Source organism: Chlorocebus sabaeus, chromosome 23 (assembly GCF_047675955.1).
Source record: "Chlorocebus sabaeus isolate Y175 chromosome 23, mChlSab1.0.hap1, whole genome shotgun sequence".
In the NCBI taxonomy this organism is placed as follows: Eukaryota; Metazoa; Chordata; class Mammalia; order Primates; family Cercopithecidae; genus Chlorocebus; species Chlorocebus sabaeus.
Genome location: NC_132926.1, coordinates 55941659 through 56230016, shown reverse-complemented (window position 1 = coordinate 56230016; position 288358 = coordinate 55941659). Strand labels below are relative to the sequence as shown.

General features: G+C 36.4%; 1 pseudogene; it reads right to left on the bottom strand.

Annotated features, from left to right (window-relative positions):
- Nucleotides 1-213355: 213355 nt before the first annotated feature.
- On the bottom strand, nt 213356-214910 carry LOC103244443 (keratin, type I cytoskeletal 18 pseudogene; annotated as a pseudogene).
- Between the last annotated feature and the right edge of the window lie 73448 nt (nt 214911-288358).

The window sequence follows — 288358 nt, the reverse complement described above, 5'->3', positions numbered from 1 at the left end:
AATATTTCCCAGTAATCATAAATATGTCACAGCTATCCTCAATCATTATTTCAGTACTTTTAAATGACATCCCAGTTCCCTGGAATGTTTTCTCTCTAATCCTTTCACAGCCAAACTCTCTCACCTTTCAAAGTTAAACTCAAATCAAACGACTCTATAAGGCGTTCTCTAATGGTTCCTCTCCACCATGTTTTCACTTTGTCTGCTCTACTGTGCATTTGTATTTATCACTTGTTTTGACACAAACTTTAGCTGGTATCATAATACATTTGTTTTTTTCACGTCCTTATGCCTTGTTTGAAGGGCAAGGACCATAACCTCTTCTGGTTAATATAGGTACTATGCAAATGTAAAAAACACCATAAATACTTGTTGAATGAATAATTCAATAATGTTTTGCCCCCTTTTTTGGTATAAGTTCTGAAGAATAAGAGACTATGTATAGAAGATATATTTATACTACTATTTTAAAATTGATGTCAGTTATTTATTCAGCAAATTCTTATTTAAACATGTATTTGTAGCATGTGCAATTCTCATGTGATGATGCTGCTGCTGATTCAACAGGATTACTCTATGAGCATTGAGATATTTACAGTTTGGTTTAATAGAAAAATCATAGGAGTTGAGGCTTGGCTACTGAATACATGTTTGCCATTGGAAAAATAACTTATCTGAGTCTTATATATAAAATATGAGTAATGCCTAATTAGAAAAATGCTATGCTATACATAATGTGTCTAGGAATCTTACCCATAATAGATGCTGTAAACATAATAGCTATCATTTCCAATAGTGGTAGTGATTTTTATGAACCATTGTGCATTCTACATTTGATGATTTGTAAAATACCAGTTGAGGTTAGTTTTAGTCTACAGCTCTGAAATAGAATCAGCTCATTTGCCACCAAATAAAACTTGGGGTGACAGCCTCAAATGACAGGGCTCAAACCAACCAAGAAAGTTTCTTTTACAGAAAAGCCTAGAAAAGTCATTTGTAAAAGTGATCTGGGGAAGTAAGAATAAGGGTGAGTAATATTAGCTTAGATAAGAGCAAGAATTCACAGGATTGTATATAGAAGAACATGAAAATTATTATCAAACCTTTTAAAGTAAGTATTTCATATACGTACAAAGATGCGACATAAAACATACATCCTCTTGAGGAATTTTAGGTGACCAAAAGAAGAAATAATTTATTTCCAAACTGAGGGATTAAAAAGCCTAATCTAGAAGTAACTGTGGACAATACAAAGAAATCAAGTACACACTCATACACTCTTTGAGCTGTGTGCTTCAGTTACAGTTGTCCACTGGGACCAATCTCTTCCTCTGGAAGGTTTAGCATCCCTGAAACTGACATCAGAACATTTTTAAATTAACAAGTACGTAGTTCTCATCTATGAATGGCAATTTACCATGTTCAACTTATATTTAGATCTGTAAGTCCACATGTAATTTGCCTCACTTTGTGGGTATAAATAATCACGATATAAATGGAGAAGAAATGTAAATCAATCGATTAACAATGTTATCACTATTTTAAAAATTATTCTTTTCTATCCTTGCCTTATCTCTGTATTTCTTTTGTCTTGCCTTCTCTGGTAATGCTGGAAAAGTTTGAAAGTAGTTTAAAAACATGCTCTGTGTGTGTGTGTGTGTGTGTGATGGTATTTACAGGCTATCAGAGACTCTTGGACAAAAATTTATTCCCCTCAATAAAGGCTAAGACAGTGTTCCATCTGCAAAACATTTACTTTAAGTCTCTTTCCCTTTATAAATCATGCTCATATGCTTTTTACATTTTATAAAAGACCAGGACTCCCTGTCTCTAAGTTAGTAAAATAATTTTGATTTAATATCACCATGATCTCACAATTTCTGCCTTCAACTAAGAGGTCAAAGTAAGATGATTTTTTATAAAGGTTTTCAAAATTTAATTATTGCCTATATTTTCATCTATAGTAAGTTACTACAACCATCCAGCAACTTTAGAAAAGTACCATGACAAAAAATGCTTTTATAAAATATTGAACAGGCATCAATATGTATGTTCTTCAATGTGTAAGACTTTTGTAGTCATCAAATTCGGAAGAGTGTTACCACGGCAGAATTGTGGCTGTTCTTCATTTCATTATTAATAAGACATTCACATCAAAACCAATTAATTAAAAGTCATCAATTCTGAGTGTAAGAAAAAAATAAAAGCAAAAATAACATGATAAAAGGTTTATAACAGGTTTATACAATAACAGGTATAACAGAAGTATTTGCTATCCTTTAATGAGTAAAACTTCTTCCTAGCTTCTTAAAGATATCTATGTAGGCATATTGGTGAATATTTCTAAATTATATACCCAAAAATAAGATTTAAACAAAGCTACAAGTCATTGTAGAAAACTTGGAAATAGCCTCATTTCTCCAGCATAATGGTAGAGGCCAATGTGGTTTCTTACCCTGGTGCTCCTAGGAATATACCTAAGAAAAACTATTCCTTTCATGTTGTTTTTTTTCCTTTTGACAGCTTCTTTATTATCCAGTCTGTATCAATGAGCTTGAAGAAAATCATTGATTTTCTTCAGCAAGAAGAAAGGCTAGGCTAAGTTTTGATGTTGGGTAGGTTAGGTGTATTAAATGTATTTTTGACTTAATAAAAAATTTAACTTACAATGGAGTTATAAGATATAATCCCATTGTAAGTCAAGGGACATCTGTATTCTCTTACAGTTCTGCAGATCAGAAGTCCAAAATGGGTCTTAAAAAGCAAAAATCAGGAAGCCAGCAGCTGGTTTCTTTAGATGGCTTCAAGAGAGAACGTGTTCCTTGCCTTTTCCACTTACAGAGACTAATTGCATTCTTTGGCTCCCAGCTTTATCACTGCCATCTGTGCTTCCTTAGTCACCTTGTCTCCCCTTTTTCTAGAGCATTTCTGCCTCAATCTTGTATGAATATTTGTGATTACATTTAGGGCTTCTGAAGAGATGGGACAAACTACAGTGTTTTCTTTTTCTATTCTCACATACTCAACACAGAATATTTCACCTCCGGCCACCAAACTGTGTGGGAATTTCTCCCCAGCAGAAATTAATCAGCTCTCCAGCAGACACCAACTGGGTGTCCTACAATTTAATTCAATCCTGATACTATCTACCTGGAGGTAGTATCAGCTCCTATAGGTTAAGGGCTCAATCCCACAAGGCTATTCTTCTCTTGAGATGCCAATTGCAAGCCCCAGGTTGTGTCATGTGCTTCTAACCAATCAGCTATAAACCAGGGTTCCCATGTTCCCCCCTCTTCAGTTTGATTAATTTGCGAACACAGCTCACAGGACTCAAGGAAACATTTTACTTATGTTTACCCATTTATTATAAGGGAAGCGATGGATAAGGCAAGGTATGTGGGAAGGGGCATGGAGCATTTATCCCCTCTCTAGGCATGCCACCCTCAAGGAATCTCCATGTGTTCAGCTATCCCAAAGCTCCTCAACTGACATTCTTTTGGGTATCTATGGAGGCTTAATTACACAGGCATGGTTCATTACATCATTGGCAACTGGTGATCAACTCAACCCCTCTCGCCTCCCCAGGCGAGTCAGGAGATAGAGCTGAAAGTCCCAAACTTTAGTCAGGCTTTGGTCATTCTGGTGGCCTGCCTATATCCTGAAGCTATTCAGGGGCTGCCAGACACCAGTCATCTCATTAGCAAAAAGACACTCATCACTTCAGAGATTCCAGGAGTTTTAGGAACTATGTGCCAGGAACTGGAACAGAAACTCTGTTTCTTATTATATCGCAATATCACAGGGCCTATTCAGATAATCCAGGAAAAATCTCCCGATCTCAAGATCCTTAACCACATATATGAAGTCCCTTTGCCATAGAAAGCAACATATTCACACGTTTCACGGATTACAACGTGGGCATATTTAGCAGTCATTGTTCTGCCTACCACACTAAGTATTATTTTAGCTGCTTATAAAGAGCTAAGAGCAAGATGACCCCTGCCCTCAATTAATTTTCAATCTAATATTTTTACTTTTAAACAGTTACCTCTTGAGGTCACTCAGGCAAAAAGAATGCCAAGAGTGGGTGAGGATGAGCCTGGGAGAAAAAGTAAGGAAGTCAAACAAACCCCAGAAGCATGCAAGGAGGCAAAGGCAGTCTGGTGTGAGGATCTACATCAGTAATCAGGACCCTAAAATAGCAAGGAGCCTAAGGCATGAGTAGGAAAAGGAGACAAAAGTTCAACCTTTTGAACCAGAAAACCAGGAAGGCGGCCGTGAAAGAGAAGGTACTGCTGTATAAGGCTGCCAATCTTCTCATTCCTTTCCCACTGGGACTCACGTAAATTCTAAAGAACAATGGAGGCAACTATTGGGTCAACATAGTTGAAATAGTTATTGCAAAAACTGAGAAATTTAAAACAAAAAAACCCTACACTGATTCATGCATAAACTTCTAGAATACCCAAGGTCTATCAACTTTCCTTTTGAAAATTCTTTAAATTGATTCATATTGATCTCATTCTTCTTGATTCAATGATAATAAAAGTCTATTACTTTTCATACACCAGTAGGAAGTACTACTCACTTGATTTAAAAATCTCTAAACAAGAATCTGTTTATAACTTGATAAAAATGTATAATTCCCTTGCCCCTCTATCTTTTCGTCTTCTGAGAAATTTTGATCCTTGCATTGCATCTCATTGATTCCTGTTTGACATGAATTCTTAGTATTTAATGAATATTCCATCTTGGCTTTCCATATATGAATACACATAGGCCACATTGCTTCTCAGAAGAGATATTTACTCTCTTTATGTGAGCATTTAGCATCTGTCTGGTAATGAGAGCACAATCTTTATGTATGGGCCATAAAAACCTCAAACTGATGAAAAGTATCTGTCTGTTTAAAACATTTATTTTGCTGCCTTCTCCCAAATCCCAAAACATGTACCTAAATAGTTCTGTGGACAACAATATTCTACCTCCATATAAGCAAACTTGTAGAATTTGGTACATTATTTTATCCATTCTTTATTGTAATATAATGTTGTGACTCCATCAGAATTAGCCAATATAGAGCCATTCTTCAAGTTAATAGATTATTCTCATTATTCAGCACAGCTATCAATTACCACTGAACACCATAATAAGTGAATTTCTTCTAATCCTGTCCTTGGGAGAGTATGAACATTTGAGGTCACCAGAGAACAAGAGCACAAGATGAGCTTCAGTGGAGAGGAAAACGTGAGTGTGTGTGTATGTCAATATACCTCTATGTATGTTTATAAAAGTCAAGTTTGGAGGAATTCACTTCTAGCATAAAAGAAATTGATTTCAAGTTATACAATATAAAGTTTCCCCAAAAGAAAATGATTACTAAATAACCTCAGAAAATACACCCAAAGTACCACTTTCTTGCTTTCCAGTTACACTTTGGTTATTTTACCCTATATCGGCACCCTCAAAACACAGACAAAGTTTAAAAAGCTAGGGCACTGGAAAGGAACAATTTCTCTCCCCTTCTTTCCTTTTTTCTCCTGTACCACCTTCAGCTGAATAATACACACAACCTTCTTTTCTTTATGAAAAGCAACAGCTGGCAAATTGTTAAACTGTTTGGAAAATTCTGACAAAGTAATGTTAGTTTAAGACAATGCTATCTGACATAAACTTGTCGCGTTAGACAGATTAAGAAGACTAATGGAACTATAAGAAAAGAAATAAAAAAGGTCATTGTGCCACAGTAAGATCTTGCCCTGGGCTTGGTCTATAGACAATAGATCTGAAATTGCAGCTGACTGATACCATTTAAAAGAGAAAGAAGAATCCAACTAAAAGGACCTATACTAATGCCTCAACTGACCTGTCATTCTTTGGAACACCAGCATGCATAGTTGGAAAAGACTGAATGTAATTATTCTCTGTTTTCTCTAGTCACAATTTGAAATGTCAGTCTGCATAGTTTGCAAAGCAAACATAGTTTAAGCATATTTTTCAACATGTTTTTATTATTTCCCCTTTGAATCTTCCCCATCAGTAATATAACAAACGGCCTTTTTTTCCCTTATATGAGTGTTTGTGTATATCAGGTATGTAATACCTGATAACCAGTAAACATTAATGAATACCATTGGTGTTTTTATACATATAAGGAAAACAGGTGAGATTTTCATCATGCATATTATAAACATACTGACTTTACACTAAAATGTAAACATACCAAAATTTAATGAATTTAGAAATCAATAGTTTTCAGGTAACCAGGAATTTCATAAAAAATTAATTCCTTTGAAAACACAGATAATTTTTTAATTTACCCAGATAAAATGGACATATTCCTTTGAATAAAATCATGCAGAAACTGCAAAAAAGCACCCAGTAAAATTAATATCAAACTGTAAATATCAAACTCTCAAATCTATGTTTACAATAAATAGACTTAAATTGCTATTAAGTGGTCACTTCACGAAATGCTCACACAAAAGTTATTTTTTGCCATCCTCCAGAGCCTCTGTTTGTCTCTCTTTCTCCTTGACCCTCCCTTAAGCTATTTGAGAGCACACACACACACACACAAACACTAGTACTTCTTCTCAAATACTTCCTGATTTAAATGTGTTTAATTTTGTATTTAAACTGAGTCAATTCCATAGTATCTGCTTTCCTTGCCCCTTTATCCTTTCTACTTGGAGCTGATCTAAGATTTTAAGGGCTTGCCATTATTATTATTTTAAGAGAAGAGATTCAGTTTATCCTAGTTTCCCTCCCCTCTGACATGGTATTTCATCCCACCTGAGCCTTTGTGATAAGCCAGAAATAATGACGGGTGTCCACAGTCCTGTCCGATTCCACAGTGGCTAGTGTCACTATCCATCCTCTTTGTCCTACTCCAAGCAACTTGCAATCCACTGTTCCTCTCAGTACTTTCACATTCCTTCTGGGGGATTTGGGGATGAAGAACTCTCTCCCACACCTCCAGTTCTTTGGGCTTTTTGAGGCTGGCTTGGGACCCTATTGAATCAGTTTTTCACTCTCAACTGCCTGCAATTGAAAATCATGGTATTCAAAACTATTTTATAGTTCTAAACTTACAAGCTATGTACTAATTGTAGGGAAAATACTTAGTATGCTCAAAATTATGTGTGTGTATATATGCACATATATGTATGCAGAATTTTGATTATTTGAGTTACAGAAATAATATGTTCATACTAACAACTAAAGAGTACTGAGGGTTCTACAATAAAATTAGTAGTCTCTCATACATTACTGTAAAATTCTCTTTCCCATAGATCCAATTATGTGTAGTTTTTAGATTATTTTCCATATTTTCCTTTATTATAAAAAATGTAAAATAAATGTGCACATATTTTTTAAAGATGTAGAAAGAGGACATACTCTTGTATTACTTACTATATTATACTCAAATAATAAAAAATTGGTTCTTTAAATTAATATCACATACATCCTCAAAATCAGTATGGATCTGCTTATGATTTTTAAATAACTGTAACTGTTCCAGTCTTTCTCCCTTTCTGCAAGTGACAATTTGTTTCTCTCAGTAATCTTCAGTTCTTCTATTTCTCTCCTATTTTATATGCCATCCATCACCAAATCTTTGGCGTTCAACCTTCTCAATGTGAAGAGATTCCATCTACCTCTCCTCACTGACACCCTTGTTTAAGCTGCCATTGTCACAGTCTAGTGTTTCCTCCTGCCTCCATCTTTGTACTGCAGTAGTCCATATTCCACACACACACAAAAACCCCATAGTCATATTTTCAAAATATCCCTAGCTGTACATTTATTTATAAACTTGAATATATCAAATTATTTAAAATGGCAAAACTAAACTATGGTACTTGTAGGTACATCCTTGCAAGCTAAACCCATGAAAAACACTAAAAACTAATCACTATACAGTTTAAGATAGTGGTAACTTTTGTGCAATGGGATGGACATATTGGAGGAGGCTTTATCGTGGTTAACAAAGTTCCACTTCTAAATCTGGGTGGTGGTTTCAAGGATATTTCCCTTACAGTTTATGAAGTGTATATTTGTCTGTGTGCTTATCTGTTTCTGTGTTGAGGTTTTTTTTTAATTAACAGACTTTATTTTTTAGAGCAGTTTTAGTTTTACAGAAAATTAAAAGTACAGAGAGTTCTATATAGCCCCTCCCTTTCAAGACAAAGTTTCTCCTATTATTAATAACTTGCATTAGTGTCCTATATTTATTATCATTGATGAAGCAATATTGATACATTATGATTAATAGAAGTTAATAGTTTACATTAGGGCTTACTCTGTGTTGTACATTGTTACAGGTTTTCATAAGTCATAATGTCACCTATCCACCATTACACGTCATATATCATGCTCTAAAAATCCCCTGTGCTTCACCTTTTCACCACTCACCCTTTGCCCACAAAATCCTGGCAACTAATGCTTTTTTTACTTTCTCTAAAACTTTGCTTTTTTAAAAATGTCATAAAGTTAGGATCATACAGTATGTAGGCTTTTTAAACTGGCTTCTTTCACTTACCAATATGCTATTCAGTTTCCTCCATGTCTTTTTGTGGCTTGATACCTCATTCTTTGAATGGCTGAATACTAATCCATTGTACAGATATACCATTTTTTCCATCCACCTTTTCAGAATTTTATTGTTAATTGACATAGAATAATTCTACATATTATGGAGTACATAATGAGGTTTCAAATGTATAGTGATCAGATCAGGGTAATTGGCATGTCCATTATTTCAAACAATTATCATTTCTTTGTTTTAGGAACACTCAATATCTTCTTACCTATTTGAAACTTTATATTTTTATTAGCAATAGTCATCCTAGAGTGATATAGAACAGAATAACATATTTCTACTAACTATAATTTTGTATAGCTACTAGATTAATAAATATCTCCCACTGATCTTTTGAGAAGCATTTTTATAATTGCCCACATTATAAATTATAAATTGACAATTATAAAGTTGCTATAAACATTAGCATAGTTTTTTGAAGACGTAAGTTTTCAACTTATTTAATTAAGTACCTAAAAGTGACTGAATGATAAGACCATTTCGTTTTGTAAAAAACCATGGAAAACTTTCAAAGTGACTGTACCATTTTGCATTTCCAGCAACAATAAATGAGAGTTCCTCTTACTCTACATCCTCAACAGCACTTGGTATTGTCAGTTTTTTTGTTGGTTTTAAACTTCAGCCATTCTAATAGGTATACAGTAGTAACTCGTTATTTTAATTTGCAATTTCCTAATGACATATGATGTTGAGCATCTTTTCATATGCTTACTAGCTTTCTGTGTACCATTTTTAGTGAGGTGTTTGTTCAGAGTTTTGCCCATTTTTAGTAAAGTTGTTTGTTTTTATATTGTTGAGTTTTCTAAAGAGTTATTTGTGTATTTTGCATACAAGTCCTTTATCTGACATGTATTTTACAAATATTTTGTCCCACTCTGTGCTTTGTCTTTTCATTCTCCTACCAGTGTCTTTCACAGAACAAAAGCTTTTAATTTTAATGAAGTCCAACTTACCAATGTTTTATTTCATGGATAATGCTTTTCGTATTGTATCTAAGAAGTCATCATCAATCATCAACAGAAGGTCACATAGATTTTCTCCTATGGAATATTCTGTAAGTTTTACAGTTTTGCATTTTATTATTTAGGTCTATGATCCACTTGAGTTTATTTTTGTGAAAGAAGTAATTCAGCATCTACTTTTTTTTTTTTTTGCATGTGAATATCCAGTTGTTCCTGAACTGTCTGTTGAAGATTATCTTTTTTCTTCTTATGGATGAACAAGAAAAGTGGTTTCTTGAGATGGAATCTACTCCTGGTGAAAATGCTGCGAACATCATTGAAATGACAGTAAGGGATTCAGGAGAGTACATAAACCTAGTTGATAAAACAGGGGCAGGGTTAGAGCAGATTGATTCCAATTTTGAAAGATGTTCTACTGTGGATAAAATGCTATCAAAAAGCAACACACGCTTCAGAGGAATCTTTCAAAAAAGGAAGAGTCAATCAATGGGACGAACTTCATTGTTGTCTTCTTTTCAGAAATTGTTGTAGTCACTCTAGCCTTCAGCAGCCATCACCCTGATTAGTCAGCAGCTATCCATATCAAGGCAAGAGCACCCACTAGCAAAAAGGTTACGACTTGCTGAAGGTTCAGATGTTTGCTGGCATGTTTTAGCAATAAAGTATTTTAAAATTATGGTATGCACATTGTTTTTTAGACATAATGCTATTGCACACTTAGTAAAGTACAGTTTATTGTAAACATAATTTTTTATGCACTGGGAAACCAAAAATTTTTTATGACTTGCTTTATTGGGATATTCACTTTATTGTAGTGGTCTGTAGCTGTACCTGCAATATCTCCAAGGTATATCTGCATGTAAACTCAGTGCTATAAATTTGCCTCTAACAACAGCTTTTACTGCATTTCACAAATTCTGTTAAGGTGTATCTAATATTTATTTAGTTAAGAATATTTTTAGTTTCTCTTTAGACTATTTCTTAGATCCATGTGATTTTAGAAGTGTGCTGTTTAATCTCCAAATATTTTGAGATTTTCCAGCCTTTTTTGTTATTGATTTCTAGTTTAATTCTATTGTGATCTAAGAACATACTTTATATTATTCTTATTCTTTTAAGTTTGTTGAGGTATATTTTATAAACCGGAGTTTGTTCCCTGGTGTGTATTCCATGTGGGTTTAGGAAAAATTTGTATTTTGATGTTGCTGACGTATTTGGTAAATGTCAATTAGACTCAGTTGATTAATGATGTTCTTTAGGGTAACTATATTCTTACTCATTTTCTGCTTGTTGGATCTGTTCATTAATGATAGAAGTGTGTTGAAATCTCCAGTTATAAGAGTGGATTTGCCTTTTTCTGCTTGCAGTTTAATCATTTTTTGCCTTACATATTTTGATAATCTGTTATTAGGCACATACACAATAAAACTATTCTGGCTTCTTAGAGTACTGATTACTTTTTATTATTTAATGACCCATTTTATCCTTTATAATTTCCTTTCTTCTAATGTCTGCTTTGTCTGAAATTAATTCAGCTATTCCAATCTTCTTTTGGTTAGTGTTAGCATGGTGTTTATTTACTCTATGTCTTCATATTTAGAAGGAGTTTCTTGTTTACAATATGTGGTTGGGTCTCAGTTTGTTTGTTTGTGTTCTCCACTCAGTCTTTTAGTTGGTGTTGGACAATTCACATTTAAAGTGATTATTGATATAGTTGGGTAAATATCTACCATTTTTGTAAATAGTTTTTATTTATATACACTTGTTCTTTGTTTCTTTTTTTATTCTCTCTTTTTCAGCTTTCTCTGGTTTTAATTATTTTATATGATTTGTTTTCTCCCTTCTCTACACATATCAATAATACCTCTTTTAAAATTGTTCATGATTGCTTCTGATTGTTCTAGAGTTTGCAATATACATTTACCACTAATGAAAGATCACTTTCAAACAACACTGTACTGTTTCACAAGTAATGCGGGTATCTTAGCAGAGTATTCTCAATTCTTCCTCCCATCTTTTATAGCATTGTTGTCACTCATTTTACTTATCTATAAACTATAACCACCCAATATATTGTTTTTGTTATTATTTTGAATAGTTACCCATTAGATCAATTAATAAAAATAAACAAATCATGGTATTTAACCTTTATTTGTTCTTTCTCTACTACTATTCCTTTCCTTATGTAGGTCTGAGTTTCTGACTTATATTGTTTTCTTCTCTCTGAAGTACTTCTTTTAATATTTTTTGCAAGGCAGGTGTATTGATGACAAGTTCCCTTGGTTTTTGCTTTTTCAGAAAGTATTTGTCCTTCACTTTTGAAGGATAAATTTACTACACACAGAATTATGTTTTTTGTTTTTTTCTTTCAGACTGTTAAATATTTCACTCTACTCTTTTCTTACTTGCCTGCTTGCTGTGGAGACACTCAGTGCCATTCTTGTTCTTTTATAGGTAAAGTCTCCCTTTCTCTTTCTCTCTCTCTCTCTCTCTCTCTCTACCTGTCTCTCCCCAGCCCCTCTGTCTTAAGAGTTTCTGTTCATCTTTTATGCCTGCAATTTGAATATGATATGTCAAGATGCATATATTTTAGTATTTACCTTGGTTTATGTCTCTGAGCTTCCTGGATCCACGATTCGGTGTTTGTCATCAATTCTGGAAAATTCCAAGTCATATTACCTCAAATATTTCTTCTGTTTCTTTCTTTTTTTTCTTGTTATTCCCACTATACATATGTTATGCCTTTTGTAATTATCTCTCAGTTCTTAAATATTCTGTTCCATTTTCTCATTCTTTTTTATTTTTGGTGTCTAGCATTTCATTTTGTATCTTTCTTAGAGTTTCAACCTATCTATTTACATGGTCCAATTGTTCTTCTATGTCGTCTACTTCTTCCATTAGAACTCTTAGCATATTAATCATCGTTATTTTTAGTTCTCCATCTGATAATCCCAAAATCTCTATCCTGTATGAGTCTAGCTCTGCTGCTTACTTTGTCTCTTCGAACTGTGTTTTCACTTGTTTTTATGCCTTGTAGATTTTTTTGAAAGCTGAACATAATATATTAGGTAATAGAAACTAAGCAAATAGGGTTTTAGCATTAAGTTTTATGTTTATATGTCTAGGAGTTAGAAGGTGTTTACAATTTTCTGTGGCTGTTGGGTATGAGGTTTCAAATTCCTCTATCATGCTTGTTTGTGTCTCCCTTGTTTTGCGTTTGACAGTCCTCCTTAAATAGGGTCTGAGCACTTTGCAGTTCTTTCAACCATAATCCTCTGTTATGTTACAGCAGCCCTGTGATGTGGCATAAGATTGAAGGAGTAGTGTATTCTACAATCCTACGATCAGATATCAGTCTTTTAATGAGACTGTGCCCTTAGGTTGTGACTTTCCCAAGTGCTTCTGAATCCCCTCATCCCCTCCCACCACCACTTAGGTGAGACAGGGAGACTAGTAGGGGCTAGAGTTGGGTATTTCCTTCCTCCTTGCTATTTAAGCTCTGGTGAAATAGTTTCTCTTAAAGTAAAGAACAGAATGCTATGGATGTATTTAGAATGGTTATACTTCTCCCCCTGAAAAGAATGTGAAGGTGTTTACTCTGGTCTTTAGTAGGAGAACCTATCAGGTCTCTTGCAGTTAAAACTCACAAAAGTGTGAGGACTTTTTTAAGACTGGGCACCCTGGAGTTTTTAACTCTCATGCCAATCCTCACTTAGTATCTAGCCATTCATCAATCACAGTTTAAGTTTTCTTACCATTTCCAGTGGCTTCATTGGCTTCTGCTTCCAGTGTGCTGCAGTTCTTTGTATTTGCATGTCTGTCTCTCTCCAGTTTCAGGGCATTGCTGTGTGCTCAATTATGTGATGGATTTAAGAAAGCATGGGTAATGTTTAGTATTTTCTGCTTTTCTCTTGTTGTTAGTATGGGAATGACAACTTTTAGAGTATTTAAGTTTGTAATAAAAAGTGTAATTGATTTAGAAAGAGAGACTAGGAAAACACACACACACACGTTGTTCTGGTTATGTCACTTATTTGTTCAAAACCTTCCAATGATTTCTCTTCGCACTCAAAATAAACCCCAAGATCTTTTTTGTTACACAGAAGTACCTAACTCATGCAGCTCCCTGCTACACCTCTGATCATATCTCTTACGTATCTTGCCCCTACTCAACATACTCCAGCCTTGCAGGCCTCTTTGCTCTGCCTTGAACATATCAAGAACATGCCTAAGGACCTTTGCATTTTCTCTTCCTCTGCCTAGAAAGCTCTTCTCAGATATAAATAGGTTATTCCTTTACTCCATTGTTACCTTTTCCAGAATCCATACCCAGTCACACCACATAAAATACCATCATTTATTGCATCATTTCCTGTTTGTTTTATTCATCTTATTGAAATCACCCTTGCAAAAATTCTAACAGTGAGAAAATTATGACAGTAATAGAGATCTGATCTAACTAACCCCCATCTTGCCTTTAACCTCCAAACTGTCCTTAATCATTCCTGGGCTTATGCTAAGCTAAGTGTGAGAGGCATTTAGTTTATAGTTTAAATGATAACAGCCCTTACCCTAAACTAATCTGCCTTTGTAAAGATAATGAAAGGCCACCGGTATAGGAGGATGAGAGGAGCCTGAATTCTGTGAAGGTGTAGACATAAACAGGTACCAGTCATTATTCCAGAGGTCACAAGATTTGCAACTTTAATTACTCCTGCAGATGACATCACTATTGTAGAACTTAAGATTGGTCTTTTGAGATGTCTTTTCAGGTTTTTGCATTTCTGATGACTGCATTTCCACCTGAACCCACCATACGGTCTCGTGGCCCTACTCAGAAATGAACTTAGCACAGAAGAGAACCATTTTCTATACCCTTACGATTGTATTCCCAACTAATCTGTAGCATCCATTCACTGGCCCAACAAACTATCTTTGAAAATCCCTAGCCTCATAATTTTTGGAGAGATTGATTTGGGTAATAACTCGGTTTCCCACGGAGCATGGCCAGCCTTGTAACAATTAAACTCTTTCTTTATTGCAATGCCATGGTCTCAGTGAATTGGTTTTGTCTGCAAAATGGACAGGAAGAACCAATGGGTGGTTACCTTATTAGCGCTTATTGATGTCTAAAATATGTACTTCTTTTTTTTATTTGTTTAGTGTCTATATTCTCTCAATAAAATCAAACTCCATCAGAGCTGGGAATTAATTTGTTTTGAGCCTAGTACCTAATAAGAACTCAAAAAATATTTGTCAATAAATTAATAAATCTGAAGTATTTGCTATCATACACTATAATGTATTTAATCCTTCTCTTATTAAGAAACATTAAGGTTATATCAAATTTTTCGCTGCTATAGTAATTATAGAAATTCGTGTTTGAATGTGTACTCAATATTATTCCCCAATTCACAGTTCAGTTGTGTAAAGAAGAAAAACTAAGATGAAAAAAAGTTTCACTAATAAAACAATCACTTCTAAGAGTAGTCCTCTCTCCAATTTTCCTCTGTGTGGTACTGTGTAGTACTGGTGTCTTTCTGTCCCCACCACATCTTTATTGTCTGTCACCTGTTCATTATTATCAATAGATGTTGTACTTGAATTTGTTTGTTTTGGAATAATATGAAATATTAATGCAAATTGATTTTAACATGTTACCACAAATTTTACGAGAGGAAATGTGTTTCATGCAGTGAGATTAAAGAAATGCTAAAATCACAAAAATGATTGCAATGGCAAAATGGCATAAACTGCTGTCATAGACAGAAAAGAAGACTGACAGCTATGATGATGTGATATATGTTTCTAGTTATTTTATTATTAAAGGACTTTTGGTCTTTTGAAATAAATAAGGTTCTTTTAATAATTTTGTTGCAAAAGTCATAAATGGGGGATTTAATATCATGCTACCATAAAGTGTTTTTGGAAATACTACACCCAAAATGCCAACATTTAATCCATCCATACCTTATGAAGAAATAGCCCACAGAAGCAATTATAATCTAGTTTTATCACATACCAAATAAATTTATTTTCATATTTATATTTATTTCTGAAAAAGTTTTCATTATATTACATTTCACCACTTTTAATAAAATTTAGTACCCATTTAAAATGAATTCAGTTAAAGTGGATATTTATTATCTAGTTCTTCTCAGACAACTGTGGTTGTCTGAGACAACCACGTCCTCTGGTATTAATCTGGAGGTGGACTTTTAGGAAGCTGAGTTCCTATCTAAGAAATAGTATCAATTATCCCTCCTGGTATTTTATAGTTAAGCTGAATTACCATTACCTGACTGCACTGACCACTAATAAATAAACAGTAATGTTTACAGTATAAATTAATAAAAGTAGAATCACTGAACTCAAATGATGGGGACAGTTTAAGTTTTGACAGATATTAACAAATATTTCACCAAAACATCTTTACGAAATTATACTTTTATCAACAATTTATGAGACTATATTTTCTCTTTTTTTGGCCAACATATCGTAAATTTTTGAATCTTTTGTTAATGTCATAGACAAAAAAGGGTATCTTATTTTGATTCATATTTTCCTAATCACTAGTGAGGTTGAAAATATTTTCATATCTTTTTTATTCTTATAAATCACCTCTTACAACCTTTGCTCTTTTTTCCAAAAGAGTTATCATTTAAAAATAGATGTATATATATTTTTAAAAACTTAATATTTGCCTCATGTAGATGATGCAAAGATGTCATACTTATCTATCATTAGTTTTTTAATTTCTCTGATGGTAATTTTGCTTTTTACCTTGTAGAAGATTTAAATTTCTCCGTAGTCAAATGTATCAGTCTTTTTAACTATTGGAGTTAGATATAAAATTTCATCCTATATACACACATAAACACATACATATTTTAGATCAAGATAATAAAACATTAAGATTATTAAATTACTGCCTCATATTTTCTTATATAATCTTTATAAAATTATTTGCTTATTTCATTCCTAAAATAATCTGAAGTTTGTCTGAGAGAGTGTGTGTGGTCAGGAGTGGGTGTCTGTACATAGGATGAAATGTATGTCTAAACTATTTTTCTCCTACTTCATTTTCAATTGTCCCAATACCATTTGTTTAAGCAGTATATCATTTTCATTGATTGGAAATGCCATCTTTATTGCAAACAAAATTGCTACATATTTGTGGCACTGTTTCCTGGGGTCTTATGTTTCAATGAAATATTTCTGTACCAGTATCACATTTGCTATAGATTATATGTTTGTGTCTCCAAAATTTATATGTTGAAACCTAATCTCCAATGTGATGGTGTTTTGTGGTAAGGCCACTGGGAGGTGATTAGGTCATAAGGATGGAACCCTCATGAATGGTATTAAAGTTCTTAAAAAGAGGCTCCAGAGAGCTCCCTTCTCCTTCAGCCATGTGAGGACACAGTGGAAATACAATGTCTATGAATTAGAAAGTGGCAAGACAAGGTCTATGAATTAGAAAGTGGACCCTCATCACATACCAAATCTGCCAGCACCTTGATCTTGTACTTCTTAGTCTCTAGAACTGTGAGAAATAAATTTTTGTTTCTTATGACCCCTATAGTTTATGGTATTTTGTTACAGCAATCTGAATGGATTAAGACAATATTTTTTAAGCGGTGGAGTTTTATAGTTTATTTTATATCTGGTATATCAAGACCTGCCAAATATTTTCTTCTTCCTTTTTTTCTTCTTTGATTGTTCTTCTTCTTTAATTGATTATTCTTTATGTTTTTCTTTTCAGATGCCAACTTTCATAATATCCTATTGGGATTGTCATTGGGTGTTATTCAATGTACAAATTAAAGTTTAGATAACTGGCATCTTTACAATATATTTTTCCTAATTAAAAATATCGGCCGGGCACGGTGGCTCACGCCTGTAATCCCAGCACTTTGGGAGGCCGAGGTGGGTGGATCATCTGAGGTCAGGAGTTCAAGACCAGCCTGGCCAACATGGTGAAACCCCATCTCTACTAAAAATACAAAAAATTAGCCGGGCGTGGTGGTGCATGTCTGTAATCCCAGCTACTTGGGAGGCTGAGGCAGGAGAATCACTTGAACCTGGGAGGCAGAAGTTGCAGTGAACTGAGATCATGCCATTGCACTCCAGCCTGGGTGATAAAGCCAGACTCTGGAAAAAAAAAATAGGAACCTTCTTGGCCGGGTGCGGTGGCTCAAGCCTGTAATCCCAGCACTTTGGGAGGCCGAGACGGGCGGATCACAAAGTCAGGAGATCGAGACCATCCTGGCTAACCCGGTGAAACCCCGTCTCTACTAAAAATATACAAAAAACTAGCCGGGCGAGGTGGCGGGCGCCTGTAGTCCCAGCTACTCGGGAGGCTGAGGCAGGAGAATGGCGTAAACCCGGGAGGCAGAGCTTGCAGTGAGCTGAGATCCGGCCACTGCACTCCAGCCTGGGCGACAGAGCAAGGCTCCGTCTCAAAAAAAAAAAAAAAAAAAAAAAAATCATATGTATTCTGGGGCAAGCAGGCATATGCAAATCTAACCCCAAATCTATATCAAAGTCCAAGGAAGCTGAGAGACAAAAGAAAGAGGTTGACAAATCCAGTTTCTCAGAAAGAAAATAGTTAATAGGGACTTACAAACAGAAGCAATATCTTAAGCTGCTGCAAGACAGTGGATCCCCACAACCATCTTCTAGAAAACATTCTTTAAGTAGCAAGTGTTTAAGTTAAAATATGTATATCTGATCATGTCTCAGACTTCTTGCCAAAGCTGGTGGCCACTGCGGATGTTAGAGAAGTATCTTTATGAGGGGTTATTTATGATACAGGACTTGTTTAAGACCCTGCTTCAGGAATGCCTCAGTATACAGGAACCAAACATCTATCATCATGCCAGTTTTCCTTCAAAAGGGCATCACTCTTGCCATGCAATAGGCTATTTTCGTACATTCCATGCCTCAAAACTGGCCCTTACATTCTCATGCTCCCACTTCTTTCACAATAGTCCCTGGGCCTAGAGGGAGGGTTCTTGATATCGTACAGCTTTAGCAACAACATATTGGCTCCATTGGAGACAAATGCTGCAGCAATACCAAAGACAAAAACAGGACAGTAAGCAACATATGAGTGTAATACCTAATAGGAGAAGCAGCTTCTGGCCACAGGTGCCCCAGGACCCAAACCAGCTATGAAGTTATTCATTCAAAGTGGGCATTCAATCTGAAAGATTGGACATTTGGGTTTTCATATCAGTCATTGTTAGTCTGGTATATCAGGTATACAAACACAACATTCAATTTTTATGATCACACAAGTCCCCCATTGGGCATTAATGAGTATGTCTAAAGCTATACAATTTTGGAGGACAGGTTTTCTCATGAGAGTGACTTTCATGTTTAAAAAAGATGTTCCCATGTGGCTATCATTCAAGGCTTTATTTGTATAAATTGTTAGAGTGTCCATATGCCAAATAACATATTCGATGCCCAACTGAAAAATAAAAATAAAGAGGCCATATCATGATACCAATGGAAAACAGATTAGGCCCAGTGGGACTTCAAATGAAAGAGATTTTTAGGCTTTGTAAGAATAGCAACTATTTGGCATTATGCCCATATATAACCAAAGAATATCTTCCTGACCATCCATTGAGAAACCAAGGTCATAACTTGGTCATAACCAAGGCCAAGAAGTTTTATTTGAGGCCAACCAATATGTTTCTGGATGCATTGCTCATTCTGTACCATGCCAGTCAATACTTGGTAATATTATCCCATATAAACATCAGTCTCTTGATATCCATTTCATATTCCTTGTGCTATTTGGCCAAGTATATTTAGAATGATTCTTTTGTTCCCAACACAGTGGTGGGTCAGGGGACAACATTGCTAAGCTGGCCAAAACATAGAGTTAGCCAAATAAACCCATCCTATAATTGGGTCCTAACATTGCAGTAATGGGTCATTTTGTTCTTCAATTGGGTTGTTGCTAGTTGGAGAGCAAGTTAAATAGTTTCACTGACTGAAAAATGGCTTCCCATGTCCCTTTTCAGAAACGGTATTATTAATGGGCCATTGAGCTATTTTATCTCTGGTCATACTTGTAATACCATCATGTAATTTTGAGAAGCAGTGACATATTCTTGATATTCTATCCAACCTCATCCTTGGAAGGGAGATATCCACCACAGCAAGCTAGAAACACCAGTGAGTGGCACGCGGCCACATATCTGACAGGTGTTTGACAAGACTAGCCATCAGCATAGTCTTGGACCCATTATAGGAAAAGGTTTACTTCATAGGCATTGGCTGATGATAATAGCCACAGAAAATAACTAAGGACAAAAAGCAATAAACTTAACTATTTCCAAGGGAAGATCTTCTCCATCTGTTAGGATTATACTAGTTGTTTATTAAGGGTAGTTATCAAAGAAGTAGCTCTTGGCTTTTGCAACATACCATATATGTTGCCCAGGGGATGACATGTCAGCAGTGGTTGTCAAAGTAATTTGGTCAACAGTACACCATATTAGAGAATCCACCACCATGCCACAGGGTATACATATTTCTGCTGACCATTGAAAGTGGATGGTCGTGGGTCTATTATTCAATAAGCTCAATGGGGTCTATTATCCAATAGGTTCAATAGCTCTTACTATCCAGCATGTTCTCCACTCTCTGGAAGGAAATAGCCTATACAACCTGGAGGTATTTGTCATTCCAAGCCCCAGTGGAGTGTCCCCTTCCCTGGTAGTATGTTCATTGGTGTCTTCATATGCAAAACATGTTCTTTGTCAACCAGGTCTGGGGGAAGAACAGTTGTCTCAGTCACCTGTATGAGGAGAGTGATAAGCTGGGGGCAGGGGGAACAGTTGTCCCAACAGGTCATATGGGGCAGGTGCCACCTCTTTTGGCTAAATTTTAAAATTAAAAGCTGCAGATAACATATACATCTACCTGAGCAGGAAGGTTTCCCCAGTAAGGTTCACATTTGTGCTTTCAACAGACCATTTGTCCTTCAATTACCCCTGCTGTTTAGGGGTTATATGGGAAATGAATGTGCCATGCTATACTGTGTTCCCTTGCCCAGTCCTGCATATCGCATCTAGCAAAAGGGGTCCCTTGGTCACTGTCAGTGTACTGGGGATATCAATACATAGTACTGAAAACCTCTAAACCTTGAGTAGTACTGGCTTGATTAGCTTATGAGGAAAACCTTGTAGCAGTCCCAGTAGCAGTGTTTGCACAGTTTAACACATATTTCTTTCCTTGCAGGTCCTATGTAATCTAGTTTCCAATTTGTTACAGGGTGGATAGCCCCACAAATGTTTCCTGCTTGTTATGGTATATGCCATGGATACAATCAAGAACATGGTAAACAGTTGGTAACAGCTGCTGGCGGTTCACTATATTTTAAGGGCACTCCTATCCCTCCTTAGCTATCTCTCAGCCTGCTCTTGCATTTCTATGACCACTTTGGTTATGTACCCAGGTCACTACATTAGCAGCCTGAGTCAGCATAATGCTCCTAATTTTTGTTAGAATGTCGTCTTCGGATCTCTTGGATTTGAGTCTTTTTTTTTTTTTTTTTCCTGCAGTTACATGAAGTACAATTAAATCAACTGCAGGGTGTTGCAGCTTCTTCCATATGTCTTGCCACATGTTCATGCCCCATCCAGGCTTGTGCATAATCATCCACTTTTCTTGTTACATTTGGGCTAGCTACATAGTTGAAACTTTGAATATAGCCAAGCTGTCAGTGCAAAGAACCAGGGGTCAAGGCTCATGTGTGATTACTAACCAAGCAGCTCTCGACTCTGCCCACTGGCTACTGTGATGCGTATCTGTATCAAGCCAGATTGTATCAGTTTGTGGTTGTATGGCAATAGCAGTATGAGTAACATGGCTTCTTCTACTGGGGCCATCCATATACCAAGCATTGTCCAGGATGGGTAACAATCTTTTCTTACCATATCAGGCACCAGAGTAGGAGGAGCTAAAGGGGTGTCCTTTGGTTTCTCAAATGTAACAGGGCCTAATGCAGTATGCAAGTCTGAGCTTAAGGAACTCGTTGCCAGAACACTTCATTGTCGCAAATAGGCATGCCATTTGTTCAAGATAGGTGTTTGGGCTACAGTGGAGGTGAATTGTTTAAACAATCCTTCTATCTATCCCTTGATTGGTAGAACTTTTCTCACAATCACAGGAAAGATATTTGTCAATGGCTCCACTTGCTGTAAAGCACTATATACTACTGGTACTTAATGTTCAATGGCAGAGCATCTGGTTTTGGCTCCTTTCCATAATCGTGACCAAAATCCTAAAGGAAATGACTTACCATTCTGTGGTTACCATAGGCCCAGCTCACACCTCAGGAGCAGCAGTCACATCCAAAGTCCCAGCTATTCCCTCTAAAGTGGTACCTAAGGCTTACACCTGCCATACTAGCACTTAAGCCTGTTCAAAGCTTCTTGCTGAGGTGTGCCACAAACTCAATATTTCCCTTTTATGATAAGTCTATATAATGGTCTCAAATGCTGGGCTAAATGTGAGATGAATGCTTTCCAGTAACCCCAAAATGCCACAAATATTTGGATTTCTTTTACTGTTTTTTAGAGTTGGAAATTGCTGGACTTTGTCAAGTAATATACCCCATATCAAATGAGTCTTACCCAACCACACAACCCCTAAAAACTTTACTTTGGGCCCTGGATCTTCCAAGGGTTGATTGGTTACCCTTGTTGCCATAAAAAGGCACACAATGCTGTTAGATTTTCCTGTAATACATTAAAATTTTCCAAGGTTAACATAATGTCATTGATATAATGAAACTAAGAAAGAGAAGACAGGAATGAGAACAAAGAAAAGTCTCTAGCCGTCATTCCATGACAAATAGTAGGTCTGTGACGATATCCCTGGGAAAACACTTGAAAGGTCCACTGCAGACCTTACCAGGTAAAAGCAAATTAATATTGTGATTGTTCAGAGAAAGAAATGCTGAAAATTGCATTAGCCAAATCTGAGAGAATAACATCTCCAGCGCAACACTGTGTGTTTGACTACCTGAGTAATATTAGGAACCGCAGCACATATGGCCAGGGTTAACTTATTCAGTTCCATTAATTCATAGTCAACTACCAGGTACTTTCTGATTTGCACCTGGTTTGCATACAGGTCAGATGATGCTGGTAAACAGGCTTTGAGCTGCAAGATAATATGCACCTTTGCCAGTTCCTCAATAGTTGCACTTATTTCAGCATCCCCCCTCACCCCCTACCACCACACACCCAGTCAATTTGCATTGTTTGACACTGACAACCTGCCTAGGGACAGGGAGTTGTACAGGTTACCATTTTGCCCCTCCACTGAGAATAGCCTTTACTACATGCACCTTCAATCTGAATTAACCTACTGAAGTTTGCAAAGTCTTTCATAACAGAATATCCATGACTATAGTGTTTTCTGGAATAGAGGAAATAAACACCATATATAGGGCAAGAGAAGTCTTTTCAATAACTAAACATATTAAAGTTCTTTTTACTTAGATCGTTTCCCCCCAACCCCATAACCATCAATGGCAGACCACTGACTAGGGTGTCCTTCTGGATTTCCATGTACTAAAGTACGTTCTGCCCCAGTATCTACTAAGGCAATAGTCTTCTCTGTATGTGGGGGTACAAGTAAATGGTGAGCTCAGTATGGGGCTCCCGATTGCCACCCTCACCCATTGCTTGCATGTGGGTTTGGCCTTGGCCTTTCTGCTAATCTCTGGGCCAGATGGGAACCACCCCTGAAAGGCCAGGGCATTAGAACTAGGAGTGGAGTTGTCTTTCCCTTCTACCAGAGGGGCAAAAGGGAAAGAATAAAACTACTGTTCAGGCTGTAGTTCCCTCCGTAAAGCTACTAATACAGCATTAGATTGTCTATTTCTCCTCAGAGTGTTGTTCCCACTCCCAATAAATCATTCTACATTTGCTTACATGACACCTTTATTGGGGCCTTTCCGCGTTTTTCTCCTACTTTCTGTGGAGTTTTCTTCTTCCTATGTGTTAGCCTTTGTCAGATTACCAGGAATACTCTGTCCCTGACTTTCTTGGTTTCTTCCAAATCTATGGTGGCTTCTCTCACATCATTTATATCTTACTCCACTATAAGATTAAACAAAGACAGCAAAGGGCCATTCCATGCTCCTGGTGCACCCTATAGCAATTAGTTTTAATATTGGCATTAATAACTTCCTTATCAGATCCTGCAAAAACCTGAGCATAGATGGCTTGTTTCATTCTTAATTCTTTGAGAGGTCGCTGGGCCTTTTTGATTAACTGCCAACAGGTTGTCCTTCCTGGTAGACCTCCTTCATTAGGCAAGCCTCTCACACAGCTACAATGATCCAGTTTATAATTCCCTTGCATTATGAAAGTGTTGCCACAGATCTGGGTAGGTGGTGATTTTACTCATTATTTTTATGCTTAATCCTTGTCTAAGGAAACATCATCACCTCCTGTGTCCCACAATCAGACCATCCAAGCTGTCAGGGGTTCCCTGAGTAGTTGTGTAAAGGTCTTTTCAATCTCCAAGAGAGAGTCTCCTACATCACTTCACCCCCTTTTGCTGCAGTTGTTAAGCTTTCACTTTCCTTTGCATTAGAGAGTGAGCTTGCCAATGATTCTTGTCCCCCTTCCATGTCATCAGTCTTCCTCTCCACAATATTCTTGGGGATTCCAAGTTTTCATGTTTCAAGCTGGCTCAGGTATGACAGCTCTGAACTTTGGTCATTTCCATTTATTTTCTCCTAGGTGGGCAAATCTACATGCTAACATTTCAATTTTTGTCTCCTGGTCTTCAATTTTGTCCACTAAGTTGGATGCAAGGAGAGAAGTAGAAAAGCACATGTCTTTCTAGTGGCAACTCTTCCTTTGGCTGTTTAATTTTTGTTTCTGCTACTAGGTAGGCCTCTGCTACCAACTGAATGGGCCACAGAAGAGGCCAATCCACTGCACTGTCTACCTGCCACCGTTCCTTACTGCAGTGTGATATATGGCTTTGCGATAATAATTGCTCTACATCAACCCACCATTTTCAGGGTACCCACGTGGAGGTCCCCAAGTGTCTTACAGACATGCCACACCACCCCACAGAGACATGGCTAGCCATCCTGATATTTTCCCCACAGATTGTTTAGTCAATTTACTTATTTCTTGGTTTCTCAGTTCCTGGCAAGTTTGCAAAGAATTCAGGATGAGCAAGTATATGAAAGCCTACCTCAAAAGGCCAAAGGAGATGAGATGTCAAAGAAGGAGTCTGACAGATCCAGTTTCTCAGACAGAAAATATTTAGTAGGGAATTATGAATGAAGCAGTATCTGGGATGGCCACAAGATGGTGGATTCCTTCACATGCCCTCCAGAAAAGATCCTTTATATAGCAAGCTTTTAGGGTAAAACATGTGCAGCTGGTCACATCTCAGACTTTCTTGCTAAAACTCATGACCACTAGGAAAGTTAGTTAAGCATCTTTATGAGGGCTTATCTATGTTACGAGCATTGTTTTAGGACCTTGTTGCAGAACACTTTGATATGTGGAGGTCAAACATTGGTTATCTTGATGGTTTTGCTTCAGGATGGTGTCACTCTTGCCAAGCAACAGGCTGATTTTTTAAAGTATGAATTTTCACTTATCCATGTCTTCTTTTATGTTTTTCTCTTTCTAGTATTCAATGGAAATGTGCTCAGTGTTATACAATTAGTTGTGATGTTTTCCACAGACTTCAAGAGTATCCCTTTCAGATAAAATTCTTCAGAAGTTTAAGTTAATGAAATTTTTTTCTATATTTAGTTAGTAAGAGCCAGTGAAACCATAGATATTACTTACTGTTTGTTTTGTTTTAAATAAAATAAAGGAACTGAAGTCATGTCATTTATTTATTAACTGTTTTTCCCACCAGACTATAAGCTCCATGACAAGAATAATACTCTTTATAATTTTTTTGCAATTCAGCACCAAGGACAGAGCCTTGTTACAAACCCAACTACCTCATGGAGACCCTGACTTAGATATTTCAATACAACTTTAACTGGCCATGTAAAAAATTCTTAAAAAGCTCATTTTCCTCTTCCATTTGGCCTCTCCTTTGACTTCCTTATTGTTGCCAGTCATGTTTTTTTCCCGAAGAAGCCATGCTTGAAAGGTTTAAATCCTCCTCTCCCTGCATTGAGGAGTATCAGGGTTTGTCAATCCCTTTTCCTAAAAGAGGTAGTGACCTGATGAATGAATGAAACATTTAGGGATTTACCCAATGCTTCATAAGTCAGGATATGATTTTCTGTTTCAGTGGAAAATCTTGGACCTTTTCCACCAATGATGTCTACTGAGTTTTAATTGTGACACTGCTTCTCAATGTCAAGGTGATTTGGGGTGAGTTATTAACCTTTTTGAGTTTTCCTCAAGTGAAACTGTAGGGAATGATACATAAACCATCATTTTATGTAATTCTCACAATGGCTTTATGTATCATTTCCACAGATCTGACTCCAAATAGGATATATTTAAGTCTTAAAATCTTAAGAAAACAAAACACAAATAAATATTTTAGAGGTTTGGCTCTTGTTTCCGAGGGATGAGATTTATCAGAGCTACCCAGGTCAGCATTAAACTTAACTTGTTATGTAAGAGTTTGAAGCTTCAGAGAAGCAGACACTAAGAGGTGTGCATTAGGAGAAATGCCCTGTGAAGGGGAAGCAAATAGGAGTAGCCATCAAGAGTGGGTTCAATGCAGGCTTAAGGAAATAAAGGCTGGAGGGATAGGGTCAGAAGAGCCCCAGATAGCAGTGCAGTTCTGAGGTAATCTTGATCAAGTCAATGGGAATTTCTAAGCAAAATCTGCCTGGTAAATATTGTTGAGTAAGAATGGTCTACAACTACCCTCACTGGGTTATCCACTGACTAGGAACAGCCCAGGGAACACTGGCTTCAGTGCAGTGGTGGATCTAGAGAGGAAGCAGCTGGGGCTGCCAATCTGCTCCTCAAAGTAGTTTGTCTTGAAGGAGATTTGAGTGGCACATTTCCATGGCTGCCACTATATATATACACAGTAGTACATGATAACTCAGAAAAAAAAATGCTCAATCAAGCAAATTTCCTTCCTCCCCATCACTTTGTCATCCTGAGGTATATTCTGAAGAGAAATAACATCCATGGGAATACATCTTATTTTATAGATAAGGTAGAAAAACCAGGAGAACAAAAATACCACTTCTACTTTTAGCTTGTTGTCATGTTTCAGGAGGTAAGGAGAAATCACCCTGGCCTTCTCCCATCCCTCACATGACCCTTTTGCTCCCTCCTCTAGTTCCTCTCCTTGCCCTGAAAATCCCAAGGGTCAGGTTCTGGCCTCCTCCTGCTTTTCTCTTTCCCTGCCTTTCACGAAAGAAGTCTCATTACATTCACAATTGTGCCATGCAATCACTTACATATTTCTTTTCTATAGCTCCAATCGTGTTACAAACTCAACTACCTCATGGAGACTCTGACTTAGATATTTCAATACAACTTTAACTAGCCATGTAAAAAATTCTTTAAAAGGTCATTTTCCTCTCCATTTGGCCCCTCCTTTGACTTCCTTATTGTTGCCAGTTATGTTTTTTTCCCGAAGAAGCCATGCTTGAAAGGTTTAAGTTCTCCTCTTCCTGCATTGAGGATTATCAGGGTTTGTCAATCCCTTTTCCTAAAAAAGTCTTTTAAACATTCCCTTCATTTCTTCTGACAGTATTGTAGTCAATGTCCTTGTCATCTTAATACCAACATTATTATAATAGAATCCTGCCATTAATCTCACTGCCTGAAATAAGAATAAATAAAAGTGTCAGAGCATCAGCCAGGGTCAGTGTTCTAGACAGGGTTAAAAAAACAAATGGAAGACTCAGAGTCTAGGCAACACTTAGGAGCCCAGGAGTTACCTGTCAGGCAGAAGGAAAATCAGTTTTCATGTTTGTAATAATGTCCTCCTAATAGCGATAGGGAAGGGGAGCAAAGGAGAGAAGCAGCTTAAACCTTTTATAGGAAAGGAATTTGGTGGTTTTTTTTAATCTATGACAACTTTTATACAAAATAGTTTTGTTATTATTATTTTGTGACCATGGCTTTAAAATACAGCATAGAATTTTAAAATTACCTCAAGGGGTTCAGCTCGAAATGAAGCCTACGTTTTTATGGATGAAATGTGGTCTTTTGCTTCCATTTAATGGAAACAAAACAAAAATCAAACTATGAATTCCAAGAGTTGACAGAGAACTGTTAAAAATATTTGAATCCACCTTCTAGGTCACACACAGGTGAGAACACTGGAACTTTTCATGTTATTTGGGGACTTGGTAAAGCAATGTTTCTCACTGCCAGCAGCCAGTATGCACCAGCCAGGCTACAATCACAGTCTTAGGGCTGCAGCCAAAAGTAACAGGTTCCAGAGTTAAATCAAAGGGAAACAAAAAGATCCCCTCCCAGTTATTTTCTTTTCCTCTCCTCTGAGACTGCCTTTGCTTCTCTGTTAGAAGGAAATATAAGCCAGGCACAATGCACACATGCCTTTCCACACAGCACAAGGAAGGAGAGCAGAATGCCTCCGAGGGACAAATGTATAAGCAGGAGAAGAGAGTGTAAACTATCCATTTGGTATCTGCCTGCCATCCATATCACACATTCTCCTTTCCTGAGAGCAATGTCTGCCTTCTTAGCGATTTGTTATATAAAACATACCTTCCACCCAAACACCGTCCTGTGGACCTTATGCTAGAAAAATTGAGCAGTGGAAATGAATGCCTCCAAAGAGATTGCCTGTCTTGGTATTGACAATTTTCCCTTCATTCTTCCTTCTAAAATTGTGAATCAAAGTCAATACACATCAATTTGTGTTGAACATTTAGATGTTAGCTGTTCTAGAAATGCAAATAGTAAAGTGCAGACAAAACATAATGTCACTATACATTTTCATGTCTAACTGTACAAGGCTGCTTAATTCTAGCTTCCCCAGAGAAATGCAATGTATGCCTTTAATTTCTTTTTGTATTTTTTTGTAATTTAGAAATACTTTAAAAACACAGGAGTGTTCTTTGGAATGTTTTGCCTTAGGCCCTTTATTTACTATGCCACTTTGCCTACTGCTGTGACCAGGATCAGAACTTGTATTCATTACAAAACTCACCTCTACCACAGAATTCCTAACCACCTTTAGCGATACTTATCACTCCTTTAAGTAATAATATCATATATATTTTTTTTTCTCATAAATTCAACCATATGTTTTCTGCTTTCTAAACCACTGCTTTTAAATAGGCATCTTGGCTGAGCTGGTGGCTCAAGCCTGTAATCCCAGCACTTTGGGAGGCCAAGGCAAGGGGATTGCTTGAGGTCAGCAGTTTGAAATCAACCTGGCCAATATAGTGAGACCCTGTCTCTACAAAAAGAGAATAAATAATAAAATAGCTATCTCAGTGATTTTTATTTTCACTTTTTTTGTGTGTGGGGTGAATATTTTGTGGTCTATTCCTCTTTAAGTAAAGGTTTTTAGAAAGATGTTTTCTTCTTTTGAGTAACCTCTGGTGTTGAGTAATGGGCCCCATTTACAGTAAATAACATCTTCTGTCAGCACATTAGAGAAGACATGAACAAACTCTTTTTCTGATAGAAAGCAAGTAAAAAATGCTTAATGATAATTACAGTGACATACTCTTAGTTACAATGAAAATAGATAAATCAACTCTATTTTCAGGTTTTTTTTCTATAAAATAAATAGCATTTTACTTAGGATTTCTTTTTATTTTTCTTTTATTGTACAAGACAAAAGTTTTGACTAACAATTAAATTTTAAAGTATCTTAAGATTTTTTTGTCTTGTATCTGAAAGAATAGTAGAAACTAATTTGACATGTAAATATACATACAAAATTATGTATTTTAAATGAAAAAGGATCAATGGTCTGATTTTATTACCCTTGAAACCAAATGTATCACTTGAAAGCAGTTGAGAAATAGTCGACCAAATTAAATGGGCTGCTATACTGTGAGCTGGTGTTAATTTTACCTCATTTATATTAATGTAAAGTAAATCATCAAAGTAGAAGTGAAAGCGTAGAAGCATTTGTTAGTAAATTCCACTTAATTCTCTGGCAGTGTTATAGACATATTATTAATTACACTGTGTGCTAGACGCAGCACTAAATCACGTATTGAAAAATCTTCTCCTTAATGTAGCCCTTAATTTTGACCACCATCAAAAGAATGCTTCATCTCAAAAAGCTATCAAAATATTGATCTGAAACTCTAAGTATAATTGGCTATTTCACAATTATATTGTCAAGAAAAAAAATGGTTGGCAACGTTTGTCATTTCTGGACAATTATTCTCATAAGAATAAAGAATATAAAGCTGCAGATCAATTACCTGTTGGAGGTCCTGAGTCTTGAGTGATTACCTGTTTTATCAACAATTTATTTTCCTCTCAGTAATGGTGTAAAGTTAATCCTTATGGCATACACATACGATTGTAACTGATATGGAACTTATGATGTTAATCATAAATCAATTTTTGTATTCAATCTCTAAAATACATAGTGAAGTAGAAAACATCATTCGTAATATATCTTCAGTTATATTACAAGTGTAATATACATTGCCATGTGTATTAAATGTAGATACCCTGCCATGTTTTATTATCAAATTTGGTGTAATAAAATATGCTGTGATTTGGGAAAGCCACTATGCTTTTGTTTTTTCTCTCATTCTATAAAGGCAGAAGTTTTGTTTTTAAATAAATTCATAGTATTTTTGAAAGTTCAAATTAAGTGAATTAAAATGAACCCTTAATTACAAGTGTTCAGTTTGAAATAAATATTAAGACTTTTCCTTATATATAACTTTCTTATGAAGAAATAGAGATTACAGCTGAACAGAGTAGTACCTGAGATGAAAATACTTATATGGCAAATTTACAAATTCATCCAATTTAGATGAGCTGATAAAGGGACAGGTAGGACAAAGTATATAGAGCACATAATTGAATTATTGGAGCTAGATGATCCATTTCTAGCCTTGGACTAAGAGGGGTCTATCTTCAGCTGATGGGGAGAGATTTTTGAAGAGCATTTTGCTTTCTTTTCTCATGTGTATACTGGGATTCACTGCCCTTGGGGCACATCACTACTCCCCTTTCCCTCAGAGCATTAACATATAAGTTTATCACCTCACAAATAACTTGCTTCTCCGAGTATATTGGGAGACAGAATCATGCAACCTTTTTCCACTGCCTGTGAATTTTCTAATTGGAGGAGTAATTTCCTGCTCCTGGTTCTTCACTTGTATAACAAAAATCTGAGAGTCATGTTTATCCTGGGCATGTCCTTTTAATGAGTGCAAGGACAATCCTTTAGGCAAGATTTATTTGACTCAAAAAAGGTCTTGAGATAATTGACGATTCTCTGGTTTGTTGTTTGCGAGGACGTTACACATAGGTTTGGCTACCTGATATATATGCGAGAGAAATATACTCCTATTTGGTTTCAGATATACATAATTACAGTAAATATAATCTTTTCTCAGCATGTGAAAAAAATGAACAAACCCTATTTTTCTGATATAAAGCAAATAAAAAAATGCTTAATGATAAATACAGTGACATCATCTTAGTTACAATGGAAATGACATGAATCAGTGAGTCAACTTTTTATTTCCAGGTAGGTTTTCTAGAAAATAAATAGCATGTTCCTCAGGACTTTTTTTTTCCTTTTAGGATATGTATCTTGAACCAAGCAGGAATTTATTTCTCTCTCATGAAAACAAAATCTGATGCTTATGATCCTATGTATCTACGGGAGCCCCATGATATCATCATGCACCTTGGTGCCTTCCAGTTCACTTCCATGCCACCATGGGAGTACTGCCCTTACCTACACGGTTCAGAATGGCTGCTCTAGCTCCAGCTTCTACACTTGCACTCCAGGAAGCAGGAGAAAGGAAAAGGTGGAGAAATGTGTACGCTCCTCTCTTTCAGATATCTTAGAAGTCCCAAAGGACAGCTCTTATTGTTTCCCATTGTCCAGAATGGAGTCACATGGCCATATCTAGCTGAAAGATGGGCTAGGAAATGTAGTTTTAAAATGGTATGGTAATGCACTGAGCAAAATATTTAAGTTCTCGGCGGAGGTGGTGGGGTGGGAATAAATAATAAAAGACAAAAAGTTCACTGTGCCACAATACCCATTTTTCCTGAATTTTTAAAAATGCCAACGGGGGATGGTGGGGGAAGAAAATAGGTGAGACTGAAATTTAACATTGCATCTTAGACAACACATTAGAACTTAATGTTTGCCACTAAATAGCTATGTGGTTATAAGGCATGTATCAGTCAGACAGTTTATTCCTTGCTACGCACTATTTTCTTTGCAAATCAGGAATTGAGACTGAAAGCTCCTTAAGGACAGGGACTGGACCATGCTGACTCCAATTCTCAGTGCTTACCCCTTATAAATGCAAACAATACATACTGAAATTAAATGAGTAAATGAAATAGTTAAGACAATTTCAGATCCAAGTAATGGAAAGTAAAAATGTCATACTTACTAAATACATACCTGGATATTAGAAAACTAACATTGAGATGTAACATACCATTTAGCAACTAGGGATGTTATGCAAGTCCTTTGAATTTTCTAAGTCTGAATGTCCTTCTTTCTAGAATGGAGGTAATGAGCCAATCTATGGCAACACAGAATTGTACAATTTATCCAATTGTACTTAATGGTTCTAAACTTAGTGAATTGCTTCACCATTCTTCTAGTTGCGCTGGTCAGGAACCTAGGTGCCATGATTACTGGCTTTTTCTTTGTTCAGCTCTCCCCCATATAATGAATTATTAAATCTTCTGGAGTCTTATCTTCTATTTCCTGAATGTGTCCAAATAGTTTCACCCATGTTGCTACTACCCCAATCTGAGACACCATCATATCATCATATCTGACTTGAATTACAGCAAGAGCTTGTTCACTGCTCTTATTTCCTGCAGTCTTGTTTCTCCCCAGCACATTTTCCATGGAGCAGTAAGAGTGATCTTCCTGAAACATAGTAATGACAGTATTCTAAACAAAGTAAGTTCCCTACGCATAAAGTTTAAATACTCTAGGATGATCATGAACCCCTTTATTACCTGGCATTGTGTAGCTTCTACTTTTCCTACTGTTCTTTCCTGCCTCACACCCTCTTGTCCATTCATAACTAACTTCTTACAAGTTTTTCAATATGTAATGCTCTTCTTAAAGACTTCACATGTACTGTTTTTCTTATTTGAAACAACCTTCTCTTTCTACCTCTCCCAACTTTTTCTCTGTCTGCCAAACTCCTTTTCTTCATTCACTTATTTACTAATGATTTCACCTAATAAACTCCTTCTGAACTTCACCCCACTCCCAGACTCAATGAGGCACCCCTGTCTTCTGTTCCTGTCATACCATGTGCTTTCCTTATTGTGGATTTTCTTACTCTATTTTTTAATTGGTTGATTAATACAACAGTTGGAACTGACTGTTAATTCCATTGATACAATAATCATGTCTATCTTCTACATTTCTCATAGCACCTGCCTGGCACATAGTTTGAAATTCCAGGAACAGTATGAATTTCAGTTACTATATATGAAACATAGGCACTAAAGAACAGCAAGAGTAAAATATACAAAAATCTATACAATTATAATGACAAGGTTTACATTAAACCTTATTTCTCTTCGTTTATTTATACATATTTTTCTCCGAACTGAACTCCTTTGCTTTGAACTGAGATCTCTGTCCCTTAAGCTTTAGTGCCCAGATATCACAAGTCTTGTATCTTTTCCTACTTTTTAAAATCTATAGATATGTGGTATGTTCTGGTCTCTTGGAGCCTGCAGAACAGAACCAAAAAGCTTACCTCTTAGCCTTCTATTTATAAAGAAAAGGCTTATCTCTGGAGAACTCTATCAATGCAACTCACAATTGTTGCTGAAGCTTCTAACCATTTGTCTCCAGAGAGTGTACTCACTTTCTTGGTATGTGGATTTCTATGAATTATGTGACTCCTGAAATGCCCTTTTAGTTTTCTCATTTGCTCCTCCTTTCATGGGAAATAAAGGAGAAAATGTGCCAGAGGGTGATCAATGAAGTTTTTATCACGTCTGATGATAATATCTATCCAATAAAAAATGATTTTTCTGGCAACTAAACTTAATATAATTTTACTTTACCTGATATTTCTGTCTTCAGTCACTATATTATTTAGAAAGAAATAACCTCCCAGGGATGAGCCTTCTAGCAGTTTTTGTTTGTAACTTGACCTTCTGTTAAAGAGTTTTTTAAAAAATAAATTATTTTCTCCTTAAACATTTTAAAGATATTTTAAACAAACTTAAATATTAGTTTCTTGAGTGTAGTTATGTGTTATTTATTATACAAGAACAGAACTTTCTTAGACAGGGTCATCTTCCCATGGAAAGAGCTCCAGATAATTGAGGAGGAAAATAATTCTAAGAAAGAGAGCACAGATTTTTAAAATTTACAACTCAGATGAATGTATATAACAGAAAGTACAAATGTACAGACATACAGTCACCTAGATATAGCAGGGGAAACATCAACATTTATAAAAAATACAAAAATGTTGTCATATTCAAAAAGACATCCATATTTAACCTGAGTAGTGTTTGAAACACATGGAGCCAAAAAGATATATTTCCATTTTTTTCCCTTAACTTTATCTTTTGTCTTCTACTCTGAAGTGGATGTGTCTCTTGAGAAAACTCTTTTTTGCTCTTATTTTTCCCTTTTATTTTGTTCTTTTATTACTTTGAATATCATATGTACAACTTGATATAAATACTTTGCATACAAGATATTTAAGTGTAAATATCTTAAATATAATAGCTGTATCTAGGCATGATCGTTTAAGCATGATGACCAAGACGTAAATGTGTTTTTTCCATCTCTCATACACACACACACACACACACACACTCACAGGCAAAAACACATAAATACACACTTAGGCATATAGATAATATTCATTCCTATAGTAGGATATAGGAATTTATAAACATGACAAATACAAACTTCATACATTCATAGATATACATATAATAGTTTCCTACTAGAAAACTATCAGGGTCTAATATGTTTTAAAACGTTTGCGTGAAAAATTTGTAACAAAATGGGGAACTGAGAAGACTTATCTCCCATTTATATAACTCCTCAACTAAAACCTAATAAAAAGTATTTTAATATAATTAAGACATAATGGAGTTGACTATAATAAAAAAAAAAACAGCCACTGATGGGTCAGAAATGATAAGAAATTCTGAGAGCTAGAAATCAGATGCAATCTGATTGACATATGGGCTCAGAGGACTGGTAGAGCAGTGGAAGCTATCTAGGATCACAGGTAATGAACACAATGAGTAGAAATGGCCAATTAGGTAAATATTTGACAACTGACAGAGCATCCACAGTCAGAGCCATTGGATTGGTCTTCCCTTTTTGTGTGCTAGTGGAGCGGTGGAGTGGACCACAATATTAGCGATCACAGGCTAGATACGACAGTGAGGAAATCTTGACATCGAGCATTTCCCAAGGGAGCTACTGAACCCTCCCCCTAGGATGACAAAAGACCAAAGCTAAGGAGAAAACAATGGCACAAACAACCAAATAGTTTTCCAGAAAAATGAACAGAGGCTAGATCTTGTCCTTAGATGCCACATCCACAGAGAATAGTATAGGAGTAATAAAAATATGAGACTCTCAGCTCCCAAAAAAAGAATCACCAAATTTTTAGACAAAAGGTCTAAAAAATCACTACAAAAGAAAGACACCAAGTTAAACTAGCAAATAAATTCCTGGTTGAGGGGCCAATTAACAGAACGTATAAACCTATATGCTAAAAGCAAGAGAACCAATCATAAATCTAATAAATTAAAATTTTCACTGCAATAATTTTGAAAATTGTATGGTATTTAATACTGTAATAGAAAAAGTAGAAGGGTGAAAGAGAAACTTGAAACACTAAGAGAAAAGATTTTTCCAAAACATGGAAAAAACAGTAAAGGGGTAGAGAATACGAGAAGGAAAATGTCAGCAGACATTTAACATTAATTAGTTCACCATAAAGAGTCTGTCTGAGATTCCAGAACGAGAAAGCAAACAAATGAAATAAATAAATAAAATAAAACAGGAAAAAAATTGTGGTCAAATAAAATGAGGAAATTGTTAAATGGCTTATTATTAAATGTATTTGGAAATACAAGGACCCAGAGATATCCTTAAAAAGAAGAGCTAAATTCGTGTGTCCACATGTCCTGATTTCCAAACTTACTGCAAAGCTACACTCATCAAGACAGTGTGATACTGGCATATAGTTAGCCATATAGATCAATACAATAAAATTGAAATTCCAGAAATAAAACCTAATATTTATAATCACTGATTTTTCAACTAGACTGCCAAGACAATTCAAAGGGGAGAAAAAGTCTTTTCAATAAGTGATATTGTATATCTATATGCAAAAGAATGACTTTCTACCCCTACCTCACATCACACACAAAAATTAATTCAATGTGGATTTAAAACCTAAAAGTAAGATATAAAACTGCAGAACTAGGAAAACCACAACAAAACCAATCAGCCAAATTTAAAAATGAGGAAAGGACTTGAATAAACATTTCTCCAAACAAGAAACTAATGGTCAACAAGCACATGAAAGTCAAAACCGGGGGCGGAGCACGATGGCCGAATAGGAAGAGCTCCAGTCTCCAACTCCCAGCGCAAGTGACACAGAAGACCGGTGATTTCTGCATTTTCAACTGAGGTACTGGGTTCATCTCACTAGGGAGTGCCGGACAATCGGTGCTGGTCAGCTGCTGCAGCCCAACCAGCGAGAGCTGAAGCAGGGCAAGGCATTGCCTCACCTGGGAAGCGCAAGGGGTAAGGGAATCCCTTTTCCTAGCCAGGGGAACTAAGACACACAACACCTGGAAAATCGGGTAACTCCCACCCCAATACTGCGCTTTAAGCAAACAGGCACACCAGGAGATTATATCCCACACCTGGCCAGGAGGGTCCCATGCCCACGGAGCCTCCCTCATTGCTAGCACAGCAGTCTGCGATCTCGCGGCAAGGCAGCAGCGAGGCTGGGGGAGGGGCGCCAGTCATTGCTGAGGCTTAAGTAGGTAAACAAAGCCGCTGGGAAGCTCGAACTGGGTGGAGCTCACAGCAGCTCAAGGAAACCTGCCTGTCTCTGTAGACTCCACCTCTGGGGACAGGGCACAGTAAACAACAACGAAAGCAGCAGAAACCTCTGCAGATGCAAACGACTCTGTCTGACAGCTTTGAAGAGAGCAGTGGATCTCCCAACACGGAGGTTGAGATCTGAGAAGGGACAGACTGCCTGCTCAAGTGGGTCCCTGACCCCTGAGTAGCCTAACTGGGAGACATCCCCACTAGGGGCAGTCTAACACCCCACACCTCACAGGGTGGAGTATACCCCTGAGAGGAAGCCTCCAAAGCAAGAATCAGACAGGTACACTTGCTGTTCAGCAATATTCTATCTTCTGCAGCCTCTGCTGCTGACACCCAGGCAAACAGGGTCTAGAGTGGACCTCAAGCAATCTCCAACAGACCTACAGCTGAGGATCCTGACTATTAGAAGGAAAACTATCAAACAGGAAGGACACCTACACCAAAATGCCATCAGTACGTCACCATCATCATCAAAGACCAGAGGCAGATAAAACCACAAAGATGGGGAAAAAGCAGAGCAGAAAAGCTGGAAATTCAAAAAATAAGAGCGCATCTCCCCCGGCACAGGAGCGCAGCTCATCGCCAGCAAAGAATCAAAGCTTGACGGAGAATGACTTTGACGAGATGACAGAAGAAGGCTTCAGTCCATCAAACTTCTCAGAGCTAAAGGAGGAATTATGTACCCAGCGCAAAGAAAATAAAAATCTTGAAAAAAAAGTGGAAGAATTGATGGCTAGAGTAATTAATGCAGAGAAGGTCATAAACAAAATGAAAGAGATGAAAACCATGACACGAGAAATACGTGACAAATGCCAAGCTTCAGTAACCGACTCGATCAACTGGAAGAAAGAGTATCAGCAATTGAGGATCAAATGAACTAAATGAAGTGAGAAGAGAAACCAAAAGAAAAAAGAAGAAAAAGAAATGAACAAAGCCTGCAAGAAGTATGGGATTATGTAAAAAGACCAAATCTACGTCTGATTGGGGTGCCTGAAAGTGAGGAGGAAAATGGAACCAAGTTGGAAAACACTCTTCAGGATATCATCCAGGAGAACTTCCCCAACCTAGTAGGGCAGGCCAACATTCAAATCCAGGAAATACAGAGAACGCCACAAAGATACTCCTCGAGAAGAGCAACTCCAAGACACATAATTGCCAGATCCACCAAAGTTGAAATGAAGGAAAAAATCTTAAGGGCAGCCAGAGAGAAAGGTCGGGTTACCCACAAAGGGAAGCCCATCAGACTAACAGCAGATCTCTCGGCAGAAACTCTACAAGCCAGAAGAGAGTGGGGGCCAATATTCAACATTCTTAAAGAAAAGAATTTTAAACCCAGAATTTCATATCCAGCCAAACTAAGTTTCATAAGTGAAGGAGAAATAAAATCCTTTACAGATAAGCAAATGCTTAGAGATTTTGTCACCACTAGGCCTGCCTTACAAGAGACCCTGAAGGAAGCACTAAACATGGAAAGGAACAACCGGTACCAGCCATTGCAAAAACATGCCAAAATGTAAAGACCATTTAGGCTAGGAAGAAACTGCATCAACTAACGAGCAAAATAACCAGTTAATATCATAATGGCAGGATCATGTTCACACATAACAATATTAACCTTAAATGTAAATGGACTAAATGCTCCAATTAAAAGACACAGACTGGCAAACTGGATAAAGAGTCAAGACCCATCAGTCTGCTGTATTCAGGAGACCCATCTCACACTCAGAGACATACATAGGCTCAAAAAAAAGGGATGGAGGAAGATTTACCAAGCAAATGGAGAACAAAAAAAAGCAGGGGTTGCAATGCTAGTCTCTGATAAAACAGACTTTAAACCATCAAAGATCAAAAGAGACAAAGAAGGCCATTACATAATGGTAAAAGGATCAATTCAACAGGAAGAGCTAACTATCCTAAATATATATGCACCCAATACAGGAGCCCCCAGATTCATAAAGCAAGTCCTTAGAGACTTACAAAGAGACTTATACTCCCATACAATAATAATGGGAGACTTCAACACTCCACTGTCAACATTAGACAGATCAACGAGACAGAAAGTTAACAAGGATATCCAGGAATTGAACTCATCTCTGCAGCAAGCAGACCTAATAGACATCTATAGAACTCTCCACCCCAAATCAACAGAATATACATTCTTCTCAGCACCACATCGCACTTACTCCAAAATTGACCACATAATTGGAAGTAAAGCACTCCTCAGCAAATGTAAAAGAACAGAAATTATAACAAAATGTCTCTCAGACCACAGTGCAATCAAACTAGAACTCAGGACTAAGAAACTCAATCAAAACCGCTTAACTAAACGGAAACTGAACAACCTGCCCCTGAATGACTACTGGGTACATAACGAAATGAAGGCAGAAATAAAGATGTTGTTTGAAACCAATGAGAACAAAGATACAACATACCAGAATCTCTGGGACACATTTAAAGCAGTGTGTAGAGGGAAATTTATAGCACTAAATGCCCACAAGAGAAAGCAGGAAAGATCTAAAATTGACACTCTAACATCACAATTAAAAGAACTAGTGAAGCAAGAGCAAACGCATTCAAAAGCTAGCAGAAGGCAAGAAATAACTAAGATCAGAGCAGAACTGAGGGAAATAGAGACACAAAAAACCCTCCAAAAAAATCAATGAATCCAGGAGTTGGTTTTTTGAAAAGATTAACAAAATTGACAGACCACTAGCAAGACTAATAAAGAAGAAAAGAGAGAAGAATCAAATAGATGCAATAAAAAATGATAAAGGGGATATCACCACCGACCCCACAGAAATACAAACTACCATCAGAGAATACTATAAACACCTCTACGCAAATAAACTAGAAAATCTAGAAGAAATGGATAATTTCCTGGACATTTACACTCTTCCAAGACTAAACCAGGAAGAAGTTGAATCCCTGAATAGACCAATAGCAGGCTCTGAAATTGAGGCAATAATTAATAGCCTACCAACCAAAAAAAGTCCAGGACCACATGGATTCACAGCTGAATTCTACCAGAGGTACAAGGAGGAGCTGGTACCATTCCTTCTGAAACTATTCCAATCAATAGAAAAAGAGGGAATCCTCCCTAACTCATTTTATGAGGCCAACATCATCCTGATACCAAAGCCTGGCAGAGACACAACAAAAAAAGAGAATTTTAGACCAATATCCCTGATGAACATCGATGCAAAAATCCTCAATAAAATACTGGCAAACCGGATTCAGCAGCACATCAAAAAGCTTATCCACCATGATCAAGTGGGCTTCATTTCTGGGATGCAAGGCTGGTTCAACATTCGTAAATCAATAAACATAATCCAGCATATAAACAGAACCAAAGACAAGAACCACATGTTTATCTCAATAGATGCAGAAAAGGCTTTTGACAAAATTCAACAGCCCTTCATGCTAAAAACGCTCAATAAATTTGGTATTGATGGAACGTACCTCAAAATAATAAGAGCTATTTATGACAAACCCACAGCCAATATCATACTGAATGGGCAAAAACTGAAAAAATTCCCTTTGAAAACTGGCACAAGACAGAGATGCCCTCTCTCACCACTCCTATTCAACATAGTGTTGGAAGTTCTGGCTAGGGCAATCAGGCAAGAGAAAGAAATCAAGGGGATTCAGTTAGGAAAAGAAGAAGTCAAATTGTCCCTCTTTGCAGATGACATGATTGTTTATTTAGAAAACCCCATCGTCTCAGCCCAAAATCTCCTTAAGCTGATAAGCAACTTCAGCAAAGTCTCAGGATACAAAATTAATGTGCAAAAATCACAAGCATTCTTACACACCAGTAACAGACAAACAGAGAGCCAAATCATGAATGAACTTCCATTCACAATTGCTTCAAAGAGAATAAAATACCTAGGAATCCAACTTACAAGGGATGTAAAGGACCTCTTCAAGGAGAACTACAAACCACTGCTCAGTGAAATAAAAGAGGACACAAACAAATGGAAGAACATACCATGCTTATGGATAGGAAGAATCAATATTGTGAAAATGGCCATACTGCCCAAGGTTATTTATAGATTCAATGCCATCCCCATCAAGCTACCAATGAGTTTCTTCACAGAATTGGAAAAAACTGCTTTAAAGTTCATATGGAACCAAAAAAGAGCCCGCATTGACAGACAATCCTAAGTCAAAAGAACAAAGCTGGAGGCATCACGCTACCTGACTTCAAACTATATTACAAGGCTACAGTAACCAAAACAGCATGGTACTGGTACCAAAACAGACATATAGACCAATGGAACAGAACAGAGTCCTCAGAAATAATACCACACATCTACAGCCATCTGATCTTTGACAAACCTGAGAGAAACAAGAAATGGGGAAAGGATTCCCTATTTAATAAATGGTGCTGGGAAAATTGGCTAGCCATAAGTAGAAAGCTGAAACTGGATCCTTTCCTTACTCCTTATACGAAAATTAATTCAAGATGGATTAGAGACTTAAATGTTCGACCTAATACCATAAAAACCCTAGAAGAAAACCTAGGTAGTACCATTCAGGACATAGGAATGGGCAAAGACTTCATGTCTAAAACACCAAAAGCAATGGCAGCAAAAGCCAAAATTGACAAATGGGATCTCATTAAACTAAAGAGCTTCTGCACAGCAAAAGAAACTACCATCAGAGTGAACAGGCAACCTACAGAATGGGAGAAAATTTTTGCAATCTACTCATCTGACAAAGGGCTAATATCCAGAACCTACAAAGAACTCAAACAAATTTATGAGAAAAAAAACAAACAACCCCATCAAAAAGTGGGCAAAGGATATGAACAGACATTTCTCAAAAGAAGACATTCATACAGCCAACAGACACATGAAAAAATGCTCATCATCACTGGCCATCAGAGAAATGCAAATCAAAACCACAATGAGATACCATCTCACACCAGTTAGAATGGCGATCATTCAAAAGTCAGGAAACAACAGGTGCTGGAGAGGATGTGGAGAAATAGGAACACTTTTACACTGTTGGTGGGATTGTAAACTAGTTCAACCATTATGGAAAACAGTATGGCGATTCCTCAAGGATCTAGAACTAGATGTACCATATGACCCAGCCATTCCATTACTGGGTATATACCCAAAGGATTATAAATCATGCTGCTATAAAGACACATGCACACGTATGTTTATTGCAGCACTATTCACAATAGCAAAGACTTGGAATCAACCCAAATGTCCATCAGTGACAGACTGGATTAAGAAAATGTGGCACATATACACCATGGAATACTATGCAGCCATAAAAAAGGATGAGTTTGTGTCCTTTGTAGGGACATGGATGCAGCTGGAAACCATCATTCTTAGCAAACTATCACAAGAACAGAAAACCAAACACCGTATGTTCTCACTCATAGGTGGGAACTGAACAATGAGATCACTTGGACTCGGGAAGGGGAACATCACACACCAGGGCCTATCATGGGGAGGGGGGAGGGGGAGGGATGGCATTGGGAGTTATACGTTATGTAAATGACGAGTTGATGGGTGCTGACGAGTTGATGGGTGCAGCACAGCAACATGGCACAAATATACATATGTAACAAACCTGCACGTTATGCACATGTACCCTAGAACTTAAAGTATAATAATAATAAAAAATAAATTTAAAAAAAAAGTCAAAACCACAATGAAATGTCATTTCATACTCACTAGGTCATAATTTAAAATAAAAAATAACAAATATTGGCAAGGATGTGGAGAAACTGGAACCCTCAGGCACCACTAGTGGGAATGTAAAAATGGTACAGCTACTATGAAAAACAGTTTGACTTCGACTTTCTCAGAAAGTTAAACATAACACTGCCACATGATCCAGTAATTCCACTACTAGATACACCCCAAATTCTACATTTTTAATGAAAAAGATGGATATATCCCTATGTGGTTAATATACAATTAGTAACTTTTTTTCTCATTTGCTGTTAACTGTATTCCTAATATATTTCTGCAAATGAAAATAATATAAAATTGAGGATAATATGGAATACAAATTATGATAGCAATTGAGAATTCAGCAAATGTGAAGGAAGTTAGAATTTAACTAGAGGAATATCCAGTGGACTTGAACCCATGGTAAGAATACCCTTGGTGAAATTGAAATAGCACAGAATTATTCTACCTTCTGCATAACTTAAAGCAAAATGCATAATACTTCCATATAACATTATAAATGTACATATTCATTCTTTTTTCTTTTTTCTTCTTTTTTTTTTTTTGAGACAGAGTTTTGCTCTTTCACCCAGGCTGAAGTAAAGGGGCGTGATCTCGGCTAACTGCAACCTCCACCCCATGGGCTCAAACTATTCTCCTGCCTCAGCCTCCCAAGTAGCTGGGATTACAGGAGCCTTCCACCACGCCAGCTAATTTCTGTATTTTTAGCAGAGATGGGGTTTTGCCATGTTGGCCAGGCTGGTCTCAAACTCCTGACCTCAGGTGATCCACCTGCCTTGGCCTCCTAAAGTGGTAGGATTACAGGCGTAAGCCACAGCACCTGGCCCATATTATTTTTCAACTTAAAAAAAAAAAAAGTTAAATAAAGTTTGCAATGTTCATATTATATACAAGCAGAATTTAATGTAAGAAGACTTGATGATTTTTAAAGTGATAATGAAATTTTCAAAAAGTGCACATAGTATGCAGAGGAGAAATTCAAGAGTGGGTAGTATTTTAATTCTCTCATATTTCATAGCAAGAAAGTTCATAAATACTGCCAATAAATCAAGCATTAGCATATGGCTTAATATAAAGCAAGTCAATAGAAGAAAGTAAAAGCTATATAAACAAGTCAGAAGTTGAAGAATGAGGGAAATACAGGAAGTCATGTAAGTTAATTTTTTTGTTATTTCCAAAGGACAGGTAATGTATATTTTCCAGGGCAGATAAATCAAGAAATAGAGGCATATGTAGACATTATACAAAGCAAATAATGGTAAGCACAAAGAACTAAAGAGAACCTGTTGTATTAACGTTTGCCTCAAGGGAACAGATGTTAACCATAGAAAGATTACTATTTTTCATTTTGTTTTGTTTTCTTGAAAAATATTTATCATGTACATTTTATAGAATTTACAAAAATCGATGAAGTACATACTTTGGAGAAAGAAAAACTCCAGCTCTGCTTTGCATGACTAGAGTCCCATTACTGGAATGCTATCCATTTTACCATATATAGGTAGCAGAGTAAAGGAAAGCACATGGAGTTTATACCTAGGTAGCCAACTTCTTATGTAATTCCCCACAGCTGATCATTCAGTAACATTACTTCCGATGCTCATGAATATTATGCAATAGGCTTTATTTTAGTTATCTTTTTCCTGTGTTCATCATATTTCTATATTTTTAAAAAATCACATGATAATTCAAGGAGACATGGCTGAAAATATTTTACGATACATTTTCTTGACCTCATGCACTTTAAGTCACATCTTTTGTTTGAAGAGGAACTTTGCGGCCCTTCTATCCCTTCCTTTCTGTGGGCTACTGAGACTTATTCCTGATTTTTTATGTATTTGGTTCTACAAGAAAACTGAAAAGCGAAACAGAAATTCACAGACTTCTGGAAGTCTCAGAAGTCCAGCACCCAAAAGTAATACTTGGAAAAAAGAAAGGTGCTCAGACTTTCAGACTTACAAAATCAAGAGGCAGACAAAAATATACGTAAAAAGATTGCTAAGAACAAGCGTGCCAAAAAAGAAAAAATAGGTTAGCAGAGTTAGATAGTGCTATCTTAAAGCCAAGAGGGGTTCAACTAGACAGAAAATTTAATACAAGTACTGATATAAAGTGATTAAATAACGGGCCAAAAATGAGCCTCACCTATAAAGTAACATAGAGAATTAAAGAAGGAAATAAACCCAAAGCAGCAATAAATATTAACATAGATGTGAGGACTAAAATTCACAAATGGAAGTTAATACTATTATGACGGGTAAACAATTGTGTGTATTTGGGGGCAAGGAGCCAATAGTTATGAAAAGATTTATGTCCTTGTGCCAAGGACCGGTTTGGGTAGATTTCTGATAAAGGGCACTAATGCAAGTTAAGGAATTATTGGTAACATTAAACACAATCCAATATTGTTTATCCAATCCACATCCTGCATACATTAATAGTTTTAATCTTGATTGTGAAAAGATTAAATTTCTTAAAATTTCTTAATCATATTATTCCATGTAATCCCTTTGTATTTAAAATATGTTTAGGATGTATATTATATGTCATTATATATAATATGCATTATAGATACATGTCTATATAATAGCATATATTATATGTAATATATATAAGACTATAGAACACTAAAGAGTTTAAACATTTAAGCATTACTGAATAATGTAGAAAATATCCTATTTTTAAGTATTTTTGCCTCCAGAGTTAGTACGATCAGTTCTTTGAATTTGTGGTCCAAGAATGAAATTAAGCTCTTTGATAATTAATTCTCTGACAGTTTTATACTGAAAGAGAATGATCATAATGATGAAAACTAATATAAATGTTGACATTTAACAAAATGTTGTAAAAGAAAATTTTATTGTACTACAGTGGCTACTTACCAATTGATTTCTTAATAAACCAAAAGAATAAATGGACCTAGCAAAAGTCCCTAAATTACTCTTAGAGAATAGCTTCCATGGGTATATCTTGCTTTTAAAGAGGATTTGAAACTGCTCTACTGCTATCTTTGGCTTCCCATGGATCATGAAAAATCATGAATTCAAATTTCTCAAGCCCTTTATCCTTGGGTCAAAGGAAATTGAACAGGTTCGTGAGGTTACTATCACTTGTTCATTGTTGACATTAAAATATATTTGGAATATGAACAAAGTTCAGCTCAGATAACGGAAAAAAATACATCTATAGAGCTTGTAATTTTAAAAATATTTTAAAATCATATAAATTTGCAACATTTTATTTCAATATGTTACTTTCATGCTTAACATGTAAATCTAATTGCACAGCATTTTATTTTTATGTTTATAAATGTAATAATGTCAGATTGATTGCCTAGGTGTGTTGACCTATAAAATTCTCTTGGCGTATGATGGGATTCATTAACTATAATCTTTAAGTCTATAATAAATAATCAGTTTCTGGAGTTATTTTTAAAAGACACACTGATCGGTGAAACCTCGTCTCTACTAAAAATACACAAAATTAGCCGGGCGTGGCGGCGTGCACCTGTAGTCCCAGCTACTCGGGAGGCGGAGGCTGGAGAATGCTGTGAACCCGGGAAGTGGAATTTGCAGTGAGCCGAGATGGCGCCACTGCACTCCAGCCTGGGCGACAGAGAGAGACTCCATCTCAAAAAATAAAAAAAAATTAAAAAGACACACTAATGAAGCCTAAAAGAGAATTATTTTGCATGTATCTTGCCCTAGAACAAGATGTACAATTAAAACGACCACCAAACAGCAATAACACCTTTATGAAGATGGTTTGATAAGAAATTTAGGTCAAGGATGCTAGCTAAAAGAACATTTCATTTGCTTTAACAGGCATCCTCTCAGACATTCCTTGCTACAAAAAGACAATAGATTAAAGAGAAAGAAGGGAACAGAGATTCTTGGTAAATATTGGCGCTTAACTCTGTGAAGCAGATGACTACTGACCCTGAGTACTCTGTAATTTCTTTGTTCAACATTCTGCCTCTTATACCCCTGTCAGGTTGTAAAATCAAAAGGTTCTCCAGGGTATCTCTGAACATAAGTGTCTATGCTCTTTTGTACATAGTGAATACTGTGTCAGTATTTTTTTAATAACATATCAATTTTTAGTTTGTCCTTTTTCCTGTTTACAAAAAGTGCTGCAATATAGGTTGGGGTTGGATATCTGTGCTATCATTTTCAAACTTTCTGAAATATTAAGAGCCCTATTTTATTATCCCAATTTTTTAGCATACCATATTCAAGACAGATGTGGCACTTTAAAATATGTCTTTAAGGAAACCAATACATTTAATACAGAATCATGTTTTGGGAGGTTGAGTGTTACGGCATTATCCAAAATCATTTTTTAAATAATTCATCTACTCGTCATATGAGTTTGTTTCTTCAGGATGACTTAAGGATTGCAGAAATTTATTCCTCTCATTTGTGCTTGGTATTGATGCTTGGTTTCAGATGTTATAAAATCAGTGCTGAATGTGAGTAAGTTATTCATAATACAGCTTCTAATGAAGTGTAGACATGACTTGAATAATAAATATCCCAGTCCTTTAATAAGGCTCATCTTATGCTCGTAATAAAACTCTACACTGTTTCCATAATCCAGTGGAATTTTACCAAAGTTAAATTAAGACACATAAAAGCATATTCTTAAAGTACGATTTACAATCCTTAGGAAATGACTGTAATTGATTTACAACAAACCAGCTGTCCAGAACTCAGCAGCCCCCAGGTGACTGCAGCAGTTTTGCTTGAGTAAACCTGCTCACACAACATGTTAGTCTGGAATTTTTTTTTTGTCAGATTGTAAAATCCAAAGATAAAACACATAGTTAATGGAGAACTTTTAGGAAAAACTACTGGAGAATAATTTTGCTTAGGTAAACACTTGTTTAAACACATTTATAAAAATGTCATGCACATTTAAAAATCATAATCTTTAGAAGCTACTGTATGTTTCTAAAAAGGAAAAAAAAATGCCTTTTTTTTTTTTTGTGGATTCTGCTACTTCAAGCTTTCTCCTTTTTATAAAATTCTGGCATATGCAATGTACTGTATCTGAAAATGATAGAGTGTGCCTTTCTGGTACAGTCTTGTCAATTACATGTGCCTTGTTTCATTAACTACAGCTAATTATTAGCCATAGTGTTCTGGGCTATGAATTTAAATTGAGTAAAATGAGTGGTCATTTTTTATCATTTCTTTCTAGTCATCTCAGATTCATCAGACTATTTTTATTGCATGTGAAAATATTAAAAGTAAAGTAATCCAAATCTTTCACTGCCTTCTTCAGTAACCAAATAAGTGTTTGTATTAAAGGTGACAGAGATAGATGGCATTAACTTGGTTTTTTTGCTTGACAGCTCTTGCCCATAACATATGTTCAGTGCTATCAGGGTTATTACAGGGAACACAAACTAATCAGGTGGACAGATTCACAAACAGTGTCTAGAACACATGGTGGCCTCCCAGTGTTAACAAGAAATGTCTGAATCACTTGTAAACATCGTCAAATAATGTGAAGATTTGTCATTTTGATTGCTGGTTCTTAAGACTGTGGTTAAAATAATCTTGTTGACTATAGACCTGATAGATTGGAAGGTGAGATGCTGTGACCTGACCTTATTTGCTGTTGTGTCAGGGGAAAGAGAAAAAATTATGGGCTCTGTAGTAGTTCTGATATTGATTCAATGATCCATATGTTTTACCTTTGAAAATAATTTGAGATTAATTTTTGCTCTTGAGGCTGAATTTCTTAAAAGGAATTAATATAGAAAACCTTTTAGTTCAAAAGTTTATTAAGAGTTATCCAGTTACTAATTTCTTTCTCCATTAAGAGAAAATGTTAACTAAATCTGATTGCAAAGAAGATAGTTCAGGAATTCTAATTCTAGGGCAATTTGATGATCTAATTTTACAAAGATTAAAATGTACTTGAAAACTACCACTAGCTTCCCATGCAGTAGCACATCTATGTGCATGTGGGTATGTGCGTTCTCATGTTTTTATATGTGTGTGTGTATATATATATATGTCACTGCAAAATTTCCCCTTGACAACTAACAAAGATATCACCTTTTACTTTCAAAGAAAATCAGAATGGAAAAATAATAGCTAAATGGTGAACCACACGAAGTAATTATTTGGGGATTATAAGGAGAATGTTGCTGGGAAAAGAGCTTGAAATTGTGAAATTTCTAAATAAAAAGGGCTTTCAACAAACTGGAGCAGTCTACAAGGGCACTATCTAAACATAAAGCCCACTGAGCTCAGCGTTTATTCCATTGACTTCTGGAAGGTTTTAAAGGTGGGGGGGGGGATTTAGATATAAAGTTTATATTTTTAGGTGTATAGCTTTTTCTCAAATTCTTTTTACCTCCACTGAGTCTTCTTCCCTCAGTCTGTTTATCATACTCATGGTCAGAGGTAATCTTCACTATAGCATGACAATATCTTAAAAATTAGAATTAGATGAATTTGAGGTAAAAATAGATACCATCTTATTAGTGAATTAGCTAGTCCAAAGCTTATAGACTTGGTAGTTCTTTCCAGTTAAAATAGAATACTGGACAAGAGTGTAGGCTTTGGAGACACAGAGGTTGTTTTGGAATGTTGATTACGATACTTTGTGTATTTGTGAATTTGGGTTACTCATTTAACTTTTATGAGCTTCAATTTTCTCAACAAAAACGTATAGATGGTAATATCTATTAAATGGAGTTAAGAAGATTAAAACAAAAACCTATTTTGGCAAAGCATTTACTAGAGTGGCTGACCCATGGAAGTCTTAGTAAGTTGCATCTGTTATAATTATGTGACAATATGCTTTGTTACTTCCATTTTGAATTTCCAGGCTAGCCTCTAGGATCTAATCTTGGGGAAAACTGTTCCTATTAGTTATCTTGATTTCTATCTACTAGATTAAGTTTCTCTCCTATTTATCAACTCATTATAAGAAACAGTGACTTCTTCTACCTAGAACAGTGCCTCTCTTTTGCTACAGTTTGAAACTGCATATTATCAATCAGCTGAAAAGAGAGCTACTTCAACCTCCTACCATCCTCCGGGCTTCCCCCTCCCCATGCTGCTGTTCCTAATTTCTCTCTTTTGCTCTTTAAGTGCTCAAATTCTGCTGTTGACTCTACCTCTTCAGTAAATACATGCTTCCTGTGTTCATCAGTGATCTCTGATTTGCAAAGCCCAATGAATACTTTTCAGTCATTTTCAACATTCAAGAGTTGACCAACCACACCTAGAAGTTCTCCTACTATGAGTTTCTAATAGCATCATTCTCTCTGGTTCTCGTCCTATCTCTCCAGATTCTTGTTATTAAAGGCCATGAGATCCTTTTTCCTTATCCTGATTCTGCATTGTAATTATTTTATCTTTAGTTTTCTTCTCTTTTATTCAATCAGGAAAAGCATATTGGTTGGTCTGACACACAATATGATAATTTTCAATCTATATCTCCAGTTCAGCATCACACTCAAGGTGTTGGCCCATACAACTGCTGCCTATTAAACACTACTTAGAAAACATTTCACACATAACTTGTCCAAAAAAATATAACATGACCCCTCTAGAACTCACTAACTTTACTTTCTACTCTGGTGACTTATACCATCATATTCTGTCTTGGCCACTCTGGGCTGCTATACCAAAATGCCAATCTGGGTGGCTAATCAACAATAAACATTTAGTTCTCACTCTTCTGGAGGCTGGAAGTTTGAACTCAGGGTGCCAGCATGATTGAGTTCTGGTGACTACCCTCTCCCAGTGGCTGTGCCCTCATAGGTGGATGGGGAGCTAGGTGTTTCAGGTTTGTTTTAATCATGGCACTAATCTCATTCATGAGGGCTCCATACTCATGACTTAATTACCTCCCAGAAGCCCTGCTTCCTAATACCTTACATTGCAGGTTAGGATTTTAGCATATAAATTTTGGAAAGACACAAACATTCAGTTCATAACATATTTCTAGTTTTCCAAGATGCCTAAAGGTCATTTTATATTTCTCACTTTCCGCTATTCCATTTCAACATTATGTCAATTCTACCTTCATAATATCTTACAATTTATTTTCCTTCTGTACTATCCCTGCCTTTGCCTTGCTTTAGACCCTCCTCTTTTTTACCTGGATTTCTTATGAATTTTCCCTTCTCCTAGTCTTCTTTCCCTCTATCCCAAATCCATTATCCATACTGCCACAAAAAATTATTTTCCTGAAGTATAAATTGATTGCATCATTCTCTTACATCATTCCAAGTTTTGGTATTACTTTCAGGATAAGTACCACCATGGAATACATTTTTCCCGTTATTTTTCTCCCCACTTTCCTATACAAATGCTCCTTGACCTAAGATGGTGATATGCTTTGGATGTGTGTCCTCTCCAAATCTCATGTTGAAATGTGATCCCCAATGTTGGAGGTGGGGCCTAGTGACAGGTATTGAATAATGGAGGCGTATCCCTCATGAATGGATTGGTGCTATCCTTATGATAATGAATTCTCACTCTGTAAGTTCACATGAGATCTGGTTGTTTAAAAGAGCCCGACACTTCCTCCCTTCTCTTTATTGCTCCCTCTCTTATCATGTGACACACAGGCTTCTCTCACCTTTGGCCATGATTGTAAGCTTCTTGAGGCCTTCACCAGAAACAGATGTCAGCACTAAGCTTCTTGTATAGCCTGCATAACTGTGAGCCAAGATAAACCTCTTTTCTTTATACATCACCCAGCCTCAATTATTTTGTTATAACAAAGCAAATGGACTAACACAGGTGGGGTTATATCTCCTGATAAACCCTTGTTAAGTTGAAAATATTGTAATTCAAAAATGCATTTAATGTACCTAAGCTATGGAACTTTGTAGCTTAGTCCAGCCTATCTTAAAACTGTTCAGAACATTTAGAATAGTTTACAGTTGGGCAAAATCATCTCACACAATGCTTATTTTATAAAAGTATTGTATATCTCCTGGTCATTACCCTTATGATCATGTGCCTGGCTGGGACCTGTGGCTTGCTGTCACTCCCCAGCATCCAGAAAGACTATAGTACTGCATATTACTAGCCCAGGAAAAGATCAAAATTCAAAATATGGTTTCTACTGAATGTGCATTGCTTTTGCACCATTGTAAAAATAAATAATGTCTAACCATTGTAAGATAGGGATTGTCTGTGTATATTTTGTGCTATCAGCATGATGCAATATTTGTGGACCCTTGAAGATTCTGTACACATTCACATCTTGGCTCTGCTCACACTTTTCCAACTTGCCTAAAATATCATTCACATTCTTCTTCAGTTAATCACGTCGTTCTGGTTCTTCAATATTTATCTCAGCTTTTGCCTACTCACTTCATCACTCACTGCCTGAGATAGGTGTCCTTTTCCTGTGCTTCTATTTGTCCATATGCATTGCTATCGTAAGTTTTATCATGCTGTACTTCAACTGTTCATTGATTTGTCTTACGGGACAATGAGATTCTCTAAGAAGAGAACATGAGGCGCACTTTATCCACTACACAAATCCCCTCACCTGATACACATCTGGTACTGTATAAATGTTCATTAAAACAATAGCTAAATAGCCAGTGCCATTCATGTTTTGTGATCTCTACCATCATCCTCCCTCAGTTCCTTCCCTGAATCATCTTTGTTGATGTGTGTATGGTAGGTTCTTTTCTCTTCATCTTTGCTTTTCCTGTTTCCCCATTTTACACTTAACTTTCCAGGTTTTCTAAACAGGTTATTTACCTCAATATAGCCATTATAGAAATTTCTCACCCTTCTTTCTGTGAGTTCTGATTTTCACTTATATTTTTCAGTGAACCCAAAGTTCACTAATTATAGGCTCTTAGCTCTTCAAAGCATTAGTAGCTCAGTATCAAAACAAGTTCTACCTAGAGATTTCATTCATCTCAAAGTTCATCACATCTCCCTCAAGCAGTTTTAATTTAATTTAATTTAAATACACTATCACATGTTAAATTGGTTTGATATACTGAATTGGGACATGATAGTATTGGTTTATCTTAAAACATGCAATATAACTAAGGCTTAACATTCATATTTTATAATATCAATTTCTTTCCCTTCTAGAAGTTATATCTGAATCAACAGTAGTTCTTTAGAAAGAAGAGTGCTTTCATCGTAGCCAGACCATTTAAAAATATTCCCTATACTCACAAGCAAGAGCAATCTAAGTGAAAATATACCACAAATTAAGTTATAAACTTAATGTAAACATTTAAAAGAAGGAGATATCATAGAAAGCTCTTTCTTATTGTCAATAGGTGTATTTTTGTGTTTTTATGTTCAAAAAAAAGGATATTGCTTTAAGGCATTGATAAAGGAATAACATTTTTAAACCAAGTGATTCCAAAGCCTTGTCTAAATTACAACCTCAAAATGTCACCTATCTTTCTCATTTCTTTGGAGTCAAACTTAATTACAGGGCCTTTAAATTGATCAGACCCGATATATCAGGAGGATTTCCCAACATATTTTAACCAAGTAGAGATATACCAATCATGTGTTGGGCCGAACAATTTTAACCACCCCATCTTTTTCTGCATAAAATTGAGTTTCAGGTCACTCCTTCAACTGAGATTATAACTAATAACAACTTTTCCATTGAAATGCTGAAATAGCATGCATTTTGCTTAGATGAATATGTTCTGGAAGCCAAGTGCCAATACAAAAAAGAATACATAATTTGTTTTTTATGTGAGGCCACATTAATAACAGATTTACAGCTAATCAGTGCAAATTGTTATTATTTCCAAAATAATAAGTCAAGCTGCCTATACATTTCTACATATTTACAGTGACTTTAAAAGGGTGTGTCTGATTTTAAAGCTCTGGCCTTTAAACGAGAAGGTCTTTCATTATGCCAAACAGAGAGAGGTGATACTGTTGAATAAATTTATGTTGTTATTTTATGTGTGTGTGTTTGTGTGTGTGTGTGTATGTGTGTAGATATACATACTTATACATAACATGGAGGACTGCAATAAAAATGATCATACCATTGGGGGAAAGGTAAAATGTTATATAAATACTGTGTATATTACTTGTCTATCCAAGGTTTCCTTCAAAATTTGGACATTGGTTATATCTTGTATATACCCTAAATTGCCCAATTTCACTAAATCATTTGGACTTTTTATAATTAACAGGAATATGCTACATGAGAAGCATAACTTAAATTTTCTACTATTGTCCAAGCTGTAAACTGCTTTTAGAGGTGTAATCTCTATCATTTAGCCCCACCATGTACTTTATGAAGGTATTACCTGTATTCTATACTCTTAAAAAACAGTGAATCAAAGCATTTTTTGCCAGTCATATAGTGAAATAAGATTCTGCAACATAAGCCTAATCAAACATAACCGAGTCCTTTTGTGATTTCCACAAAATTAAAAGATCATAATTTGACACATTAAAAAGCTGAGTGGTTTATATGGCCATGAGAAATTTGATACACATTGTAGCTTCAACATCTGTATTCTCCTGGAGGAGCTTGTCATAGCATCATGATACACAAGTACTTATTTTTAAAATATATCTTAACCCCTAAACTAAAAAATGGGTAAAGAATATGTATGCAATTTATAGAGAAATATAACTGGCCAATTAACATTAGAAAAATGTCCAACTTCAAAAAAAAACCAAAGAAATAAAAATTTAAATAAAAGATCAAAGTGTTAGTGAGGTTGTGCTGTATAGGACTGATAAACTTAAATTGATAAGAACCTCAATACAGGGCAATTTGACAGTAATTTAAAGAAACTGACAAAAACACATACTCCTTTTAATACAGACATTCAACTTACCGGAATTTATCCTAAGAAAACAATTATAGATGTATGTAAAGACTTAGGTTCAAATATATCTTTAGCATCATTGTTAATGATGGCAAAAAAAAAGAAATTAGAAACGATCTGCGTTCAAAAATAGACAAATAGCCAATTAACTATTTAATAGTATAGCATTACAGATATTAAAAATAATGTTGTAAGAGAATAAATTATGCCATTGAAAAAAGATATATGTAGTTAAGGGGGAAAATAAGAGCAAGAAGAAGATGGAAATTATATGTATGATATAATCCCAGTTTAGAAGCAATATAAGTTTTGTAACTAAGATCCACTCTAGTTTGAAGCCAGACGAATGACTTCCAGTTTGGGCTGCACCACTGACTAGCTCTGTAACTTTTAGGATGCTATTTTAACCTTTCTGAAATTCAGTTTCCTTATCTATAAAACGGTATTAAGAAACTTCCAAATTTGCAGGACTTTTGTAAGATTTCAAAGACATAATTCATGTATGGCTTCTAATACAATGCATGAATAAAATGGGTATTCAGTATATGTTAATTTTATCATAATTCTTATTATATAGCATGTATATTTTGTGTCATATTTTATGTTTTATATTACATGTGTATAATATGCATATTTTATATTAAATGCATGTTTATGTCCAAACATTCACTAAAACTGTTAAAATGACAGTTTCTTAGTGGTAGGATTCTGAATGGTTATTTCATATATACCTGGATTTTTCTTCAGTGAATACACATAACTTTATAACAGGGAAAAATAAAATTAGGTAGGGCAGGTTAGGCTAGAAGCTTCAGTAGCAATATCCAAACACTGAAAGTTCAGTGTCTTATTTCTCATTTCCGCAGTCTCCATGGGTTAGGTGGCTCTCCAGAGAGGTGCCTGCCAAACAGTGATGTGAGTCTGTCTACATCATAGAGCAGCAATATCTAGAACATGAGATTTCTAGACCTCTGTAGCAGCAGAAGTGAGCTGGAGGGCTCTCTGGGGACTTTTCACTGCCTCTGCCCAGAGGTAATACATGATCCTTGCACTCCCAGTCCATTAGCTCACCAGTCACTTGGCCCTTCCCATGTGCAAGCGGGCTGCAGCAGGGGCGGTGGGGGGACACATGGATATGTGATAAAGATTAAATGTCTCTCCCACAAAAAGCAAAACCTAAAAGAAAACTAAATGAATAGATTTTACTCAAATCAGACATTTATTTCATGACTTCACTTGGCAATTTTGATTTCTTGAATCTTTCAAAGAGAGTACAGGTTACAAAAGCTCTAACTTTTTCCCTTAGACAGACCTTCCACAGCAGCTGCAATTGAAGAGCAGAATTAAACAGGCACACAGGAGAGACTCTCCTATGAGCTGCCTCTCACTAACTTGCAGTATGACTCCAAAATACAAGTCAGTACACATCTCTGGACTCAGTGTCCTTATTTGCAAAATAAATGAGTTAAATACTATTCTTTCTTGTATACTATCCAGCTGGAAGCATGCTGCCTTCTTAAATCACTACATCTCTGTCAGCTGACAGTTTTGCTTTTATTCTAACTTCAATTTAAACTATCACATCTTTACATTGGTAACATTAGTTATCAGCATCATAAGCCTAATTTTTTTTACTATGTTCATTCATTCATTCATTCATTCATTTATATTTTTAGAGACAGGATCTCACTTTGTCATCCAGGCTGGAGTGCAGTGGTGCAATCAGAGCTTACTGCAGCCTCGATCTGCTGGGCTCAAGTGATTCTCTCACCTCAGATGCATGCCACCACACTTGGCTAAGTTTTGTTTTGTTTTGTTTTGTTTTAACTTTTATTTTAGGTTCAGGGGCACATGCGCAGGTTTGTTATATAGCTAAACTGTGTGTCACGGGGGTTTGGTGTACAGATAATTTCATCACCCAGATAATAAGCATAGTACCCAATAGGTATTTTTTCTGATCCTCTTCCTCCTCCCAACCTCCACCCTCAAGTAAGCCCCAATGTCTGTTGTTCCCCTTCTAGTATACATGTGTTCTCAATATTCGCTCCCACTTATAATCGAGAACATGCAGTATTTGGTTTTCTGTTTCTGTGTTAGTTTGCCTAGGATAATGGCCTCCAGCTCCATCCATGTTGCTGCAAAGGACATGATGTCATTCTTTTTTTTTTAATGACTGCATAGTATTCCATGGTGTATATATACCACATTTTCTTTATCCAGTCTAATGTTTATGGGCATTTAGGTTGATCCATGTCTTTGCTCTTGTAAACAGTGCTGCAATGAGCATAAGCATGCATGTGTTTTTAAAATAGAATAACTTGTATTCCTTTGGCTATATACCCAGCAATGGGATTGCTGGGTTGAATGGTAATTCTTTTTTAAGTTTTAAGTTATTTGAGAAATTGCCATACTACTTTCTACAATGGCTGAACTAATTTACACTCCTACCAGCATTGTATAAGTGTTCCCTTTTCTCTGCAACCTTGCCAGCACTCTTTTTCACTTTTTAATAACAGCCATTCTGACTGGTGTGAGATGGTATCTTATTGTGGCATAAACCTAAATGTCATAGAATACTTATTTTTGCAGCTTTTTCATGGAATGCTTGGTAAAATAAAGACAAATAAACATATTCACAGAACGAATTATAATTCCATGTCAGCTTAGCTCTTTTCAACTTTATTGAAAAGCATATATGTAGAAGTGGGGTGAAATTTACACTTTTTAGTAATTGATGCTTACAACTACTGTCTGAGATAAGTACGGTCGTACTCAGTCTAAAGGCATGAGACTTATCCAAGTTAGTAAGTAATCAAACTGGGTTTTGAATAGACCTAGGTACTCAACAATTTTGTACACAATCTTCCTGCAATGAAGTCGGGGGTAAGAAGGAACAGCAATACTATTGTTTCATTTTAACTAAAACGGAGAACTGGGAGCTCTCCTCAACTACTCTGGGAAAAACTGGGCCATGTTACTGCAGTCAGTCTCTCAGTCAGAAGAACCCAAGAAAATTGCCATGTGGGAGTAACTACAAAGGAAAATGAAACAAGGCCTGCTACTCCCATTAATTTTTCATAAAATGAATTCATTTTCATAAAAGGTAGCATTACGTGTAGCATTATATGATTAGAGGAGACTGAACTTGTAGCCTGACTTTGAATCCTTACTTCACTACCAGGTAACTTATGTAAATCACTTAACATTTCTAAAGCTCATTGTCCTTATTAGAAAGTGTCAACAAAATAATTATAAATCTATATCATAGGGTGTTGGTTTCATACACTTTATGATCAGATACATTTAAAAATAGATGAAAACTGGAAATACCACCTTGGATCTTTGGAGGGACTCTGCAACACTGGTGACACCAGTGTTCCTGGCCTGATCCTCCACAGGATGGGATTGTTGAAAATTGAATAAAGTTGATGGTAATTGCTACATTTATTTCTATTCTCTGGACTTCTGTTTTTAGAGCTCATGGATCTATCCTTGACCCTAGAAGAGACTACTATGCACTGGCACATAGACGCTTTGACTGCAACACTGGATAGGAAGTTTTACTGATGAGAAGGAACATTCAGACATAGACAGGTTAAGTAATTTTCCCAATTGCAACACATTTCAGGGTTGACAAAAGTCTAACCATGCTTCTCTCCTTGGAATCCCTAAGTAGGTCAAAGATATCATCATCCTATAAGTTTCTAAGCTAGAAATGTCCCTGCCATCATCCTTCATCTCCTTCCATCGCCAAGTTTTATCTGAAGCAAAAGTCTGATCATGTTACCGAAAATCCTTATATGTATCCGAATGCTTGTTGGAAGAAGTATAGACAAATGGGCAGATAATTCATTCATCACACTCTCCTCACTGCAGCCTCAGAGATACAAGTTCTACAGGTACAACAACTTTGCAGAGGCTGGAAAAAGAGGATCATCTCAGCAAAGGGCAACTGTCCTATACCCTGCCTGCATGAATGTCAACAAACTACCACATCGTGAGTCTCTCATCTCATTGATTTTCCATTTCTCTACTGCCTAGTCATAAGGCCCACTCATCCTTTGACAGCAGTTTACAGAGTTCTCTTTCTTCCAGCATCTCCTGGGAAGTGATGTGAGCCACACTGTGCAGGTCAGAGTCAGAGGTGATGAGCTCAAGGTCACACAGCCAGTCAGTAGTGAGTGGCAGAGTTAGAAGTACAGCCAGCTTGGGCAGTATCTCCAGGACTCTTTTCTGTGTGTTGACCATGTTAAAGAAGCCTTTTGTTGCTAGTCAAGCTAGATCATTGAAAGCACCAAACACTAAGAAAACATTAAAAGAAAATACAACGTTTCTTACATTCCTCTCTTGCAAGGAAGGTTCATCAATATTTACCCTAGATCAGGATCAAGGATAAAAGAGTTTAGCAAAAAAGAGAATATAGAAAAGAGAATCCCCCAAAATGTGTTTACAGCCCTTTAGGTTTCATCTATAAAGGACATTATCTATCGCTTTATTTAAGCTACCCTTCAACTTGGTGCAAGCATAATACTATCAATCCCACTACATAAAGGAAGAAAGCAAAGCTCTCAGAGATGAAGTGACCAATTCAGGGTACACAACCAAGCTAGGATTTGAATACAGATGTGTAGAAAAGCTACAGGTGTAAAATAGGAAGGCCTGGATAAGAGTAGAGGGGTCTAGAGACCAGGTGCAGCAGTGGGGTCTGCTTAGTTCTGTGGGTGTAGAGGGGCTGTTGGTGCGTGGTCCATTCTTTGTTTCTTCCCCTGTGCTCAATAATTCTGTGTGACTTCTTTACCTCTGTGTTAATGGCCTGGAACTCCAGACTGGAGCTCACGTTCTCTGCGCTCAGCTGCCAGAGGCAGCAGTGTACTTAAAGTGATGAAGACCATTGACTGGTTTCTTTTGTGCTTTAGTGAGTTCCATATTTTATTTTTTTGTACGAGGTTAGTATCTCCTTCGTGTCATGTTATTACATTCAGTGGAATCCATATTTATCAATATTTGAAAAAGTCAGAGACATCAGTTAGGCAAGGAAACCCTGGATCCAGCTGACAAATGAGATTGACCCTTGTTGATTCTTTTCCTTTTCCCATGTTTCTAAACATGTCTACATTCACAGTTCCTTTTCTTTGCCTTCTATTAGAATAGAGAGAATAAGAAATTGGAACTCTCAGGAAAGATTAGAACATCAGCAGTCTAGAGCAACAGGTTGATGAGGGACAGGGGACAGAGAGGAAACTAGTACTTCTATCAAAGCTCATAGACATGCCCCCAACCTGGGTGTGTTAGAGAGTTCCAAGATAAAATCCCAAACATTGTGACTCTAGGGCTACAGGCTGGCTTACTCCAAGAGAAGAGGCCCTCAACACTTACTCATAGCCACCTTTCCATTTGATGTGTCTTTGGGTCAAACCTGTCCCTTGTTTTAGGACTGACCTAGAGGGAAACATTGAGCCTTTAAAAAGCTCCTATCAGATATGACTTAGTCTGTCCTCAGGGAAGAAGATCCTATGGAAAGGAGCATATATAACCCTGAAGACTCGAGATCCTATGTCCTTGTCATTCAGCAGAGGACTACTGACTGAAATATCAATTTACAACCGTATGCAGAAAAACTATCATTACTTGAGTTTTTCAGAAAAGGATTAGTAGAAATTATTTATATCCACTTTCAAAAGGAAAGAACAGAGATCTTTAAATCAACATAGGAAGTCACATTATTCATTTATAATGAATGTCTACTGCTTGCTTAGAAAGAGGAGAGTAAGAAATGGGATCCACCCTCTAATTTTTTTTGCTTTCAGCATCAATGCAGAGACAGCAAGAAGAACAAAGTCGTAGCTTTAAAAGATAAGTTCTGCTATTCAATGCCAGCCTCCCAGGGTTAACCTTAATCTCTCTTATTTCATGAGGTCCCAGGTCCACAATTGCTAAGGATGTCAGTTTCTAGAGGAAAACAGAGCCCTCAGAGGAAAGGCCCAAAGGAAGAATATCAGAATTTAGAAAACTTCTCCAATTAATGCTCTGCCCCTCCATGGGAATTAAATAACAATAGAGCTGGGCAGCGGGTCTTTCCTACTAAATGTTGATGTGAGATATAGTGGAAAGGATTCTGGCTAAGTTTGAAAAGAAAATTTCCAGGTCAACCCTTTGAACAAAGTGTTAATTTCCCTAAGTTTTAGACTCCTCCTTTGAGAGGACATCCTTTCTGCAAATCTCATTGAGTTGTGTTGATCACACGGGATAATGTATATCAAAGCCCTTTTTAAATGACAAGCACTGTACCTATGTGAGCCTAACTATTAATGTTATTGACCCTTGGACCTTAAATTCTTGGTCCTAATTTTAAATCTCAGGGCCTAATTTTAAATCTATTCCCAATGAAGCATTTTACAAACCTCCTACAGAGTACCTTTGCTCCTACCCTCACCTGATGCAACACAAGCTACTTTCTCTATTTAAAATAACTTGTTTGCAAAGGGCTAAGGTAGCATAAGACCACCTTTCTCTTTGCAAAAGGTGATTAATCTCTTCTGTTATCCCAGATAACCCTCTTTCTAGCTTGTCCCATGGAATTCCAGTGTCCCAGTGCAGTCTGGGGTTGACGTGAGAAGGAGAACCCAGAGGGAAGGGAATGTGAACAACAGCTCTGGGGTGAGGGACCACAGAAGTTTCATGAAGTCCAGGATATTAGGGTATGTGACCCTTGCCAGAACCGCCAGGCCCTCCTGTCCCCATTCTCCTTCTGGATCCACTTTGTGCCTCCTGACTCCTACCAGTGCAACATTTTTACCATCGATGCCCTTTCCTTTCTTTTTTTGTTTTGGTGGTAGTTTTCTGGGGCAGATACAGCAAAATTTGTGCTCTGTAGGGTGTAATAGAGCAATCACAGAAGCAGATGTTCTGTTCTTCTATGAGGAGGCAGGAAAAGATGCTGTGCTTTCTCTGTTACCTTTGGAATCACTGAGCATCACTCACTTGGTATTCCTTCCTCTGGCCTCCACCCTCCCACCGAGCCCTCCCATTTTCTCATTTCCCTTTGTTTCACCATCACCACTGGGTATCTTTCTTCCACCAGAGTCTGGTAAAAAACTGGATCCTGTAGTGTCCATGTAGCAACTTTTACCAAACCACTGTCTTTTCTTTTCCATCCCCAGAGCACACTCAGATACTGGACCCTATTCCCCAGTCATACCCTACTTTGTCTTTGGGCCTTACCTCCTCACCTGATGCCACACTCTCTTAGGATTACAACCTCTCCCATCAAAGTTGACATCTGCCCCCTCCCCCACCATAGTTTCTAGTGTTTCACTGGACTGTCTCCTCACAACCATAGTTTCATATGAGGGACTCAGCAAGTTTCAAGACAGAAAAGACGAGGACAAGGGCCTTCTGCATGGTTTCAAGATATCCTAATGAAGGGTCTCAGGGCTGACCCAGGAGGAGATAATAAGTAAATTCTGTGAGACATTCACGAAATGACTTCTCAAGGTTCCCAAGGAATAACCTAAACAAGAGGGTTACTGAAAACACCCAACCCAAAACAGTTACTTGGGGAAGAACATGGGGCAGACCAATTAGACGAGCATCACAGTGGCCATGCACCCTTCGTGGGCTCTTGCCCACTCTACATTGTGCATTCTGGGAAGGTCCACATCCACCCAGCCACCATATATACCCTCATCTGATCCACAATATCACAAGAATGCTTGTCTGGAGCTTTCCTGTCTTAATTTGTGTCCTCAACAGTTTCTAGAAGCTCACAGAGTGTACTTTTGGATAAATCAGATATGATGTCCTTGAATCCAAAACATTGTTTAAAGTGAGCCAGGCCTCTTCCCCATCCCACTTTCCCTGACTCATTTATTCGCGTTTCAAGAACTGACACAATAACAGAGGCTGTGACGCTTCTTGAGGTAAACCCTCAAGCAGTCTAGGGAGAAGAGGTTGTATCAGAGTCAGGGTTTTACAGAGAAAGATAACCAAGAGCATGTATAGATATAGATGCAGAGGTAGGTAGGTAGGTAGGTAGGTAGGTAGATAGATAGATAGATAGATAGATAGATAGATAGATAGATAGATATACAGATAGATTCATAGGTACATAGACAAATGAAAAGGCATTGGTTCTTACCACTATGGAGTCTAACAAGTCCTAAGGTCTGCTGTCAGCAAGCTGAAGACCAAGAGAGCTGATGATGTAAGTTTCAGTCTAAGTCTGAAGGTCTGGAAACCAGGAGAGATGATGATGTAGTTGCAGTCTGAAAACCAGCTGTCTCAAGACCCAGGAAGATCTAATGCTTTGGTGCAAGTCTGAAAGCAGAAGGAATACAATGTCCCAGCTTGAGGATAGCCAGGTAGGAGGTACCTAACAAGTTATACCTCACTCCCAGATCTGTGCTTATCTCCAAAGACACACAGGTGTGTGGTGAGGCTGTCCAACACGATGTGTGCACTGACAGGGTGGCTGCTAAAAGATCTGCCCAAAATGTTTGCACACTACCGGAAGGATTTCTTACTGTAGCTTAGCTTCTAGCCCTTGTTCCCCTTCCCCTTCCCTAACTCTTTCCCACATAGGAAATAAAGAAGGCCCTCAAAAGCAGGAAAGTCTATCAGCTAAATGATGATGGGCAGATGAGGACCTATTCCAAGAGAAAATTTTCTAGTGCTTTTTTGCCACACTCAAGGTCCAAGTGTGGGGGCAGAAGGATCAATTCCAGGGGGCATTATTCACATTGTCTAGAGTTGTGTTTGAGGAAGAGCCATAGATAACAGAACACAACAGGGATGTGGCTCTCTGGTAATCCTTGGTGATTATCCATCACCAAGAACTACACCCTGCACTCAATGTTGGGGTAAACAAAGTGCATGGCTGAGCTGGCACCTTGGTATGGAGTGGGCACAGTGTCACCAAAGGGCAGTTGTTGATGCCCAAATTTCCAAGAGCCAGCTCCCATCTAAAGGGCTTGGATTCCTGGAGGCAGCCCCATGGAAGGAATCAATGTGGAGCATTGAATCCCAAACTTCAAGTTTAGTGCAGGGCCCTGGCTATTTGAAGGGCTCTACCTTTTGAGTCCTCTCATCTGGAAATTTCATTAGCTCTGAAAGCTGCAGCCTAAGTTACCCTTTTAACTTGTTGGGGTCTCAAGGACAGGTCTGGGTTCATTTAGAGAGGCCAGTGGCAGTTAAGAAACAAAGAATTTGCTCCCTCTCACCTCTTTTGAAACTCAGGATCTGCTCCTTCCTTCTACTGAGAGCTCTGGCAAAGGGGTCAATGATTATCATGTCATTTTTAGAGGGTAGGGCCAGTTTTCAGTGTGAGAGAGAGTTTAGGCTGACAATGACGTAAGGGAAATTTCTGAAACAGTTCCTGATCTACCTGCTCACTCTGTGTTATATATCAAGACACAATATCCAAATTATTAATTTCTGTACCTATTCCCTGCCAGAATAGGGAATATAATTCCCAGAATAGGGAATATAATTCCCTGCCAGAATAGGTATATAATTTCTATACCTATTCCCTGCCAGAGACACCCAGAGGATGGAAAGGTCACTTTGCCCACCTCTCCTCCCAGAAATTCTAGGCTTCTGGTCTCAGAGTTTCTTAAAGATATTATACTTGCATGGCTCAAGACAAAAGTTGTTAAGTATCTTTAATACATGTTGATCTGGATTTTTGTGTGGGAGGGGAATGTAGCTGCGTGTTCCTGAGAGGGAGGGGATGGAGTATGGGGTGGGAGGGGTGTTACTGTGTTGAAAGAGGGGGATTCACCCAGGGATAGCAGTCTCCATGGTCTTGAGAAAAGATAAGTGGTGATGTTTGCACTAATGTCAGAACCTGGGGTAGAAGTACCCCAGAAGGCAACAGGACTTTTGATGAGTGGGCCAATGTGTTTGCTGAGGAAGAGAAACTTCGTGCACCACAGATTTGAGCTCTGCAGCAAAGGATGACAACGCTCTACCTGGCAGAGAGGCAGTGGAGCCACCTGCCTTTGAGTGGATCGTGTCGCCTCATACAGTGAGCATCTCAGTTGCAACCTGGATGGACCAAAGGCCAGAGAATATTTCTCAGTATCTGACAGTGTTTACATTGCCAAACAGAGAAAAGAGTCCCAGTTAATGGTTCATATTTAGTAACTTTGCATCATATGAAATGGGAACTTAGAGGCAGATTCCACTGAATTTTTTAAAAATTAAATAATATGGTATATCTTATACCTCAATGTTGCAGGCAAATTTATAATTTTACATTTATTATCCCATTTAAACTTTACAACTCTTTGAAATGAATATTGTTTTCCCCTTTTTCAGAAGGAGAAACTGAGGCACAAAGAGGTTCCTTCTATGGGCTAGCATAGAAGGAACCATGAATGGAAAAGCCACTTGTAATGTGGAGAAGGATTTGGACGAAAGTAACAAAAGATACAACTTAAAAATATCATTTCAGGTGCAGCCAAACTACAAGCCATATCACCAGGAGGGGCTCCGAATTTGAAAGTCTAGAGTCTCACCCTTTGATCTCAATCTCTACTCTTTTCAATACATGCCCAGCAAATGCCAGTTCTCCAGAACCTCTGGTCCTGTCCATGAGCAACTCATCTGCATTCCTCCTTTGCCATGTTAGATTTCACAGTCCAGCACTTAAATAATATCTAAAACACCCTTGTCCCATTCTAATTTCATCTCTCCTGTCTGACAAAATCCCAACTCTCTGCTTCTTCCAGACCTACCTTCTGATAAGACCTACTGAAAAAAATCATACAATCAAGTACACTGTACCACCATAATTTTAAAGTCTACAACTGTCAATTTTAATGCTATGTAGTAATCATTCATTCAATCATTCATTTCACATAAACTTAGTAAATGTTTTCCATGTGTTTTTTGAATGCATAAATGAACAAAATAGATAAATCTCCCTGTTTGTTGGGTCTTACGTCATTATTTCTCATTCTTAACAAAACTACTTCAAATGTTTCTCACTTTAACAAACTTCTCTTTCCCCAATCCCCTCAGAAGATGGACTGGAACCCACTTCATAGAGAAGCCAGAAGTCAGCAGGATGCAACTTTTCTTCCTCAAACTTTTAAAACGTTTGCAATGATGTTTCTTTTTCTCCTTTTTCTTGTTATAGCAAAAGAGAGATTTCGCTGGAAATTCTTATTTGACTTTCCCAGGCTAGGAAAGGTGCCACTACTACTTCCTTCAGCACACCTTTTACTCTGTGTTGTGACTTTTGGTTCATATTCATATTCTCCAAGAATAGGGATCATATCTATATCACACACTTCTCATGAGCAACTTGTGCTTAGCATCTAGCTTGTATTTAAGATCCATGTGAAGAAATGAAATCACGCAGGCTTTCCTCCAGATTTTTCCGGTAGAACACAATAATCTTCCTGGTAAACAACTGAGCTTTTACATAAAATATTCTAAATGTAGCTTTCTAATGTGACATTTATGACTTTTTTCACTAACAGTCGAGAAAAGAAATCAAAGCTATAGGAGCATCATCCAAAGTTGTCCTGCTTATAAGAATTTGAAAAAGCAAAGCCATCCACTAATCACATGAAAAATATCCTCCTCTGGGAGAAAGCAGATTGGAATATTGGCAAGACTTTTATGTTAAATGATGAGGGGATGTCACATAATATCACTGTTTTTTAATGTTGGAAATCATGTTATTAGATATCTCACTTTACATTTTGATAGAACCATTAATGTTCATATTATACAATAGCTCCTGGTATAAAAGTCATGGATAGGGGAAGAAGTACTTGGAAAACTTCCTATTAGTTACCTCCAAAAACACATGCTATGGAAGAAGGCTGTTTTTAGCTAAGAACTGTATTATAAGTTAGAGTATGAAAGGTGCATTGAAATCAGTGCTTTTGAAGCAGTTGTGTGATAACAAAGTTAGGCGTTACTCAATGGATAATAAAGAATTGTGTCTGATCATCAATTCTGATATGATTTGGATCTGTGTTCCCACCAAATCTCATGTGGAATTGTAAGTCCCAATGTTGAAGGTGGGGCATGGTGGGAGGAGATTGGATCATGATGTAACTTTTCTTCCTCAAACTTTTAAAACATTTGCCTCCTACTTCTCCTTTTCTCTTTTTTCTTGTTATAGTGACAGAGGGTTAGCACCATCCCCTTGGTGCCTGTTCACTCATAGTGAATGAGTTATCATGAGATCCGGTTGGTTAAAAATGAGTAGCACCTCGCCCCTGTCTCTGCCTCCTGCTCCAGCCATGTAAGATGTGCCTGCTTCCCCTTTGCTTAATGTCAAGATTGTAAGTTTCCTGAGGCCTCCCCAGTCATGCTTCCTGTAGAGACTGTGGAATCACGAGCCAATTAAAATTATTTTCTTTCTTTATAAATTACCCAGTGTCGGGTATTTCTTTATAGCAATGCAAGAACAGACTATTACAAATCCTTACTCTGTTTTATTTGTTTTGTTCAACAATGTATGTCTTCTAATGTACATTTTAGTACTGAACACATTGGTGAGATTAAAAGAGGATAAAACCAAAACCATTTAATATATAGTTTTTAGGGACTGTGCAAAACAACAACCAACAACAAAGACTGTACATCCATCCTGAAGTATGGAAGCAGCCAATCAGAATGGTAATCACAAAAATTGTTTGAAATGAGTAGTAAATAAGGAAAACATTCTTTCACAATCATGGTCATTCTGGTAAGTATCATTTCCACAGTTTCATTTGGCTTAATCAAGTCACATGCCTTGGCAATGAATTAATATCTTAAATACATTTAAGTTATAAATTCAAGGTAAAAATAGCAAAACTTTTAATTTGATATGTGATATAATGAGGTTTCCTAAGACTATTGAGCTATGATGTAAATGCTTCAATCACCTAGGTTTTGACTGCCGATATTAGTAATATATCTACTTATTAGTGAAAGAAACCAATAATAGTTTGAGGCGATGTACACAAACTACATTCAGCATATGAGGAAGTATGGCCCTAAGTTGTCTATAACCAAGGAGTAAATTGAAGGTCCATTTGCTGCCATTTCAGAAGTCAATAACATTCAAGCTTCCATTTCTATGTTTTTAACGTGTTATGAATGTTGACTTAGTATCTTTTGTGAGAAATCATTCCATAATTTCAGATTGACCTAAAAATATGCAGAACTGCCTTACAAAGTCAGGATGCACTTGCTAACATTTTCAATGGTATATAAAATGAATTATAATTTCCTACCTTAAAAGAAATAAAAAAATAACATCTGGATTTGGGACTGACTCAAACTATACATCACCAAGCATAAATAGATACCTTAATGAAAATTTGCAGAGAATTGTATCCTTCTTAATAACTGATTACTTTTAAAACTGTATTTTATTTTCTTAAATTATAACAAACCTTGTTTTCATCTGAACTTTATGTAAAACTGATAGTCTCTTTGTAGCTAAAAGCCCACATATTCAGAGAAAGAAAAATGCAGATAGTTTGGCTAAAGCAGTACCATGTTTCTTTGAGCTCCTTGAAAAGTGTTATTTTTAGCAGAATGTAGTTAAATGCCCTCTCCACCCCATTACCCTGGCGGATACTTTCCAGATTTAATGTGTTTACTCAATTCCCCAAGCTAGAGTATACAAATTCTCCTAGACTCTTCTTAAAACTTCCATTCACCTCTTGACAAGCTGAAGACAGTAATCAGAATCTGATTAATGTTTCCTCTTGGGGGAAAAAATAAGGAGAACATGCTGACTCAAGCCAGCAGAACTGTTCCTTTTAAAAAAACACAAAAGTTTAGAAAGAAAAAACCAGAATCTCTATTTTCAGTCTATGAAGCAATTCCTCTCTGTTAATTAGCTCAAAGTATGTCGAAATGAATCCCTTAAATATGTGTTGGCAATGTGAATTATTTTAATTATAAAAGGGAATACTACAAAACAAACCACATTTAATTCAGTAAACAACCATCCACAGGAAATAGGTTTTATCAAACCAAGTAATCCTCACATTATTTAACAACCCAAAAGGCAATGCTTGGACATTTCATTATTAATGACCTTAATAGTTTAAAGGACACTTCAGGCTGCTGCTGGAATAATGTTTTGTGGCTGTGGCTTCCATTCTTTCCTTACAAGAGAGCTAATTTGACTGTTTATATGTCAGTGCCACAGAAGTGCTGATCTCATCGTAATACCTTTATTTTCAGTTCTCGCCCAATAGTCCCAGGGATGTTTTACAACAAAAGAAAATTTCAACAGAAACATCTTGTGATGACCCTGACTGCGTAGATGTCTTACTCTGTTTTGGTTGCTATAATAAAATACTACAGACTGGGTAATTTGTAAAGAACAGCAACGTATTTTCTCACTGTTCTGGAGACTGCCAAGTTCAAGATCAAGGTGCCAGCAGGTTCAGTCATCTGGTGAGGGCTGGCTGCATTCTCTGGAGGGAAAAACACTGTGTCCTCACATAATAGAAGGTGGAAGGTGGAAGGTCAAGCCTTTTTATAAGGGCACATATTCCCATTAATGAGGGGAGGACCTCTCATGACTTAATTACCTCTTAAAGACTTTACTCCTTAATACCATCACATTGGCAGTTAAGTATTAACACCTGAATTTTGAAGGGGAAACACTCAAACCATAGCAAGAGACGAAGACACAGACATACAAACATCGAATAACCAACTAATCTGGATAACCAAAAACTTCTATTTTTGAAAGAATAAGGTACCATTAGAAATGAACAGTGAAATAGGTTACTGTAATTGAATATACTCAACTTTCTTCTCTAGGAAGAAAAGAATACCTATTTATTTCAAAACAAAAGATAGGAAGAAAGGGAGAGAGGAAACGGGAGGGGAAAAGAAGGGAAGGAAGAGAGAGAAAAATATTAAAACTGAACTTCATGTTTCTTATTTGGCTTTCTTCTAAGAGTCCAAACAAGTTGAAAGCATTTCTATTCAAAATGAGATTGCTTTTGTTCCTAACACTCATCAAGACTTTTGCTCTTTCTTTTTTTTCCATCTCTTTTCAGGACACCGACTCTGGGGCACCTCCCAGCTTTTGCTTGCTACGTTCAGACAACAACCTACACAAATCCACAGTTAGGCCAGCAGGCTGATCAGAGACTAAACTCCTACCCCAGCCACACAGTGGGATTTCTCAGTGCAGCCCCAGTCCAGCCTATCCAGCGCCTCTCAGGGTTCCATTCTCTCAGATCAACAAAATTTGTTTCTAGGACTTATATTGTTTTAATTCTCAACTGTCTCTTCTCTCAGCTTCCACACACAGTGACCTTGACGCATTGCTATTCTTTTCTAAACCTACCCTCGGAAGAAAGTGACAATAGAGTTTCCCAAGTTCCATAGGTAGAAGATTGGATGGAAGAAAAGGGAGCAGCCAGGACACTGCGGTAGATCCAGCTTAGCCCTTAAAGTCTGTGCAGCGTTCACACACAAAGGAAATGCAAGTCTCTTGCTACTTGCAGATGTTGCTCCCCTTGGGCACTTTGACCAAAAAAGAAAAAAAAAAAAATGAAAGAGATAAATAAACAAAGAAGAACCTTTGTGGAGGGGAGGAAGTGAGGAAAGCCTTTTCCATTTGTGTTCTCCATATACTTCATGGCAATTGATTCGGCTTCGTCCCGGTAAAAAGCTTTCAGTACAGCAAGCAACATGAAGCTTTGGGTGTTTTCTTTGTTCAAGGTTAACTTTTTGCAAGTCTGATTTCCCCCTGCTCACACAGCTCTGCCACAGAGCTGTAGTAGGTAAAGCATTCCTGAGCAAAATAAAATGAAATAAAATAAAGCCTCTATTGTCTGCTCCCAAGCTTGTCTTATTGGCATTTTAAAGCAATATTTAACTTTCCTATAGATGTAATTTTCCATCAGTTATTCTGCCCCAGGGTAGAACACAAAGTGCAGAGAGAAGGAAAGAGACAGAGCCTGCCTGGAATCACCTCTATACTAATAATATCTATCAAGGTTCACTTGGGAGCGTCCCTTCCTCCTTAGGCTGCAAGGACTTTTTTTTTCCTCCTTCTGCAAACCTGACATGAAGCCAAAAGCTCCCAGTGAGGAGATATATTCATTTAACTGTGCAAAGGTCAGACAAAAATGTGGTAAGGGCATTTTATTTTTCAACGCATATTAATCTCGATTTTGCTCCCCTTCAGAGACTCTTAAAAAGCCATGGGAGTCAGCTCAGCACCTCAATGCAGATTTCTGGCAAGCACCATTCAAGGTTCTGTGGGCTGCAATGACACAGGCGGTCAAGGGCGGAATTACACAGCTCAGACCTGAGCCAGCTTCTATGCTTTGACTGTTTTCCTCTTGCTGAGTCTCTTCAGTCTTCGGAAGGAAATCTGTTAGGTAGTTAATTTCAAGTGAAGGGCTGCCTCTAGCATTAGCACACCCAATACAAATGCTTCCAATAACAATTCTACAATTTGCCTCTGTGAAGCAATAAAAATTAATGAACACAAGAATGATGGGTGAATGTCCAGGGAAGAATTTACTTTTGTTCTTTGTCAATTAATTCAAATACACTCACACACACACACACACACACACACACACACACACACATATATACTTTTTTTTTTTTAAGCCATGCTCTCTTCTTTTCTGGGAAAAGAGGAGAACAAGGATGTATCATAATCTTTTTACCACATCTGACTGTTGCATTTTTCCAGCTCATCTAAGATTCAGCTTATGATATAGCTTCTAAACATATTATTCATTACTATCTCAATCATAGCCAAAACTTATATGTGTTTACCAAACAAATCCGATTACTATGTCTTACCTGGGTTTTGCCTATATTATATTAAGGGTGCTTTCATTTAAAATCAGTTATTTCCTTTGTTAAAGGCAGCAGAGAATTTGGTTACACACTGTAGTAGTTAAATTGCCAAACCTGATTCAATCCAAAGAATCATCTCCAAACACTCCTAGTTGAGAATAAGCCTTGGGCAGAAGTCCAATTTGTTGCAAAAAACTTTAGCATATAAAACGGTTACGAAAATGTGACAACAGAAGATCCATTTCAGTACTGCTACAAAACAGTTTGTTTCTGGTGTATTTTTGACCAAACATCCTTCCACGCCCCCATTTACTTCAAGCAAGTACACCACCTCAGTGCTGGGGAGTGTAATAGGAACAGTCTCGTATTAGGATGCACACACATTTATGTGGCCATGAACACTCAAGATGTATTTGTAGACAAATTCTGCTTCTACAAGTTACATTCTCATAGAGAAAATGAGAATCATTTTTAGTGCTTTGAGGTTATGCAATTTTCACATCACATGTGAAGCTGCTTTTTGAAATCTTAGATAAAATTTTAGATTAACAGCTACTGTGCACAGTTTAGCCCTAAGGCAAAGAAGGATGGAAAGAATAGGATTTCTTTCTTATGTAAATCTTACTGTTAAATCACAGGGAGCCAGCTGAGTTCTTAGGGGGAAAAAGTCAGGAAATAGTTGAGTGAGAAAAGTAAGCACTTTAAATTGATATCTCTTCATACATTTCCCTAAATCTGCTTTTTATTAAACATTAAAAGTAGTTGGAAAACATTAAAAGTAGTTTATTAAACATTAAAAGTAGTTGTTTTTGCTCTACTACTTGGAACACATTGAAATCTTTCCAATGGTGGTTGAATCAAACATACTGAAATGTTTGCCAGGGTGTATAATAAAAAGAAATAATAAATGCTTCTGAAATAAGATAACTAATGTTTAACTATTATATATCACTTTATATAAATTATAGCTGATTATTATCAGTTATAATAATAAACGTATATTGAGAAGTTACAGTTTTCTAAATTCTTGTCTTGTAAGAAGTAATGTAGAAAGGAAAAAATACCTAAGAGAGACTAAACTTTCCTAGTTAAAATTAATGGTTCACCACATTACATAGAGAGCTTCCTTCCATGTTCCCCGGTCTACAGAAACAGAGAGCACTGAGAACAAGAGCTAGATTTGAGGTAAACAGTGACTTCCTTTTCAAATGACTCCCTTTATTGTTTTTATATTTAAAAACATAAAGGGAGATAATGCTTGCTATCTTAGGTTATATTGTATCTTTAAAAATATTTATTTATTAATGCCTTTTAAAATTGAATTGTGAGACTTAATTCATGGTTTTCAGAAATAAGACATTGGTTTATGTGTATGTAAGAAAAACTAAACATATTAAGAAAGCTCCATGCATTGAAACAACTAGCTTATTTAATAATCTTGAATTATTGCTGTTGACTAAATATAATACCAGCTTGTTTTTCCTTAATTTTTAATATTGAATGAACTTGTTCAGTAACTAAAATAATAGTGTATTTTGAACTATGGATCTGGAAATTTTTTATATTCATTCTCTATCATCACAGAAGAGACCAGAAGCAATTTTAGTGTCCATAATTTTTGATGTAGCACAAAGGTTTTCCCCAATATTTTGTAGCAGACCACTAAGATGCTTGACCTGCCTGAATCTGTCTCACTTGGCTAGAGATGGCCTGTCAAATCCATCAAATACTGATTGGAATAGATTACTTAGTTGATGTAGCACTGGGACTAGGCCTATCCTTCTGCAAGAGACTCCGTAATCATGATGAGAGGTTATTGTTGCCAAGGAACTCAAAAGAAACAAACCACACTGCATGCAAGGATCAACTAGAGCTTTTTGTAATGCAACAGACATTGAAAAATGATACCATTCATGACATGCTCTGCTAAGCCCAGTGAACATCAAAAAAATATGTTTAGCACTCATAAAAGTACAACTGCAACATTTTAACAAAAGTAATAAATTTGGAAGGTTTCCAAGCCTTCCAAATAAATTTAATCTTTCCTTGAAGCTTAATGTTTCTATTTAGTTGAAATGTAATGTTTTATTTTTTGCTCTTATAAATAGAATATGCTATCTCTTAAAGGCAATGTATAAATTATATTATTCTATTCATAAAAATAAATAAATGGGAATAGGTATATAATTATTGTTCAAACATTGTAAACCTGGGCTTTGAGAAGCTAATATTCTTGGGATTTTTCTAGGTTAAAAGCCAATGACAAAAGCCTTTCATTAAAGTAGGCTCACTGAATGTTTTAATATAAGGATGTACAATTCAGCTTGCTTAAATTGTACCAGCACTAAAATGTATGACATGGAGGGTTGAAAATATATTTTCACTGGACTAGCATTACTGTGGCATTTTTCCTTTTCTTTGACCCCTAGAAAACTGGCTTTTCCTGGGTGCTATTTTGCTGTTTTCCTTTAATTCACCAATGAAATGGAGCCACTTTTTTAATACATAAATTCAGACCAACAGTAGGGTATATGTGCCTTAATTGAAAGAAGACGTAAAATATGACACATTCATATAGAGACCTAAACTCTGAAATATGGAGAGCATTACTAGTGACAACATCTTCTTGAGCAATATATTCTGATGATAGAAAAGCCAACATGTTTTTTTCAATATAGCCAGAACCATAGCATATAGTAATAGAGAGGTATCCTGGTAGGAATAGGATTATATAACTGCATTTAATTTTAATAAAGATCCTAATCTTCCTAGCCACTCAAGATATGTCCACATTTCTAGTGCAGTAGAAATTTGAGGGATTTGGGCATTATAGAAATGAAATACTTTTTTCTTACAAGCACCCTGGTCAATAATTTTTAATTTTAAGAATTTTGATATGAAAGATGGTATAAAGCGTGATAAACAACACCTGATTTGAAGTCTGTTAGACATTCCCTAGCAGCTTTACATATGTTTTCAAAATAAATCTTCCCAAAGTTTCTTGAGGTAGATTTTCTTGAGGTGTATTTAGGAAACCTCATTATCTCAGACCCAAACCTTTTAAAGCTGATAAGCAACTTCAGCAAAGTCTCAGAATACAAAATCAATGTGCAAAAATCACAAGCATTACTATACACCCACAAAACACAAAGAGTCAAATCATGAGTGAACTCCCATTCACAATTGCTACAAACAGAATAAAATACCTAGGAATACAATTTACAAGGAATGTGAAGGACCTCTTCAGGGAGAACTACAAACCACTCCTTAAGGAAATAAGAGAGGACACAAATAAATGGAAAAACATTCCATGCTCATGGATAGGAAGAAGCAATATTGTGAAAATGGCAATGCTGCCCAAAGTAACATATAGATTCAATGTTGTTCTCATCAAGCTACCACTGCTTTTCTTCAAAGAATTAGAAAAAAACTACTTTAAATTTCATATGGAATCAAAGAGTCCGTATAGCCAAGACAATCCCAAGCGAAAAGAACAAAGCTGGTGGCATCATGCTAGCTAACTTCAAACTATACTACAAGGCTACAGTAACCAAAACAGCACGTTATTGGTACCAAAACAGATATATAGATCAATGGAACAAAGAGAGACCTCAGAAATAATGTCACACATCCATAATCATCTAATCTTTGACAAACCTGAGAAAAACAAACAATGGGGAAAGGATTCCCTATTTAATAAATGCTGTTGGGAAAACTAGCTAGCCATATGCAGAAAACTGAAACTGGACCCCTTCCTTATGCCTTATACGAAAATTACCTTAAGATGGATTAAAGACTTAAATGTAAGATGCAAAACCATAAATACCCTAGAAGAAAACCTAGGCAATACCATTCAGGAAATAGGCATGGACAAAGACTTCATGACCAAAACAGCAAAACCAATGGCAACAAAAGCCAAAATAGACAAATGGGATCTAATTAAACTAAAGAGCTTCTGCACAGCAAAAGAAACTATCATCAGAGTGAATTGGCAACCTACAGACAAGGGAGAAAATGTTTGCAATCTATCCATCTGACAAAGGGCTAATATCCAGAATCTACAAGGAACTTAAACAAATTTACAAGAAAAAAACAAGCAACACCATTGAAAAGTGGGCAAAGGATATAAACAGACACTTCTCAAAAGAAGAAATTTATCCAGCCAACAAACATAAACAAAAAAAGCTCATCATCACTGGTCATTAGATAAATGCAAATCAAAGCCACAGTGAGATACCATCTCACACCAGTCAGAATGGCAATCATTAAAAAGTCAGGAAACAACAGATGCTAGAGAGGATGTGGAGAAATAGGAACACTTTTACATGGTTGCTGGAAGTGTAAATTAGTGCAACCACTGTGGAAGACAGTGTGGCGATTACTCAAGGATCTAGAACCTGAAATACCATTTGACCCAGCAATCCCATTACTGGGTATATACCCAAAGGATTATAAATCATTCTGCTGTAAAGACACATGCACATGTATGTTTATTGTAGCACTATTCACAACAGCAAAGGCTTGGAACCAATCCAAATGCCCATCAATGATAGACTGGATAAAGAAAATGTGGCACATATACACCATGGAATACTATGCAGCCATAAGAAAGAATGAGTTTATGTCCTTTGCAGGGACATGGATGAAGCTGGAAACCATCATTCTCAGTAAACTAACACAGGAACAGAAAACCAAACACTGCATGTTCTCACTCATAAGTGGGAGTTAAACAATGAGAACATATGGGCACAGGGAGGGGAACATCACACACAGGGGCTTGTCAGGGGATTGGGGGCAAGGAAAGGGATAGCATTAGGAGAAATACTTAATGTAGACAATGGGTTGGTGGGTTCAGCAAACCACCCTGGCAAATGTATACCAATGTAACAAATCTGCATCTTCTGCACATGTATCCCAGGACTTAAAGTACATTAAAAAATAATAATGATGCAAAAAACACCCACTTTCATCCTTCAAGTCTGTGTGTGACCCAATTCTTTCAGGATGCCAGGAAAGAGCTCAAGATACAGAAAGCTGTCACACTGACCCTCTGCCCTTGTGAAAAGGCAGAGGGTCAATTGAGCTTGTTAATACTAAGCCATCTGTGGACAGCAAGGCTAAAAGAGCATTGTAAACCTGGGGCTGCAGGCATCCACCCCCAGACAATCCTGCAGGGCCAGAGCCCAAAGCACTCACCCCAGCCTGTCAGGGGTTTGAGCAGTGGCAGCCACCCAACAGGCAAGCCACACCCTGTCACACATCCTGCAAGGGGGACCAGTGAACTCTCCCATTTAATTTTCCATGAGGCTTATCCTGAACACCATATTCAATGAGGCAAACTGCTCTTTCCCCCTACCTCCATACAAACATTCCCAACTCCCTCTACCTTGTCCTATATAAAATAAAATTTCTCTAGCACTTATAATACTCAATTTATTTAGATATTTTGTGTAGTAAAGAATTTAACTTTGCCCAAGAAAGCTCTGGTCATTGCCTTCAGCCACTGGGAGGTAATCTCTTAACCCTTTGGAGTATTCTGCTTGATAAAAGTGTCTTTGTTTACCTGGGAGATCAGGATATGCCGTAAGTCTAACAGTTGGATTTATGGTGGGAGCTTTGAATCACACAGAGTAAACCCAACCTCCACAGGGACTGGAGACTGAGGTGGGTAGTTGACCATGTATATGGGATGGAGCCTCAGTAAAGACTGAATGCTAAGTCTCAAGCTTCCTTGGTTGACAATACTCTGTGCTTGTTATTACATATTGCTTCCTGGAGGAGTTACCTCTGTCCGTGACTCCACCAGAAGACGACAAATGGAAGCTCCACCTTTACAACACTCCTGGACTCTGCCTTGTGCATATTTTCCTGATTTATTTTATCTGTATCTTTTCACTGTAATAAACTATAAATGAATATAACAATAAACTGTGCATGAGTATAACAGCTTCTAGTGAGTTCTGTGAATCCTTCTAGTGAATTATCAACAAATGTTACTAAACAAATGTAACTACTCAGAAAGGCCGTCTAGGATTTGGCCTAAAGAAGGGAGATGTTTTGGACTTTTCATAGTTCTAAATTGTCTGTCTTTGTGCAGGGATTTAGCTAAGCAGCTGTATAGAATTTCAAAAGAGGAAATGTGAACTTAAAGCCCAAATCAAATATGAAACTATTCACTTGTCGTGGTCTATTGATTTCATATATTCATAGAAAGCAGGTTTTTTTTTAAAAGCTGCTAATCTCATTCGTATTATATCAATAGTGTAAAGGCTGAGAGAACACCAGGAATGTATAGAGGCCCATTCTACTACATCTAACTTACTCTACCTAATAAAATGTCATAATGTATGTGTTTATATGTGACTCCTGACCTCCCCACTACTAAGTCAATTAATCTGTTTCAGCTACATTAAAACAATTTCCAGACATCTATGCCTTCATTTATAATTCTAATCAGTTATTTCAATACTGTATGGAGATAGAAGTAGTCTAATTTTCTTACTACTGCTGTGTATATATGATTTGGTTCAGAACTAAGCACAATTGCATCTCTCTGGCCTAAGAAATGCTTATTCTGCCTCTTGCTTTGCATTTATTTGATAATAATACTAATTTATACCTTGTCACTGAGGCTAAAATAATAAATACATACACAATTTTTGAAAGTCAAAATTTTATCTCATCATTCCTATCCAATCAAAATTCTTTTGATTTTACTTTCTAATATTCTTTCTGTTTGTCTGCTCCATATTCAATTCACACTGCCACTGTTTTGTGGAAATCTTTCGGTTCCCATCTGCCTGGATTATCACCATGGAATTACATAGTTATGCGCTGATATTCTGAGTCTGGCTACTGGATGCAGTTAATTTGGCATCTGAGAAGTTTCATGTTACCACTCAGATATGGAAGTTTGGATGTGAAACATCTTGGGTCTTCTCAGTAAGCACAATTTGCCAACAAGCAGAAATCTAGAGAGCCGATGGCTAGGAACATAGATGGTGTGCAGCATTCTGGGAGAAGTATAGCACTTACAGTCACAGCAGACCACTGAAATAACCAGTTGTCTCCATACTCCTGAGCCCAGTTGAAAGGCAACAAGCTGGAGAGAGGCAACGAAGCAGAAAATGAAGAAGGGACAAGTGAACATAGCAGACAGGGAAGTCATCCATTTCTCCCACATGCTAAGATCTGCAACCCATTTTACCTGACAATAAACTCAATGAGGCTTTCAAGATGGGCTGGGGCATGAAGTGCCAGATAATTCTCTATTAAGGATAGGTTTTAGTAATGAAAAAATGTATATTTGCATTTTATATATATATATAGGTTTGCCATTGTCATATATATAATTATGTTGTCATATATACCATTGTCATATATATGACCATGACAAACATCTATATATATAAAATACAACTTTGGGTGTCAAAAGATGGAGCTTTGCAAAAAGTCCAGGGCTAGTTAAATGTATTAGAATAAAAATCTCGACTTTGTTTAGAGGCTTTTCTCTAGTTTCCCTGTCAAGAAGGAACTATTGGACAAGAGTGAAAAGTAAAGACTATGTAGAATTTAGTGAGAGATTTATATAAAATGGAAGTGTCTTCTAGAAATAAGACTTGGTGTCAGTGATTGGGATTTATCCATATAAAGACATGAGGGTCATTTTCCCTACCCATAAAAGAGATGGGAGTGACTCTGGGTAGCCCTGGGTGATCAGCAGCCTGGAAAACCTTAGTAGTCATGTTAAGGCAGAATGGTGGCCACCTGATAGCGGTCTCTGAGGGGGTATAGGGAGTGAAGAAGAAAGTTTGCCAAGATCACAGTTCACATCATGATGGGATCTGGATGTTTCAGCTCTATCTTCCTGTCTGCCATGTGGCCACCTCTACTCTAGAACCTTTTTGCTTCCTTGATCACTACCCAGAAAAAAAAGCACACGTCCTCTCTGAACTCTAATCACCAAGTCTGTCTGGCATGTATGTTAATCTCAATGTTCAGATGGGGCCTGAGTAAACACCTGAGTGCAAGGATCCCTTCTCAAGAACATCTTTCACCTCTTCATTGTATATTCCACCCCTAACTCTCCAACTCCTCATGGTTCAGGTCATCTATTTTAGACAGAGGGGAAGGAAATCCTGCTCTGAGTTGTAACATGTTTTTATAGCTTTGAGTTCCCATGGGCCCTGTGATTTCAAAACCTAAAACCCTTACTCCCCTTTTCAGTTATAACTACCTTTCACTAAGGCATGAATGTGGCAAGTTCTGGCTCCAGACCAAGTGGGAAATAGGTCAAGTTTAGAGGAAGTGCCACTAGTTACTGTTTCCAAAGTGTTATCTCATCACAATGTAATGGATTCTTTCTGTCACATGGAAATTAAAGGGCCTCTCCTATTATCATAACACAAGAAAACTGGAGAAAACTCAGTTGCCAAAGAGAACAAATTATATGCTCAGATTACAGAAATAAAGGCCTATATCATCACATACCAAATTGTTTCATTCATTCATTTATTCATTCAACAGATACTTATCGAGCACCTGAACACCTACTATGTACCAGATCATAGGCTCTGGGGATACAGCATGTAGAAATAAACAAAATAATCCCTGCCCTCACAGAGTGTATATTCCAGTAGGAAGAGAGAGACAAAAATTAACTTAAAGCAGTGGTTTGTAGTTCTCCTTGAAGAGGTCCTTCATATCCCTTGTAAATTGTATTCCTAGGTGCTTTATTCTCTTTGTAGCAATCAGGAATGGGAGTTCACTCATGATTTGGCTCTGTGTTTGTCTGTTGTCGGTGTATAGGAATGCTTCTGATTTTTACACATTGATATTATATCCTGAGAGTTTGCTGAAGTTGTTTATCAGCTTAAGGAGATTTAGGGTTGAGACGACGGGGTTTTCTAAATATACAATCATGTCATCTGCAAATAGAGTCGATGTGACTTCCTCTCTTCCTATTTGAATACCCTTTATTGCTGTCTCTTTCCTGATTTCTCTGGCCAGAACTTCCAATATTATGTTGAATAAGAGTAGGGAGAGAGGGCATCCTTGTCTCGTGACAGTTTTCAAAGGCAAGTCTTCCAGCTTTTGCCTGTTCAGTATGATATTGGCTGTGGGTTTGTCATAAATAGCTCTCATTATTTTGAGATACAATTTATTGAGAGTTTTTGGCATAAAGGGATGTTGAATTTTGTCGAAAGCCTTTTCTGCATCTATTGAGATAATCATGTGGTTTTTGTCATTGGTTCTGTTTATGTGATGGATTATATTTATTGATTTGCATATGTTGAACCAGCCTTACATCCCAGGGATAAAGCACACTTGATCATGGTAGACAAGCTTTTTGATGTGCTGCTGGATTTGGTTTGCCAGTATTTTATTGAGGATTTTCACATCCATGTTCATCAGGGATATGGGCCTGAAGTTTTCTTGTTTTGTGGTGTCTCTGCCAGGTTTTGGTATCAGGATGATGTTGACCTCATAAAATGAGTTAGGGTGGAGTCTCTCTTTTTCTATTGTTTGGAATAGTTTCAGAAGGAATGGTACCAGCTCCTGTTTGTACCTCTGGTAGAATTCAGCCGTGAGTCCATCTGGTCCTGGGCTGTTTTTTTTGTTGGTAGGCTATTAATTACTGCCTCCATAGGACACAAACAAATGGAAAAACATTCCATGCTCATGGATAGGAAGTATCAATATCATGAAAATGGCCATACTGTCCAAAGCAATTTATAGATTCAACGCTCTTCTCATCAAACTAGCATTGACTTTATTCATAGAATTAGAAAAAAAAACTACTTTAAATTTCATATGGAGTAAAAAAAGAGCCTGTATAGCCAAGGCAATCCTAAGTAAAATTAACAAAGCTGTAGGCATCTTGCTACCTGACTTCAAACTATAATATAAGGCTACACTAACCAAAACAGCACAGTACTGGTACCAAAACAGATATATAGACCAATGGAATGAAACAGAAGCCTCAGAAATAATGCCACACATCTATAACCATCTGATCTTTGACAAACCTGAGAAAAACAAACAATGGGGAAAGGATTCCCTATTTAATAAATGCTGTTGGGAAAACTAGCTAGCCATATGTGGAAAACTGAAACTGGACCCCATCCTTACGCCTTATACAAAAATTAACTCAAGATAGATTAAAGACTTAAACGTAAGACCTAAAACCATAAATACCCTAGAAGAAAACCTAGGCAATACCATTCAGGAGATAGGCATGGGCAAAGACTTCATGACTAAAACATGAAAAGCAATGCCAACAAAAGCCAAAATAGACAAATGGGATCTAATTAGACCAAAGAGCTTCTGTACAGCAAAAGAAACTATCATCAGAGTGAACTGGCAACCTACAGACAAGGGAGAAAATGTTTGCAATCTATCCATCTGACAAAGGGCTAATATCCAGAATCTACAAAGAACTTAAACAAATTTACAAGAAAAGAACAATCAATCCCATTGAAAATGGGTGAAGAATATGAACAGACACTTCTCAAAAGAAGAAATTTATCCAGCCAACAAACATAAACAAAAAAAGCTCATCATCACTGGTCATTAGATAAATGCAAATCAAAGCCACAGTGAGATACCATCTCACACCAGTCAGAATGGCAATCATTAAAAAGTCAGGAAACAACAGATGCTAGAGAGGATGTGGAGAAATAGGAACACTTTTACACGGTTGCTGGAAGTGTAAATTAGTGCAACCACTGTGGAAGACAGTGTGGCGATTACTCAAGGATCTAGAACCTGAAATACTATTTGACCCAGCAATCCCATTACTGGGTATATACTCAAAGGATTATAAATCATTTACTATAAAGACACATGCACATGTATGTTTACTGCGGCACTATTCACAATAGCAAAGACTTGGAACCAACCCAAATGCCCATCAGTGTTAGAATGGATAAAGAAAATGTGGCACATATATACCATGGAATACTATGCAGCCACAAAAATGATGAGTTTATGTCCTTTGCAGTGACATGGATGAAGCTGGAAACCACCATTCTCAGCAAACTAACACAGCAACAGAAAACTAAACACCACATGTTCTCACTCATAAGTGGGAGTTGAACAATGAGAACATACAGACATAGCGAGGGGAACATCACACATAGAGGCCTGTCGGGGTGTCGGGGGATAGGGGAGGGATAGCATTAGGAGAAATACTTCATGTAGATGATGGGTTGCTGGGTGCAGCAAACCACCATGGCACGTGTACACCTATGTAACACACCTGCACGTCTCCACATGCATCCCAGAACTTAAAGTATATTAAAAAATCAAGCTAGATAAGTAAATGAAATACAGTATGATAATGTTAAATGTTATGAAGAAAAGTGAAGCAGGGGAGGGGAGTGAAAAATTTATGAAGTATTACAGTTTTAAACAGTCAGAAAAAGGCCTCACTTAAAATAGAGATGATCAAATAAAGACATGAAAGAAGTAAGGGAGAATGTAATGTGGATTATTTTTATAACAGTGAGGATGACTACGGGTCACAATTATTGATCCTTTACTATTAAATTATGCATTGTGTTAAAATGTTTATACTTTTTATTTCAGTTACTATTGATAACATCTTCATGACCCAAATACCATTATTAATTTCATTTATAGATGAGAAAAAAGAATGAATTTCTAACTTCATATAGCTACTTAATTCCAGAGCTTAAATGTGAACATCATACTATCTGACATAAAGCCTCTGAACTTGACTGGTATGCTCTGTATGTAAATAGTAATTACACCCCAAAAAGTCTAGAAAGATGTTTAGTCAATTCTGACAGGCCCCTATATTACTCACTAACTTGCTTGAACTCCTATGGTTGTATTAAATATGACTCTGTTGCTCTGTTGGTTCACATTTTAGTGTTAAAAAGTTTAACTAAGATCACCATCCCCAAATTCTTTTAAGTTTGGCCTCCTTCTGTTCTTTCTATTCTTAGCATACCCTGGCCAGTGCCTTAGTTTTAACCTGCTACCACCTATTGTTTAAGGGCCAGAGGGCTTCATATTCCCCTTAAAAGGAAAGATAAGAACATTGTTTGCCCAATGTTCTTTTTTCTTTTTTCCTTTTTCTTTTCTTTTCTTTTTTTTTTTTTTCAGTGGAGCATTGTTCATCTGCTTACAGTAATCCCTGTTTCAATCTCAAGGAATCCGATTCATCCCTATAGAATAGGAAGCTAGCAATTTGACAGCAAACCTGAAGGAAGCAGTGTTGCCTATAAGAATCAATTATTACAGTAAATACTTTGACTACATTACAAACAAACACCCAACATACACATTAATAATTCAATCGAATGGGCTCACAGTAGGAACAACCAGATTGTAGTACCCATCTTAGAATGCTGTTCTAAACAAGCCCACCCTTGTCTGAAACCACTACATATTTTATTTTCACATGTATTATCTTTGATCCTCAGATTCAGTGAATATGATGTAACCAGTATATTTAAAAGCCAGAACTCAGCAGGGCACAAATTTGGACCTGTTTTATTTTTCTCCAATCACTGCTGTTTAAGTTCTACTTTTTTCATATACAAACAACCCAGAGATACACCAGCAATTGTATTTCCTAAGGAGATGTCTAACCAAAGAATTACTTATCAGTTTCTCCTATTTGTAGTCACCCTGAATTGCTGAGTGATTCTCTTGAAATTTAAAATTTTCTTCTTTGATTTAGGAGTTTTGCTACCTATATTAGACCTTTAAAACATATGGAGATTATTTAGCACATACTGTTCTAAATTTAGGGGTTCTAACCACAATTCTGACACAAAAGTAAAAATTTCATTCATAACTCTGTAACAGAAATATTCAAAATTGTTTCAGTTTCAGTTAGCAGCAGAGTAGTTGATATTGGAAAACCCTCCTACTAATAATTATTTAAAATGCTAGACAAAATATTATAAAACTATTTTTGAAAGTGCTGGAGACTAGGTAATAACTAGAGAGGTTAGAACACTTCAAGAGAGAGAACTATACAGGATGAGGTCCACATTTATGTGTTTGGATTCCTTCCCCTTGATGGGGTTCCCCAGATTTGCTGAGCTGGTTGACAGAGCTTAATCATGACACAGTAGTTTTATTAGGATAAGTAGTCAGAGGTTGGAGTTGAATTACTTTGTAACATTAGGAAATAGTGTGGAAAATTCTATAAAGAAGGAATGAATACACAAGGTAAAAGACCCAAAATCTGGCTACAAACTCTGCTAAAATATTTGGCTGACTCTTAGACTACATAGTCCTGAAAAGATATTCTGAGAAGTCCAGGGAAAATAATAGCTGAAAGTATAAAGGAGCTGATTAGTGATCTCATAAGATCCCTGCCACTAGGATGCAGAGTCGGGAATTCAATCATTCAGAGTTATAGAGGCTTCATAAACACCTTAAGCTATACATTGAAATCCTATTAAGACTACAACTTAGGAGTAAAGATCATGTCGCAGAACTAAGGGATATATGCTAGTACTAAGGGCAAAACTGAAATGGATTCATCTAACCAAACCTCGTAAACAAGCCTCCCTTTGATCAAGTGATCCGCCAGTAGTTTAACTGCCTCCCAAAACAAAAAGCAACACTCTTCAGAGAAAGACAAAAGAAAAATAGCAGGCCTCTATAATGTATTGTCTACAATGTCTATTAATCAACTATCATCAAACATGCAAACAGATAGGACAGAATGTTAAAATAACTATGACATATGCTAAAGAAAGCATGGGAAAATGTAGGTATAATGAATAAAGAAGTTAGACATTTTAGGTGTGATATTAAAAATGTAAAAAAAGAGAATTCAATGGAAATCTTTGAAATGAAAAATATAACTTTTGAAATTTATTAGATGAAATCAACAACATATGGGACGCAAAAATGAAAAAGAAACAATGAACATAAAGGCAGACTGCAGAAGTTATACAAACTAAAGCCCAAAGAAGACAAAAGGATTGAAAAGAAATAAATAGGCCCCAAAGACTTGGGCATAGTATCTACTTTTCTATCACGTGTGTAACTGAAGTCTCAGAATGAAAGTAAACAGAGAATGAAGCAGAAAAATATATTTGAGGAAACTGGCTAATATTTGTTTTCATATGTGATCAAAACAACAACTCACAAATTTGGGGGAGCTTAGTTAACCCCCCAGAATAAAACCACAAAGAAATTCAGAACTAAGCTCTTCAAAGTCTAACTGTTGAAACAAAAGAAAAAGAGAAAAATGTAAGAACCCTGAAAAAGAGAAACATAATATTCAAGGAAAATATGATGACTGACAGCAGCAGAAACAATGGTACTCAGAGAACAATGGAATACATCTTCAAAGTGCTGAAAAATATAAACTGTCAGCAAGAATTCTATATCCAATGAAACTCTCTTTGACAAAAGGAAAGCAAAGTCATTTATCAGATAACACAAAGCTAACTCATAGGTAGACATGTATAAAAGATGCTAAAGATAGTTTTTTATGATGAAGGAAAACAGCATCAATGGGAATTTAACAAGAAGGAATAAAAAGCACAGGAAATGGTAAATATTTAAAAGACTACTTTTTTCTGTTTTTAAGGATAATCGACTGTTAAAGAAAAATAATATATTTTAGCTTTCATATCATATGTATAAGTAAAGTGCGTAAGTATACAACAATAACTCAAAGACAGGTGGAAGTAGGTAGCACTATTCTATTGTAATAGTCTTACATTATATATGAAGTGGTAAAATATTAATTCAAAGTAGATGTGAAAAATTAAAGATAAATTATAATCACTACAGCAATCATAAAAGAGAACACAAAGAGGTATAGCTTTAAAAAGCCATTAGAAATGAGAGAATGAAATACTAAAAGATACGTGTATGAATAGATAGACGGATAGATATTCAAAAGGAGAAAGAACAAAAGAAACAATGAAGCAAGGAACAAAGGCACAAACAGAAAACAGTCAGATGAAGAATTAAGCCCCTGATATAAATTGTGAATTTATTTATTTATGTTTATTTACGTGACTAGAATAAACATTTCAAATAAAAGGCAGAATTGTTTAAAAAATAATCAATATCCAGCCGGGCGCAGTGGCTCACGCTTGTAATCCCAGCACTTTGGGAGGCTGAGACGGGCGAATCGCGAGGTCAGGAGATCAAGAGCACGGTGAAACCCCGTCTCTACTAAAAATACAAAAAATTAGCCGGGCATGGCGGTGGGCGCCTGTAGTCCCAGCTACTTGGGAGGCTGAGGCAGGAGAATGGCGTGAACCCGGGAGGCGGAGCTTGCAGTGAGCCGAGATCGCGCCACTGCACTCCAGCCTGGGTGACAGAGCAAGACTCCGTCTCAAAAATAAATAAATAAAAATAAATAAAATTTTAAAAATTTAAAAAATTGAAAAAAATCAATATCTAACTAAATGCAGTCTCCAAATGATGCACTTTAAATATAAGCACACAAATAGATAGAAAGAAATGTGTGAGAAAAATATACTATGCCAACAGTAAGCATAAATAAACTTGTGACCATGTATTAGTGTCACAAAAGTATACTTCAGGGCAAAGTACTACCACCAACAAAAAGGATTATTTTATAATATTAACTAGTCAATTCATCAAGAAGATAATAAAAATACTAAATGATATTCACCTAATAACAGAACTTCAAAAACACATGAACCTGACAGAATCAAAAGGAGAAATAGACAAATCCCCAACCATTGTATGAGATTTTTACACCCTTCTATCAATGACTGATTGAACAAGTTGGAAAAAATAAGTCAGGATATCAAAGATTTGAATAACTTTATCAATATACTTGAACTAAATATCATTTATGGAACTTTGACACAAAGTTGTATAATTCACCTTTTTTATAAGTACACAAATAATATCCACCAACACAGAATAAGTTTGAAAGAACAGTTGTCATGCAGAGGATGTTCTCTTCCCATAAGGAAATTAAATTGTAAATCAATAATAAGATATCGAGAAAACCTTCAAATATTTAAAAACTCATAGGAAAAGGACCAAATCATAAGAAAACTATAAAATAGTTTCTAACTGAATGTTAATGAAACACAGTTTGAGTTATTTTCAGTTTGATGCTATTATAAATAGAGGTCTTATGCATATTTTTGTGCATGCATTTCTGTGAACTCTTGTAAACCAAGTTGAATGGCTGGGTCCTATAATTAATAAGTTTAGGAAGTTAAGTATGTTTAACTTATTGAGAAATTGTACTTTTATAAAGTGATGTAGCATTTTTACTCCCATAGTAACGTATATGAGTTCTAGTTGCTCCACATCTCCACCAACACTTGGTGAGGCAAGTTTTCAAATTATTTTTTAGTTTTTGTTAAATTATACTTTAAGTTCTGAGAAACATGTGCAGAACATGCAGGTTTGTTACATAGGTATACACGTGCCATGGTGGTTTGCTGCACCCATCAACCCATCTACATTAGATATCTACATTAGATATTGCTCCCAATGCTATTCCTCCCCTAGTCCCCAACCCCCCAACAGGCCCCAGTGTGTGATGTTCCCCTCCCTGTTTCTGTGCGTTCTCATTGTTCGACTCCCACTTATGAGTTAGAACATGCAGTGTTTGGTTTTCTGTTCCTGTGTTAGTTTGCTGAAAATGATGGTTTCCAGCTTCATCCATGTCACTGCAAAGGATATGAACTCATTCTTTTCTATGGCTGCATAGTATTCCATGGTGTATATGTGCCACATTTTCTTTAGTCTATCATTGATGGGCATTTGGGGTGGTTCCAAGTCTTTGCTATTGTGAACAGTGCTGCAATAAACATACGTGTGCATGTGTCTTTATAGTAGAATGATTTATAATCCTTTGGGTATATAGCCAGTAATGGGAATGCTTGGACAAATGGTATTTCTTGGACAAACGGTATCGCCACACTGTCTTCCACAAAGGTTGAACTAATTTACACTCTCATCAACCATTCTGGTTGGTGTATAATAATATCCAACAGTGATTTTAATTTGGTTTTCTCTGATGACTACTTAAGTATCTTTTCTTGTGTGAATTGGTCATTTGCATACTCTCTTTTGTAAAAGGTCTGCTCAAATCTTTTGTCCATTTTTAATTAAGTGTTTGGTCTCATTATTGGATCGTACAAGTTTATTTTACATAAAATTTCTTTGTAAAAATGTATGCATAGCTAATATTTTTTCCTTTACATATCTTGTCTTTTCACTTTTTAATAGTTTTCTTCAAATAACAAAAGTTTTACATTTTAATAAGGTGTATTTTATCTTTTTTTTTTTTTTCTTGGAGCTCATGCTTGTTGATTTGTATGTAGAAAATCTTTGTTTACGCCAAGGTTCCAAAAAAATCTCTTACATTTTCTTCTTTATCTATTACATTTATATCTCGTCCTATTCAAGTTGTTTGTATTTGGTATGAGATAAATATTAATGCTATCTATTTTTATTTGGGGTAGCATAAAAATATACAGCTATTTTAGCACTATTTATTATGAAGAATGTCCTTTTTCTATTGAAATGCCTTGTCAAAAATTAACTGATCGTATCTGTACCATTCTATATCTGATTCTCTATTTGGTTTCACTGATACATATGGCTATGCTTTCACCAATATTAGACTATCTTGACTACTATAGCATTATATAATAGTGAAGTTTAAATCAGGTAGTGTAAATTTTTCTACTTTGTTCTTTAAAGCCCTTTGATTATCCTAGATCATTCGCATTCCCATACAAACCTTACAATTAGCTTATCAAATTCTACCTAAAAATAGTCTACTGAGGTTTTGATTGGGGATTGCATTTAATCTATAGGCTAATTTGGGGAGAATTGGCATCTTAACAGTATTACCTTCACAGTTCATTAAATTGCAAATCTCTTCATTTTTAACCCCTTCTTGAATTCTTCCAATTTTCTATAGTTTTTAAGAAAAGTCTCATATATCTTTTATTAAATTGATTTATAGTTTATATAATTTCATGGTAATTGTGAATAGAATTTAACAAATTTTTATTTCCTATTTCTTCACTTACAGTATGTAATAATGTAATGGATTTTTGTATCCTGTGACATTGCTAATTTCACATATTAGTTCATATAGTTGTCTCATAGATAAAAGGTTTTTTACTTAGCACCAAGTCACCTTTAATAAAAATAGTTTTTCCTCCTTCTTTTCTGTATTTTAATGATTTTATTACTAACCTTATTACAATGATTATGATCACTAGTACAATACTGAATTGTAGTGGTAAGAATAGGCATCCTTGTCTTATTATTCCCCATCTTTGAAGGAAAGCATTCAACATTTCTCCATTAAGTGTAATGCTAGCAAAGATTTTAGTAGATGTCTTTTCTTTATTTCTAGTATGTATAGTTTTTTTGTTTGTTTTTTATCATATATGGACGTTGAATTCTGCCAAATAGTTCATGCATTTTCTTCATACAGTATATAAAACTCTTCATATAAATATTTTTAAAACTTGTCAATTTCTATTAAAAATTCTGTTGAATTTTTGTGATTTCATTGATAGATCTGTTACCAAAACTCCAGGGGTTCACTTTAGTTCCTGTTGCTCACCACAGTGAAAGCCAATCACTGAGACAATGAGCATTGCCAGAGACTATGGTTTTTATTCAGGTGATGTCAGCTGGGGAAACAGGAGATCTCTCTCAACTGACTAAAACTGGGGGTACATTTAGTTGGGAAGGAATGTAGCTGCATGCAAAAAACATGTAACTACATGCAGGAAAACAGGATTTAGGGAGGGGTAAAGATGCAATCATAAAATCATGATGGATGAGGGCTCTGACATCTCACTGTCTGGATTCAGTGATCTGATGAGTTTCAGTTAGTTCCCTGCAAAGCAGTCTGTTTTCTGAGGAGGGAACTCAGATAAGACAAATGTACATTTCAAGTTTTAAGAACAGAGAAGGTCAATTTCTATGTTTATTTAAAAAAAAAAAAAAACATAAGCACTAGTTCTATGAGACAAGTGGGTTGTTTTCAGATCAATTTGCAGAGAACTGACATTTTAAAAATATTGTCTTCCATTTTGCAGAGGTAGCAGTGAGTTGACTGCACTCCAGCCTGGGCAACAGGGTGAGACTCCATCTCAAAAAAAAAAAATTGTCTTCCATTTATAAATATGTTACATCTTTCCATTATGCGGGGAGAGTCTTTCTTCATTCCTTTCTTCAACTCACGTAATGTATACACTTGTTAAAACTTATCAAATGGTCTAATTAAAATAGGCAATTTTATTATACATAAATTTTATCTTTACTTGTTTTTGTAAATACCCCTTTTATTTCTGGTTAGGAACTGGAGGCTCAGAGAGAATGACTAACTCGATACCTAATCCAAAAGATTTTTAAAAGTATCTAAGACAAACTAAAATAGCAATTTCAGTCATCTAGTTCCAATTAATAAGAGCATACTTTCTACTAATGTCTCTTAACCATTTCTGAATGTGATATTTAGTGGTATAATAAGCAAGGTGTCAGGTGAGCATCAGATATTCCAGAAATAAACACAAACACATGGGGGTGATGATACCTCAGGAATATGTACAAGATTTTTAAAATACACTTTCCAGATTTGTATTTCCTTTATTGCAATTTTTTTAAAAATGCTTTTAGAAATAATCGACACTTAGTGCAATTGGTAACCTATTCATATATTTTTAAAGGAGCATCTTAATTTTATAATACTAAGGTATATGATAGGAATGATAGTAAAATAACCAATTGGATAACTAAACTCTGATCTATGTGTACCAACATATTTTGCAGAATGCCATCCCTTAGCGAGATCTGTAAGTATTTGTTGAATAAAATACATCTGATAGAAGTGGCAAATTAATTTTCTTTTATCATAAATTTTATGTAGCATCAGGAGTTATGAACTAATTAGGAAGAATAAGAATACTGCATCTAAAATATTGCATCTGACTATGTTTCCCACAGTGTACATAGACCAGATTCATTCATTATTGAAGCAAAGTTGATACAGCTTTCCATTTACCATGACTGAAATATATTTGAAGAACAAAGATGTTCATATAAGATATTTTAAAAATTATTCAAAGCAATAGGATCTTATATCAATCATTTCTACCTTATCTTCAAGGTGAATCAGTAAATTCATTCTAGGGTTACTTCTAATGAAACAAGTGGCTTTGCATTTAACCGTTACCATTTCACAGTTCACTTTTCTAACCAATGCGTCATGGAGAGGGTAAATAGATTATAATCCTTTTCCATGTTATCCTATATGCTATTTGGAATTAGCTTATTGAACACTTCTTTTTAAGTTATTTGTCTACCCTGTATGGCCATGATTTCTGTCTTCTTTTTCTGAATTTGGCAGATCTCTTGACGCCGAGCTCAACTAGTTATCGGCATCAGATTGTTGAAGTTTTTTTTTATTAAAAACCCACATAGAAAAGACAAAGCAAGTAATCATCAGTCATTTTGACAATAGAAACTCCAAATATGATCTTCAGTTTTTTGAATGGTCAACACTTTCTGTCAATAATGAAATTTATTTCTTGGGAGTTACACAGGGAGTTTTCGCCCAGAACATTTTTAATAATTATTTTCAATTTTCTCAGTGTAATTCCATTGCTCTACAGATCAGCAAGGCTCACCTCAATTATACAGTTCTTAAGGTCATCAAATACAATTTTGGTTTTTGAGTCCTTGCAACAAGTATCTTCCTGATATTTTAAACATATTTTGTGCTTTACATTATACTAATCTTAGAATATAAATTTATTCTTTTAGTCTTGGCTTCTCTTATGTTGACTTTTCATAAGTTGCTTTTCCTTCTCTACTGCCACAGTACTGATCAGAGAGCCAAAGGGCAGCAAATGTATTTTAACCTAATTCCAGATATCCCAACCACCATAAAAACTGTAGCCAAAGAAATAAAATGTATTTGAAGAAGACAACGTTTAAAATCTTCTCCGGAAGTTGTGGCACAGCACTTATGTTAAAACAGGATTTTTTGTTTTCTTTTCTTAATCTCACTTTAAAATGTTACCCTTTTTGAATTTGATTTATGTGGCTGCTGGATGAAGGAGCTCTTTTAAATAATTGCCAAGAGAACAAAATAGGAATCAAAGTGTCAAATTCCCTAACATTATTTTGTAGGTAGCCTTAAATACTTCTTTAATGCCTGTGAGAAATCAAATATTGGTAATCTGTCTCTGTCCATTTCTCCCTTCACAGATAGCTAATGACATGCATTATACTTCCCTGACTGTGTGTACCTTTCATTTTACGCAAAGCCTTTAATCCTTCTCGTTTTAGATAAAATGCCATAACCATAGTGTAGTAGGTTAAGATTGATTGACAAGTGCATATAATTATGGCTTCAGTCGTGGAGTATGTTTTACAGTTGAAAAAAAAATGCACAACCTTGAAAATAAAGAAGTTGTGCCCTTTCTCTGGGATAAAAGAATCATATCAAATTGGTTCATTTCTTTGCTGGAATGAAATAAAAGATTTCCTGTAACAAAGAACACCACCCAAAAGGCTGCTGGAGGATGTCTTTCTTGACCAGATAATGCTTTGCCAATAAGAAAATCAAAAGAGATAAAAGTGGCATTTTAGGAGCTTGTCCCCTTTTACTTCATTTCCCATTCATAGTTCATACATAGTTGGAAACAAAAAGAATAGTAGAGAAATACAACATTCAAAGATACAAATTCACTAAATGTATAAAAAATAATGTTCGTTAATTAAAACCAAGGATTATACCAGGTTAAACTGGCTTCTCCTACTTTACTTCCAGCCTCATATTACAACAAAACCTACAATAAATTCATGTCATATTTCTGTAGTCTTAGTATTCTGTTTCAATCTAAGTACAAAAAAAATTTATAGATTTAGGATTTTGTGTTAAAATGAGACTGAATGCATCAGTTGGGAACCTTAGATCTAGGCAGTCAGTGGGAAGACAGAGGCTTCACCCGTCCCATGATGGGTATGCTAATGGTATGTCGATTTGTGGGCATGGTGCTTATTTGCTCACCCACTTACTGAAGCATTATTTGAACACCCACTATGGGCCAGGTATCATTCTAGGTTCTGGGAAGACACCACTAAATCAAACAGTCCCTGTCCTGTAGAATTTACATTCTAATGAAAAAGACCTCTAAGACACTAATAAATGCATAATATGCCAATTGGTGATAAGGGCTTTGCTATGGAGAAAATGAAAACCAGTATAAAGAGGATTGGTATTGTGAAAAGTGTGTGCTATATATATATACACACACACACACAATATATATATATTTATACTATATACACTTCCCTGGCCACTATATATATGTGTGTGTGTATACATAGTGTGTGTATATATAGCTATTTTATATAATATATACATAAATTTATATATGTACTACATATAATAGTATATATAGATATAGTATACATAAATATATAGCTACTTTATATAAATATATAGTATATATGTGTGTATATATACACATATATATAGTGTGTGTATATGTAGTGTGTGTATATAGTGTGTATATATATAGTGTGTACATACATAGCTACTTTATATAAATATATAGTGTGTATATATAGTGTGTGTATGTATATACATGAATATTTATATATATATATATATATATAAATAAAGTGGCCAGAGAAGAAGTCTATAAAAGATGACATTTGAGCAGATACCTGAGGACAGTAAGAGTATAATGTGGCTATTCAAGAGATAAACATTCAAATTGGAGAAAATGCAAAGGCCCTGAAGCTAAGTATACTGGATGTGTAAAGAAGGAAGATAGGGGCAATAAAATAGAAGATAAATGCAAAGGAGTGATAAACATGATGTGCCATGGGATTTGTTGAGTGAGCAGAGAAGTGATAATATAAGGAAATATGACCCTAAAAGGTGATAAGACTGATGGATTCTAGACCCAATGGGTTAAAAATGTTCAGAATCAGGATACAGAGGTACAGTGGCTTTAGAGTAGGAGCTGGGGATCGGAAAGTAGAGCAATTGAAATTATGGGTGGGGTACAATTAATGGTAATGGAAGGGTCTAGGATATGACCATGAGAATGGGTGACTGAGGAAGGTCAGATGACAAGAGTTTAAGAAAAGGACGTTATGAAGTTAAAATGCTGAAATACTGAATGAATCACCTATAAACTATTGAAATTACCAAGGATTATAATAGGATTAATATTGAAAAGAATGATAGGATTAGTTTCTTAAACCTTCAGAGAATAAGGAATTGACCCCATAGGCTTATAGATGACCAAGAAGGGTAGAGGGTACTGTGATCTGATGGTATAAGTTTCAAAGTGAGGGAGCTGAAGAAAGAGGGGAAAACAATAGTCCGAATAGCATAGAGAAGGTAAGAGCGCACTCAGCCCAACTGAAAGCATATGAAGTTTTAGGAGTTCCTGAAACAAAGACATACAACTTGAGAAAACTGCAGAGGAAGCAGTGTTGTCAGAGGAGAGCAATGTGTTAAAAAGTTTCACTCAAATAAAGAAGGTGATTATAATACTCAATGTTTGTGCTTCTGGAAGATTTTTTGGATGGCAGCCCATGAGTTTAAGAAGGCATTGACGTAGGGTTTAGGAATTTGGGAATGAATGAAACAAGAGTCTGATTAAGCGATAGACAGATGATGGGACGAGGAACAACATCACAATGAGAGGTGGGCTTCTTACTGAGATTAACATGAAAGGGATTGTGCAGCAGGGTGGACAGTCCAAATAGTCATCTTAGAAAATTGAAGTAGAGAGGCTGGACATGTGGGAGAAGGTGGGGTACCATTATGAGGAACATCAAAGTTCTGGATGGTCTTTTAATTCCTCTTATGGCAAAGGAGAAGATGTATGAGGATCCTTTGCTAGGCTAAAAATGCCCTAAAACAAGAAGAAAGATGTTTTATTTCATGCTCATATCAGCATGAAATTTAGGACCTTACACATCATGCACGCAATAGCAGTCTTATGAATTGGAAAGATTCAAATCATAGTATGAATTACCAAAAATGAAATTTCAGGCTCTGACTTTGTTAAGGTAAGATCTCCTAATGCTAGGCTGTTTAAAAAACAAAATAGTCTCTTCCTTCTATACAGTGGGTTCTCACGGATGCAGAAAAGCTTGCGTATGTCAAGATACCTCCAATGTTGGCATTTCGCAATGCTCCCAGACAAATAGCTGAGAGAATTTGGGGATAAACAAATCTGGTGGTCTTGCAAAACTTTTTTCTGGCCTATTAATCTTTCATTGTTGTTTTTTTAATTCAAAGGCATAAGCAAATTATATGCATATTAAAAGTGATACTCTTCTTAAAATGAGAGGCTACCAAGCCCCACATTGTCAGTGCTTCTCCAGCCTGCAGACCACAAGTGGCCCAGGATGGCATTAAATGTGGCCCAACACAAATTTGTAAACTTTCTTAAAGCATTACAAGTTATTTTTTTTACAATTTTTATTTTTTAACTCATCAGCTATCCTTAGTGTTAGTGTATTTTACGTGTGGCCCAAGACAATTCTTCTTCCAATGTGGCCCAGGGAAGCCAAAATATTGGACACCCCTGCTCTAGATTGTCTCCTCAAGACACAGTTTGAAAACCATAGTTCCGGCCCACGGAGAGATTAATTTATGTTATGTTTCTGTTTCCTCGTGTAGGGAAAGAGAAACTTTTCCTCTACTCATATATTCAGTGGCTGAAGCCTGTGAATTAAACTGACAAAAGGCAAATCAGCAGGAGTAAAGGCATACAGCTTTTATTGATGTTAATGCTTTTACATGTGCAGGGGCTTCACAGAAAGAAGTGAAAACCTAGAGAAGCAGTTAGACTCAGAAGCTTATATACCATTTAAAGAAAGGCTGATAAACGTGGAGAAACGACTACACAAAAGAAAAGGCAGTTGGGCTTCTAGGAACAATAAATTTTGGAAAGGTAAATAGATGGAAAACTGATGGAAGGTACAGGTTATTTTAGTAAGGTTTGCTTGTGCAAACTCATCTTGATGCCAACTTTATGTCTTATTTATGGCCAGAAAATTCAACTAGAGAGGGGATTTATAATAGTCTTCAATTTTTAGAAGTTTCTTCTTTTAATCAGATAAGGAACACTCTATCTGTTGATTCTCAATTGTCTTCAGCTCAAAATAATTCTTACGTTTAAAGCAGCATTTTGGGGAGTGGCACATTCTGATCCTCTTCACTTGCAAGGAAATGCCTTCGTTTTGCAAAAGTCTTTTTCCAATTAATAATAAAATCTTGACTTCCTGAACCACAGTGGTTCTGGGGCTATCCTAGAGCTTAGTGGACTAAATTAAATTTGCTTATCACAAGACAACTCTTTAACTCTTTGTATTTAGCTAATAGACTCTTTAACTCTTTGTATTTAGCTAATAGACTCTTTAACTCTTTGTATTTAGCTAATAGAACCTCATGTGTCTTCTTTTTGCTGGGCTAAGCTCTTCTGTTTCTTGGATAATGTAATTTTAGGTGGCACATTATTTTGAAGCTCTGAATGTTGTTTATGAAAAGAAGGATATTTTAAGCACATGAGCACTGTTATCTTGGATACCATGTTTTTATCCATAATATCTAAAAATCCATGAAAATATAATTCAGCCACATCCTGCCCTAAGAATTCTTTAAAGAATTGGAATGCCTTTTATTCAATAAAGAAAGAGAAGATGACAGCCGTGGAGAGATGATCAATAAACGCATTTTGCAACAACTAATACTTGATAGATAAACTTATCAAAATACTTAGATGTCATTTCAGAAATTGGAAAACAATATCCAAAAGCAATTGGACACTGATAGGTTATTTTGAGAGAAGCAGAAGTGTAATCCAAAATCCCAGACATTTGGTCGATGAGGTCAAGACTTGGCAAAACATTTCCAGAAAAGACAGCAGGAAGCTGGAGGTAAAGGGAAGTCAGAGTGGAGGAAGCTGTAGCATGGAATATTTGTGTGGAGACAAAGCTTGGGTATTAGGGAAGAGAGAAAGGAAATATTTAAAGACAAGAGAAAATAAATGCTAAACCTGGCTACAAGAAATGTATCAGCCATAATAGCAGTGGAAGGAAAGATAACTGATCACTAATTTTTTTTATTATTGTTAGCTGCCAGTGGATGATGTTGATGAATAAAATGAAAGCTAGAATAATATGGCACCACTGCCTTGATTCAGGCTAGTCAGCAGTTATACCCACAATTTGCTTTTGTAACTACAAATGTTAATATAGTGAATAAGACACATATTGCCTTAGTATTATTATGAAAATAGTGTTGATCTTTCAGATTCCTTGGAAGGGTGTTCGGGACTCCTAAGAGTCTACAGATTTCACTTAAAGAAGTGCTGCATATATTTTATTTTATGATTTTTGTGATAATCACCTTTTCAATCTTCATTCAAAGGTGAGATTTCTCCCATTCCCCCAACTATGGCCTGACACAGGGAAAATGGCAAGGCAAGGAGCTATGTTTTTTTCTGTGTAGTTCACTATCTAACCTACTGAATGATAAATGTTTCTGATCCCTCTGGGTTTGGGAAGCTGGTTTAGTGCTTGCTGAGCCCATCACAGGTTTAAGGCTTTCCTAGGTGATTTCAAGGATTCTTCAGGGACACCACTTCTTATATCTAGATATTGTTCCCCTGAAGTTTCCTTGATGAGTTAGATGTGTCTCTGTTCTTTCAGGTCACTTCCTCCTTCTGTAAGTGCTAACATTCCAGTTAGCTTCACTTTATCTCTGGCCAGGATATTTATCCTAGAAATTGGTTACATTCCATTCTATTCCCTATACTAAAAGATTTGTCCTCATTTCCAAAAATATTCTCAAATATTGGCATCCAACTGAAAGAGTTCTGAGTTACATAGTATAATTGTCCATCAGAACAAATATCCATAATACCAACCAATTATAAACTAAGAACAACATTATGCTGAGCAAGAGATATTGTATGTAATTGCTGTAAACAAACATTCTTAGAGTTTCCTCACAGTAACTGTTTTTATATGCAACCTCCAACCTGACCTACAATATTGTCAATTATCATGACCATCTTTATAATCAATATGACTCACTGTGATGAAACTAAACACAAAGTAATTAACACCTTTTGTTAGAGTGGCCAAAATAAAATATTTCATCATCTGTGTTTCACTATATTATAATAAAACCAGACTATTTACATTTACATATATATAACACATATACACATATTATTTCATGAAATTATATTTATATATAATAAACATATTATTTTACATAATTACATAATTTATGATTGAAATCCAAAAGGTTTAGCCTATTTTTCATAACATTTTCTCAGGAAAAAAAATCATTTATATATTAAACTTGTACCAGGATCAGAAATATTTCAGCAAGATAATACAAACATAGTAATTACATACTTAAAATGTATCCACTAATAATGTACAGTCTTTGAAATTTAGCAACAATGTAGGAAATCCTTATCTTTTATATTATTTCAATAAAATCTCAGTGAAGTTTTCTAAGTAATTTTACTTTAATTAATATAAATAACTGTTCTAATAAATTTAATTTAAATGCCTATTTAAGACTTAATTTAAAGTGCTGCTCTCTAAACTGTGTAGTCTGACCATACAAATGTTCTTAATGCCAGAGATGATTTGTTCTTTGAAATCCTCAGGGAAAAAAATAGATAAAAAGAAAAATGGATCAGCACATCCTCAGTAGCTAAACCATTATTTACTTACTAGGTTTAGTACATGAGAGGGATATTGTCAGACGGCTCACTTCTGCGATAAAATTAAATCACATCAGCATTTTTCACACCCAACAAAAGAAATGTGTAATATATATAGAACTGTACTTCCTTTTAAAGAAAAAAAAAATCACCTTCTCAGCTCAATAGCCTACCTTAATCTGGTGATTAAATTCCAAGGATGGGTGATCTTGAGCTGTCATAAAAATACAAAGTGTATCCATATATTGGATTTTATTAATCTCCTGATTTTGACTGCCTTGGTTTTATTCTTTGAATAAGCTAGAAAAGTCCATTTATGGTTACATTCTAAAGCATAATTATTATGATTAAAAAGTTGCAGTAACTTATGAGCTGTAAAACTAGTAAATTATATCCAGTCTGTAAGTAGAACTAATTATAAAGCTGTTGCTTGATTAAAGTGTTTATACTAAAGAGTATTAAAGGGATTAGTCCAAAGCTTTACATCCTGCAGCACAGAATTAATATGCGGGATTTAAACACTCAAATTAATTCAGGTGCAGCAAACAATTATATGAAATAGGAACACTCGACCCAGCTAATGACCACACTAGTCCACCAAGCTAATTTATAATCATGTACTTATTGACCTCTCTGCATGTTCACAAAGGACTGTTCTCATGCTAATTCCTGCCTGCAAGCCGCTGTCATAGCCCTGTGTCTAGTCATCACAGTGATTAGTACCAGATGGGAACAACAGACTCTGCTTCCCTAATATCATTGCTAGTTTTGTTGTGATGAGACATCTCATCTTGCAAGAAGTTACATGTAAATGATAAACTATATATAATCGGCACCATTAAGAAGAAGCATTTAGCAAGAGCTTACTATGAAATTTCTGGTGTCTTCACCAGAGAATCTAGTTATGCTCCAAACCTGACCTTTGTGTTTATCAGCTAATTGGAATAAATGTGGGGAAGGAGAGAGAGATTAAGTCAAAATAAATTAAACTGGATGAATAAATTAGTCCAGTTTAATATTTCTGTATCTGACAATCAAGCTAGTCAAAACACACCCCAGTCCATGCTTACCCTTCTTCAGGATTTCTTTTTAGGTCAATGAACCCAGTCTGGGTCCCCTGAAATTTATTCATTAAAAATTTTCATCAAACATTTCTTAAACTCCTACCTTGTACACGATGAAACATTTTTTAAAAATATATATATATAATGCAACACTTGCTCCAATGAACCAAGAAGCATGCATTTGTAGGAAAGAGAAGGTAATTTTACTATTAGCTATGCATAGATTTGAAAGAGTATTGGCATAGGAGAGGTACAAATCATTATGTGAGTTCATACACAGGAAGATGATACCACAAGTAGGGCAAGTGTGCTATATAAAGCATTAGACCTCAAGCTCAAAGAAATGGGTTAGAATTAGTCTGCTTGTCTTACTAGATGTGTGACTTTAGAAAATTGCTTTAATGTACCTGTGCCGCATTGTTGAGGAATATTATTTTATACATATTTAACAGAATTGTTGAATTGGGATGAAATCTAATTTCTCAAATGCATATAAAAGATCATTTTTGCTGTTACTAGCTATCTTACCAAAGACATGGCTGGTAAGGTGATCCACCGAGAACAAATACGACTTGTCTGATTTCTTAAATTCATTCATTCATTCATTCATTCATTCACTCATGGCTGTTTTGGCCAGAAACTCTTCTGTCCTGAGAGAGGGTAACACAGCAAGCAAGAATGATACATTTATCTTCCCTTGATGGAGATTTTTCACTAGGCTGTCTTTATCTTCAAGGAAGGGTAAAAGCACGTTGTAAAAACCCAGAGGCTGTTTCTGATGAACCATAACCAATCTGTATAATGGACAGTATGAAACTAACAGAGCGTGGGCTTTGAAGACGTACCCCCATAGGGAAAGCTGGAGTATATCTGGAAATATACCAAGGGGAAGCAATATAAACAAATGATTCTCAGTCTGAGGGTCAGATGCCTGCCTTTGAAAGCTGTCTTTTAGAGAGTTTGTGACTACTGCAGTACTGAGACCACAGCAATTCCCCAGGAGTGCTAATGAAGCAGGATATTTCCCTGACCTCCTTGTGGGTGGGAAAGGGAGTGCATGGGAATTAGAACTAGCCGGCCGCTTTGATGCCAACAGGAGCCAACTCCACTCACTCAAACCTGCTGTGTTCCACCCCTTGCAGGAGGGTGAGTGCAGGTGAGCAGGTACAGGAGCCAGGTTGTGCGCTTTTGAGCACAAGCAAGAGCGAACTCTGTATCGGCCCTGCCCCAGCATTTAAGGGAAGGTGATTGTGACCCTGGAGCGCCAGAGGAAGTGTTACAGTACTCTTTTAGCTCCGTTGTCTGTGGATGGCTTAAGTGTTAACAGCTCATTGGAGGGTCAGTGTGACAGCATTTTGCACCCGCACTCATGGCACCCAGGTTCTTGTCCGGTGTCCAGGAGGAATGAAGTCGCACAAATTGAAGACAGTAAATGTGGGGAATTTTATTGCTGATGAAAGTGGCTCTTAGCAGGAAGGAGAGCAGAAAGGGGATGGAGTGGGAGGATAAATTTCCCCTGAAGTCCAGCTGTCCCAGCTAGACTCCTCTCTGAAGCTACACTGTCAAGCTGTCCCTCTGAAGTCAAGCCACTTCTCTCCAACATCCAACGATAGTCTCTGATGTCTGACTGCTTCTTCTCTCTCTGCCAGCTAAGCCCGGGATTTTATGGGCACAGGATGGGGGGTGGGGCGGGCTATGGGTAGTTTTGGAAAAGGCAACACTTGAGTGGGAAAACAGCGATGTCAGTTCTCACCCTGGGCCATGGTATTAGGTTTTTCAGCTTGAGGTTGTGGCCCTCACGGGGGACCTACCTTCTTCTACCCAGAATTTCCCTTCTCCTGTCCCAATCACTACTGGACCACAAAACTGACTCCAGCTCCCCAAGAGACCACTCCGTATAACAAGAGTAAGACAGAAGAAAATTGAAAATTATATGAATGAGGCTTAGGCTTTAGGACTTCTTACCTGGCCAGGCCTCTCCAGGAAGTTAAGGCATCTGATCTAAAGTCATACTGAATCCATAATGTGTTTAATAATCATATTGCTGAATGAGTGAATGAATTTGTCTTGGGTCATTTTTACCTCATCCCCACTTTGTCCAACTTCTCAGCAGACTGGAGGCAAATTATATTTAGGAAGCAATGGATTCAGTAACCTTCTCTTTAATGTTTGAATAGCTTACTTTGAAAATTATTTCAGAAGATGTTGAGAAATCCTACATATTTGATAAGGAAGTTTTGCTTCTATATTTTATTAGCAAATAAAGGGCTTATTATTTTAACTTTTTGAGGCTATGGTTGTCCTCAGATCCACAGGAACTGAGTAATTTGGCATCTAGTCTAGTGGCTAAAGGTTATCTGAGTCAATCCTACAAATAGGCCACACCAGAGTCACACAAAAACTAAACTATATGGTGTATAACCTGTTATTGTGTAGATTACTCAATTTTAACATAATATCGTAACAAAAATTTGCATTTTTATATACAAGAGATTTTGAGGAGCAAGAGACAAAGATGGTGGATTTGTACTGTCAGTAAAGATGGGGGAAGGGGTTCCCAGATCATAAAACTGTATGCTTCTCAAAGTAGAAAATTTTCTGATTCTCAGAAATCCTAAAACTTGGCATGAAGTCTTGGGCATAATAAGCTGCTAAATAATTACTTGTTTCTAATAAAACTGATAAAGATGATCAGCTGGAGAAGAGATAATACGATTTCAGGAGCTGTTTGAATGGAACAAGAGCCTGAGGTCACAGATGTACTCTTGGAAGAAACCTGCATGGGAGTGAGGAAGCAGAATAGGGTTGGGAGAAAGGAAGGCGAAGCTGTGGTTTCAAAGAAAGTCTAACTTCATCTTATTTCTATGGGGAGCTTTGTAGTATAAATTTTAGCACTGAGATTGTTCCACTTTAGGAATGGGTTGGGCTTTTATCTACCACATTAGTCAAGCATTATCTAGGGCCTACTCTTGGAGAAGGAGGCACACAGAACCCCTCAGTAACCTCCAGGTGGCTCTGTCGGTCGAGAATACTTGTAGAAGAGGTATATGGGTGTGAGCCATCATCAGCCAACACTCACAGCAGCTGAGGCATGGGTGTCCCAGCCTGGTAAAGAGTCCCAGTGGCAACTACTACAAAAGTAGACCAGATATTCCAGGTCCTAGCATGGAAGGCACGAGAGAAAAAGAAATAAAATTGCTGGACCATGGGAGAAAAATTTACTCCATGAGTACAATTTAAAAATATTTAAAAAATAGTTATTCTTAAACATAAAGGTTTCTTAACTACATTTGCTAACTCTGTGGCAGGCACTAGGCTACAAAATTTATGTGTGTGTGTGCATACATATATATATGTATTTATGTATGTATCTGTATATAGAGTTTTCTCTAACCCTAACAAAAATTCAATGGAGATATCATTGTCTTCATTTTACAGATGAAGAAACAGACTCAGAAAAATCACATATCTATTAAGTGGTAGTTATGACAGTCAGACTTGGGTCTATCTGACTCCACAATCCATTCCCTTGGAACATTAAGTCATTTTAACAGACTGTTTTATAAATATTAAATATTATTATATCAGTAAAATTCTGGTATGTTCTCCGAGTTGATGTGAAACATTTTCTTTCTAAATGTATTTCTTTATACTTAAAGAAAAAGGAACACACCAAGGACTCCAAGATTGAGTTTAATATAATGCCCACTGAAATAATGTGTTTTTAGGATGTAAAAATATCATAGTTGTTCCCTGGAAAAGAGAGAACTGTCAAATTAATGAGTGGGTTAAACTGTATTAGAAGTTTTCCTCTAAATATGCACTGTAGACCTCTAGGGTCCCTATATATTCCTCAAAAAAAAAAGTATTCTTATGTGAAATAATTTTGGGAGAACTACATATTTGATCTGCCTCCTGGAGAGCCACAAAGCACATTACCATACTAAAGGCTCCAAGTAATCCTGAATCAAGAATTCTGATGAACTTTTTAACCTTCACAAAATGATTTATCTACACAATTCGTTTTTGAAATTTTATAAAACATTTGTTAGCATTTCCCAAGATACTAGAAGTCTGTGGACCTTGTTTTAGGGAGTACTGGTGTACTGTGTATGAATGAATCTAAGGGTCCTCTTTCTTATGAAGAGGAAAATGTAATAAAATGTATGAGGAGACTAGAATCTGGAAGTGTTAGCAGAAGGAACAAAGGGATTTGGCAGTAACAATTTTCCATTCTAATGGGGGCACAGGGCAGAGGGAAAGACAATGAAAATTGATAAAAAGCTCAGCACTATGCACAATGACATGTCTATAATTTAGGAAGAATCTGTGCCATATACATATTAGGTGTAAATCAAACAAGTATTTCACAAATGTTCCAATGGGGAAAATCAGGTGAAAATATATTTGAATTATGCAGGGATAGAATCATGGTGGACAAATTTAATTATCATGAAATAAAAAGACAGAACAGAGTCAAAATCTTTGACCAGATTATAATTCCACCACTCCTAAAATGTCAGTGTCTCCATTCTGCTTCTTTCTGTGCGTGTGAAACAGGACTTACGCTACTGTTAGGGAATGTTTGCCAAACTTCTTACATAAGTGATTTTAAAAGAAATAAATGTTTTTTTATAAATATTAAGTATCTTACATAAAGAAAAATGTTGTAAACAATTTTTGGGATTACTAGAAAATGGTACTTTGTCTTCTAATGACTTTTCTTCTTTATGCTAATGAGCGCAGGTGGGCAATCTTCAATGAACTATGAGATTAAATTTAGATAAGTATCATGCCAACTCAAACTACATGGAATTTTTAAGGTGAAAATATTGTGTATTGATTTAACCTTTTTCCCCCCTGCGGAGTGAATTCTCTAACTCCCTAAGCATTTGTGTCTCAATTAGCCGGTGTTTTGGGTTGAATGCTCTTCGCTGAGCAGGATTCTGCCTGAAAACATCTCTTTGAGTCAGGCACACTCTAACAAAAGATTAAACCTGTAAATCAGATAAGCAAGGTCATATATCAAGTAGATATACATCTGAGTGAAAATTAATGAACTTGAAGGTGGAAGTTCAGGATAGAATATTTGAATGAGACAAGTAGCAAACTACTTCCCTATTCGTATGAAACTAGTCAAATGTGTACCTGCACTTTAGAAATATAAACAGTGACTCCAGATTAGCCAGATGAAGGAAAAGGTATCTCTTTCAAAATAGCCCCAGAACGACAGTTCAATAATCATAAGAAATTTGTTTCCAAAGCTCAGCTCAAACAACAATTCTGTGTGCAACAATACTAATTTCTTTAGGTTGGGCACCTTATCTTTTTCTTTTTGTTTGCTTCTGTCAGATGTTTCTCTAGCCATGGATTATAACTATGGCATCATTCTGACAGATATATGAGGGTGTATATATGGGCATGTTTGAGAGTTAGGCAATAGAGACTTCAATTGACTTTCATAATCTCTGTCTAAAACATTTAGAAATTATTGTGAAGGATTCATGGATTTATAGAAATTTGGTCAGTACAGGAATGTAGAGCTTCTAAATAGGGAACTGAAGGCCACAGTTCATCACATACCACATCCTAAGCAAAGGAATTCATGACAACCATGTTAGTTTCATTTCTTTTGTGTGTTACTTCACCAACTTTTAGATTATGTTGACCATTGCTTTTGATAATTTTATTTTATGCTTATAAAATATTGTACTATTGGAATATCTGTTATGTTTATTATATAGTTATTTCTGGTTGCCTTTCTAGTTATATAGAACAATATTATGGGAATAAAAATGTTGTTTCATATTAATTTTATTCTCATTTTAAAATGTGCATGTTTATGTATATGTATATATATAGAATAGATGTTACATAACATCATATAGTTGAGTCACACCCAAACTACCTAAAATGAGGTGCTTAGATAAACACTTAAAAGTTGATATAATGAACTGAAGAAATAAAAGTATATGGACCACTTTAAGCAATGAAAATGTCACTTGGAAAGATTCCAGAAGAAAAGGAAGGCAGGAAACTTTTACTTCTATAATGTTTCAATCAACCCTCAGGTGATGCTCTGGCTTTTGTGCTGATAGCCCAGAACACCGAATCTCAATATTTTTTTTACATGCAGATATTGCTGTTGGAAATTATGTGCTTCTGGGGAGGCCTATCTTAAAGGGCTGTTAAGTAAAATCAAAGCTATACATGATAGATTGTGGCTGATAAAATGAATATTGCATAGTGTTTTATCTTAGATATCTGTTAACATTTTCTATAAGGTTTTTAAAAAAAATCTAAACTAAAAATATGAAGCCTTCCTAAAGTAGTTTAGATTTCAGAAAATTTTATTTAACCAGTAACTACACAGAACAGATGCATTTATGAAGCTTAGCTAAAATTGATGCTATTGCATGAGTTGATATATCAGTGAAATGACTAATGTGTAAGTAAATTACAGAATTAAATTGTATTTGCATCATACAAATTCAGACTTTGTATATGGATTGCTTTTATGTGTTAAAACATGGCAGAACGTATAGCATTTGTGATAAAATGAAAACAAGTACTGCTCTCTTTCACTTGTCATTGAATACAGACTTTTGAAATGAAAGTTGTAATAGCATGAAATATCTCCAAGAAAAGGAGAAAGAAGAAGAATGAGAAATAAAGAAAATAATGAGAGAAGGAAGAAAATAAATAACAAAAAGGGAATGTAAAGACAGGTGATAAAACAGGGCATAGATTTATTCTCATTCAGAGATAGTATCCAAGAATCACTCATTAATGTTTTTTAAACATTTACTTCAAAGTCCATCAGAAAAGCATCCTGTGTACAGATGAGCAGCTTTGTGTAGGCTAAGAACACTGTCTTCATTGACCCATTGCCCAGATTCAGGGTATTGGAGGTCTCAGAAACAAGAAGCAATCACCTAGGCAATCAGACCAGTCAACCCAATAATAAATAGAGTAATAAGAGCCAAAGCCCTATTTCTCCATGTGCTAGGATATCAGTTTTGCTCAGACTACCTTCACATCAATGAGGAAAATGTGAATTCTTTAGTCATTTAACACGATCATCGTGTTGAACTCTCATCCTCTGGATAGAAGAAAAGCATTTTCATCTAAGTTTATAGTTTAAACATTATAACGTTAAATAACCCTTATCTAATATAACAATCTATTCCTCTAATTTTAGTTAGTTTAGGTTAAAAATAATCTTTTATGATTTTCATCACCCTCACATTTCCTTTCTCAGTACTGTGTGGCTCCACAGAAGTGGGTGTGTCTTACTGCACTTTTGTGGCATTGGCAATGAGGAGATTCTCATGCACACGGTATTCTTGTACTGTCTTGAAGTTCCTACGATCTCTGTGAAAATGATCCTTGTCTGCCTAGTTGCTGCTTGTCCTGCAGGCATTTAAACCTGGTGTAACTCTTAAAGGGCTTTCCTTTCCCTCCCTTTCTCTAATCCCTACCTCCTCCTCCCTTGCTTCTCTTTCCTCTTTTCCCCTCTCCCCTCCTTCTCCTCCTCTTCCTCCTTCTCCTGTCTTCGTGTCTTTCAGGCCAAGTGGTGCTCTGAGGTTGTCTTGGTATCATCTTGGCTCTTACAGGTGCAATGTCTTTCACTGAGCTCATGGTTTATAAATCCACTCCCAGCTATGCTGTCAGATCCTCTCTCCTCTCACCAGCAGTCTCCAAAATCAGGCCACTAACTTCCAGGTTAGTTACAACCCCTTACTGGCTTAATAGGAACTCCTGAGTCTTCCCTGTGATGCAGAGGATCCAAGGACTACTCAAAACATTAAACTTTCGTTCTCTTTCTGCCATACCATTCTATGCCACAGACTACATTTGATGGGGTCACTATCTTAATAGGTAAAAGTGAGAGACAGTTTGGGACACAGTTCCCTCTATATTCCCACAAATGAATTGGACAAAAGCCTCATTCTTCAGGCATCCCTCTACCAACATTTGTATCTCAGATGAGGGAGACTGGTACGCATGCACTTTTATCTTCTGCCTTTGTCTCCCAATATTCCCCAGGTATCCCAGAATCAAAACATGGGATCTATGCCACCTTCTTCCAGTCTGGTGGGCATCTACATAACATAAAACTTATGGTTGGCCTGGCATGTTTACTTATATGTTAGTGGAGGAGACATAAAGGTCTAAAGGGAAAAAAGTTGTTCTCTGAAAAGTCTGGCTCACTAGACTATTATTATCTTGCTATAAATTCTACTTTGAATGGCTGAAGTAAATTATTCTCTTTCTGCCCTCCACCTGTAACAACCCTAACTCAACAGTTGCATCTACCTCCTCACTGCAATACTGAATAACTCTGGTTGACAGGGGGAACATCATGTGCACAAGAACAAAATGCAAAGCAAATTTTATTAATGTCTTTGAAACTATTCTCCCTGTTGAGTCTTCCATTCCTCTGGCAGAGCAAGGAGAAAAAAAAAATGGTGGAAAGAAACCCCCGTGGAGCTCTCCCCATCTGCTCTCTTTTCTGGTGCCCTCTCACTATTTCTCCAAGCATCTACTCACAGCATCTTAGAGTGAGAAGCAGCTACCCTGTTGTGAAGTGATCACTGGATACCAACCATAATACAATGGTGACAGAGGTGATCCTGGTGGAAATATCCCCACAAAGCAGCTCTGACCTTGGTTCATTTTGTATGCTCTTAGATTTTTGGCCTGATCTTGATTTGAAATGGGAGTTTAGAAACAGGAGAATAAAGGCAAGAAAACCACAAGCTGAAACTATCACACTCAGCTAACTACAGTGATTCACAAAAATGCCCCCTAGGAGGGAGACAATGACCTCCAGTGCTATTGATCCCTGTTTCTATTCTGAGGATACATCTGTGGACAAACAGCCTCCTAACAAACTATTGTCAAAAGTTACTTGTGACAATTTTTGGCCACATATGCTTCTCTAGCTGTCCCTGCTTCCCAGGTTTTCTTCCTTCACTGCTATTAGTTAACCAGAAAGTGAGAGTGTGATGGATGAGAGAGAGAAAAATGTTCTCTTAGTCATGAGATAATTCCAGAATGGTCACTTTTAGAATTTCTGTCTTGAAATCACCCTGAAACTATGAAGAGGTCTCCTTTCAGCAATTTATGCTACACAAATATTCAAGGTTCTATTAGATGTGAATGGAGCAGAGATGAACACATCAAGGTCTCTTGCTTTAAGGAACATGTAACCTGTGGAATTAGACTGTAAGGTATAGAATTATCTTAACACAAAGCAATGCCATGGGAGAGGTACACAAAAACATCATGAGAGCAGAAAAGAAAGTGAGATTAATTTCACCTGGAGAAATTGGTATAGGTTGCATGAAGAAAATCACCTCCAGCTGAGCTTTGAAGGGATGCACAACTTTAATAAACAGCAAGAATGGAAAGGACATTAGAAATACATGAACAAATCTATACTTGGATATTTTGAGGTCACAATGTTTTAATGACATTAAGAATAACTCAGTGCAGTGAGCTGTGGGAGGCAGAGGAGTCCAGGGAAATAGCTTGGGTCAGATCACGATGAATAGCTGACAGTTTGGATTTTATTCTGCAAGCCACTGGGAGCTTAGGACATTTTGAGGAGGATGATAGCTTGATCTCAAAGCAGGGATATAAATACAGCTCAATGCAACTTGTAGAAAATTAGAGAAATAACAGATATTATGATGAAGACTTAATGAAATATATTCTCTTTCTCTTTGCATGTGGATTACAATTAAAATTTATTATCTTTTCTCACTGAATTGGAGACTGGTTTTCTCACTGGTTTCTTTAAAAAATAAGTAAATAATTCTCAGAGGATATCAGTGATGCTTTTCACAGCATAGTCTTAGAAATAAGTGTGTTTAATTTCTATTCTATTTTTGAAATGTTACCTAACAACAACAACAACAACGAAACTACACATGAGTGTTTTATGTAAGAGTTTTCAGGGCTAAAAACTTGTTTGGAGTTTTGGAAGAAGGCTAAGTGATCTGGCTTATCAAGTATGTCTTTCCTGAACTTACCATTCTTATGGAAATTCATCAGTGAAGGATGGGAGTTATCAATGGGTGGTTAGGGTAAACTGATAGATGAAAATTGAGACATTTGACCAAATACTAGACCCAACAGAATGCAGATATTTCATTAAAATAAAATGATTCCATTGCCACATCTTACATAGCCAGCTGGCAAGAGCTGATTCATGCTTCTTTTCTGTGTAAAAAGCAGAACATGCACACCTGCGTAAACACACAAAGTTGGAAGTGGTAAGGGCAGCTCAGGATGGGATCTAGAGAGTGTGTAGCTAAAGTCTTTAAGGTATGCAACTCCCCCATTCAAAAGGGATTGAGTAGGATCAGCTCATGGCAGAAACTCACTAGTGTCTCTGTGTGTTTAATTTCTCACACTAGAATGGTTCTCTCTCAAACTTTATGTGAACTAATAGCCATTTTTTTCCCTGACATTAGCTAATTTACTTCTTATTTGATATACCGTTCCTTTTTAGAGCTGTACTGATTGCTAATGATGGAACAGGAAAGAGACTTGCAAACTCATGCATATGGGAAATATTAAGTGCAGATGGGAAATATTAAGTTGGGAAATCCATTATCCTAGAATCAATTACTTTGCCTATCATTAGAATGTTTATTGAGGTAAACAACATGTTCTAAAGTAAATGTGGTACAAATTACTACCTCCAGGATCAAATTAGACAATAATATTTATTTGGGGTCAGATGTGGACTTGAATCTTGGGAAGTTTTAAATTTAATTCAAACAAGTTAATTTTGACTGCTAAATTGGGATACAAGCATTTTTAGTGACCTTTTAAAATTATTTTGTGCAATTTGGTTGGAAATGCAGCTGAAAAATATTTTAAAATAAAAGGTATTTTTTCACTAAGACAAACTTTATGGCTTACAAGAACAATAACAACTGTGCTCATTAAATTGTGTGGCTTATGAAGAGACAGTCCAAAGTAAGAAAATAAGTCTCCATATGCAGTACAATACAATAAACCTAGAAATGTAAGTCACTCTTGAAATATATTATTTTAGACTTGTAATTTAAATAAGATGAGGAAAATAAAAGGAAAAAGAAAGTAGCCTAATTAAATATTCTCTCCGTTCTCTTTCTATGCCTCCTCTTCAGATTTTCTTGTCTCCTCAATTAATTCTCCATCTGCACTGGGTATTAAGGACACTTTTATTGATAATGGTTTTAAACAGTTGTTAGGCCCTATATTTTTATATTTGTTACAGTGGTTTTGATAACTGTAATTCTGGTTAGTACTTTCTGAAGGAGAAACACTTATTGGTGTAACGACATTTTAACTACCATGATGATTTAAGCCCCATAGCCAGCACAGGTCTTGGGCTGCACTCACTATCAGGGGCTGTTTGGAACTTCCCTGCTGAGCAATATTAGACAAATCCTGACTTACTGATCTAGACAAGCTTCCAAGAATGTTTTCTCTGTAGTCAGAAGTCATGTTAAACTTGGAGAGGGAAGTGCTATTTCTTTTACGTCACTTATTACACAATGAAATTATTCTTTAATAATATGTGCCTGTTTCCAATAGAATGCAAGCTCCATGATAGCTTACCTGTCTTGTCTGTCTTTTTATCCCCTGTATCTAAAAAATTGTCCACCACAGTAGATGCTTATTAATATTTGTTGAATGAAAGAATGAATAAATGAACAAGAAGCAGAACAAATATGGTATTTATGGATTTCTCAATCAATGTAGGAGAACGGAAATAGCAAAATACAATTATGTTTTAGATGAATTATTCATTTCAATTTATCAATTATCTGTGACAATATCTTATTTATTTTGATGATTATAATTTTCCAGTGGTTGTAATCACTTGTTTTTTATTTCTACCTCTTCTGGATTTTTTTGACTATTGTGCTTTATGTTTTTATTGCTTTTTAATAGTGTAACTATTTCATTTTACCTTCACTTATTCTAAGTTAACGTATTGTAACTCTTGGCCTAATTATTATCAATAGCTTTATCTGGAGTGAATGTATATCCCAATTGTATCTTCTTTTCTTAGCATTACATGATTTAGTAGATGATGGGATTTTGATTTTCAGATTCATTTTGAGGGAAGTTGTTTTGTTGTTCTTTTTTTTTTGGTTTTTATTGTTGTGTCTTGGTGATATTTTTCAATGTTTTTAAATTTATTGAGGCTTGTTTTATGGCATAGCATATGGTCTACAGAATGCTTCACTTGAGACAATATATATTGTGCTATTGTTGGAATGGATCATTGTATGGATGTCAAATGGGTCAAATTAGATATGGTGTTATTCAAGCCTTTTGTAGCTTTGCTGATTTTTCTGTCTAGTTGTTCTTTCCATCACTGAGAACAGGTATTGAACTCTCTATTAATGTTGAATAGTCTATTTCTCCTTTCTATTCCATCACTTTTGCTTTATGAATGGTGGGCTCTGTTGCTAGGTGTATATTATTTACAACTGTTATATCTTCCTCATAAATTGACCCTTTTGTCATTATGAAATGACTTTATTTCAAACAGTATTTCTCATCCCAAAGTCCATTTTTTCTGCTATTATAATAATATAATCAATCTAGCTCTTTTATTGTTACTGTTTGCATGGTGTATTTTTTCATCCTTTTACTTTCAATCTATTTAAATCTAAAGTGATTATTGATGTGACTGGATTTATTTTTGTCATTTTGCCATTTGTTTTCTATACGTCTCATCTTTTTTATTTATTTGTTACTCCTTTCTTTTGTGTTAAATAGGTATTTTTTCAATGTATTATTTTAATTCCTTTGTTGGTTTTCTGGATATATATTTATTTTCTTAATATTTGCTCTAGGAATGACACTATGCATTTTAACTTATTATAATCTACTTCAAACTAATAGTAACTTAATTCCAGTAAAATGTAGAACTTAATTATTGTTTTATTTAATCATCATTTAAATCAGTTAAGAGAAGACGAAAGAAAATATATAAGTATACTGTCTTTTATATTTACCTCCATAATGTCCTTCACAGGTACTCTTTATTTCTTTAGGTAGATTTGAGTTACCATTTGGTGTCATTTTCTTTCAGCCTAAAGAGCTCCTTTTAATATTTCTTGTAGGGTAGACTTGTTAGCAACAAATTTGCCCAGGCTTTATTTCACCTTTATCATTTAAACTTTTTTATTTGGAGATAATTATAGGTTTGCATACAGGATATTACAGAGATACTCACAATGAGACCATCTTGTATAATATCACAACCAGGCTATTGATAAGGATGCATCAAAACACAGCACATTCCCATTACTACAAGGATGCCTAATGGTACACTTTCTTAGCCACACACACTTCCCTCCCACTTCCTCCTCCTTTATCCCTGGTAACCCACTAGTCTGTACTCCATTACTATAATTTTGTTATTTCAAGAATATTATATAAGGCAGGGCACGGTGGTCACCCTTGTAATCCCATAGGCCCACAGGCCTTCCACTTTGGGAGGCTGAGGTGGGTGGATCACCTGCCTCCTGAGGTCAGGAGTTTGAGACCACTCTGGCCAACATGGCGAAACCCCGTCTCTACTAAAAATACAAAATTAGCTGGTCATGGTGGCAGGCACCTGTAATCCCAGTTACTCTGGAGGCTGACACAGGAGAATTGCTTGAACCTGGGAGGTAGAGGTTGCAGTGAGCCAAGATAGTGGCACTGCATTCCAGCCTGGGAGACAGAACGAGACTCCATCTCAAAAAAAGAATATTATATAATGTAATGGTATAGTTTTGAGATTGCTTTTTTCATTTAGCATAATTCCCTGAAAATTCACCAAGTAGTTGCATGTATCAGCAGTATATCCCTTTTTATGGCTGGGGAGTATTCCAAGGTATATATGTACCATAGTTTAACCACGCACCAGAAGACGGACATCTAGTTTGTTTTCACTTTTGGACTACTGTGAATGAAACTTCTATAAACACTTACATACAGGTTTTTATATGAACATAAGTTGTTATTTCTCTTGTATAAGTGTCCTGGAGTAAAATTGCTGGATGTTTAGTTTTTTGGGGATTTGTGTCTTTCACTTTTAATTCTGTATAGTTTACTATTTCAAACTAATGTAAAAATTCTTTAAAGTAAATACATATTAGAACACTATAATTTAACAGGCTTTATTATTTTAATATTCTGCCAACAGCACATTAACAATTGATGCCCTAATTTGGGTTAAATAAATCACTATTCAGTTTTATCTTGTGTTTTTCAACCAGGATTTTACTCGATGATATAAACTTTAGCTGTAGCATATGCTATTCATATTTCTATATAGGGTGGTCTTAGCTATAGTGTGCACAAGATTAATAACATTAACTATGTATTATGCTGAAACTATTTGTAAATTACTACTCAGAAATCTCTGCCAAATACTCAACAGTTCCCATTTCTCAAGTCCATAAAGGGCAACAGATAAATTCAAAAAGTTATTTCAGTGAATATTTATGAACTTCTCATATTTTGCCAGAAATATTGCTTCAGCTAACATAGGCATTCCTTAGCATCCATCAGTTAAAATGCAACTGCAGAAAAAGGAAATATAATTGATCCATTTTCCATTTATTTGATTACCAAAACTTATGGCTTTAATTTTCTAGGGCAGCTACAACTTCATAACACTAAAGAAATCAGATAAAACTAATTAATGGTAGTTGTCCATTTTATTTTTTCTTTTCCACCACTTTCAGCCATTGCATCTATCTTTGGATCAACCCAGCTTCTATTGGTGCCACAATCACATTATGATGAAATTCACATTATATTGAAATCATCTATTTTTCTGTTTTGCTCTTCATACTATAAATTCCTTTAGTGCAGGGGCTGTGTCTTCTTCATATTTGTCGCTGAGTGGGGACTCTCAAGGACCAGTACAATAACTGGCACATGGTAAGCACTCAGTAAATATTACAATACTAACATGTTTAGTTTCTTAGGAAATGACCAATTATTTTCCAAAACATCTGTATTATTTTACATTGCCACCACCAATGTATGAGTAATCCAGTTTCTTTACATGCTCAGCAGGATTTGGTATTGCCACTATTCTTTATTTTAACCATTCTGATAGGAGCACAGACATATTTCACTGTGATTTTAATTTGTCTGTTAATGGCTAAGGATGTTGGACATCTTTTCATGTGCTTGTCATTTATATATCCTATTTGATGGCATATTTGTTCATATATTTTGCTCATTTTCTAATCACATTTTTGGCTTTTTACTATAGAGTTCGGAATATTATTTATATATTCTAGATGATATGCATTTTTGAATCTGCAAATATGTTCTCCCAACCTATAGTTTCTTTCATCCCCTTAATAAAATCATTCATAGAGCAACGGCTTCTAATGTTGATGAAGCAAAACTGATCAATTTTTCTTCTTATGGATCATACTTTCATGTCAAGTCTAAGAATACTTTCCAAGCTCCAGCTCCCAAAGACTTTCTCCTATTTTTTTCTAAAATTTTATAGTTTTAGATTTAATGTTTGTGTAAGACGTGAGGTTTAGGTTAATGTTCTTTGTTTTGTTGCCTTGTTTTTTTGGTGTATGGATGTCCATTTGCTCCAGCACCATTTGTTGAAAGATTATCTTGCTTCCGTTGAATTGTTTGTATACCTTTATACCATGTCCTGTTAGAAATTGGTTGGACATATTTATTGGGTTCACCATTCTGTTCCATTGATCTTGGTGTCTAGCCCTCTGTCAATACCACACAGTCTTGAGTACTGTCTTAATTACAGGTTCTTCTCACTTTATTCTTCTTTTTCAAAACTGGTTTAGCCATTCTGGTTGCTTTGCTTTTTCATAAAAATTTAGAATATCTTTGTTTATAATTACCAAAACTTTTCTGAAATTATGGTACACATGTATATCAATTTGGGGAGAAAAGACATATTTACAATGTTTGGTCTTCCAATCCATGGATACCATATATTGCTCAGATTTTTTATTTCTCTTGTCAGTGCTTTACAGTTTTTAGCATACAAGTCCAGCGCATGTTTTGTTAGATTTATTCTAAGTATTTCATTTTTGAGTGATTATAAATTATACTTTTAATTTTGGCATCCAAATATTTTGAAGAGATATTTGCATTTACTAAGACAGTATTTTTTCTTAGAAAACTCATCCTATTATGACCCTTGGAAACGTCATTTTACCAACAGAATTTTAACTCTATCTGAGTTTAACATTTTTTATTTCCTAAGAGATTTAAATCAGAACTGAGGCAGGAGACTTACTATAGACCGATCATTTAAGTGAAGACTCAGGGGCTATGGGGAAGTTGTGTACACATCAAAGCATCAGACTTGTGATAGACTGTCCATTAAGAGAGGAAAGAAAAATAATAAGCAGGAGGAGGAAGATGAGGAGGAAGAGAAGGGGAAAGAAGGAGGGGGATGAGAAAAAGGAGGACATAAGAATGAAATGCTCTGAATAACGGCTACCTTTACAATTGCTAGTTCTAGTTATGGATTTAAGTTTTAGTCAATGAATTTTCCCAGTATCCTTCTTGCAAATTTCTTTCTTTTTCTCTTTTTTCTTCCTCGTTTCCTCCCCACCCCTCCCTCTCTTTCTTTCTCGTTTATTTGCTTAAGCTTGCTTGAAGTGGTTCTTGAAACCTACACCACCAACAAAAATTAATAACAGGTGGAAAAACATAGAAGTTCATGTATTCAACAAATATTCATTATGAGCTTCTTAAGTGTCAGATTTTAAGATGCCAAGATTAATAAATTATGGCTTTTCTCCTTAAAAAGCCCATGCTCTCATGGAGAGATCCTATTACTAACTTCAGAATCCAAAAGTGGTTATATTAGTCGATGAGGACTGCCAAAGCAAAGTACCACAGACTGAGTAATTTAAACAACAGAAATTTATTTTCTCACATTTCTGAAAGCTACTAGTTTAACAACAAAATGTCCACAGGGGTGTTTTCTTGTGAGCGCTGCTCCCTTTGGCTTGTAGATGGCTGTCTTCTTTCTGTGTCTTCACACGGTTTCCCTTCTGTGTGTGTGTCTGTGTCCCAATTTTCTCTTCTTATAACATCACCAATATTGGATTAGTACATACCCTAGTCACCTTATTTAACCTTAATTACCTCTTTAAAGATCCTATCTCTAAATACAGTTGCATTCTGAGGTACTGGATGTTAGGACTTCGACATATAAATTTGTGGAGAAAAGAATTTGTCCCATAACAAGTGGTAATGTTCTTCTATGTCATGCTGACTGAAACCAGACACATATACAATATAAATGTCCTCAGAAAGAATTCATCAATTTCTCCTTTTAATACAGTTTTTAAATTATTTGTGGTCTTTTCCTCTTTATCATTAGATTCTTTCTTGTACTATGAGAAAATATAGGCAAGTCATCTTATAGGTGTTTAAAATCTTATCCTTTCAAACTATCAGTAATTTTGCAAATAATAGTAAATGATTTATACTCCTTTCTTGTGAATAATAGCACTTTCACACCAGTGTTTGCAAATTTGATATAAATTTTTGTATTTAAAAATATTAATAGACTTTTCTTTTTCTTTTTTTTTTTTTAACTCAGGGTTTCACTCTGTCACCCAGGGTACAGTGCAGTGCTGCAACCACGTTCACTGCAGCCTTGACCTCCTGGCCTCAAGCAATCCTCCCACTTCAGCCTCCTAGATAGCTGGGACTCCAGGCACATGCCACCATGCTATTTTTTTTTCTTTTTGGTAGAGATGGAGTCTTACTATGTTGTCCAGGCTGGTCTCAAACTCCTGAGCTGAAGCAATCTTCTAACCTCAACCTCCCAAAGTGCTGGGATTACAGGAGTGAGCCACCATTTTCAGCCAGTAGACCTTTTTTTTAGTAGTTCCAGGTTCTCAGAAAACTTAAGCAGAAAGTACACGGAGTTCCCATATAACCCCTCTCCACCCTCTCTCCTAGTTTCCTCTATTATTAGCATCTTGAATTAAAGTGGCATATTTGTTAAACTGTATGACCCAACATTGACATATATTTATGAACCTTATTTCATAGCTTATATTAGTATTTATTCTTTGCATTGCACCATCTATGGGTTTTGACAAATGTATAAAGACATGTATACACCTACACTATCATACAAAATGTTTTTAAGGAAAATATTCTAACAGAGCTTATGCAAAACATTTTGTTCTACTTTTTTTCTGGTGTTATTCATATGAAGCTGCCATTAAACACTTGATCACTACATTGATTTGGGGATCTAAAGAAAAGAACTGTGCAATCCACACATCATACTCTGATATATGGTCGTCATAGTAATATATGTAAATAATCTTTTCATGTAAAATATCTCAGGATCATTTTAAATATTTCCTTGTAATAAAACATTACTCACTGAAATCAGTTATAGTGTTCATGAAAATAAAGTCATCTAAAGTATTAAGAAGAATCATGTGTATTCAGTGGGGAGGAAGTGGTGGACTGATTTATCAGGGTGGACCCATGGAGATAAGGTGATAAGTTTGGTTTTGACATCTTAGATGAAGTGTAGACATCTAGTAGATATCTGGTAGCTAGATAAATTTATTCTGACTCTTAGGAGAGAGATTTTGGTAATACAACAGATTATAGCCTGAAGCCATAGAATTATACATGGGTGGCAGAAAAGAGAGTCAAAAATAGGTCTTGGGAAATTAATTGGTAGTCCTAAGAAAAGGAGCCAATGATAAAATAGAATGAAAAAATGTTTCTAAGTGTAGAAAGTCAGGAAGAGTTCATATCCCATAAACCTAAAAGGAATTAGCCACCAATCTGGAAAAGGAAAGCATGTGCTTTTTGTCTGTAGATATATTTGTTACAGTAACAAAAACAGAATTCATAGCAATGTTCAGGCTACCTCCATTTTGCAAGGAACTGAGAATTCAGTGTGTCATGTAGAACTGGTGTAGAAATTTCCCCTTCTTTTTTGAAATAATTAACAATATAAAATAAAATAATTGAATAACAAATTTTAATATGTAGCCAAACTTTCTAAATTTTATATGCCAAAATTGAAGAAGAAATTAAAAATTAGAGAAAAGAATGAATACTAAATATAAGTGGCCTACAGGGATATTGGAAATCAAGATGTAAAGTAGAGGCTGGTGTTTTAATGCCTGCTGGAGAATGTGAGATAAGGCTCATGCTTAATGAGGTTATTATTATGAACAGAGATTTCTGCATGAATCCAGTACCATCCGTCATAAAAACAGAACAAGTAAAAACTTACTGGACAGCAAGCTTTTAAAAAGTGACTCATAATTATAATCCCAAACCCATAATGAAGGCAAATGAAAGCTTCACATACAAACTATCATATAATTCCTGACACCCAAATGAGACATTACTATGAAAATAGTTCTTGCTTCTCAAAAGTATATAAATTCCCAGGACAGACAAAGGCAAATCTACCCTCTAAAGATACTTCCATAACTCAGTGACTCACAGTGAAAACATTCTTCACTGAAGAAGAGTATCCTCTAAAAATTATAAAACACAGAAGGACATGAACCACTGTAGTGAACAGTCAGAAGATAATACATAATAAAACTATTTTTTAAGAGTAAGCCTGAAGTAACATCTTAATCTGTTTCAAAAATTTGGGCAGTGAAGAGAAGAAAAGAGAGGGCATAAACTATAGGGCAATATGGATACACAAATGAGAAATATTTGATTATGTTGATGCGCTGATAAGAAGAAAGGACTTTTAGAAAGGTGAAATTAAAATCATTTCAAAAGTGAGGAGCAGTCAGTGTTAAAGTGTCTCTGATTAGATATTTAAAGTATAAGTGGAGAAATTTGCTTTAAACAATAGGAGACAAATTCTTTTGCAAATAAAGAAAATAAAATGTAGGAAAATTAGTATAAATTTGTAGAAAAGAGTAACAAGAATTAGAAAAGTTTTTAATTTCATAACTTTAGCTCAATTCATACAAGAATGGTGAGATTCAGATATTGTCAGTAATCTGAGTGAGAGTAAAATATTACCAGTCATGCAAAGAAGCATGAAAATGGAAATCATAATAACAAAATCAATCAAAATAGAAACAGACCCAGAAATGACAGAGATATGAATTAGAAACAAAATATTTTAAATAACTATTATAAATATATATATATATATATATTTTTTTTTTTTTTTTAAGAAGGTAGAGAAAAGCAAGTGCATGTCAAGAAGAAACATAGAAGACACCTTAATATGTGAGATGTACCCTGGACAGGATTCATAGATTAATCATTGCAAAAGAAGAGATTCCTGATCTTAAAGATATAGTAATAGAAGCCATTCAAAATAAAATACAGAGAAAGGAAATTGGAAAAAATGAACAGATTATAACAATCTTTGAGATAATATCAAAGGGGCTGATACATGTGCAACTGGAAAAAATAATGGCTGAAATGTTTTCAAATTTGGTGAAATAATAAACTGATATGTCTGAAAAGCCAAACAAACACCAAGCACAACATGAAAAAAAAAATATTCCAAAGAACATTACAATCAAATTGCTTAAAATCAGGAGTAAAGAGAAAATTTGGAATGCACCTATGGGAAGGAAAGGAAAAAGAGGGTAGACCTATAATATATATAAAAACAAAGGTAAGAAAGACAACATACTTCTATGTAGAAATAATGCAAGCAGGAAGACAGTGGATTTTCCTAAATTACTTAACAGGAAAATACAATAAACCTGGAGTACTATACCAGGTGAAAATATTATTCAAAGTCATGAAAAAAGAAATAATGTTTCAGACATTTGAAAGATAACAAAAGGCTGGGCTTGGTGGCTCATGCCTGTAATCCCAGCACTTTGGGAGGCTGAGGCAGGAGGATCATGAGACCAGCCTGACCAACATGGTGAAGCCCCATCTCTACCAAAAATACAAAAATTAGCCCAGCATGGTGGCAGGTGCCTGTAATCCCAACTACTCAGGAGGTTGAAGTAGAAGAATCGCTTGAACCTGGGAGGCAGAGGTTGCAGTGAGCCGAGATTGCACCACTGCACTCCAGCCTATGTAACAGAGCAAGACTCCATCTCAAAAAAGAAAAAAAAAGAGATAAAAAAAATTGTTAGCAGCATACCTATATAACAAAGAATGTTAAAGAAAGTTTGTCAGGCAGAAGGTAAGTACTACCAGACGAAAATCTGAATCTGGACAAAGGTATGAAGAACACCAGAAATGTAACTATGCAGGTAATTACAAAATGCTTGTTTTCTTATTTTGTAAACCTCTTTAAAAATGTTTGGCTATTTAAAGCAAAAATAATAGCAATGTATTATATTGTTGAATTTACAGCATATGTGGAAGTAAAATGTATGATAATAGTCACATCAGGGCAGGAGAAATGAAATAGAAACATGCTATGGTTAGGTTTCTATATTATTCATGAATTGGTATAATATTCCTTGAGTTTACACTGTGACTAAAGATATATTATATAAACCCTACAGCAATCACATACATACAAATGTATAACTAATAAGCCAATAGAAAGATAAAATGAAATCTGAAAAAATAATTTGTTCAAAAGAGAGGAAAATAAGAAGAAATGAGCAAAGAACAGATGAGTGAAAAAGAAAACAAATAGCAAGATGATAGATTTAAAACCAGCCAAATCAATAATCACATTAAGTGTAAATGATATAAACGCCTCAATTAAAAAGTAGAAGTCATCAGATTTCATAAAAAGCAATATCTATCCTTATGTTACCTATACAAAACCCACGTTAATACAAAGGTACAAATAGGCAAAAAGTAAAATAATACAAACGAATAACATGAACAATGGTGGTTATCAGCCAGAATTTGGTGAATCTCAAAATTTTACATATCACTGTACAGAACCATACAGCTAAGAATATGCAAGATAAGCCTTCTGAAGTAGGCCTGTAAAACAAAAAGTCGAAATCAGAAGAAGCAATCAGGGAGCTCTGAAAACACTTTACATTTTGACGAATGAGATAAACTCTACACCATATACAGAACCCAAAAATACACTAAAAGCAACAGCATTAGTTATATGAGGATAAAAACATATGTTCATTCTCTCAGTAAGAGAAAATAAAAAACATCAGTAGAAACTAAAACACATTCAAGAAAATGATTATTTAAATAGAGAAAAACTAAAACATAACACAAATCTGAGCAATAATGTATAGGAAAGCAGAACCCAATTAATTGGATATTAAGGATTGCTTTTTCCAGTGGGTGGCCAGAATGTTGGAATGTAGATGACATTATATAATATTAGCACATTTCTAATTTCATCAGTGGTGAACACTTTCATTGTAATATTTTAAGTTCCACAAATCGGTTTTCAAGCATTAGGCTGCCTGTGGTAATCAATAGGAGAGGGATGTAAATTTAATCTGTGAAAGTTATTCATATGAATTGGGTCATTCTTATCATACCTAACTAATACAGAGTCAAGAAGCCAGGGGGAAAATCACTCAGAACACAGCATTGTTCCAAGAATGTAATTCTCTGCCAGCTTGGCTGTTGAAACCACATGCTATAACCTGAAACCAGTTTAATCTAAGGCTTCTGAAACAACCTGTTCCAACTCTTAGGCTAGTTTTGCCCACTGCTGTCACTTATCATTCAAACCTTGCCAACTCTCAAAACTTTATTTGTGTCAATGAACTTTGTCAAAGAGCAGTACATTTGAAATGCACATAACATTTCTTCTTTTTATAAAACCTCAAATCTTCTCTTTGTTCTTTGAACATCCTGAAGGCTATCCAGTCTGTGCATATGCCAAAAACTGCAATTCTTTCTTCCCAAATAAACATTAAATTTAGAGCTTTGTATCTATATATTTTATTTGGCCTCAACACATTAAAGAGCAACGTGTATTTTTAACCTTGATAATGTTGGAAGGATTCAAGTGGACAGACAACATTGAGAGGAAATAAAAGGACTGCTAATAGTAGGAGGTAAAGTAATAGGATTTTAGACATAAATTTATTATGATAGGTATAAACAATAGACAAATTAACTACATATAAAATAAATGAGAGAGAGAATAGGAAAGTAAAATACTCATTTTAAATAACAAGAAGTCAATAAACACTATCATTGATCAATCAATATATCTATGAAAATATATAAGAAGAAATGAAAACTGAAACAGCAAAAAAAAAGTGTCTTGTGAGGATGGGAGTGAAGGAAGAGGGTGGTAGGGGTGGATACTATTCATTTATCAATGTAAGCCTTTCTGTATTATTTGATTGTTCAAAATTGACTAAATACTACCTTTATTTACTTTGGTTAATGAAGTAAGCAATATATCTCCCAACATATCCACTTCATATCATTGCCACAGTTGTTTTTCATGGTTTCCATGTTTTCATGTAAAGAAATCATACCATTTTAAGAAAATCATCTATAATGATTTTGTTATAAAAAAACTCCCACATATAATGTTATAAAATAATGTAGATACTTTCCTCATGATAACTGTTATTATGAATACTGCATTTTAAATAAATGCCTACAGTATAGGGAGGAAAAAGTTGCTTTTAGACTTTAAAGTCCTCTCCATTGTGACCTTCATTGATTTTTCAACTTTGTCGTCCATCACACTTCTACATGAACCATTTGTCACTGCACACTGAGGCCATATGCATCTGTCCATCATCCATGCATACATTCAAATTAATATTGAGTACCTGTGATATACTATTCACTGCAATGTAAGGGTTATAAGGCTGTGTAAAGCAAGCCAGGCATAGTGACTTATGCCTGTAATCCCAGCACTTTGGAGACAGAAGCAGGAGAATCCCTTAAGGCCAGGAGTTCAAGACCAGACTAGGCAACATAGCAAGACCCCCCCATTTCTACAAATAGAATAAAAATTTAGCCAGGAGTGGTGGTGTATGCTTGCAGTCCTGGCTACTCTGGAAACTGAGGCAGGAGGATCACTTGAGTCCAGAAATTCAAGGCTGCAGTGAGCTATGACTGTGCCACTACACTCCAGCATGGGCAACAGTGAAAGACCCTGTCCCTTAAAAAAAAAGTGTAAAATGCAGTCAGAGACACATAAAAAAGAAGACTTGATATTCAAGAAGACCAACTTATCCAAGGTCTTCTTGAATCCCAAATTGACCAGTGTCTTCATAGGAAATCAGAAAGCTAAGTTGAAACAAAAATGAATGCTAAGAGCATTACAGCTTCTCAGACTCCTACAACAACTTCATGTGCTATACAATACAGAACCTTTCATCAGCAAAAGTATAAAGCCACTTAATGTGGGCTTTTATGGAGTCTTCTGAAAAGAACAAAAGCTGAAAATGTTAAAACCATGAACTTCAAGTGTGTACTAATTACTAAATAGCAGACTATCTGAAGTTTCTTTCTCTAAAAAACCCAGCCCAGTGATAATCTCCTATCACTTCATAATATTTACTTACACTGCTCATTCACTTATACTGCTACTCATTTAGTCATATTGTTCTATGGGAGTACATGTGACTCTCTTGTTATTTCGCCATTCACCTGTTAATGTATGTATCTGGATTCAGTGCATGAATAGAATTGTGTGTTACATTTCTTTGTGCCCACAAAGCCTCCACAGTAGGTTTCTAACTAGACTCAAAGATGAGCATCTGTTGATGGAGGGAGAAAATTAACATTAATGACAACAAATTGTTGAAAGTGAATAATTCAATAATCTATTAATGACTTAAGTAAAACCACAGTGCAAGTTACTAATTGAGGCTATTAAACTTACTGATCAGTTACCTGATGCCATATAGACACTGTCACCAAGGAACTTACATAAAGCTACCCTTTCTGTGAATTCATTCTAACAAATAACGAAATTTTAAAATAGTATCTAGTAGATGCTTCTGCCAATCATGTAAGATCTGTTTATCATTTTAACAAGTTATTGTGTCTATAATTAAGATTTGAAAATTATAAAGCCTAAGAACCGTTATAATTTTCAACACTGTGATGCAATTTGTGTTATCAGACCATTATCCTCCTTACTTTATGAGCCTGATATTTAAAAGATGAATGGTAACACTTTATACATGAGGCAGATGTTAATATTATCCTTCCTTCCTGGCCAATCTTTTTATGAAAGTGCGTGCCATGGGCCTCAGGGCACATGTTGCATCTAATTACAATAGAGGAATCTCTGCATCAGAGATTTGAACGTTAAATACCCACATTTATTATGTGTGTTGTTTGCATTGCTAAACTAGGAAAAGTTATGACTAAATAATCTCTACCCTTAGGGGCTGCGAATGCAAACTGGGCAATATTTGGGATGTCAAATATAGAGAACACACAACACGAGGAACAGTACAAAAGACTGGGAAAACGCATATGTCCTTAAGCACAGAGCTGGAGGCGCATCTCAGAGAGGTAATTACTGCTTGCTACAGAGGCAAAGATGTGGGAAGATAACACCACTCTGATTCTCAAATCACCCTAAAAGAATATAATAGTGTTTCATGCCATTTTAACAGTAATTCAAAGAGCAAGATTGCAAATTAAGGAATTATTATATTAACACACAACCATGTTACAAGCAAAAATGGGGAAAAAATATTCTAGTCTAAATATGTCCAGAACAGTCAAGCCTTTAAGAAGGGGGCTTACAATCTGCTTTCAAGGTTAGTTTAAATTCAACTCTCAGTTACTATACATCTTGAATTTCACTGAATCTGTAGGGAATATAAGAGTAGGAAAACGTATCATGTCCTGAAGGAACTTGGAATCAATACTGAGGAAATACAAGTAATTCTCAAGAAATAACCAGAATACAACCTAAAGGAAATTAAATGTGATATACAGTATTGCTGTAAGTCTATAGGAAACTCAAAATAAGAGACAGTCAATGTACAGTGAATTAATGAAGGCAAGTCTCAGGGATCCGGTAAATTTTCATCTGGGTTTTTAGACATATGTTAATCATATGTCCTCTGCATGGCATACTGTGTGGCTTTACTTGGATTTTGCGGACATCCAAGTGGAGGAGAAAAGCAAAGTCTGGAAATGAATTTCCCTATAAATAGAAAACAGAAAGACAACAAAAGTCCACCTAAATTGAGCCCGCTGTGAGAAGGCCAGAAAAGACAGAAAAGCATGCATATGGTCTCTGAGGGGTGGAGAGGCCAGGTAAAACTTGGGTGGCAGAATGAAATGATAAAATTGAATTCCAAGAAGAATAATCCAACAAGAATGCACGGGATAAAATGAAATCTACAGAAACTTTTGGGAAGGTTGAGGTCATTTCATTGATCTTGGTATCTGGGGATAAGAAAGTAGACCACTGCTCTGGCAAATGGAAAGGAGAGGAAACAGCAAGCTGTGGGGAATTCTACTGCACAACAACCTCCCCACCTTGGTGGTCAGTTTCCACCTACAGAAAACAGTCCTGAAGATCTTGTAACCAATCCCCAATGACTATGTGGCATTCAGAAAATTCTCTCTCCACAGGTTACATTAGGGAGCTGAGCTTACTGGCCTCAGGAACATCAATGGGCAAACACTCTCTTTCTCACAGTAGAAAAAATGAAGGTCAGCCATTGTGCCAATTCAGAGAAGAGCTTGACAGCAGCAAGGAGCAGGATGCAGCAGAATATAAATATTCTGTTACTATGATGAAGAGCTTTGAGTTGAAAATGAAAGCAGTAGACCTGCTGTATTTTGTTTAGTCACCCAAGAAAGGCTTATTTATATTTCTTTACACTGTTCACCCAGGTTAACCAAATTGACAGGCTTTTCAAAACTTCAGGCAGCTATTACTTTCACCATCATTTCTCCTTTGTTATTATTAATATGATTAGTTTTATTTTTGGAATTGGATGTGAATAACAAAAATAACCCAAGCCATATTTGACTACAGTTATAAAGTTGGTTCTCACTCAGTAACTTAGGAAATTAAAAACACTAAATCTAGGATTTTCTCCACTGGGACCTAATCCAGTCCAATTTAGAAGTTGAGGATTTATAAAGCCTTTTCGGAAAGAAATGGGAAAATGTCAGCTACAATTTCTTGCTAGACTTGAACTGAATCTATTAACCTTGCCCAGAGAATATAATGTTACAGTTATCTCATTTACAATGTTATTGTATATGATTTATGGCCACAGTATCAAGCCTCAAACTAGGTTTTGTAGTTTTAAGTTAAATTTACATGTCTGTAATACAAATGATTTTTTTTCTTGTTCAGATGAAAAGATATTAAAAAGTGATTTATAATATTTCAGTTGGATGGAAATATACAGCATGACTTAGTCTACTGAAGGGAAAAAAACATTAGTTAGACAGTTATTATGAATATGTACGCTCACACCACTTCATGCTTCCCATCTTTTAATGTATGCCTGGTTACCAACTGCTAGACATCTTTTGAATTATATTTAGAGTACAATGGGACACAAATCTATATAAAAATGAGATTCAAAAGAACAACCAAAAGGACAAGGAAAAAATGCATCTTCTATGCAGTTCACCTAAGATCAATCCTGATGGCTAAAACTCTCTTAAGTACCACCATTTTAGCCTGTGTCCTTTATCTAACACTATATAATGGTCTTTAAATAGTCACACAAAAGCCTCTTTGACATGGTCACCATTATTGAAAACCAAGAGAATTTGTGTCACTATAAATTATAAGAGTTTGAAATTTGATTTGGGGGTATGTGTTTTATTGGAAATGGTTATAACGCAACTTGAAAGATATGACCCACAGCTGAAAAGTCAGTACCAGATATAGACCAAGGATTTAGCAACTCCCTTACTAGCAAAGTAACAACATCCGGAGTCCTGCAAATCTGAATTCAAATAAAACATCCCATTTGGAGTCCTCTGAATAGATCATATGGTATATACAAATACTTTAAAATTATATAATATCAAATAAATTTCATAATCTGAATACAGTCATAAATAAAAGCCCTGCTGCCCAAGCTCTATTTATTGAGAATATATTCACATTTATTGCTGCAGAGTGAAGTGTATGTACATCAACTCAAATTCATTTCAGTCAGAATCACTATATAACTCATTTTGCATGTTTGAACTGTGTCTGTTCACATTTGGGAGATCTTTTAAAAATCTATTATAGTTGTGCTTTTTAAAGAGTTTTTTCTTGTGTATCAGCTAAAATTATATTGAGTTTCTAATAATAGAGAGATAAAATAAGAGTCTTGAACAAGAAAGGAATTTATTTTTTCTCATAAACCTGCTGTCCGAGACAGGCACAGCAATTCTACATATATATACATATATCATCAGGAAATCTGGTATCTTTTATCTTTCTGTTCCACAATCCTTATCATGTGGCTTTCATCCACAGCGTCACATTATCACAGTCATCTTGTCATTCTCAGGGTCATTTCAGAGTCACCTCATTTTCATAAGATAGCTGCTGGAGTCCAGCCATCACACCCACATTTCAGTTAGGAAGAAGGATTAAGTAAGTGGGTTCAGAGGCACATACCATCTCAATGGGCCCATTTCAAAGAATTTTCACTGAAACTCCACCTGAATATTTCTGCTTATATTTTATCAACGCCTACAAAAGAAACTGGAAAATAGTTTGTTTACTAGAAACAATGCTAGTGACTCCTGGGAGTTAAAATATTACATGTTTAATTACTTTGTTAGTTGTTACATACAGATTTATGAGTATTACATTTCTCAGACTGGTCTTTATCTTATTCAATGCTTATAATTTTAAAGTACACATATTCTAATCTTAATATTACATTAGTCATTCTACCTTCGTTTTGTATGCGTATTTCTGGTGTCTCTTTACACAATCCTATATTTTTAACCTTTGTAAGTAACTGATTCTAGTGTCTCATGTAAACACATGAAATTGGGTTTTAATTCTTAATCTAACATGAACTGTTTTTTAATGAAATAATGCAGTACGCTTACATTTACTGTAAGGACAGCAATACATTGTTTCATTGTTCCCATCTTATTTCATATTTATTTTTATTATTTTTTTCCTTTTCTGTTTTCCTAAGTTTGCTGGTATAGTCATGATGATATTTATTATATTTTCCTCTTATTAATCTGGATACTCAATTGCGCTTTTTTATTCAGTTCACTAGTACTTTCTCTTTCCTTGCTCTCCTAACAAAATATATTTTATAATTTTTTTTTTTTTTTTTTTTTTTTTTTTGAGACGGAGTCTCGCTCTGTCGCCCAGGCTGGAGTGCAGTGGCCAGATCTCAGCTCACTGCAAGCTCCGCCTCCCGGGTTCACGCCATTCTCCTGCCTCAGCCTCCCGAGTAGCTGGGACTACAGGCGTATTTTATAAATTTAACTTTTTTTTTTTTTCCATTACTTTAATTGCTACCTTCTATGGCAGACTGCTGGCTACAGTTGCCTGCCCACTCTATACCCATCCACTTTTCTCCCTTAACTGAGAGACCTGATTTTATTTCAAAACTCCCAGCCTCCCTCATAGCTAGGGATAGGGAATAAGATGCAAGGAGAGATTCTTGAGGGATTCTGGGAGTGCTTTTCAAAGACAGATGGTTCGGCTGGGAGTAATGTTCTCTGACTTTCTTCATTTTCACTTCCTCCTCCTTAAAATACAGATGAGATAGCTGAGCTCTGGAAACTGTTCTGGACCGTGAGGTGACCTTGTAAATGTTCACATGCTAAGAATGGCAGAACAGAAGGTGATCTTATAAATGTTCACATGCTAAGGATGGCAGAACAAAATGATGGAGGAGACACGGGTCCTGATGGTGTTGTGTGGTTTGCCACAGGGGCCCGGGACAGCTCTGCATTTCTGTGTCACAAAAAAAAGGAGAAAACTAGTTTATTTAATTAAGTGAGGGTACTTTTTTGCCTGTGGAAATGGTGCCTTTTAACAAGTTAGTACAATTACTTATTACACACCTTTTTATTTTCCTGCTCCCGTAGTCAGATTCATGTAACTCAATTAGTACCCTAACTAAGATATAGATTTTTTTTTTTCACAAGATGCTTTGTTTCTTCTCTTGGTCCTCTCTCACTCAACTATCACACTATTCCAATAGTTTCATCATTTATTCCCTCTATTTCCATCCTTCTCCAGCACCCTGCATGTGACTTTGGGAACACATTTATTTCCACTAAACTCCACTCCAGGGTATGTCGGATAACTTAGAAATTAGAAGTTGTTTTCTTTTAAGACTATTTCCTTAGCTTATATATCATTCAGTTATGAGCAGCTCATGCTTCTTATCAATTTAAATTTTTTTTTCTTTTTTATTATACTTTAAGTTCTAGGGTACATGTGCATAATATGCAGGTTTGTTACGTATGTATACATGTGCCATATTGGTGTGTTGCACCCATTAACTCATCATTTACATTAGGTATATCTCCTAATGCTATCCCTCCCCCTGCCCCCACCCCACAACAGGCCCCGGTGTGTGATGTTCCCCTTTCTGTGTCCAAGTGTTCTCATTGTTCAGTTCCCACCTATGAGTGAGAACTTGTGGTGTTTGGTTTTTTGTTATTGCAATAGTTTGCTGAGAATGATGGTTTCCAGCTGCATCCATGTCCCTACAAAGGACATGAACTCATTCTTTTTTATGGCTGCATAGTATTCCATGGTGTATATGTGCCACATTTTCTTAATCCAGTCTGTCATTGATGGACATTTGGGTTGGTTCCAAGCCTTTGCTAAATTGTTTAACTGTTTTCCTCTCTTTCTTCTTCTTAACATTTGGTCTCACTTCTAATTTTTTGTGTGGTTAAATCCTTTTATTTATTGCTCTTTTTTTCAGATGGGACAAGGGGGTAACGTATCTTGAAATCTTGCATCTTCACAAACGATCTCCTTTCATCCTGATGAGTTTATAAGATGTTGTTTATATCTAAGATTCTTGGATTTTAATCCTTGGAATTTAATCCTTTTGTCTCAGTTGTGTGTAGATCCTCTCCACTGCCTTATAGCTTTAAAGGTTGTAGATAATGCAGCTTTTTAATAATTTCAAAATTCCTGTTCTTACAGCGTTACTTTTATTTGTGGTTGTCACATTTCAATTTTGAAAATGAATTTAGATTCAAAGTTTATATCTCTCTCCAAGAATACTTTATTAGAGAATTTTTAATATTTTTCTCTGCAGTATCTCTATTAAAGTCATCTACTTATTTTAATAACTCCTTTTTATAATGAACATTTTTTTGAAGTGCCTTATAGTCCTTGGTTGTCCATTCATACTTAAATGTAGGAGATATAAAGTTTATGTTAAACTTTGTGTACATGGGATTGGTTTGAATAGTGGGCTTCACCTTAAGATGAGTGGGGGGTGTTAGATATTTTTATTTCTAGACCCTAAAATGCTTTCTTCTGATTTGTTTTCTTTAGAGGAAAAACGTCCTGTATCTTTTCAGTAGATAAAAATGTTGCCGGTATTATTTATGCATGGAGCAGAGATGAGGTGGCTGGGGTCTGATTACTATGCATATGAATTTGCAGTTAATCTCCCTTTTCACTCCTATGTCTGACCCACATTTCCCACAATTCCTGAGCTCCAAACCTCTTCAAATTCTCCAGAAAGTAAAGATCCAAATTTCCCACCAATAATCTTCATTTCCTTATTTATGGTAAGGCAACAAGTAGTTAGTAGAGAACTTCTCTGGGAATAGGGAACTAGTGAATTCAATTCAAAGTTAGATTATTCAAAATTATTTATGATTACTTGGCTGTTGTTCAGCATAATCTCTCCCTTATTATTTGGAACATATAATAGACTTTATTCAAAGTATGCATGTTTAGGACTATCATTAGCTTTATGCAAATGGTTTCATTGGGCTAGAAAGGCATATTGTATCACAAAAATAGGTCGAAATTTGACTATTTGTATGTTTTCTTTCCAAAGATAATTCTCATCATAACTGAAAATTCAAGTTAATCTAGTGAAAATTGAGTTTTCCCAGATTGCCTCCAATTCTATTCAAGTGTTGTATTACAGCTACTAGTGATACCACAAGGGAAACAGTTCCTTAACTTGATCCGGAAATGTAAGATTTAAATGGCTCCTTAGTTCTAAAAACAAAAAGGGTATGTCAATGCTCATAGCTGAAAGAGCCAACCACTTCCAATTTTATGGTCAAACAGATGAAAGGGTAGGCAGGATTCAATGTCATTTTAAGTTTTCAGATTGCTATCTACCTCTGATTCACCAAAATCAATTTTCACAAGAGTTTATCCTACCCTTACTAGACAAGTATTCATTTAATCAAAAGGTTGTTAAGCTTCAATCAAGGAAAATACAACAAATACGCTTATGATTGTGCATTTATATTTTTTACTATTTTTCTGAAGCACTATTACTAATAGGATATTCATATATCCTTTCTATTTCATTTTCCTTTCTAAATAATTCAAGCTAAAGCTTCAGCTACTAGGCAGTGTTTTTAATTGCTAACATATTTGGCTACCAATGATCTTATTATACATGGTTAACTATAAATGATAAATTTTGCATTGGTTTTAAATGTCCCTAATTCTTTGTGTGCCTCTTAATTGAGAAAGAAGTTTAGAGCTTCATGGGAGAGTTAGTGGAAAATAATCTTCTTCTGCCTTCCTCATCAAAGCACTTAACATGGATGTCATGTTTACTCTAAGGTAATTTATAAAAGAAATGAAAATGGGATAAAAGGAAAATAAAGAAAATCCACTACTTTTTAAAATCTTTACTTTTAGCAAATGTAGAAGCAGAAAGGTGAGATACCTTTCATCACCCATCATAAGGGTCACAGCTGACACTCCTACAACAAAAGACAAGTTAGCAGGGAAAAGCATAACAAATTTATTTAATCAACATGTTACCTAACGTGGAAGCCTTCAGAAATGAAGACTCAAAAGACCTAGGAAAAACTGTCTACTTTTATGCTTAGGTTTGATGATACATGGGCAGCTGTGTAGAAATGTGATTGTACAAAATGGTATGATCTGACAGGGATAGACTGAGCAGGGGACACCCAGCAAGGCCTGCTGGTTCAGATTCTTCTTGGCCTATCTGTGCAGCATTCTTTCCTCCTGGTATGGCACAAAACTCCTCTGGAATGAGGGTCTCATCACCTAACTGTCAGACAAGCCAGCGAATTTCTTTATGGCCAGCTCTTACACAGAAAGGCAGGGAAACGTTAGGGTTATATTTCTAGGTTTTATTCTGGCTTTGGGAGAGAGGAGTTCAAGTTTCTATGACCCTCCTCAAGGAGGGGGAATTCCAGTTCCATGGCTTTCTATGAAGGAGAAAGGACTGGGGAAGGTTCCCAGGCTGCTTCTGAAGCCTTCCAATCTCTCTTAATTGAAAGTACTCAGCATGCCAAAGTGCTATACTTTCGGGTATTATGTTTTGAACCCCAACACAAAACAGTTGTGCTATCCAACCACGGATGTTACTGAAATCGTTGTAAATAATATTTAGAAAAACCCCTTTATAAACTCATAAACCAGAAAAGACACAGGCCATCAAATACAATGGTGGCAAATCCAAAATATATTTCTTGTAATTTTCCTACCTACAAGCATAAAACTCTTATAATTGCACTTGGTTGCAAATACAAAGTTATTTTTAGTATAAAGTTGAACTCTGATTAATGAGGATGACTGAAACATAACGACTAAATAGTCCCATTAAAACACAAAGTAGTAACTGATGCTAGAAGAAGTTAAACTATAACTTGGCATAATGATTTACTTTGGATAATTCATTTCTTTGAATTACATATATTAGGCCAGCAATGTTGATTGATTTCAACTAAGTCTAGAAATTCCAGCAATGTTGAAATGTTTTCTATGGCCAGTATATTGTGTTAAATGAAAATTTCCTGTGCTTAGGAGAAGAAATGTGTAGAAGAGTTAGAGAAATATAGGAGAAAGGAGAAAACATAGAGGAATCTACTTTATGCCAAATCCTTTGAATATGTTATCTTACCACTGATAAAATTCCTGTGAAGTTGATAATAGAGGCCCTTTTAGATAAATAGGAATATTGAGAGAAAAGTTGCCTTAAAAACACAATGAACAATTGGTTAAAATAAGATTTTAAAATATGTTTGTTTGATTTCAAAATCCTACTAATTTTTACTAGGTATAAAAATATAATTAATGGACATTAAACACAATAGAAATTTAAAAACCCAATTTAATTTATGTGACTTAAATTTTGTTTGACTGTTTCCTGAGCTCTGTGTCTCCCAAAAGCAATACCCACACCACGTTTGTGCTGGGAATTTTCTGGAAAAAAATATCAGATGTGATCATTGCATGGGGAACTCTGTTCCAGACACTGGTCAATTCTTGTAAATTAATGGTTGTACTTGCAGTTTCATTATCATTTCCTTACATAATTTTAAACTACAACTGACTTAATTTTCAACATATACAGTTTGAAAATAAAACTTAAGTGCTCTTAAAAAGTAGCAATGCCATGTAGTACACTTTATATATGTTTTCTAAAAATCACCACTTAACATTTTCATATTTTAAGCTGCTCTTAAGAATACGTTTCTTACTCTAAAAATATTGACATGACACCATTACTGACATATAAATTTGAGAAATTCTCTACTAAATTTCTACATTTAAAGATAAACATTAGTTTACTAATGTCCCATATTTCTTCTTCTCAATTTTAGTTAGCTATTATTTTGTTCTTGTAATGATTATTTTGGATATATAAATATGTTAATCTCAGTTTATCATTAGATCAGCTTTTGAAAGTATCCCTTAATTTTTTAATATTACATGAAACTATAAGCATGAAACTACAAACTATCTTAATATCCACTTCTTTCTTTCTCCTTTTGTTTTCTTTCACCTGCACTTCTATTAGTACATTGAAAAAGTTAATAATATTTTATTTGTAGTTAAAAATAATACCATTATTAAAAGTTATGCTATATAAATATAATTCACAAAAAATTAGGTAATAAGCTGTAATTTTTCTAAGGTCAAATGTAATAACCATAATTCTATCCAAATGAAAACATTCCTAATAAACAGACTAATGTATTTAACATTTCTTACATTATATAAATTTCTCAAAATAAAATCATATTTTAGGTTGCTTTATATTATAGTATGATTATATGAGTTTCTTTTCCTGGATTGTATTGCCTTTTTGTTATTGAGAGAAAAAAATCCTTTTTCTACTTTATCACTTATATTATTCAGCATCCTTGTTTCATAAAATCCATTCCATTCAAATAGAAGGCAATCTATATGAAACCAACTAATTTCTTATTTTTATGGGAATTTTTAAAATTTTTATGAGTACATAGATGTATATATTTATAGGGTACACAAGACATTTTGATACAAGTATACAATGTGTAGTAATGACATCAGGGTAATTGAAGTACCCATCACCTCAAGCTTTTATCATTTTATGTGTCAGGAACATTCTAATTCCACTTTTAGTTATTTGTGTATATAAACAATAAATTATTGTTGACTATAATCACCCTGTTGTGTTACCAAAAAATAGATCTTATCCATTATATCTACGTTTTTGTACCCATTAACCATTGCTACTTCCCACAAACCCCACTGCAACCTCCTACACTTTCTAGTCTCTGGTCACCATCATTCTACTCTCTATGTTCATGAGTTCAATTGCTTTAATTTTTAGCTCCCATATATGAGTGAGAACATGTGAAAATGGTTTTTGTATGCCTGCCTTATTTCACTTAACTAAATGTCCCCCAGTTCCATCAATATGGTTGTGAATTATAGGATTTTGTTCTTTTTGTGGCTCAGTAATATTCCATTGTGTATATGTACCACATTCTCTTTATCCATGCATCTGTTGATGGGTGTATGTTCCTACCAAATCTTGGCTATTGTGAATAGTGCTGTGATAGACATGAAAGTGCAGATATCTCTTTCATATACTAATTTCCTTTCTTTTGGGTATATACCTAACAGTGGGGTTGTTGGATCATATGTTAGTTCCACTTGTAGTGTTTTGGGGACTGTCTGTGCTATTCTCCATAGTGGCCCTAATAGTTTACATTTCTACCAGCAGTGTACGAGGGTTCCCCTTTATCTACACGCTTGCCAGCATTCATTTTTGCCTGTCTTTTAGATAAAAATAATTTTAACTGGAGTAAGAGGGTATCTCATTGTAATATTGATTTGCATTTCTCTGATGACCAATGGCATTCAGTATGTTTTCATATACCTGTTTGCCATTTGTATGTCTTCTTTTGAGAACTATCTATTCAGATGTTTCACTCATTTTAAATCAGATTATTAAATTTTTTTCCTCTTGAGTTGTTTGAGATCCTTACATATTCTGATTATTAGTCTTTATCAGATGGATAGTTTGCAAATGTTTTCTCCTACTCTGTTCATTTTCTATTTACTTCACTAATTGTTTTCTTTGCTATGCAGAAGGTTTTTAACTTGATCTGATCTCATTTATCCATTTTTGCTTTGGTTACCTGTGATTTTGAGGTATTACTCAGGTATCTTTGTCCAGACCAAAGTCCTAGAGAACTTCCCCAAAGTTTTCTTTTAGTAGTTTCAAAACCTGAGGTCATAGATGTAAGTCTTTAATCCATTTTCATTTCCTTTTGTATGTGGCAAGAGATAAGGATCTGATTTCACTTGTCTGAATATGGACAGCCAGTTTCCCCAGTATGATGTATTGAAGAGACTGTCCTTTTACCAGTGTATGTCCTGGGCAACTTTGTTGAAAATGAGTTCCCTGGAGTATTAATAGTATGGATTTATTTATAGGTACTCTATTCTGTCCCATTGGTCTATGTGTCTAGAGGGTTTATGCCAGTATCATACTGTTTTGTTTACTATACTTCTGCAATATAATTTGAAGTGAGGTAAAGTGATTTTTCCAGTTTTGTCCTTTTTGATCAAAATGGCTTTGGCTATTCTGGGTCTTTTGTGGTTCCATATAAAGTTTCAGATTATATTTTCTATATCTGTGAAAAATATAATTGGTATTTTGATAAGAATTGCATTGAAGTCATAAACTGTTTTGGGGTGTGGACATTTGAATAATATTGATTTTTCCAATCCATAAACATAGAATATTTTTCTTTGTGTTTGTGTGTCCTCTTCAATTTCTTTCATCAATATTTTATGATTTTCATTATAGAGATCTTTCACTGCTTATTACCAGGTATTTTATTTTATTGGTAGCTATTATAAATTGGACTACTTTCTTGATTCCTTTTTCAGATTCTTCACTGTTGGCATACAGAAATGCTACTGATTTTTGTGTGTTGATTTCATATTTTCAAAATTTACTGAATTAATCAGTTCTAACTGGGTTTTTTGTGGCGTCTTTAAGTTTTCCAAATATAAGATCATATCATTTGCAAAGAAGGATAATTTAACTTCTTCCTTTCTAATGCAAATGCCTTTTTTTTTCTCTTGTCTGATTGCTGGACTTCCATTACTCTGTTGAATAACAGTGGCATCTTTGTCTTGTTCCAGGTCTTAGAACACAGGGGTGTCCGATCTTTTGGTTTCCCTAGGCCACATTGGAAGAAAAAGAATTTTCTTGGGCCACACGTAAAATACACTAACAAATAGCTGATGAGCTAAAAACATAATCAGAAAAGTATCATAATGTTTTAAGAAAGTTTACACATTTGTATTGGGCCATATTCAAAGCTGTCCTGGCCCACATGAGATCCAGAGACTGTATGTTGGATAAGCTTGTCTTAGAGGAAAGGCTTTCCATTTTTCTCCATTTAATATGATATTAGCTGTGGGTCTGTCACATATAGTTTTTATTGCATTGAGGTATGTTTCTTCTATAATCAGGATTTTTAGAATTTTTATCATGAAGTGATATTGAATGTTATCAAATACTTTTTTCAGCATCACTTGAAATATCATTTTTTCCTTCATTCCGTGGATATGATGTATCACATTAATTGATCTGCACATGTTGAACCATCCTTCTGTCTCTGAGACAAATCCCACTTGGTCATGAGTCATAATCTTTTTAATGCATTGTTGAATTCAGTCAAGTAGTATTTTGTTGAGGATTTTTGTATCAATGTTCATTAGAGATATTGGCCTGTAGCTTTCTGATTTTAATGTGTCTTTGTCTGGTTTTGATATATGGGTAATACTGGTCTGGACAAATGAGTTTGGAAATATTGCCTTATCTTCTATTTTTCAGAATAATTTCAGTAGGATTGGTTTTAATTCTTCTTTAAATGTTTTGAAATTCAGCAATGAAACCATCAGGTCCATAGCTTTCCTTTGATAGGGACTTTTTATTATGACTTGGATCTCATTATTTTTAATTGATTCATTTGGGCTTTGAATTTCTTTTCATTTCAATCTTGGTAGGTTGTATATGTCTAGAAATGTATTCATTTCTTCTAGGTGTTCAAATTTATTGGCATATAGTTTCTTATAATAGTTTCTAATGATCCTTTGATTTTCCGTGGTATCAGTGGTAATGTCTCCTTTTCCATTTCTGATTTTATTTATTTGAGTCTTCTCTCTTTTGCTCTTAGTCCAGCTAAAGGTTTGTTGACTTTATCTTTAAGAAAAAAAAACATTTTGTTTCATTGAATTTTTATATTTTTATTTTTATTTATTTCTGCTCTTTTTTTTTTTCCTACTACTTTTGGTTTTTGTCTGCCTTTGCTTTTCCAGTTCTTTAAGATGTATCAGTAACTTGTTTATTTGAAGTTTTTCTACTTTTTTAATGTGCACACTTACTACTATAAATTTTTCTCTTAGGACTACTTTTCTCATATCTCATATGTTTTGGTATGTTGTATTTCCACTTTCATTTCTTTCAAGAAATTTTTAATTTCTTTCTTAATTTCTTAATTGATCCACTGGTCATTCAGGAACACATTGTTTAATATCCATGTATTTATATAGTTTCCGAAGTTTCTCTTTTTAGTGATTTTTTCCATTGTGTACAGAAAAGATACTTGATATGACTTCAACTTTTTTGAAATACTTAAGGCTTCTTTTGTAACCTAATATTTGGTCTACCTCTGCGAATAATCCATGTGCTGAGAAAAATGTTATTTTTGCAGCTCTTGGATGAAATGTTCTATAAATATCTATGAGGTTCATGTGGTCTAGAGTGCAGATTAAGCCTGGTGTTTGTTGATTTTCTGACTGTACTGTTCAGTCAGACATGTAACAGCATCTATCCAATGCTGAAAGTAGGGTGTTGACATCTCCAGCTATTATTGTATTGGTGTCTATCTCTCTCTTTAGCTCTAATAATATTTGCTTTATATATCTAGGTGCTCAAGTGTTGGGTGCACATATATTTAGAGTTATTATATCCTATTGCTGAATTGTTCCCTTTATCATTATTTAAAAAGAGATAAGGTCATTATAAAGTTTGCCTTGAAATCTGTTTTGTCTGGTGTAAGTATAGCTACTTATGATCTTTTTTTGTTTCAATTTTCATGGAATAACTTTTTCCATCCCTTTATTTTCAGTCTGTGTGTGTCTTTATAGGTGAAGTGCATTTCTTGTAGGCAGAAGTTACTTGGTTCTTATTTTTTAATCCATTCAGTTACTCCATATGTTTTGATTGAAGAGTTGAGTTTATTTATGTTTCATGTTATTGACAAGTAAGGCCTTACTATTGCAATTCTGTTCTTTGTTTTCTGGTTGTTTTGTGTTCTTCTTTTTCTTCCTTCCTGTCTTCCTTTTTGTGAAACTGATTTTCGCTGGTGGTATGTTTTAATTTCTTGCTTTTTATTTTTTGTGTACCTATTGTAGATTTTTTGATTTGAGGTTACCATGAGGGTTGCAAGTAACACCTTATAAGCCATTATTTTAAACTGATGACAACTTAACTCTGATTGCAAAAACAAAGAAGCAAAGAGAAAACTAAAAACACTCTGCACTTTAACTTCATCCCTTCCACTTTTTAACTTCTTGTCATTTCGATTTATGTCTTATTATACTCTCTGTCTTAAAAAGTTGTTGTAGTTATTATTTTTGATAGGTTTATCTTTTAGCCTTACTATTCAAGATATTAACACCACAGTTAGTGTTTTAATACTCTGTATTTGTGTGTATTCTTACTCTTACCAGTGAGTTTTGTACATCAGATACAAAACTGCTCTTTTTGCTCTTTTATTGCTCGTTAATGTTCTTTTCTTTCAAACTGAAGAATTCCCTTTTGCTTTTCTTGTAGGACAGATCTGGTATTGATGAAATTCCTCAGATTTTATTTGTGTAGGAGAGTGTTTATTTGTCCTTCATGTTTGTGGTATAGTTTCCCTGAATATAATATTCTAGGATAAAAGGTTTTGTTTTGTTATTTTTACCTTCAGCCTTCTTCCCTAAGTTTAAATACAGCATGCCACTCTCTCTTGGTTTGTAAGGTTTCCACTAAGTCTGCTGCCAGAAGTATTGCAGCTCCTTTATATGTTGTTTATTTTCTCTTGTTGCTTTTAGTATTATTTCTTTATTGCTGACATTTGGGAGTGTGATTATTAAATATCTTGAGTCTGATTTGGGTTAAGTACTTGGTGTTCTATAATCTTTGTTGCTTGAATATTGATATATTTCTCCTGGTTTAGAAAGTTCTCTCTTATCATTTCTTTAAATAAACTTTCCATCCTAATCTCTCTACCTCTTCTTTGAGGTCAATTGCGCTTTTGAGGCTATTTTCTACATCTTGTAGACATGCTTTCTTCTTTTTTGTCATCTGACTGTATATTTTCATATACCCTGTTTCAAGCTCCCTAATTCTTTCTTCTCTTTAGTCAGTTCTGCTGTTGAGAGACTCTGATGTATTTTTCAGTTTATCAATTGAATTTTTCAGCTCCAGAATTTCTGCTTGATTTGTTTTATTATTTCAATCTCTTTGTTAAATCTCTCTGATAGGATTCTGAATTCCTTCTCTCTCTCTCTCTTCTTTTTTTTAATATTGAGCTTCCTCAAAACCACTCTTTTGAGTTTTCTATCTGAAAGGTCACATATCTCTGTCAGCTCAAGGTGGGTCACTGGTACCTTATTTAGTTCATTTGGTGAGATTATGTTTTCCTGGATGGTCTTTATGCTTGTGGATGTTTATTGATGTCTGGACCTTGATAAGTTAATGTATTTATTCTAATCTTCATAGTCTGAAGTTGTTTGTACCCACCCATCTTGAGAAGGCTTTTCCAAGTATTCAAAGGAAATTAAATTGCTGTGATCTAAGTCTTTGGTCACTGCAGCTGTGTCTGCATTATGGGGATTCCAAGCCCAGTGACACTCTGACTCTTGCGGACTTACAGAAGTACTGTCTCCATGGACTTGGGTATGATCTGGGAGAAATTTGTGGATTACCAGGCAGAGAGTCTCCAGTTCTCTTCCCTTAATTTTCCTCAAACAAATGGAATCTCTGTCTCTCCCTCTCTGTTCTGAGCTGCTTGGAGTTACAGGGAGGGTGACACAAGCACTTCTTTGGCCACCACTACTGGGACTGTTCAGGGTAATTCCTGATGCCAGCACAGCACTGGGTGTAACCCAAAGTTTGTGGCAATTATTGCCTGGCTGCTGCTGTTTATTTAAGGCATAAGAGCCCTTTAGTCATCAGGTAGTGAATCCTGCCAGGCCTGGGGTCTTTGCCTTCAGGGCATTAAGTTCTCTGCTCACCCAGGGTGGGTCCAGAAATGGTGTCCATAAGCTAAGACCCGGAATCAGGAACATTAAGACTCTGCTTGGTGCTTTATTTTACTGTGGTTAAGCCGGTACCCAAGTTGCAAGACAGAGACCTCTGTACTTTTCCCTACTTTTTACTGAAGCAGAAGGTGACTATCCTGATGGATACCTCTGCCCCATCCACATGGTGACTACTGTCTGGCTAATACTGATAACCTATTCAAGGCCCAAGGGCTCTTTAGTCAGCAGGTGGTGAATCCTGCCAAGCCTGTGCCTCTCCCTTCAGGGCAGTAGGTTTCCTTCTGGCCTGGGGCAGGTCTAAAAATATCATCTAGGAGCTAGAGCCTGGAATGAGGGGTTCAGGACTCTGCTTGATGCTTTGTTTTACTGTGGCTGAGCTAGCATCCAAGTTGCAGACAGTGTCCTCTTCACTCTTGCCGTTCCTTTCCTCAAGCAGAAAGACTCTGTGCCAGAGCTACAAGAAGTACTTCCTGGGACTGAGGGAGAGGTGATGCAAATATTACCTTTGCCACCCCAGCTGGTGTCTCACTGGACCACGTGCACCCTAAGTCCTCTGGCTCTGAGCTTAGCACAGCACTAGGACTTGCCTAGCAATTATAGCTCTTGTGGTCTAGACTGCCTTTCAAATTTATTTAGGAGCCCACCATCCTTTAGCCTGTGGTGGTGGGGCTTCCCAGAACTCAGTTTCTAGCCACAGGGATGGACAAATCCTCTCTGGCTAGGGCAGGTCTAAATGCTTCTTCTGTGGGTGTTGGCCAAACTCCACCCTGTGCTGCTTTCCACTGTGAGAGGGCAGCACTAAGTTCCAATGCAAAGTCCCACAATCACTGAGCTCTTCCTGCCCCAAGCACACAAATTATTCTTTAATGCCATATGGCCACTGCTATGGGACGGAGAAAGGGTAGTGTAGGTGATCCAAGACTGTCTTTTCTATCCTTTTCAATGTCTCTTTGTTTGATATAACGTCAAAACAAGGTACTATGATCACTCACCTGATTTTTGGTTCTCATAAAGGTGTTTCTTGTGTGGATAGTTGTTCAATTTGTTGTTCCTGTGGGGGCAGGGGGGAACAATTGCCAGAAAGGGTTCTACTTGGTCATCTTGCTCTGACCCTTTCTTTGCTTTCTTGTTTAGATTGATCGTCACTTTGTATGTGTTTATTTTTGTAATATGAATATATTTGTGTTTCTATAGACTTTCCATATCTCTACTCATCCCATTCCTTTTCCTAATTTATCTTGAGTATATCATTATTTCTATATTTCCAAGGTTGAATACACTTGCCTTCATTCAGTAATAGCAAAAGAATATATTTATAGCTTTATACTTTTAAGCTATAATTAACAAAAATAATTTTCAGGAGACATTTTCCTTGGTGATGGTGTGAGAAAATATTTTAAATGGCCTATTTTCAAGGCATGATAAATCTAAGTACTGGCAGCCAGCCTGCAGATGTGACAAACCGCACAGCTCATGCACATAGAAAGTCATGATACATGAACAGAATGTGGAAAAGGGGTCAGGCTATAAAAAGGAAGAAAGTTTTGTTATTGGGAAATCAAAACTTAAGCAGGGAAGGGGATGGGGTATGACCCTATAAGGGGATAATGAAACTTAGGCAATATCCAGGAAGATTGTAATCCCATAGTACTTGACCAATAAGGAATTGGAGGAGGGACTTGCATGCTAGGAGATAAATTACCTGCTGCAACTGCCCTGGGTGTGCCTGCCTACCAGACACCCAACCTTGCGAGATCACCATTAAAAGTCTCATTTCCACTGTTCCTTGTCTCTAAGTCCATTCTTTGGGTTTAGACAGGTGAATGTGTTTCTCACAAACTTGGGGGGCTCATCTGGGATGTGTGTGCCTGTGTGGAGTGGACTCCAGCTGAGAGGGAAGACACGTCCCACCTGATTTTAGGTGGCTTACCTTGTCCAGGCATCTTGGCTCCCCACAGAGGCCATAGACAAACCTGAGACTGTTATTCAGGAGACAGTGGAGGCAACACAGGGAGAAAAGCAGGCACTGTAGCAACCAGGCAAACTTGTGCATGAGTCAAGGTAGGAAAATTGGACTATGACTATCAGTACTGCCTTGGTGGTTGGGCATTTTCAGAGGTTGAGCGTATGTGACTGAGATGTATCCTAGACATGAAGCGAGGGCAGAGTCCCAATCCACGGTTCCATTGTCCTGCAAGAGAAGCAGCCAGAGACAGACAAAGCAATTCTTGGGGTGTGCAAGAAACCTCCAGTAGTGTGGATTGAGTACACAGGGAAGAGCTCAGACATAGAGACTGACAGAAAATGGGAAACAGAAATTCTAGGTCTATGGAACAAAGGAAAGAGGGAGCTAAAGAGACTCCCTCTGACATTCCCCCAGATAGTCCTTTGGGGAGAATGTTGCAGGTTGGGAGGGACAACCCTCAAATCAGGGAAAGGAAAAGCAAAAGATGGTAAAGTATTGCTATTTAATCTGGCCCAAAGACCCCATTCATAAGCCTTTGGTCTTTTGGCCTAAGTTTGGCTTAGGTGAGGATTGGGAGTACCAACCTTTAATTATGTGAATAATAAAACCCCGTTCTCACAAGAGGAGATAAGTTACACTCTCTACTGGATTAAGAAATTAACCCCCATATTCACCATCAAAGAGGAAGAAAAAGAGCCTAGTAAGAAGCCCTTTCCCAGTGAAAAGCCCTGGGACCTCCTATCATGCTTGTCTCCTCCACATGTCTCACAAAATAAGGGACAGGAAGATCAAGAGCAGCAGAAGGGTTAGAGGAAGAAAGACATGGAGACCATGAGGAAGCCAAACAAACTACTCCTTTATATCCTTATCCAAATTTAACAAAAGAATTAGAACAGTGTAAGAGGGTTATTGAGAACTTCCCTATCCCCTCCAAACAGCAAACATCTAGCCTGTTCCCTCTTAGGGAACTTCCCATAGGGCAGGAAAAGATTGGCTTTGTAAATGCTCCTCTTACAAGTACTGAAGTTAGGAATTTCAAGAGGAAGTGAACCCACTCCTAGAAGGTACTCTTGGTTTAGCAGAACAGCTGGACCAATTCCTAGGACCCAGCTTTTATACCTGGGCTGAAATTATGTCTATCATAAATATCATGTTCACAGGAGAATAAAGGGGAATTATCCCAGACAAGGAGTCTTGCCAGCCAAGCAAAAATGTCTTAATGTCAATCCCAAATGGGATAATGCTCCCAGGGGCTGTGCCCAAATGCAGAACCTCAGGGAACTAATAATTAAAAGGATCAAAGAATCCACTCCTAGGACACAAAGTATCTCAAAGGCATTTGAGATTAAACAAGAAAAAGAGGAAACTCCCTCTGCATTCCTTCAGAGGCTCAGAGATCAAATGAGAAAATACTCCAGATTAGATCCAGAGGACCCAGTAGGGCAAAGCACTTTGAAGGTTAACTTTGTAACTAAGAGTTGACCTGATATTACAAAAAAAGTACAAAAGATCAACAGTCAGAATGAAAAAATCAATTGAGGAATTACTGAAGGAAGCTAAAAGGGCCTTTATATGAAGATAAGAGGAGAAACAGAGACAAAAAGTGAAAATCATGGTTTCCACTGTAGAGGAGGTAGTCAGGAAGGAGTTAGATCAAGACCCCTCTTGGAGGAGATGAGAAAATACTAGGTTTCAGCAAAAAGTCAGAAGAGAAATACAAGGAAAAACTCCTAAGACTGTAAGTGGATGTTACAATGTGGAAAACCGGGACATTTTAAGAGAGAATGTCCATAATGGAAAAAGAAAGAGAAGATAATCCCTGTGATGGCTTTTGATGAAGATTGAGGGGGGGTCGGGGCTCCTTCTAAGTAGGTCCTACCAGGAACCCTTGATAAAATTGATGGTGGGACTCGAGGGGGCAGAAGTAACATTTTTGGTTGATACTGGGGTGGCTCAATTCTCCCTAATTCATCCTTCAAGGGGTACAGAACTCTCTAAGGAAAAATGGACAGTATCAGGAGTAAAAGGGGACAGATTCCACGTTCTGATATTCAAGCAAATGTTAATTAGATTGGGACCAGAACAAATTGAAGGTTCACTCTTATATGTTCCTGAAGTAGGAACTAACTAAATCAGGACCTAATTGTGAGACTGGATTTAGGATTAGGAATAGAAGGGGGACAAATAAAAGTAATAATGGGCCTCCTAACAGAGGAAGGGGAAAGATAAATTAATCCCCTTGCATGGATTAGGGAAGGCAACAGGGGAAGATTAAAAATTATACCTTCACAGATTAAACTAAAGCAACCAGGAGAAATAGTTTGCAGAAAACAAGATCCCATTCCTACTGAAGGGAGAAAAATGGTCTCCAATGGGTAATAAAGGAATTCATCAAAGATAGATTATTGGAACACTGCATGTCACCATATAACACTCCAATTCTCCCAGACAAAAAGCCTGATGGGTTATATAGATTGGTGCAAGATCTAAGGGCCATAAATCAAATTGTCCAGACCCACCACCCTGTGGTACCTAACCTCTACAACCTCCCTAGTAAGATATCCTATGAACATAAGTGGCTCAATATGGTGGATCTAAAAGATGCATTCTGAGTATGTACTTTAGACTTTAGGGATAGGGACCTCTTTGCCTTTGAATGGGGAAATCTTATAACTGGGAAGAAAAACAACAGTACCACTGTACTGTGCTGCCACAAGCTTTCATGGAAGCCCCCAAACTTATTTAGTCAATTCTTAGAAAAATTCCTAGAGGAATTCCAACCTTCCAGGGGAACCCAGTTATTATAATACGTAGATGATCTTTAAATTTCTGGGGAGAGGAGGTCCGAGGTATCAGAAACCACCATAAGCTTGCTTAATTTTCTAGGAGAAGGGGGGTTGTGAGTCTCTAAAAACAAATTGCAGTTTGTAGAAAAATAAGTTAAATCTTTAGGACACCTGATTAGTGAAGGAAAGCAGAAAATAAACCCAGAAAGACTGTCAGGAATAGTGGGTCTTCCTTTGCCTAAGACAAAGAGAGAATTCTGAAAATTTTCAGGTTTAACTGGCTGCTGTAGGTTATGGATTGACTCATATGCTCAAAAGACAAAGACTGTGTATCTCAAGCTACTAGAAGAGGAACCTGATCCCTTGCAATGGTCCCCAGAGGACATTCAGGCAATGAGACAGATAAAGCAGGCCCTCATTACAGCCCTGGTCCTGGCCCTCCCATCTTTAGAGAAACCATTCCATCTATTTGTAACAGTAGACCAGGGCATGGCCCTTGGGGTGTTCACTCAGAGCTGGGAAGGGAAGAGGCAACTTGTTGTTTTTGTTGCCAAGCTTTATTATCCTGCCTCTTGAGGGTAGCCCGAATGTGTGCAAGAAGTAGCTGCCACAGCCCTGCTGGTAGAGAAGAGTCAAAAACTAACCCTTGGTGGGGCCCTAATAATGAGCACCCCACATCAGGTCAGGAATATATTAAATAAAAAAGCTGGGAGATGGTTAACAGATTCTCAGATTCTAAAATATGAAGCCATATTACCAGAAAAAGATGATTTGGTCATAACAGCAGATACTTACCTGAATCCAGCCAGTTTCATATGGAAAGCAGAAGAGAACAAAGAGGCATCAGACCATAACTGCTTATACATCACAGAATACCAAACCAAAGTTAGACCAGACCTCAGAAGAGTTCCACTACATGATGGGCTAAGGCTATTTGTGGATGGGTCGTCCTGAGTGATAGATGGCAAAAAATACAATGGCTGTGCTGTCATTGATGGAAATAAACACTTTTTAATGTGAGAAAGGTAGATTACCTAATGGCTGGTGGGCCCGAACCTGTGAATTATATGCTGTTAACCAGGCCCTAAAGCTCCTTGAAGGCCAAGAAGGCATTATATAAACTGATTCTAAATATGCCTATGGGGTGATACACACTTTTGGAAAAATATGGACAGAGCACGGCCTAATAAATAGCAGGGGAAAAGAACTGGTACGTGGAGAACTAGTCAAACAGGTTTTAGAAAGCCTCCTCTTTCCAGCACAGATAACTAATCACACTTAATGTAACTGGTCGTCAGTAAAGGAACACTATAGAAGCTATAGGAAATAGGCTTGCAGATGAAGCTGCTAAGCAAGCCCCCCTGGAGGAAGAAATTAGACTATTTAGTCTGATCCCAGACCTCCCTGAGGTAGTATTAAGGCCTCAGTTTACCAAAGAGGAGAAAGAAGAATTAGACAGGATAGCAGTCACTCAAACTGAAGATGAGAAATAGTTACTTCTTGATGTGAGAGATGATAAGTAAACCCCTGATGAGAGAACTAATGAATACATTACACAAAAGGAGTCACTGGGGACCCGTGGCTCTGTGTGATGCAATACTTAGAAAGTATTGGTGTTTAGGGATTTATATCCTTGCTAAACAAGTATATGGAAGTTGTGTAACTTATCAAAGGATGAACAAAAAGGTTATTAGAACACAGGCCACAGGAGGACGACCTCCTGAACTAAGACCATTCCAGAGCATTCAACTAGATTTCACAGAAATATCCAAGTAGAAAGATTGAAGTCTTTGCTTGTGATCATAGATAACCTTTCCAACTGGGTAGAAGCCTCTCCCATCTGACAGCCACTACCGGGAATATGGTCAAAATAATCTTAGAGCAGATTATACCCAGATTTGGCCTGTTAGAAAATACCGATTCAGACAGTGGCAGCCACTTTTAGCTCAAGGGTGTTAAGGGAAATTATGGAAAGTTTACAAATTAGATGGGATTATTACACTCCCTGGCATCCCCTTTACTCTGGAAAGTTAGAAAGAATAAATCAAACTCTCAAAAAGCATATTACCAAACAAATATTAGAAACTCAAACACCCTGGACCAAATATCTTTCAGTAGCTCTCCTTAGGGTTAGGACAGCCCCTCAAGAAAAAATCTCGAGACTGTCCTCCTTTGAGTTATTACATGGACTCCCATATTTGGGCAGGACTACAGATCTTCCTACTATGGAAACCAAGGACCAATTTTTGAGAAATTATACTGGCCATATCCTTCACCTTGTCATCCCTTAGTTAAAAGGACTTCTGACTCAAACCCCACCTCCTGAGTTCGAAGTTCACCACTTCCAGCCTGGTGACTTGGTGCTGATTAAGACTTGGAAAGAAAACAAGCTCCAACCCAGCTGGGAAGGTCCCTATCAGAAGTGCTTCTGATCACCAAGACGGTCATAGGAACAACTGGAAAGGGGTGAACTCGTACTCGAGTCAAGGGACTGGTAAAAGAGACCCTGGAAGGGAGAGAAAAAGACCAGTGGAAAGTACATGGGTCACGTAAGAAAGCCTTAAAGTTAACTTTAAGAAAAACCTAGAAAGAAAACATGGGCTGGCCCCCTCTATGGAAGTTAACGTGGTTGGGATGGGCTATTATGCCAGGGACTAAAGATTGGAATGGAGGACGGGGAAACTGGAAAGGGACTCCCAACTACTCACTTAAGCTAGTAATTAATGTAAATAAAACTATAGCACCCCTAACTATAAAATTTGATGCCTGCCAAGTTTTGCCTTGTGGAAATTTAGAAAACCAGAAGCAGGTTTCACAAGCAGATGAGTATCTCTTTCCTGAACTAGATGCAGGCTACAACAGTGCAAGTCCCTGCCCTAGCTGGGATGATGTCTGGTGGACCACCCAATATCAGGGTTGGACTGTCAATATGGGATAGGTAACCCCATCCTGGAGTCCCTTAAAAGATAAAAATACATCTATACAAAGGCTCCCCACCAACTAACTGCCAAAACTTAGTGTAACCCTATACTCATAACTATCAACAATCCAGGCACCCTAGATCAAGAACCAAGGGTGGTGCCTCAAGTGTAGGCTGGGGGAAGATGTTGTAGGAAAAGATCCCCTAGGGTGATCTGTTCTTGAATTAATCAAGAACTCAACCTCCCACTTGCTTGGGACTACTCCAACCCCAGACCCTAGTAAGTACTTTATTCCATCACTTAACAATCCTAAAAAAGTAGAAATAATTGAAATAAAGGATTTAAGCAAACCTCAGAGATTGAAACAGGGCACAGACATGTGAATGCCTGGGTCGAATGGATCAAATTCTCGGTACAAGCCTACAAAAAGAGTAATGGCTACACATGTACTGCAGGACGGCCTCAGGCACAGGTGGTTCCACTTCCCCTAGGATAGGATACTGATCCTGAAGGAATGCATTGCACGTTGGCTATATACCAGGACAATGATGCATGCGGAGATGAGACTTGTAAGAGTCTGTCATTTCTCTTTCCTGTATCTCCTCCTGCAGAGGTCAAATACCAGAGCAATCCCCTCATTCTCCATGGGGAATATGAAGGGGATTGCATCTCCTCTTGCCTCTCTAGGCAGGGGGCAGAGTTCAATAAGCCATGAGAGAACTCTCGGCTTGTACCCACATCCTAAACGTCACTGGTAAGTCAGGTAATGGAAATTACACAGCTTGCCATACACCCCGGCCTGATGTCTGGTGGTATTGTGGGAAGAGGAACCTCTGTAACCTGTTACCATCCAATAGGACTGGGACTTGTGCTTTGGTCCAATTGGCCATTCCCTTCACCCTGCCGTTCCATAAGATGCCTGAAAACACACATGGCTACCGAAACCAGAGAGATTTAACAAATTCTTTTGATCCCAATATATATGTTGACTCAATAGGAGTACCTAGAGGGGGTGCCTAATAAATTTAAGGCCTGAAATCAAATAGCTGTTGGGTTTGACTCAGCCCTCCTCTGGTGGTCAATTATTAATAAAAATGTGGATTGGATCAATTACATCTATTATAATCAACAGAGATTCATTAGCTATACTTGAAATACCCTCAAAGGGGTGGCTGGCCAGTTAAATGCCACCAGCCAAAGTGGCCTGGGAAAACAGGCTTGTGCTAGACATGATACTAGCAGAAAAAGGGGGCATATGTGTTATGCAGGGTGGGAAATGTACTTTCATTGCCAGCAATACTGCCCCACATGGAACCATCACAAAAGCTTTACAAGGACTGACAACCCTAGCCAACAAACTGGCAGAAAATGCTGGAATTGATGATCCATTTATGGGTTGCTAGAAGGATGGTTTAGAAAATGGAAAGGCATGGTAGCTTCAATCCTTACATCTCCCATAATTGCGGCAGGAGTCTAAACAGCAGTGGGATGTTGTACTATCCCTGTGTGAGGGGACTAGCACAGAGATTAATTGAAACAGCTATTAATAAACAAATGTCCACGACTTACCAGCAAAAAAACCTGCTACTATTATAAACCAAATTAAACCCACTCTCCTATGAGGAAGACAGTAAACAACTTCTAGAGTGATTCGCAAAACAAAAAGGTTTAAATGAAAATGAGATCAAAAGAAGTAAATAGAAAAGAGGAGAGAATTAGTGAGAAAACATTTTAAATAGTTCATTGTCAAGGCATGATAAATCTAAGCACCGGCAGCTAGCCTGCGGATGTGACAAACTGCATGGCTCATTCACCTAGCAAGTCATGATAAGTAAACAGGATGTAGAGGAGAAGTCAGCCCATAAAAGGGAAGAAAGTTTCGTTATTAGGAAATCGAAACTTAAGCAGGGAAAGGGACTGGGGTACCACCTTATAAGGGGATAATGAAACTTAGGCTCTGTCCAGGAAGATGGTAACCTCATAGTACTCGACCAGTGAGGAACTGGGGGAGGGAACTGTGTGCTAGGAGATAAATTATGTGCTGTGACTGCCCCAGGTGTGCCTGCCTACCAGACACCCGATCTTGTAAGAACACCATTAAAAGTCTTCTTTCCACTGTTCTTCGTGTTTCTAAGTACATTCTTTGGGTTTGGACAGGTGAATATATTTCTCACAATGGAGAAACTCTCTAGAAGAATAAGGTGTAAAATTTCAAGTACTGCTTTCAGTATTGCTAAGTAAGCTTCTATCAGGCTTACGGTCAGGAATAACCACTGCAAATTCTAGAATACATCCATAACCAGCTACTTGAAGTCATTAGAGAAAGGACAAGCAGTAAAGTCTAGAAGGAGAGTCAATATTTGAATGGAGGTAGGATATGGTGTAAGTATTCTGTTTTTAAGCCTTTTACATGAAGAACAGCATACAGTTGATTCTGCATATGGTGGATAAAATGCCAACAGAAAACATATAGTCTTTCTGAGATGAGAAATCAGAGAACAGAGTGCAAGGCAATGACAGTCTCTGAAACTGGGAGGGAGGGCAGCAATACAAAATATGCAGAGAAAGACACCCTAATTTTTGTGTATAACCTCTGCACAAATCTCTGATTGATCTTTGATCACACAACCACATGGCAGACACAAAATGATGTAACTGATATAAAAGAACTGAACTGAAATTTCAATTGCAGCCCAAGAGAAATAATTTGCTCTTTTTATCTGGTCAAGATAATTATTTGCTTAAAAAATAATCAATCAGCATTCTTCAGAGAGACATAAAAGAATTCAGAATCTCCACAACATACAGTTTAAATGTCCAGGATAAGATTCAAAAGACTAAACATACAAAGGAATAAAAACACATGATCAATTCTTAATAAAATGTTAATCAATTGAAATATATCCAAAGATGACAATGATATTAGAAGAAACAGAAAAGAATTTTAAACAAGCTATTTATAACTATGTTTAATGATGTAAAAGAAAATATATTGGCAATTAATCAAAAGATAGAACATTGTAGAGAAACAGAAATTATAATAAAATCTCAAGGAAAATTTTGTAAATAAAAAATACAATATTACAGAAAGTAGTCTCTCAACTTGAATATATCAGTAAAAGTAATCCAACCTAAAGAACAGAAAAGGAAAACAGATTTAAAAAATAAAAGAACTTCAAGGACATGCAGAACAATATCAGAAATGTATCCATCATACATGTAATTGAAATCTTAGGAAAAGGAGAAAAAAAATGGAAAACTATTGGATAAAATTTTCCTCAATTTGGGGAAAGTCATATATTTACAAATTCAAAATGCTCAGCAAACTCCAAGCAAAATAAATACAGAGACAAAAATGCCTAGATGCATTACAGTCAAACTGTTAAAAAAAAAAAAAAAAGATAAGGGTAAAATCTTATAAGCAGTCAAAAATAAACAATATATGATACATATTACAATATATTAATATTGTAACAACATATCACATACAGGGAACAATGATTCAAAAGCCACTAATTTATCAGAAGCAATTGAAGCTAGATCACAATGAGAAAATATAAAGTGCTAAAAATTAGATCAATGCAGAATTTTATTTCATGTGAAAGAATTCTTTAAGAATGAAGGCTAAATGAAGATATTTCCAGAATAAAAAAAAATAATAAGTAAATTTGTTTGTCAGAGGACCTATACTATATGAACTACAAAAAGATGTTCTTCAAGTGAGTGTAAATTCTACCAGATAGAATCTCATATCATAAGAAAGAGATGAAGAGCATCAGAAATTGTAAATATTCAAATAAATATAAAACAGTTTTTAATTTTTAAAAATGCACATGAAAGTTTAAGCAAACAGTATAACATTGTTTACTGGGTTTTATATGTATGTAGATGTAATGTATATGACATCAGTAGAATAAGGGATGGAGATTAAAGGAAACTATACAGGTACAAAGTTTCTACATTTTATGTGAAGTGGTAAAATATTAACCACTAACTGAAGGGAAAGTTAGCAAGTTATAATATATTGTCATTGCTAGAGCAACCATTGAAACACTAATGCAAATAGGTATACCATAAAACTCAATAGCTAAAGCAAGATATATATCAAAAAATATCAAATAATCCAAATATAGGAAAGAATGAACAGAGGAACAAAAAACCAGAGATGACAAATGAAAAACAGGCAATAAAATAGTAGATCCATATTCAATCGTATCAGCAATCTTACTAAATTTTAACATATTAAACACTCCAATGAAAGGCCAAAAATTTTCAAAAGAGATAAAAGAGCAAAATTAAACTACATTCTTTCAAAATGGTTTGGCCTTTAGTTGTAAAGACATGGATAGGTTAAAAATAAATATATGGAAAAAAACTCTCTTGTATAGAGTAAGCATCAGAAAGCTGAAGTAGCTATTTTCATATCAGATAAAATAGAATTCAGGCAAAAGGTTTTTCTAGAGATAATAAGTGACCTTTAATAATAATAAAAGGATCAGCATAGCAGGAATATGTATCATAAATGTAAATGTACTTTAAAAGAGCATCAGAATAGAAAAAAAACAGAATTAAAAGGAAAAATTGATAAAATTTCAACTATATTTTAATTCTGTTATTAGATCGAAAGATCAATACATGCACAGATTACTTTTAAAAATACTATCAATCACTTTGACCTAATTGACATGTAGAGAACACTATACCCAAGACATTATTAGCACACACAGTATATTCACTAGGAAAGACCATATTCTGGGCTTAAAAGCAAGTCTCAATAAATTTAAAAGGATTCAAATGAAACAGAGCATGTTATCTAGCCAAAAGAAAATTAAATTAGAAATAAATAACAATAAAATGTCTAGTAAAACCCATGTTTGAGAATTAAAGAAGCTCTGAAAAATGTCAGTGTGTGAAAAATAAATAACAAGCAAAGTAAATAAATATTTAAACTGAATAAAAATGAAATACAATATAATAAAAACTGTGGAATGCAGCCAAATAAGTGCCCATAGGGAAATGTATATCTTGAATGCTTATATTCAAAAGAATAAATATCTAAAACAAATGACCCAAATTATCCCCTTAAGAAGCTAGAACACAGTAGACAAAAAAAGAATCCAAAGTAGGTAGAAGCAAAGAAATACTAAAGAAAAGAAATTAAATTAATGAGATAGAAGAGATTCTTAAAAATAGAAAAATTAACAAAGCCAAAAGTACACTTCTAGAAAATAATCAATAAAATGGATTGATTTTTTATCTAGGAATAGAAAATAATAATCTAGAAAAACCATGAGACTAGAAATTACCAATATAAGGAAAAAAATCACAATAGACCCCACAGCCATAAAAAGGATACTAAGAGAATGTAAAGAGCAACTCTTTGGCAACAAATATGACAATCCTCATGAAACTGAAAAATTCTCTGAAAGATATAACTTAACAAAACTTACACAAGTTAGAACAGAAAATCTGAATAGCATTGCATCTATTTAATAAATTGAGATCATCATCAAAAGCCATCTCATAAAGAAAACTGTAGACACAGAACATTTAACTGGTGTATCCTATTGAACATTTAAAGAAGAAAGAACACCCATCTGACAAAAACTCTTTAAAAAATACAGGAAGAGGGAATATTTCCAAACTCCTTATCCTGTTACCAAAGTTGACAAAAATATTACAGAAAAATTAAAAGACCGATATATTCCCTAAATTTAGAGACAAAAACTCTTATAACATGTAGCGAATGGAATCCAAAAACGTAAAAAAAGAAGTCCATCATGACAAAATGGGATGTATTCCAAGAATGGAAGATTGGTTTAACATTGCAAAAATCAATTAATGCTATTTACCATTTTGATCAAATAAAAATAACTGTGAATATTATGATAGCTATCAAAATTATTTGAGAAAATTTAACACCATTTTATGATTGAAACTATCAGCAAATGAGAAATAGAAAGATAATTCCTCACTCCAATAAAGAATAACTATGTACAACCAGGAAACATAATACTAAATGATAAAATATTGAACATTTTCCATCTAAACTGGGAAGAATTCAAGGATTGCAACTCTTAATCTATTTAACATTGTAATAGAAGTTCTGACCATAACAATAAGGTAAAAACAATAAAGTGTATATTGATGAGAAAGAAATAACATCGCTCTTAATTACAGATAATACGATTGCTTCAGAAATCCGAAAATTTTACAAAACTACTAAAAATAATAGATGAAGTTAGCAAGATAATAAGAAAAAAGATTAAGATTTTAAAACATTTTATTTATGCCCTCTTAAGTATAAATTAAAACATAATTTGTGAAAATAATATATCCATCATAGTTCTAAAAATATGCTTAGAAATAAAATAGGAGGAAATTCGTGAGACTTTTACACTGGAAGTGAAAATGACCCAACTCTTCCATAGAATTTATGTTTACTGCTTTTTGAATAAACATAGAAATTCACCCTCCTGATCCGAAAGCCTGAAACTTACTTGTCTTATCCAAGTTCTTTCCTCAGGAAACCACTCTCAGGCCTTGCAGATCGTATCAAGGAACTGAAACTCACCAGATCACGGCATCCAATGAGATGCCAGCTCCTCATTTATCATGATTCCTGATTACCAACTCCTCTCTTACCCCAGCCCTCATCTCTGTTTTCTCTGCCATATAGACTCCTAATTTTAGTTGGTCAGAAAGAATTTGAGACTGATCTCCTGTTCTCTGCTGCAGCACCTGGATAAAGACTTCTTCCTTGGAAAACTCATCATCTTAGTGATTGTCTTTCCATGCAGCAAGTGGCAGGACCCAGACTGAACCCTGGTGTTTTGGTAAAAGAAGCAACACAACTTTGCTGAAAGCAATGAAAGAAAAGTCCCTCTCCCCAGTGGAGAGATATAGTGTATTCCTTGGCTGGAATATTTAACATTGCTAAGATTTTAATTTACTCAAAATTTATGTATCAATTCCACGCAAACCCAATCAAAACCCCTGCAAATTTTCATAGAAATTAACAAGCCAATTCTGCTTTTATGTTTAAATACAAAGGACCTAGATTACACAAATCAATTCTTAAAATGAAGAACAAGTTTGGAGAGTTGTCCAAATTAGATTTCAAGACTTAGTATAAAGCTATGAAAATCAGGCAGTCACTGTCACCCTGATACCCAAACCAGGAAAGGACATAAAAAAAGAAAACTAGAGACTAATATTCCTGGTGAACATAGATGCTAAACTCTTCAACAAAATACTAGTAACCAAATCCAACAGCACATCAAAAAGATAATACACCATGGATTTATTTGATACACCATGATCAAGTGGGTTTTATCCCAGGAATGCAAGGATGATTTAACATACACAAGTCAATAAATGTGATATATCACAAAAACATAATTAAAAATAAAAACCATATGATTGTTTAAATTAATGCAGAAAAAGCATTTGATAAAATCTAGCATCCCTTTATGATTAAAAAAAAAAACACTCAACAAACTAGGCATAGAAAGAACTTACATGAAAATAATAAAAGCCATATATGACAAACACACCACCAACATCATACTGAATGGGGAAAAGTTGAAACATTCCCTCTGAGAACTAGAACAAGACAAGGATGCCCACTTTCACCACTTCTATTTAAAATAGTACTGCAAGTCCTAGCCAGAGCAACAAGGGAAGAGAAAGAAATAAAGGGTATTCAAATTGGAAAAGTGGAAATTAGACTATTGCTTTTCATCCATGACATGATCATAGACCTAGAAAACCCTAAAGACTCCTCCAAAAGACTCCTAGTGTCAGTAATGGGATGGCTATTGTGATATTGTTTCCCAGTGATTATCCCATTTTGGTTCCATATGACTGTCCTTGGCCACAGACATGCAGATAACATCCGTAGCTGCTCAGCAGGTCATCAGTGATCTACAACTATTGGTCAGGCATGCTTTCCCCTGCATCTCTCTAATCAAATAAGCAAATGATGTATCAGAGGGTCTTACATATACTGAGCACCTTTTCTAATCCTAATGTCTGGTCCTTGTGACCACACTGTTAGCAGAGCAGGTGGATGAAGCACAGGGACAGAGAGATGGACATGTGAACATCATATAACACAGAGCTCCACTAGAATGCTCTTTCCACTTCAGATGCATTCTAAAATTGTGAGTGTAAAACCTACACCAATACTTTCCCTTTTTTTCTTCCTACATTTTGAAAATTGGCTAAAAAAACCATGAGATTTGAGCACCTTACACTGGTTCTGTGTGTCTATCTGTTCTGAAACCTCTAGGACAGCTTCTATGATGGTTATTTTATCAAGTGATTACCTACTGTTGCAGTATGCTCAGGTGACCCAAATTGTCTAAGGAAGATAAACTCAAAGACTGTGGTTAAATGTGCAATTGGCAGATGCTGACTGGATTTAGACTGAATGGTTAAATTTGCTTTATGCCCTAAGTACCTACAGATACAATATATTCAAAGGGAAACCTGAAAAAAATCACACTTGAATGATGCCATTTTTTAAACCCAAGATGCCAGTTTAAAAAAAAACTCAGAATTTCCTAGCAGTTCAATGATTTTAAGTAATTCTACATAATATAATAGCAGCAGAAATACACACACACAAACACACACACACACATGCAGACACGCCAGTAAGAATATCAACGAATGTTTTTGTTATGCAAAACAAGTACTGGACAAAGCACTAATTCTGGAGCAGAAAACTCTCAAGCCGGCTTGTAGCTCAGAGATTTCAACAATTAACTTGACCTGTCTGTTCTAATTATCTCTCTTCTGCGTAGAATTTCGGTGAAAATTGAATACTTTAAATTTCTTAGATTAAAATGATGTAAACATCCAAAATATCAGGCCATTTTATATTTTCTAAGTAGAAATATATTTCCTCTAATACAAAATGTTTCTCTAAAATATCAAGTAGTCTGTTTAGAGGTAAGTTGTCTTTTCGTTAGCATGTCTCTAATTTGTCTTGGTACAATTCCATTTTCTACCTTGATTGTGCACCACAAACATGTGGAAAGATTGTTCTTAGCAGATATATCAATGCCACACTAGAGGTTTGTTTTGTTTTGCTTTTAAAATTAAGTTGGCCAGGAGTAAGACTGACTATATTTATAGACTTGAGTTTTAGTATCATGAGTGTTCAAAATGGGATAGGATTTGTATTTTGATATTCTTAGTAGAATAATACAATAAATCTAAATAGAGATAGCCAATTTGAGGGATTTTATGTAACATTTAAAAATGTTAGGTACATGAGGAAGTCTAGTGAACCTGACTAAAGAATAGACCAGGCTAAATTATTAGATTATGCTTATCATCATTGCATGTACAGAATGACTAAAACTCAACTTAATGAAGTGTTACCAAAGTTTCTTGAGAGAAACTGCTAAAATTATTAAATAAAAAGGATTAAGTCTTTTTTTTTTTTTTTTTTTTTTTTTTTTTAAATTTATTTATTATTATTAAACTTCAAGTTGTAGGGTACATGTGCACAACGTGCAGGTTTGCTACATATGTATACTTGTGCCATGTTGGTGTGCTGCACCCATCAACTCGTCATTTACATCAGGTATAACTCCCAATGCAATCCCTCCCCCCTCCCCCCTCCCCATGATAGACCCCAGTGTGTGATGTTCCCCTTCCCGAGTCCAAGTGATCTCATTGTTCAGTTCCCACCTACGAGTGAGAACATGCGGTGTTTGGTTTTCTGTTCTTGTGATAGTTTGCTAAGAATGATGGTTTCCAGCTGCATCCATGTCCCTACAAAGGACACAAACTCATCCTTTTTTATGGCCGCATAGTATTCCATGGTGTATATGTGCCACATTTTCTTAATCCAATCTATCACTGATGGACATTTGGGTTGATTCCAAGTCTTTGCTATTGTGAATAGTGCTGCAATAAACATACGTGTGCATGTGTCCTTATAGCAGCATAATTTATAATCCTTTGGGTATATACCCAGTAATGGGATGGCTGGGTCATATGGTACATCTAGTTCTAGATCCTTGAGGAATCGCCATACTGTTTTCCATAATGGTTGAACTAGTTTACAATCCCACCAACAGTGTAAAAGTGTTCCTATTTCTCCACATCCTCTCCAGCACCTGTTGTTTCCTGACTTTTGAATGATCGCCATTCTAACTGGTGTGAGATGGTATCTCATTGTGGTTTTGATTTGCATTTCTCTGATGGCCAGTGATGATGAGCATTTTTTCATGTGTCTGTTGGCTGTATGAATGTCTTCTTTTGAGAAATGTCTGTTCATATCCTTTGCCCACTTTTGGATGGGGTTGTTTGTTTTTTTCTTGTAAATTTGTTTGAGTTCTTTGTAGGTTCTGGATATTAGCCCTTTGTCAGATGAGTAGATTGCAAAAATTTTCTCCCATTCTGTAGGTTGCCTGCTCACTCTGATGGTAGTTTCTTTTGCTGTGCAGAAGCTCTTTAGTTTGATGAGATCCCATTTGTCAATTTTGGCTTTTGCTGCCGTTGCTTTTGGTGTTTTAGACATGAAGTCTTTGCCCATGCCTATGTCCTGAATGGTACTACCTAGGTTTTCCTCTAGGATTTTTATGGTATTAGGTCTAACATTTAAGTCTCTAATCCATCTTGAATTAATTTTCGTATAAGGAGTAAGGAAAGGATCCAGTTTCAGCTTTCTACTTATGGCTAGCCAGTTTTCCCAGCACCATTTATTAAATAGGGAATCCTTTCCCCATTTCTTGTTTCTCTCAGGTTTGTCAAAGATCAGATGGCTGTAGATGTGTGGTATTATTTCTGAGGACTCTGTTCTGTTCCATTGGTCTATATCTCTGTTTTGGTACCAGTACCATGCTGTTTTGGTTACTGTAGCCTTGTAGTATAGTTTGAAGTCAGGTAGCGTGATGCCTCCAGCTTTGTTCTTTTGACTTAGGATTGTCTTGGAGATGCGGGCTCTTTTTTGGTTCCATATGAACTTTAAAGCAGTTTTTTCCAATTCTGTGAAGAAGCTCATTGGTAGCTTGATGGGGATGGCATTGAATCTATAAATTACCTTGGGCAGTATGGCCATTTTCACGATATTGATTCTTCCTATCCATGAGCATGGTATGTTCTTCCATTTGTTTGTGTCCTCTTTGATTTCACTGAGCAGTGGTTTGTAGTTCTCCTTGAAGAGGTCCTTTACATCCCTTGTAAGTTGGATTCCTAGGTATTTTATTCTCTTTGAAGCAATTGTGAATGGAAGTTCATTCCTGATTTGGCTCTCTGTTTGACTGTCACTGGTGTATAAGAATGCTTGTGATTTTTGCACATTAATTTTGTATCCTGAGACTTTGCTGAAGTTGCTGATCAGCTTAAGGAGATTTTGGGCTGAGACAATGGGGTTTTCTAAATATACAATCATGTCGTCTGCAAACAGGGACAATTTGACTTCTTCTTTTCCTAACTGAATCCCCTTGATTTCTTTCTCTTGCCTGATTGCCCTAGCCAGAACTTCCAACACTATGTTGAATAGGAGTGGTGAGAGAGGGCATCCCTGTCTTGTGCCAGTTTTCAAAGGGAATTTTTCCAGTTTTTGCCCATTCAGTATGATATTGGCTGTGGGTTTGTCATAAATAGCTCTTATGATTTTGAGGTACGTTCCATCAATACCGAATTTATTGAGCGTTTTTAGCATGAAGGGCTGTTGAATTTTGTCAAAAGCCTTTTCTGCATCTATTGAGATAATGATGTGGTTCTTGTCTTTGGTTCTGTTTATATGCTGGATTATGTTTATTGATTTGCGAATGTTGAACCAGCCTTGCATCCCAGGGATGAAGCCCACTTGATCATGGTGGATAAGCTTTTTGATGTGCTGCTGAATCCGGTTTGCCAGTATTTTATTGAGGATTTTTGCATCGATGTTCATCAGGGATATTGGTCTAAAATTCTCTTTTTTTGTTGTGTCTCTGCCAGGCTTTGGTATCAGGATGATGTTGGCCTCATAAAATGAGTTAGGGAGGATTCCCTCTTTTTCTATTGATTGGAATAGTTTCAGAAGGAATGGTACCAGCTCCTCCTTGTACCTCTGGTAGAATTCAGCTGTGAATCCATCTGGTCCTGGACTTTTTTTGGTTGGTAGGCTATTAATTATTGCCTCAATTTCCGAGCCTACTATTGGTCTATTCAGGGATTCAACTTCTTCCTGGTTTAGTCTTGGAAGAGTGTAAGTGTCCAGGAAATTATCCATTTCTTCTAGATTTTCCAGTTTATTTGCGTAGAGGTGTTTATAGTATTCTCTGATGGTAGTTTGTATTTCTGTGGGGTCGGTGGTGATATCCCCTTTATCATTTTTAATTGCGTCGATTTGATTCTTCTCTCTTTTCTTCTTTATTAGTCTTGCTAGTGGTCTGTCAATTTTGTTGATCTTTTCAAAAAACCAACTCCTGGATTCATTGATTTTTTGGAGGGTTTTTTGTGTCTCTATCTCCTTCAGTTCTGCTCTGATCTTAGTTATTTCTTGCCTTCTGCTAGCTTTCGAATGTGTTTGCTCTTGCTTCTCTAGTTCTTTTAATTGCGATGTTAGAGTGTCAATTTTAGATCTTTCCTGCTTTCTCTTGTGGGCATTTAGTGCTATAAATTTCCCTCTACACACTGCTTTAAATGTGTCCCAGAGATTCTGGTATGTTGTATCTTTGTTCTCATTGGTTTCAAAGAACATCTTTATTTCTGCCTTCATTTCGTTATGTACCCAGTAGTCATTCAGGAGCAGGTTGTTCAGTTTCCATGTAGTTGAGCGGTTTTGATTGAGTTTCTTAGTCCTGAGTTCTAATTTGATTGCACTGTGGTCTGAGAGACAGTTTGTTATAATTTCTGTTCTTGTACATTTGCTGAGGAGTGCTTTACTTCCAATTACGTGGTCAATTTTGGAGTAAGTACGATGTGGTGCTGAGAAGAATGTATATTCTGTTGATTTGGGGTGGAGAGTTCTATAGATGTCTATTAGGTCTGCTTGCTGCAGAGATGAGTTCAATTCCTGGATATCCTTGTTAACTTTCTGTCTCGTTGATCTGTCTAATGTTGACAGTGGAGTGTTGAAGTCTCCCATTATTATTGTATGGGAGTCTAAGTCTCTTTGTAAGTCTCTAAGGACTTGCTTTATGAATCTGGGTGCTCCTGTATTGGGTGCATATATATTTAGGATAGTTAGCTCTTCCTGTTGAATTGATCCCTTTACCATTATGTAATGGCCTTCTTTGTCTCTTTTGATCTTTGATGGTTTAAAGTCTGTTTTATCAGAGACTAGTATTGCAACCCCTGCTTTTTTGTGTTCTCCATTTGCTTGGCAAATCTTCCTCCATCCCTTTATTTTGAGCCTATGTATGTCTCTGCGTGTGAGATGGGTCTCCTGAATACAGCAGACTGATGGATCTTGACTCTTTATCCAGTTTGCCAGTCTGTGTCTTTTAATTGGAGCATTTAGTCCATTTACATTTAAGGTTAAGATTGTTATGTGTGAACTTGATCCTGCCATTATGATATTAACTGGTTATTTTGCTCGTTGGTTGATGCAGTTTCTTCCTAGCCTTGATGGTCTTTACATTTTGGCATGTTTTTGCAATGGCTGGTACCGGTTGTTCCTTTCCATGTTTAGTGCTTCCTTCAGGGTCTCTTGTAAGGCAGGCCTAGTGGTGACAAAATCTCTAAGCATTTGCTTATCTGTAAAGGATTTTATTTCTCCTTCACTTATGAAACTAAGTTTGGCTGGATATAAAATTCTGGGTTTAAAATTCTTTTCTTTAAGAATGTTGAATATTGGCCCCCACTCTCTTCTGGCTTGAAGAGTTTCTGCCGAGAGATCTGCTGTTAGTCTGATGGGCTTCCCTTTGTGAGTAACCCGACCTTTCTCTCTGGCTGCCCTTAAGATTTTTTCCTTCATTTCAACTTTAGTGAATCTGGCAATTATGTGTCTTGGAGTTGCTCTTCTCGAGGAGTATCTTTGTGGCGTTCTCTGTATTTCCTGGATTTGAATGTTGGCCTGCCCTACTAGGTTGGGGAAGTTCTCCTGGATGATATCCTGAAGAGTGTTTTCCAACTTGGTTCCATTTTCCCCCTCACTTTCAGGCACCCCAATCAGACGTAGATTTGGTCTTTTTACATAATCCCATACTTCTTGCAGGCTTTGTTCATTTCTCTTTCTTCTTTTTTCTTTTGGTTTCTCTTCTCGCTTCATTTCATTCATTTGATCCTCCATCACTGACATTCTTTCTTCCAGTTGATCGAGACGGTTACTGAAGCTTGTGCATTTGTCACGTATTTCTCGTGCCATGGTTTTCGTCTCTTTCATTTCGTTTGTGAGCTTCTCTGCATTAATTACTCTAGCCATCAATTCTTCCACTTTTTTTTCAAGATTTTTAGTTTCTTTGCGCTGGGTACGTAATTCCTCCTTTAGCTCTGAGAAATTTGATGGACTGAAGCCTTCTTCTCTCATCTCGTCGAAGTCATTCTCCGTCCAGCTTTGATCCGTTGCTGGCGATGAGCTGCGCTCCTTTGCCGGGGAAGATGCACTCTTATTTTTTGAATTTCCAGCTTTTCTGCCCTGCTTTTTCCCCATCTTTGTGGTTTTATCTGCCTCTGGTCTTTGATGATGGTGATGTACTGATGGGGTTTTGGTGTAGGTGTCCTTCCTGTTTGATAGCTTTCCTTCTAACAGTCAGGATCCTCAGCTGTAGGTTGTAGCTGTAGGAGATTGCTTGAGGTCCACTCCAGACCCTGTTTGCCTGGGTATCAGCAGCAGAGGCTGCAGAAGATAGAATATTTCTGAACAGCGAGTGTACCTGTCTGATTCTTGCTTTGGAAGCTTCCTCTCAGGGGTGTACTCCACCCTGTGAGGTGTGGTGTGTCAGACTGCCCCTAGTGGGGGATGTCTCCCAGTTAGGCTACTCGGAGGTCAGGGACCCACTTGAGCAGGGAGTCTGTCCCTTCTCAGATCTCAACCTCCGTGTTGGGAGATCCACTGCTCTCTTCAAAGCTGTCAGACAGAGTCGTTTGCGTCTGCAGAGCTGCTGCGTTTGTTATTATTTACTGTGCCCTGTCCCCAGAGGTGGAGTCTACAGAGACAGGCAGGTTTCCTTGAGCTGCTGTGAGCTCCACCCAGTTCGAGCTTCCCAGCAGCTTTGTTTACCTACTTAAGCCTCAGCAATGGCGGGCGCCCCTCCCCCAGCCTCGCTGCTGCCTTGCCGGTAGATCACAGACTGCTGTGCTAGCAATGAGGGAGGCTCCGTGGGTGTGGGACACTCCCGGCCAGGTGTGGGATATGATCTCCTGGTGTGCCTGTCTGCTTAAAGCGCAGTATTGGGGTGGGAGTTACCCGATTTTCCAGGTGTTGTGTGTCTCAGTTCCCCTGGCTAGGAAAAGGGATTCCCTTCCCCCTTGCGCTTTCCAGGTGAGGCAATGCCTCGCCCTGCTTCAGCTCTCGCTGGTCGGGCTGCAGCAGCTGACCAGCACCGATGGTCTGGCACTCCCCAGTGAGATGAACCCAGTACCTCAGTTGAAAATGCAGAAATCGCCGGTCTTCTGTGTCGCTCGCGCCGGGAGTTGGAGACTGGAGCTGTTCCTATTCGGCCATCTTGCTCCGGATTAAGTCTTATGAATTGTCAAGGATGAGATAGCCAACAAAGTACCAAAGTTTCTGGGAGTCAGAAACTTGAGTACTCCACTAAACACTGTTAACTTCAAGTATATCTTTTAATTTCTTTGCAGCTCATTTGCCTAACCTATCACTACAACGCTATTTTCTGAAGGTTTTTCTGGCTAGGACAGTTTCAGTTGGTTTTCCACTTACAGTTGATCACTTATTAGTAAACCAACAGATACCTCTATGGAAACAATTTGGAGCTTTCAGAAAAGTCTACAGATTCTGAATGGAAGAAGAAAAAGTACTGCCAAGAAATAAAAACCAATAGGAAAAATGATGTATCAGTGGATTCCCAGAGAGAACTGGCTGATGCCTCTGTCCTAAAATATCTTCTTGCTTCTGTCAGAAAATTGTCCCTTCTTTTAGCTTTCTGAAATCTCATATTTTAAAGATTCTGAATTTCTCTGTGGGCCAACGTTGACTTCATTGTCACTCAATAACTTGAAGTCCTAAATTAACTTAATCAGGGCATTGCTACTGCAATTCCGGACTTGACATTGAAAGTTTTGGCGAATGTAGAACAGGACATGCCTGCCTGCTCTACACCTCTTCCTGGTTCTTTCCAACTCTGCAATGTATGTTTGAACAAGTATAAATGAGACATGTAGAAGAGATGCAATAAAGAGAAATATAAATGAGGCCATTTTTAAAATTATCTCTGTAAGTGAAGGAAAAGAATTAAAATGTTAACTCTTTCATGGGGCAGGAGCGGGGGGTAAACTTGAGCACATATACAGTCCTAGACCTGTTTTCTTATCCTTGGTCTTGTTGCCACCTCAACAACTCCTTCAAACAAATATCCATTGCACAAACTACAACTCTGCCTAGAGAACACCACCCGTTCATAACAACCCCCTATCAATGAAAGTCATTTTTCCCCTTGCAACCATATACCCTCCCAGTAATGTAAAATATGTGGTGATATCAAATAGGTTGCAACCAAATTACAGGAAGTCAGTCTCAATAACACAATTAAGGAGATTCAGGGGCATTTTGGTAGAACAGTCTTACTCCTAACTGGGTTGTGGGTCTCTCAGTAGGGAGTAGGTCTGTCCTACTAATTAGAAATGCTTAAATCAATGGCCCAATCCCTCCTTATCCTCCTGGGCTCTTTGTCTTTTCCTATAATCTTAAGGAATTCCATTTTTTTCTGAGAGACAGCAATCATTCACTGCCTGAGTTCAGCAAAATCCACACACTGGACATCATTATGGAGAACAGCAGCAGTTTCTTTCTTATTCACTTTCAACAACCATTCTGGATAGAGGGATGTGTGCAGGGATACACTTTATTTCCAATTATGCATATTGTATTTGTGCAATTCCAAGACAACAGTTTTTCTGAAACAAAAACACCACCACATTAAATATGTACATTAATAAGACATTTTCCAATTTCAAAGGTTAAAATATGAAATAAATGTACATCTTAGAATATAGCTTATCAAGTATTATACATATAGATATATGTTTATGAAAAATTATTGGGCAATCAAATTTAATATACCTTTCCCCAGAATGTCTTTCTTCTTCTCTGTAGAATCTTGGAAAACTTGTAGTGCATGTAATGTAATAATTTAAACTTCACAGTTTTCCAAGCACCTGTGGAACTCTGCTGAAAACTAAAACTTCAGATTTATCGAAACCTCATGCTTAAAGCAACTAAAATGAGAAACCTGTTTTCATTTTCCTTAGAATCAGCCCTCCTGAATACCAAATATCAGAGAAAGGGAGAAAACTGCCCCTAAACCACCTAAGTACAACTGCAATCTCTGTCAACTTGAAGGAACCCGCGGATGGCATTGCAGAATCTTTTCTACTGCTTTCAGTGTGACAGTGGTTTACAAATCACCCAAGAGTCCTTCAAAGAGCTAGCTGTCCTGCTTTTATTCCAGCTTTCCTTCTTCTTTTTTCTTTCTTCTTTCTCCTTCCTTCTTTGCCTTCTCCTTCTCTGTGTATGTGTGTTTTTGCCTGAGCATGTGTGTGTTAAAGAGATCTTAATGTCATACTTGCCCAGAGGTCCTCACAATTCTAGCACTTTTAAACCCTCTGAAAACAAAGTAGAAAAACTAAACAATCAAGGCCAAGAAAAGCAATGTTAGTGCCTGGGGACCCAGAACTAGAGTGAAGATGAAAGTCAAGAGCTTGTAGTTAAAAGAAAAATTGACTATAAATTAAAGGACACTTCCTCCTTTACCTGCCAGATGAAACAAAAAATAATAAAGCCTACATTATATGAGCCATCCCAGTGACCCATGGGGTTGAGACTTCTCCCTCCCAAAAAGAAAACATATTTTCTTAACTGAAAATATAAATGTAGAGATTTTCTATGATATTGACCTGACTTTCAATTCAGGAAAAACTGATCACCTGTTACTCACTATTTAGCACTGTTATAAGGCATGACAGTTAATATCATAATCTCTTTCACAACACTGTAAGAAAGTATTCTGATTCTTGCTAATTCTTTCCAATTTCATTAGCGTGGACTGTTGTTCATGAATATTTGGTTTTGTTTCTCTGGCTTTGCTCCCCATTCTCTTTCTTTTGGAATATTTCCTAACTTACTCTTATTTGGGTTCTTCTTTACCAATACAACCATACAAGCAATGAAAAAGTTCTTAATGTTAAATTTTACTTATTGCTATAGCCAAATGTTTGGCATCATGTAGCCAGAATGAATTTATAGTGGATTGAATTTGCCACTTTTTATACAGTTATTTGGACATTGTGTATATATAACCTCTACTCTTTGAAAAATAAAGAAGCAAACCAAGAGTGAGAATAATGTTTATGTAAGTTTATGAAACTTAAGATAAATATCACCATCTCTGGAGAGATCTGTTTCCATCATACTATGACATTTTTCTGCAAACTAGTTGGCAAAGGATATATTGATTCTCTTGGTGCAAAAATAAATATTTCATCAGTAAACATATCAAAGTTATACTGTATCTATTTTGTGGCACACATAGCATAACCTCCATTTAGACATTGATATTTAAATTGTAATTTTTTAAATAATAATATACCCTTTAATTCTACTGAAAACCATATCTTCTGTCAGCTTTGAAATTGTCACATAATTCTAAGGTTTAGTGATCTGACTTCAGCAAACATATTATAGAAAACAACTAAAATATATTTATAAATTTAAGTTTTAAAAATGTATGTTTTACTTGATTAAGAAATAGGCCCAAAACCTTAACAGACACCTTATCAAAGAAGACATACAGTTGGCAAACAAGCACATGAAAAGATGCTTTACATCATATATCATCAAGGAAATGTAAATAAAAGAGCAATGAGATACTACCACACACCTACTGGACAGGTCAAAATCTAGAACACTGACAACACCAAATGCTGGCAAAGATGTGGAGCAACAGGAACTCTCTCATTTATTGCTGATGGGAATGCAAAATGGTACAGCCACTTTGGAGAAGAGTTTGACAGTTTCTTACAAAACTAAGTATACTGTTAACATATGATCCATCAGTTGCACCTCTTGTATTTATTCAAAAGGGTTGAAAATTTATGTCTATACAAAAACCTGAACATAGACGTTTACAGCAACTTTATTCATAATGGCCAAAACTTGGCAGCTACAAGATGTCCTTCAGTAGTGAATGGATAAACTGGTACATCCAGACTATGGAATATTATTCAGTGCTAAAAAGAAATTAGCTAGAAAGTCATAGAAATACATGAAGGATACTTAAATGCATATCACTAAGTAAAAGAAGGGAATGTGAAAAGGCTATATACTGTATTATTCCAACGATATGACATTCCGGAAAAAACAAATCTATGAAGACAGTAAAAGGATTGGTGGTTGTCAGGGATTAGAGGAAAAGGAGGGATGAATAAGCCAAGCACAGATAATTTTTAGGGAAGTGAAACTATTCTGTATGACATTATAACAGTAGATATATGTCATTATAAATTTGTCCAAACCCATAAAATGTACAGCACAAAAAGTGAACCCTAATGTAACCTATGGATGCTGGATGATAATGATGTGTCAATGTAGGCCCATCATTGTAACAAATGTACCATTTTGATGGGAGATGTTGATATAGGGGATGTTATGCACGTGTGGAGGAACTTGGGGTATATGGGAAATCGCTATACCTTCCTCTCAATTTTGCTGTGAACCTAAAACTGCTCTAAAGAATAAAGTCTGATAATTTGTTTTATTTTTAAAAAATCTATGTCCTAAGACCAAGAAAAACAGCTTATTAAAATAGGTCAGAGGTCACCAAGCCATAAACCATACCTTACACTGAATAAGCCAATAGACTACAATCTGACTTTTGAATTGTTATAGATTTCAATAATTTACTTTTTTCATGATAAATCTATAGCTACAATTTGAGGTGATGCATATGCTGGATATGCTGATGAAAGCACAACAAAAAACAATAACAACAAACCCAACTTTGTTCTCCACAAAAAGTCAAAGGCTGTTCAATTTTGCATAGTGGAAGAGGATATTAACATATACTATGAAAACTTTCAAAAAAGTCATTAATATTAAATATATAATCTCTTAATACAATTATTAGTTGACCAGAGAGATTCTTCAGTCTTATTAATTGATATGAAACCTCTTAAGTATAAAAAACTCCACAACAAAGAGTATTTATCCATATCATATGACACAGTTGATAATTTCAAGATTATTTTAACTATCAGATATTTGTGGGAATATGATCAAGAAATTTTACTTTATGCTTTAATTTGAATTAATATACCCTTATATCTAAACCCTCAGAAAAATTGATCAGAACATGCCTTTATTAAAAAAACACTAATCAACATGAATAATGAAGGAACATATCTCAAAATAATAAAGGACCTATATGGCAAAACCACAACTAACCTCATACTGAAATGAGGAAAAATTGAAGACTTTCCTCTAAGGACTGGAACAACCCAAGGATGCCCACTTTCACCCCTATTATTCAACATAATACTGGAAATCCTGGCCATAGCAATTAGGCAAGATAATAAAATAAAGGACATTCAAGTTGGAAAGGAAGAAGTAAAAACATCCTTGTTCACAGATGACATGATCTTATACCTAGAAAACCCAAAGACTCCACTAAAAGACTGTTATAACCGATAAAGTAATTCAGTAACATTGCAAGATACAAAATCAAAATTAACTTTTGAGTTAATGCTGGAAGAGTTAAGACTTTGGGGGACTGTTGGGAAAGCATGATTGAATTTTGCAATGCGAGGACATGAGATTTGGGAGGGGCCGGAGATGGAATGATATGGTTTGGATCTGTGTCCTCGTTCAGATCTCATGTGCAATGGTTGGAGATGGGGCCTGGTGGGAGGTGATTGGATCATGGGGCGATTTCTAATGGTTTTTCACCAACCTGCTAGTGCTGTTCTCATGATACACTTCTCACAAGATCTGACTGTTCAAAATTGTGTAACACTTCCCCCCGGCCCCTTTTCCTCCTGCTATGGCCACATAAAATGTGCATGCTTCCTTTTTGCCTTGCACCACGATTATAACTTTCCTGAGGCCTCCCTTGCCACGCTTCCTGTACAGCCTGCAGAAGCATGAGCCAATTAAACCTCTTTTCTTTATAAATTACCCAGTCTCAGGTCTTTTTTTATAGCCGTGTGAGAATGAACTAATATACCATTTGACAAGGAATCAATAACCAGAATATATATGGAGCTCAAACAACTCAATAACAAAAAGACAAATAATCCAATTTAAAAATGGGTAAAGGATCTAAATAGGCATTTCTGGAAAGAAGACATACACATGGAAAACAGGTATATGAAAAAATGTTCCACATCGCTAATCATTAGAGAAAGGCAAATCAAAATCAAAATGAGATATCATCTCACTCCAGTTAAAATGGCTTTTATCCAAAAGACAGATAATAATGGATGGCGGCAAGGATGTAAAGAAAGGGGAACCCCCGTACACTCTTCGTAGGAATGCAAATGAGTACAGCCACTATGAAAAACAGTATGGAAATTCCTCCAAAAACCATGCAATTCCACTTCTGGGTTTACATCCAAAAGAACTGAAATCAATATATCAAGGAGACAGAGACCTGTACTCCCTCACGTATTGCAGTGCCATTCACAATAGCCAAAATGTGGAATCAACCTAAGTGCCCATCAATGCATAAATAGATAAAGAACATGTGGTATTTGTACACAACACATTATTCAGGTATAAAAAAGAATAAAATCCTGTCATGTGCAGCAACATGAATGACACTGGAGACCATTATGTTACGTGAAACAAGCTAAGCACAGAAGGACAAATACTGCATGTTATCATTCACATGTGGGAGTTAAAAAAGTGAATGACATGAAGAGGGACAGTAGATTGGTGGTTACTAGAGGCCAGGAAGGGGAGGCAGAAAGGAGGGATGAAGAGGGAAAAAGAATATAAATGTATTTGTTATCACTGAACTGTATGCTTTAAAATGGTAAAGCTGGTAAATTATATATGTATATTTTATCTCAATAAATTAATGTATAAGGCTGTGATATTTTAGATATGCTAATTTTTATTTATAATAATTGCACAATGTTAATTAAAGCATGTGTAGTTCATTGACACATTTCTAAAGAGAAATGGCCAGCAATGTTTTTTATAACCGAATAGTTTTTGTCTTTTTACAAACAGGATATTAATAAATAAGTGTCTTAGTCTTATTCACCTCCACGGACATATCATAGGTAAAAGAAAGCTATCTTAGATTCACAACATAAATTAGTCCTAATAGCAGAACAAATTTTTCAAATATAGAGCATTAAAAATATTTACTTCCTATTTAACAATTTGCAGGTATGGGATAACACAGTAAACCAATATCTTCCAAATGACTAATGACTGATGACGCAAAATCATACATAGGTAAGATTCATTCTAAGTGCAAAACAGACCAATGAATCTTAATGTTACAGCATATGAAAAGTTCATTGCTGAACAGATCCCAAATTGCAACTAAGCTTTAAGAAAATATTCCTGATTGATTTTTGATAGAATATCAAAAGAAACTTTGCACAACTATCTGCAAAGGCTATTAAAATATGCATTTCATTTTTCTGCTTCATATCTGCATAGAAATGTATTTTCTTCATATTTGTCAACAAAAACTACATATCACAAATGCTTGATTCCAGAAATAGGTATAAAAATCCAGCTATCCCCTATTCAGACATACTTTAAAGAGATAAGCAAGATGTAAAACAATGCCACTCTTCTTATCTTTGTGTTTTGTTTTGGAAAATATATTGATCATAAAAATGTGTTTGTACATTAAAACAAAAATTCTGGACCCTAGCTTAGGGTTGACTTAACTAAAACTTTACTAATCCTGGAGATGGAGGCTCTATCTATATAATATCAATACAATTTATTAACTCAAATTTCATTGTAAAACTCTCATGTATTATAATGAAAATAAAAGTTGCTGAATATTTTATTTTACTTTTGTTTTTCTAAGCTCAGGTAAATTAATTTAAGCATATAGGAAAATGTCTATAAACATTTAATTTCTAAAGAATGAAAATTGCAAGTATATGAAAATGCTTAAATATATTTTGTTTTGTAAAAATAAGGGCAAGGGCAAGTAGAGGTTTGTCATTTTTTTTTTTCTGAACTAGTATTCAAATTGTGTTCTGTTATTTGTAAATAAATAATTATTTTTGTATCCTAAAATTAATAGGCTGCCTTCTACTCTAAAAATTTATCAAAGTCCAAGGAGAAAGGAAAATATGATTGAAATTCCTTAGAATACCAGAGCTGTTCTTTTTATGAAATTGAACATTCACATGCTGTTCTGTCCTTCTCCCTCTATTACAATATCCCGCCCATTCTAGAGTAGGCTACTCGGCCACTGAAAAAAAGAGACTAAAAATATTCTTAAGTAACAGAACCATCCCAGATTTTCACAAATTGAAGAAGGGATGAGAAAGGACCAGATAATTAAAATGGTGTTTTATTCCAAATAAAATACTATTTGGATTGCAGGAGGGAGATGAATTGGTATATACCTTTCTTAAGAAATACACACTAAAAATCTTATTGACAATGCTGATAAAATAATGATGTTAAAATTATCTTCAGGAAAGGAAGTACTTTAAGCATTATGAGAAATACCAGTGATTATATGGAAATATGGCATATTATAGATTAATAATGTTTTAATATTTGGCAGGAAAAGCTAGTTTACTCTCTAAAAATATTCATTTTTAAAATAGGAAATGGTATTCCTTCTTTAGTTTTAATAGTCTTGCAAAGAAAGATACTTGGTACTGAGTACATGGCATTCTCATTTACAATCTAATTTGCAGAGTATCATGTTTTAAAACTGTAATTACCTTCTTCAGGTGACGAAGTTAGTTAAGGTGGTTTCTTTGAGCTTTGGAAGATGTTATATGAAATTCTCATTATGACATACTGAAAAGAGGTAAAGAAATCACTTTTTCTCAGATTTGGATTGTTTTCACAGATTAAATTGTGGTTATTTCTATAACATCTCTAATAAATCTCATATATGATGTTATCTTATAATAAAATATATGTGTCTTACCCCCTTTTTATAGTCTTATTCATGTAATATACATTCCATTTCCAAATAAAGATTGCTCATTCACCTAACAGCAGAGATTCAAAAGGCATTAAGCAAAATCTGAGAGAAGTGAAAGAAGAAATATCTAAAATCCACTACTATAGTTGGAAGCGTGAACACACTTCTCTCTATAATAGATACAACCAGTAAACAGTAAATTAACAGGAATATAGAAGATCTGAAAAAATCATTTACAAACTGAATCTAGTTGATGTTTATTAAATGCCACACCCAACCAGAGAAGAATATATATACTTTTTAAGTACACATTAAACATTCATCAAGATGGATCATGAAATAAACCATGGGTTTGTGGTCCCAGTGCATGAAATAAACCTTACCAATTTAAAAGAACTGATATCAAACAAAGTATGTTCTACGATCTTGATAAACTAAAAACAAATCACAGAAAAAAAAGAAAATATCCAAACATGTAGAAATTAAATAATATAATTTTAAACAATCCATAAAGGGGAAGTCACAAAATAAATTGGAAAATATTTTTGAATTAAAGGAAAAGAAAAATACAACATACTAAACTTGTTAGATGCAGTTAAAGCAGTGCTTCTAGGAAAATCTATAGCATTAAATGTTAATATTAGATATAAAGAAAGGTATCATACCACAATCTAAGTTTCCATCTTACTAAATTAGAAGAAGATCAAAATAAATGCCAATCAAGCAGAAAACAGGAAATAATAAACAAAGGTAAGAGCAGCAACCAAGAATTTGAAAAAAAGGAAACAATCGTGAAAATTAATGAAGAAAAAAAAACAGGCTCTTTGAAAAGAGCAACAATAAATATTAAAATATCAACAAAATTGATAAACCTTTAGCAAAACAGACAAGACAGGCAAAGAAAAAAAGACTAACAAAGAAAGAAAGAAGACACTAATAAAATCAGGAGTGAAAAAAGAAAAATCAGGAATGAAAAAGGGAAATATCATTATAGACCCCTCAGGCATTCAAGAGATAATGAGAGAATATTGTGAACAATTAACCCTACCCACATAAATCCAACAACTTAGATAACTGTCCAATTCCTCAAAATCCACAAACTATTAAAACCCATCTCTGATGAATTACATATCCTAAATAGTCCAATTTAAAAATTGAATTTATGGTTTAAAACTTTCCAAAAAGAAATTTACAGGTCCAGATTGTTTTACTGGCAAATTCCTCAAAATATTTAAGTTCTTCTTCTAACAGCAATTCTACACACACTTTCAGAAAATAACAAACATTCATCTTTTTCCAATATTCATTTGGAAGTGATCTTTGTATGATAATATCAAACACTGAATGTGTCAGTACCCTGAAATTACATGATAAATATATATACTAGTGAAGAAATGTTGACAAGCAGAGATGAATTACAGATGATATTATGATGACAATATCATTATCAGAATTACAATGTGTCTGAGTTTTATTTATTCCATCCATATGAATGTGAGCTTGAAATTTGATAATCTGGAAAATTAAGATCTTGCTATCTACATTGCAATTAACTCGATGCATACAATAGAAGAACTCTGAGAAACAAAAGAAAAATACTAATATGTTTTGAAAGGAGTAACCAAAAACACTATAATATATGACAATGAATTGAATAATGAGAAAGGATTTGGAAATAAATGAACAAGATAAAGTAGGAGAAATACAAGCTGTGGTTAGTGTGGAAAAACAAACACACTACAGGGCAAACCACAGGTGATAAGCAACCACACTAAATATTCTTATGGTAAAAATTTCAATCTACTTACTATCAGAGATAGCTTGTCTATCACACAAACTAACTCAAATAAATGTCAGAGTATGGGATATTGCTATCAATGGAGATTAAGATTAAATCATTATTTAAGGAATGTACCATAATTTATTTCTCTAAGAGTTTAAAAATTATACTGATTAGTGATAAATTAATCATGTAAACATTTTAATAAATATTTTGCTTATTAACTGGTTATAAATTGTTGAAATTATTTTGTTAGAAACTTATGCAGAACTGAAGATTACATAGGGTTCCAGAGACTTATTTTGCCTATTCACACTCAGTTCATTTATTTCCCCTGCATAACCAATTCAACATAGTGGATTATAATCCTTTTCATTGAAAACTCTCCTGTTCATTTCTATAAGATTTTCAGTAAAATAGCATATTGAATTGAAAAGTATATTCTTCTTTCAGTGAGTATTCATAGGTTCCAACTAGAAAGATTTCAATCAAAAGTACCTTCCAATTGATGACATAATATCATTATCAGAGGAGATATAACCCCAACGTTTTTTGGTTTGCATTTCTTTAATCTATTATTCTCAGTCTCATCACTACACCCATCAAAGAAATTCAATGCCATGTATTTGAAGTGTATCCTTTAAACTTTCCTAAATATTCTTTCCACTGTTATATTCTTACATATTCATCAAAATATATAAAATTATATTTCAATAAAGAAATTGTATCTAGATGAAAGACAAATTATCATGTAAGCTATTATTTCCAGATGAGATCTGAGTTCAGAAAGGGGTAGAAAACTTAGTAGTTTGAAGAGTACTGTGTATGCTACTACACTGTAACATTTTTCTCTATCTAGTGTATTCTTAGTTCCTGTATAAGGAATAAGCGAAAGCAACAATTTATTGTTGGATTTTACCAGATAACTCTTTAGCAAAAAACAACACAAATTGTTGTATCCTTTTCTTAAATACTTACATATGCATAGAAAATTTTTGTGTATATTTGAAATGTATCTAAATTTATGCATTTCATTGATCAACTTGCTCCGTTCATTTAATGTCGTTTTTGAAATCCACCCAGGCTGATAAATATAGATATTTAATTCTATGTATGCTCTGCATAGCTTCCTATCATATGACTACATGGATTTTATCTGTCCATTCAATCACTGGTGTTATTTGATATGTTCAACACTTTTGCTAATAAAAGCAGTACCTCAATGATATCTATGTAAATATTGCCTTTATAATTCTCAGTTTGTTTTAGAAGTCAAATATGGGGCTCATCTCTGTTGGTTTCTTTCTTTTCCAAGATCTTATTCCTTTAATTTTTCATAGTCTTGTAGCTCTCTGCTGTCTTAAGCAGAAATTGCTTAAGGTGTCCTTCAATATTTTCAGTTATTCTCAATAAAATCTGGGTTAGTAAATTACCTCATCTACAATTACCTAGAAGATCCTTTACTCTTTACACTGCAAACTCTTCCTCATACTTCATGTTTTATTGTATAATTGACTATCCTGCTCTCTCTTAATTTTCTTAGCACACAGTGATAAAAAATAGATGAAGCACATGAATCCACAAAGACCTCACATACTCCCTTAACCAAGTCACAGGAGATACAAAAGAACTTCAGTATCGAAGCAATTCTTGTCAGACTTGCTACTTGCTATACACCTTTTCACCTATAACCAAAGTACAACTCATGACTATCTCATCCTTTCTTTCTCAAATCCAGTCCCAGACTTCTTCCAAAGTACAACTGCCTAGATTACAGTTGCTCAGCCTCTGATATCTGTTACTTCCTTTGCTTGAGTTACTCTGTTTCTCTGCAATATCTTGCTTACCTGTGCAACATTCTACTGAATTTACTGTAAGAAGTTATTCTTTTTCTGTTAACATAAACTTACACATTTTCCTTTTATAATACAATAGATTTCTGTTCCAATTAATAACCACCCAATATTTCACTATTTTTCCCGTAGTTCCTACATGTCTCCTTCATAGGAACTATCACAGCCTATAATGATACTTTTGTTCTTGTTTGTTGATATATAATAAATGTACATATTTATGCGGTATATGTGATATTTTGATACAGTTGTATTCTAGGTTTTGTTCTTCTCTACTAGAGTGGAGACTCCATGAAAGTAGGAGTTATGTCTCTCTGGAGATGCCATTGTATCTCTTGCATTTAACACATTATCAGATGCAAAGAGGACCTTCAGTAACTATTTCTCAAATTGTTAAATAATTGGGTTCTTGTCACGTGTCAGTGCTGTGGACTTTAAAGTAGACTTGAAGATCATGAAAAAATTAAACTAAAGATGAAAAGCTCTTTTTAGATACCTATTAAGTAACAACCAATTTACTTAAGGCATTTTATGTATTCCTTTTAACACCATATAACAAGGTATTATGAGCCTCATTTTATAGATGAGAAAATTAAGATGCAGAAAAATTAGGTAAATTCCTTAAAAATTTAGTTGCTAATGGCAAAGCTTCACTTCAATTCCATTTCCATCTGATTCTGACCTTTGACCTGTCTACTGCACCACACTGCCCTAGGGTAAACACTTTTGATTTACAGATAGCCTCGGATAATTTTCATGAACCCCGTAATTAAAATTATTTGAACTCCAGAGTGTCTCTCTGCGCCATGTCTTCATGTGCTAGAATGCACATGCAGGAAACAATGGATTCCTGTCACAAGTACGGCATTCACATTGTTTGTGTTTCAATTTCCTTGTCATGAAATTGTCCAAGTTATGATTATAGGTTGTTTTGCCTAAAGACATCCCATCTCCATAAATCTTAGACCTGAATTAGTGGGGATACAGTCAATTTGTAGGTGTCATATTTAATCATATAAAACTTAAGTTTTTCTGGATTGCTGAGTCCTTGGAATTGAGTGGAATGACATTTTCTAATATTTGGAAAAATAATGCATGATGAAGATAAATGTGTGATCATGGCATGTAATAACAGGATGACCTAAGCTGTTTTAGAGTCAACATGTTTAATGCTCAGAGGTGGAACCCAAGGTCCAAAGAGGTTAAATAATTGTCAGAATACTAAGCAACTTGTTAATGGTGTAGCTAGCCACATGTTAATCACACTCTAACACACATATCACTTATGAGTTACTGTGCTTGCTAGTGACACAGTTAGTGGCATGATAATCACTTTATACCATATATACCACTCATCAGTTACTGTTTCCCAGGTGAATGGTTTATATATATTAAATTCTAATGTTTCAAACTGAGAGTTTCGTCACTTATTTCTTCCTGACTTTTGCCTAATTTCTTTCTTTAGTTTCAATGCCCATATTCTCATTAGGTGTTTGGTTCTATAATCTTTATCATTTCAGTACAAAATCTGTTAATTATATTAACTGCACAATACATTTATTATTCTACAGGGTCCAAATTTTGTTCATTCCAGTAGCTATGAAAATGGAAATCCCACCTGAACTTATTGGGCTTGTATGGTACAAGTCTGGATGTGGGATTTACATAGTCCAGAAATCTTAAGAATAGTCACATTTGGAGGTTTCCAATTTGATCCAGCAGTTATGCATGAATTCCACAAACGCTTTATTGAACATCTATCATGGTGCAGGAATTTACTCATAGAAACATGAATAATTTATATTCCTTACCAACAATAAGTTCTTAGATTAGTGGAGTAAATATGCAAAAGATAAATACATTATTATTAAATAATACACATTCTGAGAACTTCCGTAAACAATACAGCCCAAATGATGTGGAGAAATTTTTATTCAGTTTACTTCTCACAAGAGGCACAAGTTGCCTCTTGGCACAACCATACCTTACCCAGGATGGTTCACCTGCCCATAATGGAACACAACCTAGGTGCCACACACTTTTAAATTTACTACAACCTATTAGCAAAAAGGAATGAGGAAGATCTCAATAGACTGGTATTTTATGCAAGGTGCACAAGGATGTATACAGAATGTTATCTTCTATCTAGTAAAGACATTGAAAATAAGAATATGTGTTTACACATTTATTTGTATTAAAGGAGTAAGTATAAGTAAAATAAAGCAAAAAATAATGAAAACCTACTACTGAAGAAAAAATAATATTAGCTTTTCTTCATTCTTTATTTTTTAGCCCCTGAAAAGAAATTCTTCATTTTTTAACAAGTCATTTTGTATTAAGAAATAGCAGCTAAACAAATTTATTTCATGTCACTGTTGCCTATAGAGCCTCACTATTTCCTTATTATAGTGGTCATCATATACAAATATACATGGTTTTGTCTATTTGTAGACCACTATGTTTCTTATCCAATTTTCCTTGAGGCTACATAATAGGTTCTAATGACTTTTCATTCTGCATTTTAATGTGTATTCTTTCTAAGCGTTTAGAAAGTAGTTACCTCATCTCTACTACTGCAGGTCATAAAAGATTACATTCAGAAGAAAAAAATGATCTATATTGGTGCTATTAAGGGACAAAAAACATTTTGAAGGACTATTTGCCAGCGCCCACTTAAAATTTTAAATGCACAAACTCTATGTCCCTGCAATTTTACTTGATATCTACCCTAGAAAAGAAATTACATGTATACAAGGGGCATGTTGTAAGAATGTTCATAGCAGCACTTTTTGCAATAAAAGATCATTAGAAATATCTAAATTTCCAGAAGTAGTAAAATAGATAAAATCAACTGAAGTCAACTATGTACTATGAAAGACCATGTAGCATTTAAAACTAATTTAGTAAATCAAAACGGAAAGATCTTTAAAATAAATTGTTGGGTGAATAAAGCACATCAGAGAAATATACAGACCAAGATACACACCTTGACTGTATATTTTTGGCAACATGTATGTTGCTGTGTAAATGCAGAGAAAAATGACAAAATAACAACTACCATTGTAGAGAATTCTGGAAATGAAAGTGCTGATCGGGGTAATTTTAACTGTTTATATGATTGTTTTATAATGAAACACATTCACGTAGTGCTTATATATTTAAAATTAAATAAATGTTTTGAAGAAAAGGAAATATATTATGAATGAGAACTGCAAGAGTCTGTGAGTTCGGAGGCTGGATAGAACTCTTGGATAACTGTGCACTGAGACACTGCAGACACATGGCTTCCACTAATCTATTACCAAAGACCTTTGGAATTTTCAGAGGAGAAAAGACTCACAAAAGATGAAGAATCTCTGTCCATGTCATACTCCTCTTACTTGTTCTGTTACTTTGCAATTCACATTTTGCAACCAGTACTTTTTATCTCCTTGTTTTTAAACTTTTTTGCCAATAAGGTTCCAACAAATTGTCCTATTTGTAAATATTTTATTTGGGCCTGTGAGATTGTATAACATCCTGTGTTTTTCATTGATTAGGTTTGTGAGTCTGTACCTTGTATTTAATTATCTTTTCCATTAAAAAAAAACTGAGTTGCATAATATGTCATATTTGAATTTCTGCTTTTTCACGGTATTCATTTTAGTTCAATTTGCTATATTTTACATATGAAAGTTTCTATGTAAAATTCTTATTAAAAATGACATTTTCAAGTTGTGTTCCATGGTCTTCCCAAGATGCAAAATGGACTATAATTTGTAAGTTTTATTTAAATCTATATGGAATCTTTTAAAAAGCATCACAGGTTTAAATAGAAACAACAACAATCAATCAAAAATTATTTCCAGTGGACATTCAGTAGGTTACGGTTAGATTCATGACCAAAAAAGGATTTGTCAGTTGTTTATCGAGCATTTACTCTGTGCCAGCCATCTCCTAAAAATTCTGATGCATGAACAGCCAAACGTGACAAAAAAATTCTGCCTCTTTAAGCTTATATTTTAGCATCAAGTGACAAATAATAAGCATAATGAATAATTAAATTATGCTCAGTGTATATAAATGTATTAAATATATATTATGAGAAAAGAGAGAAAAGTGAATACAGAACAGTAGAAGCAAGAAGAAGAGTTTGCAATTTTAATCTCAGGGCTCAGGGGTGACCATTATTGAGAAGGTATCATCTGAGCAAAGACTTGATAGAGATGAAAGATTTTGCTGTAGTTATCTGTGCAAAAACCCAGAGATGGGATTATTTCTAGCAAAGATAAGGAATACCAAAAAGGAAAGTGGAATAAGAATTAAGTCCTAGGACAAGGAAATGTTAAAAGATAAGGGAGATGAGGATCTGGCAAAGAAGATTGAGAAGTAGAAGCCAACGAGATGCGGGGAAACCCAAGAAAATGTGTTGTTGTGGAAGCCACATGACCGGAAGTGTAACAAGCAGGAAGGAGTGAAGAACCATGTGAACTGTCATTGACAGGTAACGCAAAAAGGCACTGAGAATCAGGGCCATTAGATAGAGACCATTAGGTGATGTTGGCAATTATAATTTCTAGAGTGCTTGATAATGAGAACATTTCCAGTACCATCTCCTTATACCAGCTCCTTCATTCTTTCCCCCCCAAAAATCTTCCTGAATTTTAGGCTCATCATTCCCTTACATATTTTCATAGTTTCATCACAAACATTTGTATTCCTAGGCAACATATTATTTGGCGCTGTTTGTTTTCTGCTTTATAAAAATGCCATTATATTAATCAGGGTTCTCTAGAGAAATAAAACCAATAGTAAATAGAGACAGAAAGAGATTTGTGATGAGGCACTGGTTCACATGATTGTGGAGGCTGAAAGGTCTCAGGATCTGCTCTCTGTAAACTGGAGAGTCAGGAAAGCTGTTAGTGTAATTACAGTCCAAACCAGAAGGTCTGAGAACAAGAGAAGCCAATAGTGTACATCCCAGTCAGAGTCTGAAGGTCCAAGAAACCAGGAGTGCTAATGTCCAAGGGCCGAAGAAGATGGATAACCCAGTTCAATCACACAGAGCAAATTCCTTCTTCTCTACCTTTTTGTTCTATGCAGCCCCTCAACAGATTGTGTGATCACCCTTATCAGTGAGGGTGATCTTCTTTACTCAGTCTACTAATTCAAATGCTCATCTCTTCTGGAAACATCTTCAGAGACTTAAACAGAAATAATGTTTACCAGCTATCTGGGCATCTCTTAGCCCAGTCAAGTTGACACATAAAATTCTCTTTCATAAAATTTCTCTTTCTACTCAATATACTTCTAAGCATATGACTTAGAATATTTGATAGAAGAAAACTGTAAAGCTTATCTTTGTATTTGTTATAAGACTTTGACCTTCAGGGTCAAAGATTTTTCTTGAGTCAATCTTCATGTAGTATTTTTGTAAAGATTTATTATTTTTTAAATAAAAAAGAGGTTTATACAGTTCTTCAGGCTGTACAGGAAGCATGGCACCAGCATCAAACCTAGGAGGGCCTCAGCAAGCTTTTACTCATAGCAGAAAGTGAAGCAGGAGTAGGCACTTCATACAGCAAAAGCAGGATCAGGAGAAAGGGTGCAGAGGGGGAGCTGCCACACACTTTTAAATGACAAGATCTTATGAGAACTCACTCACTATCACAAAGACTGCACCAAGCCATAAGGAATCCACCCCAAGACCCAAATACCTCTTAACAGGCCCCAGCCCCACCTCCAGAATTGGGAGTTATAATTCAATATGAGATTTAGGTGGTGACAAATATCCAAACAATATCAAACTGGTACTTTATTTTTTTTATTTCAATAGGTTTTTAGGGAGTAGTATAACGTTGGCTGTGTGTTTCTCATAGATGGCTTTGATTACTTTAAGGTATGTCCCTTTTATGCTGATTTTGCTGAGAGTTTTAATCACAAAGGGATGTTGGATCTTGTCAAATGCTTTTTCTGCATCTATTCAGATGACCATGTGATTTTTGTTTTTAAATCTGTGTATGTGGTGTATCACGTTTATTGACTTGCATATATTAAACTATCTCTACATCCCTAGTGTGAAATCCACTTGATCATGGTGGATTATGTTTTTGATATATTGTTGGATTGGGTTCACTAGTATTTTGTTGAGAATTTTTACATCTATGTTTGTCAAGGATATTGGTCTGTAGTTCTTTTTTGTTATGTCTTTCCCTGGTTTGGGAGTGATACTGGCTTCATAGAATGATTTCGAGAGGATTCCCTCTATCTTTTGAAATAATGTTAATAGGATTGGTATTAATTCTTCTTTAAATATCTGAGAGAATTCAGCTGTGAATCCATCTGGTCCTGGACTTTTTTGTTGGCAAATTTTTATTATGATTTCAATCTCACTGGTTGTTATTTGTCTGTTCAGTTTCTATATCTTCCTGGTGTAATCTAGGAGGATTCTATATCTCCAGGAATTTATCCATCCTCTCTAGGTTTCCTAGTTTATGCATGTAAAGTTGTTCATAGTAGCCTTGATTGATCTTTTATATTTTTGTGTTATCAGTTGTAATATCTCCCATTTCATTTCTAATTGAGCTTATTTGGATCTTTCTTTTCTTGGGTAATCTCACTAATGGTCTATCAATTTTGTTTATCTTTTCAAAGAACCATCTTTTTGTTTCATTTACTTTTTGTATTTTGTTTTCGTTTCAATTTCATTAAGTTCTGCTCTGATCTTTGTTATTTCTTTCTCTGCTAGGTTTAAGTTTGGATTGGTCTTGATTCTCCAGTTCCATGAGGTGTGACCTTAGCTTCTCTATTTGTGCTCTTTCAGATTTTTTGATGTAGGCATTTAATGTTACGAACTTTCGTCTTACCACCACTTTCAGGCAACAAATAACATGATGAATGGAATAGTACTTCACATCTTAATACTAACATTGAATATAAATGGCCTAAATGCTCCACTTAAAAGATAATCAATGGAAGAATGGATAAGAATTCACCAGCCAAGTTTCTACTGTCTTCAGGAGACTCACCGAATGTAAAGACTCACATAAACTCAAGGTAAAGGGGTGAAAAAAGATATTCCATTCAAATGGACACAAAAGTCAGCAGGAGTAGCTATTCTTACATCAGACAAAACAGATTTTAAAGCAATGGCAGTTAATAAAAAAAGACAAAGAGGGACATTATATAATGATTAAAGGCCTTATCCAACAGGAAAATGTCACGATCCTAAATATATATGCACCTAATACTGGAGTTCCCAAATTGATAAAACAATTACACTAGACCTAAGAAATGAGATAGACAGAGCACAATAATAGTGAGGGACTTCAATACTCCACTGACAGCACTAGACAGGCCATCAAGACACAAAGTTAACCGAGAAACAGTGGATTTAAACTATACCCTAGAACAAATGGACTTAACAGATATTTACAGAACATTCTGCCCAAAAACTGCAGAATATACATTCTATTCATCAGCACATGGAACATTCTCCAAGATAGAACATATGATAGGCCATAAAACAAGTCTTAGTAAATTTAAGAAAATCCAAATTATATCAAGTACTCTCTCAGACCACAGTGGAATAAAATTGGAAATCAACTCCAAAAAGAATCCTCAAAACCATGCAAATACATGGAAATTAAATAACCTGTTCCTGAATGATCATTGGGTCAACAATGAAATGAAAATGAAAATTTAAAAATTCTTTGAGCTGAACAATAACAGTGACACAACCTATCAAAACCTCTGGGCTATTATTTATTTTAATTCAAAATTTTTGGAATTACTTGTAGAATTCTTTACTTGTTTAATATCCATTTGACTCTGTAGTTACCCTTTTCAGTTCTAGTTTCTTTGTGACTTCTTGGGGTCACTTTAACGAGGTTTTCAAGAAGTCACTTATAGTCATTTTAATCCTCTCCAACATAACATTTTTTTATATCTGATTTTTTTTTACTAGCTCATCTTTTCTATTTTCTGTATTCTTATTTTTTTGACCTCTTAAATTCTAAACTCAGTAGTTTTTAGCCTTTCTTTTTTTTTCCAATATAAACATTTAAGTATATAAGTTGTTCTCCAATACCACTCTAGTTATCCTGTAAGTTTTATAGGTAGTATTTAATTGCTATTTTGGTTTATAGATTTTTAATTTCCATTATAATTTCTCATTTGACCTATAGATTTATTCAATTGTCTTTAATTTCAAAATACATGGCTTTTTTATTGTTAATAATTGCTATGTATGTCACTTCCTGCATGCTTTATACTTCCCTTTTATTGTTCCACTGCTTCCTGGTACTGAGTTATTTTTCCCTAGTTTCTCCTTTTGTCACTTGATTGGGGTTTCAAAAACTCAGAAAGAACATCAGGAAAGACCCAGGAGCTCCACTTTACAAGTAGAGACAAATGGTTTAAATACTACTTTGTAAGAAGAAAGAAGATATAATAGTATTTGTGGATGAGCTTTTTTTTCCTCCAGGGAAAAAAAGAATCATAGTTTTTCAAACAGCTGATAAGGGAGTTCCCTATATTGTACATTTTACAATATTCCTAAGACCAAAGTATAGCCTATGATTGACAATTACAATGATGGTCTATAAAACACCGGATTTTAAGAATATCATTTTTTATTTGTCGTAACTGCTATAGTGCTGAAGATTTTTGTGTTCTACAGTTTATGAATGTGAGGCTACTATGAGATACTATATATACTCCTAAACTTTAAAAACTTTAAATCACTGCACATATTGATGACTCAGTGATGGATGAGTCCAATTTTGGAAATCATGAAGGAGCTACACTATATCCAGTGGGAGAAGGACAGGTCAGGCTTCAACTACTGAAGAAGGAATTTAGTCATGAATTAGGTACTTGAGTGAATATTTCTGTTTAAGACTGCACAGAAAAGAAAACTTGGAAAGATTTTCAGACTTAAACATTAATAAATATCTAATTTCTATGAGATAAGTGGTTCTATTTTTTGGTTTTGATATCTTTATGGAAAGTTAATAGAATATACTATATTCATTTTGCTTGAGTTTGAGGGGTTTGGGGAATTGCTGATAATGAGTGAGGAATGTAACATTATAAATCACTAATTGTATGACCTGTTCAATTATGCTATGTTAGACAACACAGCCTGGAATAAAATATAATGGAATAGAAAGAGAATTTTCAACCAAAATATAATGTAGCTTTACAGTTAATGAATATCTTGCCATGATACACTTTATTGGACGGCAGAAACAAACATTTCTTGCAAGCCAGAACTCCCCAACTCATCACTGATTCCATGCAATTATGTGAGAGCTGTATATCCTGAGAAGAAATCACATACATGGAAGCAAAGGGCCTTCTGAATCAGCCTTACTGATTCTCTGGGAAGAAGAGGGATCAGCTATATCTCTAGTTTGCAATAATTTTGGCCTTTGTTCACAATAAATTTGATTGACGAAAAGAAATTACACGTATGGAAACCTGGAGCAGACAGGTGGGAAAATCATTCTAATTTTCCCAAACTAGTTCTTCCATAGGGAGGTGATGATCAGTCTAACTAGGGCAATTCTATGTTACCAAGAGAACTACACTTACAAATGGATAGGCTTAAAATGCATATAAAAGTCGAGTGTAAGTATATGGCTTAAACTAGTACTTTCTTTTCAGAACAGAAAAGAAAGTAAGTGCCAGGTTTTGCCTCATCTGTGGGAGCCCCACCATGTTTCTTTGTTTCTTCACTGGTTCTCCATAATGATCAGTTTGGGGTTGACTTAGCTATCGTTCCAAGTTATTCAATAAACCACTAAACTAGGTGTTTCTGCAAAGATATTTAATTAAAGTGCATAATCAGTTGAGTCTAAGTAAGGAGGATTCTCTTAGATCATCTAGGTAGGCCTGATTCAGTTTTAAGGACTTAAGAGTAGAGTTGAGGCTTCTCTGAAATAGAAGAAATTCCACCTGTGGACAGCAGCTCCAGCCTGTGCCCAAGGGCTCCAGCCTGCCCTTCTTAACAGCCTGCCCTACAGATTTCAGACTTGTCTTGCCAGCTCTCACAATCATGTAAACCAAGTCCTTGCAATAAATATACTTATTTAACGGATAGCACAACGAGATTTACTACGTTAGACCAGAAAACAGCCTACTGTGAATTCTGGAATAAGCCAAAAATTATTCCCTTTGGTAAAGAAAGTGAGATGGCCTCTTTTATTTCACTGAGCAATGGTTTGTAGTTCTTCTTGAAGAGGTCCTTCACATCCCTTGTAAGTTGGATTCCTAGGTAGTTTATTCTCTATGAAGCAATTGTGAATGGAAGTTCATTCATGATTTGGCTCTCTGTTTGTCTGTAGGATATAGGTACATATGTATATATGAAAAGGAGTTTATTATGGAGAATTTACTCACAAAGTCCCACGATATGCTGTCTGTAAGCTGAGGAGCAAGGAACCAGCAGTGTCTCAGTTCAAACCCAAAAGCCTCAAACGTAGGGAAGCCAACAGTGTAGCTTTCAGTCTGTGGGTGAAGGCCAAGAGCCCCTCTCAAACCAGTGGTATAAGTCCAAGAGTCCAAGGACCAAAGAACTTGGAGTGTGATGTTTGAGGGCAAGAAGCATCCAGCATGAGAGAATGATGAAAGCCAGAAGACTCAGTAAGTCAGCTTCTTCCACCTTCTTCTGCCTGCTTTCCTAGCTGCACTGGCAGCTGATTGAATGGTGCCCACCCACAATGGGAGTGGGGGTCTTCCTAAGGCTGGGTCTTCCTCTCCCAGTGCACTGATTCAAATGTTAATCTCTTCTGGCAACACCCAGAAACACCCAGATGTATAAAAAACCAATGCTTTGCATCCTTCAATCAAATCAAGTTGACACTTAATATTAATCATCACAGCCCCAGGAGATCCAGTGATGCTAGAAACAACTTGGTAGATTAGGGCTGTGTACTGTCACTGAGAAACCCCAAAAAGAGTTAAAGCACAGACATTTACGGTGCTAGAGCAAGGCCATGCCCTCTGCTGCAGAAAAATACTATTTGAATAACAGATCTTGTCATACTTCTAGATCCTGAGAGAGACCATCTAACCATGGGATATTAAGTAGCTGTAAGACTGAAGGTGTCACTGTAAGCTGGGTATTGTCAGATCCCACATTATCAGGTCAGGCAATTATAGTAATAAGTTCCAGTAGTAACTCCATGGAAAACGTACATTTAGGATCATATCCAAGCAGGTATAAGGGGACAAATAATTTATGCAAATGGGCCAGAATATTATATCATCTACTTCTTTTGCACTGATGCATCTCCCTCAGTTCACATCTAGGGCCTTGTGGGAGAAAACTTGGGGGTCTTTTTCATAGGTAGGTTGACACCATTTGTTCCTATAAGCCAAGAATGAACTGTGGTCACGCTATAGCACTGCTCCAGAGGTGACACTAAAGGTCAGTAGTGAGGGGAAATTCTTCCAATAGAGAACTTCAAACAGTACATGTTTTCTTCAACTTCATGTGGAGGACTTGTTTATAAACATAAATGTGGAATTGCACCAACCACAGCCTAACAAGGGTAGGGTAACCATGGGTCTTGAAAGTTCAGGAGGGAAGTTTGCTTACTTGCTGGATAAGCAATAAAGACCAGCAAAAAGGGTGCTAGGAGAAGGTAATGGCATCTAGATTGCATGGTACAAGAAAGAAACAATGTATAGCAATTATGGCTCGGGAACCATCTGTAGCAGCTGAAACTACTGTTTGTTTCATTGAACTTCCTGTTTGAAGTCATTTCTAGTAACTGTGGTCAGCAACGACCATCAAGTGTCAGTAGTAGAGAGGATTCAATGTGGAACATCAGTAGTGTAAGATACTGTTGATTCCATGCTCCATGTCTCTTCAGTCCATCTCTGAGTTCACATCTCTGAGTTCATTGTCCATTGCTACAATGGACAGTTCTCTACATGCTAGTAGATTCCACCTCTGATTCTTTGGTCTGCCTGAAGCCTTTCTCTAGTGCCACTGGAGATTGGTCAGTCCAAGTACAGGGCAACCCAATATTGTTGGAGATTTAACACCCTCAGTAGCAACCCTTAACCTATGAGGGATGAGAGTTAGTAGATAAATCATTCAACTTGCCAAATTTTGGTAAAGTTATCCTTATGTGGTTCTTGATTCCTCAGAGGTTTCTCAGTTGCCAAAGAAGTGACCTTCCAAGAACAAAGGGTTTCACACTCTTGCTTGCATATACCCTTGAAAGACTATACATTTGAACACTGTTGACAACAAAATCTTTTTTCATAAGTTTCTCCTGAACCATGGGATTATCATAATTATAATTTATAGACTGTTATATTTTATTACTATCAATTATACACTTATAAGTTTATTTGCAAAAGACAAAATTTCTGATACAATTATAATTTGCTTACATGCTTTAAACATAGTTTCACAAAATCTTGGAACTATTGATGTAGCTCATTCAATTTTTGGAAAATATTGACCATATAACCTAACAGGAAGACTTCATCCACATTATTAAGTAATCCCTACTGTAAAAAGGCTGACTAAATTATAATTCTAAGATATATAGACACATAAATGTAGGGATAGATATGTAAGACGGATAAATATAGGTATATAGATGGAGAGAAGACAGAAAGTGTAGGGGAAAAAATAACCCTTATAGATTTATAATTGCAATGGACCTCTGTTACAAAAAGATGTATTAATAAGAGAAAAAAACAGAAGTTTATTAACATGTATATCTCGTGTAAACACAAGAGAGAGTCGAGAAGGAGCAGTTCTCTAAGAGTTGATTTGAATTCCAGTTTATATAGCACCTTCAACAAAGAACAGTACATTTTTAGAGATGTGAGAAGACAGAGGAAAAGGACTTGGAGTCTTTACAGGCAGCAAATTGAAAGGAAGGCAAACCAATGGCAGATAAGATTAGTTAGTAAAGCTTGGTAATATGAATTTCTCTAGTATCATCGCAAGGCTGATAAAGGATTTAAAGCTGTTGTCTTCATTGGCTAACATTTGTTGTCCCTAGTAGGGGCAGGGGACATAGTACCTTTTTGTCTGTGCAAATCTATGTCCTGCTTTTAAGCAAATAAAGGAAGGATAGATCTCTCCTGCATCTCTTTCTTCTTGTCTTCAGCTCAACATTTTCTTTTGGGGAAGCATATTTTAGTCTCTTACAATATTCAGCAATAGTTCCTTGACTCAAGTTTATTGTCTGGATGAAATAAGGCTCCTCCTTCTAAAGGATTCTTTTAATAGTCCTTTAGAAATTTCTCTGTTTTGCTTTATGAATCTTTTTCCCAAAAGAATGCATTTAAGAACTGTTTCTTTGTCAGGGATGAGAGGTAGGCTTTGTGTCCTGGAGCACGAGAGAGTAAGATTCAGGATAGATAAGAATCAAGCCCCTCTTTTGTAAAGCAGAGAAAGGGTAATTTTGAAAAAGGAGATGGTGAAAAAAGAATATCCAAGTTTCAGTGGTCTTTTAAGCAACAGAGAGGAAAAAATTAAAAATCGAGGTTTCAAAAGAAAAAAAAATTTGCGTTAACAGATAGGCTTGTAATACTAGAAAGAAAAACAAGAAATGAGTCTCCCAGTATCCCAGGATTGATATTAGAAATTCATGATCTAGTATGAAATGTTTCAGGTACTATATATTTGATGTTAATTAAATGACATAATATTTCTGAATCTCATGTTTTTATCTAAAAAATGGGATAATACTATTCAATTTACAGGGCTGTGACGATGATTAAAAGAAACAAGTTCTGCAAAGATGTTATAAACTTTAACTTACGCTAATGTTAGAACTTATTATTATAGAATATCTGTTGTATTTAAGACACATTGAAAAATAATTGTTTAAAAAATTACCGTAATACAAAAAGAGTAAAGTTTTAAATCCCCATGTTTAATTAACCCAGCATTTCCCCAAGAAGGAAAGTAGGCTCCAGCGTTGTCAGCAGAAAGTCTGCTCTATAAATGCCATGGTTTGGTTATAAGTTTGCCTATTTAACTTAGTATCACACTTTCATAATTACACAATGCATATAAAAGCCTGTGTTCACTAGATGGTAATAGAGAACACATTCCACAGAAAGATAAAAGCACAGAATGAACTGAGCATGAACAGAAAATACTTATTTGAACAAAGAAATAATAGTATTTGACCTGTATCTGGAAATGATTTCAAGTCCAGAGGGTCTTTTTCTTCAAATAAAATGCAGTTGTATTTTATGTTTCCTTTTATTTGACACTATATATTGATAAACAGGTAAGACAAAGAAGGGGGAAAACACCTAAAAGTAAAGCAAAACAAGAAAACAATAAAACAGTCTGATTCATTTTCCCTCTTTAAAGTTCTAAAAAGGTGCCTCATTTGCCCACAGAGAATACTCCTCACTTCTTGATTAAAGGCAATCAGAGCCCTTTGCCTTGCAATCTTGTATAATTTTAAAACTATCATATCAAATGATAACTCTTAATAACTACCAATATTTCACAGCATGAAAATGAAGGTCAAATGGTATAGTTTGAATGTTAAATAAGGTAAAGAATATTAACTAGCATTTAACAGGGCAAATTTTGCTTATCTTTTAAAAAATTATCTAAATATGTGCTCCCAAACCACACAACAGGCTTCACTTTCTTTCCAGGGTTCAAAAAAATGACTGTGCAGTCATCATTGGGTTTCTTTTCCCCTAACTTATAATGCTGCGGGCTTAGTACCTGACGTTCATCATCATAAAGTGACTCCTACGATGTTTGCTTCTCCTTCATCCCCAAAACTCCAGCAAAGAATTTCCTAAAATAGGTCAAGACCTTTACTAATGATATAACTATTTTACACGGGCATTGTGCGTGCACAAAAAAGAAACCTAGAGTCTTCCTATAAAAGTTCCTACTCCAAGAGATTTCACCTGTGAGGGCTAAGGAGGGCATGTTGAATGTCATTAATACTGTAATGGTCTGTATTATCCTATAGTTTTACCTTCTTCATCAGCATTATGCTGACTGTTGGAATGACTGTTGACCCAATCCCCAAACACTTTTCCCATCAACCATTTGGTACTGGTAATGCCATTATTAGTGATAATGATAATGTGTTTGTCTATTGTGGTTGTGGATGCCCCTGATTAGAATGCAAATGGAATAGAGGGGCATTATAATAAGTTTTTGTTTAACATTAACAATTAATGTACAATTAATAATACCTACTTATAAACTACTATATCAGATTATCAAGTAGAGCCTAGGGAATGGGGAATTTCAATTTTGGTGGAAGAAGCAGATGGGCTAGGACCTGGAAGGAAAGACTATTTCAAGGGGATAAAGTTAAGTAAGAACCTACGGGAACAAATGACTTTGGACAATTGGACATATGATCACCACTGCAGGGAAGACATGAAGAGACAGGAAGCCAGGATACCCACTACCTAGCTCATAGCTGTGCACCACATTATCTTAGAATCTAGATGCACCCACCACCTCTATCTGATCAAGCAACTTCCTAGAAGCTTGAGTAATCATTGAATGTTGACTCTGAACATGACATCAGCAACTGTGGCCAAACACTTCTACCTTAAGGGAGCTATAAAACATTTCTTCTCTTCAACAGTTCTGAGAATGAGCAGTTACTGCAACTGTGGGAGGAAAGGAATAAAAGCCATTTGGGTCCACGTGCCCTCCCATGTGCACACAAAAGAGGCTAGGTTCTGCTGATGTAATCCTGTTTTATAGATGAGCTAAAGTCACACAATGGATAAATGGCAAGCTCAGGACACAGGCTTCTGAAATCTGAGGCCAGTCCTCATACTACCTTTGCAGATTGGATACTCATCCTGACATCATTCACCTTACAAATCCAAACTAAGTTGAACGATGGAGAAAAGCAAAATCGTCAAATGACTTCTACAAGTGTGGTGATGCTTATCAGAGACGTGGCTTAACAAGAATTATCCACGTCGCTCCAGCTATTTCTAAACACCATGGTATGCTTTAGACTGAAAATAGTGAAATAAAAATAGTTGTAATAAGCTGGATGATTCCTGATACCACCTGCCTTATAAATCAGTCCAAGAAGAGAGAACCAGAGTCATTCCAATAGCATCATTCCTTGACAGTGTATTTATGACTCTTTTTTAAAAGGCCATTACCCTGATGAAAAATAGAATTACACAGCCAGAAGAAACCACACTGAGGTCCTTAATTTACTCCCCACACTCCTAGCTGATGTTCCTCCTAGATGGGATTACCTATTGCCTGCCATCCACATCCTTTTTTTTTTTTTAAAAAAAAAAAACAAAAAAAAAACAAAAAAAAAGAGCTTCATAAAATGGACTCAAATAAGCAATTTTATGTGACAGCACTTTTAAAAGTACTAAGGCATTGTACAGATGTAAGCAATTATCATTATTTTTATTAAGCATAAGGAGAGTTCAAAATCGCCATCAGGAAATAGAATATAATGTTTCACATTTTCTTCTAGCAGTTCTTTCTCAAGCTCATCACAAATCTCTCCTTGTTCTAGTTAATCCATTTTTTCCATATGCCAGCTTATATAAATAGACCATTAGAATGTTTTTATTTGAATAAGATCTACTAATTTATCCCTTTGATTACATAAATGAGGATACTAAGAACAGCTGGGGCCATAAACACACATGCCCGTAAGGACTGAACAGGTAACATGAATAAAGAAATCAGTTAAGTAACAACAGTTTCTCAGGTCTGAGAAAACCCACAGTCAAGCAGAATGATAAGTAGTAACCAATGGGCCAGATCAGTAAGAGAGGGTAATAGGGACTGTAGGACTCTGGAAACTTGGAGAGTACCAGGCCACCTAAAGACAGCAGGCCCCTCACCATGGCCGTGTGAGAATGCAGATCCATTGTTAGCCGACATCAAAAAGCTGAAATCCAAATCTTTGCTGAAATGTCCTGATTTTCAAAGAGTTGCATCAATTTTTAAACACTGAAAAGAAAATTAAATAAAACATCTTCAGACCTATTCCAGTCTATACCCTGCTGGTTCATGACCTCTCAGCTGGGTAACATGATTTCTAATCCTCTCTGCTTCATTTTCTCTTTAAATGTCGGTGGAATAACAGCATTAGCCCACTCAGTGGTTGGTCTTATCATTCAGTGGCCTGAGCAGGATAACAGACCAGGATTCAGTGGCAGGCTGAGTGCTCCAGTCTACAGAAGGAACCTGCTGAATAGGCACAGAGGGCACCTACAAGCCTTGAGATTCATCTGCTACCTTGAGCTGGGAAGCAGTGAACTCACGAGCTGGAGCAGTCCATTCACCCTGAAGGTCCTCCTTGATCACAACCTCTTCGGCACTTGACTGTTCTTTTCAATCCCTTCAGGATCTCTGCAGAGGCAGAGATCAGGCCTGACCTCCCATGCATGTTGATGGGAGATAGTGCCACATACGTGTAGAACTTCCTAGGCCAGCATCCACCATCAGACCCACTAAGTGAGCTCCCTTGTGGTTGCATGGGATGGCAACATCTACAAGTGCAGGGGAGAATCTGTGTTACACAGAGCATTCGTAGCCAGCTTAACATAAGATACATCTCCAAGAGGCTGATAGCCCTAGGATCAATAACCTCAGGCAGATGCAGCTCCAATAAGGTTGCCAAGATATGGTTAGTTAAGGGTACTGGAGTGAAGAGTGCCTCAGAGAAGTGGCCCCAGTGGCAGCTGGAAACTTCAGCACAGCCCATGGCCAGTATTCCTGGAAGATATGACACTGACATCAGCTGGGGTTTCAATGGCAGTAAGGACAAGAATCATCAGCAGAAGATTTTCCCAGGTCCTCTCCAGACTTATGATATAGATTCTATCACCTTTCCTTTTATAGATTTGCTGTTCCATTTGTAACTGAAATGCCAGGGGTTGTTCTAGGTCCTACTGCTCACTACACAGAAAGCCAATTACTGAGACAACAAGTATTGTCATGGACAAAGGCTTAATCGAGTGCTGCCACCAAGAAGATGGGAGATCAGTCTCAAATCCATCTCCCTGACTAAAACGAGGAGTTTATATAGCAGGGAAGAAATGTAATCATGTGTGGGAAAACAGGAATTAGGAAAGGGTAAGGAAGAGGCGCTGGTCAACAGGAAGCAGGTGATTAGTTAAGGTAGTCATGATGGGTGAGGGATCCGGTATCTCATTGTCCAGATATGATGATCTGGTAAGTTTCAGTTTGTTGCTACTACATGGGAGGCCTGATGGTTGGTTTCCTGAGAAAGGAAATCAGATAAGACAAATATAACTTTCTTAAGTTTTAAGACTGGAAGGATAAATTTATATGTTTATTCAAAGAAACCAAAAACATCAGTTCTATGGAACAACTGGGCCAGTTTCACATTTGGAAGCCTAGGTTGGTGCCACCTAATTGGGTTTTGCTGCAAAGAAATTGAGGACAGTCTCCTCTGTCATCTGCCGGGCATTAAGGCCTTCTGAGATTGTTGAAGTTTTTACATTATGTAAAATTACATTTTATATTCCTTTACATGACAGTGGAAACCCAGGACAACACTGTATGAACCCCTTTCTAAGTAGTAGGAAAGATTGCCACCTTATCAAATAAATTCTGTGATTTGTGTTCATGTGACTAATCAGCACATGCACTTTGACATTTTTGACATCCTGTCTCACAGAAACGTGAATGTAATTCACTCTCATGATCCTCTGGACTTTACAGAATTTGACACCGGAAGGTTGCTCTTTGGAAGCCTGGGATTAAGGATGCAGATTGCAACAACAGAATAGCAGGAAAGAGATTCAAAAGAAAATGGTACCTGCAACGCTGACTTCTTTAACACCAATGAATATCAGAATGATGTAAGCTTTTTCATGTAGGGAGGGGCAGACTTTACATCACCTGTCAGATACCTCTTTCCTAGGCAGGATATACCAATTAGGTTTCCTTTTCTTATTTGTTGTCTTTCTGCCTTCATGCTGTTTGGCTTATTCTCCAGTGAATTCCTTCAAGCTCTCTAAGTTTGTCAAAACCCATACTTGACAGAACTTTAGACTACTGCGAATTCTACAGAGTGACTACCAGGCACCTCTTCCTCCTGGAAGGATAGGATAGACTTGCTTAAAGCAAACATTGATTAAAAAAAAAAAAGCTAACATTATCAGTGCATCATTAGTCTTGGCACTGGATTGGAGCAGAATTTTGCCTATTAGATGAACTTTGATGTTTTATTCCCTACTGCAAAGGTGCTTACCGCTCTCAGAAAACAGAAATTGGGGGTAGGGGATGGCACACACTCTTTGGATAAAAATAAAAACAATATTCTAATATTAAAGGGAAAACAAAATGATAGAGCCAGGAAGCAGTTCAGCAAAGCCATTACCATGCTTATTGCTATTTGAAGGCATAATGATTGAAGTTATTGTCTTAATGTAAGATTACTAAATAATGCATCCCATAAAAGAAAGACATTGTATTGGCCATAAAACGTGTGTAACTGCAACAGAATTCATACTTATTTAATGACACTTTAGAGTCGGATGGTAATTAAAATGAAGTAGGAATTTTTTAAAGGCAAGAGAAATTCAAATATACCAGTATATAAATTGAAACGTTTTCTTTGTTTTGCAAGCACATAAAGAAATAAGTTTCACATGGGTTTTTTGTTTCCCTTTTTTGACCCACTGGGAACAGCACAATTTTGACTCCTCAGTATTTCTACTTCTAATTGCTAGGAGGGTTCATTATCAGCTGTCTAAAGTGCAATACATCAACCTTGCAAAGCTGAGTTACAAAAGACGTTCACACATCTGATGGGCTGCTGTGCTAAATACATCTTAATTTGTGCTGCATCTGCTGTTTTCTAATTTGTTTGTCATGCTGTGAATGCTGCAGACTTTGTTAGAGCAGCTCCCTGATTTTTTTCTTTAAAATTGCATCAATACTTCATTTTAAAAAATGGCTGTCTTCCATCATTGTTCGTCTGTGTCTTGGCATGCCGTAAACTCAACTCTTTTATGCACATATGTGTAAAATATCTGATGCATCTGAATATGTATATTTATTACAGTAGATAAAATGTACATATATTTGCACATGCATCAAGCCAAATATTCAGTTTGATCTCACAAAGGAAAACAAACTTTCTTCAGCCATAACTGGATACACAAAGTGACAAACATACCAGTCTCATAACTGGCATGGATAAAAGTGTTTCAAGTCACTGAGGTCTAATTTTGGTTCTCTCGCCCTGCAGAAGATGCAAGCAAGTTTGGTGTTCTAAGTTCAGACCCAACTAAGCGGCAGTTTAAGTGAGAAACAAGCATATGCAATTCAGCATGATCCAGAATAAACCAGGTTCAACATTAAGGAAGTTTAAATTCAAGTTGGGAAAGAAGACAAATACTATCACCTCAGGCCTGTGCCTCCCCATCTTTTCACAAAAAACCAAGGTGAAGGCAAGGGTGGCTTTCTGGACATGTGACATGCAAAATCGCACATTCCTCATGTTTAGGAGAATTCTGGGTTGAGTCTAATGCTCCGCTGTTACTATTTAGAAAATGTTAATGATGTATGATTGAATAAGGGGCTCTGCATTTCCCTTTTGCCCTGGACCCTGCAAATCATGCAGCCAGTCTTGAGGGCAGGAAGTGTTTAAGAGACACTGGTGGGAGAGCTGATGGACGTGCCCTGTAGTATTTCAAGCTGGCAGTCGTTTTATTTTTTAAATCACAAAAATTTACCCACTGAAATGAAGAAGAAAGGAAAGATAGAAGGAAAAAAGTGGGGAGGGAAGTAAACAAGAAAAGAGACTAAACCAACTGGTATTTACTTTGTATTCATATAGTTTGATGGAGAATTAAGGAGGGAAGGCAGCCATTTCTAGGTGATTTTTATTATTTCTGAGCACAGAGCTTCTTTGAATGAAATCGATTCTAAAGACTATGCCTTTTGTTATGTTTTTGGGATCACTACTCAAAGTGACACTCAAAGTCAGTCTATAATCTTAAAAACAACTAACTAAAGACAATTCTATTTTCTAACAATTTTTCACCACCTTCTGCCCTTACACACATACATACCCCAAATTATTTAAAGAAACCTGGATAGAAACCAAGGATTTGTAGCAAGGCAGTGAATTGAGTGTCAGTGAGATGCTGGCACAGAAGCTGGCATTCTTTGTGTGTGCAGCCACAGGAGAGGGATGCGAAGAGGCAGGTCTGCACCCTGGCTTCAGAGGGAGGCATGGACTCCATTTACATAATGCCAATCAGTCTCCCATGTCAAGTTTCCCGGGAACATGCAGAAGCGATTACCAAGGCAGGCGTTATGACTGGTGGAGTCACAGACAAATCAGGGCTTCCATAAAGGAGGATGTTGAATCAATAAGGCATACTGTTCAACCAGGGCTGAGAAAAACACCTCATAAAATAACAGCATTTGTAAAGGTTAATCAATTCAGCTAATTGTAAATGTTCTCAATTGTCAGTCCCAGAGCAGTCCCCTCTCTTTGTAGCTAGTAATTCACTGTGGGATGCAGCAGCTCTAAAGCAGGAAACAGAGAAAGAGGGAAAAGCAGTCAAATTTCTCATTACTTTCTCCATGTTGTGCTCTGTCGGTGTCTGTAAATGTCAATATATTTACCACAGGGAGATAGCCTTTTTTCTCTACTAGCACTTCGTTGCCTCCTTCATTATATACAAAACAAAGTAAAGAGCCTAATTATCTTGGTCTGAGCAGATGGAAAGGAAATCAGGGTATTGATCTTTAGGGCAATATCTTAGGGCAAAGCATATGACTAATAAGCTGGGCAGTTAAAGGGATGGTCTTTCATTGACAATGGTAAGAAAAAGACATCTTATTCACTGCCCCAGATTAGCTCAGGAAAAAGCAAGAGACACTTTCTGCCCTTCCCCCTCTACTGCCTCCATTTCCCCAGCAAGAACAAAACCATTGCACACGGTTTTTAAAATTAGTGTCTGTAGAGACTGGAGAAATAGAAACAAATCATGCCAGGCAGAAAAACACTGAGATAATTCTAGCCTGAAATGATAAGCAGAGTCTGGCAGTGAAAGCAAACCTACAACTTTAATAGAACCAGGGAATTCCTGTCTTTCTTTGAGGCTTCGTAATCAGAGTATCTTATATTTCCAGGCCACTAGTGGGTGTTCTACTGGGGACACAGAATTCAATTTGTGTTAAAAATGCTAGAAAAGTTGTAGAAAATGGTAATACAGGACAAATGATAAATAGTCCTGAGAAAAGTCCTTTTCAAGATTTCACACTTCTTTTCTGTTCCTTACTTTTTATCTGTATATGGTGTTATGTTGCAGAAAGTTTTCTCTGTAGTGACAAAGATTAACCTTCTACATTTAGTAAACACAGGAATATGATGTTATATCCAAGGAATAGTTATAAAAGCCAAAAATAGAGATAAACACTATTTCAAAGGTTTTGTTGTATGAGTAATATTTATAGCAATGTGCTTAATAACAACTTCTATTTGCCCATTTATTGTGCCTTAGAATCTAATGATGTATATCATTTCCCATATTGAAACATGAACTGCTGAAACAAGCAGTCGATTTCCTTTTATTTCATTTGCACCTCAGTAAAATGTAAATGTCTTTTCCTTAGCAATAAGGCTATGAGTGGCTAGCAAAATTTGAAAATGTATAATGAATCACAATTTATTATAAATCCTAAGCCTTCAACAACTTGACAAAAGAGTATTCTTATCTTTTATGTATTTCAATTTAGTGTTATTAATCGAATACATTGTAAAATTCTAATTAAATATATCAGAGTCCTGTGTTACTGTCAGTTTGATATTTCAGGTATATCAGGTAGTGCAGTCAGACAAACCAAGTGACCCAGTGGAAGCGTACAGCCATGTGAATCAGAACAACATCAAAAACAAACTAGAGAGGACAGGGCCAACAGGGAGTTGGCAGCTGGCATATCACAAGATATTTTATCCCTCTAGTATGTGGGATAATGCTAGACCTGTGTAGGAAAGTAGCATATTTAAAATCAAATTGACTGGTATATTGTACTAACGGTAGTGTACAGTCAGAAAACAAAATCGAAGTGTTCCTCTAGAGTGAGCAGAACCACTGGTTTACAACAGGAATTCTCTGAAGAAACACAATTTCGTTCGTCCATCAGTGCACTTTAAAACGTGCCATTTTTTCCTTTGAGGAACGAGAAATTAAAGAATGAGTCAGGGAGGTCCAGAAGCTATCTTACTCACCCTGAGTGGGAAAAAAAACCTCTTCAACAGTAAACTCTTTCCTATCCTGTCAGTCTCCCTTTTTCCTGCCTCACCTTTCTCTCCTCCTTTTCTTACCCTCCTTCTCCGTCCTTCCTCCACCTTTTCTAAGATATATTCCTCTCATCTACCAATAACATTTTCCCATATTCCTATAGTTTCAAGAGAAATGTGACAATATCCTTGAGAATGTTGAGAATTGAGAGTGAAGTCCTCTACATGCGATCTTTTCACCTTAAAGGAATGGAAATTAAGAGTTTCAAGAACTGTATGTAGCCTCATGCCAGCAATCAGCAAAGTTAGCAAAACAGACTTCCAGGACACTATTATTACATTCCATTCACTGAGTGTTCCCAAGCACTGGGTACCTTCGTCCCCACATACATTCATTTGGAACCCACACCCTTTTATACATAATGTAATTTTCTTTCCAGAGGATAAATTTTTATATCAGTTTGATAATTTCTTGAAGTTATACTGGAGTATTGCTCAACTTGCTTCTAAATTAAAGCACTTATTAAAAAACTTTGAAGCACTCTCACAATTTTAAATCACTGTGCACATAGCAATTTAAAATTATGGGAGCAGTTTTATAAGCACTTGAATTTGGAGGTGATCAGAGACCTGAAAATGTGCAATATAGAGTAATTTAAAATTATTAGAGTACTTCACATTTTTTATAAGCTCTTCAGCTGGGAAGTGATCAGGTTCTAACATCTGAGCTTATGCAGTGCAAAGTGAAGTACTTCTCAGCCTGAGATGATTCACTCTATTAAATCAAACTGCTTTAATAATTTTAAAGTGATGTACAGTGAGCATGCCCAGATCTCCAAATTTACTTCTAAATTAAAAATATTTTTCACTTCCAGCCTACAAAAGACACTTATGTGATAAAGCAGCAATTTACCCTTTCGATTTTAGACATCAAACTGCCCCCTCGCTTTCATAGTAGTTTTCCCTTGGTAAAAATAAACACAAAAATATTTAAAATATTTGATATTTTCCATTTTAAAAATGAAAATTATCATGCTATGCAACTCCAACAACCTACTTGTATTTGAAAGTATTTCCATTTTAAAGCAAACTTTAGTATACCGTGTTTGGGAATATTATGCTTTTATGCCTAAAGCAATAACAAACTAACATCTCAACAGGGTTTTTAAATCTCAACGAATGGTTAATTGTCTTATGGAAGTATAACACCATATCCCACTTAAACATAGGGGTGATCCTTCACAATAGGGCAGCTTTTTTGCTACCTGAGGAAAATCATATAAACCCTATCACACCTCCCGAAGAACACTGTGACCTGAATGAAAGTATGCAGTTCCAGCAACATGTCCTCACCCTGCCCTTGAGTTCAAGGAAAGGACAACATAAGAAAATCATGGCACCCCCTTCACTAAATGTACATTTGGCAAACGTGGCTCTCAGATTATTCAAATCAGTTTATGTGATGGCTTTGATCTTATACAATTTTACTTATACTTTCTATAGCCAAATGAGAGGGTAGAATTCTTGGTCTAGATTAATTGTTCCTATTAATAAACAAGAGTATTAACCCATGAAAAAGGATTCTATTCACCTCATAGAACAATTTCTGGTATGCTTAAATATAGTTACTGAGTTAATATTTGCATCAGAGATGAATGGTTTAAAATCTCATTTTGACAAATTTCTCGCCCCATGTAAACAGAATGACAACCCAGATAAATAGGTAACCATAGATTGAAACCATTTGAAAGCTAATAAAAATTGTTTTTACTTTATTACCAAGTGTTGGGAAGTTACTTTCTTTTCTTCCTCTCTCTTCTCTATTTCACTAAAAGTCCTATTCATCTGAATTCTAACTATAGTCAAACTGGATGTGCTGGAAAGGAATCACTTAGTACCTCCTTGTTCTTTGGTAATACTTTGAATTTTACCCTATAGGAGAATTGATCCTAACTAACATGTTTATAATTCACAAGTGAATGGAGTGGTTCCCAGTAGCAACTTGCCACAGTGGAAAATATGCTGTAGCTGTTTGCTATGGCTCTCAGCAGGGAATACGGCTACAAACTACACGTGCACTGTCCTATTTAAATGTCCTGGCTGGAGAGGAAACTGCCGGAGCCACTTCATCTTTCACTACTGATGCTGCCTGAAAATGAAATTCTCATGGGTGGGAGAGTGGGGAAGAATAGTAATGTCTTTAAAAGTGCTGTCTCAGACTAAGCTCTCTCATCAAGAGATATGCAAAGGACATCAGAAATCAAAGAAGTACACTTATTTTGAAGGTCGTTGCAACGACATTTTAAACTTGGTTTCAGAAGCTAGGCACTGAAAGCTAAACATAAAATTGGGAAATATGACTCTCTAGTCCTTTGCAGGAAGAAAACGGGGTTCTGGAGTTTGGATTATAAACTCACGGAAGGGGGAATGCACATATTGCACAAAATCTCCAAACTTCCCCATGGAGAAATACATGGATACAGCAAGCATCCAATGATTCAGTGACAGGGCCAATAATGGACTCTGCGGCTTTTCACTTGAAAATTTTAATGTGTATACTGAAATCAGGGATATTGCCTCCATGAAAATATTTCTGAACTAAACTTAAGCAATGGAAATTTGGGTTCTGTCCTAACTAGCGTATCAAAAACTTTCAGAAGTTATATATACAATACCTGCTTTTACACAAACACATTTTGAATTCTACGAACTTTATGTTTGTCTTTACATTATGCTCAAATTGCCTTGGCTTTCATGCTATTTACAACAAAAGTTGGTCTGGAAAAAAGACAAAACTGTCTTGGCAATAGAAATTTGTAATATTTAGATGGTTTTATATGCACCAAATGGGATTGTTCATTTGGCTATAGTATCATAAGAGTATATACCTCAAAAATGCAATGGTAATAGACAGCTCATGTCTGACATCTAAAATTGCCTGTTACAATACTAAAAATAAAAAAATTGAAATAGGTAATGATTAACCAGAAGACAGAGGGGATGATGAATTAATGTGGACCTGAATTAAGGGAGAAATTTGGATGTAAATGATGGAAGAAATCACATGGGCATATTTAAGTTTCCACAGATACTTGTATATTGAATATAGAGAAGATAGCTAAAGAAAGCTCTAGGAATGTTTTTCGGTAGTATGAGTGTTGACAGGAAGCCTCTAAACAAAAAGTTTGCTACAATGAATAGAAAAAAGTAAGTCAGGTACTTATGATGCAATGAATTTGAAAATCAATGTAAATATTTCAAACCAAGTGGCTACTAGAAAGCCAAATGTACTTGTAAGACCAATATCAAGGAAGAAATTTAGATAAAAATACAATACTCAAACACAGTTGGACTATGCAAACATAATGAAACATGACATGCCTGTGACATTAATTATGTTCTGGGTCTATCATTATATTTCACCATAGTAATCACTGCTGTTTTCACTCTTCTGTATAAAATGGTGAGAGAAATAGTATTGGATGATACTAATCTACGAGTCTCCTGTGTACAACATTGACTTTAGTACTGAAACCAGGGAGATAATACTAGAATAAGCCCTTTGTCTATACACTGTAAAGACCAATGTTTACTTTTCAGATAAAATGTTCTTAATTCCTTTGCATTTTCTTGCAGCAGTACCTATACTCACTCACACAAGTGCACTTAATGTCACTTTATCTAGGAGCACTGCTAAATAAACAAAAATTTCATTAACACTGTGGTCATTTTAAGTAAGTCTATTCCTAATGATATGAAATGCCCTGTAATTCCTAGTGTCTGCTTCATGAGTTAATTCATTTAAGTGAGAGAACATGTTTTGTCAGATTACGTGAGTTTGACAACTTTTTGAACCAAACTAAGCCTTTTGAGAATTGAATTCCATTTGCTTCAGGAAAAAAAAAAAAAAATGTGATTTTCTGGTTCAAAGTAAAAATGCTTAGAAGCCGTATTTGAAAGGCTTATAAGAGGTCTTATACATCAAATAGCTCTTGGAAAACAACATTCTGATGAGTTAAGTGTAAATTAATTAGAAACATACAGATTGCTTTTCCCTGGCTATCCACATGGGTTTCAAAGTTGAAGAAAGACTGTTTGACACAATACGTTTGGAGTCTTGATGACCCAAAAGCATAGTAAAGTAGTTCAAGATGTTTCTGTGAAATAAAGATGTTTGTTTTCTTCCAGTGATTTCTGCTAGCAAACATCTAATGAGTTGCTATTAAAGGACTTTGGGACTCATGCATTTACTCCATTTTGAGTTCATCAACTATACCTAAAAGAAGATATGTCCCTGCAAAGAAGTCGAGTAAGTCATTAGAAATGACTTTCAAGCCTTGTAGTGTTTCTGAAAGGAAAAACATTGGTCAAATGAGCATTAAGACATTCTCACTACAAATCTATTCTATATCAAAAGACGGAGTAGAAGATCTTTTATGAATGGAGGCACTGATGTGCTGTGACTGCACACCCTTGTCCAGGTATAGCATTTTTATGCAACCCCCTGAATAATACTAGATTATAAGAATATGGTCCAGGTAATCTAGGTATATGTCCATCAAGTGTGTATATCCAGTTTACAGGAAACTGCAACAAACAAAAAAAAAATAAATGACTCATTGTGGAAATGAATGCAGAAGGTAGTTCCCTACTGCCATCACTACAGAATGTACTTTGCAATGTTAGTATTAACAAATACTTATTGTAAATCACTTGGCTAGATGGAGCTGAAAATTAATGCCATTAGAATTCCCAGAATAAACACTTCAAACCTACCTCTAAAGGAAAAGATAGAAGCAATGGAAAAAGAAAGAAAGAAAAGACTTAGAAAGCATAAAACACTATCCTTTATATATTTTTCTATGGGATTTATTTTTTCTTATTTTTCCAATTGGCTAAAATCAGAATGCCCTTTTGAAAAATGAGCACACAGAAATAAAGAATCTGAAGAAAGTACCAGGCTCATCTAGGAAGAGAAGTAACCAAGCTCGACTACTCCAAACTGCTCAGTTCTTCCCGTCCTATGAGGATGTTTATTCATCTTTCCAATTTACTATATCGACTTTTCTTTATCAGTTTTTCTCTTAAGGTCCTTAGAAATTTAGAATTTTCCCCTAATGATAGTAAACTTTTGAAGAATTCCAAAGTTGGTTTTATAGAAAGAAACTATGCAGTCAAGATTCAAATAATTGATAGGGCTGCCCAAGAAAAGAGTCATTACCATGACAGCTGAACTATTTGTTATAAGCCAATTCCCTGGAGCCACTCGGATAGAAAAGACTTCAAAAGTTTTGTTCATTTTTTTAAGTCTACCTTTTGAAGTTGACTTTGGAGTTTCATTTCTTTTGCTAACATATTTCACTTGCTGTATACCTGGGGACACTTGGCAGCTCAGTTATATTTCAGATGTAATATCAGTTCTGTACACAGTCAGCATTTTCACACATCTATTCTCTTTGCATTTCATTGCTCTAAAGTTCCAGTTGTGTTCGTAGGAGATTTGGAAGACAGAGTTAGCAATGAACAAATGTTTATTTTCCTGGGTGCTAGAGGCTGTGTGTGCTCAAGCAGATATATTCCATCATACAGACATGACTCAGCAAATGAACGCAGTGTTACACAGCCAGGTCATTTTCAGTTGATGAGAATTACTCCTCTGCAGGGTATATATAAGGAGCTTGCCATTTGTAATGCAAATTTAATCATATATTGAACTAAAAGTGTTCTCAGGCTTTTGTTTTTCATTCTAAACTGCCCCTTCCTTTTGCTACAATATTTCCTTTGTTCTTCAATACACTTCAAAACTATAGTGAATCTCCAAACTTTAAGGTAAAAAATGAAGACTGTCAGTTCTAAGTTTGCTGATTATATTTTCAGCACATAATGGGAAGTAGATAGGTTTGCAACTCAGAACCTTTTCTCCCTTAGCAGTTCACAGAATGCATCACATGACTGCATTAGAGTATTAATGACACTAACTTAGCCAATCAGACTCATGTAGATAACACATTTCCCACCAGAAAATCTATCCAGCTAAGGATACAAGATCAACCCATGCTTGGTGATACCTGGAGCCTTGCTCCAGGTGGACAAGGTGGACCCCTGCGGGCATCAGAAATGTGATATTTTTCTCTAACTCCTAAAGAGATGGATTTTCTCAAAGTCTACATTTCCCAAATGATGCCCTGATATAATAGAGGGATATATTCAAATATGTCCTTTCATAAATGTTTCTGTGGCTAATGAAATTGAAGAAAATATTAGACTAAACAAAATTAAGCTAGTTTCTGTCCTCTGGGATCTTCAGGATTTTTACTGTGATACATTCCTTGTGAAATCTCCAAGTTGAGGCTGTAGTATGCATTCATTGTTCCCTACACTTATGAGCTTTCAGAGCCTCTGGTTAGGGCTTTACAGGACCCCAGGTCCCCCAAAAACAGCACACAGAAAATATTCTGTTTACTCTCTAAGTATCCTCAGTTGGAAAACCAAGAGGGGCCCCCTCCACAGAGACCTGGGCTACTGCCTCCCAACAGATCTCTGTCGTCTGTTTGTGTACATAAATCATTCATAAATTGGGATCTTACTAGATGCTCTTTTATTGGACAAAATAATTTATTAAAATATGTTAGCATCTCCTAATGCAAAGCCCTATGTGGTTACACCAAAAAATAAATAAGGTGTTTGCGAGGGAAATAACTTTTACATAATCTGGCTGACACAGTTCTGTTTGGTTAAAAGTAGGACAAGATCCATTGCAGAGATTATGATCTGCAGTTCAGTAAGTAGATATTAATATTATTCAAAATATATAGCAGCTATCAAGAGACTTGATGAAAACATACTAAAGCAATACCTTTCAATATTAACACTGTTTAAAGAAAAAAAAGTAAACAAATAAACCTAGTTTATAACAGTATACATTTGTATTCCTTAGGTGCCTTACATATTTCATACTAGACGTTACAAACTATGAGGTGTGGTCATAGAGTCAAATGCCAAGCTGTGGATTGCAGCAGCCAGGAATGTGTTAGGAACTTACATATGAGAAACCTATGGAGTCAATCATTTTTGCAGAGCGGTGCCATTATTGCAGTTCATATATCCTGGGAAGTGATTTCCTTTCTTCCAAAAAGTCAATGATCATAAAACCCATCCATTACCTTGGTGCAGTTCTTAAGGAGACAGCGTGAAATCTGTGAGTTACATCACAGTACAGACGGAAAGGAGGCATACACTGGGCATTGTAAAGATTACACAGACTAGCAGAATGCAGATCGCCACCTTAGAAATGTAGCTGGACAAGAGAGCATTTACAGATAAAGGGACTGAGATATTTTTGCATTTATGATAACAATTCTGTTACAGGGAAGTAACTATTTCAACCCAGACCAAAAGCATATACAAAGAACCTAAAGATAATGCATAATGAGAACTACGGTAAAGCAGCTCCAAATAGGAGCAGAAAATAAACACTTCATATGGGAAACCCAATTCTGCCAGTTCTTTAATGAGGACAGAATTAGAATATAATCTGAACCAATGGTTCTCCAACATTTTAGTCTCAGGAACTCTTCACTTCTTAAAATTAAGGACTCCAGAACACTTTTGTTTGTGTAGGCTATATTTATTGATGTTTTCTGTATTAGAAGTTAAAAGTAGGATACTGTGCAGGAATACGCACAAATTTAGTGAGAAGAGTAACATTATTTTACATTTTACAACTCACATATAGTAGTATTACACACCTGGATCCTCATATCTGCTTCTGTACCCAATCGCCTGCAATGCCACATGTGTTGTGACCTCTGGTAAATGTCACTATACAATCAGAGAGAAGGAGAGTGAAAATGATAAACAAGATTTGAGCACTATTCGTAGAAAATTTTGACCTTGCAAGCACCATGCAAAAGTGTCAGGGATTCAGAGGAGTACCTGGTACTTTGAGAACCATTGATTTAAAAACATCAGGTGTCTAATATATTTATATATCCTTACATATATTGACATACTACATATAGACTACCCAGGTTAACTACTTACTAACCCGTAGGTAGCTAACTTCATACTGCAAGTTTAAACTTTCTAAACTGTCCATTCCTTTCAACTATAGGAAAACTGCAGGACACAGCTGCAAGCCAGAATTGCAACAAAGTTTAATAAGTCTCATACTAAATGGAGACCTAATGAGATGCATTTCTGACTGTGAATGCTAAATATTATATTCTCACGTGTGGTACTATCATGTCCTAATAATGAGGTAGACAGAGTGAGCATTATTCCACTTTGTAAATGAGAAAAGTGCAAAGAGAGGGGAAGTGACTTATCCAAGTGCCATAACTAATCCATGACAGAACTGGGATTGGATCCAGCCCAGTGCTGCTTTGGGCTTATCACTAGGCCAACACAGTGTGCCAAAACGCATGATTGAAGAGTGGAAATTATTGCTGGGGTGTCTTATTGCCTGATTTGTTCCTTTTAATTCTTCACTCTGCCAAATAGTTATTTTGGTAAGTATGTGGTTGATGTTTGATACTATTTTGCTAAGTGTTCATTTTAATATTTTGAAAATGCGTAATTACTTCTTCTAGTCTTAATTCTTCTTACATGTAAAGTGTGGATAAAAATACCATAAAGGCTTCAGAAATAACAATATCTTAATAACTAATAAAACAAGGCATATCAAATCTACAATTAACAGTGCCCTCCAACTGGGCAAATATGTGAGAGCACTATGGGTTTGCTCAATCACAAAAGATGATTTTTTTAAGGCAGGGACCAGAACTGCTTAACATCCTATGATATTACAGAGAATACTGCACAGTAAGGCCTTGTCCAATGTCCACAAACAACTTTGAAATGTCTTACTGGACAGCCACATAGCTGAAAATTCTATTCATAATTTATAGCTGGATACTAGCTGTGTTTAACATATAAATGTAATGTATTTTTTTAGAGTTTTAATATGGATTAGTTTTTTTTTTCTTAATGTAGCTACCCTGTAAAGGAAAGGAAGATTGTGCTTTTTGTCTGGAAGTTTAGCAAGAATGGCCTGTTGAGTCAGAAAATCACGTTGTGGTATTGTTGTTGCTATATCAGTTCACATTCATAGCTGTAATATTCATGGTAATTCTATACCTTGGTGTGAGCATCCAACTACTTCAATAGATCTTCTGGTATAGAGATACACAAGCGTTTACATTTACATCGAAATATTTGACTATAATCACTTCCCATTATTCCTCCTTTATATTAAAGATGATCTTTTATCAATATTGTTTGTGTATATAGGTAAGTAGGTTATCTTTGTTATTTATTACAGAATAGTAGACATTCCCAAATATATACATATTGCCTTAATTTCCCCCAGACACCAAATTTTTATTTCTCAAAAGATTAGTTTTAGAGTCAGCATTAATAGACATTTTTCAAATTTCATCCCTACTGAGAAATTATTTGTGGTTCCTCCTTTGTGTTAACAGAAACAGGGTGAAAATAATTTACAATGTATCTGACCACAGGGTTTGATATACTGGGCTTTATTTGTAATTTTTATGGATACATAATTGGTGTACATATTTATGAGGTACATATAAAGTTTTGATACAGGTATACAATGTGCAATAATAATCCATCAGTGTAATTGGCTACCCATCACCTTAAGCATTTTTCATTCTTTTGGGTTAGAAACATTCCAATTACACATTTTTAGTTATTTTTAATTATACATTGAACTATTGATTATAGTCACCCTGTTGTGCTATCAAATACTAGATATTAATTCTAACTATGTTTTAGTGCCACTCCCCATCTCCTCCCTGACTTCCCTTTTCAGCCTCTGGTAACCACCATTCTACGCTCTATCTTCATGAATTCAGTTGTTTTGTCAGCTTTCACAAAAGAATGAGAACATGTGAAATCGGTCTTTCTGTGCCTAGCTTTTTTCACTTAATAAAATATTCTCCAGTTCTATCCATGTTGTTGCAAATGACAGGATTTCATTATTTTTATGGCTGAATAATACTCCATTGTTTATATGTATCATATTTTCTTTATCCATTCATCTGTTGATAGACACTTAGGTGGCTTCCAAATCTTGGCTATTGTGAATAGTGCTGTAATAAACATGGAAGTACAGATATCTCCTCAATATACTGATTTCCTTTCTTTTGGGTGAATATCCAGCAGTTGGATTGCTGGATCATATGGTAGTTCTATTTTTAGTGTTTCAAGAAATCACTATACTATTCATACTGGCTGTACTAATTTACATTCCTACCAACAGTGTATGAGGGTTCCCCTTTATCCACCTTGCCAGTAGTCATTTTTGCTTGTCTTTTGTATAAAAGCCATTTTAACTGGAGGGAGATGATATCTCATTGTAATTTTGATTTGCATTTCTCTGATGGTCAATGGTGCTGAACATATTTTCATATACCTCCTTGCCATCAATATGTCTAATTTTGAGAAATGTCTATTCAGGTATTTTGCCCATGTTTGAACTGGATTGTTTATTTGCTACTGAGTTGTTTGAGCTCCTTACATATTCTGGTTATTAATCCCTTCTTGGATGGATAGTTTGAAAATATTTCCCCCCATTCTGCATGCTATTTGTTGATTGTTTCCTTTGCCGTGCAGAGCTTTTTAACTTGATGTGATCCCATTTGTCCATTTTGACTTTGGTTGCCTGTACTATTGAGATATTACTCAAGACATCCTTACCTGGATCAATGTCCTGGAGAGTATCTCTAACCTCTTCTTTGAGTAGCTTCATAGTTTGAGATCTTAGATGTAAGTCTTTAAACCATATTTATTTTTTATATGGCAAGAGATAGGGATCTAGTTTTTCTTCTGCATATAGATAGCCAGTTTTCCCTGCACCACTTACTGAAGAGACTGTCTCCTACCCAATGTATATCCTTGGGCACCATTGTCCAAAGACTTCACTGTAGATGTATGGATTTATTTCTAGGTTCTCCATTCTGTTCCATTGGTCTACATGTCTGTTTTTATGCAAATACCATGCTGTTTTTCTTACTATAGCTCTCTAATACAATTTGAAATCAGGTAACGTGATTATTCCAGTCTTACTCTTTTTGCTAAAGATAGAATTGACTCTTCTGGGTCTTTTGTGGTTCCCTATAATTTTCATGATGACCTTTTCTACTTCTGTGATGAATGCCATTGGTATTTTCATAGGAATTGCTTGAATCTATAGATAGCTTTCAGTAGTATGGACATTTTAATAATATTGATTCTTCCAATTCATGAACATGAAATACCTTTCCATTTTTTGTGTCCTCTTCAATTTTTTTGGTCAATGTTTTATACTTCCATTTTAGAGATCTCTTACTTGTTTGGTTAAGGTTATTCCTAGGTATTTTATTTTATTTGTAGCAATTATAAATGGGATTACTTTACTGATTTCTTTTTCAGATTGTTCATTGTTGGCATCCAGAAATTCAACCGATTTTTGTATGTTGATTTTGTTTACTGCAACTTTACTGAATTTGTTTATCAGTTCTAATAGTCTTTTGATAGAGTCTTTAGGTTTTTCAAAATATAAGATCATATCATCTGCAAACAAGGACAATTTGAAATTTTTCCAATTTGGATGCCCTTTATTTATTTCTCTTGTCTAACTGCTCTTGCTAGGAGTTCCAATACTATATTGAAGAACAGTGGTGAAAGTGGGCATCTTTGCCCTGTTCCAGATCTTACAGGAAAGGCTTTCAGTTTTTCCCCATTCAGTATGATGCTAGCTGTGTGTCTGTCATACATACCTTTTATTGTGTTGAGATATGTTCCTTCTACCTCAGGTGTTTGGAGGATTTTTTTAAAGGGATATTGAATTTTATCAAGGGCTTTTACATCAGCGATTGAAATTACCATATGGTTTTCATCCTTCATCCCATTGATATGGTGTATCATATTGATTGATTTGTGTATCATTCTGCATCAGAGATACTGGTCTATAGCTTGCTTTCCTTGTGTTTTTGTCTGGTTTTAGTATCAGAGTAACAATGACCTTGTAGAATAAATTTGAAAGTATTGCCTCCTCAATTTTTTGGAATAGTTTGAGTAAGGTTGGTATTAGTTCTTTAAATGTCTGGTAAGATTCAGCAGTCAGCTATCAGGTCCCAAGCTTTTCTTTGATGGGGGACTTTTTATTATGACTTTGATCTCATTACTTGTTATTCATCTATTCAGGTTTTGGATTTCTTTTTTTTTTAATTTAGAATATGTAAATCTCTTTTATTTAGAATATATAAAACATTAAGATTTTCTTTTTGCATTATACTTTATGTTCTAGGGTACATGTGCACAACGTGCAGGTTTGTTACATATGCATACATATGCCATATTGGTGTGCTGCACCCATTAACCTGTCATTTACATTAGGTATATCTCCTAATGCTATCCCTCTCCCCTCCCCTGACCCCAAAACAAGCCCCAGTGTGTGATGTTCCCCTTACTGTGTCCAAGTGATCTCATTGTTCAATTCCCACCTATGAGTGAGAACATGCGGTGTCTGGTTTTCTGTTCTTGTGATAGTTTGCTGAGAATGATGGTTTCCAGCTGCATCCATGTCCCTACAAAGGACACGAACTCATCCTTTTTTATGGCTGCATAGTATTCCATGGTGTATGTGTGCCACATTTTCTTAATCCACTCCGTCATTGATGGACATTTGGGTTGGTTCCAAGTCTTTGCTATTGCGAATAGTGCTGCAATAAACATACATGTGCATGTGTCTTTATAGCAGCATGATTTATAATCCTCTGGGTATATACCCAGTAATGGGATGGCTGGGTCAAATGGTATTTCTAGTTCTAGATCCTTGAGAAATCGCCATATTGGTTCAATCTTGTTAGGTTGTTTAGGAACCTAGACATACATGTGTCTAGGAATTTATCCATTTCTTCTATGATTTTAATTTATTGGCATATAGTTGCTCATAGCAATCCCTAATGATGCTTTGAATTTCTGTGTTATAAGTTGTAATGTCTCCTTTTCTTTCTTTCTTTTTTTTTTTTTCCAATGAACTCTAAACTTTTTATTGGCCTCCTGCTCCCCAAAGGGTACCCTGCTTCTGCTGGCTTAATGCCTCAGAACTTTGGTGTCGTTGGTCTCAGACACCACTTTGCCATCCACTATCCGGCAGGTGGTGGTCTTTTGCATAGTTTGCATGGAGTTGCTGCTGTCCAAGGCATCACCAAGATTGAATTCCTTGCCATCTTCCAGCAGGCGGTGGTAGGTGGCGATCTCAGCTTCCAGCTTGACCTTGATGTTCAGCAGGGCGTCATACTCCTGGGCCTGTCACTGTCCCTCTGCCCGGGTCTGTGCCAGCTCTGACTCCAGGTGCAGCAGGATCCCATTGAGCTGCTCCATCTGTAGGGCGTAACGGGCCTCCACCTCCCTCAGGCTGTTCTCCAAGCTGGCCTTCAGATTTCTCAGGAGTCCAGGTCGATCTCCAAGGACTGGACTGTATGTCTCAGCTCTGTGAGCGTCGTCTCAGCAGCTCCAACCTCCGCAGACTGTGTGGTGACCACTGTGGTGCTCTCCTCAATCTGCTGAGACCAGTACTTGTCTAGCTCCTCTCGGTTCTTCCGAGCCAGCTCGTCATATTGGGCCCGGATGTCTGCCATGATCTTGGTGAGGTCCTGAGATTTGGGGGCATCTACCTCCACAGTCAACCCAGAGCTGGCAATCTGGGCTTGTAGGCCTTTTACTTCCTCTTTGTGGTTCTTCTTCATGAATAGCAGCTCCTCCTTGAGAGCCTCGATCTCTGTCTCCAGCTGCAGTCTAGTGACATTGGTGTCATCAATGACCTTGCGGATCCCATGGATGTCGTTCTCTACAGACTGGCGCATGGCCAGTTCTGTCTCATACTTGACTCTAAAGTCATCAGCAGCAAGACGGGCATTGTCAATCTGCAGAACGATGCGGGCATTGTCCACAGTATTTTCGAACATCTGAGCCCTCAAGTCCTCGATGATCTTGAAGTAATGGCTCCAGTCTCTGACCTGGGGTCCCTTCTTCTCCAAGTGCTCCCAGATTTTGCTCTTCAGCCTCCGGTTCTCAGTCTCCAGGCTCCTCACTCTGTCCAGGTAGGAGGCCAGGCGGTCGCTCAGGCTTTGCATGGTCTCCTTCTCATTCTGGATGCCTCCCATTCCTGCCAGACCCCTGGCCATCCCTGAGGCCAGGCCCCCGGACCCCATGCCGCCCCGGAAGCTGGTGGAGCGGGACACGGAGATCCGGGAACCAGAGCCCCCCGGCGCCTGCATAGACACTGGCCACACTGCTGACCGGCCGGGCGCCGTAGCTGGGCACCTGGACAGAGCCCAGGGACCGGTAGTTGGTAGAGAAGGTGGAGCGAGTGGTGAAGCTCATGCTGTATGGGAGGAAGGTGAGACGACAGGACTCAGGCTTTGCCGACCGTAATGTCTCCTTTTCATCTCTGATTTTATTTTTTTCTTAGTCTTGCTTATTCTTATTGTATCTTTTCAAAAAACATTTTGATTTATTGATCTTTTGTATGTTTTGATTTCAATTTCATTTCTGCTGTAATTTATTATTTCTTTCCTTCTACCAATTTGGGTTTGGGTTGCACTTGCTTTTCTAGTTAAGATGTATCATTAGGATGTTTATTTGAATTTTTATTTTTTTGATGTAGCCACTTATTGCTATAAACTTTCCTGTTAGTATTGTTTTTGCTGCACCACATAGGTTTTAGTATGCTGTGTTTCCGTTATCATCTTTTCCAGTAAATTTTTAATTTCCTCATTAATTTCTTCATTGACCCACGGGTCATTAAGGAGCATATTATTTAATTTCCATGTGTTTCTATGGTTTTTAAAGTTCCTCTTGTTATTGATTTCTAGTTTTATTCCATGGTGGTCATCAATGTTTTGAATTTTCTTACGACTTGTTTTGTGGCCTATTGTATGGTCTATTTCTGAGAATAATCCATATGCCGAGAAGAATGTGTATTTTCCAAGTCTTGAAAGTAATGTTGTGTAAATATCTATTTGGTCTATTTGGTTTATAGTGCAGATTAAGTCTAATTTTATTGTTGTTGTTGATTTTCTTTCTGGATGATCTGTTCAATGCTGAAAGTGGGGTGTTGAGGTTGCCAGCTATGATTGTACTGGGAGTGTATCTCCCTTTGGCGCTAATACTTGCTTTATATCTGGGTGCTCCAGCGTTGGGTGTATATATATTTACAATTATTATATCCTCTTGTTGAACTGATCCTTTTATCATAATAACCTTGTCTCTTTTGATATTTTTGAATTGAAATGTATTTTCTCTGATATAACTACTAGTCTTCTTTATTTGGATTCCATTTGCCTTTTTCATCTATCCCTTTATTTTCAGTCTGTGTGTATCTTTATAGGTGAAGTTAGTTTCTTATAGGCACTATATAATTGAGTCTTTTTTTTTAATCCAGTCACTGTATATTTCTTTATTGGAAAGTTTAGTCTATTTACATTCAGGGTTATTATTGATAAGTAAGTACTTATTACTGCCATGTTGTTATTTATTTTCTGGTTGTTTTGTGGGCCTTTATTCTTTCTTTCTTGTCTTCCTTCATTGGTATGTTTTCCTCTATTGGTATGTTTTAATTTCTTACTTATTATTTTTTGTATATCTGTTGTAGGTTTTTTAATTTGAAGTTACCATGATGCTTGCAAATAACATTTTACAAGCTAGTATTTCCAACTGATGACAACTCTGATTGCAAAAAAACAATGAATCAACAAACAAGCAAGGAGATAACTAATAAAATCTCTGTATCTTAAGTCCACACATCCTGCTTTTTAACTTTTTATTGTTTCTATTTTTTTTATACTACCTACCTCTTAAAAGTTATTGTAGTTATTTTTAACAGGTTTGTCTTTGAGTCTTCCTACTGAACATATGATTTACATACCACAGCTACAGTGTTAGTATATTCTGTATTTGTCTGTGTACTTACTGTTACCAGTGAGTTTTGTATCTTCATATTTATTATTGCTCATTAACATCCTTTTTTTTTTTCAGATTAAAGAACTCCCTATAGCATTTCTTGTAAGAAAGGTCTAATGTTGACAAAATTCAACAGCTTTTACTTCCCTGCGAAAGCATTTTTTCTCCTTTACATTTAAAGGATATTTTCACTGGATGTAATATTCTAGGATAAAAGGTTTTTTGTTTTGTTTTTGTTTTTTCCAGAAGCACTTTGAATATGTCATGCATGCCGCTCTCTCCTGGATGGTAAGGTTTTCACTGAGAAGTCTACTGCCAGTCATATGGGATCTCCTTTATATGTTATTTGTTTCTTTTCTCTTGTTGCTTTTAAACTCTTTATTTTTGGGCGTTTGATTATTAGATGTCTTGAGGTAAGTCTTATTTGGGTTAAGCCTGGTTGGTGTCCTATGACCTTCTTGTACTTAAATGTTGATATCTTTCTCCAAGTTTTGAAAATTCTGTTATTATTTATTTGAATTAAATTTCTACACTGATCTCTTTCTCTGCCTCCTTTTTAAAGCCAATCTCTCTTAGATTTACCTCTGTGAGACTATTTCTAGATCGTATAGTCGTGCTTCATTCTTCCATATTTTTCTCTCTGACTGTGTATTTTCATATAGCCTCTCTACAAGCTCACTAATCCTTTCTTCTGTCTGGTCAATCCTGCCGTTGAGAGATTCCAATGCATTCTTTAGTTTGTCAATTGAATCTTTCAGCTCCATAAATTCTGTTTGCAATCCCCCTGTTAAATGTATCTGATAGTACTCTGAATTTCTTCTCTGTGTTATCTTGAAGTTAGCTGAGCTTCCTAAAATTAGCTTTTTTGAATGCTGTCTGAAAGGTCACACATCTCTAGATCACTGGTACCTTAGTTCGTTTGATGAGGTCATGTTTTTCTAGATGTTCTTGATGCTTGTGGATGTTTATTGATATCTAGGCATTGACGAATTAGGTATTTATTCCAATCTTCACAGTCTGGGCTTGTTTGTATTCATCCTTCTTGAGAAGGCTTTCCATGCATTCAAAAGGAATTGTTTTTATCTAGGTATTTCGGCACTACAGCCATATAGCACTGGAGGGTGTCCCAAGTCCAGTAATGCTGTAACTTTTGGAGATTTGTAGAGCTTGAGTAAGAGCCAGAAGAATTCCCAGGAATACCAAGCATGGCCCCTTGTTCACTTCCCTCACTTCGTCTCAAATAAATGGAGTATCTCTCTTCATGCTGCGTTGCCTTGAGTTGAGGGAGGGGTGAAGCAAGCATTCCTGTGGCCACTACAGCTGGGACTGGGTCACACCTGAGGCCTGAATGGCACGTGGGTCTCACACAAGGACCATGGTGACTACTGCCTGGCTACTGTTGATGTTTACGCAACACCCAAGGGATCCTTCATTCAGTTGGCGGAAAATCCTGCCGGGACTGGGTCCTGTCCTTCAGAGAAGTAGGTGCTTTTCTGCCCCAGGGTGGGTCTAGGAATATCATCTGGCAGCTAGGGCCTGGAATCAAAAGCTTCAGGATTCTGCCTGATGCTTTATTTTACTGTAGCTGAGCTAGTATCCAAGTTGGAAGAGAAAGTCCTCTTTCGTCTTCCTTCTTCTTTCCATAAGTGAAAGGAGTCTCTCATTAAGCTTCACTGCCTGGAGTTGGAGGAGGGGTGCCACAGGTACTCCCTTGGCTGTTTCAGCTGGTGTCTCACTGGGTCACGTGCACACCAAGTCCACTGGCTCTGAGTCCAGCATAGCACCAAGACTTGCCCAAGCACTGCTGTTCTTGTGGCCTGACTACCTTTCAAATGTGTTCAGGGTACCACCGCACTTTAGTCCACTGGTGATGGAGCTAGCCAAAACTCAGGTTCCTATTGCTGGGGTGATTGAGGCTGATTTAAATGCTCTCTCCATGGGCACCAGCCAAATTCTGCCCTGTGTTGTGTTCCACTGAGACAGGGCAGCGCTGAATTCCCACACAAAGTCCCACCATCACTTTGCTGTCCCTCCTCGAAACACACAGATTCTCTCTCCGTGCTGCTGGGGGCTGGGTGAGGGATGGTATGGGCAGTGCAAGACTTTCTTTCTTAGACTCTCTTCAGTGCCACTTTCCTTGATATGATGTTAAAACCTGATACTATGATCACTATCTGATTTTTTGTTTTTTTGTTTTTTGAGAAGGAGTTTTGCTCTTGTTGCCCAGGCTGCAGTGCAGTGGAATGATCTCGGCTCACCGCAACCTCAACCTCCAGGGTTCAAGCATTCTCCCACCCCAGTTTCCCAAGTAGCTGGAATTACAGGAATGTGCCACTGCGCCCGGCTAATTTTTGTATTTTTAGTAGAGATGGGGTTTTACCATGTTGGCCAGGCTGACCTGGAACTCCTGACCTCACGTGATCTGCCCACCTCGGCCTCCCAAAGTGCTGGGATTACAGGCATGAGCCACCGCGTCTGGCCGATTTTTGGTTCTTATGAAGATGCTTTCTTGTGCAGATAATTGTTCAATTTGGTGTTGCTGCAGAAAGGACAATCATTGGAAGGTTCTGCCTGGCCAGCCTGTTTCATCTCCTTTACGGTTGGCATTTTTTGGAGTAGGGTGATATCTTGGATTGATTTCAAAAGGAGCCATAAAAGCCATATTTGGTTGCGTAATTTATACAGCGTTAAATTTTTCTACTGTCAAAAACTCACTTCTGCCTCCAACCTGCTACTAGTACCACCGTCATGTACACAGAGTTATCTCTGCTTTACCTACTAACATATAGTTCAAAACACTTTTGATTAAAGAGGAAAACTGCAGTTTCTACTTATACCTAAACATTCTCCTGAATATTACCTATTGCACAGTATGCCACAGGTTCAAATGGAATATACTTTTTTAAAATGGATTATCTTTACTTGTAAGGAAATATCAAAAACTTAGTTTCAATGGCAAATGTGTGCTATGTAGGAAAATTAGATACAAGTAATTGGAAGTTTTAAAATCCAAATGAAATTTTGATCAATGTAGTCTACACAACAAATAATTATGATGTTTATTTTGCTACCTGCACATAAAGTGTTTCCTTGGCTGCTTTCCTGGGCCATACAATTATTTTAAGAAGTATTTTTCATGCTGTCTGTAGTCAGAGATGCTTCTTTTTTCACTGAAAATAAAATGACTTTTTGGTAATCGTATCATTTTTCCTCTCAGGAAGACACACTTTTTTTTTAACTTACTGTTTAAAAAACTGTCCAAATCAATATAACTTTCATGGTTGGGTACTGGCTTACTTGATTATGTTAGGGGAATATGTATAGTGTTGGAAATAGCCTTTACGTCTCTGGCTCTATTAGCTTTGTAGGAATGGTTCATTAACAACATACACCATTAATTTAGAGTAAGCTCTCTACTAATAATGACAATTGATTTTTTTGTTTAATTTCTCTATAACCAAATGGCACACTTTACAACAAGCCTAAATTTAAGGTTCCTGTGGGACTTCAGATTACACTGCATCTTTTTAAAGGTTATGTTTGATGACCTAACCACTTGATATTTTTCTCTTTGTAATATTTAAAATACAAAACTACAATTGGACTCTATAATTGCAGTCATATTTTATTAAAAGATTAATAGGCATATCTAAAAATAAAAAGAATGCTTCCACACATAAATTTCCCTTTCAACTTGTGCCAACATCCATTTTATAATGAACTGCAATACATAGCATATTTGTAGGTATGAAACGTTATCACCATTATTTTCTGTGGCCTAAAAGTAAAACATTTAGGATGCAACAACTAATCTCACTGAATACATTGATCTCATGCTGGTCAGACATTTTTCCTGCTTTAACTTCCTCAGCTGTAAAACAGATTGATAATATCTTGAAATACATGTTTTAAAATATTTACAAAAATAAAAACCATTATTGTCAACTAATCTAACTTGGTACAGCTCTCAATATGCTATTAAAAAAAAATAATTTTGTGGGATAGGTCCTGAGTTCAGAACCCCTGAATTCAAGTACTGACTCTGCCATTTATAAACTGGGTTACCTTGGCCATGTCATTTTGTTTTGAGTGCCCATTTCTGCAAATATCAAAAATGATAATATATACTATGCTTTACTCACAGGGCATTTGTGAGCATAAAATCAGAAGACTCCAATGATTTTCAAATTACATTTATAAGACAATGAATAGAAGGAACAAATATATTTCAAAGACCATGATACGTTTTGTTTTCTGGAATTCTGAATTTATCACTGCATCTTTTTAAATAACCAAAATAATATGAACCTGAGTGGAATATTGTAAACTAAATCAAGTCACACGTACATGATTCCAATGACCTGTGATAACGATAAACTGCATGGTTCATCTGAGTGCAGTAAGTTCCAAACAACTCAATCTCATTCCATTAGCTGTACTAAGGCAAGGATCTATAATAATAGGTATATTATAAAAATGGCCTGATGCAGATATGAAAATGAATTCATGATAAAACTTTACTTATCTCCTAAAATTCAAGCCTCAACAAGGATAATACAATCGTAAATGAATATACTAATGCCACTTTACCACAAATTGAACATCCAATATAATGCTTATATTTGAGAAAGAAAAAATGAAATCCACTTTCTAAAGACTGATGTGACATGCTTAACTAAGTCAAATCAACTTCACCCTCCACTGAGAGGAAGCCACCAAGAGAAAGCTGCATACCACATTTGCAAAGACCAAACAGCACCAGAAGGAGACAGTGATTATGAAATGCTGTGATAAGTGTGACATAATTAACAGATAAGAACATTTCTATTCCCTTCTAAGGGCAGCAAGAGATTAACTTAGTTTATAATGACATGACTGATTCATTTTGGGTATAAAAATGAGCAGCTTAAATCTAATCCTCAGGCTAATAGGCAACAAGTATAGTTCTCTGAGAAAAAAAAAGTAACGTTCCTATCAAGTGGCAAAAACAATTAGATAGACAGCAGTATTCTGAGCCAACTGCGAACACTGTAAAGAAAGAGAAGAAAAACAGACACAGTCTCCTACAGTGGTTCAGGCCCTGAAGCACAGTGGAGTAGAATATCTTGTTATTTTTCTGCCTTAAATATTCTCTAACTTCAGAAATATTAGAGGTTAGATGCTTATATTAGGACACAAATTTAAAAGGATAAGAAAATCAATGAACATATAAATCTAAAAGTGTGTATTTTTGGCTGAGCACAGTGGCTCATGCCTGTAATCCCAGCACTTTGGGAGGCTGAGGCGAGCGGATCACTTGAGGTCAGGAGTTCAAGACCAGCCTGGCCAACATGGTGAAGTCCCGTCTCTACTAAAAATACAAACAATTAGCCAGGAGTGGTGTCGCGCACCTGTAATTGCAGCTGCTTGGGAGGCTGAGGCACGAGAATCGCTTGAACCTGGGAGGTGGAGGTTGCAGTGAGCTGAGATTGTGCCACTGCACTCCACCCTAGGCAACAAAGTGAGACTGTCTCAAAAACAAACAAATAAATATTTATATTTTTAAAGACAAAAGTTAAATGAAAAATTATCTGATGTATTACTTGAGAAAGTGGGACATAATATAACATTATTCTACAATTAGTGAAAACTTTATAATTTATTTCAAAAAGGCCTGCATCAATATTAAAACCTAATATATGCTGGACAAAACAAAACAGGAAATCTATGAAAGAAATGTATAAGTATCACAATATAAAGGGTATAAATGATATTCTATTTCTGGACTTGGGTAGTAGTTACAAGGGTTTGCATTTTATTCATCCTGCTACACATTTACATTTTATAAACTTTTATATGTGGATTGTATTTAATGATTTTTAAAATATTATTTTTGAATGTTATAAAGTAAGTCAACAACAGTATGCCAGTCATAATCACTGTGTGGTTATGTCTGCACTATCCCAAAACACACTTCAACCAGTCAGTCTAGGTGCTGGGAGCATTTGCCAAGCAATGTATTTTGGCATTATGCAGACCAAAAAATGAATTCATATGTTTCACTAATTCTTAGTCAATGACCTAGGAAAAGTCTGGAAATGAACTCACGCTAAAACTTTATTTTCTTAAGAAAAATTCAAGCCTTAACAAGGACAATGTAAGTGTAAATGAATTACTAATACCAGTTTACTATGAATAGCAAGATGTACACCTAATATTACCCTTTTATCCAGAGAAACTAAAATAAAGTCTAACTTACTAGTGACTGCAATTACTAGCTTAACCAATCAAATCAGCTTCACCCTACACAAAGGGTGACCCACTGTTATCTGTTGGTCATACTGTCTATGTAGCAATTCACTGGCAATTTCAGTGCTCACAAATCTGTATATAGGTATTAAAAGGTTAACAAACATATATGTCTGTATACAGACAAAATGTTTACTGCCTAAAAGAACATGCATGCTAAAAAGTTCCGTGAAACCAAGCTGTATCCAAAATATATTGACATACTATAAGGGTGCAAAGGTAGAAACAAAAATATAACATCTAATACTATATCTAATAATGAAATTATTACATATGAGTGTGTGAGACAGGCTTTAAAATCTCATTCCATAAATATTCTTCTCGAATCTAAATTGGAAAATGTCTGAAGGAAATAAATGTGTTAATAAGCACACACATGCAAGCACATACACATTTATTTGAATTGAAAAACCATGGTTCCAGCTAAACTTTAGAGAGCAACCTAATTTCTTTTACATCATGAGTCCATAATCCTACATAAATTTGATTGTCTGCGATTCATAGTCACCAGATGGGAAAAAACTGTGCAAAGAGCTATAGAATTTGGCTGTTTGTAGATCACGAAATTATATTCATGAATATTTTAGGATGTGATTGTCTCATGAATTCTCATCATTCTTTATTCCTCTGTCTTATACCTTTAATTACAGAATAACAGAAAGATTATGGGATATTACTAGGCCCTGGATGAATTAGTAAAATACACATTTGCTCATTATGAACTTTCCCCATTTTTGGTAAAATTTCTCATAGGAAGAAAAGCATATAAACCGTATGTTAAATAAAAAGAGTTTTGAGCCTGAAAACATAAGAGGTTGGAAACAGATTTAGGAAGAAAAAAAAGTCAGTTGGTGTTTTTCTTTGTTCAAGAAATCATTACCCAGGATGGTCAGGGACTGTCCAGTTATGACCTGTCAGCTAAGGAAGTCATTCTGTTCTATAAAATTCTATAATCTATCTAAGCTCAATTATTTTTATTGCAAAGAATTATATTAGTAAAGTTACAAAAACCTTCACCAATAGATAAACCCTGAAATCTCAGTAGCTTAAAGCAAATCTCAGTGGCTTAAAAAAGGTTCAAATTTCGCTCCTGAAAATTCTAAAAACTTTCCTTGTTCAGTGGTGTCTCTCCACCAGAGGTGATTTAGGGACTCAACGAATCTATGACATAGAAAGAGTCTATGAATCTCTGGCGGACAGGCAGCCGTCACTTCCATAGACATTGTGTTTTCATTAAATCTTGACTCTTCAGGGAAAACTCAGTCATGAGTACCCACACACTGGACTTCAGAGGATTCCTTCTAGGTCCTGAGATAGTCAAGAAGTGGAATCACTGGAAAAATGTAGTGTGAGAACTTTCACATACAATAAATTAAAGAAGAGTCTAGAAAGTCAAAGTTCTGTACTTGATATGGTTTGGCTGTGTCACCACCCAAATCTCATCTCTCATTGCAATTTCCACATGTTGAGGGAGAGACATTGTCCTCCCCACTTGTCGAGGGAGGGAGGTGACTGGATCATGGGGGCGATTTCCCCCTTGCTGTTCTCAAGATAGTGAGTGACTTCTTACAAGTTCTGATGGTTTTTTAAGTGTTTGGAAGTTCCTTCTTCTTTCTTCTCTTTTCTGGTGCCTTGTGAAGAAGGTACTTGTTTCTCCTTCACCTTCTGCCATGATTGTAAGTTTCCCGGGGCTTCTCCAACCATGAGGAGCTATAAATCAATTAAACCTCTTTCCTCTGTTAATTACCCAGCCTTGGGTAACATCTTTATAGCAGTGTGAAAATGGACTAACACAGCAGTCAATGGAGTACTCCAGGAAAACATGGTAAAATTAAATATAGGACAAGTGTTAGACACAATTTTAACAAAGCAAAAGGAATTCTTATAAATGTAATAATAGATGTTGGGTAGATTATGCTATAAATGTGTCACCATAGAGTCATGCCTTATTTTATTGTGCTTCACTTTATCTGTGCTTCACAGATAACTGCCTTTTTTACTACAAATTGAAGGTTTGTGGCAACCATGTGTTGAGCAAGTCTATTGGTGCCATTTTCTCAACACCATGTGCTTACTTTGTGTCCCTGTGTTACATTTTGGTTATTATTTCAATATTTCAAACTTTTGTGTTATTATTATATCTGTTATAGTGATCTATGATCTTTGATGTTACTATTATAACTATTTAGGGGCACCATAAACCACGTCCTTATAAGACAATGAACTTTATCAATAAATGTTGGGTGTGTTCTGACTCCTCAATTGACCAGCCATTCCCTCTTCTCTCTTCCTCATTCCAAGGCTTCCCTATTCTTTGAGATACAACAATATTGAAATTAGGTGAATTAATAATCGTACAATGGCCTCTATGTGTTCAAGTATAAGGAAGAGAGCTATTTATGACAAACCCACAGCCAGTATCATACTGGATGGGCAAAAACTGAAAGCATTCCCTTTGAAACCCAGCACGAGACAAGAATTTCCTCTCTCACCACTCCTATTCAACATAGTATTGGAAGTTCTGGCCAGGGCGATCAGGCAAGAGAAAGAAGTAAAGGGTATTCAAATAGAAAGGAAGTCAAATTGTCTCTATTTGCAGACTACATGATTCTGTATTTAGAAAACCACATCATCTCAACACAAAAACTCCTTAAGCTGATAAGCAACTTCAGTAAAGTCTCAGGATAAAAAAATCAATGTGGAAAAATCACAAGCAGGCCAGGCGTGGTGGCTCACACCTGTAATCCCACCAGTTTGGGAGGCTGAGGTGGGCAGATCACAAGGTCAGGAGTTCAAGACCAGCCTGACCAACATGGTGAAACCCCATCTCTACTAAAAATACAAAAACTAGCCAGGGGTGGTGGCACACACCTGTAATCCCAGCTACTCAGGAGGCTAAGACAGGAGAATTGCTTGAATCCCAGAGGCGGAAGATTGCAATGAGCTGAGATCATGCCACTGTACTCCAGCCTGGGCAACAGAACGAGACTCTGTCTCAAAAAAAAAAATCACAAACATTCCTATACACCAATAATAGACACACAGAGAGACAAATCATTAGTGAACTCTCATTTACAATTGCTACAAAGAGAATAAAATACCTAGGAATACAGCCAACAAGGAACGTGAAAGACCTCTTCAACGAGAACTATAAACCACTGGTCAAGGAAATAAGAGAGGACACAAATGGAAATACATTCCATCCTCATGCCTAAGAGGAATCAATATCGTGAAAATGGCCATACTGCCCAAAGTAATTTACAGACTCAGTGCTATTCCCATCAAACTACCATTAACTTTCTACACAGAATTGGAAAAAAAAAAAAACTACTTTAAATTTCAAATGGAGTCAAAAAAGAGCCCGTAGACTCAAGACAATCCTAAACAAAAAGAACAAAGCTGGAGGCATCATGCTACGTGACTTCAAACTATATTACAAGGCTATAGTAACCAAAACAGCATGTTGCTGGTTCCAAAGCAGACATATAGACCAAAGGAACAGAACAGAGATCTCAGAAATAACATCACACATCTACAATCATCTGATCTTCAACAAACCTGACAAAAACAAGCAATGCGGAAAGGATTCCCTATTTAATAAACGGTGCTGGGAGAACTAACTAGCCATATGCAGAAAACTGAAGCTGGACTCCTTACACATCATACAAAATTAACTCAAGATGAATTAGAGACTTAAATGTAAAACCAAAATCATAAATACCGTAGAGGAAAACCTAGGCAATAACATTCAGGAAACAGACATGGGCAAAGACTTCATGACAAAAACACCAAAAGCAATGGGAACAAAATCTCAAATTGACAAATGGGATCTAATTAAACTAAAGAGCTTTCGCAAAGCAATAGAAACTATCATCACAATGAACAGGCAACCTAGAGAATGGGAGAAAATTTTTAGTCTACCTATCTGATAAAGGTCTAATATCCAGAATCTACAAGGAACTTAAACAAACTTACAAGAAAAAATAACCCCATCAAAAAGTGGGCAAAGGTGTGAACAGACACATCTTAAAAGAAGACATTTATGTGAATAAACTTACAAAAAAAAAGCTCAATATCTCTGATCATTCCAGAAATGCAAATCAAAACCACAATGGGATATCATCTCACGACAGTTAGAACGGCGATTACTAAAAAGTCAGGAAACAACAGATGCTGGTGAGGATGTGGAGAAATAGGAACACTTTTACACACGTTGGGAGTGTAAATTAGTTCAACCATTGTGGAAGTGTGGTAATTCTTCAAGGATCTAGAACCAGAAATAACATTTGACCTAGCAATCTCATTACTATGTATACACCCAAAGGAATATAAATCATTCTATTACGAGGATACATGAACACATATGTTTACTGCAGCACTGTTTATAACAGCAAAGACTTGGAACAAACCCAAATGTAAATTAATGATAGACTGGATAAAGACAATGTGGCATATATACACCATGGAATACTATGCATCCATAAAAGAGGAAGAGTTCATGTCCTTTGCAGGGACATGGATGGAGCTGGAAACCATCATTCTCAGCAAACTAACATAGGAACAGAAAACAAAACACTGCATGTTCTCTCTTATAAGTGGGAGTTGAACAATGAGAACACATGGACACAGGGAAGGGAACGTCACACACAGGGACCTGTCAGGGGATGGGGGGCAAGCGGAAGGAGAGCATTAGGACAAAAACCTAATGCATGCAGGGCTTAAACCTAGATGATGGGTTGATAGATTTATCAAATCACCACGGCACATGCATCCCTACGTAACAAATCTGCACATTCTGCACATGTATCCGAGAATTTAAAGTAAAATTAAAAAACAAAATTATTTTGAAGAGATATAAAAGTAAAACAGATGCTGATGAGGATGTGGAGAAATAGGAACGCTTTTACACCACTGATGGGAGTGTAAATTAGTTCAACCATTGTGGAACACAGTGTGGTGATTTCTCAAGGATCTAGATCCAGAAATACCATTTGACCCCGCAATCCCATTACTGGGGATATACCTAAAGGAATGTAAATCATTCTACTATAAAGACACACGCACACGTATGTTTACTGCAGCACTATTCACAATAGTGAAGACATGGAACCAACCCAAATGCCCATCAATCATAGACTGGATAAAGAAAATGTGGTACCTATACACCATGGAATACTATGCAGCCTATAAAGAAATGAGATCATGTCCTTTGCAGGGACATGGATGAAGTTGGAAGCCATCATCCTCAGCAAACTAACACAGGAACAGAAAACCAAACACCATATGTTCTCACTCATAAGTGGGAGCTGAACAATTAGAACACACAGACATAAGGAGCGGAACATCACACACCGGGGCCCAGTGGACGGAGAGCATTAGGACACATAGCTAATGAATACAGGGCTTAAAACCTAGATGATGGGTTGATAGGTGCAGCAAACCACCATGGCATACATATACCTATGTAACAAACCTACACTTTCTGCACTTGTATCCCAGAATGTAAAGTAAAATAAAACAAAATAAAATAAAATAAATAGAGAACAGAAGAGTAAAGCTGAAAAATACCGTGTCACTTGCCAGGTACTCTCTTTTGATGAGACAAGAGGCGAGGCAGGGTGACTCAAAATAAAAAAAGAAAAGAAGTCTCCTGTTCCAATGCTTCCCTGTCTTTTCTACTCATATTTAAGGAAAATTTAATAGAATTTATTTTGTGCTACTAGCTCAAAATGTCTTCTGTTGTCTTAACTTTGAAAGTTTCCCAGGAAGTAAGTATCTGAAATTTGTCGTGACGTGACACATATCACACATGTGAAAGCAAGCCTTTATAATCTTTGAACAGGAACTTTTACCTCCATTGGCAAATCCTCCCTTTCATGAACATTTTATCTATTTCTGAGATAAAGTTTTATAGGAAATCCTGGTTAGCATGTAGCCTGACCACATTTCTGTTAAATTACCTAAATTTTAGATTTCAAAAAGATGCAGAAACTTTCTATAATTGTGAGATTTTATGTTATGGACAATATTACAATCTCAGATTTTCTGCTAAATATTTGTGTGAAAATCAAACATTATTTAAATTCTAGTTTCTAAGATTTATTTCTTCCTGTTGGTATTATACGAAACCACTATTAATATGCTGTGAAATGAGACATCTACAGCATCACCAGTAAAAGCCTTTAAGTGGTAATCCTCCTGAATCCTTTCTTCTAATAGCTGAACATTTGCTGTACAAAACCAATGAAATTCACACATGCCACTATGGAGTAGTGGAGCAATTATTACAGCATTTTTCCCCAAAGTACCTTCGGCTTTAGATGATTAGAGAATAGTCTTATGTTTTAAACTTCCTGCCAACAATGTGGCTTTTAGTTGCATTGGATTGAGGACAAATTGTAGTATAATGTATGTTGACAGTTTAATAACATGGGTTAGTATCCTTGGTGTACTTTATGATGTAATACATCCTTATAGGTGTCTCTAGAGAGTTGTGCTATGATTTTCAAGGAACAGAAAATTCAATAAACTAAAACAGCCTGAGTTAGATTTCTGCCTTCTGTATACTTTGGACATTTTCCTAAAAAATAAATAGGTGCTACCCTTCTAAAATATTTTTCTGACATGACTTTTTTGTTTTTCTTCTCAAACTGTAGATTTCAAGGTTGGAATGGTAGAATTCTTATTAAATTATACATTAAAAATATAAAGTCCCTTTCTTTATATAATAAACAGTCTTTTTTCAGGTCTCAGAGGTAACGTTCCTTTTCTATAAAAAGCTGTAATTGTGGTTTTCAAAATCTCATTAAATATTTAGATCTGTTAGAACACAAGTGTTTTCTGTTGAGGTTTAAACACATTCAGACTAATTATTTCTAATGTTTTGACCATTGTACAAATACTTGCAGTATTAAATAGCTAATAGCATAAAATAAAAAAAACAAGTCTTATGTGCAGAAATCATAATTACTTCTGGATTTTCTTTCATCCAGATATCTCTGAGTGAAACGAAAATAGCAATACAATGTATTTTTAAGCAATATAAAACATTATTATTAAATGAATATGATTCAAGGTACAGATGTTACTTTTTATAACCTTGTTTTCTGTGTGTCTGCATTTATATGACCATAAACACAAGAAAATACTCAAGTTCTCAAGCACACTAAACCCACTGTGACTCCAGAATGGACAATTTCCTGGCATTTTAGTAATTTTAAAAGGGGAAAACACACTACAGTATTCTAAAGGAAATATTCTGCCAATAGGACTTTGTAAGAAAAAGACTCAGTAATTTTATCATCCACCTGTAAGGTGAAAAAAGAGTTAGAGAAAATGACTAAATGACTATCTTCCAGAACTCCTATCCTTTACTCCTTCTTCCCTTTTTAAAAAGCTACATAATATAGGAATACAGAAAAGCATAAAAGCAACTTTCCTGTTCTAAAGGTAACATAGTAATTTTTCTCAAATACTCCCTATGTTGCAGGTACTGTGTAAAATATCTTATACCCATTATTTCCTTTACTGCTTCAAGCAACCCCAGGGCGTAGGTTCCTTATTATTACTCCATTTTATAAATGAGGAATGAGGAACCAGAAAGGTCATATGTTCACTTAAGATCATTTAGCAAATAGATAGTGGAGCTAGGATTCTAACACAGGCATTCAGACTTCAGGACCTGGAACACAGGGCCTTCCTCACTTAGATTTAGATTTCAAAAACCTACACATGGATGTTGGAATGAAAACTAATATAGGTTAATCTAAAGAATACTAAATAAATTTAGGTTTTGTTAATGGTTTGTTTAGGGACTAAGAAACACATTCATTTGGGAAATCTATTCTAAATTCGTTCATTTAAGAGTACCCCACCCAGGATAGAGCGAACTCCTCTGTCCCCAGTAACACATTACTTGTCTTTAGAATCATATGCGATTTAAATCATCTCATTGTTATTATTGTCACTCCATTGTCCACTTGCAACTCAGAGCCACACTGTCTCTGTGTTCAAAACAAATATTTACCAAATCATGCTCCAAGGTTTCGTGAAGGCCCTGAAAGCTGAGAGAGAAGGAACTGAAGATGAAATGGGAGTATTGAATGTGAGTCTCAAACCAGGAGGGAAAAAGGTATTGCCCTTGAATTCTGGCCCACATTGAAGTTTCCGGTTCCAATGTCTTTGTTGCTTTTTCTAATTTTTTGGCTGAGAGCTCGTGTGCTTTCCTCCTCCCAGGGGTTCTGCTGAGCAGGCCTGGTTGGAAGAGATCCCAGTCGAGAGCAGAGGTCTGAGGATTATTGAAGTGGTTTTCTTTTTAATCACTTATAAAAACAGAGACAAAGCCAATCACCAGCCATGTGATTTGCTCCAAGTCACTGGGCCTCTAAATTCCCTGAAGAAAGCCAGAGTCAGCTCTTTCCCAACAATGTGGTTTCTGAGCTTCTCTCAATTTGAGAGCCTCAGAGCTCTGGAAAGCGGGGGGAGAGAGAGAAAAAAATATACCTTGAACACATGAACAAAGTAGGGACTACAGTGAAACTATCATGCTCAAGCACAGGGGATAAGCCTGTGTGTCTCTGCTCCTTTCCAGCATTTTGAAAATTCATTTTCACTTTATTTCCTAGTTGATGAAGCTTAGGACAATCTCTGCTCCTTCCTCTCATCACCCTCTGATTTTTCTTCTATGGGATTTGCAATCAGAGTTCCTTAAAGGATAAATTAGGAACAGAAGATGAAGAGACTAAGATAAATCTGGTTGCATTGGTCCTTACCAAAATTTAATTAACTAGCATTTAAATAAACACTATCCAGACAATTATAGGGAACAGAAAAAAAGCTCCGGAAAAGATGGGAGAGATGTCGTAACTTGATTGTAATTCTTTTGCATGATCTGTGTTTCCACATCAAGTTCTCACCCCCCAAAAGGAGGACAATAAATCCTGATGATTAACAAAAAGAATTAATTTCATTTTGTTGTATTTTGTAATCTTCAAGACTTTAGTCCAGTTGCAAACATACATTCCCACCCACTTCAACCAGCCCACCCCCACTTTATAAAAGAAAGCAATCTGTACAACCAAACCAAATGCTTTCCTTTTTTTTTTTCTCCTCTCAGAAACACCAGCAGACTCAGTCAAGCACAGGCTGAGTGCCAGCCACAGCAAGATTATGCTAACCCCAAGATGTGGGAGTTGGCTGTGTTCCTCTGAGGCTTGCACAGAATGGTATTAAAAGTAATGAACACACAGAGAGACCCTGCAGGGCGCGCCATGGCTTGTGTTTATGCCTCATTGGAACACTGCGGGTATTAGCAATTCTTCTAAATCTACATGTGCATGGTGTTTTCTGTGTTTGCACATGTACCGATTCACTTCTCAACATATTCGAACTTCTTTCCATTTTAATTGTCCAGTTCCCATACTCTAAATCTATGTCTACTATCCCCCTCTCCTCCTCCTCCCCAAAACCTGTACTATAACCAATTTGATAGAACTTTTAAGTTCCTTTCTTAATGAGGTCCCTGTCATCTTTGGAGCGGATGATACTTCATGTCATATCCTGAGGTCATGTAGAAAACTTGAGAAGTTTCAAATTCCATTGCATATTTAAATTATGGTTATAATATTTAGAATCCATCCTACAGGTTTATTACTTAATGTATAAAATGCAGCTTAATATTACAAATAATAAGTACCTAATAATTTGGTTTAAACACTCATAGTCCTTAAGAACATTGAAGAAATGTTGCACATATAATTTTATGTTCAAAAACATATAAGTTAGACATACTAAGATAATTTGAAATTAGAGAGTATCAATATTCCAATATTTACTATTCATTGAGACTTATGCTTTTTGTTCAATAAGAAAACTGATGCAACTGTCAACTTTGCTTAATAAAGAAACAAATTAAAATAGTACTGCAGTGACCCACTTGGTCTATTTCAATAATTATGTTTTATTTGTACTTCTAATCTGTAGAAGGCCCAGGAATCACATTGTTTTAAATAGCTTGTTAAAAAAAAAAAACAAGACAGCAACAACAGGAATGAAATCCCCAAAATTAAGAGCACGATGACAACTTTCCTGCTAGGTGACTCAGATCAGTTGAGTGGATCTTCTGAATGGAATTGTAATATACACGCGTTTATGGACGCTTTGGCTCAAGGCTCAGTAAATTCCAAGTGAAGTAACATCTTTAGTGGAAGAAAACAAGTCACTAGAAAATTCATAGTCGTTACATGGTCAATGTTAGTGAGTTAATAGTGAGATTACCTCTGATTTAGGCCAGACTATACGGGTATGGTGGTTTCTTTGCATAGAGTGGCTATGTACCAAGTAAGGAGCTGATTGAATTACAATTATAAGAGGCATGGCAAAGCCCTAAATATATAATTGGCTGAGTTCCTCCAAGTTAAAAGTGCTAATCTCCAATACACATCAGCCCTGGCTTGGCTTGTCTTGTTAGGTAAACAAAATGTGTCTTGCCTGTCATTGCCATAAAATATTAATGCACTGGAAGTCTCTAAACCTTGCTAAGCATAAGGCCTATTATCACACTTAAGAGCAAAGCAATCTAATAAATTGCTGGCCGTATAAAAACTAAGTCAGCTGGCAGAGACAGTAATCTCCCTAAGGGATAGTAAGAGCCTCATCTTCAACTACGGCAGCTGCAGTTCCAGAGAAATTATGTTTCTTCTGCTCAGTAAAATACATTTGTGCTGAATTCTGTTATTTAAACTCTAATGGAAGCATTAGGAATATCCATAGATTCTGAGTAATAGAAAATTAACTAAGAAAATCATCTACAATACTGTCATACAATAGAGTATTTTCATTAGGCTTGCATTTTAAAGTGCTAAATCTGATGTAAAATCAAGGTGCTTATTTCTAATATCTATTTTGGAAGAGCATGAACCCCCAACTCATACATAAATAATCACATATAAACACTGAATACTGAGTAAAAGCAACTTATTCGTTGGGCACTGGTACGAAGTCCTTCTGGTAATATGTAAACATAAATGTACTGTTATTGCTATACACCTTAAATACAGTTATAATATTGCTGTTAAAGTGCCATTTTACGCTACAACTGACCAATCTCTGAAAATCATAAAATACATACCTTGACTTACCCCACCCACCCATCCACCCACCCACACACACACACACACACACACACACAGAAGTACTGAAATCAACATATTTCCCATAATAAATAAAATATGAGCAAATGATTTTTTTAAATATTAAAAAGCAATAAGAAGTACTTTCACATATGTTATTTCATTTAAACCTCATAATATCCCAGTAAGGTAAGTACAACTTTCATATCCATATCAAAAATAAAGAAATTGCTAACTTGCCCATAGTCAGCCAGTAAGCAAAATGTACTGCCATTCTTGAATCCTGGTCAATTGACTTTGAACACCACACCATTAAGGGTAGCCCAGTTTTTGTTGTTGTTTTGTTTGTTTTCTACTTATAATATCTTACCAAAGATACTGCTTCAAATCCTGCAAAGCATTTAGCATACTAATATGTAATTGCTACCCATGAATGGTAATTTTAGGTTACATGATTAATGAATGATGTGCACCTTTCATATGACATTCAGTAATACTAAATAAAATGTTGATGATCTACACACATGAAAAATATGAACTAAAAAAGCAGCCCTGCCATATTTAGAACTATTCAATGAAAATATATTTAAATCAGAAGGGAAAAAACATACTTTTTAACGGCTCAGGAATTGTAAGCTTGAAACTTACACAGAGGATAATGTGGGCACCTAACAAATATCCTTTGTATGTATGGTGATGGGGCTTCAGTAAGAAAACACAATCCTTGCTAGCATATTGTTCATGGTGATATCACCCTCAATAAGGCCATGCCATTTTCTGTGTTGAAAATAGCCTTGGCATCAGAGAAGCTGAAGAAAATTGTCATTATAACCAAGTGTGCATTATTTCATCCCTTAGGAAGAACTACATAATAATGAATCTGAAGCACACAGATCTTCAGTCGTGTGAAAGTGACTCTGAAAGTTACACATTTTCCTAATTACGCAGATACAATCTACAATAGACAGTGATATCAACCTCTCTGAATTCCTAACACTTATTTCATTTGTTCAGTCAGCACATATCTGTTGACAACCTACTCCATATGCAGCATAATGTGAGCTGCTAAAGTGACAAAGTGATTAAAATTCAGTGCCTATCCTCAAAGTGTTCACACCTTTGCAAAAAATAAAATTAAATAAAATAATGAACTCAGATATGTTGATAATAGGATGAAGTACTCAGTGACACACAAGATGCAAATATATATATATATATATATTTTTTTTTTTTTTTAATTTTCTGAAATCAAATCTAGTGCCAATCAAGCACTGCCCCTTAGAGCTGGGTCCCCATTGTTTGCACCCCTCATCCTCTGATCTCTCTCTAGGCTTCCAGGGACCAACCAAGCATTTAGTTGCCAGTGTTTTCATGCTCTATCTCCCCCAAAATCTAAAACACTACCTGTTTTTGCCACCCTTTCTTCTCCATTGCGAATCATTCTGTCATTGGGACTAGCAGCTCTTCCTTTCTAGCCATGTGAAAGATCCAATATTTCTCACTAGATCATTTCTTTAACAGTTGAGTGTCATGTATACAGAAGCACTGAATGACTTGCGGAGTCAGATTCCAGAGCCTTAAACTATGAAGAACTTGTTTATTCTGAGGCAAAAATTAATTAATTAATTAATTAATTAAAAAAGTCAATCCAAAGAAATGCAGTACCAGTGTCCCCTTTCCCAAGGACAAAGCCCATTCTTTTATAGGCACCAAAAAAATAAAAAAATCATTGATTTGGTGCATCCTACTCTTAAATTCTTAGTATCTTACCCTATTATACCTATAACACAAGAGCTCAAAGGGGTGCAAATGAATTGCTAAGTCCTTCAACTTTACCATGATTTTTCACAATTTCATTTTCATATTTGTACATGACATTTTCTCTCCTGAAATGAAAAACACTGAATTTTCAAGGATCAGTTCATATGTCACCATTTCTATAAATTAATTCCCAACTTCTCTAAGCAAAGAAACTTCCTACATTCCTTCACTTCTACAGCATTTTAATATCTCTATCATAGTATATTTGAGGTCATATTATAATCGTATATTTACTTATCTGTCTCTTACTGAGATTATTATCTCTTTGAGGACCAGCACTATTTTCAATTCATAATCGTGTCCCCAGTAGCATTCAGTGTCAGCTTTGGAACACCTAAAATGACATCATGATGGTAAAAAGGGGATGGATGTTAAGGCAAAAAAAAAAAAAAAATAGCCAAAATCAAGACTATAGGTGGGCCCAGATCAAGATGAGCCAATCCCGAAGAATACTGGCTAAACGCTAAACATCCAAGCAATTCAATTCAGTGGAAGGAGTCCTCTCAGCAGGAATGACTGGGCAGTGGCAAAACTTTGCATCAGGCTGGTGTAGTATTTAGATACAAGGAATTCTCATAAGTTGAATCTCTATACTAGTCTGTGATATGTAGTGTAGAGGCTGATGAGTAGTCAAAACAGTGAGTGTCCCCGTCAGGTAAACTAGAGACCAGAGCAGGGGAGAATCAAGAAAACAGATCAGCCACAGGACCTAAAGAGGTTTTCCCTTTACCTTTCTTTACAATAATATCATCAGTATGGTAGTACTAGTAAGACAGCCAGGTGGGAAGGAGTCCCTGGAGGAACTTCAATCAGCCCGCCCACTGAGGTGGAGCCTTGGGAAGTTCATGACATTTGTAGCAGGGAGGAGCCTGGCCCCTCCTCTTCCTGTGTGGAAACAGATTCGAACTGCTGGGCAAGAAGTCCTCTAGCAGGGACTCTGTCCTTGCAAGAGTCCCTGTTTCCCCCTTTTCTTCCTTTTTACCCAATAAAACCCTGTCTTACTCACCGTTTAAATTGTCTGTGAGCCTGAATTTTCATGGTTGTGGGACAAAGAACCCTGTTTTTAGCTGAACTAAGGAAAAGTCCTGCAATGCTAGTTCATAGGAGTGATCATTACTATTGTATTATCATCAATAGCAGCTATAGTAATAAAGAAAAACATCCCCAAAGTCCTCAAAATACTTTCCTTCATATGCTATTAGGTTACTGCAAAACCGCAACTACTTTTGCACCAACCTAATAGTATCCAGAACTAACTAAATAAAATAATGCACTCAAATATGTTGTGTATAAGCATCAATGCACAATAATACGTAAGATTTTTTAAAAATTATATTTCTTAAAACAAATCTCATCTGGACTCCAAGACTCCATTTTCCAGTGTTAGTAAAAGGGCACCGTCAGTCACATTGGCTCCTCTCTCCCTTGCTTTCTCCGGCCTCAGGAAAAGGGCCGAGTGCCCTCAGCCTTAATGCATGTGTACACTCCTAAGGTCACATGGTCATTCCTAGATGTTCAATGCTAATTGGACTTTCTTGATTGTCTTATATCAATATTGATACATTCCCTGAGTCTGGGCACATTGTCATACAAGCAAAGTCAACAAAGAAGAAACAGAAATAGCTGTTGGGAAGGCCACCCACAGTATCTACTATAATCAGGTTAAAAAGAGGTTCCCAAAAACATCAAGAAGAGACAAAGTGATGGGAAGAATGAAAGAGACATTATGAAAATATTGAGACTAGAAATGTCAACATAAGTTAATGTATTAATTTCAAAGGGAAAGAATAAATAAATAGGGGGAAAGACACTTTAGAAGAAACAATGACTTAAAATTCTCAAAATTAAAGAAAAATGCAAGAGCTCAGATTAAAAGAATATATAATGGCAAACTGAATAAATTAGAACAAACATACAGTGAGACAAGTTATAGCAAAAATTGAGAACATCAAGTAAGAATAAAAAGTTCTTTAAGTTTCTAGAAAAGAAAATCCAATTACATATAACGGAGTTATAATCAGATTGACACTGAAATTCTCAAGGATTATATTATATTCAGGAAACAATGGAGTTACATTTTCAAAGTGTTGAAAGAAAAGCACATTAAACTAGAGTTCTATATCCAACTAAATGTTTTATTTAACTCTGAGTGTAAAATAAAGCTATTATCAGGCACACAAGGCTTCAAATCTTTATCGCATAAAAACCTCTTTGACATGTTCTCCAGCAAGTAAAGAATACATCCAGGAGAATGCTGCAAACACATGGGAATTAAGGGTGCATAAATATCTAAGGGAAATATTTGTTGTCAAAAAAAGCAATAATCATAGGAAAACAATCTTAAAAAATTAAATGTCCATAATATTTAAGAATTAGAATTCTAGTTCACATGAAGAGTTTAACTTACTGAAATATAATTTATAAATATTTATAAGCTTAAAAACTGATTAAAAAACTAATCTTTGGTATTAATTTTAATAAAGAAGAATCACTTTTTAAATCAGCAGAAGAAAATTTACTATATTCAGTGGATATCAGAATACAAAAAGAAAAATTAAAGAAATACTCCTCATAAATTGATAAAAAAATAAAGTAATTCAAATGTAAAAATAACTAAAAATGGAAGTAAATCACAATCTAATAGTAGTTTAAAGAAATAGAAATGACTGTGATTAATGATCTGACGGATTTTTGAGAGATCTAGAAATATTAAGCAGCAGAACATGTGAAGATCAAAAATAGAGGGACAGAAAAAAAAGACTACATATAAATATAAACCTAAAACAGCCAGAAACAGACAAAATAATTTAAACTAAAAATGATCATGAGAAAAAAAATTGAGATGTTTTATTTTGGTTATGTGCCAATATCATGAATCTATATCCATATAACAACACAACTGAAAAATATTATATAACAACTACTGACAGAACTACAGTGAAAATGCACAAAACCACAATTATGGTTAGAGATTATTAACTATGAATCACTATGAATAAATCAAGCAGACCCAAAACAGAAAGTGTTATTTTCTATACATTAAAATATAATAAGCTCTAATAAACATTACATCAACAGACACTAGACATTCACTTCAAGCAAAATTAGAAAATTTAGAAAAATTAACCTCATACAAGGCTACAAAGAAAGGCTCAAAAAATTCATAAGAACCAATATTATAGAGATTTCATTTATAAAGCAATAAAAGTATAAATCAATAATAAAAAGATAGCTAAACAACTAGTATCTATAAGTAAATATTTCTCAATAACCCTTGGATTCAAGAAAGGAAATTTAAAAGAAAAATTAGAGTCTATTTATTTATCTTTCCCTATGAAATTAATATATTAAATTATGTTGACATTTCTAGTCTCAATTTTTTTTTTTTTTTTTTTTTTTGAGACGGAGTCTCGCTCTGTTGCACAGGCTGGAGTGCAGTGGCATGATCTCAGCTTACTGCAAGCTCTGCCTCCCGGGTTCACACCATTCTCCTGCCTCAGCCTCCCGAGTAGTTGGGACTACTGGCGCCCACCACCACACCTGGCTACTTTTTTTGTATTTTTAGTAAAGAAGGGGTTTCACTGTGTTAGCCAGGATGGTCTTAATCTCCTGACCTCGTGATCCACCCGCCTCAGCCTCCCAAAGTGCTGGGATTACAGGCTTGAGCCACCGCACCTGGCCTAGTCTCAATATTTTTATAATATCTCTTTCATTCTTCCTATTACTTTGTCTCTTCTTAATACTTTTGAGAACCTCTTTTCAACCTGATTGTAGTAGATGCTGTTGGTGGCCTTCCTCACAGCCATTTCCACTTTTGTGCTCTACAGTCTTAGAGCAGAAAAATAGTAGGAGCACCATATTTCAAAATTCAATCACCTATATGACACAAATTAAAAGCTATGTCAGGGCCAGTTGCGGTGGTTCACGCCTGTAATCCCAGCACTTTGGGAGGCTGAGGCAGGTGGATCAGTTGAAGCCAGGAGTTCAAGATCAGCCTGGGAAATATGGGGAAACCCCATTTCTACAAAAACGTACAAAAGTTATCTGGGTGTCGTGGTGTACACCTGTGGTCCCAGCTACTTGGGAGGCTGAGGTGGGAGGATCACTTGAACCTAGGAGGCAGTTGCAGTGAGCCCAGACCATGCCACTGCACTCCAGCCTGGGTGACTGAGATCCTGTTTCCCCCTTCCCTTCCCCCTCAAAAAATGTGGACCGATATAACTAACACACAAACAACAAATGAGATCTCAGACTTTTTTTAGTGCAAGTACAGCATCTAAAACAAAAGAGAACAGACTTTATTCTGAATTTTTTTTTTGTACTATATGCTACAATATAAGGAAAAGTGTGATAAAAACAAAAATAAGGGAACCAGGTGGGAAAACACCTGTGCTCAACAACTCATTCAGATAGTTAGGAGTTTAGGACAGGGACAGAAACACAGGCACACTGGTCCTCAAATATAGTCAGCCCCCATCACCTGCAGGTTCTGTGCCGGCGAGTTTGGCATCCGCTGCATAGATTCAACCAACTGCAGATCAGAGTATTTTGAAAAAACAATTAAAAATAACACAAATTTTAAAATACAAATAACTATTACATAGCATTTATTCATTCCTACTGCATTTCCCCAGCCTATTTTCCTTTCTCATTCTTCTAGACTACCGTGTCTTGGTTTATCCTCTTTTCCAAATTGTAATACTTCCCCGCTCTCCTTATCCTCAACTTCCTTCCAATATGACTGAGGAAGTGGAAAATATCAGGAAATAACTTTTACAGACTCTAAAAATCCCACCTCCCACCTACACCTGTCTGTACCCATACCTGCTGCATCCCCTCTTGTCACTGTGGATGAACGTTTTCCAAATTAAAGCCAGTTTCTCCATTTGTGCACTGGATCCCAATCCCTCTGATACTCCAAAACGTCACAAGCTGCTTCTTTTTCTTTATTATCGTATCTTGCTCTATCTCCTCCTTTTTCAGGACTTTTTCACACTCGACTAGATCATTACTATCAGCAGAGTCATTCTAAAATCTTTCAACTGCATATTATCCTACAGACTCTATCTCATTTCTCCACTCGCCCACATTAGGACATTGTTCTAGGAATTTACCTCTCTCTTTCACTCTCTCTCTCTCTCACACACACTCACTCACATACACATCAATTTTTCCAGTAAGTTTATAAACATCCTATTATTTCTTCCACTGCTAAAAGAAGAAAAACTCATAATCCCACAACAGCTCCAGCTACTGCCCTATTTCATTCCTTCTGCTGGAGGAAAACTCCTAGGAACAGTATTTAATATAATGTCTCCAATTTCTCTTTTTCCACTTTCCTTAGAATCCTTAGACTTCTGCCCTCCGCTACTATTTCAAGTTCTTATCCAGTCCACCTATGATCTCTATTTTGCTAAATCCAATAGTCAGTTCTCGTGCTACTTAACCATATCAGCAGCACTTTAGACCTTTATATTGAATAATTTTGACAACCGGAAAGTTTAGGCTTAGTCCTGCCTTAAGTTCTCTTCAGGTCACTGTGTCACACTGACCACCTGTAGGAAACGACCACCTCCCTCCAACACAGACACATTCACACAAACACCGCCACATGAATCTACACAAGTGTGCATACACACACTCATAAGGGAGATCCTATCTCCCTCATCCTACTTGATTTTTTTATAGCACGCATCACCATTTGACAGACTATTTACTTGTTTGTTTATATTCTGTCTCCCACCATTGGAATGTAAGTTTCACAAAGACAAGGACTTTGTTTTACTCACCGTGAAATTCCCAGCACCTACAAGTATTCAAATATAGTAGGTATTCAGCAAGTTTTGTTTGAACGAGTAAATAAATAAATAAATAAGTGAAACCAATGTTTGAATTTAGCAAATTTCCCGGAAGAGAAAAATAGTCATTTAATTTGCAATGACAAATCAAACATGCTAACAAGCTATAATATGAATATTGCATACATGTGTTTATTCATTTGTAGTATTTATACCTTACCTGTTCCAAAAAATGATTTGAGGCAGATGATATGTATATAGTATTGCTATTTATACCCTGAGTGCAGAATATGCTGTCACTTATGAAGGAGATAAATGCTAATTTCTTTCATAAAATGTAAGAGTAACCCTTAAAAACCTGAGGAGGGGGAACAGGCTAAAAAGCATTTATTTAAGTAATAACTGACCAGAAATTTGTGTAGATAGATAGAGCTTTAAAAAATATCAGTAGGCAATGTCAAGGTTAGGGTATATTTGAGGTAAGAGAAAGCAAGAAGATTCTTGATTTCAAGAGTGAAAATGTCAAATGAGCCTACACTCTCTTTTTACACACACACACACACACACACAAAATAGAGACATCTTTTCATTTCTGGTAAGAAAGTAATTTTCATGATGAGATTGGCTAGAGTCTGGAATAAGTTTTCCGTGGAAGAAGAGAAAGCCTTGAGGCCATTAAAATAAAACCATTCAAAACAGGGGAAAATGTATTACAGAATAAAGAAAAATGCTGCCCTGATCCCCAGAGGCTGCAGCCAAGAACTGAATAGGCCTTTTCAATCTCCAGCCATTATGAGTCTAGGTAACTATTCTGAGAATATATGAAAGGAGTGGTTTTTCTATCCATGTGGAGCTCCCATTAGTCCCTTGAGGAAATAGTGGTTTCGCAGAAAGTGTGAGTTCTCAGTGTTACTGAAATGACCTTGTTTAATTTCCTCGTAAAAAAAGGAATCTAATAATAGCTACATCTTCTAATATTAACAAAGCTGCAAAAGTTACACAAAGTTAGAATAATTTTCCTTTGCTTGGACAGCAAAATCCTTCAGTGCCCTTGTCTTTCTTTCCCCAGTGTGCCACCCCCTTTCTAGTCTATATTTGCTCTTTAATATTTGATTTCACATTTTCCAGTCACCCTGATGCAAAGCAGCAGTGCGAAGTTGAAAGATTCAAAAGGGAAAGAGGAGATGGCTGCCACCCCACCATGAGCAAATCCACTGAACTGTAAATCTACCCTGCATTTAATTACTCAACTAGACGGTGCGATGATAAGGTTTCCAGAGTGTTGTACTATCATGAGTGATTGAGTCTGCTTGCAGTAATAAGCTTTTCTACAGCTAAGCCAAAAGGTTAAAAGTATACATAGAACTTCAAGGGAAGCATTGTTTTAAATAGCTGCAAAGCCAAAAGAACAACAGAACCTTCTTTTGAATGAATGCTTTGGTTTCAAAACTTTCCATTGAAGAAGGGGAGTTTTGTGGAAAGAAGTGTGTTCCCTCAAGCAAATTTACAAGTAGTTGGGTCAGTGACAAGAGTGGGAAGCCTGCCCTTTCCTGCCAGCTTATACCACATCCACAACTCATATTTGTATAGGGAAAAGTGAAGATGATTGGACTTGTGAGATGAATCAGCAATTCCCAATTAGAGCAGCAAAATAAGACTGTTTTCTTTCTGAATCATTGTAGCAGGCAAATGGAAAAGTGACAAATAGACTTTGTTCTCCATCAGTGATGGGAGGGGAATTTATGTTGGGAGCCAAATTTCCAAAGTAAGGCATAACAGACTTGCCAGCAAAACTGTTCACACCCCCACAGAGACCACAAAACCCTGCAGCTGTAATTTCAGAAACACACATGTGTATAAATCAAGTAATTGCACACCTAACTATCCACTTGAGCCTGTGTGCTGGGTTTTTTTCCAGGTGCCTGAGGCACTTGTGCTATTTGGCTTTGAAAACAAGGTTTGGTTTAATTGACAGGATATTATCAAATTCAAGCTGACTTGTATGGACAAATCTCAAAATATGAGGGTGGCATACAGAATCAAGAGGCACATATGAATGTTCCATATGTGTGTTATGCAAGGTCCTTGCAGCTGACTGTGAATTCTAAACAACAGGAAGGGACAAAATTAAAATGTCAATTTAGTTCTAATTCATGAATGTATTTTTTCAGAGCATCAGTGAAGCAGCATCATTTGAAACATCATTGCTATTTACAAAAAGAGAGAGAGGATTGATCAAGTATTATTTCATTTTATATAATAATGTTTTAAAGAGGAATAAGGGAGTGCTTTGGGTCTATTGGCCAGAAGAGCAAGCAGATCCATGTTTTTGTGTTCCAGCTGGCACAAGCCCCAGCAGACAGCCATAGAGCAGACTGCAGGCTGCCCAGGAAAGCAGCACTTACTGCAACATGGAATCACCCTGCAGGCTACACTTGTGATCTAATTCCTCCAGGAGAGATTCAGGTTTGTGGGACTTACTATTAGTCCTATACAAATGCTTTGCAGATTCTAGTAAAGTAAGATTAATGTGGAAGCAGTTTTTCCAAATTCTTTTTTTGCAATTCAACACACTCATTTCTACAACGTTCGCTTTCAGGGGGAAAAAAAAACATAGCATTAATTTCACAAAGATATTTAAATTGCCAACCTCTCATCTACCTCCACCTCCAAGAAGTCTATAGATTTAGGGGGTTTTAAATATCCACATACATACGTATGCACATGCACACACACACACACACACACAAAACATGCAAATTTCTAAAGGCATGATTTCAAAACTCTCTAGCAAACAATAAGATGCTAGAAGTGGGGTGTGGGGTTTCCCATTTTACCTATTCAAACTCTAAAACACCTGCTGTTAACACTGCCACACAATGGGGAATTAATTAATGGAGGTTCTAAATGAACTATGAGAAATTCCACCTCACCATTCTCTATATCTGGATCATATTTTACTATTGAAAATGAAGAAATGAAATCAGAGGTCCTCTGAAAGTAAAAAAGAAGGTGGTATGGTAACTATAGGTAAAATCAATCTTATTTTAAAATGTCCCATAAGGATGATTTTTCTTAAGACAAAGTCAGTAATCAGCCAGAGTAAAGCAAAGAGAAATCTATGCAAGAATTTTCCCCAAAAACATATGCAAACTCCCATTGGTCTATTTGGGCAAAATTTCCAGACAGTCTTGTTTTCACAAAGTGATTATTGAAGAGACTCATTAATTTGCATATAATATAAGCCAAGAATAACATTTCTCAATGACAGCAACAAAATTTAACTCTTTTTTAATGGTTTACAGTTTTTATTAAAATTTTAATAAAAGGCCCAGTTTTGAGACTTTTAGAACTGACATGCTCCTTTTGCTTTGTTATAAAGGAGTTATCAAGTATATGTAGTGCTTATGGCCTACTAAAGAACCATTAGGCCATAAAATAATCTGCCTGTAAAAATGGTGAGGGAAGGTAAAATGTACAGTGTATAAACTACAATCTGAGCACTGTATTAAGACCTAGCAGGAGAATATATTGATTTCTTTTTCATTGAACAAACATATTAAATTTCAGATGGGTTAATAAGCTAAAAAATAAACTTGAATCTAATACAAAGGAAAGAGGGAAGGAAATATAACAAAAAGAATGTCAAACACCTACCATACATTTTAAATTATGTCTGTGTATTTTGTGAGGAGGCATATGGGATTATTATCAGTATACCTTTTTTTCAATTCTGCTACTTTCTAAAGGGCATCTTTTGATGTCATAAGATTGATTTCTTTTTTTAATCTAATAACATATTTAGCATTTTATACACCATAAAATACCATTTCTGATATTGTAATGTAGCTTTCAAGTGGTTCATGGGAGACAGTTTGGAGACAAGATGGTGATAGGTTGGGAATAAGGAGAGAAGACATGGGAGGGAGAGCTCAGTCCTGGGCGAAGACTCATTGCCAGTCCCAACTATCTGTGTGATATAAGGAAAGATTCTCACCTTCCCTGCTTCTAAGTTTTTTCATCTTTAGATTAGGGAATGTCATTAAAGTATCAAAATGTAAGAAATAAATGAAATACTGCACCTAAAGAACTCTACCTGTCACAAAGAAAGCATTTGATGTATTTTATCTATGTTATTATATTATTGCCCGGGTCCCTAAACAACTCTGTGGGCAGTTCAATTAACCTCTCTGGCCTGTTTCTCCTTTGGTAATGAGGGGAGAGGACTATGGTCTTTCCAGTCCTCATTGTCTTTGACTGTATGAAATCCTAAGCCCTAGTTGGAACAGACCTTGAAGTTTTCAATGTCCAACTGCCAGACCAATCTCCTAGGCCCCTCATAAGCCTGGATGTACTTCTTAATACCTTTTTTATATGGATGAAATAGACTCAGTCCTGGGAATGCCTGTAGGTTGACCTATTCACTATTCTAACATAAAACATCTCCCAAAATAATAATTCTCACCTTCGGGGTACAAACATTGGTACATTATAATGAAATGAGAATTATTACAAGATTTTTAGCAACAGTAGTTGAATGAAAGTAATAATTATAAATAATTACTAATAATTATTAATATAGTTATATTATTATATAATAGTATTATAATTAGTTTAATAATAGTAACATCATACATTTTCTTAACTTGAAATTGATTTGCTTTTAAAAAATATATTAGAGCAGAATCAAGATTAATCCTTTAATAACATCACTTTATTTGATTTTATTCTGAAAACCTTTCTTATGAGAATCTTGGAAAGAATTATGAATATGTCACTGATGTTAACGTATGTATTAAATGTTTTGTAGCAGGGAAACAGTAAAAACTTTTTCCCAAAAGGAAACATAACATTTTAATTGTTTTAAAGGGGAAATGAATCAATAACCAGACCTAATAAAATCTTGATATAGTCCATATAACATAATTGAAAGTTAACTGAAAATGTTTGTCTGCTAACAGCGACACATCTTAAATTCTCTCAAATGTTTCTGCATTCCAGCCACATCCACTGAAATAGCCTACTAATATATTTTATCAATTTTATACTTCGAAATATTTCTTTAAGTTATTTCTTTTGGCCGGACACAGTGGCTCACGCCTGTAATCCTAGCACTTTGGGAGGCCAAGGCAGGCAGATCACTTGAAGCCAGGAGTTCAAAACCAGCCTGGCCAAAATGGTGAAAACCCATCTACTACTAAAAATACAAAAAAAAAAAAAAAATAGCCAGACTTGGTGGCAGGTGCCTCAGCATTACATTGGGACTAGTTAGAAATGCAAATCCTCATGGGGAGGCTGAGGCAGGAGAATCACTTCAACCCAGGAAGTGGAGGAGGTTGCAGCAAGCCAAGGTCGCGCCACTGCACTACAGCCTGGGTGACAGAGCGAGACTCCACCTAAAAAAAAAAAAAAAAGGTTGTTTCTTTTTTTAAAAAATAGTGTTCAAACCCTAATATTCTCAAACTGTTTTTCTTGCAAATAATTCACAATAGCTTCTTAAGTTTCCTGAAAGACTGCGTAAAATTATTGCTCACCAGAAAATGGCAGCTGGGGAAAAACAAAACTCGTGAATGCCCTACATAGGGAGATAAATTCAGAATTAAGTTACCTAAACCTATTATCATTGATTTGCTTCACTCACATTATTCTTTTTCTTGTCCAGTCCAGTTTTCCAAGTGAGTCCTGGGAATAGCCATTCCCATTACATTGGGATTAGTTAGAAATGCAAATTCTTGTGAGACCCCAGTGATTTGTCTGTTTTTTTAACAAGCCCTCCAAGTGATTTGGATCCACGCTAAAGTTTGGAAATCACTGCTCTAGACCTCATAGTAAATAGATATTCACAAATGTTGAACAAGGAAGCAAAATACAGTATTTTGTTTCCTAACCATTTTGTCTATATTGTGTAGGGGAGAAAAAGTAATCTTTTCCTCACCTATAATAAAGGTCATGCTGATGGCCCCATACCAAACAACAGACTAACAAGAGAAAAGTGTGAAAAATTCATTTCACCAAAGTCTTATGTGACACGGGAGCCTTCAGAAATGAAGACCCAAAGATCCAGGGGAAACTGCATATTTTTATGGTGAGTCTAATGAAAGAAGTGGACAGAAGTGGAGAAACATGATTGGACAGAAAGAGGTATGATCCAGTAATTTTAACCTAGGTGAGCTCAGCACGGTTTCTTCAGATTCTTTTCTGTCTCCGTGTGTGACATTCCTTCCCTGCAGGTGTGGAGCAGGACATCAGTGACTGAGGACTTTTTAACGGAGAAGGGAGAAGGCCAGAGAGTGCCCTTTTTAGGTTTTAAGACTTATTTCAAGAGAGAGGAATTCTAGTTTCCATGAACCACCTCTAAGAAAAAAGAGGGTCAGATATAAGAGGACAGGAGAAGCTCAGAGAGACCTTCTTGCTTTTGAGACCCACCCTGCTTCCTTCCTCCTGTTCCACAAATACTCAGCATGTCAAGGTGCCATAATTTTGGGTATCATGTTCTGAGTCCAGCAATTATAAGAGGTTATTATCACCTGTTGTAATCTCAGCATTTTGGGAGTCCACGACAGGAGGACTGTTTGAGCTCAGGAATTCAAGACTAGCCTCGGCAACATAGGTAGGCCTCTTCTCTACACAAAATCAAAACATTAGCCAGGAATGGTGGCACATGCCTGCAGTTCTAGCTACTCAGGAGGCTGAGACAAGAGGATCATGTGAGCCCCCAAGGTCGAGAATGCAGTGAGCCATCATAGCACCACTGTACTCTAGCCTGGGTGACACAGCAAGATCCTTTCTCAAAAGAAAAAAAAAAAAGGAGTTATTATCCCACTTATTTGTCTCTCATAGATAGCACTATACTCAAAGATCACACCCCACTCTGGTTTGACAATCTTTGTAGTACACTGTATGTAAAATGTAATGTCACAGTGAATGGCCTCGGGGTTGGTTTTCGAGCAACCAACATGTTGGTTTTCATTACCACATGCTGATTCTCAACCAGTCTTTGGAAAAACACTCCCTCCAGCTGCTACAGTTTGGATGTTTAACCTCTCCAAACACCATGTTGAAATTTGATCCCTAATGTTACAGGTAGGGCCCAGTGGGAGGTTTGTGGGTCATGGAGATGGCTCCATCATAAATAGATTAATGCTCTCCCTAAAGTTGGGGAGTGAGTTTTTGCTCTATTAGTTCATGAGAGCTGGTTGTTAAAAAAGGACTTGGCTCTTCCCCACTTCTCTCTCTCTTGCTTCTTCTCTTACAATTTGATTTCTGCACATGCTGGCTCCCCTTTACCTTCTGCCATGATTTGGAAGCACTCTGAAACCCTTAGCAGAAATGGAGCAGATGCTGGCACCATGCTCCTCGTACAGCCTACAAAAGCATGAGCTAACTAAACCTCTTCTCTTTATAAATGACCCACCCTCAGGTATTCCTGTATAGGAACACAGAACAGACTAAGACACCAGCAACCCCCTACTCCAGAAATTCAAACCACCCATATCATCCCCTCTCTCCATTTCCTTCAGGCTCACTGTTCACGTAGGTTTCAGAATCCATATGAATCAAGATAAACAATAAAGTGATCAACACCATTATGATGTTTTTGGGTATGTTTAAGCATGAGAAACAGATTCACTGAATGATGTCCTAATCATCCTTGTGACCACTCAGCACTGCTAATATAGATAATTCACTTAAGATATATTAAGCAACTATGTTCAAAACATGGTGGTGTATTCATATGGGATAATATGGCAGTGGGAATAAATTAGCTTCACTTGCGTACAACATGAATGAATCTCATCCAAATGAATTTGGACAAAGAAAGCCAGAAACAAAAGAGTATATACTGTGTGATTCTGTTGATGTAAAGCTCAAAAGCAAAATTATAGAAAAACTTTTAGAGGTCAAGATAGGTAGTTAAACTTGAAGGGAGGGAGGTGACATCTGTGGGGGAAGATAGTCACTGGAAGGGACCACAAAGGGGCCTCTAGTGTTTTGATAATACTCTTGTTTCTTGATCGTGTTACATGTGAGTGTTTACATTGTGAAAAGTCATTGAGCGATACATTCAGGATTTGTGCACTTTGCTATACCTATTTTTAACACCAACTAAAATTTATATTTCAAAACACTCTAACAAGGTCAGAAAATATGTTTGTACATCACAGATAAGGACTAACATAAAAAGAACTGCAAATAGGGCATGGTGACTCAAACCTATAACCCCAGAACTTTGGAAAACTGAAGTAGGAGGATCATTTGAGTCCAGAAGCTCGAGACCAGCCTGGGCAACATAAAGAAACCCTATCTCTACAAAACAAATTTTGTTTAATTAGCCATGTGTGGTGGTGCATGTCTGTAGTCCCAGCTATTTGAGAAGCTTAGGCGGGAAGATCACTTGATCCCATGAGTTCAAGCAGTGAGCTATGAACATGCCATGTCACTCCAGCCTGGGAAACACAGTGAGATCCTGTCTCTCAAAACCACCACCACCACCACCACCACCACCAAAGAACTGCAAAATATTGTAAGACCACACAAATAAGAACAAGCAAAAGTGTAGGCTATTTATTCAGAGCTTGGTACAGCAAAGGAGTACCCACCATCATTTGGATTTGGCAGACTTCAAAGGCAGGCAGAGGTGAAAACTTTATAGAAATAAAAAGGACTGTTTCGGATGTGCCCTGATTGAAGGTTGTTAGCATGGGGAAGCAGTAGGCAGCTAACTGAAAGCAGAGTATCCATGTGATTGGGTAGAGATGTATTTTCGGCTTTCTCCAGATGATCCTAGGTTGGAACTAGGGACAAAAATTAAGGAAACTGTCAATTATTAATCAAGTCTTTGGATATTTGGGGTAATTATTTTAGGGATTATTATTTGGTTTCCTCTACTAGTTGCTACAAAGAATCGTTTGACTTCCTGTACTGGTTACTATAGATACGGAACTGGCTTCCTGGGCTGGTTGCTACAGGTTGTGGGTAAACACCTTACTATTGCAGATAATCTGGCCATTTTTCACTTGTGTATTCAGTCTCTCAATATCAATTGAAAAAAGACCAACAATCCAATGCTAAAAGGCAAAAATCAAACCAAAAAAGGTAAATACAGATAATAGAAAATAAAATAAAAATGACTTTGTAGAACAAGCAATCTCATGTATAATAAAAGATATGTGTTATCACTTTCATCTATCAAGTTTGAATAACAAACTTTGAAAAGATCGAAACATTTGATAACAAACTTTGGGGAGAGTGTTTGAGGAAACAGATACCCTCATACATTGATGGTAAGACTAACAGTAACCTCTGCAGAAGTAGTCTGGTAATATCTATTAAAATGACAAACACACAGACCCTTCAAGCCAGAAAGTCAATTTAAAAAAATTTATTTTATACTCTTGCACATATGTAAAATGACACAAAATGTTACTACTTGTAACCCTTTATATCAAGCAAAAGATGAAAAATAATCTCAATGTTCATCCATAGGAATACTAATTAAATTTGGTAGATTATAGTACAGTCATACAGTAGAACACTATATAACTATAAGAAGAAATAAGAAGCTACTTTCTCTTCTGATACAAAATAATCTCCAAGACACTCCATTAAGCAAACAACACAAAAGCACATAACATCATAGAAGAGTGGAGAATACACACACACACACAGACATACACACACACTGCCTGTATACATATAAAATACACACAAGATTTTGGCATGATTATGCAAAATCTCCTTTAAACAGTCAGGCATTGCAATGTTTCCATAACAATAGACCGCATATATGAGAGTGATCCTCATTAAATTGTAATACCATATTTTTACTGTACCTTTTCTATGTTTAGGTATGTTTGGATACACAAATACTATTTTGTTACAATTACCTACAGTATTTAATACAGTAACACGCCACACAGGTTTGTATCCTAAGAGTAATAGGCTATAACTAGCCTAGGTGTGTATAGGCTATACAATCTAGGTTTGCGTAAATACACTGTACGGTATTTTCACAACAAAGAAATCACCTAAAGATGCATTTCTCAGAACAGATCCTCCTCATTAAGTGATGCATGACTGAACATGACAAATTAATAACATAAGCTACCTATGTCATCCACTGTTTAATGAAAGAAAAACAGGCACTCATATTTCTAATGTATGTATGAAAGGCTTAAAATATTTCTGTAAGGCAGTCTGGAAATTTCTACTTAAATAAACACACACAAATCCTTTGACCTATGCATCTCAATTTGCAAAAATTGTACTACAAAAATGAAAGTGTCAGTATGTAAAGTTATCTGTGTTAAGGTATTTATGGCAATACGGTTTGTAGAGGCAAAAATCACACCAAAGTAAAAGTTGTGAGCAATCTGAAAATCCAACCATAGGAAAATGGTGAAATAAGTTATGATATAGTCATACTGTAGAATATGATTCATATTTTGAAAAGGATGGATAAATCTTAGTAATACTGTTAAGGGAAAAAAACAAGTTTGCAGAATAATATGTCTAGTGTGTTCCCATCTTTTAAATGAAATATATGTGCATAACACAAATTGCTTCAACAGAAAAATCCTAAAAGCTTAGAAGACTCACACAGTAAAGATTTACATGTTTCTTACACAAAGCCCATGCCCATCAGGGGGCCTTCTCCATTTTACGGTTGTGCTACCTAGAGCCTGGGACCTCTAAGGTTGCCACAATCTCTAAGGTTAAGGCTTGCATCAACCCCAAATTGACACACATCTTCCACTCATATTTCACTGGCCAGCACTCATTATATGAACTAAATCTATCCACAAGGGAAGGGGGCTGGGAAACACAGAGGATATTTAGTAAAAAAATCAGTCTCTCCCAGAGTATATATTTGTGTAGCTTAGTATGAACATACCAAATTATTAAATATTATTCTTGAGGAGAGATAATAAAGAGGTGGGAAAATAAAGATTGTGAACTTTTCTATATACAATATTTGTCTTGTAACAATGGGCATACACCACTTTTATAAATGAAATAAAATTATATAAAAGTCAGGGATATTTGTATATGCAATCACCTTTACCCCATACCTGCACATACATCTATAAATAGAGCCTACTGCGTGACTGGCTAAGAGGGAATGTACAGGTTCGATGTAAGAGAAAGGAAAGAAAAAGTCAGTCAGTGGTTTCAGGTTCCTGAGATGGTAAGAGGGATGGGACACAATACACAAACTAAAGAACTGATCTTAATAAAAGACAGCTTTTCTACTGTAAATAAGAGGAAACAAGCATATAAGGGATACAGATAAAGGTGAGCTTGCATCTTTAATGCCTAGAACATAACAAAACGTCTTTCTCATTACTCTTATCTTCTCTGTAAAAGAGGAGCCAAGGTTTTCTGAGAAGTATAAGGAACTAAAATGGTTTTTAGGTTGATTTGATTAAAGCTTGAAATAATGGTTGCAGAGGATGAAAAAATGAGCTGACCAGAAAAACATCTTAGTGTTGCCAGAATTAGACACAAACTTTATTTCATCAACTGCTTTCTTCCATCAGAACTTGCCACTGCCTCCAAACCACTGTTTCACTGTCGCTATTACCAATGTCAACTCTCTGAGCTAGATATAGTCTAAGGTGAACACTTAACTCTAAACATACAACAGTTGATGCTGTTTCCATCTCCTCTTCTGGATTCGGATGAGCTTATGTCCTGCAGTAGTAAGATCTGGCTTCCAGGGCATCAGCCAGGGAGCCAGGAGACAGAGCCAAAAAGTTTGGAATAGCTCCCATCTGGGGAGTGAAGTTTGTTTGTTTGTTTGTTTGGCCAGTGGGAAATAAAAGATGGTATGGAGCTAAGCAGATAAACCCCCTTCATTCCCCCTTTCATCTACTACCTTAAAGGAGACCTTTGTATTCTTTTGTATTCTACTCAAGATGTAGTTTGTATTTATAGCAAGGGCATGTCCATTTTTACACATAAAAAATAGAATGGATAGGCCTGGCATGGTGGCTCACCCCTGTAATCCCAGCACTTTGGAAGCCAAGGCAGGCAGGTCACGAGGTCGGAGATCAAGACCATCCTGGCTAACATGGTGAAACCCCGTCTCCACTAAAAATACAAAAAAATTAGCCAGGGATGGTGGCGGGCACCTGTAGTCCACACTACTTGGGAGGCTGAGGCAGGAGAATGGCATGAACCTGGGAGGCAGAGGTTGCAGCAAGTCAAGATCACGCCACTGCACTCCAGCCTGAGCAACAGAGCGAGACTCCCTCTCAACAACAACAACAACAACAACAACAACAACAACAACAACAGGATATAGGTATAATAGGGAAAAATTAAGAAGCTCTTAGAAGCACAAATGGCAGGCCATGGTATACAAAAGCCTCTGCATCAATCAGGGTCTCATCAATAAAAATATGCGAGTGTGGACCCTGGTTAAACAGTCTCTATAAAGCTATAGCCTTCATATTTGATGTTGGAATTTGAAAGCAGTCAATAGGAAAAGAAGATGTGTGCAAAACAGGGAGGGCAGAAAAACTGAAACTCATCAGGATAAATTAAAACCCAATATGATGAAGTGGGTGTTCTCAAGGAGACGCTGACACTTTCTATCATGAAACTAAACACACACTTCACGCAGGAGTGAACAACAAGGAAAGTCCATGGGAAAGTAAAATTCTTCCATGCAACTAGTTGAACCAGCAGATAAACAAGAATATATGTGAGTTATAAAAATTCCTGCCCCAACCTTCTGAGTGTCAAAAACAAAATGTTGGGGTGGGGGTGGGAAGATGGTTGACTAAATGTAGTCAAGTGGAACAGCTCCCACCAAGGAACCGAGATCACTGACGTGCTCCTAACTGATTTTCAGAGGGAAGAGACCAAGAGTGGATGGAGGGAGGACACGGAAACTGGGCTGAAGGGGGAGAAAGCTGAGAACCCCGCACAGGGCTGTTGCACATCAGGACTCATTCCAGGCCCCAGATGGCTCCAGGGGAATGGGTGAGTTGAACTGGCAAGAGGCAAACCACCCTCAACAGAGGCCTCTGGAACCCTGGCAGGAAGAGACCCTTCAACCCCCACAGACACTTGAGGTGGCAGGGAGAGCTGTTAGAAAAGTGATAGGGGCAGCAAGCCAGCTGATGTGGAGCCCAGATGGTTTGATGTGGGAAAGTCAGTAGTAGAGCATGGCCAAGGACAGCTATTGCCTTAGGCTCAATTTGCTCCCATGGGAGGCTTTGGTCCTAGGGGAACTGCTGGACCTGAACTCTGTAGAGTGGTCTTGCCCATCAGACGGGACTGGTCTGACCTGAGCACCCCTTGGTCTGCTGGCCTCTCCTGGGGCCCCAGTCTGGCCATGCATGCTTGCAGGGCAGTCTCAGGTGCCCTGGGGGCCTGCACCATAGCTTCTGCACTGGCAGACTGCCTGATCAGTGGAGAGCACCAGTGGGGCAGCCCCTATGGCCATACACCAGACCACACCCTCACTCTTCATACTGCAGCTTTCTTCAGGCCCAAGGCAACCCCCAACATTACTTAGATAATGCATGTCTGCACAGGTGGGTTTTACTTTCCTTGCCCCATTAGTGCACAGGAGGGCAGTCTCCCCTCCCTGCCCCAGTTAACTACCATTGCACATGGAGCCTTGGCAGACAAAGAACCAGCCAGCTCCACCTCCACCGGCAACTCACCCTTGCACTAACACTGCACAAAGAACAACATATCCCCCACCCTGAGCAACCACTCCTGCTTGTGGGACACAAAGACGGAACTCAGACTCATGCCTGCCAGCACCCTACCCCTGAGCCAACACCACCTCTGGCACAACCACACACAGTCTCTAGGAGGGGCCCCTGCCATCAGGAGCTCACTGTCTATGCCACTGTAGTGAACACCCACAGGGAGGCAGGCACTCCAGCACCTGGTAGCACTCTGCCACAGCTGCCACTACAAGGACAGATCTGCTATCACTACACTATGAAACGCTTTGGTTGATACTACCCATTGAACTGCAGTAAACAGTGGTCGGGGGGATCTCAGTCCCTCTAGTACAGTGGATTGCTAACCTCCAGGAGGGAGATAGTGAAGTTGGGGCCCAGTACAAGTCCCCCTGAGTTAGACCACACAGTTCAGAAGTTGGGACCTGAGCATTGGCCCCTAAAATCTTCAAAAAATGAAGCCAGTTGGTTGAATCCACCTTATACCACTATCGAATCCTCAAATTCATCAAATAGGATAAAAGAAAAAAAATCTGAAGGTCAGAAAGCTCAAAAATTGAACCCACAAAGATTAGAATGAATCAACACAAGAATCATCACAATTCAAAAAGCCAGAACACCTTCTTTCCTCCAAATGACTTTCCTCTCCAGCAAAGGCTTTGAACTGGGCTGAGATGGCTAAAATGACAGAAATCGAATTCAGAATATGGATAGAAACAAAAATCACTGAGCTACAGGAATATGTTGAAACCCAATCCAAGGAAGCTAAAAATCATGATAAAATCATTGAGCTACAGGAATATGTTGAAACCCAACTCAAGGAAGCTAAAAATCATGATAAAACAATGCGGGAGCTGACAGACAAAATAGTCAGTACAGAAAGGAATGTAACTGACCTGAGAGAGCTGAAAAACACACTAGAAGAATTTCATAATGCAATCACAAGTATTAATAGCAGAATAGACCAAATGGAGAAAAGAATCTCAGAGCTTAAGGACCGGCTTTCTGAAATAAGACAGTAGGACAAGAATAGAGAAAAAAGAAGAAAAAAGAACTAGCAAAAGCTCTGAGAAATGTGGGATTATGTAAAGAGACCAAATCTACAACTCATTGGTGTCCCTGAAGGAGATGGAGAGAATGGAACCAACTTGGAAAACATATTTCAGGATTATCATCCTTGAGAACTTCACCAACCTAGCTAGAGAGACCAACATTCAAATTCAGGAAATGGAGAGAACCCCAGTAAGCTACTTCATGAGATTATCCCCCAAACACATAATCATCAGATTCTCCAAGGTCAAAATGAAAGAAAAAATGTTAAAGGCAGGTAGAGAGAAAGGTCAGGTCACCTACAAAGGAATCCCATCAGACTAAGAATGGACCTCTCAGCAGAAACCCTAGCAGCCAAAAGAGACTGGGGGCCAAGATTCAACATTCTTAGAAAAGAAATTCCAATTATTTTCAGAATTTCATATCTGGCCAAACTAAGCTTCATAAGCAAAGGAGAAATAAGATTCTTTTCAGACAAGCAAATGCTGAGAGAATTCATTACCACTAGACCCACCTTACAAGAGTCCCTGCAGATAGCACCAAATATGGGAAGAAAAGATCATTACCAGCCACTATAAAAACACGCTGAAGTACACAGACCAGTGACACTATAAAGCAACCACATAAACAAGTCTGCAAAATAATCAGCTAACATCATGATGACAGGATCAAATACACACATATCTGTATTAACCTTGAATGTAAATGAGCTAAATGCCCCAATTAAAAGGCATAGAGTGGCAAGCTATATAAAGAACCAAGACCCATTGGTATGCTGTCTTCAAGAGACCCATCTCACATGCAATGACCCACATAGGCTCAAAATACAGGGATGGAGAAAAACCTTGGTAGCAAATGGAAAATAAAAAATGCAGGGTTGCATTCCTGCTGTCAGACAAAACAGACTTTAAGCCAACAAAGATCATAAAAAGACAAAGAGGGGCATTAAATAATGGTAAAGGGTTCAATTCAACAAGAAGATCTAACTTTCCTAAGTATATACATACCCAATACAGGAGCACCCAGATTCATAAAGCAAGTTCTTAGAGACCTTTGAAGAGACTTATACTTTCACACAATAATAGTGGGAGAATTTAACATTCCACTGACATCATTAGACAGATTATTGAGACAAAAAATTAACAAACATATTCAGGACCTGAACTCAGCACTGGAAGAAATAGGCCTGATAGATTCTACAGAACTCTCCATCCCAAAAGCAACAAGATAAGCATTATTCTCACTGCCAAAAGGCACATGTTCTAAAAAGAATCACATAATTGAAAATAAAACACTCCTCACTAAATGCAAAATAACTGAAATCATACCAATCTCTCTGACCACAGAACAATCAAATTAGAAATCAAGACTAAGAAATTAACTCAAAATGATACAGTTACATGGAAATGGAATAACCTGCTTCTGAATGACTTTTTGGTACATAATGAAATTAAGGCAGGAATCAAGAAGTTCTTTGAAACTAATGAGAAAAGATACAACATACCAGAATCTCTGGGACACAGCTAAGACAGCGTTAAGAGAGAGATTTATAGCACTAAATGCCCCCATCAAAAAGTTAGAAAGAACTCAAGTTAACAACCTAACATCACAACTAAAAGAATTAGAGAACCAAGAGCAAACCAATCCCAAAGCTAGAAGAAGATAAGAAATAACCAAAATTAGAGCTGAACTGAAGGACATTGAGACACAGAAAAAAATTCAAAAGATCGACAAACCTAGGAACTGGTTTTTGAAAAAAAAAATTAATAAAATAGACTAATGGCTAGACTAATAACAAAGAAAAGAGAGAAGATTCAAATAAACACAATCAGAAACAACAATGGGGATATTGCCATTGACCCCACAGAAATACAAACAACCATCAGATAATATTATGAACAATTCTATGCACAGAAATTAGAAAATTTAGGAGAAATGGATAAATTCCTGGACAGCTACAGCCTCCCAAGACAGAACCAGGAAGAATTAATTCCCTGAACAGACCAATAATGAGCTCTGAAATTGAGGCAGTGATAAATCGTCTACCAACCAAAAAGAGCCCAGAACCAGATGGATTCACAGCTGAATTCTACCAGAAGTACAAAGAAAAACTGGCAACATTCCTGTTGAAACTATTCCAAAAAGTTGAGGAGGAAGGACTCTTCCATAACTGATTCTATGAGGCCAGCACAATCCTGATATGAAAACTTGGCAGAGATACAACAAAAAATGAAAACTTCAGTCCAATATCGTTGGTGAACATAGATGCAAAAATCCTCAACAAAATACTTGCAAACTAAGTCCAGAAGCATGTCGAAAAGCTTATCCACCATGATTAAGTAGGCTTTATCCCTGGGATGTGAGGTTGTTTCAACATACACAAATCAATAAATGTGATTCATCACATAAACAGAACTAAAGACAAAACCACATAATTATATCAGTAGATGCATAAAATGTTTTCAATAAAATTGAAAGTTTTCAAGTTAAAAACTCTCAGTAAACTAGATATTGAAAAAACATATCTCAGAATAGTAAGAGCCCTGTATGTCAAACCCACAGCCAACATCATACAGAATAGGCAAAAGCTGTAAGCATTCTCCTTGAAAACCAGCACAAGACAAAGATACCCTCTCTCACTATTCCTATTCAATATAGTATAGGAAGTCCTGGCCAGGGCAATAAGGCAAGAAAAAGAAATAAAGGGCATCCAAATAGGAAGTGAGAAAGATAAACTATTCCTGTTTGCTGGAAAACATGATTCTCTATCTAGAAACCCCATCATCTCAGACTAAAAGCTCCTTCAGCTATAAACAAGTTCACCAATGTCTCAGGATACAAAATCAATGTGCAAAAATCACTAACATTCCTATATACTAACAACAATCAAGCCAAGAGCCAAACCAGGAATGCAGTCCCATTCACAATTGCCACACACACACACACAATACCTAGGAATACAGCTAACCAGGAAGGTGATAGATCTTTACAAGCAGAACTACAAAACACTGCTCAAGTGTGACACAAAGGGATGACACAAACAAATGGAAAAACATTCCATGCTCATGGATAGGAAGAATCAATGTCATTAAAATGGACATACTACCCCAAGCAATTGATACATTCAATGCTATTCCTATTAAACTACCATAGATATTTTCTCACAGAACTAAAAAAAAAAAAAAAAAAAAAAAAAAACTATTTTAAAATTTATAAGGAACCAAAACAGAACCTGAATAGCCAAGGCAATCGTACGCAAAAAGAACAATGCTGGAGGCATCATGCCACCCAACTTCAAACTATACTACAGGGCTACAGTAATCAAAATAGCATGGTACTGGTACAAAAACAGACACATAGACCAATGGAACAGAATAGAGAACCCAGAAATAAGACCACCACCTACAACTATCTGATCTTTGACAATCCTGACAAAAAGCAAGCAATGGGTTAAAGATTCCCTACTCAATAAATGGTACTGGGATAACTGGGTAGCCATATGCACAAGATTGAAACTGGACTCTTTCCTTAAACCATATACAAAAATTAACTCAAGATGGATTAAAGACTTAAATGTAAAACCCAAAACTATAAAACCCCTAGAAGACAACCTACACAATACCATTCTGGACATAGGAATAGGAAAAGATTTCATGACAAACACACCAAATGCAATTGCAATGAAAGAAAAAATTGACAAATGGGATCTAATTAACCTTAAGAGCTTCTGCACAGCAAAGGAAACTATTAACAGAATGAACAGACAACCTACAGAATGCAAAATTCTTTGCAAACTGCGCATCTAAAAAAGGTCTAATATCTAGCATCCATAAAGAACTTAAACAAATCTACAAGAAAAAAAATCAAGCAACCCCATTAAAAAGTGGGCAAAGGGCATGAACAGACACTTTTCAAAAGAAAACATACATGTGGCCAACATAAATATGAAAAAAAGCTCAACACCACTGGTCATTAGAGAAATACAAATCAAAACCACAATGAGATACCAGCACACACTAGTCAGAATGGCTATTATTAAAAAGAAACAATAGACCAGGCGTGGTGGTGCATGCCAGTAATCCCAGCACTTTGGGAGGCTAAGACGGGTGGATCACCTGAGGTCAGGAGTTCAAGACCAGCCTGGCCAACATGGTGAAACCCCGTCTTTACTAAAAATACAAAAATTAGTCAGGCGTGGTGGCAGGCTCTTGTAATCCCACCTACTCGGGAGGCTGAGGCAGGAGAATCGCTTGAACCTGGGAGGCAGAGGTTGCAGTGGGCTGAAATCATGCCATTGCACTCCAACCTGGGCAACAAGAGCTAAACTTTGTCTCAAGAAATAAATAAATACATAAAAATAACAGATGCTGGTGAAGTTGTGGAGAAAAAGGAACACTTACACACTATTTGTGGGAGTGTAAATTAGTACAACCACCGTAGCAGACAGTGTGGTGATTCCTCAAAGACCTAAAGACAAAGATACTATTCGACCCAGCAATCCCATTACTGGGTGTATGCCCAAGAGAATATAAATCATTCTATTATAAGGACACATGCACACATATGTACAAGCACTATTCACAATAACAAAGACATGGACTCAACCTAAATGCCCATCAATGATAGACTGGATAAAGAAAATATGATACATATACACCATGGAATACTATATAGCCATAAAAAAGAATGAGATTGTGTCCTTTGGAGGAACATGATGGAGCTGGAGACCATTATCCTTAGCAAACCAACACAAGAACAGAACACCAAATACCACATATGCTTACTTTTAAGTGGGAGCTAAACGATGAGAACATATGGACACAAAGACAGGAACAACACACACTGGGGCCTTTCGGAGGGTAGAAGAAGGAAAGGATCAGAGAAAATAACTAATGGGTACTAAACTTAATACATGGGCAATGGAACAGTGTATACAATAAACCCCCATGATGCAAGTTTACCTATAGAACAAGCTTACACGTGTACCCCTGAATTTGAAATAAAAGTAAATTAAAACACAAAAACAAGAACTACCCAGAGGAAAATAAGCCATTATTCAAAAAAGATACCTGCACACACGTGTTTATAGCAGCACAATTCACAATTGCAAAATCGTGGAACCAACCCAAATGCCCATAATCAACGAGTGGATAAAGAAATATATATACATACACACACACACACACACACACACACACATATATAATGGAATACTACAAAGCCATAAAAAGAAGTGAATTAATAGCATTTGCAGTGACTTGGAGACTATTATTCTAAGTGAAGTAACTCAGAAATGGAAAACCAAACCTCATATGTTCTCACTGATATGTGGGAGCTAAGCTATGAGGACACAAAGGCATAAGAATGATGCAATGGACTTAGAGGACTTGGGGGAAAGAATAGGAGGGGGAGAGGGATGAAAGACTACAAATATGGTGCACTGTATACTGCTCGGGTGATGAATGCACCAAAATCTCACAAATCACCACTAAAGAACTTACTCATGTAACCAGATACCACCTGTACCCCAATAACTTATGGGGGAAAAATCCTACTGGGAACAGCTAAAAAATAAATTAATTAAATAAATAACATATAAAAGATTCACTTAAAAAAAAAAAAAAAAGTTTCACTTCCTTCATGGCCTACCTAAAAGAAAACCTACAGAAAGAATAATTCTGGGAAATGTAGTTCAGTTTAGTACATCACCATATTACCCTTAATCACTACTTTTAGAAAGGGATGGCTCCCTCTCAGACCATTCCATAGCCACCAGTGTTGCCTTTAGCAAGCTTCCCAGGGTGCAGTCTGACTTGTAGTGCTGTCCCTCCATGGCTCCCATCCCACACGCTGAGCCTATCCATGCAAAGCCACTTTTCCTCTTCTGGCCTTGACTGAAATGCCACACCCTAGAGCTTTCTAAACATCCACAAAAGGGCAAAAACCCCAAAAATCCACGGGAAATAAGAAACAAGAAGGAAACGGATGTTAATTTCTTCTTCTGTTCTTCTTTCCACAAACTACACTCAGATTTAGATCTTTAGTGTCCAACAATGAACATGCTTGCTGAGTGACCTACTTGTCACTTGACAGCCCGTCATGAAGCAGGTGGGCAGTGGGATAACTCATTACATTGCATCATTTCATGTTTGTTCCTGCCTTGCCTCTCATTTCCACATCCTCACCATTTGGACTTGCTTGTCTCTATTAAGAGCAGCATATTAATCCTTGTTTCTGTGCCCTAGAAAGCCACTAGGCAATTTGAAGAACCATTTGGGGCTGCAGATGATAAATTTAGAGTAGAAAACTATCTACTTTATTGCAGTGAACCCTAAGTTGCACCTTCTTGTTCAAGTATAAACACAGAAAAAGAGACTTGTTTGCTTCATCTCAGGTTGGGGTTTAGTTGAAAGCATTAGTGTAAACAACACGTGGGCCACAACTTACACCTATTATCAGTGGCATTTTAGATTTTTTTTATTTTATTCTTTCCAACTATTCTGTTAATAAAGTCAAGTTGATGGAGGAGAAATAGAAAGTCGTTCTGGGGGAGCATCATGGATATAATAGGCCGTTAGTAAAAAGAAGAAAGCAACATTGGAAAGTGTTCTAATGTTGCAAAGAAAGACGGTTTTGAAAACTTTCTGCCTCACTGGTTCACCTTGGATAAATTTGAATATTAGCACATCCATATTGTGGGCTTTTACTGTTTTCACACTTCAGTTACCTTCTAATTGTAAGCAGAATGCTTCTGGAAGACTTCTTGGGATTTTCAGATTCAAAAATGTCTTTGCAACATATAATTGCTTCTATGAGATCAAGAGGACATATGTCCAGACAGACAAGAAGAAAAACAGTAAAAAGATCTTTCCCTGCATTTTAATTAAACTAACACTTATTGAGAATTCCTTATAGACCACATAAAATGGATGGCATTGAGTATATAAAAATTAATTAGGACCTAATTTCAATATAACATTATGATGAGTGCTCTGAAAGAAGGAAACATTAAGGACTATGACAGGAAAAGCATCTATTCCTGGGACTTTGGAAAGGATTGCTAGAAGAAATGACAACTACCTAAGGTTTGGAGGATAATTAAGGGTCAGCCAGGCAAAGGAGGGAGAAGTGGTGTTTCAAAATGACCTTTAGTGTGTGTTCATTAGGCCACCTACTAAGTAGTTAAATAAGCTCCAAGAAAAAAAAAGTCTTACACCTTATTCCTCAAACCTCACTTTTTTTACCTGCTTTACTTCTCAAAATAAAAGGGTCAAAGAGAACAATTTCTTCATTTGACTCCTACAATGCATAAAGACACTGTCACAGAGCAAAAAATAACTACACTTGAGGCTTTTAAAAACCTGAAATGGATTTTAAAATTAGACAAACATATTTCTATTCTATTTGAGGCTGCTTTTCACAGATACGGAGGTTTTTTTCAACTACACTTATTATAGCTCAAGTTACCTTAGTAGTTATATCTGGAACTTCATGGGGTGATAGGAAAGATGAGGGGAAATAGAGAGTGACAAAGAGCAAATGATTTTTACTTATTTACATATGTAAAAAGGTTTTCCTTCAAGATTTCCAATACATTATCAGCACTAAGTTATTTTCTTTTCCCTCAAAAGAACAAGGTCTCCTTCTGAGCCAAACAATAACATCAGCCACACCATTGTTGAAGGCAGCAAGGCATTTCCCACAATGCAACTAAAAGTTTTACCCACCCCAGTACTTTGGCATAGTTCACAAGAGAAGAGACAAAGGAAGCCAGCTAGGCACCATCTTCCATTCCTGAAAGCTGATTATTACAACAAGTTATACAAAGCTTATTTGGTGAGATATGTCTCTTGTCTATAATTTTTTGCCCATTTTGACTTTCTTTTCATATCTTCATTTCAGTCTTAAAGATGAACTATTGACAAATCACATTTTCATTCATTTTTCCAATATTTTCTCTAATTCCTCCCTAAACATTCACACAGGCAATTAAATGAATACTTTTTAACCTTTTAAAAATTATATCTGAACTGAAATAAAACATCTTAAACTATAGCAGGTTAAAACTTTAAGGCAAATCCTTAACCCAAGAAGGATTATTCTTATTTGTTTTCCAGAAGGTCTAAATGTTAGACCATTCCTCTTTCTGCTTCTTTCTCCTTATGTTTGATATATATTTCCAGTGAGACTTTGAAGCACCTAATCTAGAAAAGATGTTAATGGTCAGAAGATGCAGGCTACCCTTAGCAGGGCAAGAGGATACAGAGTGTATGGACACTACATCTTCCCAGATTCCACACTTTCATGATCGAAAGGCAAGTAGGAGCCTCAGATTTCAGCAGGTTCCTACCAAACTTCTTTCACACCTCAACACCAAATCTTCTTCACCATTATGTTCATTGAATGCTTTATTGCTATTCCCATCAGTCACCAAAGAAACAAACAAATGCCCAGGCCATTCCTCCTTCTCCAGTACCCAAACCCCAGCAAAGCTTCTCTTTCCTTGTTCCATCTCTCCACACCACCAGGAACCTTCCACTGATCCTTCTGAAAACAACAGTCTGATACAAGTAATCACCACTGTACCTTATACTTCTTTCCTGAATGTACACTACGATTTCTCACAAAACCTCACTCTTCTCTAAGAACACTGCCTGCACTTCACCCTTTCAAATTGTGGCTGTTTTCTCTTCAAAATTTATGTCACTGAACTTGGAAGTAGGTAGGTATCCTTTTTGCTGCTGTTTTTGATCTTGAACCATTCTCTTCCTCTCATCCCTAAAATACACTAGATTATAACCCATTCTATTCAGATTAGCCACTGTCTTTCATTCATCTGGTAACCTCAAAATCACTTCTCTTATTATCTGAAGATTTCATCTTCCGCTCACTAGCACTCTCTCCATTACTACATCTTATATAACAATAGTCCCAGTTTCACTTGTCCTGTGGTAATTTTGACTAGGTATACATTTTACTCTCGAAAGTATTCCAGTTCCAGTTAAGTTATGTATTTACCTTGGTCATAAATCCCCATCTTTGAAACAGACAAATAAATGATCCTTCCCATCTCTCACACTGTAATCCCTCATTTCTTCTCATCCAATGATACTGCCCTGAGTCTACCTTGGTTATTCATTCCCAAGGTGTACTGGGAACCATCCCCTAGATTTTTATCATTATTGAACACTAAACTCCCTCCTCCCAAAATCTTAATTTCAATCTTCCCACTCTCTGACCATTCCTATCTTTTCAAGTCGCACCTAATGTTACCCTAGCCACAGCAATCCTTCCTCCCTTGTTACCTATAATTAATTGCTTCTACCACCTTTTCCTTTTCCCTCATTCCTTCATGTCTCCATTTCTCCATACATGTCACTTAAATTTCCCGATCAGTCATTAAAACCCCCTTTTTGCCTAGTTCATCTTACCCTTCATCTTATTCTCTTGCTGCATTAGTCTGTTCTCACATTGCTATAAGGAAATACCCTAAACTGGGCAATGTACAACAAAGAGGTTTAATTGACTCACAGTTCAGCAAGGCTGGGGAGGCCTCAGGGAACTTACAATCATAGTGGAAGGGGAAGGGGAAGGAAGACATCTTCTTCACAGGGCGGCAGGAAGGAGAAGTGCCAAGTGAAGCGGGAAGAGCACTTTATAAAATCATCAGATCTCGTGATAACTCACTATCACGAGAACAGCATGCAGGAAACTACCCCCCATGATTGAATTACCTCCACCTTGTCTCTCTCTTGACATGAAGGGATTGTGGCGATTAGAATTCAAGATGAGAAGATTTGGGTGGGGACACAAAGCCTAACCATATCACTAGGCTAAACCAAAACCTTAGTAGCTAAGTTTATTTCTGTCTACTTTACGCTTCTACCCAAGTCATTGGAGTGGAAACAGAAAACATACACATACACACACATACACACACACACACACACACACACACACAATCACTATAACCATGCTGAATGTACTTACTTTAAACTTGTGATTGTATCAAATGGGTCCATAATGCTATGTGACAATTTTATTATACATACGCAGACCATTCACTCTTCCATTCACCTAGATAATTCCATTCATTCTACCCTATACTCAATTTTGAAAATCTCCTCCCTTGTCCTCTCTTTCAGCTGATGAGCTTGCTTCCTATTACACCAAGAGAAGAGAAACAATCAGAAGCGAGCGTCCACAGACTCCTCCATCACAGTCTGTCTGACCCCTGCATTTGAACATTACCTTCTTTATCAACTGTAAATGCTCCTGCAAAACATCAACTTTTTAATTTATCCACAAGATATATCCATTGCCAAGTAACATTAGGTCACATCTATCCTCTTAGGAAGGGAGAACACAGATGGAGGAAAAATAGTATTGTAAGAAATAGGAGATAGGCCTAGAGAATGTGATGTAATGCACCTAAAGCATCCACTGCAGAAGTGATTCCAAGTCTATATTCAGACACTAGATAAATACTACAAGAAATACAGTGGATCTACTGGAGGTAAACTCACATCAAAAATACATCTCATATAATCTGACAGTCTGAATAGTAGACCAAAGTGGCCATTTTATTGTTTGTTTTCATCTAGGGTTCCCATGATCAATTAAGTACTACTAAAGAGTCATGTGGTTTGGACTATTCAGTTTACCAGATTGATTTTGCTGTCATTATGGTAACTGGCCATCTTAGCTTTTAATAGTTGGCACTATTAAATTAACTGTTAACTAAACTGCTTCTTGGCCTTTGCCATCCCCTGGGTATTCTCTTTCCATCAAAATTATGGCGGCAATTTAAATCACAGTATTTCCTACCAGCATTTCCATAGTAGAAAGAACAGCCACCACCATGCTTTGAAAAGATGCCAGTGATCTCCTCACCTATATACAGTTACTTATCAAGGCTTTGATGGAGAAAATGTTGCAAGGTCAGTCAGTGTTGGGCAGATGGTACCTGATGAATTCACACCAGCAATTCTTTCTTCTGCAATATACCAAAGTAGAAGAACAAAATTCTAGATGGTGTTATAAAACTAAACTAGTAAAGTCATGTATCAATTTTATTTTCAAAAATAGAAGAATGCACTGTTAGTATGGATAGTAGTTCGGTTAATTATAACAAGTCAGGGAGGTCATATTTAGTGGGTTAATTTTTACAAAGCTGGTGAGCAAACTCAATGTACCCTGAGAGACAAGTGGAGAAACATAATACTTTACAACGGACATTTTAAGTCAATGTGGTTTTCTATAACAAATAGAAATTATTTATAAATTATTAAGTCAGAGGTCCTTAGACAATAACTATTAAAACAAGTGTACAAATATTATAGAAAAGTAATTTTGTTTTTCATAGCAAACAAGTATAGAAATTTTGCTTCATCATGACTAGTTAATAAGTGCAGATTGGACTTAGCTTTTATAATGATTGGTTTGTAAATAATCTCTCAATGCCCCCTTACCCGGAGAAATGGCTTTACATTCTCAAAAGCACTTGTGCCAGTAACTTTCCTATTTTTTATTAAGCACTCTTGAATTGTATGGTCAAAGTTTTTAACTAGAATTTTAACCATGGCTGAATAAAATTATCTGAGAATTTTAATATTTTACAAAAATTGATTTCTCATAACTTCCTTCCATGTGGGACACCATTAAGCCCAGTGTTCTGTCAACCCGCAAAGCAAATGGTCCATTGAACTACCTTTTGAATCAGAATTCTGCTATGTGTCTATCCCCTGCTAGATTCAATCTGATCTAAAATGTTGTTTCTCTCTTTTTGGATTTCAGAATTCATTCTCACATATTCCTTAGATTTTTGTGTATGCACATTACCAAAGTTGTGCAATTCTTTTGCTTTGGTAGTCTTTCACTTCTCCCCAGGTTTGACTTTATAATTGGCCTTGTGGGTCCTGCTGAGATCTGACTCTACTTATGTGTCTGGTTGTTCAGAAGGAAATAGAAATAAGGGGAAGTGGACTCATTTTGCAAGGTAACTCCCATAGACTAGGGAGGTATAATACCTTCAAGCAAGAGAGAATACCCCTCAGCAAACAAGGGGAGAGGTGTGCTTAAGTGATCAATAAAGGCTCAGTGGGGGATAAGAGTCCTTCAATTACTCTAATTGATCCCCATCTAAATTGTTGAGGACTATTCTCACCTAATCAATACCTCGACATTCACGGAAGAGACATGATGAGGCTGTGGATTCAAAGAACAATGTAATTCAGCAACATGCTGCATCACATTTTTAGTCTGATTTGGTTTAGAAACCTTAGCTGTATAAATAAGATATAAAATACCTGTAGACAGAGTTCTGGAAATCTGTTTTTAGTGTACTCCATGGCGACAGTATTTATGGATTGGAGTTTAATTATTACCTCTTTAAGTTGTGCAGCATTATTAAGAGCTATTCTGCATTCCTTGAATTGTACTTGCCTTTTATAGACTTATATGCCAACAGCAACACAGTCCCTTTAACCTTTGTCTTCAATAAGCACTTCACTCAAGATGATTGTTGATAATAATTTTTTTGGCCACTGCTAGGAGTAAACTTTCAGAGTATCATCACCGAATGTTAACAGCATTTTCATGACCTTTACCGCATCAGGAGCAGATGATCAATTCCCGATTCTCCATATCCTCATTTTCCTGAAGGACTTTCACCTAAAGCCCATTCCTTTGTGCCAAAATCTATTCAGCTAGTGTTCTTCATTGCATGAAGGAAAATAAACTCCAGCAAATTTAAATAGAAAATGAACTTGTTATAAGGACTAAGCATAGGCTGTGGGATCAATGGGATATCTGGAAAACACAGGCTTAGATGGCAGACAGTGTCTATGGAGGGCAAGATGGGAGAACACAAACATGACAACATAACATAATAATCATAGCAATGCCTCTGGCAGAGCCACCACTTAACACACCATCACAGTTGCTGGAACTTTGTGCTTCCTTTAATTACTCCTCAATTTTCCTTGAGTATTTGAATCTCTTAAGACTCAAAGTCTTGGATGGGAACATCTAATTTGACAAGCTTATATCCATGTCTCCCTCTAAAACTCAAAGTGATTATCCTTTAAATGCAAAGATATATTTGAAAATTGACATGCCATGAAAAGCCAAATTTGGACTAACATTAGCAAAAAGCAAAAATAAAATATAGAAATTTTTTATTATGTAGAGAATAAAAAATAAAATGTTTTGAAATAAATTTAACAAAAATGTATAGTTTTTTTTAGAAAAACCACAAAATTTTACTGAATGACATAAAATAAGATCGGAATAAATGAGACATACCATGTTTTTGGAAGAGAAAAAAATGGTATTAAAAATATTTAAACTCATTAAATTTTTTTCTTTAAATTCAAACAAATTACACTAAAGTATTCAGAGTTCTTTCCATTAATGCTAGTAAGTTGATTCTACAATCATAGAAGGAAATGTGCAGGAATAGCCATAATGATCTTGGAAACTAAAATAGTGGCAAGGTACTCACCATTACCAAATACTAAAAATAATTATAAAGCTATGGAAATTAAAGTGGTATGGTATTAACCAAAAATATCAGGCTAATATCAAGCAAATAAATGGAAAAGAATACAGAATCCAAAATACTTAGGTATTAGAATTTTAGGATTTAATAAGAGTATCACTTCAAGTCAGTAAAAAAAGAATAAATATTAGATATATGATATTGGGGCAATCATTTAACAATTTGGAAAAATGTTAGATCTCTATTTCACACCATTTACAAAAAAAAAAAATACTACCTAGATGATACATTTTTAAAAATATATGGGAGGGGGCACCAAAGATGGCCGAATAGGAACAGCTTCAGTCTCCAGCTCCCAGCATGAGTGACACAGAAGATGGGTGATTTCTGCATTTTCAACTGAGGTACTGGGTTCATCTCACTGGGGCATGTCAGACAGTCAGTGCTGGTCCGCAGGTGCAGCCCAACCAGTGAGAGCTGAAGCAGGGTGAGGCATCACCTCACCTGGGAAGCGCAAGGGGGAAGGGAATTCCTTTTCCTAGCCAAGGGAAATGAGTCACACAACACCTGGAAAACTGGGTAACTCCCACCCTAATACAGGGTCTTAGCAAGTGGCACACCAGGAGATTATATCCCACAACTGGCCCAGAGGGTCCCACGCCCACAGAGCCTCCCTCATTGCTAGCACAGCAGTCTGAGATCTAACTGCAAGGCTGCAGTGAGGCTGGGGGAGGGGTGCCCGCCATTGCTGAGGCTTAAGTAGGTAAACAAAGCCACTGGGAAGCTCAAATTGGTTGGAGCCCACCACAGGTCAAGGAGGCCTGCCTGCCTCTGTAGACTCCACCTCTGGGGACAGGACATAGCTAAACAAAAAGCAGCAGAAACCTTGGCAGATGTAAAAGTCCGTCTGACAGCTTTGAAGAGAGCAGTGGTTCTCCCAGCACGGAGGTTGAGATCTGAGAACGGACAGACTGCCTGCTCAAGTGGGTCCCTGACCCCTGAGTAGCCTAACTGGGAGACATCCCCCACTAGGTGCAGACCGACACCTCACACCTCACATGGCTGGGTACACCTGAGACGAACCTTGCAGAGCAAGAATCCGAGAGCAACACTCGCTGTTCAGCAATACTCTATTTTCTGCAGCTTCCACTGCTGATACCCAGGAAAAGAGGGTCTGGAGTAGACCTCAAGCAAACTCCAACAGACCTGCAGCTGAGGGTCCTGACTGTTAGAAGGAAAACTAACAAACAGAAAGGACACTCACACCAAAACCCTATCATGATCATCAAAGAACAAAGGGAGATAAAAGCACAAAGATGGGGAAAAAGCAGGGCAGAAAAGCTGGAAATTCAAAAAATAAGAGGGCATCTTCCCCTCCAAAGGAACGCAGCTCATTGCCAGCAACAGAACAAAACAGGATGGAGAATGACTTTGATGACTTGAGAGAAGAAGGCTTCAGTCGATCAAACTTCTCAGACCTAAAGGAGGAACTATGTAACTAGCGCAAAGAAATTAAAACCTTGAAAAATAATGGATGAATGGATAACTAGAATAACCAATGCAGGGAAGACCTTAAAAGAACTGATAGAGATGAAAACCATGACACGAGAACTACATGACAAATACACAAGCTTCAGTAACCAACTCGAACAACTGGAAGAAAGAGTATCAGTAATTTAAGATCAAATGAATGAAATGAAGCAAGAAGAGAAGTGTAGAGAAAAAAGAGTAAAATAAAAGAACAGAGCCTCCAAGAAATATGGGATTATGTGAAAAAAACAAATCTATGTCTCATTGGTGTGCCTGAAAGTGACAGGGAAAATGGAACCAAGTTGGAAAACACTCTGCAGGATATCATCCAAGAGAACTTCCCCAACCTAGGAAAGCAGGCCAACATTCAAATTCAAGAAATACAGAGAATGCCACAAAGATACTCCTCAAGAAGAGCAACTCCAAGAAACAGAATTGTCAGATTCACCAAAGTTGAAATGAAGGAAAAAATGTTAAGGGCAGCCAGAGAGAAAGGTCAGGTTACCCACAAAGGGAAGCCCATCAGACTAACAGCAGATCTCTCGGCGGAAACTCTACAAGCCAGAAGAGAGTGGAGGCCAATATTCAACATTCTTAAACAAAAGAATTTTCAACCCAGAATTTCATATCCAGCCAAACTAAATTTCATAAGTGAAGGAGAAATAAAATCCTTTACAGACAAGCAAATGCTGAGAGATCTTGTCACCACCAGGCCTGCCCTACAAGAGCTCCTGAAGGAAGCACTAAACATGTAAAGGAACAACTGGTACCAGCCATTGCAAAAACATGCCAAAATGTAAAGACCATCAAGGCTAGGAAAAAACTGCATCAACTAACGAGCAAAATAACCAGTTAATATCATAATGGCAGGGTCAAGTTCACACCTAACAACATTAACCTTAATTGTAAATGGACTAAATGCTCCAATTAAAAGACACAGACTGGCAAACTGGATAAAGAGTCAAAACCCATCAGTCTGCTGTATTCAGGAGACCCATCTCACATGCAGAGACATACATAGGCTCAAAATAAAGGGATGGAGGAAGATCTACCAAGCAAATGGAGAACAAAAAAAAGCAGGGGTTGCAATACTAGTCTCTGATAAAACAGACTTTAAACCATCAAAGATCAAAAGAGACAAAGAAGGCCATTACATAATGGTAAAGGGATCAATTCATCAGGAAGAGCTAACTATCCTAAATATATATGTACCCAATACAGGAGCACCCAGATTCATAAAGCAAGTCCTTAGAGACTTACAAAGAGACTTAGACTCCCACACAATAATAATGGGAGACTTTAACACCCCACTGTCAACATTAGACAGATTAACGAGACAGAAAGTTAACAAGGATATCCAGGAATTGTACTCAACTCTGCACCACGTGGACCTAATAGACATCTATAGAACTCTCCACCCCAAATCAACAGAATATACATTCTTCTCAGCACCACATCACACTTATTCCAAAACTGACCACATAGTTGGAAGTAAAGCACCCCTCAGCAAATGTAAAAGAACAGAAATTGTAACAAACTGTCTCTCAGACCACAGTGCAATCAAACTAGAACTCAGGACTAAGAAATTCAATCAAAACCGCTCAACTACATGGAAACTGAACAACCTGCTCCTGAATGACTACTGGGTACATAACGAAATGAAGGCAGAAATAAAGATGATCTTTGAAACCAATGAGAACAAAGATACAACATACCAGAATCTCTGGGACACATTTAAAGCAGTGTGTAGAAGGAAATTTATAGCACTAAATGCCCACAAGAGAAAGCAGGAAAGATCTAAAATTGACACCCTAACCTCACAATTAAAAGAACTAGAGAAGCAAGAGCAAACACATTCGAAAGCTAGCAGAAGTCAAGAAATAACTAAGATCAGAGCAGAACTGAAGGAGATAGAGACACAAAAAACCCTCCAAAAAATCAATGAATCCAGGAGCTGCTTTTTGAAAAGATCAACAAAATTGATAGACCACTAGCAAGACTAATAAAGAAGAAGAGAGAGAAGAATCAAATAGATGCAATAAAAAATGATAAAGGGGATATCACCACCGATACCACAGAAATACAAACTACCATCAGAGAATGCTATAAACACCTCTATGCAAATAAACTAGAAAACCTAGAGGATATGGATAAATTCCTGGACACTTACACTCTCCCAAGACTAAACCAGGAAGAAGTTGAATCCCTGAATAGACCAATAGCAGGCTCTGAAATTGAGGCAATAATTAATAGCCTACCAACCAAAAAAAGTCCAGGACCAGACGGATTCACAGCCAAATTCTACTAGAGGTAGAAGAAGGAGCTGGTACCATTCCTTCTGAAACTATTCCAATCAATAGAAAAAGAGGGAATCCTCCCTAACTCATTTTATGAGGCCAACATCATCCTGATACCAAAGTCTGGCAGAGACACAACAAAAAAAAGAGAATTTTAGACCAATATCCCTGATGAACATTGATGCAAAAATCCTCAATAAAATACTGGCAAACCGAATCCAGCAGCACATCAAAAGCTTATCCACCATGATCAAGTGGGCTTCATCCCTGGGATGCAAGGCTGGTTCAACATATGCAAATCAATAAACGTAATCCAGCATATGAACAGAACCAAAGACAAAAACCACATTATCTCAATAGATGCAGAAAAGGTCTTTGACAAAAATTAACAGCCCTTCATGCTAAAAACTCTCAATAAATTCGGTATTGATGGAACGTATCTCAAAATAAGAGCTATTTATGACAAACCCACAGCCAGTATCATACTGAATGGGCAAAAACTAGAAGCCTTCCCTTTGAAAACTGGCACAAGACAGGGATGCCCTCTCTCACCACTCCTATTCAACACAGTGTTGGAAGTTCTGACTAGGGCAATCTGGCAAGAGAAAGAAATATAGGGTATTCAGTTAGGAAAAGAAGAAGTCAAGTTGTCCCTGTTTCTAGATGACACGATTGTATATTTAGAAAACCCCATCATCTCAGCCCAAAATCTCCTTAAGCTGTTAAGCAAGTTCAGCAAAATCTCAGGATACAAAATCAATGTGCAAAAATCACGAGCATTCTTATACACCAATAACGGACAGAGAGCCAAATCATGAATGAACTCCCATTCACAATAGCTTCAAAGAGAATAAAATACCTAGGAATCCAACTTACAAGGGATGTGAAGAACCTCTTCAAAGAGAACTACCAACCACTGCTCAGTGAAATAAAAGAGGACACAAACAAATCGAAGAACATACCATGCTCATGGATAGGAAGAATCAATATCGTGAAAATGGCCATACTGCCCAAGGTAATTTATAGATTCAATGCCATCCCCAGTAAGCTACCAGTGACTTTATTCACGGAATTGGAAAAAACTGCTTTAAAGTTCATATGGAACCAAAAAAGAGCCCACATTGACAAGACAATCCTAAGCCAAAAGAACAAAGCTGGAGGCATCATGCTACCTGACTTCAAACTTTACTACAAGGCTACAGTAACCAAAACAGCATGGTACTGGTACCAAAACAGAGATATAGACCAATGGAACAGAACAGAGCCCTCAGAAATAATACAACACATCTACAGCCATCTGATCTTTGAAAAACCTGACAAAAACAAGAAATGGGAAAAGGATTCCCTATTTAATAAATGGTGCTGGCAAAATTGGCTAGCCATAAGTTGAAAGCTGAAACTGGATCCTTTCCTTATTCCTCATCTGAAAATTAATTCAAGGTGGATTAGAGACTTAAATGTTAGACCTAAAATCATAAAATCCCTAGAAGAAAACCTAGGTCATACTATTCAGGACATAGGCATGGGCAAGGACTTCGTGTCTGAAATACCGAAAGCAATGCAACAAAAGCCAAAATTGACAAATGGCATCTAATTAAACCAAAGAGCTTCTGCACAGCAAAAGAAACTACCATCAGAGTGGACAGGCAACATACAGAATGGGAGAAAATTTTTGCAATCTACTGATCTGACATAGGGCTAATATCCAGAACCTACAAAGAACTCAAATTTACCAGAAAAGAACAAACAACCCCATCAAAAAGTGGGCAAAGGATTTGAAGAGATACTTCTCAAAAGAAGACATTTATACAGCCACAGACACATGAAAAAATGCTCATCATCACTCACCATCAGAGAAATGCAAATCAGAACCCACAATGAGATACCATCTCACACCAGTTAGAATGGCGATCATTAAAAAATCAGGAAACAACAGGTGCTGGAGAGGATGTGGAGAAATAGGAACACTTTTACACTGTTTGTGGGACTGTAAACTAGTTCACCCATTGTGGAAAACAGTGTGGCGATTCCTCAAGGATCTAGAACTAGAAATACCATTTGACCCAGCCATCCCATTACTGGGTATATACCCAAAGGATTATAAATCCTGCTGCTATAAAGACACATGCACACGTATGTTTATTGTGCCACTATTCACAATAGCAAAGACTTGGAATCAACTCAAATGTCCATCAGTGACAGACTGTATTAAGAAAATGTGGCACATATACACCAAGGAATACTACGCAGCCATAAAAAAGATGAATTCGTGTCCTTTGTAAGGACATGGAAGCAGCTGGAAACCATCATTCTCAGCAAACTGACACAAGAACAGAAAAACAAACACTGCATGTTCTCACTCATAGGTGGGAATTGAACAATGAGATCACCTGGACACAGGAAGGGGAACATCACACATTGGGGCCTATTGTGGGGAGGGGTAGCATTAGGAGTTATACTTAATGTAAATGAGGAGTTAATGGATGCAGCACACCAACATGGCATATGTATACATATGTAACAAACCTAGAACTTAAAGTATAATAATAAAAAATAAAAAATAAAAAATTCACACAGTAAATAAAAGAATTATATAACTTTGAAAAAAATAATAAAAAATACATATATGGGAGAAGAAAATATATTTTTACATGTCTTCTTAAATAAGGAGCATATAGAAAAAACTAATAGGAAAGACTGATACATTTGATAACAAAATTAAAACTTCAAGCCGGGTGTGGTGGCTCAGACCTATAATGCTAGCACTTTGGGAAGCCGAGGCAGGCAGATCATTTGAGGTCAAGAGTTTGAGATCAGCCTGGCCAATATGGTGAAACCCCGTCTCTATGAAAAATACAAAAATTAGCCAGGCATGGTGTCACCCACCTGTAATCCCAGGTACTTGGGAAGTTGAGGCACAAGAATCGCTTGAACCTGGGAGGTGGAGGTTGCAGTGAGTTGAGATGGCCCCACTGCACTCCAACCTGGGCAACACAGTAAGACTGTGTCTCAAAAAATAAAAAAATTAAAACTTCAGTTTGATGGAAGACACCACGATTCAAGTTACGGGAAGTACCAGTTGGTGAAAATATTTTTCATCAAAAATGTTGAAAATATATAAAATACATAAGAAACAATGATCCCAATAGAGAAATAGGAAAAAAATACATGAGCAGGCATTTCATAGAAATGAAAAAATTCAAATGATTAATAAAGCATATTATAAAAGATGCTTACCCTTCTTAAAAACAAAATAAAATAGCACCAAGATATTGTTTTCATTTACTATTTTGCAAAAATTAAAATGTCAAAGATGTGGGCATGGGGCCCCTCACATCATTCTCACAATAATATAAATAAATATGTTCCACATTTTGAAGGCCAGATCAACAGTGCCTATTAAAATTAAAAATGAGTGCACTTCCTGCAAATCTGCTTCTTGGTATCAGCCCTAACGAAACACTGATTCTTAAGCACAGTGGGATATAAACAAGAATATTAATTACAGAAATGTTTGGAATAGCAAAAACCTGAAAGCAATCTCAATGACTTTTTAAATAGCAAAATTACTAACATATATTTGGTAGCATTAAACAATAGGAGACGTACTGTTGCAGAAGAAGCAAACTACAAAATACACATATAGTATTACAACATTTATGTTAAAAACATGCAACACAAAACATATTTCTAGGAATTCATGTAAACAGTTGAGAAAACTATGTAAAGCTGATAAAATGATTGCTGCTAGAGAGAATAATTGAATTGTATATGGTACTTAAGGGGTATTTTTAATTTGTCTTTAATGTTAATATTTTTGAAATGATAATGTATTTATCTGTTATCTATATATTTTTCATTATTTAAAATTTACAAACAATTTACCTCTTGATTTAATGTTGAAGGATACAGCAAAATCTATTACTATAATCACACTATAGTCATCAAAAACATGATTTTAGACATATAAAGAAATAAGTCACATATGCAAGACTGTTTTTCCCAATGAAGTTGAGTGAACTTTTCCTTGACAACTGAGGGAAACGTTCTCACATTAATGTTTTAAATAAAGGATGTGATAACATTTACCATGTAACTGATAATGTCAGTAAAGACCATTTCCACTATGTCAAGCAGCTTAGACAAGTAGCACATCACAATAATCTATTAAGTATCTTGCATTGACTTAACCCACATTTAAGGGCTAATAAAGACATAAGTTTTAATAAGACAAGATGCCAGGATATTTTTCTTAATCAAGATCAAACATGTCTGCAAATGACTTTATCCCCAAGAGTTTGACTTTTCCTATTTGATTATTTTTTTCACTTACTCGAAAGAGAAATTCATGATGAATTTGGGGTCATATTTTAAACACACATTCAAATAATGACACAGAGAGTAATGAAATACTTCATAGAGTTGAATGCAACCAAAGCTGAGAGTAGGTGTCCACTCAGTGGATCTCTACAGAGACATTCAACTTTCCAACTCTTGTCTATGATCCTATGAGACCATCTGAGAAAGCTCCAGAGGTAGTTTCAGAAAGAACACATTCCCGTTACTCCTGAGTCCATGTTTGATCCAAATATTCATAACCATCTGCCATAACCATCGCACACTTGCTATCATCTCAATGGTCTATAAGTTAAGGTTTTCTGATTTAGAAATTTAAAAATAAACTGTGCTAAATACGGAATGTGACCTAAAGCTTAAGTCTGCCATCAGTATGGCCCAAGAGCCATAGTTGATAAAAAGTTTAGACGATACTATGCTTCTAAATCAGGGATTGGAAAATTAAAAACCAACTGCTGATGTTTAAAATATAATTAGTTCCATTTATGATATTGTAATAATGATTTTTAATTAATCTAAAATTAGTGGTCCTTGTGTGGGTCAATTCAAAAGTGACTGGTGAAAAATGAAAACAAATGCTGCTTGGATTGTGTAGCCTTGAGTAAGCTTATTTGTAAAATTGGGAAATTTTCTGTAGTTTCTTCCAGAGATCTATGTGATGAATAATAACTAAGATAAAGCATGAAAAGCTTTTAGGACAGATGCCTAGTATATAATAAGAGTTTGATAAGCAATAGATTATGAATAGCTTTCAAGTCCCTGGTCCCATTGGCAAACATACCTTTAATGTGAAAACAGATGCTGGTGGTTACAGCCAGCAAATTTCCGATATCCCCAACCCATTGGTCAGACTATCCTAATGGTGAGAAGGATGCAGTTAAACATTCAGTTCACCTAACTCCCCAGATTCTTGTTCTATTCTCATCAGGAAACACTCTAACAATGATTTGGCTGCTCATGTCATCTATTTTCAGATAGTCTCAGGCTCTGTATTATTAATGTACTATTGTGTAATATTCATTTTTACAACTGATCGCGAGTTCATGAACGTACATCCCCAAAGCTGAATCCACTCATGGTGTTCTAAAAACAATTTCTGAAGCCAGAGGCTGAGGGTCAGACCCTGAAATTTGGTCCATTCACCAAGGTAATGAGAGACGCCCATGAAAGCCTCCTCAGAGAGCACCTGCAGCAACCTCCACACCATTACCTTGATATTGGCATTGTTACCTGGGTGCTAGGAAAGCCATTCGAGTTCAACAATTTCACTCTGGGTTTTGGCGCTTAGTACACTTCGGATCCTCTGCTGGAGGCTAGAGATTTTCACTTAAGTATCAGAAAAGGGTTAGGTGATTGGGTGAGGAGAGTCTTAGTAATCAAATCACATTACGAAGCAACTAAAGTAAAATTCTAACTGGAGAGAATGATTTTTTAATGGATTGGTAAAGAAGAAAATAAGTAGGAGGAAGGTGGTATTTTCTTCACATCAACATTATTCATCCTGCTTTTGTCAGAAATACTTATTAAAACACCAGTAAACACCAGTAAATCCCCTCCTATCTAAGACTTTAAAAAAATGCACATTGTGGCCAGGTGCAGTGGCTCACGTCTGTAATCCCAGCACTTTGGGAGGCCAAGGTGGGCAGATCACGAGGTCAGGAGTTCGAGACCAGCCTGGCTAACGTGGTGAAACCCCGTTTCTACTAAAAATACAAAAATTAGCCAGGCGTGGGGGTGTGCACCTGTAATCCCAGCTACTCAGGAGCCTGAGGCAGGAGAATTGGTTGAATCCAGAAGGCAGAGGTTGCAGTGAACTGAGATCATCACGCCACTACACCCCAGCCTGGGTGACAGAGCGAGACTCCATCTCAAAAAAAAATGCACATTGTGTTCTTGGGCCTTCTATGCAGACTCACACAAGCTGTTCCAGCATGTTATTGGTTGGTTGCTGTCAACAGGAACCTCAGCTGTCTTTGGGGGGTCATTTTAGACTGTGGGAAATTGCATTGTACTGACTAATGAGCAATTTGTGGTAGAAGGTAGAAGACTCTGCCAGACTCACAGAAATGTCCATTAATGCTTTAATATTTCTCCTTCAACCTGATTGCATTTGTTAGCCTTCTATCTAACATATTTCTGAGTGGGTGGTGGAGAATTTCAGTCGGGTTTACATTATAAATGTGTTTCTGATTATTTTTTCTTTTATCACGTATATTTTTTCCTTTTATACACAAGACAAATGCTTTTAGCCTGCAAGTAGAGCTAAGCACTCTCAGAGTAACTGACTCATTTAGCAGTGTTTGGCTTCCTGTGCTTGTCAGCGGCAGGTGACATTTAGCACAGGCTTTATCTCAGTTGTGGTAATTACTGGGCTGACATGAGCTCTCATACACAGCACAGATTGTTTTCAGCAGATGTAACCAAGCAACTCCGCTTTCTCTGGAGCAGTTTATCTGGCTTTCAAATTGTGGCATTCCATATAGACACACACACGTGCACACACAAGCACACAAAGAGTTTAATGTCATTTTTATGGAAATAGTCATTCTTTTTTGCTCTGACTGTATTGATTTATGCCACGAGATGATGGAATGAGATAGCTTCATTGTATGCAACTTCTGCATTACATGCTGGTAGTGCATCCTATTAAACAGAAAGGTTATTGCTATTGTAATGTATCTCAGCAGTATACCAAATGCTACTTTAATGATGTAATTAATATGCTTAGATTTACCATTTCATGTTCTTAGGCACCAATTGTGTTACTGATGGGATAGCAATGATTATTTTTTTTTTAATTTGTGAGAGCAGTATTTTTTCTTAGAAGTTGGAATAAGAAAGTGTTTTAATAGAAGAAGTTACTATACTAACAACACTCAATTATTTGTGTAAGACATATCTTAGTGATGCAGCAACTTTCAAGATAATTTTTAAGTTCAAACAACTTTACATTATTTATGTTTAATCTAATTATGTATCCTGATACCTAAATACAAAAATAAAGAAAAAAGAATACCTGTAATACCAGCACTTTGGGAGGCAAAGGCAGGTGGATTGCTTGAGCTCAGGAGTTCAAGATCAGACTGGGCAACAAGGCGAAACTCCGTCTCTACCAAAAATACCAAAAAAATTAGCTGGGCATGGTGGCATGCACCTGTGGTCCCAGCTACTCGGGAGGCTAAGGTGGGAAGATTGCATGAGCCTGGGAGGCAGAGGTTGCAATGAACCAAGATCATGCCAGGACACTCAAGCCTGGGCAACAGAGTGAAACACTGTCTCAAAAAAATAAATAGCCTAGCACTTTGATATTTTCAGTTTTAACTGACATTCTCACATTTCTTGTGCCAAGGTTACTCTAGTCAGTTAGCAATCACACCATAAAAACACACAATTGTCTAGAGCTGTAATTCAAGACGTATTAGTTATCTTTGCTTTAAACTATAAATACATGTTCAAATTTTCATTTAACTGAATTATGTCACTAGACATGCTATCTAATGTACAGAGACAAGATGTAAAATAATAATAAATTGCTACACTGCAGATTGTGAAATAAATGCAGGCTTCAGCAACAGGGTACTGAGCAAAGCAATGGACTAATAGCAGTAAGTTTGAAAGAGGTTTAGGTCAGGTCAGGGGTGAAGTGAAATGATGAATTAAACCTAGCTAATCAGAGGAGAGCTGCCCCGTGCTCCTGCGGCCGGAGAGAGAGAGAATAACAGAGAATATGTGAACATACCACTTACGAACATGTTTCCATTTGTTAAAAAAAAAAAGAAAAACATTTTAGAGGTATTTGGAAGACCTTCAAATGTTATAAAAGGCCAGTCGCAGTGACTCACGCCTATAATCCCAGCACTTTGGGAGGCCGAGGCAGGCAAATCACCTGAAGTCCGGAGTTCGAGACCAGCCTGGCCCACATGGTGAAACCCCATCTCTACTAAAAATACAAAAATTAGCCAGGCATGGTGGCACGCACCTGTAAGCCCACCTACTTGGGAGGCTGAGGCAAGAGAATCACTTGAACCTGGGAGGTGGAGGTTGCAGTGAGCGGAGATCGTATCATTGCACTCCAGTCTGGGCAACAGAGCAAGACTCTGTCTCAGGAGAAAAAAAAAAAAAAAAAAAAATGTTAAAAAAAATATTGGATGAATTGAGGCTGAGCCAGATTGTAATTATGCAAAATAAAGCTTTTTGATAAGTAGAATTTCCATAACAAATTTTAACCTCTGGCATTTAAATAGGAAGGCAAGGGATGAGGTGCCATCATGAATAAATGTTAAACCTGAGCAAGATATGGACTTATCAAAAAAATTAAAAAGAACTTGCTAGCCTGCCCTCAAATTCCATCAAGGGAATAAATGTATTATATGAAAGTCTCTGCCTTTTACTATGCTGAATGAGGATATGAAATAAAAATACTGACAGTTAACCTCCAAAAGTACTTTTACTTCATTATGAGGGAAGCTGTCATTTGATGGAATTCACCTACGTTACATAAGGCATTTTAAGTGGCAGCTATCTTTTAACTCTGCATTTACTCATAATGCCATTCTTTGAAACAACCTCATGTTGATTGGAATTAAAATTCCATTCACTTGACGCACAGTATCTATGTGGCGTAAAATGCCTCCAGTGCCAGGTTATTCGAAATTCTTGTGGCAACTGATAATTAACCTTATGGTTATAACTGATGCTCAGGTTTCTATCGCAATGCACATATTTACAAGCACTCATGCAAAGAGAGAGATAACTTTCGTATTGCTTCATTTAGTGTTTCCTTTGTCCAGAGAAATGAAGGAAACCAGATGGTCCAGGCAATGAAGGGAGAAAGATTTTGAGTAGTAAGAAAACCTAAGTCTAAATGCGAGCTGGCATCTTCCCACCTTCCCAGTCTTGGGCTCCTTCATTATGGAAAGTCATTGATATTCACCACTTACCTCCCCTGCAGAGTGGATAGCAAATAATCATGCTGATGTGTCTGAAATCTTTACAGGGAAATCTTGATATTACTTTAAAGGGTTATCCGTTGAAGTTAAACCTCAGAAAATCTCCCAACAACCATTTTCCATATAAAACATCTACCCTCTTTGAAAAGTGAATTTCAGGCTTAGCAAAAATCACCATAATAACAGGACTGAAAACTGAATCTTTCCACTTCTTCCTTATAGACCACAAGAGAGAAGCAAACCATGCTGTAAGTATCCTCCCAACGAGATTAAAGAGAACAGACTGCAACCAGTCCAGCACACAGTTTGCACCAGGCCACCAACAGGTGGGATCAATGCACAGCTGTGGGCTGGCTTTTGAGAGAGACCCTTACAGCCCATCTTAGAGGTCATAATATTTTAGTGGCTCTTCTCTCTGAACAGAATAAAACCTGCAGATAGTTAAAGAGAATGAAAGTTCTTTTAAAGCAACGGGGTGGAAGTAAGGGTAAAAGGGAGTTGATGAGAACCAAATGTCTCCCATATGGTTCCACACAGAGCTGCTGGAAGGTTGTATAAAAAAATTAATTCAACTCATAATTCTGCTCAAAGCCAAATATGTGCACATAATAAAAATGCAACTCAATTATGACATATCTGGGTTTTTTATAACATTGTGGGATGCAGCATCAATCTGCCTTAATATCTAATTCTTAAACTTGCAATATATGTTTCTTTTCCCTACATTTTAGGACCTGACATGGTTGGGAATCGAAGAGATTATCTCTTCCTATCTTAGAAAGTAAAAGGAGTATGAACATTTACCATCCCAGCAACCGGTACCACATGCATATATATATATATATATGAATATATACATAGGATATATGCTTAGTGATTACTATTTTTCCCATGTTAAAGGATAACTCAATTCGTTTAAGAGGTAACAAAGCTTTGTAATCTACTAATAGAACATTTTGTGAAGTTCAAGCTCCATTTTCTGGCCTCTCTTTTCACCTAAATAGTTGGGATGGCAACATATTCAAGAGATGTTCTTGCAAATAATTTAAATAAAAACAAACGGCAGAAAGAGTGAGCTTGAACGAGGTCAGGTGTGGCAGTAGGGCCATTCTTAAGCGCACACAGAGCCCAATTTCATTTGTTTCTCTCTAAAAAAAAAAAAATATGCAGAATGAAATGAATCAAGTCGAAGCATGAACCAAGTGAATAATTCAAGGTCTACAGGCCAAACCAGATACTGCATATAAGGCACACACAGACTGATTTATTTAACAGGGAGGTTTATGCCAATTAGAAAGGGGTTCTAAAGATTTATGATAAAATACTACCCTCTTTCAAAGAGGGATTGAGAGCTTTGCAGAGGGTTTAGCATGTAGACAAAAGGCCAAGATTCTACGTTAAATATTGGGCATTCAAGATTACAAGAACTTAAAGGTGTCCCCGGCCCCCTTAGGCAAAATTAATCACTCACTAGTATTTGCTCCCTTAGCCATTTAGTATATCTCTATTAAAGCACTTCCTCATGTAATTACAACTATTGACTTGTCTTGTTTCCTCATGAGACTACGGATATTTTTAGGTTATTTATTGTTTTATTCATCTTTATTTCCTCCAAATGGTATACAATGTTTAAGACACCCTGGTACTTAATGCATTAATCCTATATCTCTTGTGCCCACTGTTTTAAATATTGCTCTGGGTACTGGATACTCAGAATTGATGGAACCCAAACCCCACCTTTAGTGAGTCTGCACATCCAAAGGAGGGCATGACTGAACTAACGGACAACACAAAACACTGTGCTCGTCCACTTCTAATATTTGCGTAAAGTGTAATGAATGTCCAGGCAACAAGGGGTATTTGGGACATCTTCCATTTCCTAAACTCTCAATGGGCTAATTGTAGAGGATGCAATGACTAAGGTGAGTCAAAAATGAGCCTTTCATTTGGCTCTGTGTTTTGATGATGCTAGCTCAAAAGAGAAACAGTATCATAAGAACTCAGGAAACATTTAAACAGCTCTACCTCAGAAATAATTAATAAACAACAAATAAAATGTTACAACCTGGAAATGAAAAAAAAAATTAAGAAGTAGTGTTGCCTAATGACAAGGCCAAGGACACAGTCTCTAAAATATCTAGGAAGAAAGGCCAGAAAGATACACAGACTTCATGACACAATGATATTATAGAGAGGAAAACTGTAAGGCAGCCTCCTACTGTAGCTCAAGATCATGATTACTAGAAAAAGATTTTAAACATTTAAAAGGTCCATGAATAGCTCTTATCAGGCACAGGCGAAGTATTAAAGATGAGAGTAAGCAGTTTCATCCAGTAGCTTTCGAGTTCCCAGAGACAGCATCCCATCCAAATCTCTGTAGAGGGACGTCCTGCCTACACCCAGACTTGTAGGCAAAGTTCAGCTGAATTCCATCATCTGTGGTTGGTAATCCCTGGGGGGCATTTATTTACATGTGCTGCCATATATGGGGACTTTTTAAAAAATATTCCGTATTTATTTTGTTCTCTTATTGCTGCACAAGACCTGACAGGAAAACTGTGGAGAGGACATAGACTGGGGGAGTGCTACAAGGCCAACCAAAAGGTTTCTGAGTTCCTATGAGGCAACTGTGGTGTCCCAGAAATAGTTGAGGGTATTTCAAGGGACATGAAGATTGCATTAATACTAAGTGACAAGAACAAGAGTTTTCTTTATTGATATGCCTTCAGAGTTATACCAAGGCTGGTAAGAACTGGGGACATTTTAGTACATTGTGATATCACCTATCAGAGTGACCTCTATCTGTTGTCATGCTACTTCATCCCCTAGAATCAGGCTCTGTCACCTCCTCTCTGACTGTTACTTCCTTTTCACAGCTCTTGACATCTTCACTTAATTTTGGCAGGTGGGTATGTTTCACTCTGGTGGATCTACCTATTCTTATATGCATTTTTTCAGATATTAACTCACTTTTTTCTTTATAAGACATTTCATTTCTTGATGTTTTGGAAACTATGAAATAGTTTATTGTAGCAAGTCGAATAATATAAAAAGATGTAAAATAATATAAAAGACATAAAAACCAATTCTAGTGATACAGCCCAGTGGAAAGGGTTCCCCCAGAGAAACCCCAACCAGCCTGCACACTGGGGTGGAGCCTCGAGAAGTTTGTGCCCTTTGTAGCGGGGCAGAGCCTGACCCCTCCTCTGCCTGTGTGGAACCCGGAATTCAATCTGTGATGCAAGAAGCTTATACTGGAAGGACTCTCAGTGTGCTGAGGCTCTGTTTCCCCTTTTTCACCTTTTGCCCAATAATTCCATTATTCTCACCCTTCAACTTATCTGCGAGTCTAACCTTTCATTGCTGTGTGACAAGGACCCTATCTTTCGCTGAACTAAGGAAAGTCCTCCAACACCAGTCATCTCCCCTTTGCAAAGCTTCAAGCTTCTAATCCCCACTGGGGTGACCAACATTAACATCTGATATATATTACTCGCCCTTTCCCCTTGCTCATATATAAATATATGCACATATGTAGGTAATTTGCTTGTTCTGTCAGAAAATAAAAATATATACATCTCTGGCAACTTTATTGTATAAAATGCAATACAGTGCATTTTATACAAATGGGTTTTCCACCATTCATGATAAATTTAGAACTATTCTATTGAATACATATTCAGAAAAGGGCTTACATCATAAATGTATTCAGCTTAATGTTTGTGTCACAGTCAACACATCTATTTAACTTCTACCCAGATTGTAAAGAATGGAAAACAAGCAACATTCCAGAAGCTCTTTGCTCCCCCATGGCCCCCACCCTCCTTTGCTAAATTTTTACTATCCTGATTTCCAACATCATAAGTTAGTTATGCCTTTAAAAATATTCATATTAAAAAAACACCAGTATATATGCTGCTAGGTCTGCCTTCTTGCATTCAAAAGATGATTATGAGTTTTATCCATATGTTTGCATGTAATATGTTCATTTTCCTTGCTGTGTCATAGTCTAGTAAACAAATATAACCTGATAGACTTATCCATTCTACTAAACAGCATTTGGGTTGTTACCAGTTTGAGAATTTACATGAGTAATGCTGTTATTGCCTTCAAAATATGGAAGCCTCCCCAAACCTAGTCTCTGTATATTTAAAAGAAAAACGAACAAAAAACCTTCTCTCTCAAATATTTTGTTCTTACCACTGGCATCAAAAGTCTGTTTCGTAATTCAAAGTTGAGGCTTAATTTTTCTCTGCATTTCTAAAAATACCAAGGACAGTATGGGTAGCTTGTTCTAAAATACGAAGGACAGTACGGGTGGATGTTCTAGCTTCCTGGACTGACAGCTAGAACCTCGTGTTTCAAGAAAGCACAAAGGTAGAGGATTGAAAGACCTTGGAAGACGCTGGAAAATACTTCTAGCATTCTACAACAGTAATGTTTCAACCATGAAGAATGGCAGTAATAACTATAGCTCTGCATATTAGCATCAAAACTAGAGGGCAGGAATCCAATAGAAGTAATAGCTAGGATAAACTAGAAAAACATATTAAGAATTTCAGTTTGCCCAATAAAAGATGAAAAAAGAGCAAAGAGAATATGGAGTTGGCAAAGAGGAGGGAGGCAAACTCTAGGAAGGAAAGTTGGATCAAGAAAGTTGGAAAGAGGGAAAGAAATGATTCATCAAGGAGTGCAGTAGGTAACAGACTTTTTAAATGGGAAAGCATAAATCTAATTATATGTGGTTTTCACTGTTTTGATTCTGCTCTTTTCCACATCTCTGAATACAGTTGATCTTCAATATTCATGGATTCTATATTTGTGAAGTCACATAGTTGCTAAAATATATTTGCAACACCAAAATCAATACTAGAGGTATTTTCACAGTCATTTGTAGACATGCACAGAGAACAGTGAAAAAATTGAGTTGCCTGAAGTGCACACTCCCAGCTGAGGTTGCACAAGGCTCCTGTCTACCTTCTGGTTTCTGCCCTCATCCTGTAAATATTTTTTGTGTGTTCTATTTAGTGCTACATTATTGCCTTTTTGTGCTTTTTGTTGTGATTCTGCAGTTTTAAATGGCCCCCAAGCACAGTGCTAAAGTTCTGTCTAGGGTTCCTAAGTACAAGAAAGCTGTGATGTGCCTTACAGAGAAAATATGTGTGTTACCTAAGCTTCATTTAGGCATGAGTTATAGATGCTGTTGGCTGTGAGTTCAATGCTAATGAATTAAAAATAAATATTCAACAAGATACCTCTAAACAGAAACAGACACAAAACAAGGTTAAGTATTGATCAGTTGGCAAAAATGTGACCAGAGGCTTACAGGAACCTAACCCTATATTTCCCTTAGAAGCAATAATTCAGTATTTGTTAATTCAGTGTTTACAGTGACTTTATAGAACATAACTACCTGAATAATAAGAATCCACTGCATTTAATAAA